Source organism: Dermacentor silvarum, chromosome 1 (genome assembly GCF_013339745.2).
Source record: "Dermacentor silvarum isolate Dsil-2018 chromosome 1, BIME_Dsil_1.4, whole genome shotgun sequence".
Lineage (NCBI taxonomy): Eukaryota > Metazoa > Arthropoda > Arachnida > Ixodida > Ixodidae > Dermacentor > Dermacentor silvarum.
The window spans coordinates 167,496,420-167,784,777 of NC_051154.1; the positions used below are offsets into that span (position 1 = coordinate 167,496,420).

General features: G+C 45.6%; 7 protein-coding genes and 1 long non-coding RNA gene across 8 annotated transcripts in view; 5 read left to right on the top strand and 3 right to left on the bottom strand.

The window, feature by feature from the left end:
- LOC119436373 (RYamide receptor) overlaps positions 1-20,829 on the top strand; it is a 54,284-nt gene extending 33,455 nt beyond the window's left edge. The window contains exon 2 of the mRNA XM_037703197.2: positions 20,369-20,829. Coding sequence (XP_037559125.1) covers positions 20,369-20,686 — 318 coding nt within the window. The 3' untranslated portion in view covers positions 20,687-20,829. The remainder of the gene's footprint in view (positions 1-20,368) is intronic.
- A 13,365-nt stretch (positions 20,830-34,194) lies between these two features.
- Positions 34,195-34,629, top strand: LOC119436372 (RYamide receptor). Its single transcript, XM_037703196.2, has one exon. The coding sequence runs from the start codon at positions 34,195-34,197 to the stop codon at positions 34,627-34,629; it is 435 nt and encodes a 144-aa protein (XP_037559124.1).
- Positions 34,630-51,668: 17,039 nt separating this feature from the next.
- On the bottom strand, positions 51,669-114,009 carry LOC119436375 (protein O-mannosyltransferase 1-like). Its single transcript, XM_037703198.2, has 19 exons — positions 113,680-114,009; positions 113,211-113,377; positions 112,916-113,019; positions 110,012-110,062; positions 108,163-108,412; positions 104,555-104,620; positions 104,366-104,459; positions 100,189-100,344; positions 99,630-99,791; positions 82,609-82,667; positions 79,939-80,031; positions 74,839-74,935; positions 74,660-74,752; positions 66,976-67,090; positions 65,439-65,539; positions 63,344-63,460; positions 61,369-61,495; positions 57,659-57,833; positions 51,669-57,465 (listed from the first exon to the last, which is right to left on the bottom strand). Exons 1-19 carry the CDS (start codon positions 113,830-113,832, stop codon positions 57,279-57,281), a joined length of 2,367 nt encoding a protein of 788 aa, XP_037559126.1. The 5' UTR covers positions 113,833-114,009; the 3' UTR covers positions 51,669-57,278.
- On the top strand, positions 76,319-76,915 carry LOC125940777 (histone-lysine N-methyltransferase SETMAR-like). The gene is given in 1 exon segment (XM_049657345.1): positions 76,319-76,915. A coding segment is annotated over 1 exon segment (525 nt). The 5' UTR covers positions 76,319-76,367; the 3' UTR covers positions 76,893-76,915.
- Positions 114,010-120,309: 6,300 nt separating the features above from the next.
- LOC119436376 (DENN domain-containing protein 1A) lies at positions 120,310-207,871 on the bottom strand. The gene is made up of 22 exons (XM_037703200.2): positions 207,710-207,871; positions 207,214-207,278; positions 205,908-205,951; positions 205,776-205,825; positions 196,755-196,862; positions 192,805-192,874; positions 192,606-192,701; positions 189,073-189,126; positions 188,523-188,584; positions 188,203-188,301; positions 187,410-187,460; positions 186,783-186,828; positions 183,686-183,787; positions 179,236-179,463; positions 177,732-177,869; positions 174,991-175,029; positions 174,459-174,491; positions 166,576-166,638; positions 161,478-161,594; positions 139,689-139,738; positions 138,924-139,140; positions 120,310-127,652 (listed from the first exon to the last, which is right to left on the bottom strand). The coding sequence occupies exons 1-22, from the start codon at positions 207,724-207,726 to the stop codon at positions 127,041-127,043; spliced, it is 2,361 nt and encodes a 786-aa protein (XP_037559128.1). The 5' UTR covers positions 207,727-207,871; the 3' UTR covers positions 120,310-127,040.
- A 587-nt stretch (positions 207,872-208,458) lies between these two features.
- LOC125940782 (uncharacterized) lies at positions 208,459-214,983 on the top strand. Its single transcript, XR_007463990.1, has 3 exons — positions 208,459-208,543; positions 211,811-214,841; positions 214,872-214,983. It is a non-coding gene; the product is annotated as an uncharacterized LOC125940782 (long non-coding RNA).
- An 11,694-nt stretch (positions 214,984-226,677) lies between these two features.
- Positions 226,678-235,213, top strand: LOC119434122 (putative deoxyribonuclease TATDN2). Its single transcript, XM_049657339.1, has 3 exons — positions 226,678-227,265; positions 228,557-228,730; positions 234,087-235,213. The coding sequence occupies exons 1-3, from the start codon at positions 227,194-227,196 to the stop codon at positions 234,696-234,698; spliced, it is 858 nt and encodes a 285-aa protein (XP_049513296.1). The 5' UTR covers positions 226,678-227,193; the 3' UTR covers positions 234,699-235,213.
- An 18,903-nt stretch (positions 235,214-254,116) lies between these two features.
- On the bottom strand, positions 254,117-284,067 carry LOC119434252 (uncharacterized). Its single transcript, XM_037701499.2, has 2 exons — positions 283,800-284,067; positions 254,117-254,587 (listed from the first exon to the last, which is right to left on the bottom strand). Exon 2 carries the CDS (start codon positions 254,585-254,587, stop codon positions 254,117-254,119), a length of 471 nt encoding a protein of 156 aa, XP_037557427.1. The 5' UTR covers positions 283,800-284,067.
- Positions 284,068-288,358: the final 4,291 nt, after the last annotated feature.

Sequence of the window (288,358 nt, forward strand, 5' to 3'; positions counted from 1 at the left end):
CAAAGCTGCCCGTGAAGCACATGACGAATATGAAAGAATCTCAATACCATTGTCAAAAAGGGATGCAGCGCGGCACCTCAGCAGTCTTGCCCATACTATAACTCTAAGAAAATGGAATACACCAGAGTTTACCAACCAGCGTCTATATGCCATGGACCCACAGATGCAATTACAACTTTTACCTGGATTTAAACGACAAGAAGAAACCTTACTGTGCCGCCTGCGAATAGGAGTTTCCTTTACAAACTCCTATTCATTCCTAATTGGAATGGTGGACAGTGCCCACTGCAGCACATGTGGTGTTGGGGAAACCACCAGACATCTCTCATGTGACTGCCCCAGATGCGAGGAAGAGAGGATTGCCCTTCGGACGGCTTTGGGGCACTTAGACGACAGGCCTTTTACGGTGGAGAAGATCTTGGGCCCGTGGCCTCGTGCGTCTGCTATGTACAGGGCTACAAAGGCGCTGCTACGTTTTTTGAAGTGCACAAGCCTGTATAGCCGCCTGTGACGAAACTCAGCGATGAACACTTGACAGTGTAAATGTGAAAGGTGTAAACTTCTCTCATCCTTCTCCTCTTTCCATCCCTTCTTCCCCTTCCCCAGTGCAGGGTAGCCAACCGGGCTCAGCCTGGTTAACCTCCCTGCCTTTCCCTTATGACTTTTTCTCTCTCTCTCTCTCTACAGTGACGTTCACTTCGTGAACGCGGGTTACGCGCAAGCGTATGGACGCCGCGAACGTGCACCGCGGCGTCGAAGCACCAACGGAAAGGGCGCGAACGAGGTCGCGGACGCTACATTGACCTCAACGTTGCGACGCCTTGTGGTGGTGGCGTTAGTGCAACGTCGGCAACAGCTTCGCTGTACATCCACTTTCACAGGGTAGAATGGAGGTGGAAATATTTTTTCTGCTTTCCTTAGTTTCTGCAAGCATACTCGCAAAAAAATTAATACTTCATTATTATTATTATCATTATTATTACCGCATGTATGATGGTAACCAAAACGTCTCGATAGGAGCAATTTTGCTCCTACGTTTGACATTGTTAAGGCTGTGTGCGAATAAATGCTATAGTAAGCATTGCAACTTGCACTGTGACATCATTTCTGCTTAAGCACAGTCACCAATAAATCCTTTCAAACGATTATATAAATAAGTCCCAAAACTAAAATATCCAGTGTACTTGCACAGCACATACGCAGTTTATCTTACAGAGGACATGCTCAATAACCGCATTTTGCCTAAATCTAGGAAAATCTGGGGAATTTTTCTATCCAAGTTAGGCGAAAATTACCTTCGGATGTTGGCAACTCTGATTAGGCGGCATTCCATACACAAGAGCAGTGCGCAGCACGCTTTATTTGCTTGCGAAGACACCCGTACACTTGAGAAGGTAGAAAGGCAAGGAGCGATGAAAAAGACTTGATAACAAAGAAAGTGGACTTTTTACTGATGTATGTGATAGGGTCGCAGCACTTAGTTATACCTTTCTTGTTGTTCTCACGCATTGGCCCCTCCGGGCCACGTGGTTGACAAGCGTGCCCAAAGAAACGTCGCTTATCGTATATTAGCGTGAATATGAATGCGCTGCCTTTTTGCGTATCATTCAGGGGGAACATGCATAGCGCTCACACAGGAATCAGTGGCGTAACGACGAGGAGTCCCATGAAGTGGCTCTTCATTAGCGTAATCAACATTTGCTGAAGCAACGGTCGCTCACCTTTCCCTTGCACGAGCAGCAAGAGCATCGCTTTCGTCAGAGGTTCACCGTTAACGCCCTTTAAATTTGAATTTCTTTTTCTCTCTTTCTTTTCTTTTTCTTTTTTTAAGGTATACCGTACGCATTGGCAGCTCATAGTGTCAGTATATAATGGCGCACTTAGATTTGATTAAACTCATGGAGCTGCCCTGAAGTAGCACGCCCTTCTTTGAAACTTACCATCCCCATCTCTTCCCCCACTCCATCCTTTGAGCGTGAAAAACATGCTTCGGTCTGAAATTCGCACATATAAAGAGAGCGGCCACATTCAAAGGCCGATGTTTCGCAAGGAGGTGTAGAAACTTTCCGGATACCACGCAGCCACCGAGTGTCGGTTAGGCTTCGGAATTTTTATTAGTGAAGATATAGCTCGCTTGACGGAGTTCACGCAATTTTTCACGCAGTTCCCAAGAAGTCACGCAATTAGTCGATGTCACGGGGTTAGACGCGGCGCCAGTGAACGTTCCAGGACTTAGGTCTTTCAGCTGTATAGCAAACCATGCACCCTTATCAACGTTTTTTATCTCCCGGCCGTGCCTCATCGGTGGCTTCGTACAGGGTCTTTTATACAGGGTTTGTTTGTTTGTTTGTTTGTTTGTTTGTTTGTTTGTTTGTTTGTTTGTTTGTTTGTTTGTTTGTTTGTTTGTTTGTTTGTTTGTTTGTTTGTTTGTTTGTTTGTTTGTTTGTTTGTTTGTTTTCTACGACATGCGGGTTAGATTATAAATATAATCTCCCAGTTTATAACTGTAATATCTCATATGCGAAACTTAACCAGAAATTGAGTTACAAACAACTACCGCAAAATAAGCATAAATTTAAAATATGTTTGCTTTTACCTATTCACATTAAACTTCTTTCCTGCATCATTCCGCTATCTTTCAAGCGATCATCTTGCCTTACCGTACACAATATTTTATTTTCAGCATAGTATATTCTCTTGCTGCCTCTGAAAGAAAGGACATATGTTGAAGACAAGGTCTTCTTAGCTGGCTTCACACGGGTTTGGCGCATCTGGGATCGCTACTTTGGAGTGTCGTACGAACCTGGAAGTTGTTACGTGTCCTCTTAGGAGTGTTCTACCGCAATAATTTTTCAAATTATTTCATAGGAGAGATATAAATATGTGAAGTGCCGCGAACACATGATTTCAGGAGGCGATCGAGCGCCACCGCCAACATAGACACTCTCTCCACTTTTCCCGTGTAGCCTCTGCAAGCGAAATTCCTCCCCAGTGTTCTCCCTTACAGGAGCCGGAGGATCGCGTGACGAATACGTCACGGACCCACATTTCTTCCTCTCTCTCTATCTCTCTCTCTCTCTCTCTCTCGCACGAGTTTTTGCTGAGTGGGGCACTACCGGTGACGGTCTCGCGCGCGAGCTATTGCGTTTGTCTCGTTTCGCGCGCAGCAAGCGATTTTGCGCGCTCTGGACGAAAACACCTGACTAGCGCTATAAGTCAGTGTCACAATCACGAGCACTGAGGCAGACGCGAGAGGATCAAGAAGCACGATCGCGGCGCTCGAACACGGTAGAAAAGAACGTAGTTTTGTTCTCTGCGCGCGCGACTGCATGACGTGGGAACACACAGACGAAATGCAAGTACATCTCTCTTGCTACAGTACGAAGTAAAACAAGAACACGTAGACATTCGGTTTGTATGTTTTATTACTTCTCCAAACTTTAATTTGTCTATTGAAGCAACAGATTATAAACAAATAACTGATGTTGCCTTGAATAATTCTCTTCTCGAAGTTAGGTGTCACTATGAGTGACGCCACAGCACGGCTAAGTACGTAGGCGCACGTGGGCTATTGACTTCAAATTTCCGGCTGGGAGCGCGGTGCCCACAAGGAAAAGGGCAAACGGCGTTTAGTTTGAAATGTAAGCTCTTTCCGCGCCGCGTAGGGATGTAATACTTAGCAAACACAATCGTTAGCTCGCATTGTATGCACTGCGCTTGTCAGCTCAAAATGGCCAGCCCTGGTGAGGGCCCCTTTAACGGTACGGGAGTAATTACGAGCGTAGATTTCACTATACCCCTGTAAAGGGTGCACCGCTGTAGATACATACATGTTGAGGCAAAGCCATTGTACGGCACACCGTTGGGAAGTGGCGAGAGTTCGCTTGGACTAAGCAGCGCTCGCGCGAGGCAATGATGTCTAGAAGTCAGCTTCGGTGGTGCCTGCAAGAAGCAATAATTAGTCGCAGAGTTGGTGAAATAAACGGTACAGGAGTAATTAGCGCCAATGCAGTCGGCAAATAGCCACATAGCACCATAAACTGCACTATCTCCTCGATCGACCTACCTGACCTCTTGGTTAAAAAAAGAAAGAAAGCGTCAATCAATTGTGCGTGAAATACAATACTAATCAGAGACGAAATGAGTGAATAATGAACACGAACAAGAGATCGACATGGACAGAATAGAGAGATATCAACATTTTGTCATCGAATCCTTTGAACCACCATGTACTTACGTCTACCTCGTCTTCTTTAGCGTCGACGCTTGGTTGACCCTTTCTTATTTTTTTTTATTTTTTTTTTATTTTTTTTCGGTCCAACCAGCACACCACCAGTACACGGCCGCGCTCAGCGTTTAGCAGTATTGTCACTGTGACGTCGAGGTTCACGCTGACAGTACTATCTTTATCGCTGTGGTGCCTGCACACACTACAGCTTCTTTTACGTGGTCGACGCGAGATGGTGTAGTCAGAAGTCTAGCTGGCCCAGCCAGGCCCTGCCACATTTACATGCATCTTACCAAGGGGGCTGGGCCAGTCAACCCATCCCATGCAGGCCCAGTTTACCGAACTTACCTCGACGGTCGCTCGGGCCGACCTGCTACCGTTTACAAGAACCCAACGACCGGTTTTCAGCCCGACAAGCCCACTCGAACCACCTTTGTCGGGTGCATGTAGCGTAGATACTCCAAGCCCTCCTCAGCTTTCCTGGCATCAAAAATAGAGCTCAGAGGCAGCTTCACTTTAGCCCTTCAAGCAGCCACGTTGCTATTCCCCCATGCGAAGATCAGTGGTGGCCTTCATGTTTGCACGGATGCTGTGGTTCCCTTCGCAAGCTAAGCAGATGTGGCGGTCAATCTCACAAAGTTCATTATCATCAACTTCAAGACAACTCATTTTATGCCGTCAATGGCCGCAGATCTCGGAGCCCCTCGTGTATACTCTGCAGTTTATTATTCAACGAACATGTGGATGAGGTCGCTCGATCTGCCTACAATAATGTGCACTGTCGACAACGGATGCAGCTAAAGATTAGCGCGCTGGCACTCATCCTTGCTCTGGTGCACTGGAGCTCGACCGAATTTACCCACACTCGTCTCCATATAGCTTGGATCCGTGCCTGCAGCTCTGCCTTCCGCCTCGAATAACGCGAGCCGAAGAAACACTTCTGTACCGCCTGTGGCTCAACGTGGCATTCACGAATGCCTTTTCATTACAAATTGGAATGGCCGGCAGTTCTGCATGTGACAGCTGTGGCTTCGAGGAGGCAATCATGCATCTCGCTTTCGACTACCCTCTTTACAGTGTGCTTAGAAAATAACTCTAGTCGGCGTTATAGTGATCTCCCAAGAGTCTAATATATAGGGTCGCTTGAGGGGTATTCACACGGCGGAGAAAACCCGGCGGTCAATGCGGGGAGCGCGCATCACGTGACAACGACGTAACAGTTTTGCGAGAAGGCGTGCCCCCGTCGCGTATCCCCGGAGACAGGGGACCTTCTACCCGGACGCAACAAACGATCCCCGCTTGGCGGAGAGACAGCGGAATTTCGTGCTGGTGTCTGAGAACCTTTACCAAGTTGCTGTTTCATAGGGCGGCAACCATATTGACACGTATACATGTTTATCTTTCACCGGTGGCCGCTTTCCACCGGCTAACAAATGTTAAACGTTATCGCTCGGCGCAGGACGCGCCTGCATAGGAAGCTTCTCGAACGTTATCGATGCTTCTATCCGTCGTCGGTGGTCACCGACGCTCATGTAATCTGATTGTGTGAGCGACACGAATTGTCTAGAACTTTCTGGAAGACACGCCGGCACCAGGGATGAATCTGGAACCTTCGATGACTCGCGTGTAAAAGCCGACGCGTTTCGCCGCTAATCAGATTTTCGACGATCGCCGACTGTGTTCGCCGCTATCGTTGTGCTTCGAGTGTAGCTTGCTTTTGTGGGCACAGGTTCGCCCAATAAAGAATCAGTTTCGTCATACACAGTTTTACGACTGTTTTCTTAAGCGTCACTACTACGTGACAATATCGCAAATGCTTCATTGTTGTGGCTGGCAGACCTATCACATTTGCGAAGGCGCGTTGCATGTGTGCCACTGCGATGACCAAATTAAGCGTTGGTGCCACCTTAATTTTTTTTTCGCTGGTCGAACAACTCTCGTGCATTTTAGACACTACATCTGAAGCGTGCATCAAGGTGAATTTGAAGAAATGAAGAGTGGTGTCGAGAGTAGAAGCCGCCAGAGTAATTTGCTAACGCTGACCTCTCTCCCCGGTTGCCTCGCCCGCGTGAGTGGGGTACGTCTACGGCGAATTTTTCGCGGCGACTGACGTCACTCTACTTCACCTATATCTCCTACGAAAATGACCCTCGGGCGCATAGCCTTTTAGTTTTAGGGGAAACACGTCATTAATATTCAAGGTAGCATACCTTCAGCGCAGTGTTGTACGGAACGGCGTTCCAAGGAACAGCGTTCCTGGAACTAGTTCCTTTTGGGAGGAACGGAGGAACGCCACCGTTCCTTTAATGGTCGGTGGAACTGTAGCGGTAACTCGTTATTTTTACAAAAGAACGGCAGAGGGAACTGCGTTCCTTCTATAAACGTTCCACGGCAATAAACGTGCCACCGTTCAAAAACATTCCACGCACGTATGCAGCACATCATGCAGGGCGGATAGGCGACCGAGTGAGGCGCAAAGCACTACCGCTTGCCTTTCACGTTACTATGGTGCATTTTCTTTCGCGAGTTCTCCATTATATTTTTTTATGACTAGGCTTCAAGATTGTCACGTGACATTCCCTCCTGTAGTTTCTTTCCGCCATGCCGGCCTGTCGGACACTAACATCGAGATGTAACTCTTGCCGAGTTCAAACAAGGGTCTTTACTAAATAGCGAATATCTATTCTGAACATTTCTTTTTCAACGCATACTACAATATTGAATCAGCATTCATTAAACGCATATGCATTGTTCCTTTCGATGCGGTTTCTTGTGTAAGAAATTTATTATATTGGTGCATCTGAGTAACTTTCTATTTGCAGATCTGAAGCGCGGTATCCTGACTGCGCATTTGAAGACCGAAGTGGAAAGTGCCGTATGTGTTGCACTTGTAATAGACGAGCACCAAAGTTGCAGTTAGACATGTCTGGAGTATGTCCGGTGCTGCCTGAAAAAAAAATTGTCTAGGAGCGTTTCTTTGGGATATTTTTATCTCCAGATAATCTGCTGCCGGCGATGTTCAAGTTCGTATAATATACGTAGTCCGATGTGAGTTTTAAATTGCTCACTTTATTTCGCCGCAGGATTATCCGACACCATATTTTAATTTTAAAAAAACAAATGTAACGTTAATGTAACGACACGTTCCAATGTTAGAAGTGTAACTGGAACGCGTTCCTTTCGCATTAAAGTAACTTGTAACGGGAACTCGTTCCAAGATTGGGAAGGCACGAGGAACGAGCTTTCGTTCTTGTTTTAAAGGAGCGTGTACAACACTGATTCAGGGTTTACTCCACTACGTGGCGTAAATGTACTTTACACTACGCGTAATTCTGATATTTATCATTGGAAGAATATTCGACCGGATTTCATGCCCTATATTTAAGCTGCAATGAGCAATTGAATACTAATGAGGTGTTTCTCCTAAAAGTGGATGTCCGTGTACAACGCTGCTCACGTCACACGTGCAATATGATTAAACGCACCTTCTCACTATTGAATTAGCGACAACGTTAACGAAGTTTCGGATAGAAAACGCGCGTCATGCGCGAGAGTGATAACCGGATAACAGCGAAATATATGTATAATGGACAATGGGTAAACTTTAAAACAGTGACACTTGGCAATATGTAGGAAAAAAATGATGTATTTCTCGCTGGCGATGCATTTGTCGATCAATCTCGAAAGAGCGTGCGCACGGCAGAACGGATAAATGGGCCCCAATCACTCGAGAGTTTTTTTTCTTCTGTGTCCACAAAGCTCTCGACACGGCATCGTGCGTGTGGCTGAGCTGGTAACAATGCACAGCCCACCGCAGTCACGTCACTACGTCATAATAGTATTGTTTCTCTCGCTCTCCGTTCTCTGTGCTACAAGACAAGAGCAAGCGTCATCGTTCGCGGTTTCTGCAGCGATCTCTCCGCTCAACTTACGACAACAGCAAACGATCGGCTCGTGTCAAGCCATGAAAATTATGTAGCAGTCAAAATGGTTCTTCGTGTCTAACGTTATCTATCAGGAACACCGCAGTGGCTACATGAAAACTTCTTCTAATCTGCCAGGCCATGTCGTGGCGAATTGAATAAACCGGTGCTCGTCAGGTCGCCAAAGACAAGAGCGTTGGGCTTAGTGCTTGGGAAGAAGACCAACCAACCAAGCACCTGAAAGCGTGCACCGTCAGATGAAAAAAAAATTAAATTATGGGGTTTTACGTGCCAAAACCAGTTCTGATTATGAGGCACGCCGTAGTGGGGGACTCCGGAAATTTAGACCACCTGGGGTTCTTTAACGTGCACCTAAATCTAAGTACACGGGTGTTTTCGCATTTCGCCCCCATCGAAATGCGGCCGCCGTGGCCGGGATCCCGTCAGATGACGAAAACGTCGATCGTGTGCGTTCTATTGTGCTGCAGTGACAACCGAATGACCGTTAGAATGATATCAGAAGCACTTGGTTAGGGAAGGTCATCCATTCACCGGATTCTGACTAAAAGTTTGAAAGTAAAAAAGGTTTGCGCCAAGATATGGCGCCTATACTGCTGGTTATTGAGCAAAAGTTGCGATGAAAAGAATGTTCCACTGATTGGAAAATTTCAGACGGCAGCGATGTATTGTTGCAAAGGGTCGTCACCGGGTGAGGAAACTTGCATTTACAAATACCACATCGAGCTGAAGTCGCAGAGCAACAAGTGGAAAATGAAAGCTGGAATTGTGCGCTTGGAATTTGTACCTGAAGGTCAAACTGTCAATGCAGCTTTATACGTGGAAGTCCTAAAGTGCCCGAGAAATTGTGTGCGCCGCGTGCAACCAAATTTGTCGAACGAGGGCGCTGGATCCTTCACCACGATAATGCTCCTGAGCACTATGCATCGATAGTGCGTGAGTTTTTGGCACGCAAATGCCATCACACTGCTGGAACTCCGTCCCTACTTTCCAAATTTAGCCCCTGCAAATTGCATTTTTTCTTCTTCTTTTCTTTCTCTTTTTTTTTTTTTTTTTTGTCGAATACAAACTGGTGCTCCGGGGCCAGAGTTTTGTGGATGGGACCACAATTCAAAAGGAAACGCCATCGCTGCTGAAGCGCTTAACAGGATAGGATTTCCAAGGGTGCTTCCAGCAATGGAAGAAGGGGTGGAACAAGTGTATTGCACCTAGTCGGGAGTATATGTATATCATCCCAGAAAGCAGGCTGGCTTTAGGAAATAATACTGAAAGGGTACTGGGAGCCCTTACAAAAGTTTCTACCAAGTTTTAAGTCAGCTTCTATTAACTTCTCTCCAAAGACTATTTTGTGTAAATTAATTTTTTTATGAAACTTTCTTACTGAGTTTCATAAACAGATCGGCCACCGTGTTCTAAATGTAAATATATTTTTATAGGTCAATTGAACGCCTATTGGGTCTGTCAAAACATAATAGTGACACTTGCTATATTTAGGAAAATAGGCCGATGTCTCGTATGTTCGACAATTATTGGAGTAATTTTCCTAATGTCGCTAAAGACCAAGAAAAAATTGCTTTCTTTTTCTTTTTTAAGATTTGCATTATGAGCTAGCCCCGGTCATAATAACTCTTTCACATCCTACACAAACAACAGAGCAAGCCCTACAAAGAACAGATACACACGACACATTCAACCCGCCGTGGTTGCTCAGTGGCTATAGTGTTGAGCTGCTGAGCACGACGTCGCGGGATCGGATACGGCGACGGCGGCCGCATTTCGATGGGAGCAGAATGCGAAAACACCCATGTACTTAGATTTAGGTGCCCGTTAAAGAACCCCAGGTGGTCCAAATTTCCGGAGTCCCCCACTACGGCGTGCCTCATAATCAAATCGTGGTTTTGGCACGTAAAGCCCCATAATTTCTTTTTCTTAATTTTTAACACGACACACTCACATGCACACACTGCTCACGCTATCTACACCGAAGACATTTCAACAGATTTACATAGCCCTGGTGAATCGCCAGTGGGGGCATCTCTGTTCTACGCAATTACACGATAAATCTCGATGGCATGCTTGTATGTTTACAGTAACCTAATATACAACACAAAAGCAGATAAGTCTACTAATATAAAACCGCATTCTAATGAATGCCTTTCGATTTTGACACTTTGAGTGTGTTCAATATCTTGTCAATTAAATGTGTATCGAGTGTGGCTCAACTGACGCTGTCTTAACTATAATCACTATAGTCAATTAAACGTGTATTCAGTGTGAGTCAATTGACGCTTTCTTGTCTCTAGTCAAATTAATCTCTACCGAGCATACTCATTAAGAATTGACGTTGAATTTATTTTTATAGACTCAAATTGATTTTGATGCGCAGTCAATTGAAACTCAATGTACATTTTTTTGTAAGTGACGACATTGATGCATCCGAAAGTTTGGGAAATTATTTTTCTTTTTGAAGTACTGCATGAACTTTTGGGACAGACCTCGTACGCCGTCAAGCACATCATTGATAGCGCATCATAAACACAATTGATTTCTTTGGGATTTTTGCCGTGTACTCGTAAGAGCGCCTGCTCTCGCGCAACCGAGTTGCTATGCGCGTTCGTCGCCGAACGCCAACTTGACAACCAGCTTTGCGACACACGTGCTGTCACGCTGGTACTACGTGGCGTCTAAAGGTTCAGATGCTGTGTGTTGATGGGGGCGCTGTGTTGCATTTCTCTGACGGCTGGGCTGATGGTTGAGGAGCGCGTTTACCGTCCAAGCCCTCGTCGCGTCTATTGTCGAGATGCGGAGAGGTAATACACATTGCAATGCAACATACTTGCAGACCTATTTTTTTCACTGTTGCACTTTTAGTTCGGGCCTATTTTTTAAAGTATAGCATGGAGCATATAGCGAAATTCCGATTATTGAGCCCTTCAACCTGAACAGGCTTAGTGTCGTTAAATGATTTTTTTTTTGAAGCGAAGCTTTCTTTGCCTCTTGCCTGAGGTTTGGCATTCGTCGTCTCCCCGCCAGATTCATGGTCTGTACTCGGTCTTGATACTTGGTCCTGTGTTTTATGCAAGTTTACAAATGATCGCTACACCAAACATCCGGCAGAATTTATGTCACGACGAATGTCGACGTAAATGCACAGAAGCAATGTAGCGACACTCTCTCTAATACCATCGCTGCAACGCACCATGCATATAAGGCGTGAACTGGAGCCGCGCTCCTCTCTCGCGCTTCCCTCTGGACGCGCGGCGCCATCTAGGTGTGCGTCCGCGAAGTCCGCCCGCGACCTCCGAGATACGTGGCGCGCCGGTGCGTGCGAACAATGCCACCAAATATCACCCTCCCCCCGGGCATTCGTGGCGCAGCGCGCTAAAAGGCGTTGGGCTGCTGTGATTGAAGAACCCGTATGACGTGGGTTCGATTCCGCCCAGCACCGGATAAATTTTAATGGTTTTTCACGTGAAGCGTCTTTCATTTCGGTCAGTAGAGGGTCGCTTGCTAAAACCGCATGCAAGAAAAACATGTAACGATAATATTGCTCATATCTTTACAACCGTGCTAACCGCGCGCCTTGCTTTGGTATCGTTGTGTAGAGCAAATAACCCATTATCAGATAACGCATGTGTCGCGTGCGTAAATGCGCCCTTGTAGCGCCACGCATGGCGCTATCGGAGGTAAGTATCCTCGCGCGTGGCGTTAGCAGATGCGTAGCTCGGCAGCACATTTGTCGATCCGAGCGGGAGTGATCGCATTTGAAAGAGCTCATGCCATAAAAGGTATAATTCATTGAACTCAAACCAGTGCTCATAATGAGTTCTAATGAGTTCATAATGAGCTCTGGGCCGTCCGGATGGCCGAAGACGCCGCCAGAAAGCAAGGGCTGGCCGCCGTCTGAGGAAGGGGAGGCCTGGGGGTTAGTCTCCCAACCCCCGCCGCCCCCAGACCCCATCATGGACACAATAAAGTTTTATCTCTCATAATGAGTTATAAGGCTTACAAGTGTGTGATTTGACGCAGAAATTTGACGGTTGTTTGGCTTTGGCACCCTCGCGTTCTACACGTAGGGTGCAGTAATGGTATGATTTAGTCTGCAGAGACTAGATCAGTAAGACAGAGATACGGTGGCTAGATGGGTATCTAGCCACCGTAACAGAGAGTTGCCAATCATCGCCCGCCGCCTTTGACTTCGGCGGAACGTGTCCGCCTCCATAGGGAGCGCAAGCGCATGAGCCCCAACCACTTACGAGTGCAGCGGGCGCGAGCGGCGGTGCCACAAGTAGGGGCGTCTGCGACGGCAATGAAGGTGAACGACGGGACCAGCCCATCAGCATCCACCAAGACCATCCAGGGAACACAGCACAGCCCAAGTGTGGGACCACAGCCAGATCAGATTACGCGTGCGCCCTAATACGCGTCTTCATCGACATCGAGTACTGTATTTGGTAATGTCATTTCTGTACCCTAGTGATCATACAGCCTACCCATTTATTTATAATATTTTTCATAGAACAGTGCCGTGAATGAGGTTGGGCGCACATTTTTAGACTGCACTAATTTTGGGATCAGCCCATATTGTTCATTAGACACCGAGAGACTGAAAAGGGCTTCAGGTATCCAAAGAATACTAATCGCATTAAAACAGCGTTCTCCATCAACAACAATGAAAGCTTCACTTAAACCTATTCCCACAGCGCGTGGTAGCCGCGAATGTTTTTATTTCTATTATTAATATTCTGGGGGTTTTACGTGCTAAAACCCCGACCGGATTATGACGCACGCCGTAGTGGGGGACTCCTGATTTATTTTGACTATAGCTGGGCTTCTTTAGCGTGCACCTAATGCACGGTACCCGAGCGTTGTTTTTCGGACGTCAGCTATCAGGACCCAATAACACCAGTGCAATGTACGCGCGCAGCGTACATAAAAAAATAATGATAATAACGTCAATGCATTTCGTAGCAGCCTTTGAGGACCTGTGGCTATCTCGATAGTGGTGCTAGTCTGGGGATTTCTGCTATGTAGACCTGATTTCGTTACTGCTCGGCTTCAATTACGCAGTGGTGACATGGGCTTATTTCTTTTAAAAGATAATTACAGAAATTTAGAGAACTGTGTTGTTTGAGGTAACCCAGAAGCCCGAGAAGAATCTAAAGACTTCGCGACCCACTACGCAACGAAAACTAATAGGCGTAAGGTTAGAGAGCAAAGGGGTGTAGCTGACATTCTAATTCGAGAGGAAGAGTAACAAGTGGAGTTGGTGAGATTACGGACATAGAGCCGATAAACGGTATAGTTTCTTAGAAGAGCAGGGCCCGAATTCAGAAAAACGTCTTACGCTAGAATTGTTCGTAAGAAAGAATTTGAGCCAATCCGGAGGCAAGTGAAATTATTATCTAAGGCGGCCGGCCAATGGCAAAGAGCACTTACGAAAGAAAAGAATTGTGAATCTGGCCCCAGATTTTTTTGCCATTTTTACTGTTGACTGAAAAGACTATGTGCCTGTAGGCTAACTGTATCTTTTGCAAAATGAGCCCGTCGGTTTTCCCACCATAATGTTTGATTTTTGTCTTCTTTGCCCTAACGAGCTGGCCACCAGCTCGCTCGCGCACCCGCGTTCGCATTCGCTGCACCTCGCGGCTGCGAGACAGTGGCTTCGAGAAAAACGAAGAAGGATCGCTGCTCGTGGAGTGCGCATCCTACCATTCTATGGAACCGAGCGTTGCCCCACCCCGCACTCGCTTGGCCTTGCAAGCGGCGGCGCAGAGATCTAGCAAGCGGGCTCGAGCCTCTGCACGCAGCGTCATGACCACACGACGCAAGAACTCCCGGTCCCGGGAGCCGAGGAAACGCGTCGTAGCAGCCGCCGACCGCGGCTCCAGTGCATCCCCGGCTCGAGTTGCGCACGTTGCCGAGCTCATCCCCAGCGAGACGCACCGTTCGAGTACCTTTTCCAAGGCCCTCTTCGGAGCCCTGATCAGCATCCTCACGGGTGTGTGCGTCCTCGTCACCGCGAACTTGGCCGAATCGCTCGCGGAGGAGCCGTACCGGTCCAACTGAGCCACCTCCCCCGGACCTTTGGCGGCGACCGACCAAGGTCCTCGCCTCTCGCCCAGCTGTGGACACTACCTGATCGACCAGGAGGACAAGTGAGGCCTGCACGCCTCCCACCTGCAGTTTCTAGAGCTTTTTGTCGACCCCATGCGCTTCCGGAACTCTTAAGTGCCAGCCAGTATCGCGAAGCTTTCTTTCTTTTCTTTCTCTACGTTTGGCCTGTTCCTTTGGGTGCTTTCGGAAAAGAAAGAAAAAACAACCTGCTTCTTCGAGCAACAAGTTGCGAACTTTGTCATCGTGGTCGCTGCTGGCAAGTTGGGCCAACATGCTGAAACAAATCCTCTGCGCTTTTCTCTTGTGCTTCACGTTCAGCATCTTCGTGCTTGTCGCCATCGGTACTTCTGCCATATTTCTAGCACGTTCACGGCAGACGGGGGAAACTTAATAAAGTGCGTGACTTTCGCATTGTGAGCCCAAGCGTTGTCTGTTTAACGCCGGTTTAGCCATCAAGCATTTTCGGCAGAATGATCTACCCAGCTGCTTTGGTACTGCAGTTACGTGTAGTGTCGTAAGAAGCTTACTGCACGTACAGAACTAGTTCCAGCTTCGAATTCCTGGATTAGCCTTCGGCGTGCGAGTTCGATTTCACTGACAATTTTAACATTGATAAATATTACGTGGCTCGTTTGTCAGCGGACCGTACTCGTGTGCCCAAGCCTGGTTGGGCAGATGTGTTGGCGTTAATATATATACAGAGTCAATGACTTCGCTAAGCAACTCCACTGCGAAGTATCCCTTCACCTATAGCGCAGCAGTCTTACACGACCGAACGAATGTTTACATACACAATGCTCATGATTGGTCTTCAGTTGAACACCACTGTGCACTGCGGTTCTAGTTATTCATGACATGGCGAAATTTGTAATTCTCCTCTCAGTCAGATGCATGAGTAAGGAACAACTCCTATGAAGATGTACGCCTTAACAACGGAATACCCAAGAGAGACTGTGACGGCCGCTGGTTTTTTTTTTTTTTTTTTTTTTTTTTTTTTTTTTTTTTTTTTTTTTTTTTGCGGGAACTTTGGCTTGAATACGGTGTGTGTACGCTTCAGCTACGCGGAAACTCGGAGGCGAGCATCGAGGCAACCAACATAGCGGCGTCGTAACTCTCGGAAGCCATAGGGCTGGCTAATAAGGAACTCGCCGCTTGATAGCGTAGCACATTTGTACATTTCTCAAGAAATGTCAGGTTGAATTTCCATAACAAAAGTGATTTCATAATTTTTTATGCTACCTTAAATGCGACCTGTTAAAACCGTTTTGTGACCTCACTGACCTGGCAGTCACGCTATCTTCAGCCATGAATGACTGGAAGAGAAGACGACGTCGGCCCTGTTCTTTATTATTGCGATAGCAATTATATGGACACTCAAAAGCAGATTTCTGCCGTCGGCGTCGCCGTCGCCGTCGCCGTGAGGTTCCGTATGACGTCAATGGAGATGAAATCGTGGCCGCGCTCCGCCGAACGCTGTATGTGAGAGTGAAAGGGCGCGAGGGACGCGCTCTTTCACGGGGAGTGAACGCACGGCGGAGAACAAACGCGCGTTCTGCGCCGTGCTTCCTTAAGGGCTGCAGAAGTAGGCGTCTCTTTCCTCCTTTACAATCACCATATATGTAGAGCAAACGCACCTTCATGCAAATGCGCGAGAGGCCGTGGGGGAGGGGGGGAAGGGGGAGGGAAGGGAGGTGACGTTTAGCTGCGGCACCAAGTGCCTATTTATATCAGAGGCTCCGGCAACAGTCACCAACGCCGCACGCATTTTGAGCGAACGCGGGCAAAACGCCGATGGCGTCGACAACAGTTCTGCGCGTTGCCGGTGCTGCTGCATGTCCAAGTTTATACAGCTGATAAAGCTAATATCACTACTCCGTATAGCTCTCTACAAATTTGCTATCGCAATTGATGCTTCACCTTTCAGGTGAAACTGCGACAACATTTTTTAATTTACCCCTGTGTACTTTAAGGGGTAAAGTAAATAGGTAAAGAAGTAATTTCATATTTTATGCTACCTTTATGTCACTCGTTAACGGCATTTTGTAGAGCGCAGTAAGATCATAAAGCAATTATTTTGTTGTTGTTGTTGTTGTTGTTGTTGTTGTTGTTGTTGTTGTTGTTGTTGTTGTTGTTGTTGTTGTTGTTGTTGTTGTTGTTGTTGTTGTTGTTGTTGTTGTTGTTGTTGTTGTTGTTGTTGTTGTTGTTGTTGTTGTGAGATAGGAGAAGACAACGAGAATAAGTGTTGCTTGCTTGAGGAAGGAAGGAAAGAAACTTTATTTTTTTTTTAATGTCACAGTTCCGCCCTAAGGGCGAAGCAATGAATGCGATAGCAACACAGCCAATGTCACACGAAGTAAGGTGAGCGGCTTTGGTAGCAATATGAATTGTAGTAAACATGAGCTGATTAAGTAAGCAGGTGTGCTGCTGCGTAAGTAGACCGACATGAAGAGAGACTCGATGACCACGAGAAGGCGCGTGTGAAACGGTGGTGTTGATGAGAAGCGCTTCCCGTGGGCAGCGCGTGCGAAGGGACACACCTGTAGCGCTGCACTGCCGACCCGGGCAGCGTTGCATGCGTAGCGTGCGTTGGAAAATGTGGCCCGACTATTACGAACTGATTGAACAAGCGTGGTGTGAGCGCGCACAAACAAACATGAATAGATCACACTGAATGACTGCAGACAACGACTGTCAAAACGCTGGCAGCAAGCGCATACGCCGCAGCAGCGGGCGAATTAAGGTACGTGCGGTCTATCGCTTCAACGGAAACTGAGCGGCGAATGCACAGCCCATAAAGGTCAGAGCCGTGTGGAGATAAGCGACGGTGCGAGCCAGCGACGAGCGCGGTTGTTGGCAGAGTAGAAGTGCGCCGCCCCCCCCCCCCCTCCCTCCGGCGCTGGCTTCCCGCTTCCTTGCTTGCGCGTGGGAGATTGAGTGCGTTCGCTCTCCGTGATAGCGCGCGTCCCCGCACGCTTCCGCTCGGGCATACGGCACGCGGCGAAGATTTTATCTATATGGAACCTCACGACGACGGCGACGGCAGAAATCCGGTTGAAGTGTCCATATAATTGCTATCGCAATAAAAGAAAAATTAAGCGAGCGTGGTTGGGCCCTTAGTCCAGGGCTCCACTGGCGCGAGCGGCTCGCTGGGCTTGGTTCAGATTTCCCTCGTCCGCAAGCCATGCCTCCCACTGCCTATTTAAAATGAGTGGTTGGGATGTTATGTATGGGCTAGTAATATATAAAAGCCTTTCCAGGCACTCCCATGTGATATGTTGTAGTGTAGGTTTGTTGGAACACCATGGACAGGCGTCCAGGAATCTAGTTGGGCTTATTTTACTTGCTTGAGGAGTGTTTGTCCTTGGGTACTGTTAAGACACCGCCCGATTCATGGCCGATCCCCCAGAGTGGGTTGCACCATTTCACAAAGGAACAACAACTTTTAAGGAATAATGTTATATATTCAGATGCTATCTCTAATTGCCCGCCGTGGTTGCTTAGTGGCTTTGGTGTTTCGCTAGCTATGCGCGAGGTCGCGGGATCCGGGCCATGGCGGCCGCATTTCGATGGGGGCGAAATGCAAAAACACCCGTGTACTTAGATTTAGGTGCACGTTAAAGAGCCCCAGGTGGTCAAAATTATTCGGAATCCCCCACTACGGCATGCGTCATAATCAGATCGTGGTTTTGGCACGTAAAACTCCATAATTTAATTTCATTTTATCTCTAATTTGACCCCGTTAAAATAGTCTTGTGAACTCGGAGAGTAAGCCCCTAACACAACTTTTCTTCGCCTGAAAAGAAATGTGGCTGTGGAAATCGGTGAACATTTTCGTAATTTATTTTCGTTTCCGAGGCTCCCACCGTGATGTTACAGGTATACCTGGATACCGAGCTCTTAACTGCCGCAGTAAAACACACAGTAATACGCAGTAAAACTGCCTGTATTATATTAGAATCAAAGTGATTTAACGCGATGAATGAAATACTGGTAAGCGTCGTTGTGTCAGCACAACATGTTTGTTTCCCTCAATTTTACATGAGTGTATTCTAGAATAGTTGATTGTTGGGCTAGTTGGTTCTGCATAACTGAACAAGTAACTCAGCGCAATAAAAAAGACAGACACAAGAAAGGGAGAAACAAGGACAAGCGCTACTCACAAGTTGTGAGTAGCGCTTGTCCTTGTTTCTCCCTTTCTTGTGTCTGTATTTTTTATTGCGCTGAGTTACTTGTTCAGTTTTACATGAGTGGGACATGATTTAAACAGTATAGTGGTGGGGAAAAGCTATCATCGTCGAGAAAATGCCTTCACGGACCATTATTCGATACCACAACAACAACAGCGCATATTAGAACAGTGTCCATGTCAGTGTGGGCAAAAATGTACTTTCGTTTAAAACCATGCTTAGAGTTTGATAATATAATATATTGGTATGAAACTCCATGGACCCATAAAACTCATGCCAGTTTCCCTTAATTACTTCTTTCTTGCTGGTGAAAGCCATCTCTCTCTCACGTTCAGAGCGAACCTATTACGTATTACGGCAGCTGCGCCAGTCGCTCATGTCATGATGGCACGGTTCGAAGCTATAGGTGCCGATTCGCGAATGCAGTTCTGTCACCCAATTTACAGCACCGAATGGCGATGGCATTCGCGTTCTTAATTGGCACGATCAAATGTGCCTGGAGCATTTCCCCTACGTAGCCTCCGCGCAACCCAGTTTATCGGCGTTCTTCAGAGCACAGAATAGTCTTCCGTCTTCAAGAAGAGGATTTCATTTTTTTTTCGTCTCTGTGATGAAACCAGGTGGTATGTGACAGCAAGGTGGTCTTCTTGATTACGTGCGCGTAGTTTCTCCCGGTTTTATGTACCGGATTCGCCCACCACGGGAGCTTAGCGGCTATGGCGTTGCACTGATGATCTTGAGGTCGCGAGTCCGACCACACACTGTAACATAATTTACACCCCTTATTCACTTTTAAACGGTGTAAATTTTTTAATTATATTGTGGCTTTGGCACGTAATACCCCAGAATTTTTTTTTTTAATGTGCCCGATTCAAACATCTATGTGTATTGAAGTATCATATGTGTGTTTAATGTCAATCTCTGCACTCTAAACCCTTCTAGCACGTACAAATCTTTCACAACGAATAATGTCAGTTACATCGTGGTAATTTTGATACTGGTAGCCACGACTTGCGCACTTTCCTCAATGTGTGGTTTCCAGTCTGCTCTTCCCCTTTATTTACTTTTGTGCTTCGATTACGCTTACTGTCAGTCCGTTTTCACGTACACCGCTACACAGAAGAACCTTGTCAGGATTATTCACTAGATGCAAAGATAAACGTTTTCTATAAGGAAAAGTTTAAGGGGGGTCGTAGTTATTTGAGTGCGCAGGATTGCTTTAACATTAGATAAAATTTTTATTGATTTAGCCGAAGCGAACCACCCCTTTATTAATCCACCCTGGTGCTCCTCGGATTGCCGGGGTGGATATTTCAGCAACACAATTTCATCTACAATATTCCAGCTAAGGAAAATACTCGTAATCGGTGAAGCTCAGTCAAGCACGTCGCGGCGCGTGCGTACGTAACCACAATAGAATTCATGTAACAAAGGGCCTGGAGGAATATAAGGACGCTTCGTATAGTGGGCAATTGCAGCTCCAAGGTGGCCGATGCTTACTGTACGTGTTTGGAGATCATGGACACGTTTATACCGCAGGAGCGTAAGAGTCCACTGAGTGCCCACATATGCATTTACTATGAGCGGAGTTATACAATGTGTGATGTCAGCATAACTGAATTTATCAGTGTCTTCAGCTGTTAGCGGGCACTTCCCGAATGGAGCGAATGGTGGCGGCAAACAGCACATGTCGAGAGGTGTGTAAGCTTATCATTAGAAAATTAAAAACGTGCCCGATAAACGTATAGTTCGGCTCTGGGCGGACATGAAGTTCTAGAGCGTGAGGTGCCGCTGTTTAAGTGCTCGCCTCTAATTTTTTTTTTTTTTTTTTTCTGCGGGGGAGGCAGTGCATGCTTGCGGCGCAAGAGTGTGACGTGCGCTACCTGGGTGCGCAGATGATCAAGATGATGATCGCTTGCGTGGCCGCGTTCCTCCTCTGCTGGCTCCCACTGAACCTGTTCATCGTCGTGTCGGAGCAGTACCCGTCCATCTACGACGTGAGCGGCATCGGCTACATGTGGTTCGTCTGCCATTGGCTGGCCATGAGCCACGCCTGCTACAACCCGCTCATCTACTTCTGGATGAACGCAAAGTTCCGGGCGGGCCTGCAGGCGCTGTTCCGCTGCCTGCCGGCCACACGCCGGCGCTCCTCGTGCTTCGTGTCTACCTGCAACGTCAAGAAGGCGGCGACTTCCAACAGCAACGCTCTCTGACTCAGCGCCCAAGGCACCGAGTGCGCCGCGATGCCCGTCTCTGTGTCCCATTGCAGGTACTACGCGTCCGCGCCTACCCTCCTCTTCGCGTGCGTCACTCTGACGCCGCACTTTTCCGGAGAGCTTCAGCTCGATCGAGCAGCTGGCAAGACGCCCCGGATAGTGCGAAGCCAGAGAGGCTCGCGGCAGCTGTGGTATATAGCTGGTAGACGCGGCGCATACCTCGCAAGCAGCCTTCAGTGCGGCAGCTGCCGGAGATCATCGTGCAAAGCACTCGAGGGTAAAGCAACGTATACGAAATGAAATCACGTGTAAACCCCTACAGGCCATCCATGCCCATGCCCAAAACACACACAAATATATACACGTCACTTGTTTTAGCACGTGCGGTGACAACTTTGCAGTACATAAGAGCATGCGTGTAAGTATACATAAATACGTATAGTTTAAATCAGCCGGAAGAGGACGGCAACACGAGGAGAAGGATACCGGACGAGCGCTGTCTAACAACTGACGTTTATTAAGAGCAATACACAAAAGCAATACACAATACATATCCTTTTGTGGGCTGTTGTTAATAAACTTCAGTTGTTATATCGCTCGTCCTGTGTCCTTCTCTTCGTGTTGCCGTCGTCTTCCACGCTGATTTAAAGTATGCATACATTCCAGCTATGGCCCAACTCTACGTTACATACATACTGTGCGTACGCAGTGGCGTTGGGAGGCAGGTGTAATATGCTTGGTGAGACGACGTATCCGGCACAAACATCGTTCGAGGCCTTCGGAGTGTCCCGTTTTCCCATCTTCTGATTTCGACCGAAGTGAAACGCACTCGCTTTTCCAGAGCGATTGTGCTATATGTATATAGCACAAGCGCATTGGCAGGACGCCTTAGGGAGCGCGTCTTTATTCAAACGTGCGTTTTACGGCGTTACCTCTCGGCTATATACAGTACCATTTATTACACCAGCTGCGGTCAGCTATTTTATTCGTGTTTCACGAGACCAGAGCGTCAACGTAAACAAGTTTCAATGGCATGATTTTACTGTTTAGATTCCATAATAGTTTATAGTTGGTGCTATTAGATAGTGGGTATGCACTGCAGAGCGGCTAGCAGTTCAGTGGACACTCTCGGCGTAGGCAGCTAGGGATTTGTTACGACGCGGAATCCAGATCGATGAAGACTGGCCTTGGGTGTCCATAGTGAAAGCACCGGGCAGGGACGAGAAGTAGTTCAGTATAACCGTTTATTTTCGTGGTGCAAGTCAGGGACAACAGGCGAAAGAAAGGAGAGACGACCGGTTTACACACTTCTAGGCCACCGAAATGTCCCTACTTTTCTAAATGTGCGAACACCAATATACCCGCACTCGTAATTACTCTTCAGTTACGTGGTGGAAGACCAAGGCAAGCGCTGTAAAGGTGACAGTCATTTGCGTGAGGCAACTCCGGCTTGACCGTGAGCAGCAAGGCTGTCTGTTATCCCCACTGCACAGAGGTCCGTCGACGTGCTGTCTCGTGAGCAGCAGTGTGCGAGCTGTAGTGAAAACCGATCCGGGCGGCAGGACAGGCGCACCGTAGGATGCGGAAGCCTGGTTGCCTTCTTGGAACACCCGGACGATGGGAAGTACTTAACGCAACGTAAATCAGAGCTATCCATCGGCTCAAACGAAGCTGGCGCAAGGTGACAAGCACCCTTAAAAAGGTTGTGAATTGTGTGTACTTTCCTCAAAATTAAGTTTAAGTGTACTAGCAAAGCTTTGTGCTGTATTTTTTTTTTTTTTTAATCAGTCCGCCCGTAGCGTACCTTCCCTTTTTGCCATGGCGAACACTACATGGGCGCGCATAGCGAAGACATCGGAGACGCCATGCTTTTAACGGCGGAGCAAAGAGCATAAATTAAGGCGTAATCTGTGCTAGACATACTTCCGCACCAATCAAATTTAGTTGCGAGAAGATTGCCGCTGTTGCTGGCGCTTCCGCTGGGTAGTATGCGGTAGTTCCGTGCTGAAAAGCCAAATTGTCTCGTCATGCGTGGGTAGCACAGCGCACGAACACGCTCTCAGTCATTATTTTTTAAATTAACGCAGACTTTGTTTCTGAACTGACGTTTCTGCCGCCGGCAGACGTCAAAAAGCCGCTCTGATACGCTAATTAGCTGATTAATTACGGAGATCACTTAAGTATTAGATCTTCGCTTGCTAAAAATTTAGGACATGTGAATACGGCCTGCGATGGAGACGCGGTTGGTCGGCTTTGACAACGTGAGGAGGAGGAGAAAGAGGAGGAGGAGTGGTGTTGCATGGTACAGGTAGACCTAGCCTAGCAAAAGTTGCCGGCAGTTACTCTGCCTGAACGCCACTATAAAACGCGATACGGTCTGAAACACGTCGCAGTCCAGCTATCAAAAAGAAGTTGACACGGAGCCTAGCACTTGGTGCGTTTTTCATAACCACGATGACCCACACGTCTCGCCATTCACTTTCCAACCCTGTATCACAGAGGATCTTTAGGGGGAGCCGAAGCACCTCTCTCCTAAATATACAATGTCCTCGCGGGAACAAAATATCACTTGCATTTGAGTGTGGCGCCGTCTCGCGCTTCAGTTCTTCTTCAAATTCAGAACACTTCAGTATATATCCTGAATTTGAAGTGTGAATTGCGGGAAAGTATCGACTTTTTTGGCATCATGAAGGAAAGAGCATATATATATAGGACACGTTTACATAAGATATCGAGCAGTTTGTTTAAAAGGCATTTTCGACTGTCCTCAGCCAACGCCGCTGCTAGCACCGAACAGTAGCGGAAAGTGAAGGTTGAACAGCGCTATATTTCGCTTATGAGAGCCCATGTTAACGCCGTTTAAAACTAATAATTGACGTGAAAAATAATGTTTTAATTTTGAAACGGAGGCCTGTCGTCCTTCTATTACTACAAAGAAATTGGTACGTTAAGGTAATATTTCATATCATCGCAACATGGCACAAGGTTATGAAGAACATGGAGCTGGGGCGCACAATGAGCGCGCGTAGGCCACAGGAACTGGTTGTCATGTTGCACGTGATGCGGCGAGCCCTGTGCTGATCCATGAAACACAGCGACGTTGTCTCCTCCAGCGAACTCTGACGTGGCGTATCGGACCTTGGCTGATCCACTGTGAAGACCGGAAACAGGGTTTCAAAAAAGGTAAGCGTGAGGAGCTGCGCCACTGTATGTGATTTCGCCGTAAGCGTGCACGGTACGCTGGCTATGTGATGACTTTGTTGCTTTCAATCTTACACGCTTTGCCTTCTTTGCGGCTTCAAAAACAAGGCATTGAAGGTTAATAAGCGTGCGCAAATCCCCATCACGAGACTTCTGAAGGACTCGCGCGGCGTCTGTCAGCGGAGCGGTCATTCGCGGCGACCCTCCGCGCTGCCAAAAGATTTACAACGTGTGCACGCTGCACGCCGTAGCCACTGACTGCACGCATGCTTGTTTTTCGTAGTTTCGGTAGGCCCCCAGCATGGTCGACTGCCTCCGGATTGTTCATCGCCGAAACGCGGCACCTTACCGCTGGTGTATTCATTTGCTTACAGACACCGCTTTCACTATCTTTCTTTCATTCTCTTTCTTTCTTTCTTTTCTTTTCAGTAGGGTTCAAAAACATACATCGGAGACGTACGCTACGGCTTCCCACATTCTTCCTTTCTTTTTTCTTAACTACGGCTGCTACTCACTGGAGATAACGTCCACATCGGTGCCCGTCCCGCGCGTGCCAACTACCGGCGGCCTTCGCCATTCTTGCAGCATTTATTTGCTTGTTCAGTGTTGTTCTTTCTTGCTCACATTTGATGCGTTGTTATTCTTACCCTGGTTATGTCGACGCTATTTCTCACTTCTGCTGCACAGCTCTTTTCGTGAAAGGTATACAGTGACAGAAATTAGATGTCCATTAAAAACCACCTGTTCTTTCTCTCTCGCGCGCGCGCGCACGCGTTTCTTTCTTAAATGTATTTTCTGCAACGTCCTTGTGCCTTTCCTTTTTTCTGTTTTTGTACTTCATAATTCTTGCATTTTTCCCACGCTTTATGCAGGCGTTTTCCGCTGAGTTTACACTGAGACATGGCCCGTTGTGCCGCATGTGCCTAAAGTTATAAGTTTCCCGTAGACAGAAATATTATCACATTCTCTCACGATTCTTGTTTCAATGCTTGGTGTTTAGTGCTTGCTTTGCTCATGAAGCTGCGTTTGCTAAGGTCAATTCTGGATCTTGTGTACATGTTTTTTTTATTACATTACCATCATTATCTTTAATAGAGGTAGAACTGCTGTAAGTGCCTTGACGTTTTCAGAATGTTTTATTTGGATTTATGCGCATGATTTACGACGTCTTTACAGAGCATGCTCATGCAAGTATCTATCCGTGTCTGCAGCATGCTGTCGCGTCGGTGTGTTCCGTATGGGACGCTTCGAAATGGACAGCTTCGCTGACAATGCTGAGAAGACCGCCATAATTGCTGAATTCACATACCTCCTCTGATCAAAGATTTTGACTGAAAAATCCGGTATAAATATTTTTATTATAAGTCCATATTTCTGCAAAAAAAGGAAATTCTCTACAACTTATTGGAGCGCATTCGCTTAAATAGCGCTTGATACATGGCCATCTGGGAGTTTGGAACTCCTCTGGACGGCTCTGCTTCTTTACTTTCTTATGTTTTATTTTTTTGCAACAGCGTAGCATACATGTGTTTTAGGCATAGCCTTCATCTTGATGGAAAAAGAAAAGTTCAAATGGCTGTCTACGAAAAAGCTGTTTTCAAAAGGCAGAGCAATATCGCAAAATCTTCGTATCCCGTCACTATTACCTCGATGGTGCTTTACTTTTTTTCTTTTTCTACTTCTTTTATCCTTCTTTTTGGAACGAATTTTTTTTATGCGCTGCAGAAAGTTACGTTGTAGGTAAATTGGCTAGAAACCTGTAAATGTTTGGTGGTAGAGGTGGCACATTACTTTTTGTGATTACTCGTACCACTCATTATATGCTGCAATTAATAAGGCCAAAGCCAAAGGCCGAAGCCATATTGTCTCGTGACAATATGTAGCAGTTATTGCGCTTTAGAAGTAATATCTCTTTCCATGTGGGCTGTGTGATTGAACGGTTTAAGTTCTGTGACAATTTTTCATGAAATGTGGGGCCTGTATTTACAAACGTCTAAGAAAAAAAATTGAAAAGAAGCTTGTCTTTCTTGAAAAAAGTATAAAAAATGTCTGACATTTATTGTCAGAAAAAGAAAATCAACAAACTTCAGCCATTTCTGTGGTTCTAAACTCTTTTACTATATCAGTTACTTCCCGCGACACTCACTAACGCTCTTACAAAAAACGCCTGCAATCCTGTGCGCACTCGCCGAAGTCTATGCAGTGACGAAGACAACGATTACAGCCCGCATGACGGTGTCATTTCATTGACTGACATACAAGACAGCGAAGAGCCGCATTTGAGATGAACGTAGGCAAAGACTGCTACGCTGGAAGACGCGCTGCGAACGAGTGCTGGATCGCTAACAAGCTATGCTGCGTAAGCGTATTTCCTGCTATTGCTTCGGAAATACATGCATAGACGCCACTACTCTCCGAATATATGTGTTTGTGGGTTTATGTGCTGTTTGCGTGTTAATCGGCACTGTGTATAACATCTTTATCACCCAGCACCTAAAGTAGCATGCCACGAAATCATCCAGGCTAACATCTCCAGCTTCTCATTAAAAGTGGGCAAAGTGGGCTCCGAGTCTACGTCCAAGTCTGCCAATCCCACATCGTGGATGAGTGTGATCGCTTGACAACAAAACAAGCTGCTGAGCGCGGAAGGTGCGCGATAGTTCAGTGGTCAGCACATCCGGCTCTCAATGTGCATCCGTCTCTCAAAGCGCATCAGGTACTCATTTCACACTGTCGCAGTGGCATGCGTGCCATTCCCGGGGGTAGGCAAAGTTTTGTTTCATTTCGACATAGAGTGAGGCGTGAGGCTGAGGGTGAAGGCGAGAGGCAGCATGACGAAGACAGCACGATTACGGCGGCGGCGTAAGGGAACAGAGCATACGATGCTTCGAAGTCTCAACGGTTTTCTCAGTTAAACAGCAACAACAATAAAAAAAAATCTGCAGATCAGCGATTCCTCCTGCTCTGAACACATTTACAGGGACACCATTTACTTTACCAACGTCCCCAAATTTGTGAGAAATTCCTGCTATACCATGCAGCCTCCCAACTGTATGCAACGACGACACGACGGCCGCGTGACAACCATGGCAGCGGTTTGACGACGCATCGTTGACCGACATCAAAAACAGTGAGCAGCCCGTCTTTGCAAGGCGAACGTTAAGAATGACTGGCGTGCTAAAAGCCGCGCTGAACGTATTTTGAACCATGTACAAGCTATGCTGCGTAAGTTCATTGCCTGCTGTCGCCTCTGATATACGCGCACAGACGCCACGGCTCTTCGCGTGTTTATCACGAATCAACCCTACAAACCCGTAAAATATGTTCCATAGCTTAGAGAACAATGGGCAGCTTCACCCGAAGGACGGAGCATTGAAAGCGATAGCAAAGATTAGCGTTGGGCTTGAACAACTCGGATGTTGTTCTAACTAAACACGGGTGCGACATGTTGGCGCGACACAGCACGCAAGACAACTCTGGTTTGGTAAATGAAAAAGCGCCCCGGCGCCTGGAGATAACCAGGCACCTCACAACGCTGGCGTGATGAGCGCCACCAGTGGCTTTGTAGGCGTTGCACCTCGATAGTGAACAATTAAGGTGAGACGTCGGCATTAGTCAGCGCCCAGTGAAACATTAGATAACATTAGCTTGACATTTACTGCTCACACCAGAGCACAGCAAGAACGTTAGTGTGTTTCTAAGTGTGGGTGCGCACAATGCTTGTCAGCAGCGGAAGGCAGAACGCTGTCCTCGCTTTGCCACCGAGGCGGTTGAGCGTAGCGTTGACGAAACCTTCACTTCGCTTCGTCGTTTTTGCAGCCAAACGCACTCCGCGCCTCTCGCGGCCCTCTAATCCTCCGCGCGCAAGCGCCGTCGGCGGGACAGCACGACAACGGCGGCAGTGCCGACGGCGTGAGTGCGCCTCGAGCATCCGTATAATTGCTATCACAATAATAAACGGAAAACGAAAGAAGCTCGGTAGCTCCGGAATTAGCGCTCCCAGCTGCCAGCTGCACGTTGTCGCATTGGCATAAGTTCTAGTTGGCAAGGTTTTGTTTAACTTCACTCATATGGTGAGGCTGGGGTAGGACGACGACGGCACAATAACGACGATACGCCGGCAGCATGACGTGTCGTAAGAGACCGTCGACGGAGAAAACCCAGTTTCGAGCTCAGTAAAGAAGATTCAGTTTCGCCCGAAAGGCGAAGCATTTATTGCGGTAGCAAGTTATTATACACAGTAAGATTAGTAGTTGTATCAGCTGTATGAACTGCTGTAAACATTAGCTTACTAAATAAATAAACAGGTTCGGTGTCACGCGCGCACACGCAAACGTGAAGACATCTCGCTCGATGAACGCGGACATTCACTGTCATAACGCTGGCGTGATGAAGAGCGGCAGCAGCGGCGAGGCAAATTCTCCTGACTGCTGCCTCTCGCTTCAACGCGAACTGCGCAGGCGGGCGAAAACACAGAGCACACGAAGCCATCAGCTATCTCAGGTCGGCTAGCCTTCGAACCCACCGCTGATTATCTCCAAGACTCGCCCGGTCGCGCTCAGCCGCGCCATGCGCAGCCGTGGCCGAAGTAGTAGCACAGACTCGCGCTACCCTGCCCCAACCCCTTCTATAGCGCGCGCACATCGCCCCGCTCACCACCTTGCGCGCGCCAGAAGGCGCCGCCGCACCAAGCCACCATCCTCCTCCGCTCACCCTCGCATGTTTTACTGCGATAGCAATTATATGAACACTCCACGCATCTCTGCCGTCGATGTGGCAGTGATGTTCCGTATAAAGTCCAAACACGGTAACATCGTCGCAGCGCGCCGTATGCTGTATGTGCGAGGAAAAGCTTGCTAGGGTAAGCCGACGATCGCGGCTCAATCTCTCGCGCGCGATAAAGGAAGACGGGGCGGGCGGAAGCGCGCAGTCTTCTGTAGCGCGCGAGGCGCCGGGGAGGGGGTGGGAGCCCATCCTCAACTTTGTGCGAAGTCCCTGAACTGTGTGCGACGACGTCGACGATGACAGCGGTACGAAGACGTCTTCAGCACGACAACAACATCGGCTGCATGACAAGGGCACGACGGCGACACAGGTGTATATAGGGGCGGCTCTACAGGGGGGCAAGTCAAGTCAAGTTTATTTACAACATGCACAAAGTACAGTGTTGAAGGCCTCCCTGGCAAGAAAGCTGTAAACATACAGCTTGACGAGGCCAGGGGGCCACTACCAGGCAACAGCAGCAGCGCACACATCCGCAATACAAACAATAAGCTTTCGTAAGTCGCTTCATTTATGCAACACGTGGTATATATGCACTTCCCTGGGCATGAATGCATCTACATACATGTATGCGCATTACAAGCGCATTGAAATTCGAACAAATAACACTAGCGCCAGGGAAATATATACTGTTACACTGTTAAAAATTAACATTAATAAGAGCAATAGTTAAAAGCAAGTTAGGCAACAGTAAAGAATGTGCACGTGCTACTTAGAAGAAACGAAATGAATATACATGTGATGAGTACATTCTGAACAGGTATGGACACAAACTAATTTATAAGTTTCAAATAGTCAGGTGAAACTTATCAAAGACAAAGATATCGCGCAATAGCGTGCGCGATAGAACCGTATCTCCATTTACGCATTTACGCACTTCTGCAGTTGATTTAATTGCGCGGTTTACGTTGTGGGTCAGGGTTTGCATAAAGTAATTTGTTCGATGGGGCCTTATCATCCATTTTTCCGATCCTCGTGTTACACGGGTGCTGGGTCGTTCTATGAGGGCTGACACACGCAAAGGAGGGTTAACCCCCGAAAATTTCCTCCAGCACCCCCATCGCCCCCCTCCTACAACCAGGAAGGAAAAAGTTGTGAATCGCCTTCCTGCATGCACCCCCAACAAAAAATGACAATCGCACTCGCACCCCCACCCCTCCTCCTCTCGCTCAACAGAAAAATCCGGGTGCTGCCTCTGTAGCGGCACTTTGTTGATTGACATTCAAGAATGTGAAGATATCTTTCAGCGTTTATCTCTGCAAGATAAACGCTGACAATGACTGCTCCGCTAAAAGCCGCATTGCGATCGACTGCTGCATCCACATTTCCTGCTGTTGTCTCCAAAAGGCATGCAAAAGACGCCACCGCTCTCCGAGTCTGCGCTGCGCACGCTATACAAACCCCGCACAAGAAGCGAAGCGCAGATGCTCGATAGCCGCCATTAGTGTGGCCCGTTTCCACCTGCATATTGGCGGTGCTCGGCAAAGTCTTGTTCTTCGCCATCTGAGAAGGACGAAGCTGAAAATGAGGAGGTGGTGAGGGAATTGGCCTGACGTTAACTTTGGCACGATGTAGGCGACACGATGGCGGCAGCGGCATGATGACGAAGACTGCCTCTACTTTTTCAACATGCACAGGTTGGTGCACGAGCAGCCGATCAACGAAGCTTGACGGCGATAAAAGCGGTGCTCAGAAAGCAGCAGTGACCTGGCGCGCTCTGTATACACTTGGGATGACTGGGCAATATTGAAGCAGCATATGTGTAGCACTCACTGCATGCGGCAGTTATGTCCCGTGCAAAATAACAGACGTCCCATAGAAAATTAAGGCCTATATCAACGCGTCACGCGAGGATTGCTGCCAAATCTACAGATCTGTGTGGACATATATCGAAATATCCAGGACCTGTATTAAAAAAAACTTATTTTACGCTATTATGTCCGCTAATGGCGTCCGCTCTTGCTGCCTATCGCCGAGGCGATCGTCTTTTTATCACGCTGATCTTCATAATGAGTGACGGGCGCCTGAAAGCCGGCCAATAAATTGATGTTATTGCGCAATGTTTTGGGATGCGATCCAGAATTTTTATTGTGCGCGAAGAGTCATGCTTCCGATCTTTTAAACACTTCTTGCTCTAAAAAAAAAAACCAATGGCGTTCTCTATATTGCTCGAGCAATTCACCCATTTATTCCTCAGGAACATGCTAAGCGCAGTAGGTTGTTACGCAAATGTTTCTCATGGATCTACTTTATTACTGCCGAGCCACGCAGTCCACCTTGAGCTGCGATGAAATGTCATAAATCGCCATGCCAAGAGGAACAAAAAGAAAACGGTTACAGTGTAGTATGGCTAGCATATAACATATCAAACCAAATTTATTCAATATATCCGTCTGCAGAGCTTTACTCAAATCGCCAGCTTTTTTCCGAAGAGTTGTCGATACATTCTCTTCTTAGCTCAAGCATTCCGTCTCGCTTTTCCTGGCCCCAGCGAACAGCTCTCATGCCTCGAAGCAACGCAAACGGCGCACGCAACCTGCCTAACAAGTTATTGATGTGTACAGCTGAGTAACTTATTGATCTTTCATCGAACGAGAATATTCTGTGTGCAATGGTAAGTTTAAGCGACACGTACGACCAGCCTTAGCTACCAGTTCAACCACCGTTGTTCCGAATTAGTCTGAAAGATAACGGGCGAAGATATGTACTTCATCGCTGACATCAGTAGTCACTATTTCCTACAATTTACGCGCCTGCTCGCTCTATCAACCACTCAGTCAGACAATCAATCAAACAATTCGTCAATCAGGCTGCGATATCAAAAGCCGAGGGAAGCATGCGGAGAAGAGAGTGGCGGCATTTGGGAGTATATATAGGTGGCTGCGGCTTCGAAACCGGTAGTTATGCTGTAACGAGTAACCAATGTGCGTCAATAGTTAATGCGAGTAATGTAGACTTTGATGCCTCGGTGTACGTACTTGGTAATTGCATTTTCTTCTCCACCCGCTCTATGGCACGCGAGCGCATGCCGCGTTCGTGCGTTTCAAGTCTTCGTGCATTTCACAAAGAAGCAACGTTGATCTGCACAAAGCTCACCTTGAAACATTGTCTTTCATGCCTAAAATTAGGCTCGCCCCGCTTTCTTTTTCTTCTTTTTTTTTTGTATTTCGTTCAAACTATATCTAAGGTGTAGAAAGGTACACTGCATGCTCGCTCCCAACGTGCAGGTAAAACACATGATCAATTTGTCCAAAAGTTTCGCTTCCGACAGACAATGTTAGCATTATTAACATTGTGTTAGGTTTTACACCTTAGATATAGTGTGCTACCATTTTGTAAGATTTCTTTGTCGCACAGGTGCACGAAGTAAATCATACAGGGTCATCAACCCGCAACGTCATCTGCCTTAAATGCCCTCTTCTGTACCTTTCTTCCTTCTTTTTTTTTTGCGATAGCAATTATATGAACACTCCAGGCGCATTTCTGCCGTCGCCGTCGCCGTGAGGTTCTGTATAAAGTCCATCGGCGATAAAATCATCGCCGCGCGCCATATGCTGTATGCCTGAGTGAAAGCATGTTAGGGTGAGCCGGCGGTCGCGGCTTAATCTCGCACACGCAAAGGAGGAAAGCGGGAATGAAGCGCGCCGTCTGTCGCGCGCAGCGCTCCGGGGGGAGGGTAGGGACAATGGTAGGGAGGAGGGGGCGAGCGCGTTCTACGCCGCGCGCGCCCGCCCGGGCGGCTGTATCTTGAAAACCATCCGCGGTAAAGCCCCTATATTTATAAAAGTAGCGCCATTCTTAGATCTTGCCGCCACCGCGCTCATCCCGGCGCTTCCTCCTCGCCCTCTCTTAGCCGCCTCCTGTCGCCCCAGCCTCCTCCGCTCCCCCATTGGCCAATCCGTGTCACGTGGAAGTTCGCGTCGCGCTTTTGTATATTTTTTTTCTTTCCAGCGTGCTCCGACTGCCATTCTCGGGCCTGTGCGACGAAAGTGCTGTACGCACAAACGGATCAAACGTGTTAGGGACAAGAACTTCGTTGTGATGGCATGCTGCTGCGCCTTAAGTTGCCGCAACCGACAAGGCGAGGGCAAAAGGCTTTCTTTGTTTACCATCCGGCGTGCGCAAACGCTTGCTGCACACTTGATATTTGCGCCGTCTCGCATCGTCGCGTTGCTACTTCCAAAACGGCATTATTAAGGCCAGTTACTGACTGACGAAGCAAAATCGCACCTCAATAACTGCTCCGCAGGGCGCGATCGAAGTTTTCCGCGGATTTCCTCTGGTAGCGCGTTATCTGTCGTCTGCCACGGCAGGCCCGACGCAGGCGGCGCCACTGCCGATATCGCGCCTCGATCGCGCTGGTCGCGCCGAGCGCGATAGTGAAACGGAGGAGGAGGGAAGTGGATGGCGCTACTTTTATAAATATAGGGGCTTTAATCCGCGGCGGTCCGCCCTGCGCTGTTTTCGCGGCTTAGTTCCCATTGATGCGAGCACAAAGGTCAAGTCACTCGCTGCTGCCGCCGCGCTTATTCACTCCAGCGTTTTGACAGCGAGTTTCCGCGGCCATCGAGTGAGATGCGTTCATGTTTGCTCGTGCGCGCGTGACACCATGCTTGTTAAAATTTAGTTAGTATGTCTATGTTTACAAGTTTACATGGCCGATAAAACTACTATCCTTACTTCGTATAGCTGTCCACTAATTTGCTATCGCAATCGATGTTTCACCTTTCGGACGAAACTGCGACATTTTTTTTATGAAACCGCGAAGTTCAGCGCACGCGAAAAAATTAAGAATAACGAAAATTATGTTCAGTCATTGAAAGGTGCTGCTCCATCGTTACGGAAGGCCAATTAGGTATTGACAAATTGCGTGGCTGAAAAGCAAGAGGTCTTCAAGCATTTCCTCTCTTCACCTCAAATTAACTTTCGAAAAGCGCTAGGAGCATCTGCTGTGCGCTGCAACTGAATCACGCACTGCCCGCGCTTAATTTTCACTTTGTTAAGTTGCCTATAGATATAATACCTTCGCTTTGCATTTATTATGACGTTTTGCTATTTCGATTTGATTTGGACTTACAAACGCTTTGCACGCAAACGCCATCCAGTGTGCGCCATCATCATGGCCGGGGCCTGTATATGCATGCATATAGTGTGCACTTATACCGTGTGAGCTAACGTTAACCAAGCTGTTCAACGGAAAATAATAATAAAGATTTAAAAAACACGGTGCAACTTACAATTATAAGACCTACGGTGTTCGGTTGCCGGGGACCTGATGACTGAACGCCGTATATAGGTTTTAAAATCGTAACTCGCACCATTTTTTTTTCTAATCCTTTTTTTTTTTTCGTTGAACAGCTTGGTTAACGTTAGCTGGGACATCCTATATGTTCCCGGGCAAAGACCCTCGTAAGAGGCGCGGCAGCCAGAGTGAGAAACAGGACATGAAATCACGCATGCGGCCCACTGCTTCGCGACTCTCACGCTTAAACTGTCCGTCGCGTGCTCTCTTTACTGCGCAGATGATCAAGATGATGATCACGGTGGTGACGGTGTTCATGTTGAGTTGGTTGCCGCTGAACACCTACATCTTGCTGTCGGACCTGGACCCGGGCGTGAACAACTACGAACACATCCGTTACGTCTACTTCGTCATCCACTGGCTTGCCATGAGCCACGCTTCGTACAACCCGCTCATCTACTGCTGGATGAACTCGAAGTTCCGCGAAGGCTTCTGCCAGCTGTTCCGGCGCTCGCAGCTCTGCTGGCCTGCGCGGCTGCGCCACCGGCACCCGCTGCGCAAGGAGTCCGCTGCCGAGGTTGCCGCGCTGCGCCGTTGCAATACGTACACCACGTACGTGAGCGTGCGCGCAGTGCCGGGATCCAGCTTCCGCTTCACCAAGGATGCCGCGCAAACCAACGGCAAGCCGAGGCGCTACGAGGACTCCAGGGTTTAATCGCCCCGCTTCCAGAGCTCCGAGGGAGCCCCTGTCATGCGGCCCGGCCACCGCAAAGCGCTAGCCAACGCTGTTGGGTCTTTATGGAGTGTATCGTGGCCGTTCCGGGTGCTGACGCGTTGTCTGAAGGGTCCACTTCACTGACTCTCTTTTTGGCAGCAGTGATGTGTGTGTGTGATCCTCCCCATAAAAATCAACCACAGCTGACAGTCGCGGTATCACAGGAGCGAGATGAATTTTTGCTAACAGTGTGCGAAGTCGTGTCCTACCGTTCTCGTGAATGTTAATACGCAAGAACCTCTGTGCTTCGAACGGCTAATAGTGTGTCTCATCTTATTGGATACGTGCTTCTGAGGATACGCGAAGCTCCCTTGGATCGGAAACATTGATCGAGGACCTTTGCCGAGATGTGCCAAATGTCCCCAGTGATATCACCTACGTCCGGGTCACGAGCGGCTAAAAGACTCGTGTCTCGTCGCCACAGCTCGTTGACTCTGTAGAGGAGCCAGTCATGTCGGCACAACATAAGCCATGTACTCTATCGAGCGCAGATCTACCATAGTTTTATGGTCTTGTTGGCTTTGCCGTTGTTGTGGCTGAAGCAAGGAAGGAGAAAATAGAGAACAAAGTAGTCGGCAGGACAAAAAGACACCCCATGGGCCCACATTGAAATCGTCTGGTGGCATTTGTGTATAATTCGCCGCTAAAAATGGTGTAACGAAAAATGTATTGCACGAATAATATTTTCAACGTGATCGTCAGAACATGTACTACATCAGCGTGAACTAGCGGTGCTAGCAGGTTTTGTGCGTGCCCACTTGTGGTCAGAATTTGCTTCATTTAAACACGCCACACTTCTAGGAAACTGCTTTTTACCTGCTGAGACAGCTAATAACTCCGTACACTGTGGTAGTCATGATAGCTCAGCAAATTGTGTGCTTCTGAACCACTGCGTTCATGCTTGAAAGAGCATCAGGTAAAGTGTAGTGCGGTTCTTGTCTCAGTGATAGCGTAATAAAGCAGGCATCCAGGCGCAGCCAGAAAGCAATAGATGAAGCGGCGATGAATTCAGGTAGAGGTAAGTTTCTCTACGTGCTCTAAGGGATTCATTTTTCAGGTGCGGTCAAAACGCAGTGTAGGAAGTAACGATGACTCCCATGCAGTAATTTCAGAGTTCTTACAGAAGTGAAGTTTCAGAACCCCTGACCTTTCGGAACCTTCTTACAGATAAAAAAAAAAGTTGCGTAACTTCTAATAGGATTAGGCAGTTCGCGATAACTCTTTCTGGTATTAACACCTTTCTTAGTATGCACAAACTGCTGCGTATGTAGATCGTGTGATAACGGCGATGGCTCGTGCAATATTGGGACCATGTTCCGGCGTGCATAAATTTACATGAATTCAGTTCCTTGGCTTGCTCTCTAAGCGCTGTGCTCGAAGCATAGTGGTAGCGAGCGAAGTAAAGAAATACAGGGTAGACCTCAAGGCTCCAAAGGTCACGCTTTATCTCAGCTGCGACAAGCAGTACACCGACGATACAAATTACGTTGCCCTCTGCCATTGCAGAGGGCGCCCTTTAGCGACGGACTAGACGCGAGGGACGAGTTCGCGACTTTGCCTGTGTACGGATACATTGTCGTGGCGGCCATATTTTTGCATACATCGAGAATGGTTGATTGGCCCGTAGGCAGCATAAGATGTTGTGGCCTTCACGGTAAAGTCGTTCACTATATAGGCCAGCCGTTTAGCGCTCGCATCAACTAAGGCCCCCGAAAAGCGATCATTTGTCAGCGTATGGAGAGATGCGTCCTGAATATGGAGGCAACACTGGGCGGCGTGTGTACACGTGCGATGTGAACATTGTGGCCACTGTGTGCACCGCAAGAACAAGGGGCCGCGAGCGTTGACTGGTACGCTGAACTCTCATGCACCTATTGCGTGCGTGTTCTGTGGCGCACGCTGCGTGGCGCGCTCTCTTTCCACGGGGTCCCCATGGGAAGTCCGTGGCTTAGAGCAAGGCCAACAGCGAGAACATGCCAAATTTAACTAAAGCATAAGTTTGCTAGTGGTTGCACTGTTTCTGAGGTATCACCTTCTCGCCTATCGCTACTTACCACCGCTCATTTTTACGATCCATTCTTGGCTGAACCCTGCAATGCCTAACGTATCATATTTGCTCCGCTGAGTTTTATGCCTCAAAAGGCTGATTTAAGCGCTGAAAACTTAATGTAAAGCCTATAGAGCATTTTTGATATAAACATATCACTATTAATTGATTAATATGGTAATTGCGTTATACCTCAAGAACCATTTCATCTCTCTTTTTTTTTCTTTTTTTTTTCTTTTTTGTACCAATGGTCATGGTCAGAAATAAAGGTGACCAAGATGTCCTAATTTTGCTTGATGTGAAACTGCGTTTGAGTATTACAGGGTTAAAACGAACCATTTTGATGTATACGAACGATTCGTAAGAAGCACTAGTCAACCTTGATAGCGAACGAGATGCTAGCAAAGGCAACAGCCCGAAACTCCAAAGAGCAATGTTGAGTCGAGTACCATCGCACGCGTAACAACGCTCGGCTACGACACTATTAATTAAAAGCTTTCGGAATCCCTCAGCTCACATAAACAAAACCGTTCGCATGCAAGAGGTGAATCTTTGCGTTATGTAACTGTTCCTAAACGCAAGCTAGTTCACGATAGCAAACTTATTATTAGCAAAGGCTACCGGCCAGAGAGTTCTTACGAAAGAACTTTGTGAATTCGGCCCGCGACTTGCAAAGCCGTTCGTAAGAACGATGGCAGTCAAGATGTCCGTTATGAACAGATGTTTCGGACGAAAAACTGTGAATTCGGCCCCGATATTGACATGAAATGTTTAATCTGGGATGCACTGCAAAATTTGTAACGGAGGCAGTCACGTGGCCCCTGTAAACACTACTTAGAGAGCGCATGCGCTGCCATGCCACGTGTGAGAGGCGTGAGCGCTGTATATTGTTTTCCCGATGTGATGTTTGTGTGCCAGTGTGTCTAGAAGCCTTTCTGTCCCGCATTTTCAAACCTTGTCGTGCAGAGGGAGCGGCCTCTATTTTGTTGCCGTGCAACGCCCTCCCATTTTTATGGCGCGAAAAGCCGCCGTGAAGCTAAAATGCCGAGGATATAGGTGTGTCGGCAACTTTGGTGTATAATACTGTCCGTCGCGACTTTCCGAGCCTGTCGGACATTTTTAAAGTGTATATAAAACAGCAGGGTCTCAATTTTTAAGTGAAGAGGAAGAAATTGCAGATAATATGGAGGTCGCTTTTGAAAACCTGTGTAAACAAAGGTATGGTAAGTTCACACACCGCTACCCTCATAATTGCCTGTAACTTTACTACACTCTGATAACAATTACTTCTTCACATAAAATAAATGAAACAAGCATTGAGTGCTGCTTAATTCTTTGTTTTTAGTGCTCTATAACCGTGCTCTTTCGGGTAATTTTCTTCGCATACGAGTTATACGTATCTCAAGCGGTTTCCTTTTGTAATTTCGGAAACACTCTGTGTAGCTGAGTGATGATTTCAGTTATCGTGAATACTTCGTATTTCGTAAACCTATCGAATGCGTGCTCGCTTGCTCAATATTTAAGCGCATAACGCACAGACACACTTTCACTCCAAAAAAAAACGTGTGAAATGCTCATGGTCATGTGTTGAGTATGTTCGCATTAATGTCCCTCCGCCGTTGCATGCATGCAAGATAATCTCGTGCGTGTGAAGAATGTTGAATGTTGTTGTTGTTGTTGTGCACAATTAAAGGCTTTCCAAAGTTTCTTTTGTTCATTACTGCGCACGCGCCAGCCTTCCATATCTATAGCCTACGTGAAAAATACGTGGCCCGCTCATTTACTGTCACGATGCACTCAGCGCTCTAAAACATACCAGAGTGAGTGGAACCCGCCGTGTTTGCTTAGTGGCTACTGTGTTGGGCTGCTAAGCACGATGTCACGGGATCAAAGCCCGACCACGGCGGCCGCATTTGCGAAAACACCCGTGTACTTAGATTTAGGTGCACGTTAAAGCACCCCCGGTGGTCCACATTATTCCGAAGTCCCCCACTACGGCGTGCCTCATAAGCAGATCGCGGTTTTGGCACATAAAACCCCATTATTTCAAGAGTAAGTGGAACTCTTGCCCTGGGAGTGAGGAGGGAGCCTTCGGTCATAAGCCAAGTGGGCCGCATATTTTTCACAGAAGCGGTGTATACGTTACAAGCAATAAAACTGGCAAAAATGTAGCTTTTTTTTTTCTCTCTCTCTCTTTATTCTGTGCGTTAACCAAGCTTTTGGAATAAAAATCCAGCAGAACCCATATGGCGATGACTGTCGACCGACGTTAATGCGATTAGCATTCAAGCAATGTAGCGGCAAACCGTGCTGAAGACACCTTTACTTACAGTCTGTAGTGGGGGAAGTAGGTTAACAATGTTAGTCGCATTAATGCACACATGTGCCTCAGAGCCACAACTGACCAAAGCCTGTACACCCCTTCGGATGCCAGAAGGAAAGCTTCACTAAACACGGCCTCCCGGCCGCAGCCAATTTTATCCCGCTGGCCCCCACAAACCGCAGCGTATACACCGTCGGACGATACAAAGACACCTTCACTAAACGCAGCCTCCTACACCGCTGCCAGTTTTGTTCCGTTCGCACTGGGTTCAGCATATCTGACTTCGAATGAACTACGGCGCGATTGCATAGGGGCGTATGTTTCAGGCGTAAAGCTTTTATTCAATGTCATCTAGAAGAGCAGGCTTTCTCACTTTTATTAGTCGAGCATGCACGTGTGGAGGGCAATCGTAGCGAGGAAACGGTTTAACACCGGCAGACCGAAAAGTGTTCGAAGTATCCAAAAAATGCTAACCGCACAAAAAGAAAAGCAAAAAAAAAAAAAAAATCATGAAGGCTGGTATAATATACGACTGATACCTACGGCGTTCGGTCATCAGTCGGCTTCCACCACTGGGTAATATACTGTACTAATTACCAGGGTAATAAGAGAATAATAAACAAGTGTTTAGTTGTTTATTTTTATTTTAGTTTATGAGAAGAATACGCAAGTCGAATTAAGGGCGTGACTTCCGATGGAAAACTTGTTATTGTGTCCTATAATATCTCATTCATCTTTTTCAGCGTGCTATGTCCTGCGTAATTACTTTTTCTGCGGCTTACTTGCAGAGCACTGAATACGAAAATGGCCGCGTGATTACGCGCCAACTATAGTGAACTAGAATTCCCAATAGCGCCAACGCAACACGACACCAGTGGCTCCAAACGTTATTTGAAGGAACTTCACAAGAGAGACCACAGCCCCCTGCGCCGATCCAGGCGGCCTTGGAGAGACCTTTTGCTGCGAGCAGTTCGCGCTGCTCAAACCAGATGACGTCAAACGAGAAGAAAAGAGGAGGAAAGAGGAGGTCCCCGGACTGATGTATGCGGATTGGCGCTAAGCCGTGCTCCCTCAAGGGCAGCAGAACCATAGCACTAATCTTTCCTTTTCTCATAATGAACCACTTAGTAGTATGCGGATTGGCACTGAGCCGTGCTCCCTCAAAGGCTGCAGAAAATAGCGCCAATATTTTCCTTTCTCATAACGAAACACTTAGTAGTATGCGGACGACATAGTGCTACTAGCGGACAATACAAGAGATTTACAGACGCTTGCGAATATCTGTGGCAACGCAGCGACAAATCTAGGCCTTAAGTTTCGCACAGAGAAATCGGGAATTATGATCTTTAATGAAGATACGAGTAATTACGTGGTGTCAATACAATAGAAAGTAATACCCGTTGTCAAGCAATATAAATACCTCGGAGTGTAGATAAACGATGGAAAGACTTACTCAAGCACTCACCAAGATATTCTGAAAATGAAGGGAAAGCGTAATGCAGCAATAATGAAACATAGAGCATATGGGGTCACAATAAATATGAGGTGGTGCGTGGAATCTGGAAAGGAGTAATGGTGCCAGCGCTAACGTTCACAAATGTCATTCTGAGCTTAAAATCGGATACCTTGTCGGGGTTGGAAGTTAACTAAATATTGGTACGTCCGTTGGCTTTGGGAGCCCACGGCAAAACCACAAATGTGGCAATGCAGCGTGACATGGGTTGGGCCTCATTTGAAGTCAGAGACGCGCAGAGAAAAATCAGTTTTGAAGACTCAGGAACATGGATCAAAATAAATGGGCGGCTAAAGTGGACAAGTATCTCTACATGAAAAGCGTGGACACATAATGCAGGAATTTTATAATGCAGGGAATTGGCAACCAAGTACAGGATAATTGAAAGTGTAAATAGACAACCAGGAGGCATCAAAAAGAAAGTGAGAGAAACAGAGACAGTGAATTGGATGCAAAGATTGGAAGCAAAAAAGACCATGGAGATTTACAAGAATGAGAAGAAAGAAATTAGAAGGAATAATCTGTACGATAGCATGGAGGGACGTGCCTTGCTATTTGAGGCTCGAGCTGGTTGCCTAAGGACAAAAACATACGGGAACAAACATTCGCAACAAGATGAGGCATGCGTCTGCTGCAGGAAAAATTAGGAGACCACTCAGTACATCCTAATGGAATGCGAATGTATTCACCTAGCGAGACCCGTAGGTAACGCACACCTTCCAGAAACGCTTGGATTTAAAGTGGACGGAAGCATCAACTGGTCAGCAGTCGAGATAAGCAAGATATGTTTAGAGTATTGGTGGGAAAAAAAGCAGGGAACAGATTTATACGGCTGGATCCCTTACAGGGTTCCAAACATAGGTAGCGGTACAGCGTAGATGCGCAAGTTTTGAGGAAGAGAAAAAAAAGATTAAAGAGTTTTATACAAAAAAAGTCGCAGTTTCGCCCGAAAGGCGAAGCATCGATTGCGATAGCAAATTAGTAACCCGCCGTGGTTGTTCAGTGGCTATGGTGGTGGGCTGCTGAGCACGAGGTCGCGGGATCGAATCCCGGCCACGGCGGCCGCATTTCGATGGGGGCGAAATGCGAAAACACCCGCGTACTTAGATTTAGGTGCACATTAAAGAACCCCAGGTGGTCCAAATTTCCGGAGTCCCCCACTACGGCGTGCCTCATAATCAGATCGTGGTTTTGGCACGTAAAACCCCATAATTTATTTTGCAAATTATAGACAGCTATAGGAAGTAAATAAAAGGATAGTAGTTTTATCGGTTGTATAAAATTGTAAATATCCGCTTACTAACTAAATAAACAAGCACGGTGTCACGCGCGCACAGGTAAACATGAACACATCTCGCTCGATGACCGCGGAAACTGTTTAAAACGATTTAGAAAGCGCGCCAGCAGCAGTGGGCAAATTGACCTTCGCGCTGTCTCGCTTCAACGAAGCTGCCGAATGAGCAATACGAAGCTACCGGCACTCAGCGCATGCACTTTTGCACTTTGTACCCATCGCAGATCGCTTTGAAGATGAGGCCTCCGCGGGTGCACACTTCGGCCGCATAGCAGATCGCTTTCAAGATACGGTGCCCGCGCGGAAGCTCCGTCAGCAGCAGCCGTTAGAGCAGATCGCACCCCCCACCCCTACCGTCTCCGTCGCCTCCTCCCCGAGCCTCGCGGGTGAACGAAGACCGTGCGCGTGCGGCCTTCTCTCGCGTGCGCGAGATTAAGCTGCGGTTGCCGGCTCACGCTCGCACGCTTTCACTCGCACACACAACGCACGGCGCGCGGCGACGATTTTATCGCCGTTGGCCTTTATGCGGAACATCACGGCGACGACGACGGCAAAAATGCGCTTGGAGTGTCCATATAACTGCTATCGCAATAAAAAATCACCGCTTCTTCCACTCCGTGAATATGGTCGAACAGCGAAGCTGTGCATTCGCGGCCGCTTGGCTGGCTCGAACGGCGCTACTTGCGGGGGATGGGACGCATCGGCGTCCACGGGCGACGGCGTTTCTACCGCGTTCCTCACGCTTTTTACAGCGAAGCTGTTAAGGGCTAGTTCCCCCAGGATTATGTCCGCATGTAGAAAAAACTATTATCATCAGCATTGGTTCGAGCGTCTTCTTCTGCAGCTGGCTCGTTGGCGCCCCTCGGTTTGCGCTCGTGCCATTGGATGCCGTGCCGAGCACGAGCGTGTGCTTGAAGATGAGGTAATTTTAAAGTGATTCACAACAATATCATCAAAAATAAGATTTCCCAAATTGGTTAATAGATATGCAGACTATACTTAAAATTAGCTTGAGCGAGGACTGAGGCTTTTCAAGGTAGCTTTCAAGCCACTGCTCCCGCATTCGGCGTCTGCTTCCACAGCTGGCTGCGTTGCCGCCAATCATTCCAGCGTAGAATTTCACTTCTCTTCTGTCTTCGTAATGGCGAGGCCGCATTTACAGGGGTATGAGTTGCTTAAGGGGGTATGAGCCATTCATGAGCAACTGACGACGTGTCCTAACGCGTTTGGGCAACGCCGCCGCGAACGCGCTCGCGAAAGGGCTCGTCTTCAACGTGCCGATTCTAGTGTGAGAGCCTCTGAAACCCAGGCGAAACGTCAGCGAAGAGCCGCGAACCCCGAGTTGAGGGAGCGCGATGTTGAGGCCAAACGTCAGCGAAGAGCCGCCGACCCCGAGTTGCGGGAACGCGATGTTAAGGCCAAACGTCAGCGTCTTGCCCTCCAGGAACCCGACAACGGTGGGGCACACCTCGGCAACGCTAGCGCCAACTTCCCCGGTGCGACGACCAGGTGTCAACGCGAGCTTCTCAACCGGAACGTTCATGATATACATGTTCGGTTGGGTGATGCCCAACGACGATACACCCATTCTCATCGTGGGGTGCAATATTCACTACAGACCCACCATAGTCACAGCTTCGCTGGCTTCCATCTTCACAGTAGTCGAAGGGCTCTGATTTTTTTCTACGATGTTTCCGGACAAGAGTCCTTGACCAAAGCTCCATATATACAGCCAACACTAACGCGAACTCCTCTCCCACCCCATTCCTTCGTTCACCTATTTTTATTGCGATAGTAATTATATGGACACTCTAGGCGAACTTATGCCGTCGGCGTCGTCGTCGCCGTGAGGTTCCGTATAAAGTCTACGGGCGACAAGATCATCGACGCGCACCGTACGCTGTATGTGCGAGTGAACGGTGAGCGAGCAATCGTGGATCGCGCGCACAAGGGCAGGAAGCGGGAAGGAAGCGTGCAGTCTTCCAGTCACGCAAAACGCTCCGGAGAGAGGGTAGGGCCTGCGGCCTCGCGGTCCCGCCAGGATGGAAGGCTGCCATGGCGACACCAACACCTTCCTCTATACCCTCCTTCTCCTCCCACTCTCCCCTCCCCGTTGGCGCTGAGCCGTGCTCCCTCAAGGGCTGCAGAAGATAGCGCCAACCTTTCCCTTTCCCAACGAACCACTTAGTAGTAGGCTCCGGAGGGAGGGGGCGTTCCGCGCCCCGAGCGCCCTCCCGCGCGGCTGTACCTTGAAAGGTATCTGCGGCGGGTGCAGAGTCCACCTTCCCTGTGTTTTCGCGGCTAAGATCGCGTTGATGCGAGCGCTGGCACGAAGCTCAATTCGCTCGCTGCTGCTGCTGCGCTGACTCACTCCAGTATTTTGATAAAGAGTTTCCGCGGTCATCGAGTGAGATGTGTTCATATTAGCTTGTGCGCGCGTGCCACCATGTTTGTTAATTTAGTTAGTGTGCCTATGTTTACAAGTTTATACGGCCGATAAAACTACTATCCTTATTTTGTATAGCTGTCCACTAATTTACTATCGCAATCGATGCTTCGCCTTTCGGGCGGAACTGCGACTTTTTTTTCCTACACCGCCATTAGTTGGCGCGCCTCACGCTCTCCCCCTCCAACGCGAGTATTGCATGGCGCGACTTACGTCAACCCCCTCCCCTTTCTCATCTGCACCCTCTCACAGTATTCTCACAGGGGGAAAGGGGTCACTCAAACCCCTTTCTCCCTGTTGAGCTATTATTTTCCTCTCCTCTCCCGCTAGGTCACGTGGCCCCTTTTTAGCGAACTGCAACGACGGCCCAGGGTCCGCATAAACAGCTTCGCTGTAAAAAGAAATTCACCGACGATTACGATACTCCCTAATGCGGAATTTGAGCGCAGCTCTATACGTGTTTTCGTTTCGCGATATATTGGCTGGCGCGGACAATCTGTCTCGTGCGGCACGTTCCAAACGGAGCGAAGTGTGGCGCGACTACCTCGCTAATCGGGAGATCGCGAGAGACAGCGCGTGGGCGCGATTCACAGCAGCCGCCACAGACATGCCTCCGCTCATGCAGCGCTTTGGTGAGCAAGACGACGCGCGCTACTCTGGCGCTACCTCGTAGCCATCGTCGCCGCAGAGCCCGTCTTGCGCGGCACTGCGCTTTTCTTCTCACGCTTTCGCCATACCCTCCTCCTCCGCTTACCGCCTCATGATCTGCTGCACCTTCCTCCTCCGCTTTCATCCTCGCGCTCTTCGCTATCGCCATATTTCATCTCCCGCTGCACTCCGCGCTCGCTTTCATCCTTCGCTGTGCTTGTTCGCTCGGTTATGAGGTACGACGCCGACGCTCGCCACAGGAACGGGCGCCGAAGAGCTGCTCTCTAAAATGCTATAATGAAAAGCATCTATGAGCTACCTTCAAAGGTAAGGCGGCGCAGCGATCGGCTCAGCTGTCAGCGCCACCATGTCAGTTCCGCGAAACACAGAGGCGGCCACTTCTACGAAGGCATGCTTTTGCGGCACTCGTTTGAAACATGTTGGTCGTTCTAAATTGTGGTTTTTAAGGCAGTCAAAAACATTGAGGCCGACACTCAAGAAAGGACGTCAACCTTATGAAAACCATGTACACCTGTATATCGTGCCAAAAAAGTAAACAGCACGGACATTGCAGTGAAGTGCTTGTCACAACAAAGCAAGCACGTTTACGACATCGAACTCAAAATACATATTTTATTCCACTTAGGTGCGCAAATACGGCAGTAGACGTTTTTCAACTATCATTTGTAGCTTCATTACTTGGAGTGTGCCTTGCACATCACATTTGCCGAGGTTTTGGCGAGTTGGCAGGTAACCTGGATGATTCTTGATGGTGCTTTTTTCTCCGTTTACGAAGTGCCTCGATCATATTCTGGTGTTGTCATTCGGGCTCCAATCTGAGAAGTCATCACCGCTGAAATATAACAGAGAGCAATCAGCTGACACTAAACAACGCGAAGACTCAACAAATGTGTTGAGTCTTCGCGTTCTGTTAAGAATGCATTCGCGTTCCAGTTACTTTCTTAACACAACGTCCTTTTATGCATTGAAGCACAAAAGTAACTGGAACAGCTACAAGTACCTAGGGCTTCGGATCTGTAAAAACCTCTCCTGGACCGAACATGTGGATAACGTCACCGCTAACGCCCTCCGCAAACTCTTTTTCCTTCGACGTGCTTTGAAGTTCACGCCCCCCAGTGTACGTTTCCTCGCATATAATACCATTATTCGTCCCATGTTAGAATATGCCATCATAATCTGGGATCCCTTCACTAAAACTAACACTGCTAAATTGGAGAGAGTTCAAAAGAAAGCAGTACGGTTTATTTATAATTCATATGGCCGTTCATCTATCACTCATCTACTTAATCAAAGTGGTTTGCTTCCAGTCTCTCATAGAAACCGTATCTGCCGTTTAAAATTCTTTTTTCAATTACTCCAAGGTAAATACAATCTTAACACATCCAACATTATATCGTACTCCTCTGGACATAACACAAGACAACGGCACGATTTTACAGTGACACCATTAAACGCTAGAATAAACTCCTATAAGTATTCTTATTTCCCCAGAACGATTACAGATTGTAATAATCTTACTAATGAGGCAGTATCACAAACGTCACTGCAAATGTTTGAAAGCTATCTGTAATTTCTTAACAACGTTTATACTACATTATATCATAGTGTTGCAATTGTGTCTTATGTTTTTGCATTTCTTTTCCTGGATCTTGACTTATGATTTATTTATGAATGGATTTATGATTACTTTTGGAATTACGTTGGCTGTTTCCAACGGACCTTTACTTGTATATTGTATGCCCACCCTGCTAAGGTCTTGTATAAGATCGCAGTATCAATAAATTTTTAAAAATCTCGAAATTGATGTCATCCTGACTGCGTGCGCGAGATAAATCTTAATTTGCGAATACTCGATGTATGCTGCGGTGCATTCCAGCCTTAGTTCTGTTGTTCTAAACGCGAGAAAACATCGGCATGAATGAGCCCTCTTTCAGCAGTCGCGTCTTGATCCAGGCGCAGAAAGGAGCTGCACTTGGCTTATAAATGCACAACAAAAATCACAGTGCGTACAAAGGTCCAGCACGGAGCGCTTACGAAACTAGATTTCACACGTAACCATCACTGCGCATTTGTTTTGGAGCGAGACGAACTGAACAAATATCTAAGCCAATTTATAACTGCGGGAATCAGATCCTGCGTTTTTATGCAGTTGTCGGTTTTTTTGTGCGTTTTCACGGATGCTGCCTGCTGTTTTTTTTTTTTCTTTTTTTTAACTTTGCGTTTACGTCTTAGTCAACATAAATTCGAAAGAGCGACACTTACTTGACGGGCCGAACCGCGACGATCCCCTTCAGCCGCCGGGTTCCTTTCCACGGTCTTGAAGGGAAGCGGTAAAGTTTGATGCCGGCATCCCCTTCGCGGTTGTGACGATACTTACATTAGCGGTATCTGCGCTTGTTATTTTTGTTCACACTTCTCATGGAGGAGCTGCCGAGAGGTCGCGGTGAATCCATAGAAAAATTGGAAAAGGAGGCTTTCAGGCGCGCCTGAGCGCAGCACGGTCAAAGGTGAAATGGCGGTGAGAGCCTACTCGCGGGTGCTCACCTCCTCTGTTAGGTGGCGCGACATGCACAGCGAAACTGCATTGCAGGGTGCCTATAGCATACCTAAGTAACTCAAGCAGGCTAGGTGACTATTTGTCACCGCCCTGTTTCAAAGGGGATGCCAACAGATCATCATCATCCCAGCGACGCCGGCCATACGGGGGAAAGAAAAAAAGAACCAGAAAGCTCGCCTTCGCGCATCCGCGGCGGCATTGCATTAGCCTCTCTACAGTATCCGAATAGAGCCTTCCGTGTAACTTTGTGTGGGCATTCAATAAACACAAACTCGTGTTTTGACTGTTTATGCACTAACACAAAGCTTCGTTGTATATAGATTCCAACGCGTTTGACCTGCTGCATAAATTCATATCGGTCCAAATGAGTCCAATCGTGTTGAAAAACCATATTGCTCTAGTTGGAAATCCCAATTGCCACGCCTGTACTCAACAATTATAAGCTTGACGGAAACGACAGAGCAATCGGTGCATTTGCATGCCGTCGACACCACATTCGACGTTCATTCGTTAGCGTCTGCAAACGCGCTGCTTTGTTTGCGGCTGTGCGGTCGTCCAGCCTTTCCGAACACTAGGCCACTCATGCCGGCGCGCCCACGAGATCCAATGTGGACGCGACCATGCCGCGGCTCTGCAAAACGTCTATAAGATTTATCACCTCCGGCCTCGGTGGCTACGGTTAATTGCTTGATTCAGCTACCGCCTCGTTATTGCGCAGGCTGTAACATTCGCATAGAACACACAGCTCGCGATCAGCGCAAGACAACACAGACGGCTTGCCACCATAGACCATACACCGGGTGTTTCAGCGAACACTTTCAAAATTTTTAAAGGTTGCCGGTGGCAGATAGCACAATTCTAGTTCATGAGCTGGTCTACTCGAACAGGCGCACACTACTTGCACAGAAATGCATAATCGACGAATTAAAAATTCACTGATTAAGTTTTTAACTAATTAACTTATGGCCCATATTGCAATTTACAAATTCTAGCCGTGGAGTTCGCAAGGCGGATCTACTTGGAACGAATTCTCAGGACATCAGTTTCGAGATATTAATTCCCGAACTTTGCGGAGAAATGCATTGGCGCTCCAGCTACTTTTGTGCTTCAATGCATATAACGACGTTCTGTTAAGAATGCATTGGCGTTCCAGTTACTTTCTCAGCACAACGTCCTTTTATGCATTGAAGCACAAAAGCAACTGGAACGCCTATACATTTCTCCACAAAGTTCGGTAATTAATATCTCGAAATTGATGTCATCCTGAGAATTCGTTCCAAGTGGATCCGCCTTGCGAACTCCACTGCTAGAATTTGTAAATTGCAATATGGGGCATAAGGGAATTAGTTTTAAAAAAAAATTGGCGTAGCTTGCACTGGAGGCGCAATGCTAAAGAGACAGCGAAGCTGATGGGCACGCACTACCAAGTCATCCCCAGCATTTTCCGGAATTCATTGATCGATTAGCTATTCACTGGCTATCGATTGGCTATCGCAAGGTATTCGCCACGTATTTGGCCTAGGCTAAGCCAAATACGTGGCTACCAAGTCACCCCCAGCATTTTCCGGAATTTATTATTGACCGATTAGCTATTGATTGACTATCGCAAGGTATTGGCCACGTATTTGGGCTAGGCTAAGCACTACCAAGTCATCCCCTGCATTTTCCGGAATTTATTCATTGTTGATCATCGATTAGCTATTGATTGGCTATCGCAAGGTATTGGCCACGTATTTGGCTAGGCTAAGCCCTACCAAGTCATCCCCAACATTTCCCGGAATTTATTATTTGTTGATTATCGATTAGCTACTGATTGGCTATCGCAAGGTATTGGCCACGTATTTTGGCTAGGCTATGCATTACCAAGTCATCCCCAGCATTTTCCGGAATTTATTGTTTGATCGATTAGCTATTGATTGGCTATCGATGACTGACAAAGCTTAAGCAGTCCATACCATGCTTATCTAGACTTGGCCAGGCTCAGCTTCGCTAGTTCACAGGGGCATGTGCCATTACGCTTAGACCCTTACTGCACTACCGCCAGGATCGACCCACATTTTTTCCAGCGCATCACGGACTTACGGCCGGCTTAAACAGCTCCGCTGTTAAAATTGGGGCAGTTTCGCACTAGTGGCGCGAAGACATGGCAAAAAGCGAAGGTGGCGGCCCCACCTAGCTTCGTTGGGAAACGCTGCTCGTACGATCCGCACCGCAGTCTCTCGCTTTTCGCAGTCGCGCACGGAGCTAAGCGTACACAAGTTCGTGTCGAACCAGTCAGCGGAGCTGATGGGTTCGACACGAAGTTGTGTACGCTTAGTTCGGCTCAGCATACTCGGCAATGTGTCCAAACTCACTCGCAGGCAAACTGTACGTCGGCACATCCCGTGGCTCTCCGCACTTGCCGCTGGAAATTATACAGGACTCGCAGGCCCGGATCGTTTTGGCGACGCTACTGGTTGCTCAAATGTGTTTGCTCCCTAACGCGGCCTCGAAACTCTGTCTTCAGCCATTCGCTGTCGTTTAATCGTCGCTTCGCCGGCGCGATGCTCTGGATCGGCCCGAAGTCGTCTCATCCGCTCGCGAGCAGCGGCGCGCTGTCTTCCGCGCCGCGCTTCCTCAGGAGTGACGATCTTCTTCGGTCGCCCCAGTCCCCTCCGCAGAGATGTCGACGCGGAGCTATATATATACCCCGAGGGACCGCGACGTCACGGCTTAGCTCCGCCTCTGCACAGCTGCGGCGACCAATCCGCACGGCGTGGTGACGTTATGGCTAGGCAGAGCTAAGGCGAAGCGATGCGGCGCGCGCTATGACGTCATGGCTCGGCTGCCACAGCTGTTGCGAGGCGTTGCTAGGCGACGCATGTGACGTCATCGCCAGGCGGAGGGTTTTCGGCGTACACCTAACAGCGCTACAACCGGCTTCAACAGCTTTGCTGTTAAAACATTAGTGATTTTTGTTAATTAGTCAATTATGCGTTTCAATTTTTGTGCATGTTTGTCCCTACGAGTAGACGAGCTCATGAACTAGAACTGTGCTATCTGCCACAGGAAAACTTTAAAATTTTTTGAAAGTGTTCGCTGAAACACCCTATATATGGGTTGCCACTTTCAGGCCCCAAAAAAATCGCTTCTGGGGCCACTGGTGTCGCTAGATTCGAGGCACACCGGCGCATGATCACGCGGCACTTCTGTTTTTTTGCAAGATGCTGTGCTATGGCACGTGAGCTTTTGGAAGCGTTTTACATAAAATAAATAGTGCTTGTGTATGTCAGCCTTGTGTTGTCTCGCACCAAGCGGAGCATACTTTATATCTTTCCCCTGCCGCGATTGCGTGGTCAAATCCCAGCTGCAGCGGCCCTATTTTAATGAGGGCAAAATGCAAAAACGGCCGTTCATTGGGTACACAGCCCCAGAAGGCCAAATTAATTCGAAGTCCCCCACTACGTCGTGCCTCATAATCAGATCTGGTAATGGTACATAAGCCCCAGAATTTGATTTAAGTTTAGATCTTTCAAATGATCTTGCTAGTTTGATAATCACCCTCAGTGGCTGGTGCACCTGTGCTTTTGGAACAGTATATAAAATCAAACAATTATAACGAAGTGCTTGGGGACTTTCAAAATCATTTGTTACACAGGTAACTTCGTTGTAAAGGTCGCACACTGCACAGCTCACAATAGAACCACCAGAGAATTATTCCTTCCTTATACAGGTAATTTCATTGTTGAGGCACTCGATTGTACACTATCTCGCTGTCTTTCGAATGAAGTTGTTAGTAGTGCCCGTGACGTGCGTCTTCTGTGTGACTGTGCTTTTGCGCTACAATATGTCTTTGTGCAACAGAAACCACACACCTTTCATTTCTAAGACTTTTATTTTCCCAGCTTGCGCTCCAGTATTTTTTTCTTGATTGTAACTAATAAACCACACACAACGAAAGCTGCACATTAAGCATTTCAAGATATCAGATCTTAAATTAGTACGAGTACACAGAAAAAAAAATGTGACGTGGCTCTCAATGGGATAAACCAACACTGTATGTTGAGCAAAGATACTGAGCTGAAAAAAAAAAAAAAGCAAGAACTAGAGTTCAGAATGCATTTTTTGTCGCTTGAAATGAGTGTTCTGACAAAAAAACAAAAAAAAAAAAAAAGGAAGCTCAGCCACACAGTGCCCTGAAGTTAGTCATATCCTCTGTTGAATTTTGAACTTGGCCAATATGTCCTGCAATAGAGTGTTCTTCATGTGAAAATTACCACATTAAATACACCATGCACCTCACATCAGTCATGGGACCATAAGCATTGAGGCCACTTACATGAAGCATTTCATGCACAGGTAAGTTTACCCATGCATAAAAGCTATGCACAAGCGACAATATGTTGCCACTCAGTAAATTGTCAAGTAACAAAGGAGTAAAATGTGCTCAAAAGCTTTTGTTTGTCACTTGAAAACTTACTATGTGGCAACACACCGTCACTTGTGCATAGCTTTTATGCATGGATAAACTTATCCATGCATGATATGCTTACCTATGAGTAAATTCACACACAAGCGAAATGCTTTGACCAAGTTCTAAAAAAGGGGGCCATGCTAACAATGCAAATTTGCAGAAAATAAAATGTTTTTTTGGGGGTTTTTGGAGATATGCAATCGTTTCTGTCATGTCAGTACACGTTAACTAGACATCTGAAGTAAAAAATTATGCAGATCCTACGCACTGTGGGAATCGATATAAGCGAAGCTTTCTGTGCTGCTTGCTTTGATTGACAATAATTAGCAGTGATGTTGACAGCAAATGTTTAATCTCTTTAGCGTCGAGTCCAATACGAGAGTGGTGAGTAGATGTTAAACGTTGCATTACGTGCACCACTGCCGTTTGTCTGCATAGTACACAGACCACACAGCAAGACGCGTTTGCTTGAGGCGTTGTTGGGTGCTATTGTTCATAACCTCCGAGAAGGTTAGCCTTGTCACTGCCTCACACAGCACATCGAATATTATGGGGCAGTACGTGCCAAAACCACAATCGGTTTATAAGGCACGTCAAGGTGGTGGACTCCGGATTAATTCCGACCCCCTAGGTTTCTTTATCGCACACCTAAATCTAAGTACACAACCATTTTTGTATTTCGACCTTGTTGAAATGAAGCTGCCACGGTCAGGATTGAACCCGCGATCTTGAGCAATGCCTAGACACAAAGCTACTGCGGCGGGCACAGAAGTGTTGATTTGATTTGCAACCGCTCCCTAGTATCGCCTAGATAATACGGCACTTTAATACGGCTTTGCGTCTGCACGTGATGCATCAGTTGTCCGCTTGAAAAATTTGCATGGTGTTTATTTTTTCAGAATTAGCTTAAACGGACAGTACTGTACCTTGAACATAAATTTATTGAGTTTCTCCGCGACCGCTGTTGTGTCTAGCAGTAGCATTTCCTCGCCTTCTCGCATTACGTTTTCCCTCTCACGCCCTCCCCCCAGGTATAGGAACTGTGAGCGAAGAGTGGCAAGGCTGTCATTCACTCGTTTCTGACTACGTCGGTTCTACCTATTCTCTGCCTCCTCGCCCTACCCCCTCACCACCATTCTATCTACCTCCCCACTGGACTGTTGCACGTTAGTAGAAATGTAAGTGCTGCAGTTTCTGCAATGCCTTGCACACAGATAATTCACAGATAATTACCACTGTCAAGAGGGTACTGTGTTAACGCCCAGGGAGCTCCAGAGGGCGTTATGCACATGTGACGCGATGGAAAGGCCCAAACGAGTTTCTAGCACCGCCTTTCCTCTCTGCCACGCTCCTGCCATGTATTTGCACACTTTGAACCACCTCCCAACACGGCGTGCAAGACAGTGACAACAGCAGCAGCAGCAGCAGTTGAAAAGTTGAAAGAAGAGGCAAAGAAAGCTTCGCTTTAATAATGTGGCCTTGATGGCGAGACCAAGTTGTTACATCGCCAATCGCTACATTCTGTGAAGTGTCATTCCAATGAATAATTAAAGCTTGCCAACGACATGTACACCGGTGGAATAAATGCAGAAAATTGAAGTGAACATTTCTCCGCTTACATCAAAATTCATTCAATATGCATACAACAGCAGGCCTATTCAATATGAAGTGACGGCCAGGATGAACACATTGTGTTAAGAAAACAAATAAATTAGGACACTCAGCAGTCGGACAACAGACTTGCACAAACAACAGTCACTTTAGAAAACTGACAAGAGACATGCATACACAGTAGCTCACATTTACTTCTCGGATTTGAAAGTAACACTTGATCCTTGAAGGATTTATCACATCATACTGAGAGAAAGAGAGAGAGAGAAAAAAAAAAAGACAAGTAGACAAGCTGTAATCTTAGAGGGTGTTTGAAACAACCCTTTCTGCCCTTCCATGCATTTCAGACCTTCGTGGCCTTTATCCTTTCTACTAGACTGGGGTGCATAATTACCTTATAACTGAACATGCAAGGCACTATCTGGATGGTTTATCTATATGGTTGAGAAGAACACATTCACTGGTTCATCAAAGACAGAAAGATGGGGTTTCAGATTTCAAAGCAAGAGATGGAGAGACAGTGTAGCGGGCAGGGCTCTAGGTTAATTTGACCCCTTGGGAGTTTCTTAATCTGCACGGTAAACAGTTCCATTGATAAGAGGTGCTGCACAGCCCATCCTTCAAAGTGTAATGCCATAAAATTTACTATTTTTCTGGCTCAGCCAAGTAAACCTAAAAATTTGAATAAATTCAAATCAAGACATGGTTCTGGTTTCTTTAGTAACATTTGCATTGGACATCGCAAAGGCACTGATGGCATTTATACACAATGTCTAACTTGAAAAAAAAAAGTTCAATAGAAGGTTCACTGGAACACGCTCTGAACAATTACACAACCTCTATGGCATACTTTTGCTTCGCAATAATAATTATTACTACACACCATCTCTCCTTTTTTTTTCACTCTTGCTTCTCTGTCAACACTATGCTGATATATTACTTGCAGAAGGGCACAGAACTGACAATACCATTCACAAAAGAGAGTGTACATTCGTTGCTCTGGTATAAAAGTACTGTCAGGAGATAGTTTGAACATGGGCACCATTAAAGCAATAATTTTTTTGCAGCCTGAATACCCAGTATGATATCGAAAGGTGCCTTATGCACACGTGCAAGCAACAAGTGCACTGTACTCAATTATCTTTCATGGCCAGGCTATGACAAAATTAAGCATTTTCAAAACTACTGTGGTATCCAATTGCCCGACGGTGCATTGTAAAAGGTGCATATATTTCTGTATTGTCACAACCTTAAAAGAACCACCATTGCTTAATGGAAGGGTTGCTTGTTTCACTAACATTAAGTACAATGCTATAAAAATATATATCAAAACCTAGACCATACAGAATCACAGCAAGGGTGGCAAAACGATGAGCATTAGAGGTATAAAGAAAACAATTATAAAACTAAGCCATCAACACTTCAGGAAAAGATTCCATGGTAAATGCAAATGTTCCAAAATAACATGAAAAGTGCCTCAATGCCTTGGTATAATAAAGAACAGTTCATGTGCCCAAAGACTTTAGAAGAAATCACAAAGCACTTTTAACTATTGTATATCATTCCAGGATTGTTACATGTTAATGATATAATCAGAAACACATATTTCAAAGAGAATACAATGTTTAAAAGAATGTACAAATGCGCATGTGTAGTATGTTTGATCTTGTTCTGGTCTTGCTACAAAAACATGCCAACAGTGGCGCTACTGCATGCAGGTTGCCCACATCAAGTGGGTGTAGAACGGTACCAATAAGCTTTTACGAACATGGACACAAACATGTCCATTCAAATAAACATTAAAAAAGAAAATTAAATCTGGCAGCAGATTCTCATCTTAACATGCTTTTTCGCAGATTGTACAGTCCATACCATAAAAAGTGAACACAACAACAGGTATACAAATTCATGACGGCACCCATAACAGTCCACAAGAAATTTGAAAGTTCGTTGTTTTTGATCTCAATGTACTACTGCTATAGGTAACATGCTATTTATGTGACATTATGAAAGTTGTACACCTCAAACGAAACATTTTCTCAACGATGAACATACAAAAACACATCATTAATAGCAATGAATAAAAGAGTGATTAAATGTACATTACATTCTAATTACTCTGAAATGGTTTGTAACATGCCTACTGTAGCTTGTAAAGTCTACAAAATATAAAACCAGGCAATAAATGTGCCACACAAGAAACGTATCAGACCACCCAGCCATAAAATATAACTAAAATAAGTTTCCCAGAATTCCCGTGTAAATAAATCATAAAACACGTCCATTGCCATGCATTGTAGAGTTATATCAAGGGTAAAAATAAAGTTTCCGGTGCAAAAACTCACCCACTATAAAACAAAAATTGTAAACAGTAAATATTCATACATGCCCCATCCGCCCACAAGCATTCTATACTAAACATAAGGTCTGGTGCCTTTCTTGCTGCAAGGATTCTGGAGAAGCATTTGCTGTTTACAAGTGGACATAGGTAAGGGAAGAATATTTTCTCTCATGACTCCCCAGTGTGCTGACCGCAATGTTCAAGCACAGTTAAGTATTAGATGGCTCAATATATGTAGTATGCAAATGCCAGTGTGACAAATGATGACTGATGTGTTGAAGCAACTTGCCTAAAAATATTGTCTAAAAACATGAGATGGTTGGTTGACATCTGATAAAGCAGGACAGGAAGAAGAAAAAAAATAATGTCAGGTATCCAAAAGAACGAAAAAGTTCTGGTGTCATTTCTTACAGTGTGCTAGCAACAGGCATATTATGCTTTGTCTTTGCACGCAATTGCAGTAAATTAAGTGTCTAGCCCCCTACCAGCTATCTGGAAGACATTCACTGTAGAAATAATGCCCTCTGTCCCTAAATGTCCCAAATTTAGTTCTTTTTTTCCCCTAAGTGAGACCATTAAAAGTCAGTCGGAGAGCGCTTCTATTCCTCTTTCAACATATCCTCAAGAAACCTTTACCCACAATATGCACCCGATAAACTATCTGTTAGACAGGTGAATTTAGACTGACTTTGAGCAAGTGTCTCTTGTTAGTCTTGATTGGAGGCTGTTCTAAGAGAAAGTCTAGTGACAATTGTTGCAGAGTGCACTCATTCGTAAGTGCGTCTGGCAATCTCACTTACCAGGCTACAAGTGTGTAGCCTCAGTGTACAAGTGTAAAAAAAAACAGGAAACGAAGTTAGGTGCTTTTTCACAGGTAATGTTCCATTTGTACCTGTTTCAACCAACAAAAGGTCTTGTGCTGCCACTGCTCAATTTCGGTGACCACTGCTATTGCATTTTACCTTGAATATACTACAGCAAATAAGAAAATTTCCCTGGTGCTTGGTGGTGCTGCTGTTCCAGCAGTTTCTGCAAACTCCATTCAAGAATTTCTATATATAATAAAAAAGCAGCATTAACTACTGCTCCTCAAATATTAGCCATTATTTCAAATGCCTTTTTTTAGCACCTAATTAATTCCGAACAATACTGTTTTGCTGTGTAGCCTTGTGACACCAAAATGGCACTTAGTGAAAGCACAGTGCACTTGCTCAAAGTAATACTAAATTTGCCAGTCTGACGCATTCTTACACTTCAAAACTTCGGCCTAAAAAAAGAAAGCTATGATAAAGAATCCTTTTCAAGAAGGCTACAGATCACATGCACAAATACAAATCAAGGACGGTGAATGATGAAGCTCCAAGAGTCCCTCCACTTCAGGTCCAGTACATCCTGTGCTGACAGAGCAGTTGTACCATATGAAAATACAGAGAATCGCCAGAACACGTAGATGACACCCAGCAGCCAGACGATAACAGAAGCATAGAATCCCAGCTGTATCCACTTCTTCTTGATGACATGGCTTTATGGGATGCAGAAAGCATAACAGTTAAATATGTCAGACAAACACTTGTTAGAATTTGCACGTTTACAGCAGTTAACAAGCTAAAAAAGTTTTCATAAGAACACTGCAGCCCTGACATAGTAGACTTCTGTGACTAACCTATTGCATTGAATAAAAAACTATTCATCAAAGGCAAGCACTGTTCCCTTACCAGAGGACATAGTCAAGGTGCTCCAGCACAACAACAACGCCAAGGATCTTGTACAGCAGTGCAGGCAGGTAGTGGTGCAAAAACAAAGTCCGGTCAGCAAAGAAATATGGCACCAAGTGCATGGCATAGCCAACAACGCACAGCTCTCCTCCAAATCTGAACTTCTCAAATATATCTGCACAAATGAACATATATGAACACATATTAAAAGGGGTTTTGCAGTTTAAACATTGCAAACAAACCTGCTCAATGATCAGACAATGTGTCATGAACACTTCAGCTCAATATAATTTCTATACATGCATGCAGCAGGCAGACTACAATTTCCCATTATATATACCCCTTACCCTTTCCTGCAACTTTAGGAGTCCCCACCACTTTTCAACCTATGGTAGTCAGCATATGATAGTAATAGGCCTAATTTGTTAAGACACCATAACTGATCAGTGCCTCCGTTAAGAGCAACCTTCACCAATCCTATCAGTTTACTTTAAAGAGGCCCTGAACCACCCCTCGGGGTCGGTGAAATAACGTAGTCCGTGGATAGCTTACGCTGCTGTGAACATCTCAGCCAAGTTTTGCTGTCATACACGGTGCGTGGAGCTCGCAAGCGGAGCGCGGTCACGTTTTTCTCAAACGCTCCATTTTCAACTGAAGCCATGATCTTCACTCTTTTCTGGACGCTTTATTTCGTAATAAAGCGGATTCCCATACGCGGCTGCTATTGGTTGCTGCGGTTGGCTACGTAGCGTAGATTCTGCGGCTGCTGCGGGGTGCTGCCACGAGTCCACTGACTAAGCACACTGCGGCTCGCTGAGGACAACCGTGTTTGGCTTATGTTTAGTGTGTCATAGGAACGAGAATATGAAGTCATGGCATCTACGTTACCATCCAAAATTAAATTTTAACTGCGCGCCACAGTGTAATTTAGAAGACTGAGCATTGTGGCCATGTCCCACTCCGCCGTCGCCTTCGCAGTGCAAGGAAGAAGGAATGGGAGCACAGCGGAGGCCGTGTTTGATTGCCAATGAGTACTCTGCTTCTGCTGAACGCATTAAGTACTTTTTGCCGCAAAGTACTTCTGAAATAGCCTATTTTCAGTTCAAATGCCTTTCTACACTTCGATAAAAAGTGGTTTCAGGGCCCCTTTAACTTTACTAAATAAAAGATTGCAAATGTCCATCATCTCAAAAAGTAAAATAATGTACTCTGGTTTTGCATTTCTGGCTTTCTGATTGTTGTCTATTAAAAATGCCTCCTGCTGAGCGGACTGCTCTGAAGCCGTCATCGCTAATGTTCCCCATTGCATCTCTCCTGGACATCGTCTGCATATTCCAGTGCTTCTTGTACTTGGCACAGTCGATCCCGGATATATCAAACTCGAAGAGGATTGTGAACTTTGAAATATAAAACATGCATATCTGAAGCTTATCTGAAACCTCTGAATAACTTGGGCAATTACCTGATATCACGAAAAGCGGGAATTTACCGATTTGCTTCTCCAAGGGCACATTGAATGCACACAAGTTTATACAAATTTTGCAAGTAGCTCGTGCTGCACGATCTTTGATATACTGATTGTAAAGCCAACATGGGTTCTTTAACGTGCATCTAAATTTAAGTACACGAGCGTTTTTTTCAGTCTGATCAAAATATGGTTGCTACGGCTGGGATTGACCCCATGACCTCGAGCACAGCAGCGCAACGACCCATGGAGCAAGAATTTTTCAGGAGGCGAAAGACGCTCGCTCTCGCATCCCAATAAAGTTGCAGCGGAGGGCATGGCGCCAATGCACTTTTTGTTGTTCGAGCCGGCTCATGGAAAATGGGAGGACGCGAGCAGCACACTTGCCGCAGTGGCTCGCTGGTTCAAGGCCATCCGGGATCATCTGGCACTAGCCGCCTGCACGTAAATGGATGCGCTCATTTCTGATACCAACGCTTACTTCCCCATGTTTCGAAGAAGTGGCACGAACACAACAGTCCACATACGCATGGCTTATGTGGGAGGTGGCAAGACACCCCCATGTCATCTTTCTCACTGTTGCAAGGAACATGCATGTTCATATCTTGAGACACCGAAGTCTCCGAGAGTCTTAGCACTCTTCCCGTACTTCACGTCGCATTCAATTGGCTGTTTTTTTTTTTTTTTGCAAACAAAAGGGAAGTACCCAGAACAGCACGGAAATATTGATGACAAGGTGTCTGGACTTCACCCCCTAGTTTGTTGTAATACTGCTTTCTCTCTAGGTCGCTCTCCAAGAAGTGCTTCGTACAAACATAGTAACAAGATGTTAGCTCTCGATCTTTCCTTGAGATTGCACGATCCCACACTTGCAACCGTAACAGGTCACTAGGAAACTTAAAAAAAAAAAATTTAATTATGGGATTTTTACGTGCGAAAACCACGATTTGATTATGAGGCACGCCGTAGTGAGGGACTCCGGAAATTTGGACCACCTGGGGTTCTTTAACACCTAAATCTAAGTACACGGGTGTTTTCACATTTCGCCCCCATCGAAATGCGGCCGCCGTGGCCAGGATTCGATCCCGCAACCTCGTGCTCCACTAGGAAACTTCAAGGTAATTACCTTTTCCCTGCAGGATGTGATGCCACTGCAGCTGTCAGCACAACAAATTTACACCCCGGATGTAAAGCACTCGCTTTTGTAACAATGTAAAAAATGCGCGTGTAATGTTTGACTAACCCGTACCGCCAACTAAACGCAGAAGCCCGCGAGAACAAGAAAGATAGAAAGCTTGCAGACTGCGAAGAAAACCACAATAGTTTGCTTGTGGGAGCACATCGCTTCCTAACAAATATGAGCTTTGATCCTTAGCCTTCCAAGGTTACCAATGCATGCATGCATGCACTCACACTGCATGCGAGCAAATGAATTTGTGAGGCCGGCAGACATTGTCTGCTCTGAGAAACTGCTGGCAGCTCACTTCAGGGGCAGCATGACATGCATTTGAGCAGTACTGAGCAATCTGCTGCTAAAATGTCTGTCACTTCTGTTAATTTACATTATTAATTGAAATCTGGGAAAATGAACAAAATATGGGATGACATCGCAATTTTTGGGCATCTTGCTCATAGAAGAGCATGTAAACGATAGGGCCGCACTATCGTGCCGTGCCTGCCGCACCATCTGTCGTGCTGCAACAAGAACTGCATTTCCTCCTCGCAAAACTGCGACGCTATCGCATCGCCCGCGCGTGCTGTCGCAGCCAGGCATATTCCATCCTAAAATACTTCTTTCTCCGTGGCAACGACTTAGGTCATGGATTCGATCCCAGCTGCAGCTGACCATGTAGGGTAGTCATGATAAATTAAGCCTTCCTATTTTTCCTCTTGCCACCACTCTCTCTCTCTCTCACCAATGCAATTGTATTGAATCAGGCCTGGTGCTTTACATCCAATGTGCAAAATGCTCAACTAATCATATACAATCATGCCGTCTGATCTTTTTTTCTTTCCACCAATTAGTCTGAGGATATGCTTTTCTCCTGCTCAAGAAACTCTGCCAGTAAAAACTGCTTGCATTTACAATATTGTAATTCTTGTCAAGTTGAAAATCACAAAAGGAGACGAAAAACTGAAATGCAGGAAAGAGAGACTCGCTTAATAATTGTTTGCAAAAAATAACAAAACAGTGATACCATTTTATTTCCGAAGCGATTCCAAGTAAACCATGCAGAGCAAGTACCTTCAGGAATGTCACAGACCAGCCGCTGTCGCCTCAGAAGATAAAAGCAGAAGATGAGCACATAAAGGAAGAGGCAGACTGTAGCTGTATACCAAGTAACCACATTCCCAACCAAGTGAATCTGGGCCTGAAAAAACAATAGTAAACACAAATGAGAACACAAAGAATAGCTTCATGTGGCAATGATGCCACAGCATATACAGTGCCCTAGAAGTGCCCAGTGTAGCTTCATGTTACTTGCAGAATACCTGCTCAACATGAATAAAGAGCTTGAACAAGCAATCTCTGACACATCTTGCTATGATTTCAACAGACTTTCCTTGTGCACAAAAGAACCAAGACAAAGTAAACCCTCCTAGTGTGCTTCTATTCTACCCATTTATGCATTTACAATACAGCTTGTAAGAAGAAGAGAAAAAAAAGAACACTGTTCTTGTAGAAGCACAGTTTTTACATGTCTGATCACTTAGGAAATGTTCTGGTCACTTCCATAAAGCACAAGTTCCACTTGAAACTTCTGAAGTCAAATAAAAGAAAAAAATTGGGAGGACGCTTAAGCTTCGCTTTTAACCCTTTGAGGGTCGAATTTTTTTGCCAAATGAGACACCCCAGGGTCGATTTTTTGATTGCTGATCTAAATTCTTTGAAAGAACCTATTTAAAAAAAATTATCCTAATTTTTTTTGAGTGACTGTAAAGTGACGAAAAAATAATTTGTGTTGTAAAATACACAATGTTTATTCATGAATAAGAAGATTAGCGCACTGAAAAATAGTTGTGTGCACGTCCGGAAACCAAAACAAGTCAGAGAAGCCTTCGTCTTATTGCCAACAAGGTGCAATAGAGCTTTTTTGGTCTCCATAAAAGGAAACGCAAAGACGGCAGCATCGTTTGTGTATACTATACGCGCCTGCCCGGGAATAGGTGTAATCGTGCTGCGGTGAGTGATAAACAATCGAGTAACAAGTGGTCACCCTTTGAGAGATTTGAAACCAGATAGCAATCAGCTTAGCGCATGCATCAAGTGGGAGCCACTGCAGGAGAAGACCAAAACATGTCGCCGCCGCGTGCGCGAGCGATAGCCAATGCACCGTTGCCGTAAAAAAACAAAACAAAACAAAAAAAACCTGAGAGGCATTGGCGCAAGTAAAAAAATCCACGTGTTCCCATCGAGTGGCAGCACATGCCAAGCGAAAGAAATGATCAAAAGAGGCGCGCTTTTTGAATGTACGATGATGTACATATACGTCATTGACCATTTTGAAGGTGTTCACGGAGGACATACATGTACGACATTGACCCTGAAAGGGTTAAGAGTGGAACGCGATAGCGTTCAAAGATCCCTGACTGCTACTCATGGTTCCCGACGACTGCAGCGTATGCAACTGTAATGGTTACTGGCAAACACTGACGGCAAACGCTATGCATGTAGGCGAGCTTTCTGGCGCAAACGCGGCTTCTTGCATGGGTCGATCTCGGAGATAGTGCACAACCGTGCCAAAGAAATTACATCATTTGTAGGTTTCCGTACTTGTTTCGCACTTTTAATATTTCAGTCCGAGAAGATTTAACATAAAAGGCATGCGCTGTGGGTGTTTTGTTTCATGACATTTTTTGGGGGATTGTCATTCTCAAAATTCCGAGGAATACCTTTGCCAAGAATGCAAGACAAGGTATGAGCAACATTAATGATAGAATGGTGTGGCATACCTAAACATGGTTGGGGATGATTTTCTCCGCCGCGGGCGCCAATGCCGACACTGACGCCGGATTTTCGGCGACACAGGGCCCTAAACGCTATCACATTAAAAAACACGCACTTTACACGTAACCTTTTTTTTTGGCAGCCTACCAAATGAATAAACTACATTAGCCATCCATTTATAAGCATCAAATATATAAAGTAGAGCAGAGCTATGTTTCTTTCATTTTACAGACAGTAATGGCAGCATTCTTCATACACCTTAGGCACTTACATTGGTGACGGGACTAATCCAGTATGCAATGCCACGAACCATTAGTGGCCATTCCATTGGTTCAGAGCTGTACACGTGGTCCTGCACATTCTCCTGGTTTACTAATAACATTTTGTACTGAAAAAGCAACAACAAAAGCTTTGATCACATCTATTGCTGAGCGTTTGATGAAAAGAATTCCAAAGCAACATAGTATTATGACCATAACGGGTCTTTCAGTTACAAGAAGGGAGCTTTAGAAATAGCAGACCAAAAGTGAGGTGTTATTGGCCCTGCATACACAAAAGAACCCAAGCAGATTTTGGGCAAATGACATGCAGTGTTGCTGACCCTCCCCTTTCACTAAGCTCAACCACTTGCACCTTCTATTTCTAAAGCTCCCTGAAAACATTGTGTTTATATTTTAGACACTTTTATAGACGAATCTGCAATGATGTAACAATTTTTCAAACAGCACATACAACTGAAGCTAATGCTTTCAGGAAGGTTAAAATAAATATGAAAGTGCATTCACGAAAGGCATTATACAGTGGAACCCCGATTATACAGCTCTGAGGGGACCACGCAAAACCATCGTATAATCGAAAAACAAAGAACATCGGCAGTGACGCTCAGTCTTGCCCAAAAAATGGGTATAGACCACCTGAATAAGCCCGCGGCACGAACCTGCACTGCTTCCAAAGAAGGTAGATTAACTTACTAAAAAATTACCGTATTTATTCGATTGTAACAAGAGTTTTTTCTTTTCATGATTTTCATTGCTTGAACTCGACCGTTGTGTTACATTCGAATAATGGCAAAATTTACCATTAAAAAAAAAAATATTCTAAATCCCGCGATTTTTAGCGTTACATTGGCAACCTGTAACTTTGCGTCTTGATCTAATCCAAAGACAAGTCGACCGAAGTCAGAACTTGTTTTTGCTCGGAATCGACGCTGTTTTCGCTGTGCTTGTGACTGGTTACGATGCTCAATACCTTACGGTCTTTCGTGGATCGACTCCATTTATTCACGACATTATGGCGACGCAGCGCATTCGGTATGATGGTTGCTTCGAGAGACGAGCAATTTTGATGGCCAAGGGGCTGGGAAAGTCAGCCGTGGCTCGGTGTCTCGACATCAAGGAGTCGATGATTTGCGGATGGCGGGACCAAGCGGCAGGCCCACTTTAAATGCGAGGACAGTTGGGAAGGCTCTGTGCAACATGAAGTGGCCTGGTACTGACCCCAAATGAAATGATTGTACGCTCGTTTAAGAAGTACTTAAATTTCAAACAAGCTTGACGGCACGGAAGATGAAAATTCACGGGTGATCACTTTTAGAGATAGTTTCCCTTTCGCGAGACTCAGCTCGTCCCGGCACCCTCGAAGTATACTGCCGACGCCGACACCTCTCTTGGCGCTGACTGTGAGCTTAGGACAATGCCAGAAACACTTGTCAAGGACGCTTTCAGTGCCAAGTCATGCGAAATTTCGCGAAAGTGATCGCCTGAGAAGACCGCCCAAGGAAAGCTCCGTCTCCTCTTCAGACGACCATGATGAGTGAAGAGAACATGTCTGAAATGCAATTCCTTGAATAAAGGTACCATTTCTTTTTCCGTTCATCTCGCATTACATTAGCGGTTTTATTTTCTTTATTTCGCGTGACCGGAAAGTCGCCCATCGCGTTACCTTCGGGTAAATACGGTATTGCATACTTGTTATCAGCCACCTGCAGTGTGCTTACATGCCAGCCTGCGTCTGTGTAGTGTTTCTTGTTTTTTTTTCTTTTTTTCCGGGTAGTACCAGAGAGGCGTCGTACGAGGCGGGTCGGCGTAAAATTGTGTCGTATAAATGAGGTTATTAATACATTATTTCTATGGGGGTTTTGCCGGGACCAAACCAATTTGTCGTAAAATGCAGGTCATCGCATAACCGGGGGACGTATAATAGAGGTTCCACTGTATCTTCATAAAAATGCAGTACCCTCACTTGCCAAGACATCTGTATTATCACAACTCAAATATAGTGGCAAGTTCATGGCCCTTTTCACTATCAGCTTAGTATATGCTGAAAGTTATAAAAACAAAATCTCTTTCTCTAACAAGCCACTTTACCTGAAGCTCCCACATCTTCTGGAAGAATGTCAAGTGTGTAGGCTGCAGTGGCACAAATTCTGCTGAGACCATGTCACGCTCTCTCTCCTTTTCATCTGAATCTACAATTACACACAGCAAGCATGTTAGAAATTGACCACTTATATGGCATAATGGCAAAAATTACAGGACACAATTAGCAGCCCTTTTGAAGTGCATGTTTTATGTAGGAAGGTGCAGTCACATTCAATATGAGCTGCAACATGGTGCCTGCGGTCGAAGGGGCTCTAAGACTGCATGGCAGTGCAGACATATAAAAAATTGGAGAACCAAACACCGATCCAATTACACGTATTTATTAAACCAATTTTTTGTATAACAGTGCTGTGCAGTCGTGGAACCCCTCTTACCATGGGCACCTTGTTGAAGCTCATATTTTAACGTAAGTGTACATGCTTGCATAGCACAAAAGATCAGCTAAGCAGAACCACTGAACTGAGCAAAGCATGGTACAAGGACTGGGAAGGAGAAAAATATATTTTTTTCATTAAATGCAGTAAGCATAAATGCAATACAATGGCACAGGTAAGCTGTTTCAGTTTCTACTCGTTTTTTCAACTGCACATGAATCCTGCTCCATGCAGAAATTCAGGAGCAACATTATTTATTCATTCTTAGTAATTCCCAGTGGGCCCATAAAACTTGAAAGCATTAGTCACAGCAGCAAAGGAGATATTCACCCCTTGTTATATATCACTTCCTTGATTTGCTTTTATTCCAGTCACCAGCAGTATTGCCATAAAACAGGCTAAGAATATAAACAAGCTATTAGAACTATATTATCATATGCATATTGTCAGATAAAGAAGGAACTCTTGATATTTGGCTGCTAAAATGTTGAAATAGTTCAGTGTATACAAGAGCAATTTACTACACATATCTTCTTACATAGAGTTTCCTTGGAGTGAGGCTGAGTATAATGTACTGATTTCATATCAATAGCTTTCACTACTCTAGCCTTCAGTATGCTATTGCAGGACAGTCACATAACAAGCTACAGCATGAAATATGGTGTCCAATCCTCAATCATGCCAGCTATAGGCAATACTGAACACGAAAATGTGAAAGCATGCCTTCTTGCTTTGCTTTTACCTGTTTGCATCTTAATTTAATCCCGAGAGTACTTGCTACCCTTTCAAGTGAGTTCACTGACACCAATGCAGTAGTGTAGAATATTTATCTAAAGGCTATGCTCTCATAAAAACAAAAAAATATGAGAGAACTGAGCCTAGTATGGCAGCTGAGCCCGCAAGACCTGTTGATGACTAGACAGTTTGCTTTGAGTGAATGGTATCAGTACTCTTTAAAAAGAGACACACAATGACAATACTATACTGACCCCTTCATGCAACAAAGCTGCACAGGTTTAATTAAAATGCGACTCTCTCAATTTTCTGAACTTTGGGCAACTAGACTGTACCCCAGCTGCGCAAGTCAAATAATCTGCAAGTCTACCGTTTGTGCTCTTTCTCAGAAAAGATGACTCTGTAGCACTTACTTTTCGTATAACGGTGCTCTTCTACATTCCACACCGTATCATCTTGAGAGAGAAAACGATCAGTGACAACTTCATGCTGGTGAAATCCCCAGTCGGGAAGCTGTTTGCCACTGAACTGAAATTACAACACAAAGTAGTATTTATGTAAATTAAAGGCCCACAGGTTGGTATGATGCAGGTTGCTCTAGCTAGGCACTCTGTAATAGGAGGGAGGGGAATAAAGAGAAGGCACAGCAGGTGACAATGAGAGAACAGGCATAAGAATATAGGAGTAAAAGCACAGATGCAAGAATTGAACTTTGTTAGTTGAATGTTGTTATAATGAAGGCACATCTGACACAAATATAATCACTATATCCAACATTTGTTAGAAGCATACATGATGATATTGGAAAAAAATTCATAGTCAGGCAGGGTTCTCTCAATGGTGGGTGGCGAGGGAAATGCCACCCACTGCGACGATTTGCTGCCCACCGTTCCAGTTGACCACTCACGCGTTTTTGCGCGGACTCGCAAATTAGAACCTAGGTGAGGAAGACATACTTTGGCCCTAATAACGCGAGTTTCAGAAGACTAATTAACAACAATTTGTTAATTAACTTTTTTATTAGAGCCTCGGAGGCAGTCACATTTCAATGCAATCCCCCCTACCTTTTTTAACCTTGAAAATCGCATCGATTTCGAGATATTCATAATCAAATGTCAACGCTTAATCCAGGTAATACCGAGCATGAGTGCACCCCGTTGCTACATCAGACTTTGGAAACACCCCATGACGAAGTTCGAATGATGGCATGTTGGGGCAAATACTGACATGGCAAGTCACAGCAGCTCCTTGCCAGGAAGGATGTGCTGTATCAGTTATCTGCCATAACTGGCCACGATGTTCACTTTCAAACTTTGTTGCACTTTTTGTCAAAGGGCGTTTCTGTCTGGTACAATAGTGGGCGGCCTTCTTTGCTCTCCTGGTGTGCTCAGGTTTGATATTTCCTAGATTGAGCGTTGAAATTTAATGATCAATATCTCAAATAAGGTGTGATTTTCAAGATTAAAAAAGGAGGGTTGCAAAAAAATGCGACTGCCTCCAAATTTGCCATATAGTAGTTAGTCCCCAAGGCTCAAATATAAAGTTAATGAGTAAACTTTTGTTAATTAGTCTTCTGAAACTCGAGTTACGTCGGCCTCCCCTAGTAAATCTGAAAAAATGCCACGCTCCCCATGCTCATAGCCTTTCTATAAAAGATCTGTGTATAGTGTGATCTCCGATTTTTATAAAATTCTAAATTTAGGCAACATCCTTAGAGCTGGCTCCCACATTTACAAGCACTTACGCTATCTTCGACATGTCGCCTCCATCCTCTGAATCTGAGTCGGGCAGATCCACCCTTCCTCAAACTCAGAGGCAGAAAACAAACCCACAAGCCGACCATGCGACTTGCTCTTGGAGGAGGAAATGGTATAAGCAAAACCACGTGACTATACAGCAAACATACAATTTTGCCTAGCCAAATCTCCTGTTGCTACTGGGAAAAAAACAGCAGATATGCTGGTGGCACGAGAGTCTGTTTATGTTATGGTGGACCGTCGCCGACAGCGGCACTGCTGTTGTGATGACATGGCGGAAACGCTCTCAATCTCTATGACTGCTCTGATGACAGGGCTTAGAGTGCCTGAGAGCACTCAACGCGGGAGGAAAGCGAACAAAAAGAACCAGCCGAACACAACATGCATGCTCTCTCTTTTGACCAATTGAAGACAACGCTGCTTGCAAGAACAGTCTAGAGCACTCCAAAACGACCAGCCAATGATGCCATCAGTGAGACACAACTACGTGAATGCTACACAGCTCTTAAAGGTGTTTTGGCACAACAATCTTGTGTCCCGCTTTTCTTGTTCTTTTTAGGTAGCTGCCAACTCCATAATTATGCTACGAAGTCTCAATTCAAGAGTGCCGCATATAACTAACAGCAACTGTTATGCAACACGTTCAAAACAGGTACCAATTGCAGAGTTGAAGTTGAATTTATTTCGTCAGTAGTACACATAAAACACAAGTGAAGTATAAATGCACAATGGGAGGTACCGAAGTGAAAACTGTCGGGCGGACCTCCTAACAGGAAACAAATGGGGGTTAGCACAACTGTGGCAACAGCAGCAGGCTACATCATACAAAGGTTGTGTTCATCAGCAAAAACAACTGAGCTTTGAATACAAAACTAGAGTTGCTTCTGAAGTGAAAAGGGAAACTATTCATGTCACCAAAGTGGAGGTTGCGGTGACGTGGTATCGCAAACAACTCAAGAGCAGGCCAGCCAGCCTTGTGTGGTGGTTCAAGGCCATACAATGACTGTCTCTGAAAGCTACCAGACTGACTCTTCCAACTGCGTGCTTCTCATGTAGAAGCAGAACACGCTTTCCCCTCTTGTTCCGTCAAGTGATGAATGAACCCAGCTTTCAGCAGCATGGTCATAGAGTGTGTATGCGTCAATGGTTTCTAATAACACAAGGCCACAATATGAGGTTTCAGTGACATTAATAGTTTTGTTTTTCATGTCTGAAGCCACGCTGCACTTGGCATGTGTTTTAAACTGGTTACATTAAGAGGCAACATATTTGTTGCTCTCTTAACCCCTTAAGGGTTCACTTAACAAAAGAATTCTGTTCCAAAATTGCCAAATTTTTTTATGATGCGAAATGCTTCAGTAATATGTTAAAAAAATATTCCCGAAAACTTTTTACGGCAGATAATAATGTTTTATTGGCCATTCATTGCTCCATCATGTAGTGCCCTATAATACATGGGGCATTTGAGGTGTATTCTGAAATAAATTTGTGTAACTATAGAAAGTAAGGGTTGGAATTGAATTGCCGCGCAGAAGATGCACTATTCCTTGATAGTTCACTTAATACCATCCGTGTGATAGTGTTCAAAGCTCGGCACTTCGCAGAGAGTCTTCTCGCACCACCTGCACCAGATCCTGGTTTCCTTGCGGATGTTTTTGCCATTTACGTCTTGCTTCATGTAGCAGACTACGCAGCGGCATGTCGGTTCTTGCTTCTTCTCTGTTGCTGGTATGTATATGCGACGGAAAGTGGCGCTCAGCAAACCGTTTGATGTTCAGGGGACATCGCGGCCGCCCTTTCTTCTTGGTACCGCCTATACGGGAGTACTTGGTGATGATCACCTCAATAAGTTTCAGCCGGTAATCCAGATGAGATGTTCTGCCTCCTCGTTTCTGATAAAGGACGAATGAATTGTAGGTCGCTTCATCCAATAACTGTTGGAAGATCTTCTTGTATGAGATCTTTTTTCGCTTGCGTGGTACTGAGTAGCTGGACAGCATCTGATCGGCCCTGTCGACTCCTCCCATTGTATGGTTATAATCCAGGAGAGCATCGGGCTTCAAGGTTTGGCTGTCCATTTTGTCAGTGAATGCCACCATTTCAGCACTGTGTACCGTGGATAAAACCGTTACCAGCTTTTTATCCATCCACTACTTGCCCCTTTAATAGGCATTCATTTCGCTTTCTTGAGCTTTGCCCTGGCGAAACCAGGAGAAAGGTCTTTGCGAGTGGCTCGTGTTGTGCCATAGATATAGCTAGATCTCTTGAGAAGGAAGTCAACCAGTTCAGGTGATGTGTAAAAGTTGTCGGTTGTGATGCAGTAGCCTTTGTCTAGGAGGGGCTCCACAAGCTTCAGTACAACTTTCGTCGTCATTCCGAAGGTTTCTGTTCCTACTAACGAGATCTCAAGGTTGGTGCCTTTCTCTGTATATACAGTATAGACCACTTATAACGTAACCGTTTATAAAGTTAAACCTGCTTATAACGAACCTCCATATAACGAATTCCTGGATATAACGAAGTTTTTCTATTCCCCACTGTTACTCCATAGAAGCACATGTATTTGAGACCTCTACGTAACGAAGTGGCAGCGGGAGACCCCCTCGATATAATGAATTTTCCCCTTCGACAACCTACAGATTTCGCCCCAAATTTTGTCATTTTTGCGGGAGCAGCAACCGGAAGCACCTTCTCCGCCACGACGGAATGTGCGTGCGTGTGTGACGGAGGCCTGCACCCGGCGATCTTGCCGCCGCGGGCGTGACCCTCCCGTCATTCAAACCTGATCCTGCCACTTGCTGCAGCTGGCCTAGCCCGCCAACCCGGCACTCTCTCCTTTTCCAGTTGATGTTGCCGACGCGCTGGTACACGCTGCGACACATCCCACTCAATGAGCCCGGACACGCGCTGTCAAACGCTGGCGGCGTGTGGAAGCGCCGCTGGAGAAGCGAGCGAAGTGACCTTCGTGCTGTTGTCTATCGTTTCAACCCAAACTGAGCGCCGAGAACACACAGCACGCACAAAGCTACAAGCTGCCGACGCACCTACACTGCTATAGACTCTGCCCCAACGCAGATCGCTTTCAAGATACGGCCCGCGCGACCGCGCGTTGCCGCGCAGTACGCAGTTGATGCCAGAGTACAGTACAGCGCCGCCCCGCTATCCCTCCCCCCTCGCTCCCTCGCCGGTGCCTCGAGTGCAACGGAAGGCACGCTTCCTCCCTGCTTTTCTTGCGCGTGTGAGATTTAAACGCGGTCGTCGGCTCCCCTCGCACGTTTTCACTCGCACACGCAGCATACGGCACGCGGCGACTGCGTTATTGTCCTTGGACCTTATACGGAATATATATGAGCCAAAACCAATTTTAGGGCCACAACGCGTCATAGACACCATCTTTATATAGCAAATACGGATCTCAAGGGCCATACTTTTGCTGGCGGAAACCAAAAATACGTCATAGTTGTCGCCCCCGGCACTTTGGGCAGCCAATGCCATCGTCAAGCTACCAAGCCAAGCGATATGAAAAGTCAAAATAGCCGCTCGGGCCGGTGCGGGGTGGCAGTTCGCAACGTATGATACGGGAACGGTCCCACAGTTGCGACGCAACAGTGGGGTTACCATTGCATTGGGTTCTATGGGAGCTGTGCCGGGACTGGCCGAAAACGACGTAACAGCCGGGAAAACCCAGCCCCTGGGAACGTAACGGCGGGGTTCTACTGCAACACTATATGACGCTACGACGCCATCGTGACGCTCGCTCTTCGTTTCCGATGCCTCGCGCTTGTGCGAAACGACGCGCGTCCACGCATCCGGTACCTGGTGTGACATTCCAAGGATGAGTGCCTCGACGAAAACGGAAAACAGGTGCACGTTACAATTAAGGGCGCGTTAGAATTGAGTAAATACGGTAAGCGTTTCTTTTTTGAATTTTCGTGCCGAACCTGCATATAACGAAATCCTCTTTATAACGAAGTTTTTCGGTAATTTGTCAATTTCGTTATATCCAGGTTTAACTGTAGTGCAGAACTGGCTACAACGTGGCCTTTGCCGACTCCCGTTCACCCTCCCATAGAACTCCATGTATACACATGCCGCTTTCAGTGCAGTCGCGCGAGACGAAATACCGGTTATAATGCGGCTTCTGCAGGAAAATCTCGCCAACAAGGGCGGCAGCGAGCACGCTTCTCAACAAGGTGTGTGCTCCCGGCCAGCGTATGCATTATTCAATGCAATCAAACTCTCGTTAATTCGGACTTATTTGGCCGCACATCGGTTAATTCGGACTACTTTCGTAGCTCGGTGAGCAAGGAGCATTGCAAATGTGCGACGCAAAAAGCAAGAACAGCGCTAGCCTCCAACCGAAACGAAGCGGCGGAATCCGCATCGTCACAGTCATCAGTTGAAATCGTACGTGAATGACAGCAACGCCAGAACACTTCGAGCCTACTTGTGTCTTTAAAGCCTGTATTCTTGCGTTTACCGCCGCGCATAACACCGCATTGGCCAAAGGCTTTCGTAACTGCGTAGTCGTCATCCACGATCGCGTCAATTGCGGCCGCGGTTTTCTCCGGGGCGAACAGTAGTTTCGTTTTTACTCAGTACGTGCGTCGGCCACGTGCCTAAAAAACTGCGTAGTAGCCATCGATGATCGCATAGATAGCGACCATGGTTTCGACTGCAAGTGTTGAAACGAATGGTAGTTAATTCGTCCAGACTCGGTGCGTGCGTCGGGTGCGTGCCTTCAGCACCGCAAAGTCGCCGTTCATAATCGCGTCGATAGCGGTCACGGTTTTTTTCCGCAGCTGTTACGGCAAACAGTTGTTTCGTTTTGACTCTGTGTAAAGCTGTCAAGCATGAAAAGCACCGGCTACATCGCGATTACGTTTTCGCCAGCTCACTGGCAAAAACATAATCACGATGTGTGCGCGATAGTACAAAGCGTGTCTACATGCTTGGTCTACATGTTTTGCATACGTGCAGAGCTTGAAAATCGTTGTTTTGGTTATAGTACGGTACCGCTTATAGTGCAGATATTCGCGACTCCGGCGACTTACGTTATAAGCGGTCTACACTGTATTACTGAGTTCCAAATATAGCTGCTTTCAGACTCGCAAGCAAGAATGACTTGATGCCAAACCTTGCTCTCTTCAGGGGCATGTACTGCTTCCAATTGAGCCGTCCTCTCAATAGCAGCAAGCTCTCGTCGACACTTACGGCACACACAACGTGCAGTATTTGGTCAGAAGCTCTTGATACACCGGCCAGATTTTTCTGAGATGAGGTTGAGGGCATCCTTCCAAATTTTAGATGGTCGCATTGTCAACAAAGTGCAACATTCCCATGATGAGTTGGAACTGGTTTCTGGGCATTATCTCGCCAAAAGCAGGAGTCTCAATCAGCCGGTTTCTCGACCAGTACATCCTTTCATTTGTTTTCAGTACAATTCCCTGCAGCAACAAGAGGCTAATAGAAACACGAAGTTCTTCTCGCGTAAGCGCAGACCATTTTTGGAAGCGAGAATGTTGGCTCAGGTTACTCGAATTCAATAGCTGAGAGGCGTACAGGTTTGTCTCGACTACGATAACATCAATCTGTTCATCATCAAAGTAAGCCTCAAAAAGCTCAAGTGGTTGAGGGGGAGAGCTCACTGTGATCGTCACTCCCGGAGAACCCTTGAATTCAAACCGTGGAGGTCTGGCTGGGATGCTGTCAGGGTCTATACGGTACCATTCGCGGGCGCTGACCATCGTATCATCGTTGCTTTCTTCCGCTTCAGAGTCGCTGTCCGTAAAAACGTCATCACTATTTTCTTCCCTTCAAGAATCAAACATGACAACCACATCCTCATCACTCGCGCTTTCATCATCTGAGGGAGAAAGATTTCCCGTGCGAGTATGCCGCGCGGATGTGGCCATATTTGTTCATAACGCGCAAGAAACACAAGGCACGCATTCCGCCAACTAGTGCGCAAACTCTCAACAAAAGCACCAATGACGGAACCCGTGCTGCCATCTATGTTGTAAATAGAACAGCACCATTTGTCGAGCTGGGCTCGTCAAAAGCCTCTTAGAACATTGAGGAAGGCCCATGACGACTGCAGCTCGTGATAAGCAAAAAAGTGGCGACTGCTCATGACGAGCTTAGGTCGCTACGACGCTATGCGGCACGGATAAGCCCGTAAGGGGTTAAGGAAATGCGGCTTTATTGCATAATTACTGAGTTGACAGCTATCCAATAAAGAAATAAAATTTTTCAGTCAGTACTCCTTTAAGTCTGCAGCAAGCTATGGTTCATGCAATGCTCAGGGTAAGTTTTTTTAGAAACACGGCTTTCAGCTCACCTTTAAAGCTTGGGATGTGTTTACATGAATTAGTCGCACATGCGAATGTATAGTATGCCATACGTCGCCTTCTGTGTCTCTGTTCACAATGTCCTGGAATGTCAAGCAGAACCAAGTGTTTAACAATGCTACTTAAAAAAGACATAAGATAAAGGCTTGGGCATTAAAATTTTTCTCACCACTTTCCACAAATTTTGCGATGGGAAAGATATGTTGTAATTAATATAGCACGATACTTCCTGGTGCTGAGGTGACATTGGAGAAGCAACATCATGGCTGAAAGACAAAAATCACCAATCGTAAGGAATTTACCAAAAAATTCGACAGCACCCATCTCACAATGACTGTCCATGGTAATGTGTTTAGCATTCAATCAATATAGCGACACAACATATTGCCACCATCGAACGAGCTATGTATGAGGCATGTACTGCAGTGGGAGTTGTCTTTCACGCTTCCCTAAGAACGCTCGGCACCACTGCAAAGCCTGCTCGTGGCCTCTAAAGCGCATGGCGCTCTGGTGCATGTGAACGCTGACAAATGTGTTGTGCAATCGCTAAACTCCTCTCTCTCGCTTTTTCCTGGACACGCTGTTTCATCTAGTAGCACTGCAAAGAAACCCGCGTGTGACCTTCGAGATGAGAAGTGTGGCGCGCCGGTGCATGTGGATGCTGAGAATTGTTTCCTCGCTTGTTGCATACCAGTGGCACATAATCAATGACCCAAGTTGGTGAGAGGTTCACTGATGAGCGTCACATACCCAGTGCATTCATCGCACAGCCTGTTTAAGCGTCGGGTTGCTGTCCTTGAGTAACCTGTCTGACGTGGGTTCAATTCCGCCCAGAATCGGAGAAATTTAAAGAGCTTTTTTTGTCATTGTAGAACCGCACATTCTGAGTGGCACATACCTAGTTACCCAAGCTGGCTTCAAAGGTGTTCATTGAAAAGTGGCACACACCTAATGGCACATACCCAGTGACCCAAGTTGGCATTTAAGAGGTTCACTGAAGAATGGCACATACTACTCAGTGCTCCAAGTCTGCATTTGATTTCAAAGAGTTTCATTGAAGAGCAGTACAATACCCAGTCCTGCATCTACAGTGATCTATGTCGGCGTGAAAGAGGTTCGTGGAAGAGTGGCACATATATACACATTGCCCCATACTCAGTGACCCAAGTTGGTCCGACGGTTGGTTTCAAACACTGTTCCCTCAGCACAGCAGCCTCATATGCTACCCATTCAACCATGGACTACCCAGTGACCAAGGTGGGCAGGAAAATGGTTAGAGATATAGATATATAGACAGTTAGCCCCCAGAAAGTGCATGAAGTACCTAAGAATGCTAACGCACCAAAAGTAGAATGTTCGAGACCCCAAAGCACCTTTTATGAGAGGTGGAAAAATGTTTTGTTTCTTTTTTTGGAGTGTGCCCATGAAGTTCTGTCTGGTATTAAAGGGCATCTTATAAATCTTTTCCAACAAAAAGTTTGTGAATGCAACTTACGAGGTCTGTTAGAAAAGTATCCAAAATTTTTTTTTTGCGAACACCTGATAGATATGAAATAAGCACGCTTGCATCAGCGGACCTTGAACCTTCGTGCGCATGCGCAAATTTTTTCGCGCCTGCCGATAGCGTCAGTCGCTGGGCCGCAGCGTTTGAGTGAGGTAGTGTGCAGTGCTCTCATTGGTTTTTTTATTGCAAGGAAAATGACCAAGCGACTGGAGCAGCACTTCTGCATCAAAGTTTGCCGGAAATTGGGCGACAGCCAAGTGGAAACCATTCGGAAGATTCAGACGGCTTTCGGTGATGATGCTATGAGCAGCACACAGATTAAGGAGTGGTACAACCGGTTTAAAGACGGCCGCACATCGGTGTAGAGTTAGCCACGCTCCGGTTGGCCATCAACATGCCGAAATGACCAGGTCACTGCCGAAGTGAACGCTGTGGTGATGTGGGACCGTCTTGTGACTATCCGAGAAATTGTAGAAAAGGTGGGCAACAGCACTTTTTCTGCACATTCCATTATGACCGAAGATTTGGCCGTGAAGAGAGTTGCGGTGAAATTCGTGCCGAAGCTGCTCATGATGGAGCAAAAGCAGCTTCGTGTTGAAGTCTCACAGGACATGCTGGATTCCACAAACAGTGACCCCGACTTCATGAACACCATAATCACTGGTGACGAGTCTTGGGTGTACGGGTACGACCCGGAAACCAAATCCCAGTCGTCATAGTGGAAGCATTCCACGTCACCAAGACCAAACCGCCAAGTGCGCAGCAACGTCAAAGTGATGCTGACTACTTTCGTTTACTCCCACGGTGTGGTACACCATGAGTACGCACCACAGGGTCAAACAATTACCAAAGAGTACTACAGGGATGTACTCCGTCGCCTACATGATGCTGTGCGGCGCAAGAGACCGGAGTTTTGGTCATCAGGAAATTGGCGCATCCATCACGACAATGCTCCTGCACATTCCTCGCACTTCATTTAGACTTTTTTGGCAAAAAACTAGACTCCTGTAGTTCAACAGGCACCTTACTCTCCTGATATGGCCCCCTGCAACTTCTGGCTGTTTCCCAAAATCAAGAGTTCATTGAAAGGAGCGCGATTTCAAACAAGAGAGGACATTATGGCTGCAACGACAGCTGAGCTAAACCCAATTCCGAAAGAGGCCTTTTCGGAATGCTTCCAACAATGGCAGCACCGATGGGAGAAGTGTGTGGAGTCCCAAGGAGACTACTTTGAGGGTGATTAGGTTTCCAACGCTCCAGTTATGCCAGTTTTTTTTCTTCGGCCAAAGGTCAGATACTTTTCTGACAGACCTCGTATATGACCGGAGTTATCAGGAAAAAAATGCTACCAGTGCCACAACTACATGCCTCACCTTCCCTTTTAGAGTTCCTACTGTACTGCACTGCCCAGCCCGTTATACCTAGTGGCACGGGCTGGGGTACTTTGGTTTCCTTTTTTTCTTTTTAACCCCACCATATTATATGTATTGCACTGCCCATCATCACACTGAGCTTTGGTATTAGTACGACACTGCGATGGGATGGTGCGACCCTCTGTCATTGCCAGATCTGATATTCAAGATATACTGCATTTGATTTGTGCTTCCTTGAAAAGCTATACTCATACTGGCACCAATAATACACTAACAGGAGAACAGCTATAGGCACTGTAGGTGAGTTTGTGTCATGCTACAGAAAATTATTTTAGAACCTCTGAATTTTGGTTTCTGGTTTTTTGAGACAACCAACATATATTGCGGTCAGTCTGCTTTCTGCTGGCAAGCAATTTGTTGTTTATATATGAGCACTTATGTGAAATTAACATTCCTGCTTGAAAACATCAATAAAATCAATTTTGCATATCAGTTTGCATAGCGTAACTACTCTGGCAGTACAGATTACACTACAGTGATTCCAATGTAATGGGATATTAAGACAATATGTGGCAACATTAATGGCGTAAACACAACTCAATGAAGCAACAATTAAATTACAGACAAAAAATTGAGTTAGCATGACAGCAGCTTGCTTTAAGTCTGAACAATACCTCCAAATGACTATTAAATGACAATAGTACCATGCAAGGTGCCAATGACCACAACACACACCAGTGAAAGCCGACACAAATAAGACATTCAGTCTGCTTGCATAGGTTTTTCTGCAATTAGCATGAACAAAAAAAAGGGGGCATCCTGCTAAGAATTCCAAAACATACACTAAATTATACAGATGGATATCTTAGTCCAAAGTTCGCTTTAAATCTGTGCACATAAATTTTTTCCTTTAGAAAATGGTATGCCATAACAAGCCCTTACACTGATCTCAGGCATGTTTCACTATTGGAACATTCTTGGATCTTGCAATTGCTTGGTGTTTACCATTACAAACAAGAAATTGAATACTAAGCCACGATGGTGAAATAAACTGCCTTAAATGACTAATGAATAACAAGTGAACAACAATGAATGACCTAGCAGTTTGGTATAAGTCAAAACAAGCATTCTAAAGGCATAGTGAAAAGTTATGACACCTTGCAATGAGGGAATTGTGTTTTTGTAAAACAAACTACAGTATAGACCACTTATAACGTAACCGTTTATAGTGCAGGACCGGATATAGTACGGTCTTTTCAGACTCCCGTTAATTTTCCCATAGCACTCCATGTATACGCATACCGCTTACAGTGCAACCGCGTGAGACGAAATACCGGTTATAATGCGGCTTCTGCGGGAAAATCTCGCCGACAAGGGCGGAAGCGAGCACGCTTCGCAACAAGGTGCGTGCTCTCAGCCGACGTGTGCATTATTCAATGCAATCAAACTCTCGTTAATTCAGACTTATTTGGCCGCACATCGGTTAATTCAGACTACTTTCGGAGCTCGAGGAGTGCTGCAAATGTGCGACGCAAAAGAGCAAGAACGGCGCTAGCATCCAACCGAAACGGTGCGGCGGAGTCCGCATCACCACGGCCATCAGTTGAAAACGTACGTGAATGACAGCATGAAGGTAAAAAATTTTTTCCTTCCTCCATGAATGACAGCAACGCCGGTACACTTCGAGCCTAGTATTTGTGTCTTTAAAGCCTGTATTCTTGCGTTGGCCGCGGGCTTTCGTAACTGCGTAGTCGTCATCCACGATTGCGTCGATAGCGGCTGCGGTTTTCTCCGCAGCGGCTGCGGCGAACAGTAGTTTCGTTTTTACTCGGTACGCGTGTCGGCTGCGTGCCAAAAAAAATAAATAAAAAAAACTGCGTAGTCGCCATCGATGATCGCGTAGATAGCGACCGCGGTTTTGACTGCAGTTGCAGCGAACGGTAGCTAATTCGTCCAGACTTGGTGCATGCATCGAGCGCGTGCCTTCAGCACCGCAAAGTCGGCATTCATAATCGCGTCGATAGCGGTCACGTTTTTTTCCGCAGCGGTTGCGGCAAACTGTTTCGTTTTGACTCGGGTGCAAAGCTGTCGAACTTAAAGAGTACCCGCTACATCGCGATTACGTTTTCGCCAGCTCACTGGCGAAAACGTAATTGCGATGTGCGCGCGATAGTATAAAGCGTGTCTACATGCTTGGTCTACGTTTTGCATAGGTGCAGGGCTTGAAAATCGTTGTTTTGGTTATAGTGCGGTACCACTTATAGTGCAGATATTCGCGACTCCGGCGACTTACGTTATAAGCGGTCTACACTGTATATACATATTTGCCATACATTACACTGATTCAATGAGCAGGTTACCTATACCCTTGATACTTATGATTTACACATACCTGTTTAATGCCCGACTTGTCATGCCATGAATGAGCTGAACAATGTCACCATGCTTGATAACATCCGGAGGGTCTGAGACAACTATGTCCTTTCTGGATAACCAAGTGGGTGAGAATCATTGCTTTTTTAACTTCGTCTCAATACACAAGTCAGACCAAGGAATATAGTTCAGAGTAACAAATGCAAATCAACAATAGCTTTCTGATGGCTTAACACGTTTTAAAATAAAACATATTGCTGCTATTGTAAAAAAAAAAAAAAATCACCGCCCAAGCACTCCATACAGATGATTAACCAGCAAAGCTGAAACGTGTGGCCCCAGTGTTAATCCCGACGGTACATTAAAGTCTTTCTAAATTATTGGTTACGTCCTTGTGTTTCTTAATGAGGTTGCGCACAAGTTTGGCTGCGACGGAGAAAATAACGCCATTGACGGTATGCCTGCAGTCCGCCATTGCCGCTTGCGATTCTTAAAAATTAAATTGGTTTAAAATTAAATTTGTCTGTCACATAAGACAATGAATAGCTCATACCCCCTTAAACAATGGCTCGTACCCCCATAAAATGCGGCCTCCCCATTACGACAACAGAAGAGAAGTGAAATTCTACAATGGAATGATGAGTGGCAACGCAGCCAGCTGTGGAAGAAGACGACAATGCTCAAGCCATTGTTGATTTTGATAGTTTCTGTGTACAGGCGACGGACGTACGAATCGGCTAGCCATATACAGCTTTGCTGTAAAAAATATCAATGAGAAAAATACATCCCAGCATTCTCTTAAACAATATAACTCTGCAAAAATGCATGTTCAAAACATTCAAGCTCAATAAAGAACAGGACAAAGTGAATTGACAAGCACTAGCTTCAACAAATTCTTTGAGTTGGCATTGAACTTTGTGTAGTGATGAAAGAGATGGTAATCATGACAGCCAAAGGATGCATAAGTGGTATAAAAAATGTAAAAAAAATAAACCCATCAAAGCAGTTTAGCATTATGGTGCAGTGAAAAAGCCATCGATGATGGCAATGACCACATGAAAAAAATGTTGCAGTTTCGCCCGGCGAAGCATCAATTGCAATAGCAAATTAGTAGAGAGCTATTCGGAGTAGGGATAGTAGTTTTATCGGCTGCATAAACTTGGACACATTCGCTTACTAACTGAATTAACAAGGGTGGTGTCAGCGCGCACAAGCAAACATGAATAGATCACACTCAATTACCGCAGACAACCACTGTCAAAATGCTGGCAGCAAGCGCAGCCACCGCAGCGAGGAAAGGTTCGTGCTTCTACTCTGCCAACAACTGTGATGTACTTTGCCCGGCGGCGGCGGTCGCCCACACTGTCTCTTAAAAGCGATCTCCACACGGCTCTGACCTTTGTATGTGCTGTGCATTCGCCACTCCGTTTCCATTGAAGCGGTCTACCGCTTCAACGGAAACGGAGCGGCGAATGCACAGCACATACAAAGGTCAGAGCCGTGTGGAGATCGCTTGTAAGAGACAGTGTGGGCGACCGCCGCCGCCGGGCAAAGTACATCACAGTTGTGGGCAGAGTAGAAGGTGCCCCCTCCCCTCCTCTCTCCCGCGCTGCCTTCCCGCTTTCCTCCTTTCGCGTGGGAGATTGAGTGGCCAGTTCCCCTTGCGCCCGGTTCCAAGATACGCATTTGGTGCCACAGCACAGCGCCGCCCCGCCTCCCTCCCATACCCCCACGGCCTTTCGCGCGATGGAAGTCGCGTTTGCTTTCTGCCGTGCGTTCGCTCTCCGTGATAGCGCGTGTCCCCCACGCGCTTGCACTCGCGCATACGGCGCGTGGCGACAATTTTATCGCTCTTGGACTTTATACGGAACCTCATGGCGACGGCAGAAATCCGCTTGAAGTGTCCATATAATTGCTATCGCAATAAAATGCTAAAGCAAAATAGGAAGCCCACAATGGTTTTGAACTATACTGAATCTTTCAGCCCAAAGCAATGCAATGTGCTTTTGCATATTAAGCAGAGAACATAGTGGTAATGGGAAAGCTGGTTAGGGTGCCAGAGAGCCAGCTGCACTGAACCTCATGACATCTGTAACACTAATGCCTGTGAAGCCGCAAGTCAGTGGGATGCATGGCACTACGGTGAGAACTGTTTACCTACAGCCCAAACTTTTGCGCCACCATCTTTTGCACACTGAAAGGCATGATAGGGTGGGAAATGATTAAAAAAAAAAAAAAACATTGCATGCTTACAATTACGAGCACAGGTTGGAATATTTGTTGAAGTTTGTTTGTGGTTTTATATGATTATATATGACCATAAACATATATTGCCTATGCATTTGCACTATATCAGCAATAGATGAAAATGCAGTGCCATGGCAACATATAAAACACACACTAAATTTTATGTAAAGCAGTTTTTGGATGCTTTTACGAAAACTGCAGAACAATCAAAATTTAACAACAGTAGGCAACAAGCATACTAATATTACTGCGCAAAATGTAACTTGATTACTCATTTAAAAATGTTTCTATGTAGAATCATTAAAAAAGGGTCTTAAAAAGCTAAAACACTTTCAGAAAGACAAAAAGGGGGGACCTCCCTTAGCTAGAAATGATAATACCTACAGTTAATAGTATTTAAACAATTACAAGCAAAGCAAAAAGAAAAACCTTAGTCACTCACAATGACGGACGCTTGACTATCCACCAGTTGTTGACATCTTTGAAGCTGTAGCATGTTACCTGAAATTTACCTAACATCAGTAATGTGCAAGAACCATACACAGTATAATTCTGTTCTACATGTAGAATTCAGCATTACTGGTTAACTGTCTTTTTTGCCTTTTCAATGCTTTTTCATTGGAACATTACTGCAGTGAACAACGCACAATAGCAATGAAACAGTGCCATGATGAAACACACTTAACTGTTATAAGTACCATATCAATCATGCAACTAAGTGAATATGCCCAAAAATTTGGTGACAATCATTGATAAATTGCAGACAAAAACGATATGAGTTACAGAATTCAAATACGAATCACAGAAATATACACACACATACAATCACATAGACTGACAACAAATACTGCCAAAAAAGACATTTCTATATGCGCGGCCTGCATCTGTATGTTAAAGTTGTATTCCTTACATTTGATAATGCCTAAAAATTGCATAATTTTTAGGTTTCAGAAAAGGCCTACAATTAATAATAAGTTGTTGTACAAACAATTTCAAGGACCAATTCTTTCAAATGCATTATCCTCAGCAGCATGGCTGTCTTACAAAATTTAATGTCTGAAAATTCAGCTTGCAAAGAAATCACAAGAAATTCAGCATATAAAAATTATAAAGAGAAATAACAATAAAATGTTTCAGAACATTTTATTGTGCTTCCAGAACAGAATAAGTGCTTCAGAATATTTTTTTTCTTTGATGTGCTTTAGGTGCCTCAAATTCACAATTCATAATTCCATGCAGATATGACACCATTGCTCATTCTGCTAGCGAGCACTAGGTAACAGGCTCATGGTCACGGCAGATGTACTGTTGGAGTTTAATGAAAATCACATGCAATATCAAAGTAAAATAAGCTTCGTATGTGAATGAAACATCTTTAAAAAGGTACTATATAACTACTACTGGAGTGTTTATAACAGTCCAGCTGTTATGCTTTAGTGTTGAAGCAAGCACACCTTTTCAAGTTCGTGATAAAAATTCCATGCCAAACCCTTTGTAATAAATATTTGCATGGCTTAAACAAACTACAGGGTTTCAAGTTAAAATTTTTCATGCGTATTAAAGAGACTCTGAAGCGTTTTTGACGAGTTTGTACAAATGCACAGAGTTGTTAGGGTAAGTCCTACTGATTATTAAGTGACGCATTTAAGTGCTCTGTGTAAGACGTGTAATTTATTATAAGGTGTTAAAAATTTGCATCACTACCGATCGTAGCGGCGGCGCTCCCGAGTTTTCAGCCGTCCCTTCCGAATTGACATAGTGAGCCCAACTGACGTCAGTTGGGCAAACTATCCGATCAGCTACCCAGGTTGCGTTATCGATAATTTTTCCAACTTTATGGCTCGTAACAGTTGGAATATGGATTAATTTGTTTCTATATAAAAAAAAAACTAACAGAAAGAGAATACACAACAAAAATTTATCACTACATTCAAGCAATTCCGGCACACAGCAAGTGTCATCTGCTTGCGTTACAACATTCTTCGTGTTGATGCGAGCTGCGCGGTCAGTGTTGGTCTCGAGCTTTCTTTTAGCAAGCACTATGTATCGTCCTTGTTACGTTGTGGGTTGCTAATCTAGCCATTGACGACATCTCAAGCTGTGTCATAGTGTCCCTCTACACGGCAACGTGCGAGCGGAGTGGCTGCGGCGTATCGGACTGACGGTATCGGATCGGCGCCAGCATCTACGCGTTTGTGGCCATCACTTAACGCTGGAGGGTTACTAGCACAATAGAGAGTTTTGCTGTGTCCGGTATTCGGGTAAAACGCAAGCGTAAGTGGACTGAGAATTTTACCGGATGACCGGAAGCGCAAACGTGAACAGCTTGTGCGGCGTAGCCACCTGGTGGCACAGAACTCAACCAGACAAACACAGAGCTAATACAGCAGCAACCAAGTGCATTCTACTTTACTGCTGGTGTTAATTGTCGGCAGTAGTGTAATCGTGAACACGTTGTCTTTTTAAATGTATAAAATGTTTTACAATTGGTTACAGCAATAGTAGCTTTGTGTTTGGCTGGTTAAGCTCTGTGGCACCAGGTGCCTGCACCATGCAGGCCACTCACGTTTACACTTAAGCCCCTCCATCACAGCGGTAGTAGTATGGAGGGACTTTACGCCTTCGCCCATCTGTCAAAATGCCCAGCTCGCCTGCTGTTACTGCAATAATGGACACACTCAGCACTGCAACAGAACACTTGCAATGCACGCTGCTTGGATAGCTCTCGCTGGGGACTGACGGCCAGGCGGCTAGAAAACCGGAAGTAGACGACATGTTGTTACATCATGGCGCAGAGCTAGTGAAGGCGGAGCTTAGCCCCGATAACTCAATGAATGAGTTTGGGAGAAAAAGCATGACTAGGAAGGAGGATAATTCGCAATCGTCTGTAGCTCTCTTAATATGAGACAGTTCACTTAAATTTTGGCGCAAATATTTCACTGTAGCTGTTCCCTACGCGTTTACACAATTTGCCCGAACTGTTTCAGAAACCTTTTAAGGCACCATAGCAGCACAGGCATCATTAATGTCAAAGAACTCCATGGTTTGATTTTTTAAATATACCTTATTCAGAACAATTAAACGCTAATAAATATCTCAATCTTGAAGACAAGGCCTTTCTTGACGACATTACATGGGTTTGGCGTACATGAGATCTGGGTTTCTATCTGGCCCCTTGGTCAAAAAACGGCCCTTTCTAGCCTCCAGAGGATTGTAGCGAGTCGCAAAAGGTATAAAAATGTAGGTCCCAACAAGACCAGAAGTGTGAATTAGTAGCAGAGTAGGTAAAATGAACGATATGGGTGTAATTAGTGCCATAATAGTCTAAAATTAACCATTTCACATCATATGCTGTACTCTCTCCGGGATCTTGGTCAAGAAAGGCACATCCATCAAGTTGACGCGAAAGAAGACAACATCAACCACATGAGCACAACAAAAAGCAAATTAAAAACTCGGCATAAATAAAAGAGATCGAGTGTCCGGAATAATATTTAAGGTCCGACAAATACAAAAATGTCATGCAATTATGCGACATGGCATCATCTTTAATGCCCCGATTTCAGGACATATAAATGCATATACCATGTATGTCAATGTTGCCTTCTTTTGCATCAACTTCAGTTGACATGCTTTTTTTTTAGAAAGCTGAAGCTTTGTTTTGAAAAATATGCATTGACTGAGGGCTGAAGAGAATAACCACAATACTATTAGCTATCTTTATGCTTGCTATCCTTTGTTTTTGCTCTTAAAGGCAACTAAGGCAAATATGTCAACGTAGATTGTTGAAATACCATTCCAGAAACCATGCAGCACATGTTTTGTGCCAAGAAAACCCTTAGTTTAAGGAGAATCACATCTAAAGGGTCCGCGCTCCTCTAGCGCAATTCAAATCGCCAGCCCACAAGCAAGGAGTTGACATTGCATATGCCATTACTGCACTTTACTGCCTTCGATTAGTAAAATGGTGCCTGACAGCCGGCATTACGTTTTCATTTCTATCTTTCTTGCGTAAAATGCAAAGGCACGGCCAGAAACCAATCGAAGACACAGCCGACAGCATCCCAAGAGATCACATGGATGCAGAATTTTCTGTTGCTTGCAGATTTTGCTTGTCGTCTGAAAGTCAGCATGGCGGCCTGCTTGTTGTCACATGATTGCGTAACAACAGAAGCCAGTGCGCCTGCCTAGATCCAAATTCGCTTTCCTACACAAACTCTCCTGCATGGCAGCAAGAAATAAATGGTAAAATCAGCCTACACTTCCGTCTCACCTGACAAAGCACCAGAGATTGCGTGCATGTCACAGTCTCGGAGGCCATGGAGTCATGAAAGTGTTTTGATTCCTAGATGTCAGATAGCGTCACATCATCTATCGTTGGCAGCATGGAGTACATTTTACTGGCAATCCTCGCACATTTAAACTAGATGTAGAAACCTCTGGTTAACCTTGGCCTTGTGGCATGCGAAATTTTTTTTTTACGGGTGTACGATTGTATTGATTCAGACAATGAAGTCGGTCGCTACTTTCTTTTTTCTCGATGCCGCGCCCATGTATACCAGGTGATCATATTTAAGTTTTACATCATTTTTAAAGATCGCCTGTGGCCGACAACATAATTCTAGTCCTTGGATTATTCAAAGAGCCGGACATTACTTGCATGAGGAATCAAAACACATATTTAACTAATTAGTAATATATCTAATTAACTTCCTAATTAATTGATTTATGGCACATATTGCAATTTATTAATTGTAGCCAGTGAGGTGGCAAAGCTACTGGGTGGGGGGGGCATGTCCCTCCCCTTTATCTTCCCGATGAAGTGCATCAAAAGGGAAAGTTTTTCCATCTTTATTGTAGGTGGTTTCTGTGGGTTATCGTCAGTTCGTTAAGGCCAATCTGCGGGACAAATAAAAGCAGGAACCGTGCGCCGCGTCACTCCACACGATACCGCTTCATGCGGTCGTTGGCGCGGCATGAGTAGGCCACAATTGACACTGATGGTAAAGCGCGGGTGCCTTTTAACTGTTGGGATTCCGCATCCTTTGCCTGTCGTACGTTCTCAAATCAGGAGGCCCATGGAAGTTTGCGTTAAGGCACTGATCGCTCCTGCTGTTTCATTGAATATACCGAATAATTCGGAAATCAAATACAGCATAGACCGCTTATAACTAGGGCTCCGTGTTTTCGGATAAATCCGAAAAAATCCAATAAGCACTCGCCGGTAAAGTTTTTGACAATTCGGATTTATCCGATAAACTCCGATTTTAACAGCCAATATGATGACCCTGTTCCATTTTATATCGAAAGGGCATGTTCTAAGCAGTCATTGATACATCGGCCGGTTTGGCCGATATAAACTTTACATCACGTCAACAGTATCTCGTAGACCACACCCATCGCACATTTAACAAAGGGCTTGTCGCGCACGGAGCGAGAGACGTATGACTGCTCAACGACTGTCGCAAACCTTCATAGATACTACACTGCTGTCGCTGAAAAGTGGAGGCAGACAGTTGAGAGGAACCTTTTCGATGCACTCCAGTACACCAGAGAGCAAACGCGACGAGCATGTAAGGGAAGGGGGGGGGGTGACGCTGTGCTACAGAACCAAATGCGTATCTTGCATGGTGTAAGTGGTATCTTGCAACCGGGCGCAAGGGTAACTGGCGATGCAATCTCCCACTCGAAAGGAGCAAAGCGGGAAGGTAGCGCGGGAGGGAGAGAGAGAGGGGGGGGGGGCGGCTTCTAATCTGCCAACAAATGCGTTCTTGTATTTTACGCCTGTGCCGGCTGTCGGTGTTATCGCGCGCGCCGTATCTTGAAAGCGATCTCCACATGGCTCTGACCTTTGTATGCGCTGTACTTACGCCGCTCAGTTCGTTCGCTGCGGCGGTCGCGCTTCCTCATGTCTGCGTGGGGAAAAGCACAAAAGAAAAAGCAACAAAAGCGCCACTGCTTCAAACTCGATCTTCGCGCCCAGTCGCGGGCTCCGCGCTGTCCGGCGCCGCGTTCGCGCCTCCGTACCAAAAGAGAAAGGGAGAAAGCACGTGACTGCGCGCTGTTATTTCGCGGCCGTCGGTGGGGCGGCGTTTATTCGTATCAACCGACACGGGTCGAAAATCGATTCGTAACAACCGTTCTCTAGCACGTTGCAAAGTAATGGGGCTCGGCCGGGACCACAGAAAAATTCGTATTATCCGGAAATTCGTATTAGCCGTTCGATTCTATTCCACTGTACAAGGTAATATCCTCTCTTTTGTTTTAAATATCATGAACTGAGTTTTAACCAGGTTTAAAATTAAGTGATTCAACTGACACCATTCTACAACTTTCGCTAGTTCATTGTTCAGTTTAAGGAGTAAGGTTGGTAAAGACTTGTCTGACAGGGAAATGGTGGTATCATCAGCATATAGAATTGTATTAGAAATATTAAGACAATCAGATAAGTCGTTAATGTAAATGCAAAACAACAAGGGTCCCAGTATTGAGCCTTGTGGTACCCCTTCATTAATTACTTTTGATTCGGAATAAGCACCCCTTACACAGACTGTTTGCTCGCGGTCAAGTAATTTTTTAGAAAAGTTAAAGCTGGACCTGTTATACCTAACGATTCTAGTTTGTTAAACAAAATGGGATGATTAACAGTGTCAAAAGCTTTAGTAAAGTCTAGAAACACTGAGCCAACGAATTCACCTCTACCAATAAAACATCTGATGTAATCGGCTAATGCTATAAAAGCTAAGCTGGTCAAACTGCCAGGACGGAAACCAAATTGGCAAGGTTTTAATAGTTTAAATTTTGTTAGGTAGCTGTTTAAATGCTTCAGAAATAATTTCTCGATAAGTTTACTAATGGAGGACAAAATAGAGATTGAGCGATAATTGGACACCTGAGATTTATCACCTTTTTTATAAACAGGAATTAATTTGGCCTTCTTAAGCGAACTGGGAAAGATGCCACATTTGAAAATTAGATTAATTATGTGGCTCAGTGTTTCAGCAATACAAGGAGAAACAAGTTTTAAGTGGTAGGCAGAGACAATATCTAGTCCTGGGCTAGTTTTTTTTTTCAGATTTAGTATGGCAGAACAGACCTCATCGGCCGAGACAGGAAAAAGAAAGAAGGTATGATTGCAACGCTTTAACGGATATGAAGAGGCTATCGGGCTATTCCCAGATTTGCTGACGTGGCCCATCCTCTCACGTGCCTTCTCCAGAAAGGCGTTCCTTTTGAGTGGACCACAGAGTGCGACTCATCGTTTCGTCAATTAAAGTTCCTGTTGACGTCGCAGCCTATTCTTCGCCACTTCGATCCCTCAGCACCAACAGAGGTTCACACTGATGCGAGTGGTGTCGGCATCGGCGCTGTGCTTATTCAGCACATCGGTGAAAGTGAGCACGTGATCTCGTATGCTAGCCGCTCCTTGAGTCGCTCCAAGCGCAATTATACAGTTACCAAGTAAGAGTGCTTGGCGGTCATCTTCGCGGTGCAACGGTTTCATTCATACCTCTACGGGTATCCCTTCACAGTGGTCACGGAGAGAGAGAGAGAAAAACATTTATTTAGACCATCGAGATCGTTGATCTTGAAGACGAATGGGTGGTGTCCTCATTCCAGGACTCCACTGGCCATGGCTGCTCCACGTACTTGCTGGATGAGAGCTTCTTGTCCCGCCAGGGTATCGCCGGTCAGCTGTACCTACCACCGCTCAAATGACGTGTTAGGCATCTTTAAATGTTCAGGTTTGCCGCCACACCCCCACGAGATGTGAAAGAGTGTAGGGCGTGTGTCGCCGCACCAGGGGCAGATGCCGCAATATGTTTGTGGGTATATTTTGCTGTATCTGTGTAGGTTTGGGAATGTGTTTGTTTGGATAAGTCTGAGGGCTATTGCCTCTTCAGTGCTGAGCTTTTTGTGAGGGGGAGGATAAATCCTGCGGTTGAGTCACTGAATCTCGAGTCGGTCGCAGTAATTTGATGGCAGGGGCACAAAGGTAAAGGGTGGGGATTGATCAGACGATTGGTTTTGCTCCGCGCGGGTAATTGGAGCTCGAGCTAAGGCGTTCGCCCTTTAGTTCCCCTCCAGTCCCGCGTGACCCTGCGCCCACGTGATTTGATGGGATTCTTGCAGCCTCGGGCCTAGAATCTGAGCTGCCAGCACCGGTGTTCGTCCGTTGGTAAAGTTGCGGCAGGCCTGTTGCGAGTCGGTAACGACATGAACTTCCCTGCCCACCCTGTCATGTTGCTTTATTACTAGTGCCGCGGCTATGGTCTCAGCCACAGCTGGGGTCTCTGCCCTGACGGAGGCCGCGAGGGTTAAGGAGTTGTCTCTCCCGTTCACGGCAGCTACCGCGAAGAGGCCCCCTGCAGGGTACGCCGCCACGTCCACGTACGTTACGTACGGGTCACCCTTGAATTGCCAGCGCTGTTTGTCGACCCGCGCCTTGCATCGTCCTTCGTGGAGTTCATGACTCATGTGCTTTGGTATGGGGTTCGCCGTGATCTTGCTTCTGACCTCGGGCGGGAGTGGTCCCGGATCATCATTCACTGTGCTGGCTTGTGAATCTGCGGGACCCTTCTGGTTCGACTTGCGCGTTGGGCTCTCCGCCTACAGGAGTACGATTTTGTTGTTTCCTACAAGAGCAGTCGACGACACGCTGATGCTGACTGTCTCTCTCAGATGCCTCTGCCGACGACTGAATGCGATGCTGACAACTTCGACCAATACATCGCTTTTGTATCTCTGGAATTTCCTGATATGGGTACCTTCATATCCGAACAGCAGAAGGACAAAAGCTTGGAGCCACTCTTCGCGGCCGCACACAAGCCTTTAGAAGATAGCCGTTTTCGCCTACGTGACGGCGTCCTGTACAAGAAGAGCAACTAGACCACTGGCGCGCGCGCTGCCTTTTAGTTGTCCCCAAGAGTCTCCGCGTTCAAGTACTATGTGCCATGCACAACCATCCCACTTCAGGTCATTTGGGCTCCACACGAACACTCTACTGTGCTCAAGAACGCTTTTACTGGCCCAAGATGCGTCACGATACCAAGCGGTACGTCGCCAGTTGCATCGAATGCCAGAGTTACAAACGACCTACAAACACACCGCATGGTCGACTTCAGCCACTTCCGTATTGAAGCGCCCCTTTTTAACAAGTTGGCATATATCTCCTGGGCCCTTTCCCGCGATCCTCCAATGGCAATCGTTGGGTTATTGTGTGTGTGTAGACCACCTCACCCGTTATTGTGAGACGACTATGCTGACATCGGCAACAGCAAAAGAAGTTTCTATTTTCTAGTTATATTTCGTTATTCTCCGACATGGGCCTCCTCACATTATAATCAGCGATCGTGGGAGACAATTTACTGCAGACATTGTTGAAGAGACCCTTCGTCTGTGCTCATCTAGCTTCCGCCACTCGACGCCATACCATCCACAAACCAATGGTCTGGCTGAACGTACCAACAGAACGCTTGCCAACATGCTGTCGATGTATGTCGATAAGAACTGCGACAGCACATAAGAACTGGGACAGTATCCTACCTTTTGTCACCTATCCCTTCAACACCGCCAGACACAAGACCACCGGTTACTCACCGTTCTTTTATGCTCGTCCGCCTCGTTACACACTCGACACCATGTTTCCCTACTTCGATCATGACAATGATCTAGTACCAAGGTCCTCTGTCGAGCAGAAGAAGCGCGACGCATTGCTCGGCTACGCACCTTGGCCTTGCAGGACCGGTCAAAGATCCGCTACAACAGTCGTCGCCTACACGTATATTTCGATCCTGGCAACCTTGTGTGGCTCTGGACGCCTTTACGGAAGCGTGGCTTGTGCCAGAAGTTTTTGGCCCACTATGTTGGGCCCTACGGTATACTTGAACGCCTCAGCGAAGTCAACTATCGCATTGCACGCCTCACGAGCACTGGACGACACTCGGCCAAAACCGAAGTCCCGCACGTTTCCCACCTGAAGCCTTGCAATCCACGAACGACTGATTGACTTGCCCGGCGGGCTTCGTCTGCCAACGGGGAAATGTCACGAGCTCTCGTAACAGAGGACAGAAAGAGTGCGAATGACCACGGGGACTGTCGGTAGAGAAGGAAGACGACGTTCGGCTGGTTGCTTTTGTACCGGGCTCGAAACACGCCAACTGTTCAGATTTATCTGCCTTGCAGATTTAAACAAACGCTTCACGGCGTAACAAGATGTGCACTCCAGGTGCATTTCTGCAGTCGTGGTCACCATGATGTTCCGTATAAAGTCCAAGGGCAATAACATCATCGCCGCACGCCATATGCATTGCTGCTCTGTCCTCGCATGGCGTTCGGCAACTTAATCACAATAAGAACCCAGTACCTCGATAGCGCGCACAGAACCCGTAGCAATTAAGTGGCAGAGGAGGCCAACTCAGCGTGCGTCGCGTGGCCATAGCCTTCAATAAAATTTTTAAGCAGTTTTCCCGAAAAAAAAAAAAAATGTACATACCGTATTTACTCGAATCTAGGCCGACTCCGATTCTAAGCCGACCCCCCAAAAGTTTGAAGTCCGAAAAAAAAAAAACTTACCTCGAATGTAGGCCGAACGAAAAAGCGAGGACAGCATTCGCAAAATGAAACAGCATTTATTAAATTTGAACATGCCGAGCTCATTCTATGTCACCATCGCTGCTAGCCTCGTCGCTATCTTCCTTACTGCTGACATCTTCAAACAGTGCGCTATATTCAGTACCATCCAGCGCATTAGAGATGCTGCATTTTTGGAAGGAGCGCACGTTGCGGCGCACGCAAAAACCATCTCCCGTGGCCCCCTCCAACGACAGACCGATGCCGAAGTTCCGCCCGGTTTGAACGTTTGACGATGCCTCTACGGCTAGCACAACTACCATATTTACTCGATTCTCATGCTTCCTCGATTGTAACGCGCGCCCGTTTTCCGTGAGGAAAAATTTGGAAAAATAGATTTCCTCCCGATGCACTGATGTTGCGATGAATAAAAAAAGTCGCAGTTTCGCCCGAAAGGCGATGCATCGAATGCGGTAGCAAATTAGTAGACCACTATTAACAAGCACGGTGTCACGCGCGCTCAAGCAAACATGAACACACCTCGCTCGTTGACCGCGGAAACGAACTGTCAAAACGCTGGAGACGAAGCGCGCCTTCGTGCTAGCATGCCTCTCGCTTCAACGCGGCGAGAACACGGTGCGCGGCGGACTTTACCAGTCGCAGATTGCTTTCAAGATAGGGCCAAGCCTGATCGTATCGCCGGAGTGGATCGTCGCAGATTACGTCCTGCTTCGGTCCACTGAAACCGTTCTGCATTGCTTTGCTGGCGAAAATCCTCTCCTGTTTGCGCCAGTCCCGCTCGCAAGTTTCGGATTCTCCGAACGCCCGTGATGCGGCCCGATTTCCGTCCGTCTCCGCACAGATGATCACTTTCCTTTTAAATGCGACATCATGATGAACTCAGTACTTCATGCCGATAGATAGAGCAGACGCTGAGAACGTGAAGACAGACGGTAGACTATTGCCTAAGCACGTGTACTGCAGCACATGGAGGAAGCATCCGCATGCTACGGTAGCTAGGCACGACGCGCGTGCGAGGCGGCCATTTTGAAATGCCGACGCAGATTTAGGGTCGTGTTGAAAGTGCGCGTTAGATTCGAGTAAATACAGTATTCGTTTAGAAAGCGGCACTATAGTGGCATCGCCCATTTGGTGCCATTACGATAACGCCACACCGCGCGCCGATGCTGCACCATACCGATACTACCGATACGACGCAGGTCAAAAAGGCGACGTCGCTCGTGTACTTCAGCTGGCTACTGGCGCGGCTAGTAGCGGCTGCGATACTGACTTTTCTAGATGGCGCTAACTATGCACCATATTTATCAGTTTCAGTTAAAAACTGGCGCGTTTTTTTAATATCCTCGAATCTAAGCCGACCCTAGAGTTTCGTATGTGATTATTTGAAAAAAACTATCGGCCTAGATTCGAATAAATACGGTAAGTCGCGTCGGTGTATAAGAGTCGCCGACAAAAAATTCAGGAAAAAAACGCTACTTATACACCGGAAAATACGGTAAAAGATATTCAATTCGCAAATCGAATTATTCGAACATTCACTATTTGTATTTGGTGATATTCAAGTATTCGTCCACCTCTAGTTGATGCCAACATTCGACCCCTTTAACCATTTTCAGGCACTATGGGCACAATTATGCACACGAAGGTAGTGTATCAAAATCAAAAGCACTGATTAAAATTATAATATTTAAAATATGTTGTAAACATCTTGAAACCCCTCTGATTCGACCTGTACTGCAAGATTGAATAATAAGTGTCAAGTGCTTTAGGGGTTAACTAAACTTAGCAACATTTTATGTTTATAATCAGCACAGTATACAGTAAAACCTCGATAATTCGAAGGTCGCCGGACCACGAAAATTCTTCGAATTAAGCGGATTTTCGAATTAACCGAAATGAATAAAAGAAAGAAAAGCAAGAACTTGCCGCAAAAAGAAACCATCTTTATTTTCCATGTCCGAGAAAGATTACTCGAAGTAATCACTGATGCGGGATTACTTGGCGCGGTAGTTCGCCGCCCCTAGTGCCATGCTCTCCAGCTGGCTTACAGCACGTAGCATACAAATATCACCCGCACTGCACTCAACAAAGTTGCGAACGATGTTCACGGAATCGATAACTGCCGCGAAAGCGGGCGTGGGGGTGTTTGACTTCAAAAATTTGGACTTGATGGATATACCGGACTTCAAAAATGCACCGTCGGGGTTCCCATTGAGTTCATGCATTTTCGCACCCAATTTTTCGGACGAATTGAGACCCCAAAGGTCGATTTCCCGGACTAAAAATCACTCTTTCCGAGCCACACTACCCAATCTTGGAGGCCGCCATGTTGGATTTTGCACTGGCTTGGATTCCAGTGGCTTGCTGTATAGCCTCCAAGATTGGAAGGCGCGCGGCTATCAATAGAAAGCTCGCGCCATCCTCCCGTCTCGGAGGCCATGGCCGCTCTTCCTTGGCTGATAAAACGCTCCAGAGTACTGCACTTTTTCTTTTTATTTTCTAGTATATGCGCTCTGCACTATCCTTTTAACCATTTATTGTGGTATGTTTTTTTATTGCCGCGCGCCCGCCGTATGTGCGAGTGACAGCGCGCGGGGGACGCGCGCTTTCATGGAGAGCGAACGCACGGCGGAGCGTAAACGCGATTTCCTCCCTCGCACGAAAGGCTGTGGGGGGGGGGGGGGGGGGGGGGCGACTTCTACTCTTCTAACAACTGCGTACTTAGCGCCGGAGCGGGTTCTCGCGCGCACCGTATCTTGAAAGCGATCTCCAGACGGCCCTGACCTATGCGCTGTGCTTTCGCCGCTCAGTTTCCGCTGAAGCGATAGACTGCACGAACCTTCGCTCGCTGCTGCGGCGGCCGCGCTCGTGCGCGCTGACTCCACGCTTGTTAATTCAGCGAGTTTTTTTTTTTTATCTCTAAAGTTTCGGTTACTATTTTGAACGCGGCGTGTACATTGAGCAGGTGTCTCGGAGACCCATGTCTCAGTGATCGGCGCCACCTCCTGTGCCTTCGTTAGAGCTAATCGGTGCGAAGCTTGTTTCTTGGATCTCCATGGCGAACTCCGTTGGCGGAGATCGCCAACGCGGTGACGTTCGTGTCGACTGTACACGGAGACAACGTCACTGCTGCGCAAATCCAAGGAAGTCGATCCCCTCCAAGCGTAGTATGAGGCAGGGCATTATTACAGTTTTTTTTTTAAGCCGCACAAATAATTTTCTTTGCCTAACGAGTTTTTCGAACTATTTTTCAGTCCCCACAAGCTCGGAAAATCGGTTGGCGACTCTACGGAGCGCCCTAACCTAACCGCCGCACATTGCTACCAGCCGGAAACTTCGAATTATCCGAATAGAGCCACGCGAGCCATTCAAATTATCCGGTTGAATTTGCATTGAGAATGACGGGACCGCTCAAATTCTTCGAATTAACCGAGGTTTTACTGTACACCCTTTTCTTGTTGTCATTGCCATTAGCACTGTCAAATGTCAAAATCTCAAGATATTCAACCAACAAGCCCAAATTGTATTAAGACAACAGGCTAGAGTACTTGAGAAGACAAATCTCAAATGTAGATTAACATTTTTTTATCACTTGGCTTTGTTAAAGGGACACTAAAGGCAAGTATTAAGTCAACGTGGAATGTTAAAATATGATCACAGAAACCTCGAAATGGTTGTTTCGTGCCAAGAAAAGACTTATTTTATGAGAAAATTGCATCTTAAGTGTCCGCATACCTCTGGCACCATTCAAATCGCCCGCCGTCCTGAGCGAGGAGTGGTGATGTCATGGCCTCGTAGTGACGTTGTGCCGCCAGTGAGTAAAACGCCGCCCGCAGACGGCGCTACGGCTTTTTTGCGGAAAACGCAGACACGCGGCCAGAAACAGCCAAGACAGAGCCTACGGCAGTGCGAAAGCGGAAGGAAAAGCGTGCGCCGAATTGTAAACATGATGATCGTCAACGCTCGTTGCAATGGACCTTGTTGATGACACTGACGACACATTAGCTCGCGATGCTGGGCTCGATTTCAGCGATTTAAGCTCCGATGAGCATGACATGCTGCGGAGGGCTGGCGCTGCCAGCGTCGATGCGTGCTATGACGGCGGCCTCGACACCGGCTTTTCCGAGCGCAAAAGCAGCAAGGACTCCAGCAATGTGACGTCGGGCGACGAAGCTATTCACCGTCTGGACGTGCTGTCGTGTGGACTGTTCGGGCATCCTGCGACATCACATGTCGCAAGATGCCCGCCCCCATTCTCTGCTGCTTGCAATTTCAAGTGCGAGTTTAGCGAGCCAGTAACACCAGCGCAGCACTACACGGTAACGGAACTACTGAAACTCGAAAGCGCGCGGCGCAGAGTCGAGCGAAAACAAAACCTTTACACCACCCATTTCGTTGTCAAGGTTAACGCCAGAGTTTTTTTTCTAAGAATCTAATAGAAGTAGACAAGTAGCATTTTCTTCAGTCTTATAATCCAACGAAATGATCTTTTTAATCCAGGTGGTTGAGTACTAGTGACATAATTTTCTTTAGGAGTGCCTTCGGCATCGGCTAAGTACCTCAATGTCCCTGGGGGGTCTCTTATTGTGTCCTGCATTTACCTCATTTCTCGATTACTAAAGCTCAGTTTGCAATTGTATTGGCGCTTTAGACATTCTAGAGCATGGGTTCTCAAAGTGGGTTCCGCGGAACCTACGGGTTCCGCAGGTCCCTGCTCGGGGTTCCGCGAGCCACTGATAAATTTTCCCTGGTCCCGCTCCCGACAAGTGTCTAAAACGGCGAACACGAGGTGCGCTTGATCCAAAGAACCTCCATTACCCATGCCCGAGTGTCAAAAAGCACATCACAGTGCGTAACAGCAAGGCGCGAACTGCGCAATAAATACGCAAGCAGCTTGTAGCCACCCAACCTCTGAGGCCGTAACTTACCACCATGCGCCTTTCTCCTATTTGTAGATAGGGTAGGTGCCGATAGCGTGCGCATTGACCTATACGTTGAAGGGGGCAAAAAAAAAAAAAAAAAAAAACGCGGAGCACCGCAAATGCGCGCCGCAGAAGAGCAAGAACGGCGTAGCGTCCAACCGAAACGAAGCGGCGCAGTCCGCATCGCCGTGGTCCTCAGCGGCAATCGTACGCGGCAAGTGACTGACAGCAACGCCGAAGCGCTTCGTGCCTAATTGTGCCTTTAAAGCTTTTATTCTTGCGTTTATCGCCGCGCGTAACACCGCGTTGGCGGCTAGCCGCGTGCCTCCGTAAGTGCGTAGTCGCTATCTCTGATCGCGTCGATAACCACCGCAGTTTCGTCTGCAGCGGTTGCGGCAAATAGTAGTTTCATTTTCACTCGATGCGCGCGTCGGCTGCGTGCCTTCACAACTGCGTAGTCGCCTCCCATGGCAGCGTCGATAGCGAGCGCAGTTTCGTCCGCACTTCTTGCAGCGAAAGGTTGTTCCGTTTTGACTTGGTGCGTGCGTCAGCCGCCTGCCTTCTGAACCGCAAGATCGCCGTCCATGATCGCGTCCATAGCGGCCGCGATTTCGTCGACAGCGGTTGCGGCAAGCAGTAGTTTCGCTTTTACTCAGTGCAAAGCTGTCAAAGATAAAAAGCACCGGCTACATCGACAATTTGGACGGACGACATCGACAATTTGGATGGACGGACAATTTGTTGGCGAGCAGCTGAGTGGCGAAAAAATAATCGGGATGTGCGCCCGTTGGTGCAAAGCGCGTCTCAGATGAAAACGCGCGCCGCGAAGGATGTCGCGAGGCCTTCGCCGCTGCTAGCGCTAATCAGTCATGAGATGAAGAGAATTTCAGCTTCCGCACTGGTCTTGTGCTAAATAGAAACAAGATTTGACGATTCATTGAGTAAATAAAAGCGTGTTGACGTAGTGCAGCATTTGTTTGTTTTCTTGATACCCTCGATAAGTCGGTTAAATCGGGGGGGGGGGGGGTTCCTTGGCACTTTGTGGAGCTTAGCAGGGTTCCCTGGGATGAACGTACCTGAGAACCCCTCTTCTAGAGCATTGCTCTATGACTTAGCTTGACTTTTTTTTGCCTTTAGTGTCCCTTCACTCTACACTTGTCATTTGTCTTCTTATGTGCTTTAGCCTCTTGTCATATGTATTGATAGCTTTCACGTGACGTCACGCACCTACCTTATCAGCGTTTTGGCGCACCAACATGGCGACCACGAGCATTTCAGTCCAATCGATCTTATTGAAAGCTTTCACGTTACGTTACGGACCCAGCTTATCATCATGTTGGTGCACCAACATGGCGGCTACAATGACGTCAGTGCAAGCCATCTATAAGCGTTTCCATTGAACCAAATTTAATTGCTGTCGAGAACAATTTGCATTTTGTTTATTGCATATTCATTGTTGTGCATGGTGCCACATTAGAGTGGGATGAAGGGTGCAGTAGTTAACCAGTAGTAGTTTCAACCTGGTTTAGTGCAACATGACAGGTGTCACAGAAACCACAGTGGAACCACACGAGTTCTCATGAAATGTTGAGCGCTATAGGACATTTGCACGCGCTGATGAAAATGCGCTTAACACACAGGTTTTGTGCAAACATAAATGAGGGTATTAGATCCATTGACTAAATGAAGATATGTTGATATACTAATCATTCATTGTCATCTTGGTCTATTAAATAATTATCCAGTTTGATAATTCAGCCATTTTATCAGCTCCCATTAAATATGAATTGAGCTTTTACTGCACATATATGGAAGTGAATAAACATGCTTATCACTTGCATAAAGGATAAGTTGTGCAGTGCTGTCAATGTTTACCATGTCCATTTTATGCTTACAGTAATTCATTACTACAGGTACTCCCCTATGAAAAATTCCACAAAAGCCCCACCTGCTGCTGGTGTGAGCTGCCCCTGCCATCTGGGTACTTGACTGGGTACACATGTGGGTGCGAGTGCAGCCAGCAGGCACGACCGTGTGTGTGCCGTAAGGTGATCTGTGAGCCATGGACCACTGACAATGGTTGGCCTCTGGTGATGGATGCCAATCCTCCCTGTAATAGCAAAAAGGATGCAAATCTAATAGGCATCTCTAGCTTCTCAATAGCACAGTAGCCACTGCAATGACTGGGCAATGTCTCTAGTACAACTTCACATAACCTCTTTCTGCTTGACACTTCGTCAAAGCAGCCTAACCATATCCTGCACCAACCCCACGCAAACTCAGTGCAAAGAATCCTATGAACTCATCCCACATGAAGCCTGAATTGTGTAAAACAAATGATAATGTGCAGATGCCACCATGATGCACTGATGAAGCAAATAACAAGTGGCAGCACCACCTGAACAGAAAGTGGAGGGGAATTAAATAGACCTATGATCACAACACACAAGGCTGAGCTCAAACAGAGAGAATCAGCAGAGTGATACCATGAGACAGCACAAAATTACCTCGAGGCTTGCTTGGAAAGCACTGGTCATAATATTGTCATGAGGACCTGCCCTAGTGAGGAGGCTCAGATGCACATAGAACACACCAAGGTAGATGCCTAGAGGCACCACTGTCATCACAGTTGACCTTGCAATGAAGTGTGCCCACAGTTTTCCCTGGAAAAAAACAAAAACAAAGTATAAGCCTTATGCAAGCCAAGCATGTGCAGTGCAGTCTGCTGTAAAAAGGAACACAGTAACGTAGAGCACGTGCAAATTTTCCCCTCTGGCAAGTGTACAATTGCCCGGCTTTGCAGCAGATGACTTGTGGTTGGTGGCACTAGCACCCTTTTACATACCTGTGCAGTCCATTGACATAGTTTCAGCGGACCTTTGCAGCTAGAACGTCTGCAACATGAGAGCCGCAAGTTAGAGCGGACCGCACTGCACTATGAATTCTCATTAAGGGGAGGATCAGAGTTTATGGTTTGCAAAGGTAAACACACTATATTTGCATAAGTACAACATGGCCACAAACTCTTTCCTTACTAAATGTTGGTGGCAGCTCTTGTGGAAAACATTTAGGGGTCTTCAAGGACTTTCAAGGTCCTGCCAAAATATTTTCAGGAATTGAAGCACCCTAGGCAGTTTGAAAACCAAACACTGTCTCAAAAAACAAGCAAACAATCTTTTATTGCATATGGAACAAAAACATGGGCTCACTAAGCCTTTTTCACATAAACCAGAGCTGCCAGTTGATAAATACTGTGCTAGAAGCCAGACACTATTAGCATTTCCTGAAAAATACTAAAAATTCTTTTATTCATGAATCATTCAAGAAACAGCGGCCGATATTTTAGTTCCCATTATATGAACAAGCCGATTGTGGGTAGGTCCGAATAATCCAGCAGGGACTCCTACATTACATTTAAAAAAAAAAAAAATCTTACCCTAAACTGGATGCAAATAAAAAAATCGTAAATTTATTATTATCAATACAATAGTCGTAAACCAGTTCTAAAAATTGGGCAGTTTACAATTAAATTGTAAATGTTGGCAGTTATGTATAAACCATAACCATCTACCACAAACAAGATGGCTCCCCACCACGAAGCATAGTTTTTCCTACAAAAATTACTAAAGGGAACACTGGTGCTACTGTCTACAGGAGATGCAAGTGTGGCAGTTCCGCCAGCACAAGAATGATGGGCCCTACATGGATTTGCGTAAACTTCGACTTTCTGTCTTCAAACGGCTTTGTGACTTTGCAAATGGATCACTTTCAACAGTCGATTTCATTATCAATGTAACCATCCGCGATGATTCTGCATATGTGCAGAGTCTAATTGCCTTGCTGTGTTTAGAAAACCATGAGAGCTCGGAAATTTAGAAAGCTTAAGTGCAATGAGTAATGTGACAAGAAGGTTTGGAGCCACAAGCACAAACATTAAACAAATTCATGTACTAACCAACACTCACTCCCATTGTCGCTGAACAATCGCAGCACCAGAGTTCCCTCTAGTAATTTTTATAGTAAACTATGTCACAAAGATGCCAACTGAATTTAATTGGCTTGACCCTTGACTCACATAAACCTTGTGGTCAGATACACAAATAAAATACACTAAGCTTAGCTGAAAGCAAGATCAAATCATTTTTAAGCACTTGGTGAAATCTAAAGGTTTTTAAGATCTTAAAAATGGCAGTTTTACATTCTAAAGTTGTCAAGGGTTTCAAAGACCACTATGAACCCTCGTTAACAATCGAAGACTGCACTTTTATTTCTGGTTATATTTGTCAATATACAGCACATTGGTGAGTAAAATAAAAACTTCAACAAAAGGTATCATTTACATTGTCTCCAGTGCATGCCACGCCTCTCAAATTGAGCAACGCAAAATGCGCACTCTGGCCAACCCAGATCAACAATATTTATGCAGCGAAGACTCGGCAAGCTCTGCTGAGTCACCCGATTTTTTACTCCGACAACTACACTAGTCTAACATTGCCTCATACTTTAGCATGTGCTCTAGATTGTACACTGTTTAGATTATTAAGTTCCAGTAGAGTGCAATGCAAAGTAGGGGACAAAGCAAGACTAATTGTCACTCAATCCAGACAGGAATAAACAGCAGTGGCGAAGCAAAATGCAAAAGAAAGAGTGTCAAATTAATCCATACCTCCTCTAGTAGCCCCCTAATTTCATTGCATTAGTTGCCTGGTACTTAGAGAAAACCAACAAATTTATAGCTGGCAAATGCTATGTTCACATTCTTAAATATGTGTCACAAGCCTGTGTCATGGCTCAAGACTGCATGGTGGCCTATAAATTGGTATGTTTTACCATTTTCTCCAATGAAGTTTACCACTGACGCTTTTTATTTAACTGGTCCTGGAAGTCAAGAAATCCCACAACGCTAATCAATGCACACTGGCAAAGTCACAGTAGTACAGGTTGACTTCGCCTGTAAAAAGCGTGGCAGCATTTGCCCCACCAAGACAATGCTCTCACACTAGACGATGCTATTGTGTCTGGTGCACATCAAGCCATGCATCTAGTAATCATGTGGCCAGCTGAAAGTCTTTAGGCAAGCCTGAGCTGCACACTGTTCTTACAAATGCATGTGAAATAAAAATTCACATGCATCTCTGTTTTGGGAAGTAACACTCATCTACATACATGCTTAAAGAAGCCAGCCAGGCCCTCTCCAAGAAATCTGGCAGCAGTAGTAACAGTGATGTGAATATAGATGATGACATTGAATAATATTTTATGTACAGAGGGGTCCACTGTTAAAGGGAACACCGGAGCGCGTGGCGTCTGCTCTGCGCCACCACCGGCCCGTGGCTGCAACAAGTTTCGCGCAGGCGCAGTGAGCGCTGTAGGGCTGTGCTCTTTTGTCATCTGCTACCATCTGCTGCCGCACACTTCAGATAGTAGAGAAGCAAGCTGATCACGCCTTTTTAATGTTGGCCGGTGAGTGCATGGCCACACACTGATAGCCAGCCATTGCAAAGCTTAAGGAAAAATAGACGAGGCAAAATATTAACAAGGAGGTATTTTTGCTGTTTCAGCTTACAAGACAAAAATGATAATTTTTTTACGGATGTCTCTGTGTCACAGCTATATTAAAAAATACTTCTCCGTGTGTAGTGCCCATCTCATTTGTACTACTGCATATTCGAGTTGCTGCAGTGCGTAGGCTGCAGAAAGAATCCACAAGCGCCTTTACAGAGCATATTAATTTACAAAGTGCTATCACACGAGTTATCGTTCAATCATGGGAATCGACGTGCACAGTAAACATTTTTTGAGCCAGGCAAATCTTTATGAAACGAGAAGGCGAACAAAAGACGGCGCAGTCATTGCTGCTGATGTTAAGGGCATTTATCTGATTATACATCAATCCAGTCCCTTTCCTTCCAGCTGGAAGGAAAGTGGCTGCATTCAAACACGAATTACGCGAGCTGCTTGCTTCGCGGCGATCCGAAGCACGGCAGCTGACCGTAGCAGACGACGAAAGAGCACCGCCCACAGTGCTCACTGCGCCTGCGCGACACTCGTTGCGGCCGCCGGCGTTCCCTTTAACAGTGGACCCCTCTGTACATTGACCATACAAAAGAATGTTATGTTTAGTTAACAGGCATGTCGGCTTGGACGAGTTGGTACATCTTGACTTCATATACATAGTGCATGAAAAAACGAGGACTACATAATGAAGTCGCTATGCTTAGACCTACCCACACATATAGGATCCAAGTTCATGTTTTAAATCTAGCAATCTAGGTAGGTACGGAAATATCAACATATGTAACTTCAAAAATAAATTCCCACCTCTTTTACCATCTCAGCATACAAAAGCTCACCGAAGCAAGCTCACAACATTTTAAATTCAAGTTCAAATTAGACCAAAGATTGGCTTTGCTTTAAAATGTCTATGCCATCAAAATACCTTTGGCATCATTGCAAAGAGAAGCTTAAAGGCTATATTTTGTACCTTATTTTCTAAAAAAAAAAGGCACTTTCCCAATGCCCCATGCTGCTTTACTATAGCAAATACAACATCACAAGCCGCAATATTCAAACAAGGTTCATTTAAAAAAATGAATAATATAGTTTAATGTACATGAGTGCTTCATTTCTAAAAATGAGGCATGCACAATAGTAACCTGTAAGGCAAGTGGCATTCACACTCACATCTGAGAGAGAGCTGTTTCCAAGCATTTTCCAAAAATCTCTAGCCATTATGTAGACTGCTAAAAGCATAGAAAAAATGCCTATGTACTTGACGCTGAAAATGAAAAGGCAAAGAAAAACATTATTAGCCTTCTAAAGTAAAAAAAATTAACTCGTGCAAAAGAGATGGAAGTGTGCAAGGGCTCATACCACATGGAACACGTGAGAAATGAGACAGACAGGATCAACCATAACCACCAGGAGAAGGTGAATGATCTGTAATAAAGAAACATGACGCAAAAAAATCTAGGTGGCTAGCACATATCATTTTATAAGCTACAGTGAGAAGCATGATCAGCACAAACTTATAACTATCATTTCACACATTTCGGTTCATAGTAGTTGGATTCTGATGCATTGCAATAATTACATTTGAATTATGATAGTCCCAATTCAGTGTGGTATATACCTGCTTCTGAAAAGCTTGTGCTAAGCTTGGCGAACAGCCTCTGGACATGAAGGTTCAGTTTGTAAGTGGCATCCCTGTCTGGGTATCCTGTTATACCCCGAACAGATTAAATACAACTAGTGCAAGGCTTTTGAATGAGGCAGTAGTAACCTGCCACCTGTAGTCAATTTAGTTGATAATGTAGCAGCACTAAACACAAAACCTAACATTCACACTAGTGATAACTATAAATACTATTACAGGTAAGTGTGTCAGATCATGAAATGTTTCTATTCGCATACTTCATGGCAAAAGAGAGCTAAGGTGATCTGATTTTGTAAAACATATAAAAAAACTGTCATTCATATGAAGCCAAGGAAAGCATAGGGGAAATCAACTGTTCTTTTTAATTGAAATATAGAAATAACATGGAAACAGGAAATGATAGTGGATGAAAAGACAACATGGCACCAGTGGGAGCTGAACCGACACCTCCTGCATCACACTTGCGATGCTCTACCAATTGAACTACAACAGTTGGCTGTCCCTATGTCCCCTTTCTTGAGTATTTATATATTTGTGCTAGGTCTAGCCCTAGGAGTGTTAGCCAGCACCAATCACAGCCATGACGACAGATGTGGAACATCTTTTAAACTGCAGGTGTCACACAACTGGCCACTAAGCCCTCGTTTGCTACCTAAAGGCATCAAGGCTTCCACAGTCAAGACCCTCATTTTGCAGCGAGTGAGAAGAACCGGGGTAACCTAGGGGCTAGCTCAGTGGCGCACCGACGGGGGGGGGGGGGGGGGGATTTGGGGGTTGTAACCCCCCCCTGAGGCCGACCTAACCCCCCCTTTTGTTTAACCCCTTTTCTTTCCTTGTGCATTTGAGTACTGCAACTAAGATGTAAGACGCGCAATCGTCTGCACACTCGCAAAAAGCAAATTTTTTTACAATTTCCCGTGATGAAATTGAAATTAGTGCTGTTTAGATGGTATTGGCAAACTGTCCACCCCCCCCCCCCCCCTGGCAGGGATCCTGGGTGTGCTACTGGGCTAGCTTTATTGTTACTAACAACTAGAACAGACAATGAAGCCAATAAATATTTCCCCTATGCTTCCCTTGGCTTCAGGTGGTTGTTACTAACAAAAATGAAGCCCCCTCAGTTCACCCTATTCTTCTGCTTCAGATGTCATACAGGCCAATACTACAAACAAATTACAGAAGCTTTTGAGCTATCTATTATAGGCCAACTGCAACAAAATTTCACTTTGGCTAAATTGGTTATACGTTAGTACTATGTTAGTATTTAAGCAATCTCGGCAAAGCAGCAGGTCTGGTAAATGTAGAATTTTTCTTATTAACAGCCTTATAAAGAGCCCCTGAGTTCTATGTTAGTATTTAAGCAATCTCGGCAAAGCAGCAGGTCTGGTAAATGTCGAATTTTTCTTATTAACAGCCTTATAAAGAGCCCCTGAGCAGACCTAGGCCTGGTGGTTATTGGATCTAATGTAAATTTCAGACCATGGCCTCCAAGATTTTCAGCAAGCCACAGGCACAGCTTGATCTCTTGAGCTCATGCCCAGGCGCTGTGCTGTACTGGTTCTTAACATTCCGGGTTCTGCGTCACTTCCGGCATTCAGCCACTGGTGGCATTTTCTTCAATTTCAGTATGAAAAATTACTTTTTTGGCTAGCTTTTTGCAACGCATGTATCTCTCGAGCTCATGCCAAGGCGCTGTGCCGTACTGGTTCTTAACATTCCGGGTTCCGTGTCACTTCCGGCATTCTACACTGGTGGTATTTTCTTCAATTTCAGTATGAAAAATTACTATTTTGGCTAGCCTTTTGCAAAGCATTCCTTCAGATTTGAAATGCAAAATTTTGCATGGATGATGCTTCTATATCGACACTAAGCCTATTCTGCACAGTCACAAATTTAGTTACAGTCTACCTTTCATAAAATATGGCATTACTCAACCATACAAGGGAAAAAAAAAACACCAGCATGTAAATACAGTAAGCAAATATGGCTTTTTTATGGCCCAACAGCTTTGGCAGCCATCAGAGGGTGTCGGGAACAGAACAGAGCAGCGGAGTGCCCAACCAAGGGTGCGATCGCGCAAACAGCTCGCTTTTCCGTTCCTTCGCTTGCCTTCTCGTGATCGGTCAGAATTGTGATTGCGTCAGCGGCCGTCAGAGACAGCGGGGCGGTACCGCAGCTTTCCCACTTTGTGACGTAGCAGTCAAACCGAACGTGCGGAAAGCGAGCTGTTTGCGCGATCACACCCCAAGAGGACCAGCTCAGCAGGCTTTCAGAACGGACTAGTGCGTGTCGTGCTTGCGCCGCCAAACTTTATTCTCGTCGTCATTCGCAGCCAGCCCCAAGGCGCCGATCGAGAGCGCCAACCTTAGCGTCCCCGCTTAGCAGTGTCGGTGGGCGCTACAAGGGTTTCCTTGGTCTGTCAAACATACATTGAAAGATGTGCAAAAAGCTGAAGGCTCTACGATGATGATATTACACTTGACTAAAGCTTGTGTAAAATGCTCATGGTTTGTTGATACAAGTACATGCATAACTGTAACAGGAAAGTGTGGGGGGAGGTTATTGAAGTGCGTGGTGAAAGGCAACACTGCATTTTTAAACTGCATTTAAGCATGCCTGCCTCTACCTTTCATACAAGAAAAAGATACATCAAAAATCCCTAACGGATTATGACATTCCGAGAAAATGGGCTGTAATTCATTAGCCATTAGCCTTGTATGTCTAATTCAAGGATGTCAGAAAAATTGTGTTTCCCTGAAGCACTCCCTGCGCCTCAAGCTTCTCCACTCCTGCAATAATAGCTTAAACCTATGAAGTTTGATACTGGTTTGTCCCATACAGATTAACTTGTACACTGTCTTCTAAGAAAGAAAAGTGAAAGTTCACACAAAGGTGACAGGGCGTGGCTCAATCTTCACAATGTATCGTGGCAATTAACACTGAATTTATTTATGTAACTTATTAATTGGAATTTCTATATGACTAGGAAGGTAATCAACAGAAAACTCTACTGTGACCCACAGTGTAGGCACGGGAAATGTTATGGTAAGGTTTTCCTAACTTGGCCTTCTTTGTCTGTTTGCCTCCCCAAAACACATTGCATTCAGAACACTCAAATAGCTAAAAATAGCTTCAATATTGCGACTTTTTGTGTACTTTGCTGTCATGAAATATGCATAGATTCCAGGATTAAATGTGTGAGCTCTATTAGCAAGTGACCAGGCTGCGTCAAGGATGTTTTAGCTGAAGTGCAGTCAACTTGAGTAACTAATATTTGAGCAGCCCCCCCCCCCCCCCCCAAAACAGTGCAACGATCATAACTAACCTCTGCCTCCGAAACTTGAGCAAAGCAAGCAGGCCCAGTGCTGAGAAGCACATCAGGATGGCTTCCATGAGGACAAACCGTGATTGGGTGAGAAGAGAGTTCTCAAAAAGTACAAGTATGGCAGCCAAGGCTGCTGACACTTGGGCCAAACCAAGAGACAGTGCAAGGTGATAAGTGACAGGCACCAACAGTGAGCCGAACAATGCTGGCACAAGTCGTAAAGCCCACAAGGGGACTGATGCACTGTAACCTGGAAAGAAATAAGCAAAAGGCATCATCTCAGCCTGGCTTTGATGCAGCAAGTGCTTGATCTATCAAAGCCTTAGCTGAACAATGTGCAAAGTGCAAGTAACAAATTGCTTTTCTGTGAAAATGAAGAAACAAAACAAGGGATAGCAAATAATCACAATTTCAAACAACAGTAGAGTACTGGGGCCGTATTCTGTAATGCTTCGGTTTTCGAAGGATTCGGTTTGGCGATGGCGTCACATTGGGGCGGTCCGTTGACGTAATGAAAACAAGTGAAAGGACAGAGACCAATCGGCGCGAAGGTTTCTTTTTGTGGCAGTGAACGTCACAAACGGAGTAAAAATATAGCAATTTACGAGCGCTTTTTGGTAAATAAAAATAATTTGTTCATGGTATTGATGAGGTTTACGTTTTTCATCATGAAACGTGTGTGAGTTGTACTGGCGGTGAGTGACTTAACGAATTTTGTTTACTTCGGTTGACCCATTTATGCCGCTAGGTGGGACGTCGTACGCTAACTTCGCGTTGCGGCTAAAATGCACACTCAAGTTCCTCGCACAGTCGGAGCGCTGTCTCTTTTGAGAATCTGAATTGTCGCCTGAATCCCTCGTCTGTCATCTCAAAGGCGTCTTGTCGACGTCGAGGTTGTTGCTGTCTATCACGGAGGCTCGCTAAAAGCACGATAACAGGCGCCACAGGCACCGCACACCCCGTCATTTTGCTCCGAGTGCCGCTATCTCGCCCGTGCACACGGCACGCACAGGCTCTGCACACAGCACACCGCGCTTCGGATCAGACCGAAGCAGCGCGCGCGGCTTCGCTTCGTAGCAGACGACAAATTCGGTTTCCGCGTGATTGACATGTGCGCGACGTCATCAAAAAATGCGTTCGCGCCCTGAGGCGATGGCGTCACCCAGGCGGCGACCAATCGCTGCACGCAAACCGAATCCTTCGAAAACCGAAGCGTTACAGAATACAGCCCCTGCTTTGCAGTGTATTTGACATTTAATCTTTTGAAATAATCACTTTTGGAGAAATATATTAGCTTAACATAAGTAAAGCATAGTGGGTGCTTACCCCCTGCATCAGGAAACTGCTATTAATCCAACTCTATCAGAAGCACTAAGCAATTATCCAAATTTAGGGCTCAATTCACAAGCCAAATCAATATTATGAATACTGCATAAATAATCATCCATGTGCTAAGCCATCATGATTAGTCAAAGTATAGTGCAAAGTATAGTGAAGGAGCCACACAACCATGAACTGTCCTTACATAAGAATGGCTCCACGAAAAAAGTTGATTTCCTTCATAGCAAAGCTACACTGTCCACAAAATTATCTTTTTTTTATTTAAACCTAAGCATTATATATATATATATATATATATATATATACAAAGGACCTTTCAACAAAGTTTTGTGGTTTCACCATGAACATTTAGGCATAAGTTATAAAGCAGAGCAAATTTTCCATGTAGAAAATACACTCCTTACATTGATAACAGAACATGTTATGCACTAATTCAAAACCTTATATGTTGCCTAGAGTCATATTGAAAGCACTCAACCGAGAAAGAAAGCAAAGGCAGGTCACTTACTCCCACCTATCCTGTCAAATTCACTGTCACCATCAAAGCCTGCAAGATATCCTGGAAGAGGAAAGCACCGCAATTGTTTCCAGAAACAATATACAAGAGGTAAAGGTGCATAAAAGACAACTGCTTGAACTTACATGAAAAGTGGCTGCTTCGTAATACTAAAATAAACAAAATATGCAAAAAGGCTCAATATTCCGTGCATGCTAATGCAGCTATGTTCCATGCTAAAGAAAGATCAAGATCAGATAAAGCAACACATGCAATGAAAACTTCACCAATTTATAGAACATTAAATATGTCAGAGGGCATGTCTTCAAAAAATTTGGAATTTTTTTATCTGCAATCGGCAAGAACTTATTTTTTTGTGCCGGTTTTGGTGCACTTTTATAGGTTCCTGTGGCGGTAAAGATTTTTACAATGCTGTGTGGAAAAACTTCATGTGTGCAATGAGTGAGATCAATCAGGAGAATAAGCGGGCTAACTTTTTTATATAACAAACATATGAAGCGAACAGACAATGAAGCCAAGGATAGCATTAGGAAAATTAACTGTGTTTTGTAATTTAAATGTAAAAATAATAATGAAAGGGGAAATAAGTGGATGAAAACACAACTTGTCACTGGTGAGAGCCGAACCAACAACCTCCACCAGATGTGTGCAACGCTCTACTAATCGAGCTACAGTGGCAGCTGTCACCTTGTCCACATTATTGATTATTTGTGCAAGTGTATTAAACCTAGCCCTGGGATTGTTAGGCAGCACCACTCAGGGCCATGGCAGTGGATGTGGAACATCCTTTCAACCGCACACATCATGTAGTATGCGAACTTAGGAGCAGGTCAATAAACCCTCGTTATCCGCCAAGGTGGCTCAGTCAGCTAAGGCGTTGCGCTGCTGAGCACGAGATCGCGGGATCGAATCCTGGCCGCGGTGGCCGCAATTCGATGGAGGCGAAATGCAAAAATGCCCGTGTGCTTGCGTTGTAGTGCACGTTAAAGAACCCCAGGTGGTCAAAATTATTTCAGGGAGCTCCACTACGGCGTGCCTCATAATTAGAACTGGTTTTGGCACGTAAAACCCCAGAAAGAAGAAGAAACCCTCGTGTGCTTAAAGGGGCCCTGAAACACTTTCCAACTAATCATAGAATGGCCTCATTATTAAAGTATGTCGCCCCATGAATCTCGAGCTGCAAAAATTTTTAGAATCCTTCAAATATAAGCGGAGCTATCACACCGATACCTGACTTTCTCTCTTTTCAACTCCACTAGCACGCTAGAAGCTACACAGTGGAGCCGCCAAGAGGACAAAGCCTCGGCCAAAAGTTTAGTGTTGCGGCGACGAAAGGGCTCGCCGCGGCACTCCGAAACGCCACTGCTATCTCGGAGGCCCTGCACAGCAGACGCAGCTACACGCAGTACAAAGATGAAATGATTTTTCTGTCTTTTTGAGATCACAAACATACATATTTTTAATTTAATTGACTCAAAATTGGCAACCATGTATTACTGAGCATGTCCTTGCGATAACGAAATTGGTGGACGAAATGCTTTCAATGATGCTGCATAGACATTGCACATGCGAAAGCAAGCAACTGTTCACTGCTTTTGACATGAGATTGTAAATTCCCCGCTTCATGCAGTGGAATAATATTTGGCTCGCATGTTCACAGGAGCCTCATTAACAGACTGGCAATGTTTATTTACTATGTTGAAAAAGTGTTTCAGGGCCCTTTTAAGGCATCAAGGCTGCTAGAGTCGAGACGCTAGCTATGCAATGAGTGAGAAGAATCAGGTGCACTGAGAACGTCTCTGTAGCTCAATTGGCAGAGTGTTGCTTGTGTCGTGCCAAGTTTGTGGGTTTGGCTCCCCACCAGCAGAAAGTTGCTTTTTCTTCAATTTTCATCATAATTTCTACATTTTAAGTTAATCATCCCTATGCTTTCCCTGGCTTTAATTTCTGTAGGCTCCATATGATTGACTGTATGCTACAAATTCTGAAATATTATTGCCAGCAAATCCTCAACTTCATTGTTGAGGATTTTCTTTGTTGAGTTTTAAAAAACGTCACTGTTCCCTTTCATATTGATGACTGTGTACTTGTGATGTACAAGTAGCAGCAATATTTTTTTTACCATGTGCCAACTCTGAATGATATATATATTTTATTGGTAAACAGCAACACTGCAGACATAAGTGCACAGGCATTTTGATCAATTCTTTTCTTCCGTTAATGTTTCAGAATGAAACCAAAAGCACACACCTTCAACAGAAATTCAGTGAGCTAGTAAAATTTACTGACGACACCTTAATTATGTGGTAGCTTCTCTTTGTCTGCTGTCGACATTTGTGCAGTAACACAAAGGGTGATTTTACAAGTTTTATGGGCTTTGTCAGTCTGAATTACTTTCTAGCAGTGACAATGAAACTGCTAATGAATTGGGGCAGCAAGTGGAAGACAAGCATTAGAAGAACTGGGTAAAACAACAGCACCTTGTGAAAAAAAGGTTACATAAACAGGAACGCAATCACTCAAGTTTAAGTTTTCAAAGGAGCTCAAAGAAATTGATGTTGGCATGAATTTTCACATATGATTAGAGTAACTTAATTCACTCTTCTTGTTGATAAATGCAAGTCAGGCAGCTCAACTAATAAAATTAAACTCCAGAATGAACCCAGCAAAGAACGAAGGGGGAGGACCCAGTTCATCTGTTTTCACGAATTTATTTGTCTCATGTATAACAGGGAATGCCATAGCACTTGAAATTTCGGAACCTATCTATATCAGAATTTAGCTACAATGAGAATTTATAGTATTTCAGCCAGTGCTGCCCTTTATTTGGTGCAGCAATGCAAAACTGATGCTGAATAAGTGATAGATGTGAAAAGCAGTATTTTATTTTTTTACCTGCCAGTGCAACCAATTGCTTTCCAAGGGGAGGATGCGAATCAAAAAAGAAAATATTTTTCATGTACAAGCTTGCGAATTTTCCGTAATGCAACTCGTCGAATCTGCAAAATAAATATACCATTAGAAAACATGCTGCACCTACACATATAACTAGCGCAAAAATGTATGAAACTACTTGAAAAAAAAAAGTTAGCATATGTATTAAGATATAACGCAAAAACAGGATACTTAATACAATTATAAATTGCGTTAACATATGCATCTGAAGAGATAAATAAGATTTAACACTTACACGATGCTTCGTGGATATTCTAGTCTCCACATTCTTGTCAGGAGCGCCAAGAAAAACAGAGCCACAGACATTGCATCAATTTCGATGCTAACCGTGAAAGCTTTGGAGGAGCCATTTAGCCACGAGCTCAAGTAACTAACTGCGCTGTTCGTTTCCGTACGAGGAACCTGCAGGGCGAGATTCCTTGGTGGTCAGCCAACAAGCAGATACACATATTCTCGGCTAAGCACATTAGCAAGTAGCACAGCAAAACGAAATGTCAAATAAACGTACATTATGATCGTATAACGCGCCGTCACAGAGAAAGTCGCCCTGTTCACATTAGAACGTGCTGTCGTGTGAATTTACGAGATAATTATTAGATATGTTAGACACGAGGCCAACAATTTTGAGACAGCTTGATAGGGCAACATAAAAATGCAATAGTACACAAATAGAATCACAAAGCGTGAAATGCTGGCTGACCCACCTCTGATACTTCCTTCGGGGCATCTTCGTGACGAAGGGTACCGTTAGCATTGTTGGGGTCGTCGCTCCCTTCAAGCGCTTCAACAGGTGACAAGCTCTCCGAGGCAGCGGCCGCTTTCGTCGTGTTTCTTTTTCTATTTTTCACCTCACTCATGTTCCAGCGTTATGTAAAGCACTGTTGGCACTTACGAGTAATAAGTGTAGCAACTACAGTAAATATATGGCGAATTCCATTAAATATCCGAACTAGCACCCGCCCCAAAGCATCAAATACTACTAAATACACCGCACCAACCACACTGCCTGCACCACGTGGCAGCCATATTGGCTAGCGGAACTGCATCACAGGTCACGTGGCGCTTTGACCCCCTTTGACGGCTACTTCCGCTATTTCACTTTTTGTTTTGTTTCTTTATTCTATGGTTTCCGCGTCTGCGCGTGCTTGCGTCTACGGAGTCTCGCGATCAGTGTGCTCGTGACTGTAAACCACAGCGATTTCTGGATCAGCCAAAGCCACATATTCATTAAGCCTCAACAGAGATCACAGACTCACAGCCCGCCACGGCAACAGCTTGCGCAAACGCTTTCTGTGCCCACTTAACAGTCGTAAAGAAGCTGCTACGAGCGTTCGAGCGGTCCTGACTGCCAACATCGGTGACCGACTAGTAGGGTATACCGGTTCCCGAGATGGCTTCGGAAGGCGACGACAGTCGTGAGCAACCGAAAGAAGCCGAAGACGAGTTGGTGACACGGCAGCAAGAGGCGAGGACATACCTCAGACAGCAGTTCCTGCGATGCATGACAGGACTGGCAGGTCACGCCGCCACTTTTCACATGCATGAAAAAACAACTGTGAAGGGGACGTTCCGTTGTTGTGACATTGAAGTGCAGAACTTCGGCGTTTCTGATCTGTTGACCGCATTGGGCTGTCATCCTGCAGTGACACTCAGGGCTGGTGATGTAATCAGTTTCACCGTGAGCGACTTGGGTTCCACCGCAGTGTCTTCTCGCAGTGACAAATAGAATGGCATGCCATCTTAGAGTGAACCTTGCCGTTTACCTGTGACTAGTGTGCAAAACACAACCTTTAGCTGTGGGGTGCGCACAGTAGGCTACTCAGTAGAGCACTGCACGGGCCTGATTTTTCGGCCCAGCCCGGGCCCGTAATACAAAGCCCGAGCCCGGCCCGGGCGTTTATGACCGAGACCAGCCCCGGCCCGGCCCGGGCCCGGGCGTTCATCATGCACACGCCCGGCCTGTAAGAAAATTTTTTTTTTTTTTTTTACTTACAGATTGTACCGTATCTGTCAGCCTCACCTTCTCGAGGTTTAATCAGCTGCAGTATATAAGCAATAAAAGGCCGAAATCTTGTTTCTCCCACGGGAACATCAGTAATCCGGCCCATTGCCTGTACTACTATTTTTCTGGTGGTGCGCATGCACTTACCTTGATTTGTATGATATGGTTCTATGATGTCATTTAGCATGCAAATATACAGGGCATTTCGTTTTAGCTGAACCAAATTTTTAAAGATTGCCTGTGGCAGATAGCACAGTTATAATCCTTGATCTAAACTACTCGATGAGGCGGCCGTTACTTCCACAAGAAATCAAAACGCCTAATTGAAGAGTTACCAAAATTACGCTAATTAACGTTTTAATTAATTATTTTATGGCACATCTTTCAATCTACGAATTATAGCCGCCGAGTTCGCAAGGCGTATCCACTTGGAACGAATTCTCAGGACTAAACCAGTTTTGAAATAATTTTCAAAGTGTCCGACGAAATCAATCAAATCAATTTATTGTCCAGTTTACGTGCTGGACGGTCATTTTGGACTAAAAGCTACATATGTAGCTTGACATGACCCATAAGACCAGGCAAGGCAATAGTACAGCAAGCAGTGTGCCAGTAGCGTACCCAGGATCTCTGCCAGGGGGGGTTGACAGTTTGCCAATACCATCTAAATAGCACTAATTTCAATTTCTTCACGGGAAATTGTCAAAAAATGCGCTTTTTGTGAGTGTGCAGACGATTGCACGTCTTATATCTTAGTTGCAGTACACAATTGCGCAAGGAAAGAAAAGGGGTTAAACAAACAAGGGGGGTTAATCGGCTTCAGGGGGGGGGGGTTACAAACCCCGAACCCCCCCGTCGGTGCGCCACTGCAATGTGCACACATGCACAATAATTCACATATATTTCCAGCTCTCGCTGGAATTCCTCAGACGAAATAGCTATGAATGGAAACACAAAATATTTGCGTCACGGCAAGTTAACAGAATTGGAAAAAGTTTTTAACAGAATGCATTTTAAACAGCACTATGATAACAATACTAGCTATACAAAACAACGCAACACCAGCTATAAACATAGCATGAGACTGAATTTTACAAGATCAACATTTGCTAAGAAAACGAAACAGGATTTACATTATATACTCAGAACCATACACAAAGGCAGAATAATAATCACACCAGATACATTACAAGCGACCAAAGTGTCAGCTGAGTTCTTTCTTACTGAAATTACTGCCATTTTTGTATCTGTTCAAAGTGAATGGTAGGTAATGTATTAACGAATGATGATTATAGAGTGTTCTGAAGTATGGAATTGACCATATCTCAGGATCTCTTGTGTTTGCATTAATGCGACGGCGCTCTAAGGAGGCTAATTGTTTTATGTAGTTCCAAGCTAATTCTGACATGGATGGCCTAATGGATGGTCAAAACGCCTAACTGAATATTTAACATAATCACGCGAATTGACTTTTTTATGAATTATTTTACGGCACATCTTTCAATCTACGAATTATAGCCGCTGAGTTTGCAATGCGTATCTACTTGGAACGAATTCTCAGGACTAAACCAGTGTCGAGATATTAATTTTCAAAGTGTCCGACGAAATGCATGGGCGTTCCTGTTAACTTTTTGAGGAAAACGCTGTTTTATGCATTGAAGCACAAAAGTAACTGGCCTTAGCGCTAAAATAATGCCATAGTATCGACACTGGTAATAGTGCGATCGCAAAGGCGGTAACATGGAAATGGTTTGAGGAGTGGTTCTTTGTATAATTTATTTTTCCTTACGCGGAAACAATGTTCGTTCTTGCGGAAAAGAAAAATAAGCGTAGCTTGCACTGGCTGCGCAATGCTAAAGAGACAGCGGAGATGATGGGCACCTAGCTAGTCCTGGCTTTTGGGCTAGACTAAGCACTACCAAGTCATCCCCAGCCTTTCCCGGAATTTATTTATTATTGATTGGCTATCGATTGTCTATTGCAAGGTATTGGCCACGTATTTGGAATAGGCTAAGCACTACCAAGTTATCCGAATTTATTGATTATTGATCCATTACCGATTAGCTATTGATTGGCTGTCAATTGGCTATCGTAAGGTATTGGCCATGTATTTGGGCTAGGCTAAGCACTAACAAGTCATCCCCAGCATTTTGGGGAATTGATTATTGATCCATTATCGACTAGCAATTGATTGGCTATCAATTGCCTATCAATAGGCAATTAGTCCCCACCATTCTTAGCTAGACTTATCCAGGCTCAGCTTCGCTAGTTCACAGGTGTATGTGCCATTGCGCTTGGACCCTTTCTGCACTGCTGCTAGGATCGGCCCACATTTTTGGATTCAGCGGACACATTAGGCCCGGCTGAAACAGCTCCGCTGTTAAAAATGAGAACTTCATCTGTTTTACTATTTTCTTTGATAAGATATATAGTCATGTGATAAGATATACAGTCAAGAGAGCGGTGTGGATCTGAGAACAAACGGGGATAACCGATATTCTAGTTGACATTAAGCAGAAAAAATGGAGCTGGGCCGGCCAAGTAATGCGTAGGATGGATAACCGATGGACCATTAGAGCTATAGAATGGATACCAAGAGAAGGGAAGCGCAGTCCAGGACGGCAGAAAACTAGGTGGGGTGATGAAGTTAGGAAATTCGCAGGTGCAAGTTGGAATCAGCTAGCGCAAGACAGGGTTAATTGGAGATCGCAGGGAGAGGCCTTCATCCTGCAGTGGACATAAATATAGGCTGATGATGATGATGACAGTCATTTTGCACGTGTCACTTCAGCTTGGCACAGAATGCACTGAACCATGCAATGCATAACGGTCGCGTGTGCTCGAAGGCCTACTTAGGCCCTTCAATGAGCAGGCCCGAGTCTGGCCCGGGCCCATGGCTTCAAGCCCGAGTCCGGCCCGGGCCTTCGGCCTCAAGCCCGGCCCGGGCCCGCAGCCACCGACAAACGCTTCAGACGGCCCGGCCCACGGGCCAGGCCGGGCCCGGGCCGGCCCGAAAGCCCGGGCCGTGCTCTAGGCTACTGTGCCTTCCTCTGCAGCGTACGCCTGCTTCTTTCGCTGTTACTAAACGTGTGGGCCTCGGTTCTTTGGGCGCGGCGTGTTCTTGACTAACGTTGTTTCCTTTCTTTTTCTTTTCATACCGCAAAATATGTTGCACGAAATTTTTTACCACGTTGGCTGTCGAGGGCTTTTTCAGCTGCCCCCTGCTGACGAAAAGTAGCGCGAAAAGACTGCGCTTGTATCATTTCTTTTTTGTCCCTCGTTCTTTCGCACTATTTTTCATCAGTATGGAATACCAACTGGCGCATTCAGTAATTCTGCTACAAAACCCCCTGGAGTCGCCGTAGGCGTTTTTGCACAAAGATAGCGGAGTACAATGTAGTCTGCCTGCATTCTACAGGAACGCCTTGTCAGAGCACCCATCCATATGAAACGGTAGCCTAGGATCACTAATTGAACTGAACGCTCACGGTAGTACCCTTTAGTAGTACAATGTAAATAAATGTAGCATTGCACCTAGTCACGCGACGCTGGGCGTGCGATGATTCAGCTTGAAAGTGTGCTTTCAGTCGGCATGGGCGCGCCAACTGCAACTCCGTTTTGGACATTTTATTGCGATAGCAATTATATGGACACTTCAACCGGATTTCTGCCGTCGTCGTCGCCGTGAGGTTCCCTATAGATAAAATCGTCGCCGCGCACCGTATGCCCGAGCGGAAGTGTGCAGGGACGCGCGCTATCAGGGAGAGCGAACGCACTCAATCACCCACGCGCAAGCAACAAGCAAGGAGCAAGCAAGGAAGCGGGAAGCCAGCGCCGGAGGGAGCGCAAGGGGGGGGGGGGGGGCTGCGCGGCGTATGCGCTCGCTGCCAGCGTTTTGACAGTCGTTGGCTACAGTCATTCAGTGTGATCTATTCATGTTTGTTTGTGCGCGCTCACACCACACTTGTTCATTCAGTTAGTAATAGTCGGGCCACATTTTCCAACGCACGCTACACATGCAATGCTGCCCAGATCGGCAGTGCAGCACTACAGGTGTGTCCCTTCGCACGCGCTGCCCACGGTAAGCGCTTCTCATCAACACCACCGTTTCACACGCGCCTTCTCGTGGTCATCAAGTCTCTCTTCATGTCGGTCTACTTACGCCGCAGCACACCTGCTTACTTAATCAGCTCATGTTTACTACAATTCATATTGCTACCAAAGCCGTTCACCTTACTTCGTATGACATTGCTGTGTTGCTATCGCATTCATTGCTTCGCCCTTAGGGCGAAACTGTGACATTTTTCTAATGCATCTACATTTGCTCTCGATAGTTTTCAGATTGTGCGATTTGTAAAGCAGCTCAAATACTCCATGGCTAAGCTTCATATCTGTGCAATGAAAGCACACCCAAAATGTGAGCTGCATGTTCAGGGCGGGAAATGTTTAATGTTTTTGCAATTTTAACAATGCAATGATTTACTGGCACTGTACAGCACATTCCATGCATGCATAAGCTGTGTAGTTCACATACAATTTAGAATGTTAAAATCTGTTTAATAATTTGTGCGAGCCATAAAGTAAATCTGCAATGACATGTTTAATTTATATAAAACATTTTACATTATCATTCCTTGTCCACTAACATAGTGGAGTTCCAGCAGCGAATGCACAGGCTTGTGCCTGCAAGACTATTTGGGCAGCAGTCCTACATTTAAGAAAATTATGGGGCAGCTTAACATCTCAAAACTGCAAAACGTGTTTTATGAGGGAAGCCATGGTGGAGGTTTGCAGATCAATTATGACCACCTGGGGTTTTTCAGCATGCACCCAAAGCATGGTAGACAAGCGTTTTTACATTCCACCCTCATAGTTGCAGTCAGGAATCAAACCTGCAACCTTGTGCTCAGCAGCACAATGCCATATTCACTGTGGCAAGTAATCCTACCCCATAAGCTCTTGTAAATGTAAATGGCACTTTTTTTTGTCCTCCAGCAGCATGACAGCTGCTATGTAACATAAAAGTTTAATGGAACAAATATTTTCAGTTTAAAGCTACCATGATGAAAAATAGACTAGTACTAACCAGTTACAAATGGCTTCATGAAATCATTTTCGTTCGCTGTCCATAGTTTAATTTTGGCACATGCTACAGTATGCACTTACAGGTGCACTGTCCTGTTTCTTTCATATATCAATCTCTTATCAACTGCATTATGCACTGGCTTTCAAATAAAAATATCACTGGACACTTTCTGGAGAGAGTAGCAACTAGACATGTAATATGGTGGTGACAATAAGTAGCAGCAGATCATAGTTAAGGCACAACACAGCAGGAATGCTAATAGTTTAATGCTCTACATAAAAAAAATTCTCACTGACGTCAGTAGGAATGTACAATCATACATTCAAGTGCCACTCTGGCTTCAAAAATCAAGTGTGCATGTAACCCATCTGCATGATAACCATTTGCTCAGTTTCTATGCAGCAAGCGCACTAGACATACACTGAACAGTCTTACAAGTAAAAGAAAGGTGTAGTGTAAATAAAGAGTAGCATAAAGTTGTTAGCAAAATGAAACTTATGCATAAGAGTCTAAATTAAACTGTCAAAGAAGGCACTGCAAGTACACACTACAAGATGAAACTTATGTCATAAATAACCTCTGCTAACTAAACATTTTCAAATAGCATGGTTTCTATTATTCACAAACAACAACTAAACAAGGTAAATGTTTTCGGGCACCATTCATGTCATGTTGAACATGCCAGCAAAATGGTAAACTTACTCTGGCAGTGCACACAAAAACAAATACAATGATCCACATGCTCAATCTTAAATAGTACAAGTCTACCTTAAGAACAAAATGCACCAAGGAACATCAATAACAATGCGAAAGAATTCTACTTTGACCTCATGGAACCTAATACACTTCAAAGTTTTATAGATTTCACTGACATTCATGCATCCATATTAGTGTTGACAACATAATCGTACACCATTTTGTCTTCTAGAAGTACTTGTAACAGGCTAGAAGCTACACCTACCTCTTAAGGGTGATGCAGTGACTACATATGTGGCAAAACAAATTTATACATCTCCAAATGGCAAATTTAGTCTCAATTTGAGCAATTGTCACTTGATGTTAATGTCATTCAAAAGCTGTTGTAGGAGTAAGTTTAGTGACGCTCACCGAACACTGACACAAGGAGCACACTCGGCAAACTCGCCGCACTTTGCTCAGCTGTGACAAAGTAGCACCAAATGATTCAGTGTCAGTATACTGCAAATGACTTGCTTTTCTCTCAAGCTTGGTTTTTTGCAATTTTGTGCTCAAACTTAGAAATAATTGAAAATATTAGAAAAAAGATTCGGTAAGGTGGCTGTAGTGCTCAAGAGGAACTCTGCTGCAAACACAAGTCCCAATAATTGTTTGAAATACCAATTTATTGTGGATTGCAGACCATTTGCAAAAATTAATAAGACGCCATGAAAATGAAGTCATTTACAGTACCACCTGCTTTACGAATGAGCAAAAGGACAGCAGCACACATTGATGGAAGAAAATCAGTTGCAAGGCATTTTTACAGATGCCATAGTTACTAAACACTGAAAGCCTAGCTCCAATTACTAGGAAAGAAAGTGTGTGTGTGGGGGGGGGGGGGGCAAAGGGGGTCACAGCATCTTTACTGTTCCAATGTTTCAGTAGCAAGAATTAAATCACTCCATGACAATCAGTTTGCATGCATGACAGAGCCCCGGCAGTACCAATACAACATTAACAGGTGCTCTGTAAAATGTCCTAAGCACAACTTCTGTTGCAATTACATATTTGATGATTTAGCCATAAAATTACAAAAATACTTATTTCACACTATTTCCTATTTTATCTAGCTGCAGCTACTGTGGACAGAACAGTGGTAAGTGTCCCATGAACTTAAAAAAATAGTTGCACTTGCACATGCTATTGCTATAGCTACGTAATACAAATGTGTGAAGTCACAGTCTGATCTAGAAGTCAAGTGACAATAAAGAAACAAATTTGGAAATGGCTAGGGTAAAAGATTTATGGATTCTCAAACCAAACTTGTGCAAAATACCTAAAAATGTACACCCCCTCCCTTTCAAGAAAAAAATGATTTGATGATGCTAGAAAGCTAAGAGTGTGGTTAGCATTTGCATTAAATAAACAAACAAGGCATGCACCTGCACACTTATGTTGCAGTATTTTTTTTTTTTTTTTTCGCCGTCACTGTAACTTGGGCACCATTAACAGTCTCTGTCTTTCATGACAATGTCCTTAACTATGATAGGCAAAATAGCAGTGCAGTTTTTTGACCAAAGTACAAATTACACAATCAGTGGCCCTTTTGTCACCTCTTGATCATGCAATACCTGATGCTCAATACTATGTCTCACTGGAGTTTTTGGATTGGAGCAAACGACAGCTTCAAGTCGCAAGAATCAGATTATGAGACACACAAAAGGCTACATGTTTTAGCAACATATTCACACTGTCGACTGTGTGTGCACACACCATCCAACGTCCTTACATACAATGTACAGTCGCGAGCAAAAGTTTGTGGACCAAAGGTGCCACGATTTTTTTTTTTCTTCTTCGCAGCCTGGGCATTCCAGCTGAAATCAAGAGCGCACGCCTACGTGCATGTGTTTCACCATTACAACGTATTAAGCCAATTCGAGGCTGCAGAGCTGCGCTTGAATATATTGAAATTTTTTGCTGATGCCGCGGTCTCCAAACTATTGCTCGCGACTGTACATAAAGCATGCAGACAAGCTGCTTAGTGTTCAAATATGCAGCACAAAAAAACAAGTATGCTGCTTAAAAAACAATGTCGCACAATGTTGATGAATGTATGAGTTAAACCCACAGCTACTGCTGCAGAGAGCTATGCTGGCAAGCTTTTTGCTTTGTACTGTTAACTACAGCTCCGATATATTTCACTAGAGCCAACTTACTAAGAAATATCCAACTGTCGCATTTTACCATATCTACAAGGAGAATATGACCTTTCCTTGGCACACATCATGTTGGGCCGTGCATAATGAACGCTCAAACCAGAATGGAAATATTTTGTGCTACAGACTTCGCAATATACACAGGCACAATTTTCTAGGAAGTTGTGCTGGTTGGCCGGAAATATGGTGATAAAAATGGAAAAGACTGCTCACTGAAATCAACATATTCTTTAAAATGTTGCAAAGTATTCTATACACAGCAGTCTCAACTACATTTCTCACTCTGTCTAGTTGCAACCAAGGGCAAATCTGCCAGACTCTATAGCAGATATAAAACTTTTCTTGCACGCACTTCCACTACAACCACATGTAGCCTTTTAAAACAAGGCCACTGTGCTCAGAGGAAGAAAATTTAAGCTTAATTTCAGGCTTTGCAAGTTTTAGAAATTTTACCATTCAGTATATTCCTATAAATGAAATATTCAAACACTTCATTGTCTTACATTTTAAATGGCATGCCAGAGTGTCTGCCCCTTTCTATGTGCACCCCAGCGCTGCCAACTTACTCGGCCACATTGACCATACCACCCACTACTGACGCTATGCTATTCGCTAGCACAGAATGTTAGGGAGGCTACTGGCATGAACTCGCTAGTACAGAGAACCCATTTTCATGACATCATTAACTAACTTAAGATCGATCAACAGCTTTTTTCCATGTCATTGTTGAGGAAACTCTGAAATGGTGATGGAATTATGGTAAATAAGCAGTGGCCACAAGATCACTCTAGCACAAATGTGGCACAGATATATGTTGTTACATTATTCCACCACCATGACTGCAGCCTTGCTGTCTGGCTTGTAAATTTCACTTGCGACTTGTAAACTTGTAGAGATGGCAGCACAACCTTTACAAGTTACATACTGCAAGTTTCTGCAGAGATGGTCCCAGATTATTCAAAACAGGTGATTTGAGACAAAATTATCATTTTTATTTACAAACCTTTATGCAGAAAGTAGATATTATAATTTACGTGATGATTGCCAATATGATAAATAATTAACAGGGTTTCTTCAATTAACCTTTACATTAACCTGCTGCTAGAAGCTCTCTGCCTTGGCACCAGTTTTGATAAATAAGTATTCAAAATCTGTACTGCTGTTCCAGTTAATATGCTTCCACACAGTGGAAAACTGCTGTACGAAAAACTTACCTGGAACAGCAAGGCATTGCACAGCATATTTTGAGTCCATGCTTCCCCCCCCCAATTCCAATTCCCTATTTTTCATAATATGAGACAGTCATCACGGAAACATATGGTATATTGTCTCACTATGAAAGGTCAAGGTGAAAAAATTTCGCATGGCTTTGAGCAAATATAGTTCCACCTGCGAACTTCCAATTGGTTGCATTTTCTCAGATATCCAACACTGCATATCTTGACATGGCTTTCAACTGAATTGTTTATATACTACTGCTGTCCAAATGCTCAAGCGTGTGGATTGCACAGCAGCCAGCATCATAGAGAATTGGCCACTGAGTCCAAGACTGCACACCAAGCCTGCATGCTGAAAGTGGATGTAATGGCTGCAGCTGCAACATGGCGTGTCAAGAAGTGAGTCATTACATTTGCTGTTGACAGCTGCACATGGTCCCTTCTGGTAATTACTTAGACCCAATGGCAACACACCACGGCACTGGCAGCTATGTATGTTCACACATTTGAGTGTAATCCCATGGCAGCAGTATGTTAATTATACACTGCTGCAATAGGAAAAAAATTAAAGGATGGGCCACAGTGTACACTGTAGAATAACTTGCAAGAGTTTCACAAGATTATGTTATAGCCCTCACTGGCTTCTCAAATGCAGCACATGGTTGCTTTATAACAGAGGTGCAAGTAAAACAGCACATTTCGTGTATGAATCGCGAAGGTGGTCATGGCTAAAGCGACAAGATGTGCAAGTTAAGGTGGCACTGGTGTCACTTTTATGGCTGCAGTACCACTATCCCAATGGCACTATGTTTTGTCCCGCTGTTGTGGCCATATTGGCATTGAGCCAGAATGCAGCTTAGCACCTGCAGGATTAGCCTGCATCAGCAGTGCTTCAGAATGTAGGCAGTGGTACCGAATGCTCCCAGGAAACATGCAATGCAACTCTGCTACATTGTAAACAATACATGTGTGACACAATGGCCGCAATTAGGCTGCAGGCACCGAGAAAGCATACATGCCTGCCCGTTTACAACAAAAGATGGAGCTGAGAGACCATTCCACCAGTCAGTCATGCAACCATGTCAAAGGTAGTGCAAAAAAAAAAAAAGTTATCTTGCACTATAATAGAAATAAATACAATGCTTACATGTAACCTCAAATGCAGCTCCTTTTAAAGAGTTCCCTAAGCTTCAACCCCAACTCTCCTGAACCCTCCATCTGTGTCAGTGACATTGTGTATAGAAAGAAAATTAAGCTAAACACTGAAGCCAAGCCAAGTAGTTTAGTTTCTGAGCGCTGCACCTTTATGTACCCTTCCTCCTACTTACTTCTTTGCCCATCCTGGAAGCTTTCTAGAAGTTTGAGAGGTTTGGTAACTTATATCATTATGTGCTGGGAATAGTAATTGAGGCCCCAGTTTTTCTCACAATTATAAGAAGGCTAGTGTTTAGGACTCGGACATGATTCAACAGGTACACATGACAAGAATATTTTGGCTCGATGCCTACTGCCTAACCAATTCTCGCATTGCCCAGCTACACAGTAAATCTGTGTGCACACCACCACAGTACAGCAAGTACACAGCTGCCACCTGCCTGGGGCCAAGTGCATTCCCAAATAATTCATGACTACATCATACTGTGACCAGCCCTTGAACTTTTTTGTTTTTTACCACAGTAATATCTGTAGAGCTTTTTTTCTTTTCTCACTCTCTCAAGAACAATACAAGCACAAAGTGACATTAGGCTTGTTGAGTGCAGCCCATGGGCACTGAGGAAATTTACAAAAATACACTTGTCATAACTAAACTGGTCGGCATTATCACGATCAAAAACTTTGAGAGGCATTAGGCAATCACGCACTTCTCACATTACAAGTACTAATATGCTTTGCAGTCTTATAGTAATTACCAACAAATACACAGGTTACAATGGGCAAAACAAAACTGTTTCTTTCATACAGCGAAAATTCTTCCCTAAAAGAAGTTACTTTTTTTGCTGAGTAACTAAAATATTGAGTTATCTAGGCCCATTTTTCTGCAGTCACACAATCCACAGAAAATGTAAGCATTGAATCTACACTAAAATCTTGTGTCCAAACTAGGTATATCTCACATCATGGCATAATAGTATGCACATTACTATGCAGTCTTACTTTTTCATCCACTTGTGTGTGTATGTGTTTTACTTTGCATTAGATTGGCTTTCAAACAAAACGAATGATATTCTACAATTATCTTTTTTTTTGTGACTTTATCTCTACATAGTTGTGAACACTTGCATTTTCTTTTCAAGCCTTTCTTTCCCGTACCAAGTAGCTTACACTGCTTTCTAAAATCAAGACTAAGTGAAGCTCCTATGCTTGTGCTAAACAAAGCGTTGGTAAATTTTACAATGAACATTGCATCAGATTATCACAGAACTTTTACTGACATTACCATTGCAAATGCAGATGTCAACTAAGTGACAACACTGAAGGCCTTAATATTCTGCCTCATTTTCTAGGGATTATACTAAGATGAAAGCTGTACATACAAAGATAGGGAGAAAAAAAACAACACATTTTCAACTCTCTACAATGTATCTGCCTAGTATCTGTGTAGAGAGCCCAGTCTGAGTAAGAAGAACTTCACAAACTCATCACGCTATATCACTGCATGACACTCCAAAATTAAAAGCTCCACATGTTAATGCCTCCCCCCTCCCCCCCCCCCCCCCGCCTTTTCTCAGTCCTCCACACATTCCAAGTTCCTCCTCTCGGTGGCTAATATATACACAAGTATTTATGCCTATGTCATTTAAACCAAAATAAATAGGAAGCGTTGAAGCATTTGTATGGCCCTGGTGCCTCCTCACAATTAGCACAGTCAAAGGTCAATGAGGTCAGCAAAAGGGTCCTGCTGTTTGGGGAACACCGGAGATGGTGCTGGCTGTGAAACGGGAACCATGGGAGGACGTGATGTGACTGGTGGTGTCACTGGCGGAGTCGCTGGTGGAGTCCAAGGCATCCGAAGAAATGGGTTTGTTGCAAAAGATGGGTGAGGAGCTCCCATGTAAGGTACAGCTTGGAATCGTCTCTGCAGATTTGAATAGGGTGATGGGGCATATGAATGAGCAGCAAATGCAGCAGAATTTGCTGCCAGTGGCAACTGATTTGAAGCTGCCTGCCCCCTTGGTGGTATCATTGGGATTGCTGGCTGTACTGTAGATACCAGTGGCTTCACCGTCTGCATTCCTGGTTGTATTGCTTGTACCGCCGGCTGTGTTGTGTGCACTAGTTGTGCCGGCAGAGGTGGCAACACAGAAACTCCTTTAGCAGTTGCTGGAGGTTGGTGGTTGGCAAGTTCGTCATCATTCTCCTGGGAATCCAGACGAATCAGTGGTGCATCTGAGGATGGCGAAGGTCGGCTGGTGTTCCTTGGTGCTTTTCTTGGAGGTGGGGCCAAAGGCACCTTATGCAGTGACGGGTCACTGAATGCCTGCAATGACAAAGAAACTAAGATAAATTCCTTGACCTTACATCAATACATTAAGGGAAATTCTGAGTTACAAGAATCACAGATAGCAGTTAAACCTGACCACATCTTGTGGGCACTAAGGTCACCAGTGCAAAACAATGTTGCTGATTTGTGAAACTTTTTCATAGTAATGAATTAAAATATTTAAGTTTTTCAGAAAACAATAGAAAGATTGGCTTCTGCACTTGTAATTTGTGCCAAAGAACAGGTGGTTGTGTCTTGAGTCTTGTGACACAAATAAACCACTTGATCCTAAGACATGCTGATGTCACACCTTGAATTGAATTGCGGGGCTATACGTCCGAAAACTGCAAAGTGGGTTATGAGGGACGTTGTAGTGCAAGGCTCCGGATTAATTTTGACAACCTGGGGTTCTTTAACGTGCCCCCAATGCACGGTACACAAGTGTTTTTGCATTCTGCCACCACGAAAATGCAGGCACCACATGTGGGATTGAACCCACGACCTCATGCTCAGCAGCACAGCACCCTAGCCACTAAGCTACCATGGCAGGTTTGTCTCACATTGAAGAGACATAGCTGTTACAGGGGATTCTATTTGCTGCGGTGTCCTTGCAGGTTGTTGCCATATGTCATTAACATGGCAACTTCCAGGCAGTGACAATCGTAGCATTGTCAAGCCTATGATAAAATACAATATGGTAGAACCTCACTAATATGTTACTCATTGACACATTTTCATGGTTATAACGTTGCTGAATCTGGTACTCACCTGCGACGCTTACAGCATGCCCACACAATATGGCTCCTGGCTGCTATGTTCTATTCCCGCAGTTGTTTGAAAAACATATTTAGAAGGGCTCTGATTTGTATGTATTAGTTTGAAGAAAAGAAAGCACCTTGGCGAGTTTGGAATCTGGGACTTTCCTTCATGAAAGATGATGCTCCAACCAACTTTGGCACTATGATACAAAAGTGCAAGTGCTAAGAGTAGCACTGCCTCACAAAGCACTTTTTGATGTGTGCTTTGGTGCTACCAAAGGCACCAAAGTGAAAGAAGCAAAACCAGTAGCACAAAATTAAATACAAACTCAACAAACTGAAGGCAAGGCAAAGCAAATAAAGATTATTAAAGGGAAAGAGGCAAAAACGGTGGCTCTTTAGAGGTGCAGAAAACAGCATTGCCACCAAGCTTCGGTGCACTGCAATGCACGAAAGGTTGTAGCAAGGGGGTAACCATCTGACTTTCTTGAGTCGGGTTCTAAATGGTCCAGACGAAAGCACTACCATATCCATAGCGTAGGCTACAAGGCCCGACTTCAGACGCACAATAATGTGCAGATTCTGTGCCACTTTGAATGTTTTCTGCAAATGATAGCTATTGTAGTGCAAGCTTGGTAAATGGTGCCTCTGTGTAGCAATGATATAACTTGCAACGCAAGTATTCAGAACTGGTGTTGCAGGAATGGCTAAGTATTTCTGGCTGAGTCGGCTCAACAGTAGATACGTATAAAGATGAGCACTACCCAGCTACCTCGTACAAAATGTTAAGCCAGTAACTGCCACAGCAATGCATTTTGCTGACCTCTTGTATATGTACCAGTCTTGTAGGGCATGCCTAAATGTCTGCTTAATGTTCGAAGGCTTCATTAGATGAAAATTGAAGTGCAAAATCGAAAAAAAAAAAACAAAGCATAGTAATCAATGAAAACATTCTGGAGGAATGAAAATACTATTTGCTAAGCTGAAAATATGGCGTAATTGAATACAGCCGAATTTCATAAATTCAATCCTGACGGGACCAACGAAACTGCTCGCAATTATCGGGCAGGTCGAATTAAACAAAATGCAGAAAAAACTCCGAAACACGCCGATCATTCACTTGGCAGTATTTATTTGCCTCTAAAGTTAACTTCGCCGCAATACAGCCGTGTTACGCGGTGAAGCACATCAAGCGAGGAACGGTGCCACAGTTACGGCACATAGCACGTGTTCTTTAATTCACACGCACAAGCGCAGTCTCCGGTCACAGTACGAGCACTGGGACACCCAATAAGTTTACATGGCAGGCCTTCAGAGTTTTAGAATGTCTCCCGCTCTTTTGTTGGCTTTAAACGTCCCCTCGACTTTCGAAGTTTTTTTTTTTTTTTTTTTTTTAATTTTACCGCTTTCCTTTTTGCTAGCTTTCCCAAAACAGATTATTTTTCTCCGCTTCTCTGTGCACGGCGCGCGCGCACTTATAATTAAGAAACGCGTACTAGGCCCCGTTAACGATCTCATTACGAGACACGCATGGCGGGCGAAACGAGGGCTCAAATCGCCACAGTAACGCTAGAAACAGCTCTGAATGGCTGCCAGTATGCTTATTAGGCATCTAGGTGCTCGTACTGTGACTGGGGAAGGCGCGTGCGTAATTTTATAATTAAGAAACGCGTAGTATGTCCCGTGACAGTGGCCCCTTTCGGTTCTTGGCATGCTTCACCGCATAACATCTGTATTGCGGCGAAGCTGACTAGTCAAGTTCGCTTTATCCGAAGGCCAATTTTAAGATCGCAATAACGAAAGCTCGGGCCCATAAAAATGTATGGGCACCCGTCGAGATCGAATTAATGGAAGTCTATTGTATCATTATTGCAACGGTGGAACAGCCATTTGATATTTTCACGCAAGTCTTAGCGCAGGCAGCGATATAAGGTGCAGCAACATGCACTTTTGGCACAGTATCCAACATACATCTATATTCCCGACATGGTCGCAATTTTAACTGAAATTGTCCATAAATATAGCAGAGCCGGCTTTGTGTGCATAAATGAGGTATTCAGACTAAAAATTAACGAACTAGTTTCATTATTTTAAAAAGAATGGCTTTCCTTGTGCGTATATCACGCTATATCGCCACTTCTACGATTTAGACTTGCAACAGGCATTCCACGTTTGGCGCACTTCAAACGAGTAAGAACAAAAAAGTTTGTGAAACCAAAGCATGTCAACATAACTATGCCCTAATATGTGCACAACTAAACTAACGTCACGGTATGTCAGCAAGTTTCTTTTTTTTTAAAGAAAACTTTTTTTCAGCTGTTTGCCCAGCTGCACAAACAATTAAATATACAAATGCAGACCAGTTTTGGCACTATACAAACAGTGGGCCTTCATCCCAGGAGACCACCAGACTATGATTCTTGGCTCCATGGGCCCAACTATCATGCCCTACGACATGATGGTACAACCATCAAGCCCTACAGTATATTGCAGGTTTCTTCTAATGTGCACAATCTGTCCAGTATAGCTGTACTGTGGAACATGTGAAAGCTGATGAAATTACCACCATAGAATCTGCTTTTCCTAATCATGTAGGGTTGCAAAGAAGGTCGCAACTCATAAGCAAGCTATACAAATAGGACCAGTATTAAGATATTGTGTATTTGTACAATTAAGTATATTGTGCAAGTATTAAGAGTTCACTTTAAGGGGGCAGCGCCAACAACAATTTATTTACCCTCAAGAGCACAAAGCTTTACAGAGGGGAGTGGAGTACACAAAATTAACAACAAAACAAAAAAATTAGCAGGCACAATGAGGATGCAACTTTCAAGGCTCACGCAACTGAAAATTCAAATAGGGTGTGAAGTATAGTGTTATATAGAAACAAAGCAAAACAAGTCATGGTCTGAAATGATATCAGAAGGAAGGTGGTTCCAGTCTTTCGATGTGCACGGGAAGTGCGGCAAGTAGTGACGTGCATCTTATGGTGATGATCTAAATGGGCTAAATGATAAACGGGGTCGTGACAAACTGACTTTACAAAACTATGATAAACAATGCGTGATCAGACATTATCAAAGGCTTCTTTTTGATCTGACATCCTGCTTGAGCGAGCTCCGTGCCACGCTGGTACGAGGAATACTGAACTGGAGAAAAAAAAGGCACAAAAAACGTCCGCACACATCAGTACATTGGAACATCCCCCGGAGAGAAATACAACAAAAGCGCGAAAACAGTGAATGGAGAACTGACGGCATCAGCTATATTCATGGCTATGGCAGCTTCGTTGATTTCCACGATTTAGATGATGACAATGGCATGATTTAGGTTTTGGTTTCAGTTTTACTATCGGGGCAGCATCAACGGAAAAACGTTTTCATTCTTATGCTTCATTTGACACAGAATTAGCACGATTTTAAGCAAAAATGCTATTTTAGAGCATGATGTTGCAAAGACCGCTCTTGGCACAATTGGCATAGCTGTCCAACCACTGTTAATGGGACACAAAGACAAACATAAAGATAAGTTGCGATATATTAGTGCTCCAAAATGTCCAAAGCGTCACTTTTGTTTAGAGCCTTCTTGAGTGAGAAAATGATGTTAACATAGGCAGGATTTATGTTGTGCAGTGAAAACATGAAACAAGTATGACATCTCCTGTTCCATTTAATATTGGTAAATTGTAATGAACCACTGATGACAAAAAGATAATTACATTGCATGTCAATGTGAAAGACGATGCCATCTACACAAGTTTAGTAGCTTTTCCTATAAAACTCAGCAGCGTGATCTCTTCTAGACACTCTGTCGGCTCTATTTGCAAGGAATGTGGCACTCTGTTGGTGTGGCTCGCCAAAAGTAGAACCTGGCGGAGCATGGCCTCTGAGGCCGCTGGCACACCACAGGCTTTTTGTGCTGCACCTACATATGAGTGACATACCTTCACCTGTTTCTTTCTTAGTCACTCAGTGACTAAGTCCTGTCTTGGCTCAGGTCAAATGCTGCGAGATTTTCAGACCACAATATATAGCTCTAGCTAGACTTCAAATTTGCCTTCAGAAGACTTCAAATCAAGGTTTAACTGCATAACTTATGCTAGCATATTAGTAGTGCTTATGAGTACAACATGTAAGTTGCACAAAAAAATGGAGGACACTTAAGCTTCGCCTTTAAGAGTGGAACGCGATAGCGTTATCGGGCCCCGTTTGCATCGCTTTTTTCTTTCAGTGGGCTTCACTGCAACACAGAATGTGGGAAAGCCAGCTTACGAAGATCAAGCTTACACCGAGCCTCTTAAAGTCGGCTTGACTTTTAAACAGGAATGCATTGCTGGGAAGACGTTTTTCCAGGGGCAATATAAGTCGTCTTATTTTAAAATGTGAAGGCCCTAGCAGATTTTTTATTATTTCATAAATTATTTGCTATTGCCCCGACGCACGCACATGTCCAAAATGCATTAGGCAAGTGCAGGCGAAGTTCCAATTTGACCTGCCGAGGATGTGAGCGCCATATGGATTGCATTTGTGCAAGTAAACTACCCGAGCGCGCCGCTGTTATAAATGCTGGAAAAGGGGTTTGTGGTTTAAGTTTCCTCATAACAGAATTATGTTTTCTCGTACATTCAAATTACAATCCGACGCCACCATGTCTGTAGGTTGTGGTTAAATCGTACTTTACGATTTTCTGACAGATTTCACTTGAGAAATTTAATTTTTGTTCACCAATACCTTGCACTACGTGGAGGGCCTGCGTGGTCGGGGTGGTTGGGGATGATTTTTTCCTTTGCTAACACCTTACGCCACGTGGAGGGCTTGTGCGGTCGGGGTGGTTGGGGATGATTTTCTCCGCCACGAACGCCGACATCTATGCCGACGCCGGATTTTCTACGACACGGGGCCCTTAATGCTGTCCCGTTAAAATATTTCAAGTTTACAGTGCAAAGTAAACTGTTTTCTTCCAGAAGCTAGCATGGACAAAGGCACTCTATTCATACACTGCATTGCCCATCTGCTAGCACTAAGACAATCTCTGTGCACTTCCTCATTCCATACACCCTCACTTAACAATAGGAGCTTCAAGCACGTGACATGCAAAATCCTTGCGCACAGTCCACATTGTCCTATTGAGCTTCCACTGCTTTATCCCTTACAATGTTGCCTCAGGCTTAACAAATGCTCCTGTTCTCTCAAATACCACAGTGCAGTCTGTGGTGAGCCCTGTGCAATGCGTGCAGTTCGGTGCCTGACTTGAGTGCGAGACTCCCATTCCATGCGGACAACGCAAAGCCAGCAGCATACCAAAAAGCAGGCCACTGGCATCGTATACAAAGTAGCCAATGATATCTGTCCACAGTAGTTGCCAAAGAATGTGGTTAACAAAAGTGAAATCGCATTTCTTAATCTGTTTTTCTGCATGCACTTTTGCATCATTCCACCTTTCAGAAACAACTGAGATGATGACAAGAAACCTCTGCATGCACCCCTTTTTCACACACGCATGCGCCATCCCGTTACTTAAAGGGACCCTGAAACGATTATGACGATTTTGTACAAATGTACCGAGTCGTTAAGGTAGGTCCTTCTGATCATTAAATGACACATTTAAGCACTCCGCGTAAAGCAGGTCATTTATTATACAGTTTTAAAAATGTGCATCGTGGACGATCGCAGCAGCGCCGCTCCCCTGAGCTTTTAGCCACCCCGTAGCTGGCCCAAATGAGGTCAGTTGGGCGAGCTATCCGATTGGCTACCCGGGTTGCGTCATCGAAACATTTTCCAACATTATGGAGAACAAATATTGTTTGTAATAGTTGGAATGTTGGTTAATTTGTTTATATAAAACAAAAAGTAATAGAAAGAGAATACACAATCACAATTTATCACTACGCGAGCACTTCCGGCACACAGCAAGCGTTGTCTGCTTGTGTTAAAACGTGCCCCGTGTTGACACGAGCTGCGCGGTCAGTGTTGGTCTTCAGGTTTCTTTCCGCGAGGACCATGAATCGCCCTTGTTGTGTTGTGGGTTGTGAACCTAGCGATTGCCTACATGTCAAGCTGTGACATCATGTCCTTCTGCAAGGCAACAGGTAAGCAGAGTGGCTGCAGCGAATCGGGCTGTCGGTATCCAATCGGCGCCAGGATCTGTGTGTTTGCGGCCGTCACTTCATGCCGGAAGGTTACTACCGTATTAGAGAGATTTAGCCTGTCCGGCATTCCGGTAAATGCAGGTAGACATGGCATTTTCCCAGATGGGCGGGGGCACAAACGTGAGCAGCTTGCACGATGCAGCTACCTGGTAGCACAGAGCTCAAGAAGACAAACACAGAGCTAATATAGCAGTAACCAAGTGCATCCTATTTTGCTGCTGGTGAAAATTTTCGGCAGCAACACAATTGTGAAAGCATTGTCTTTTTAAATGTTTAAAATGTTTTGCACTTGGTTACAGCAATATTAGCTCTGTGTTTGGCTGGTTAAGCTCTGCGCCACCAGGTGGCTGCACTGTGCAGGCCACTCAGGCCGCTCGCACTTACGCTAAAGCCCCTTCATCACAGAGGTAGTAGTATGGAGAAGCTTTAGTTTATGCCTCTGCCAATCCATAGAAATGCCCAGCTCGCCTGCGTTTACCAAAATGCCGGCCACGCTCAGCGCTGCGACAGAACGCTCGCAACACATGCTGCTTGGATAGCTCTTCTTGCTAGGGATCGACGGCCAGGCATCTAGCGGAGAGGATGGAAAGGCTTTGTGCGCTGGCTCCAAGACACCAGAAGCAGACGTCACGACTTCGCATCATGAAGCATAGCCAGTGAAGGCGAAGCTTAGCCCCAATCGCTCAGCAAACTAGTTGAGGAGAAAAAGCATGACCAGGGAGGAGGGTAACTTGTAATCATGCGTAGCTCTCTTAATATGAGCACTTCACTTAAATTATTGTGGCGCAAATGTTTTACTGTAGCTGTTCCCTACGAGTCTTCAAATTTTGTCCATGCTATTTCAGGGACCCTTGAATAACTGGGAAGCAATGGCTTAGCGGGATAAGTGCCCACTTCTTACCCAGGCTTGAGTTCAGATACAACTGATATTTTATCCTTCTTTCGGAGTCTTCCCACTGTAATGCTGTAAGTTGACCACATAAACAGCGTGTATTATATGCATGCGCAGCAATTTGTGAATCTATGCAGGGCACTGTGAGTGCGCGAGCTTCACTACCCTCAATTGTTAACAAACACCATCATTACTTTTACAGTGTCTTTTTTCTTACTTCTAACACCTTTTATAAAAAAGCTGACAAAAGTAACTCGAATCACATCTCTACAGATAATTTATGTGCCAAAGCAGACATCTTTTGCAAGAAAAACCAAATCAGTCACTTTGATAATTAAACTACAGTGTAGACCGCTTATAACGTAAGTCGCCGGAGTCGCGAATATCAGCACTATAAGCGGTACTGCACTATAACCAAAGCAACAATTTTCAAGGCCCGCACATATGCAAAACATGTGAACCGAGCCGCCTCGCGTATGCGACAGTCGAGAAATGCGGCTATAACTTTTGTATTCAATTTACAGTAGAATCTCGTTAATTCGAACCAAATCATGCAGCGGCGCCTCCGACCGGCATTTCTCCGGCACCGCCATTGAGTAAAAGCTTAGGAGAGACCCCTCAATGTCGTGCGCGAACAAAAACAAAAAACAAAAAATGCGGCGGAAATTTCACCCTCTCTCAAATGGCAAGGTCGCTGAATCTGCGTTGCGCCGGAACAAGCGTGTACGTGCCGACGCCTCAGCCACGCTACCGTAGCCACGCGTATAAAATGGCAGTGAACCCTTCTTTCTCCTTTATGCTTTCTCTACTTTCTAGTCACGTGTTGACCTTGCACGCTGCGGCTACGGCGAAGCGGGAAGCAGCGGCGCTGTCCCCAGGCCGGCCAACGAAACTGCCCACGCTGGCAAACGCCCGCTTCCCGATAACGGCAGAAAACGAAAGTTCGGGGAGCTGGCGCCGGGCTGGCCGGCGGGCGCGCACGGTGACAGTCGAAAGTGACGGAGCTACGAGGGAGGGCGAGGGGAGCCAACGAAGCGGCGGTGTTGCCGAGGCGAAATCCGCTTCTCTGTCTCCCTCCTCCCTCACATCCCACGGTCTCTGCGTGCGCCCTTCGCCGTGCTGTGCCGGCGCCGCCCGCTCCCTGAAGTTTCGTTTACTGCCGTTATCGTGAAGCGCGCGTTGGCCGGCGCTGGTAGTTTCGTGGCCCTCACTCGGTATGCGCGCCGTGATATTTCACGACTCGCACTCAAGATTCTGGTTTCAGCCTCACTGGCTGTTCGTTCGCACCACGTGCCCTTCTCCTCCACTTCGTCTCTCTTTCTTCCTTGAGCACTCCTTGGGGCGCCCGTTTGAGGGGAGCGTTCGCCGTCTCCGTTGACTTGCGTACTCCCAGGCAGTCGCAATGTAGCCGGTATTTCGTTTCCCGCAACTGCACTATAAGCAACACGTGTATACATGGAGTGCTATGGGAAAATTAACGGGAGTCTGAAAAGATCGCACTATATCCGGTCCTGCACTAGAAGCGGTTACGTTATAAGTGGTCTATACTGTAATTACATTATTTACTTCGTAGTTACAAACTTTACAGCACATGCTTATATTGAAAAGTTGAAGGAAATCATCATAAAAGCCTAGTTCCGTGATTCAACATTTGAATACGGCCATGAACAGTGGAACCTCATCGACACGATTCTGCATAATACGTTTTTCAGGATGATCCTTTTTTTTTTCTTTTCCCAATAATACGATTTGGTTGGATAATATGTTGGATGATACGATTTTCGGATGATACACTTTATTTTCTGGTTTCTGTGAAGATCGTATCAACCAGGTTCCACTGTAAACTGAAATAATTGGCCTCAAATGCTTTGTTGAATTTAAGTAATTACACAAGCAGCACTATGAAGCACAGCTAGTGGAGCAACCCTCCTGTCACGTAGCAAGGCAGCGTAAAATGAAGCTGCCGTCAAACTTCCCCCCTCCCCCGATCTTATTACCATTGGTGCCGTATGAAACTCACGATTGGATGCATAGTCACTCGAGCAGCAGGGGTGAAATGGGCTGCTCTATCGTGCCATATAGCCCAGCTTAACTTTGCGCCACCCTGCTATGTCAAAACAAGGGTTGCACCATGAACCGCGCTTAGCAGTGCTGCGTGCGTGGTCAGGTAAATTCAACAAATAATTTAAGGCCAATTATTTCAGCTAATTATTTCAATATGTGCCATCAAGTCCATAACTAAGAAGTTAATTATTGTAATTACAGTAAACCCAAGTATAGTCTGAGTTTTTTTTTTTTTCCAGATTTTACCATGTGAAATTTCTGCCCCATAGTAATCCGCGCGGTCCCAACAATTTTCAGCCCAAATTCACAGTTCCGGTTTCGGTATTGCTCGGTGCTATCATCATCAGGTTCTTGCCCCATGATCAGTCACCATTGTAACCACGCTGACTTTGCAACAGCCACACTTTGCATGATGTCAGGACTGCAAAAGCTGTATTCGGCTACATTTAAAAGAAAAGTGATCGTAGCTGCTGAAACCCTCAGCAAATGTGCTGCAGGGCGGCAGTTTGGTGTGAACGAGCGCAGCATTCGCGGTTGAAGGAAGCAAAAGGAAGCCCCCTTAGTGTGCAGTGACCTGAGAACAAGTTTCCGGGGGCTGAAGAATGGTGTGTTTCCTGAAGTTGAACTGGACCTGACACACTTCGTTCAGGAACAACGAGCTACGCACCCAGCTGTCATCACCGAGTTGCTGCAATCAAAGGAAAGAGAGATTGCTAGAAAAAAAAGCATTCCACGATGTGAGATAGTGAAGTGCAATGGACGACAAGGACTAAACAGTGAAGAGCAACTGACGAATAAATAGTGAAGAGCAACTGACGACGATGACTAAATAGTGAAGAGCAACTGATGATGATGCCTAAACAGTGAAGTGCAATGGACAACGATGACTAAATATTAAAGTGAAATGGAATACGATGACTAAATAGTGAAGTACAACAGACTACGATGACTAAATAGTAAGTGCAACGAACTACAATGACTAACTAGTGAAGTGCAACAAGCGACAATGACTAAATAGTGAAGAGCAATGTCCAACAATGACTAAACAGTGAAGTGTGCTGGAAATAAATGCTTTCAGTGACCGTTTTCCTCAAACTATATGTGGATGACGCCTCAGACTAATGCGGGTCCAATCAATACGTGGGCTTTTATGGTAGTTTAATTAGTGAATTGATTGCTTTGATTTTCTTGCAAATGATGTCTACTTGGGCACGTAAATCTGTAATGATGTCTTTCGAGTAACTTTCGTGGTTTTTTTTAAACAAAAGTGTTCGAAGTAAAAAAAAAAAAAAAACACTATTGTTGACATCAATCATATGCAAGATCAGAAAATATCTTGAATTCACAAAAATAACTTTCAGTTGGAGAGGGAGAAAAAGATCACTACTACAGTGCACAGCACAGACCTGTTTTTCTGGTGGCACCTGTGGTGAGACCAACTGGTTAACTTGGCTCGGCTGGACCTGCAGGTTCGTGGTGCTGCAACGGCTGAAAATCTCTTGCAAGTCTCCCATGAGGTCCATGTCAATGCGCTGGAACGAGCCACTAGAACCAGTGTCCTCCGACAGTTCCGCTACCACATCAAGGCTCGGTTCAGTGGGACTCTTGACAGGCGTCCTAGCACTGGTACAGGAAGAACAGAACTTGCCAGTGAACATTTTAAGAAGGCTGGTTAGGGAAACACTTCGAACAGACTGGCTACGATCTTGTCAGATTGATGTTTAAAAGGTGTCAGCACACAGCAAGACCAGTGAGCTACTTGAGCAATGACTGACATGCGACATGGCAAATATTCAAAAACACAGTAAAGACTTTAGCCAGTATTTCATAGACAGCAAGTTGCTAAACGCTTTAAAAGAATCACAAATGCACCTTTCTGACAGTATTTCTTTTTAGTCAGTTAGCATAGTCAGTTTTCAGCTTCCCCCGGGCTAACAAAAGTACGCTGTAAATTATTTATGAACCACTTTATGAACCATTATTTATTTTCCCATAACTGGACTAATGTGCTAACAGAATGTGCTTGAAGGTATACAATGAATGGAGATAAATGCACCATGAAATTTGCACATATGTGAAGCACCAGAAACTTCACATATGTGTAAACAGTGCAGGAAGAACACCTATGTTCTCCCTGCACTGGAGCAAAGCAATATTTTTATGAACAATACCTTGTCTCTAAAGATGACATTTTCAGTGGAGAAACCAAGCTTGTAGTGTTCTGAAATGAAAGAAAAGAAAGTGAGCAAGTTCACCTAACCATAGTATGATGCATGTAAACAAGAAGGCAACAAAAGTGCCTTCACAATCTTTTTTGTAGATGTCTTTGCCTAGCTTGCTTGGAGCATTGCTTTGAAATTTATTGCAATGCACAAAATAACGCTTGCAGCAAATCAACTATGCACAGCTCACAAACCTTTAGAACAGTGAATAAAAAAGTTGAAACCACTGACATTATGTTCTAATCCGGCAGCATATGGCGTGGCCACGTGCATCTTGAAAGTGATCTGCGATGGGAGCAGAGTGCGGTAAGTACTGATAGCTTCGTGTGCACTGTGTTCTCGCCGCTTAGTTTGCGTTGAAGCAAGAGGCAGCACAAAGGTAAATCTGCTCACTGCTGCGGGCCCTATCTTCAAAGCGATCGTCTTACGTGAAGGACGGATGGGTTTCGTGGTTGCAGAACATTGATTCTGTCTTCAAAAAAGCACTGAAGAAGCTCAACTATTACAATGTACATTTATGGGAACACTCATAAACTAAACTGTTATAGTACAAGCCACTGAAATACCCAATATTGGAGTATGTTTTGGTTGTCCGGCACCTCTATAATAAAGTAAAATTATTCTCATAGAAACTGTTCAAATATGTTTTGCCAGTGCCCTGCTCACTGACCACTCCAAAGGCTTCTATTCTATAGTTAATTATACACCCTTAGCTAAACTTAACTCAATTGGCATAGAAGGGAGTGTGCATGAACTAATTAGAAAATATTTATCCAGCAGACCGCAAGCCGTTTGAGTTATATTTTCTCCCCTTTTTAATCCACTGACAAAGGTGTCCCTCAAAATTCGATCCTCGGCCCCCTTTTATTCCTAATTTATATTAAAGACCTGCCTGCAAACTTAACATACAGTCAACCTTTCTTGTATGCAGATACAACTATAGTTACAGTGTAGACCACTTATAACGTAAGTAGCCAGGGTGGCGAATATCTGCACTATAACCAAAACAACAATATTCAAGGCTTGTACATATGCAAAACATGTAGACCAAGCACCCGTGCGTATCCAAGAATCGAAGCGTGCGACCGGGAGTTTTGCATCTGTTTAAATTTACGAACGTTGAAAGGCTTATGTCCCAGTACCCATGGTCTTCGCATGAAGCAGACAAAGTAATAATTTTCTAAAAATGGCAGCGACCGAAACTTCAGGCGCAGTACAGTGTCTCATCCGATTTTTCAGACTGATCGCCACATGGATGGTGTCGAAAACATCACAACCGTGAACCAACTTGCCGCCATTTGAGGGTTGCCCGTGCCCTCACTTTCGTTATCAAGGCAGTTTCTCTGCTCTCCATGTGCCGTACAGCCATTGCAATGCATCTCAGCACAAAACCACAACTTCGGTCGCCAACGATGCACGTTGGTTAGGCCTAGCCGGCGGGGGTGTCGGGCGGCGTGCTGTCGCAGGAAGCAACGCCCTTGTTATGGTCATACCCGTAGACGATTACATAGAGATTACGCATGCGATCACGCGCATGGTCTGAACTGATAGCAGCGCGTCCAAAGCGGAGTTTGGTTTCTTGGGCGAGCAGCCGTGGCAACTACTATGAATGCCTACCAAGTTTGTATGTGCGCACACAAAACCTAATAGCTCCAAACTAAATTTGCGGAACACTGCTTAAACCAACAGGGTCGCACGCGCGATATCTGCACTTCATGACGTGCATCGCGACGGGTGCACAGAAACTGATGCTGCGTTCAATGCAAAGCAACGGCTGATAAGCAGCTGAGCAAAAGGCTTCTCCATCGCCTAGGCAACCACCACATGCCCGTATCGCGCCGCCTGCCGCTTTGTTTTTTTTTCGTTCGTTTGTTCACTCGGTGTCTCACGCTCCTCCTCCGCATCGCCCTCGTTGCTCTCCTCTCCTATCAGCAGGCGCACCTAGTTTAGAAGCGTGCTTGCTGCCGGGCTTGTCGGCGGGATTTTCCCACGGAAGCCGCATTAGAACCGGTATTTCGTCTCGCGTGGCTGCACTATAAGCAGTATGCGTATACATGGAATTCTGTGGGAGGGTAAAAAGGAGTCAGAAAAAGGGAAAAACGGTTACGTTACAAGTGGTCTAAGCTGTACAAGTGATAGGTCCATCGATACATTACCTAGCAAGCTGACCACTGAACTCAGAAAAATTCATGACTGGTGCAAAGCTAATGGTTTAATGATTAACAATAATAAAGATGCGTACTGAAGTACTGAAGATGCGCGTTCACCAGCGCATCTTCAGTACTTCAACAGCATGGTGTATTATCAAAAAACGGTTACATTACGTTTTTTTTTTGTGTATTATCAGTATGCAGTTTGTTCAAATATAAATTGGGAATTCTTGTTTTCAAGTTTCTAAACGGAAGCATAGCAGCTGATGTGTTGCAAAAATGACATTTGTTCTCTAACCTGACTAGGTTCACCTCAAACAACATTTTGCTATCATATGTACGCACTAACTATAGCAAACATACTGCTACTTTTGCAGCTGTTCAGTTTTAGAATACCATACCATTAATTACTAAGCAAATGTTATCTTTAGAAGCATTTAAGAAAGAGCTTGTTTCATTTATTATTTGTATTAAATTATTTTGTATTCTTGTATTACTTACTGTGTTTATACTCTTATGGTGTATAATTGCTCATGTATATTTCTTGTGTTTCCATTGTCACAACCAACTACTTAATAAGGCTTGTTAGCATTCCATCCATTCCTTGCTTTTTTTTCTGTTAATTAAATGATAGTTCAAATGTTTCTGTTTTGTTGGCATTTCTTGTACTTATCTTCACTTAATTTCTAACAGGAGGTCCCCTTTCATCCGTGTGCTATGGACCTCCTCCTGAATAAGTGCCCTAATACTTGTATTTGATTACGAATAAATAAAGATCACTCTCTCTCTCGCTCAATAAAATAAAAATAAAGGAAGGCTTTATCTTTCCCTGGTACAACCACAACCTTTCTCCATCCGCTGCTCAAGTCTCAGTGAATCTAAACCTTCTCCCTCAGCTTAAAGATAATGGGTCATTAAAGATATACACTTCAACATCAATTCCTCCTGTTACCTACCAAACACCCTTTTAAGCTTCTCTAAGGAATCACCAACTTGGAAATACCCAAACCTTAACGTTGAATTTATATTTACACGAACTTATTTTTCCCTGGCAATTCAGCTCTGGCAGTACTCGTCTACCGCTTGATATGTTTGTCTCCTCACTTAGTGACATGTAATCATGCTTTCTAAGTGCTTTGCTTGCTATTGATAAGCACTGTTGTGTTTGTTTCATTTGATATGTTTCTTGATGCATCAAATCACATCCCCCCCCCCCTACAACAGCCCTGAAAAGCTGCAGTATGAACAAACAAGCAAACAAACAAACAAGCTACTCATTCTTCAATTAGATTTCACAGCTCTTTCAGGTCATCTCAAAGATAGATACACAGTTAAAAAGGTTTGGCAAGTCAACTCATGATGAATCAAACTTGGAAGCATTCAATATTGTGCATAATTAAAACAACTCTCAATATTTTAGTTGGAAGCCACTTAAGTTCAAAGTTTCATGTTTATTCAAACTTACTGGCTTTAGGGGGAAAGAAAATGAATAAAAAATACCTGGTGAAATGTGAAGTTAGGCATGAAGGTTAAATTTTCCAATAAAAAAAACTTGCTATTGGTCAGCAGTCTGCTCACACTATTTTGGCAAATCAGTTCTGCGCAATTCGCAAGGTGGAGGAAGGTTCATGAAAGGAAAAATTGACATTCACCCGTATGTAGCACGAAGCTATAAAGGAAACCTGCACAGGTTCCTCAGAAACAAAGCTTCATAGTTGAAGAAAAATCCTGAACCAGGACGAATTTTTCTTCAACTACGAAGCTTTGTTTCGGAGAAAGCTGTGTGGGTTCCCTTTGTAGTTTTGTGCTACATACAGGCGGATGTCAATTTTTCCTTTCATGCTCACACTATTGTGTGGGAAAATAAGTTGGAAAACTAATTTCTGAAAGCTGTTCCCAAAATGAAAGCACAAGGTTGTATGTACTTGTCACCTTCGTCACAATCATAAAAATGGTTATAAACTCTCTTCACGACTACGTCTGTCACATTTGCTATTCATTTGCTCTTCAGTGGGCATGGGAATGCAGCTAGGATGCCAGTCACAAACAAATTCTACGTCTCGGTGCAGGTTAGTGTATCGCCCTGTCTTTTTTCAAAATGCTCCAACAATTTTGCTTTGCTGCTATTCCCATGCCCATGTGTTATGGCGTCTACTGTTGTCGAGTGTGTGTATCTCGTCAAAATGCTCATGCTTGGCAGCGACATAGAGCTCAACCCTGGTCCGCCAAAAGAAGACCCTGATTTCCAGCAGAGAGAAGTACAGTATAGACCACTTATAACGTAACCGCTTATAGTGGAGGACCGGATATAGTGCGGTCTTTTCAGACTCCCGTTAATTTTAATCCCGTTAATCAGACTCCCGCACTCCATGTATACACGTATCGCTTATAGTGCAGTTGCGGGAAACGAAATACCGGTTACAGTGTGGCTGCCTGGGAGTACGGAAGTCAGCGGAGACGGCGTACGTTCCCCTCAAACGGGCGCCTCAAGGAGTGCTCGAGGAAGAAAGAGAGACGAAGTGGAGGAGAAGGGCACGTGGTGCGAACGAACAGCTAGTGAGGCTGAAACCAGAATCTTGAGTGCGAGTCGTGAAATGTCACGGCGCGCATAGCGAGCGAGGGCCACGAAACTACCAGCGCCAGCCAACGCTCGCTTCACGATAATGGCAGTAAACGAAACTTCAGGGAGCGGGCGGCGCCGGCATGGGTGAAGGGCGCACCCGGAGACCGTGGAATGTGAGGGAGGAGGGTGGCAGGGAAGCGGATTTCGCCTCGGCAACTCCGCCGCTTCGGTGGCTCCCCTTGTCCTCCCTCGTAGCTCCCTCACTTTCGGCTGTCACCGTGCGGGTCCGCCGCCGTGCGGGCGCCGCTAAAGCCCCTATATAAAAAAGTAGCGTCACACTTTGAAGAATGCCGCCGCCTCATACCCTGTCCAAGGCCGACGCCGCGTCGGTATTGGCCTAATGGCATCACGTGGACCGTCGAGCCCCCGGGCGCTGGCTGAGTTTGTTTACGATCACGCTCCATCGCCATTTTCGCCCGAGAAGCGTCTACCGACTGGCAAGAAGCACAACGATAGCGGCGAACAGTCGGCAATCGTCGAATCTGATCAGCGGCGAAAAATAAACAAGTGCACGTGTTTTGAGCGGTGTAGGCGGCGCAACGGTCGAAAAAAGAGCGCGAAAGAGAGGAGAAACGAGGAGGAGGGAAGGCGGAAGAGGAGAGTGTCGCTACTTTTTATATATAGGGACTTTAGGCGCCGCCACTTCAGACGGCCCGGCGCCAGCTCCCCGAAGTTTCGTTTTCTGCCGTTATCGGGAAGCGGGTGCTTGCCGGCGTGGGCAGTTTCGTTGGCCGTCCTGGGACAGCGCCGCTGCTTCCCTCTGCGCAGTAGCCGCAACGTGCAAGGTCAACACGTGACTAGAAAGTAGAGGAAGCATAAAGGAGAAAGAAGGGTTCACTGCCATTTCATACGCGTGGCTACGGTAGCGTGGCTGAGATGTCGGCACGTACACGCATGTTCTAGCGCAACGCAGAATTGGCGACCTTGCCATTTGAGAGAGAGTGAAATTTCTGCCGCATATTTTTTTTTTTTTTTGTTCACGCGCGACATTGAGGGGTCTCTCCTAAGCTTTTACTCTATGGCGGTGCCGGTGCAATGCCGGTCGGAGGCGCCGCCGCGAGATTTGGTTCGAATTAACGAGATTCGACGGTAAATTGAATGCAAACGTTCTAGCCGCATTCCTCGACCGTCGCATACGCGTGGCGGCTCGGTGCACATGTTTTGCATATGTGCGGGCCTTGAAAATTGTTGCTTTGGTTATAGTGCGGTACCGCTTATAGTGTGGATATTCGCGACTCCGGCAACTTACGTTATAAGCGGTCTACACTGTACTAACTGCCATTAAGAACCTTACTATGCACTTGGATGACAGACATATGACTGACTACTTGAGTTGATAGATCAAATTAAATAAAGTCAGCAGAGGCTAGAGTGCACTGCCTTTGAGCTGGCTACACGTCTAGACACACTTGAAGTAAGTGTTAACGCTATCACGAAACACACGATGAGCCAGCATTTCGTAATCTTGTCACTGAGACGATCCGAAGAGAAAGCTCTGTGCTGCAGGCATGGTTGGATGATAGTGAAGACCGCTTGCAGAGGGATAACTTCATATTTTAGAGAATCAGTCATAGCGCTTCGGAAACCTGGGCGAGCAGTGAAAAAAAAAAAAGTATGTGAATTACTTCACAAGTATTATGCTTTACAACCCGCTGACGAAACCACTGCTCGTGCACATCAGCTGGGCTCTTTTCTTCCTAACAAGGGCCAGCCAAAGACTGTGTGTTTTGCTTCGTTTAAACTAAATGAAGCTATTTTTCGCAAAGGACAAAACTTCGAGGGATGCAAGTATGAGTTTCTGAAGACTTCTGTAAAACCACACGTACAATTCCCAAAAAGTTGCTAACAGTCATCCTTCTTCCTTATGCTGCAACAAACTTGTCATTAATATGAAAATGTACTGCCCTATCACTGACGGAGTCTGAAATTGAAGTGACCAGTTCTGTCGCATCTAATCATCCTAGCAATTCCGCAAGTGGATGCATCCAACAATCACCGCAATAGCTACAAGTTATTCCTCAACTGCACATTTCTTTTCGAGATGTTTCCTTTTTTCTGTAGAATGTAACACGCGTCATCAACAAACGTGATGCTGTGTCATCTCTAATAGACACATCTGAAGCAGATGTGACTGTTCTAACAGAAATGTGGTTATCTGCAAAAACTGACAACCGCAAGATTTTTAACTATAGATGTGACCTTGGACATCACTGCGGGGCGTGGCATTTTAATAGTGGTTGCTGATGAACTAGTTTCATATAACATGCGTACTGTATCTCTGCTCAAGCTTATGTGTGTGCATTCGCCTTTTTCACAAAGATCACATCATATGTGTGTGCTATCGCCGCCTAACTTGCCTTTCAGTTTTTCAGCTGAACTGCATGATGTATGGTGCAATTTGCACATAAGGTTTCCAAGCTCACCCATCTTCCTTCTAGGGGACTTCAACTTTGCAAACATTTCTTGGACTGACTGTTCCAGTAGTGACCTGTGGATCATCTGAATTTGTTAGTTTTGTTGGTACTTGGAAAGAATTTAACTTTGCTCAACTTGTCAAATCACCAAATTGTACTGCACCGACTAGTACTATCTTAGACCTAGTACAGTTGCTGACCGATCTTCCGGACCTCGCGGGACTGAGAAATAGTCCGAAAAACTCGTTCACCTTAAAAAATAATATTTATTAGGCTTGGAGTAGCATAAAAAAAATATCTGATAATGTCCTGCCTCATACTACGCTTTGAAGCGATCAGATCTGCTTGGATTTGTGCAAGACTGACGTTGTCTTCGTATACAGTCGACAAGAGTGTCATCGCGTTGGCGATCTCTGTTGGCGGAGATCAAAGAAAGGAGCCCCGTTACTTTGCACCACTTGGCTCTCACGTAGGCAAAGGAGGTGGCACCGATCACACAAATGCGAAGCGACACAAACACACACAAAGATGCAACGTCATCTCTGATACACACCTGCCGTGTGCACATACCACGTGCAAAATAACAACCGAAACTAATCCCGCATTAAGCAATTATGACGATTATGACAACAGTGCCGTCCCCTGGAGCGTTTTGTCAGCTAAGAAGAGTGGGCATGGCCTTCGAGGCGGGAGGATGGCGCACACACTCCATTGATAGTGTGCGCCTCCCAATCTTGGAGGCTATAGAGTGGGCCACTGGAAGCCAAGCCTGGCCAAGCCAGTGGAAAATTTAACATGGCGGCCGCTGAGGTAGGGTAGCATGGCTCATAACGAGCAATTTAGTCCGGAAAATCAAACTTCAGGGCCTTGATTCGTCCGAAAAATTGGTCGCAAAAATGCATTAACCTTATGGGAACCCTGACGGTGCATTTATGAAATCCAGAATATCCAACAAGTCAAAATTTTTGGAGTCCAAAAAATCCGTCGCGGACTGTACTAACAATGCATCCATTGCTTGTGAAATCCCTTTCCTTACTACCGGGAACAAGGAACCATTCTGCTGCTAATTTCATTGTCCCGAATGATCTACCTCTCAACAACAAAAACACTAAATGCTTTAGAGAGTATAGCAGAGCTGATTACGTGGCTATTAACACCGATCTTGAACTATTCTTGAATGACTTCCTTATAAACTTACCTGAAGGATCAGCACAGAATAATTGGCATTTGTTTAAACAGAAAGTCACGGAACTAGCAAAACAATACATACCGCTACGTAAAAGTCAACTAAACAATCGGTCCCCATGGTTCACTCTGACATAAAATGGCTTCTAATTAAAAACGAAATGCATATATCGAAAAGCTAAGTTTTCTGATAACCTAGCAAGGTAGGCAGCTTATCACGATGCGGCCGCCGAATACGCCAAGTGCTTGTTCTACTACGAAGTGCAGATTCTACAAAATAACCTTGCCGTCATTGTTGGTGACTAATTTTGGCATGTGATGAATGGTGACAATGAAAAACAAATTCAGCTAACAGTTGATAACGATAGAAGTGTGCCCTGCGAAAACGTTTCTACTATTCTTACCTCAACCTTTTCAGCTTCTTTCGTCACTACTATCCCATCTTTGCTACAACATGTTACCGTGCGTGATTTCTTTATAGAACCAATTATTTCTGACTGAAATAGCATAAGCAACCTAAGTATTTGAAAATGCACTCTTCTCCTGGTGAAGATAAGCTCCAAGTTTTTGAAAAATACCAAAACTTTTTTTTTTCTGTATAATTTGGTCTAAGCACTTCTCACAGTCCCTGGAGTACTAGGCTGGGAAGGTGGTTCCCCTATACAAGTCTGGTAATGCCCATATTCCCAACAACTACCGGCCAATATCATTAACCAGCCTACCGTGCAAACTCATGGAACATGTCATCTCGTCCATTTTCTCGAAAATAATTCTTTTTTCTCAGCGAATCAGCATGGCTTTAGAAAAAAACTACTGATGTGAAACCCAGCTCTTATTGTTTACCAACAATTTGTTTTCTGCTTCAGAACGTTCATCAATCATTGATTGCATTTTTATTGATTTTGCAAAAGCATTTGATTCCATTTCCCACAAGTTACTACAGTCGAACCTCGCTACAACGAAACTCACGGGACGCACGAAAAATTTCGTTGAAGCGAAAATTTTCGTCGTGGTGAAATTTGGCCCAAAACACTGGCAAATTTGACTACACTCTCACAAACATCATTTAATTCCGAAAAAAGTCGGTTACCTTTCGTTGTGGTGAAATCTGACCCAAAAGACTGTCAGATATCAGTACACCACTCAAAAACGTCATTCATTTCCGAAAAAAGTCGGTCATCTTTGCTTGCCTCCGTCCTTTGGTCATCATCGGCGTGGTGCGACATTCGCACTCGGTCAGCAGCTGCATTGCGACGTCGTCATCGTGGGCGCCAATGAAATTGCGAATGACGTCAAAAGCGTCCATTACAACCAGTGCACGAGGCAGGGCCGATGCTTATTGTGCATCACTTTCATCGTCCGATGACGCGTTGTTATGGTGAACCTCTTCAATAATGGACTCGTCGTTCAACTCTTCATGAACAATTACGTCCGTGTCAATGGCGATGTACTCATCTATGCTGACGTCCGTTGGTACATTTCCGGTGTCTCGAAGGGCTGCACACGCCGCAGTAACTTCTGCAGAGGGTGGCTCCACTCCAAAACGGTCATCTTCCTCGTCCGTTGTCGAGTTGGCCATCACTTCAGCCTCAGGCTTAAAGCCGGCTTGCGCAAAGCAATTTCCAGTTATGCTGCGCCGGGTTGCCGTCCACGCCGCAGCAATCATTTGTAGGGCCATGAACAAGTCCACTTTCGTCTCCCGCCCAGTGTCAACATTGAGCAACAGTTGCCGAATCAAACGCTGCCTATATGCACCTTTTCACACTGTGAATGATGCCTTGGTCTAACGGCTGAATTAAAGCAGTGCAGTTTGGGGGACAGAAGCGAACTTCCACATTTTCCAACTCAGCGTCCTCAACATTATGCGCTGAGCAATTGTCAATAAGCAAGCACACCTTGCGGTTTCGGATCTTCATATCGCGGTCGAAAGCTATGATCCAATCACGAAAGATGGCCCGCGTCATTCAGGATTTCTTGTTTTCTAAATAACTTACTGGCAAGCTCCTACTGCCTTTGAAGCCGCGAGGCCTCGCGCTCTTGCCGATAACGAGCGGGAAGCGCTTGTCGGTGTCATCCACGTTAGCACAGAGAAGCAGAGTCATATGTTTCTTGCTGTGTTTTCCTCCGCTGCATGGTTGACCCTTCATATCCAGCGCCTTTGTGGGCAGCAGCTTATGAAAGAGTCCCGTCTCATCTGCGTTGTAGATGTCGGACGGGGCATACTCTTTCATTATGTCCGGCAAAGCACATGACGCCCAAGTCGCTGCACCATTGACGCCTGAAGCAGCAGATACGCCGCACAACACTTTCGCAACGATGTCGTGTCGGGCCTTGAAGCGTGTCAGCCAACCTGTGCTTGCCTTAAAATCGTCGATGCCGAGCATGCAAGCATAGTTCAGTGCCTTTTGCTGCAGCATGCTTCCGCTGATTGGCATTTTCTTGGCACGCATGTCGAATAACCATGTAAACAATGCCTTCTCAAGATCCTCGTGTGCAGCTTAAGTCAACTTCTTCCGTTTTGCGGACATTTGCAGAGTTTTGCGGACAAGAGTACTGGTACTTCGACTTCAGAATTGTCGACAGCGTGCTGTTGGAGATGCCGAACTCTGCTGCAATGTCTCCTTTCTTTCTGCGGTTTGAAGCCTCGTTGATTATTCGCGCATTCAACTCCAAAGAAAGAAACTTCCGTTTTGTCGCCATGCTGGCCAAGCGCGCAAGCCTAAATGAAAATCTGCATCGCCGTGTTGCGCAAGCAATCGCGTGACCTAGGATGGATACGGATTGGCTGTGGCTCCCGCTTGGCAAAGTGGGCCTGTGACTTGTCGCAAGGCGGCTAGCCACATCGTCATCACCGCCAAACAATGGCGCCTGTCCATGAGTTCGTTTATCAGCAACGGTGCAGTTGGCGCCCGTTTTCGGTGGACCTAAGCGGCGTGGGTGTCCGAAAAATTGCAGATGATTGGGGTTATGTTTATTTTATTGCAAAACCGCAGAACAAATTTTAAAGCCCAGCTCTACCGAGCGAAAATTTTGTTGAAGCGAAAACAAGACCGAAAAGTTGTTCGTTGTGGTGAGAACTTTTTTTGCATTGACTTCTATGGCTAGCTGACGGGGGAATTGGAAATATTTCGTTGAAGCGGCGTTCGTTGTAGCGCGGTTCGACTGTACTACTAAAACTCAGCCTGCTTAACTCTTTCCCTACTGTGGGGAAATTAGGTGTTTTTTGTAGGTTATGCCAGACTTGTTTTTCTGAAGGTACTACTGCCCTCAATATTTTACATAATATATAAACAAAAAGTAGAGTGAATGCACTTTTCATGCATAAACGATTTATTAACGAGATGTATGTCATAAAAAAGACGTTAATTGCCAGAGTCAAGATTATGGGATAAAATTGAACAAAGTTCGTAAAGACACGCTTGTATCTACTAAGAAAAAAATGTTACGAAAATTATGAGAAAATTGCCATTATTCGGCACTATCTCCGAAAAAATCTACATTTTTCATTGAACAGGTATTCCACTACGAAAAATTAAGTGCAAGCACTGCAGTTGGGTGTGCCATACAGCGAAGCAGTTCCTCGATGTAAAACAGAGGAACGTTGCATGTCTTGCAGTAAACTCTTGTTTTCTGCTCGGTTTTACTGTCGTTGTAGCATTTCTTGCAGTTTCTAAAGTTGCCATCTTGGCAGGCTGGTGCTGAATAGCTTCAGACGGTGGGGGAGGGAAAACTGCCGATGTTCTGGGCTGCTTTGCGTCGTCATCGCTCTCACAGTCAAAATCCGATGAAAAGGCAGCATCTTCAGACTCGCTGCTGCTCCATCCATCGATAAATCAGCCACAGACGCAGCGGAATCGCGAGATCTGTGATATTTCGAAGCGTGTGCCACTTCCGGTGGCAGCCATTTTTGCTTTCTATTTTGACGATTGCGCAATGATAAAGCGCATTCAAAAATCACCATCATACGAAACTTCAGGGAGCGGGCGGCGCCGGCACGGCACGGGGAAGGGCGCACGCAGAGACCGTGGAACGTGAGGGAGGAGAGCTGCAGGGAAGCGGATTTTGCCTCGGCAACTCCGCCGCTTCGGTGGCTCCCCTCGCTCTCCCTCGTACCTTCCTCACTTTCGACTGTCACCGTGCGTGCCCGCCGCCGCTACAGCCGGCCCGGCGCCAGCTCCCCGAAGTTTTGTTTTCTGCCGTTATCGGGAAGCGGGCGTTGGCCGGCCTGGGACAGCGCCGCTGCTTCCCTCTGCGCCGTAGCTGCAGCGTGCAAGGTCAACACGTGACCAGAAAGTAGAGGAAGCATAAAGGAGAAAGAAGGGTTCACTGCCATTTTCTACACGTGGCTACGGTAGCGTGGCTGAGACGTCGGCACGTACACACATGTTCCGGCGCAACGCAGAATCGGTGACCTTGCCATTTGAGAGAGGGTGAAATTTGCGCCGTATTTTTTTTTTTTTTGTTCGCGCGCGACATTGAGGGGTCTCTCCTAAGCTTTTACTCTATGGCGGTGCTGGTGCAATGCCGGTCGGAGGCGCCGCCGTGAGATTTGGTTCGAATTAACGAGATTCGACGGTAAATTGAATGCAAACGTTCTAGCCGCATTCCTCGACTGTCGCATACGCGTGGCGGCTCGGTGCACATGTTTTGCATATGTGCGGGCCTTGAAAATTGTTGCTTTGGTTATAGTGCGGTACCGCTTATAGTGTGGATATTCGCGACTCCGGCAACTTACGTTATAAGCGGTCTACACTGTAGAGTACTTCTAACAATGAGACTTGCATGTACAGTTGAACCCAGATGTATCGAATCTGAATGGGATCACAAAAAAGCTCGATCCAAAGAAATTTCGATACAGTAGAGCCCCGCTGTTACGTTCCCGGGTGCTGCGTTTTCCTGCATGTTAGGTCGTCTTCGGCCGGTCCCGGCACAGCTCCCATAGAACCCAATGCATTGGTAACCCCGCTGTTACATCGCAACTGTGGGACCATTGCCGCATCATACGTTGCAAACTGCCACCCCGCACCGACCCGAGCGGCCATTTTGACTTTTCATGTCGCTTGGCTTGGTTGCTTGACGATGGCATTGGCCGCCCAAAAGCGCCGGGGGCGACACTTATGACGTATTTTCGGTTTCCGCAAGCGAAAGTATGGCCCTTGAGATCCGTATTTGCTATCTAAAGATGGTGTCTATGATGCGTTGCAGCCCTAGAATTGGTTTTGGCTCATAGATGTTCCGTATAAAGTCCAAGGGCGATAACGCCGTTGCCACGTGCCGTATGCTGTATGTGCGAGTGAAAGCGTGCGAGGGGAGCCGACGACCGCGTCTGAATCTCGCGCACGAAAGAAAGAAAAGCAGGGAGGAAGCGCGCCTTTATCCGTTGCGCTCGAGACACCGGCGAGGGAGCGAGGGGGGAGGGATAGCGGGCAGCGTTGTGCTCTGGCATCATACTGCGCGGCGGCGCGCGGTCGTGCGGGCCATATCTTGAAAGCGATCTGCGTGGGGGCAGAGTCTACGCAGTGTAGGTGCGTCGGCGGCTCGTAGCTTTGTGCGTACTGTGTGTTCTCGGCGCTCAGTTTGCATTGAAGTGATAGACAACAGCACGAAGGTCACTTCGCTCGCTTCTGCAGCGGCGCTTAAATTCCTCACGCCAGCGTTTGACAGCGCTCATCGAGTGTGATGTGTTCATGTTTGCCAGTGGGCGCTGACACCATGCTTGTTAATTAGTTAATAAGCGAATGTTTACAAGTTTATACGGACGATAAAACTACTATTCTTACTTTGTATAGCTTATCGCAATCCATACTTCGGCTGTCGGGTGAAACTACTTTTTTTCACACGCAAGAATTAAAATAATATTGTGTGCAGTTCAACACTACTCCCATTTCAAAATTTTTCCTGTTTCCCGGCTCTTGCGTTTCCTGGCTTTTACGTTTTTTTTTTTTCTTACGGTCCCATGAAAAACGTGACAGCATGGCCACTACTGTATAACATAAAAATTTTATACAAAAATTTTCAAGGGGATTTTACTGCTGTGCGTTATGCACAATAATTTGTTATATGTGGGTTCAATATAACCACGATTAACTGTACTTTCTTAATAATGCTAGTTTAACGCAAGTCAACACTTACAAATACCTCGGCATGCAAATTTGTGACATTTTTTCCTGGGAGACTCATATTGATTATATAATCAGTAATGCTAACCGTGCTCTTGGCTACATTTGGAGGAATTTCTCCATTGTGTGCACTAATCTTAAACTGCTCTTATTCTGTACGATCCAAACTTCAGTGTGCGTCATCCATTTGGGACACACATATTAACACGCTCATTCTTAATCTCAAAGCCATTCAAAATCATGCTGCTTGCTTCATCTTATGTAACTATTTTCGCACTGCTAGCGTTAGTCAAATGAAAGTAAATCTTAACCTGTCTAATCTATCACTGGACCGCAAAATCACACGTCCCTTGCCCTTTTCATAAAATTTATCACTTTATTCCAAGCCTGTGTTGATTGTCTTTTTTTTTTTTTTGCCTCTATCGTACATGTCATTTTGCAGTGACCATCAGTTCAAGGTCAATGTGCCCAACAGTTGCACCAACATGAATTTCAGTTCATTCATTCCAAAAACTAGCATTGACTGGAACCACCTTCCAGCCTCCATCGCCTCCATAACCAATGTTAATGCCTTCAAGACTGCTGTTTCTGATTATTTTATGTAAGCTTGTTTCGTTTGTTAGTAACCTGTATTATGTACACTTGGCTGTTTTTTATATATTTATGTACTTTTGTAACCCCCACTCCTCTCTGCTCCAGCCTTGAGAGTAAATAAATGAAATGAAATGAATTATCTGCCAAACTTGACAGTTCTTCAACTTTTGTTTAGTTCCTCACAGGTTCAGTGTTCTTTTGTTATCCCTTTCAGACACAAATCAGACTGAAAACTTACTTTCACCACATTTCTTGCAAATTCAGAATCATAAAAAGCATACAGCTGCAGAGGAGATTAATAATTTTCAATTCTTTAGTGAGTTTTGTCAAGTTTACAGAACATGGACTCCATGCGAAAATTCACTTCAGGAATATTACATACGAGAACAGCAACTATTTCATGTCTAGCAGGCTTGAAAAGCACCCATCCAGGCACTTGAAAATTATGCCTGATGCAACACACTGTGAAAAACAATTAAAGAAGTACACCCATTGCATACAATCAAATACTCGCACCGAGCAAGTACAGTCAAAACCGCGCCACAACGAACGACGCTTCAATGAAATATTTCCAATTCCCCGTCAGCTGGCCATAGAAGTCAATGCAAAAAAGTTCTCGCCACAACGAACAACTTTTCGGGCTTGTTTTCGCTTCAACGAAATTTTTGCTCGGTAGAGCTGGGCTTTAAAATTTGTTTTGCGGTTTTGCGATAAAATAAACATAACCCCAATCGTCTACAATTTTTCGGACAGCCCCGCTTAGGTTCACCGAAAACAGGCGCCCACTGCACCGTCGCTGATAAACAAACTCATGGACGAGTGCCATTCTTTGGTGGTGATGACGATGTGGCTAGCCGCCTTGCGACAATGCACAGGCCCACTTTGCCAAGCGGGAGCCACAGCCAATCCATATCCATCATAGGTGACACGCTATCACGCCATCGCTGGCGCAATGCGGAAGTTTCTTTCTTTGGAGGTGAAGGCGCGAATCATCAGCGAGGCTTCAAGCGGCAGAAAGAAAGGAGACGTTGCAGCAGAGTTCGGCATCTCCAACAGCACGCTGTCGACAATTCTGAAGTCGAAGTACCAGTGCTCTTTCTGCGGGGGTGTCCGCAAAACGGAAGAAGTTGACTCAAGCTGCACACGAGGATCTTGAGAAGGCATTGTTTACATGGTTATTCGACATGCGTGCCAATAAAATGCCAATCAGCGGAAGCGTGCTGCAGCAAAAGGCACTGAACTATGCTTGCATGCTCGGCATCGACGATTTTAAAGGGACACTAAAGAGAAACAGGAAGTTCAGCTGGAATAAAAGAGGGACCTTCAGGAATGCATGCAGTTTTTGTTGGGTGCAAAAATATGAGTTATTAGCGGAGAAATTTGTAAACAAAGACCAAATATCTCTTCCTCAATTTCTCTCACCCCAGATTTGGCACTGAAGCAGTGTCGTCACAGATTTCATTGCTCTCAGCAAATCAGAATGCGCCATGATACGTCACTGCTTGCGTAAACGGCCGAGGCGCTGGCTGCATCATGGCTGCATGGCCGCTACGTTTGCCTTCGCCGCGATGGATACCGTTGCTGCTGCTGCATCTTGCAACAAAGAGCTCCTCAGGGAAGCAGGACTGCATTTCAGCAATATTCAGTGAACCGGAGCGAGAAACGATCCTCCGTGCTCGAGCGGTAGGTGTTTCCGCATGCGATGGCACTGAGCCGCCGACCGCGCCGGTGGAAAGCAGAGCTTCGTTTTCGTCGACGGAAACGTGTGTCCGGTCGGCCAGGCGACGAAGTTCCCGACAGAACAAGCGTAGAAAGTTGCGCACGTACTCGGTATGGTTATTTCGTGGCTTTATTTAATGACATTCAGCACTCACCGAGCCGCCAGTTTGCTGCTGCAGGGGCACCGGTAGGGGGTTTAATGAAGGTCGCATTGAGGGAGCAGCTGCTCGAGAAAGGACTGGCCTCTGGGGCACGCCAAGATACTTTCTGAGGGCAGGATTATACACATAATCCGAGGGTAAGAAATGCAAAGAGCACACCATCGGTTTTTCTGGCTCTTTTGCCCTTTTATCATCGGCAGAGCACTGAGCCATTGCGAACGCCGGGGAGCCGGGGCTCACCGCGCGGCACCACATGAAAGGACACAATCGAGTCAACACTGCCACTGCCCCTGAGCAAGCGCCTTGAGCCATTTATACAGCCCTCAACACTACACACACGAGGTATTTTCTGGCTGTTTCCCGCGAAGTCAACGTTTTCCGAGCCACGCAACACGCAACCAAAAACTGTAGAGCGGAACAGGCGTACGCGATGATGCATAGATCAAAAAACGAAACTAAGAAACTATCACGACCGGATGTATCGCCATGCAGTTTTCTCTTATTTATTTTACGCTAAACTTGTATTTCCTCGCTTGAAACGGCTTAAAAAGTTGACAAATGCTGTTTATGTACGTTTAAGGTGTATTTCATTTTGCGTTTTATTAACAGCGATAAATCGCTCTTGACCAATCGCGACCGGCCTGCGTTTGTAATCTCCGACGTCACGAACGTGTAGTGCGGGAAATTCGAAGGGGCGTCAGCACCTATCCTTCAGTTTTTCGCTATTTCCTCGCTCATTAAATATCTGTTCGCTGTAAGAATGGTATGACTGTGATAGGATAATCTACCATTAAAGCTCAACTTCCGGTTTCTCTTTAGTGTCCCTTTAAGGCAAGCACAGGTTGGCTGACCCGCTTCAAGGCCCGACACATCATTGCGAAAGTGTTGTGCGGCGAATCTGCTGCTTCAGACGTCAATGGTGCAGCGACTTGGGCGTCATGTGCTTTGCCAGACATAATGAAAGAGTATGCCCCGTCCGACATCTACAAAGCAGATGAGACGGGACTCTTTTATGAGCTGCTGCCCACAAAGGCGCTGGATATGAGAGGCCAACCATGCAGCGGAGGAAAGCACAGCAAGAAGCGTATGACTCTGCTTCTCTGCGCTAACATGGATGACACCGACAAGCGCTTCCTGCTCGTTATCGGCAAGAGCGCGAGGCCTTGCTGCTTCAAAGGCGGTAGGAGCTTGCCAGTAAGTTATTTAGCAAACAAGAAATCCTGGATGACGCGGGCCATCTTCCGTGATTGGATCATAGCTTTCGACCGCGATATGAAGATCCGAAACCGCAAGGTGTGCTTGCTTATTGACAATTGCTCAGCGCATAATGTTGAGGACGCTGAGTTGGAAAATGTGGAAGTTCGCTTCTGTCCCTTAAACTGTACTGCTTTAATTTTTAATTCAGCCGTTAGACCAAGGCATCATTTACAGTGTGAAAAGGTGCATATTGGCAGCGTTTGATTCGGCAACTGTTGCTCAATGTTGACACTGGGCGGGAGACGAAAGTGAACTTGTTCATGGCCCTACAAATGATTTCCGCGGCGTGGACGGCAACCCGGCGCAGCATAATTGGAAATTGCTTTGTGCAAGCCGGCTTTAAACCTGAGGCTGAAGCATCGGCCCCGCCTCGTGCACTGGTTGTAATGGACGCTTTTGACGTCATTCTCAATTTCATTGGCACCCACGATGACGACGCCACAATGCAGCTGCTGATGGAGTGCGAACGTCGCACCACGGCGATAATGACCAAAGGACGGAGGCAAGCAAAGATGACACTTTTTTCGGAAATGAATTAAGTTTTTGAGTGTGTACTGATATCTGACAGTCTTTTGGGTGAGATTTCGCCACAACGAAAGATAACCGACTTTTTTCAGAATTAAATGATGTTTGTGAGAGTGTAGTCAAACTTGCCAGTGTTTTGGGGAAATTTTCGCCACAACGAAATTTTCGCTTCAACAAAATTTTTCGCGCGTCGCGTGAGTTTCATTGTAGCGAGGTTCGACTGGACATATAACCGTCTACCTTCGCACTGGTTTTACTAAAACATTTTGAACCTATTATTCAAACTTGCAACACAGTTCCGATCAGAACAGTTTCAAGATGTATGCGACACATTTGAAGTGCCATTACTTCCATCAATGCTATTGCTGTTGACGCATTTTTTTGGCATACACAATTGTGGACACAGTGTCTTAAAGGATTAAGCTGCACCTATCAAGGTGGCTCAGTGGCTATGACACTAAGGTGTGGAAACATGAGGTTACAGATTCAATTCCAAGTAGCGGCAGCTGCTTCTACATGGAGGCGAAATACAGAAATGCTTGTGTGCTTAGTTTTAGGTGCACATCAAAGAACCCCAGATTTAACAAATTAATCCGGAGCCCTCAACTACAGCATCCCTCATAATTCACTGTGCAGTATCGGGATGTTGAGCCACACAATATTTTTTTGTACTTTTGGTAAGGTGAACACAATTCATAGACCCCCTCAAATTTTTATATTTTCAAATTATATCTTAAGGGGGGACGCGGCTTTCGGTACCAACTTTCTTGTTTCTTGGTGGATGTCAATGAAAATTTGTACATAGAATAAGAATGGCTCTATGATGCTTTCATAAAAATTTCAAAGTGGTACCATGAAAACTTTTTGCTAGACAAATTATTTCTTTCTTGAACCTCGTGGAGGGACTGGAGGATTTACGAAATCAATTGAAAAGTTTGTTAAATACTGTATGCACAGCCAAATGTATGCATAAGGAGATAGCGTTCTCGAAATAATTTTTTTCAACACTAAAATTTGTAGTTTGTTTTCTCCAGTCCCACTGCAGTGAGCACGCTTACACTGCAAACAAGGAACCCTACTACGAATTCTTAAAACACTAGGATAAAAAAAGAAGAGCGCTATCCCCTAAAGTACAGTTCAGTGAGTCTGACAAAACAAACGTAATCAAAATGTGTAGTTACCAAGATATCTGTTCCACGAGCTGAGCAACAGGCCAAAAAAACTACTGAGAAAACAAGGTTCAAAGTTGTCAAAATTTAATAGGCACCAGGGTTATAGTTCTTTGTGTCCTTTGTGATGCGGCATCGCTTGACCATCTGACCTGATGGTCTGATGAGCTTTTGCAGCTTTCTTTTTCGGCTAGGTTCCTGAACAGTTTCGCCAATACGCACGGACGATGTTCCATCCGTGCTTGAGGTGCTCAACTGCTTGTCCGCGTCGTGCTGCATGCCACCGTCATTGTCACTGCTGAAGTCATCGGAGCAAACTTTGTTTTAGAGATTGGTGGCTTCGACTTACGAGCACCAAATTGATGCGCAGTCTTGCGTTTCTTCTTGAACGATCGCCAGCCAGACGAGAACAGACGAGAGCCATTCTCCAAGTTAAGAAGGGCCGAGCTTGACAACGTTTTTCGTTTCTCTAACAAGCGAGCGCCGGTCCGTTATCATGAGTGAGATACGATCTCTAAACCACGCCGCGACGAGTTGAAAAGACGCGAAATCAGCTCCTCAGCGCCGTCAGCGCGGCGAGCAGACGACCTTTCCGCCGGTTGCTAAGGGCAACCGCCCGGGAGACCAATGCGGAGCCGCGTACAGTCACGTGGCGCGCGCTGCCGATCAGAAATCGCTGCGAGACCTTGAAACGTTTGCTTGCTGTGCGCTTGCTCTTTCCTGGTGCAGCTGGCCGAGGCGCCAGATTTGAAGACGGAGAATCGCGCTATCCATAGAGACCAAGATGGCGGCGCTAGGTTACGCGGTTGCGGAGATATCGCGGCTTGAAAAATGCCGTTTTTTCGCTATTTTCGAGAAACTCCTCGCCACCTTAGCTTCGATAAACATTTTTTACATCATTTCCGCACGATTTTCCGTGACGAAATTTTGAAATAAAATAGAAAACTGAAAATGTGACTTTCAAAAAATCGGTTTTTTGGCCAAATTTCGCGATGCGAAAGCCGCGTCCCCCCTTAAAGTATATAATTTGAAAATGCTTATTGAAATGTTTCAACCAACAACAGTGGTTGGAGAGTACAATTTCTCAGCTTTGGAGGACCCCTCCTGCCTCCTTAACAAAAAAATGTTAACAGTTCTAAACAAAGTTCCTGACTAAAAATCAGACTTGTCTATGCTAATGTATGATTGAAGATCCTGTGTCTTACCAACTTGACTAACTTTAAAAATTAAATTGTGGGGTTTTACGTGCCAGAACCGCGATCTGATTATGAGGCAAGTGGAGCAACTAATGTTTTCCCAAGTCTGTAAGTCAGCATAAGAAAGTAATCTCAGCACCGTAAAGCTAAGGATGCCTTCCACATCTTGTGTTCTATACAGTGGTGGAGCAACAACACCAGTGTTATTGCATGTGCAAAAATGTATACTGTATAACTGTATAACTTTGTTCACCAGCTGACATCACTGCTGCTTTTATTGTTCGCAATAATCTATTACTGAAACAATGCTTCAAAAAACACACATACAGAACAGTATGGTCAGCTGACACACAATCCATGTTCAAAATGTGACAGTGAAGGTAGCTGCCCACAGCCACGAGGTGTACTGCGCTAAAATATAAAGTGATATTTTGTTTACTAAAGTATTTCCAACCTGCATTAGAACTGTTCACTTCTAAATCTAATACAAGAACAAGATATGGTCCCAAATTATGGGTACCCTGCAGTGCTAAGACTACTCATAGAAGAAATTACATCTTTAGTTATATGCATTACATCTTTAGTTATATGCATGCAAGAATGCCCGAAATGGACAAGTATCTTACACGATGCATGGGTTGAAATGTTGTAGCAGGTCTCACGCGTCCCATTGTCGGACTGGCTGGAGCGCTCCAGGGCTGACTGCTATCTCTCCTAGACAATGCCATGTCATCCTGGGTGCCCTGAAAAGACAGGAAGTTCCACAGTAATTCTACTCCATTCAATCCAACACAGTAGAGCTACATACTAGTACTACAATATCGTAGCTCCAGCCACACCAATAAAGGATGCATTGCCCAAATATCAAAAAGAAAGTCCCTTGTGCCATAAATAACACAAATGTAATAAGAGCTTTGTACAATATTTAAAACATTTACTTACTTGAGTTACAGTCGAATCTCGATAATTCAAACTTGAAGGGGCCCAAAAATTTGTTCGAATTAAAGGAAGGACGTATTTTTTAAGTATTCGAGCACCATAGTACAATGCACGAACGGTGCAAGTTGTGAAATATTGCGGCGCGCAAGCGCATAGCGAGCGCAATCGCCCACGCCGGCCAACGCTCGGTTCCCGATAACGGCAGAAAACTTTTGGGAGCGGACGGTGCCGGCATGGCGACAGGCGCGCGCGCGCGGAGACCGTCGAAGGTGAGGGAGGAGGGCGGCAGGGAAGAGGATTTGGCCTCGGCAACTCCGCCGCTTCGGTGGCAGTTGCTTCGGTGGCTCCCCTCGTCCTCTCTCTCAACTCCCTCGCAGCCTCACCTTCGACTGTCTCCGTGCGCGCCCGCCGGTGTGCCGGTGCCGCCGGTACAGCCGGCCTGGCGCAGATTAGCCCGCTTCCTGAAGTTTCGTTTTCTGCCGTTATCGGGAAGCGAGCGTTTGCCAGCGTGGGCAGTTTCGTTGGCCGGACTGGGCCTCCGCCGCTGCATTAAGGGGGTCTCTCCTATGCTTTTGCTCTATGGCGGTGTCGGAGCAATGCCGGTCGGAGGCACCGCCGCATTATTTGGCGCGCTGCTGAGAGCATTGTCGGTCCGTGGTATGTTCGAATTAACCGTAGCAATTGCTTTCGCGTTCGAATTACCGAGCGTTTTCGCCCATTGGAATACACATAACTTTGACGGGACCACAGCGTCAGTTCGAATAAACCGGCAGTTCGAATTAAGCGTGTTCGAATTAACGAGATTCGACTGTACTAAGAAAAAAGGCACAATCATATGACCATAACCTGCAGCTTAACCCATAAGAGTTTTTACAAGACAAGCTCCCATTCAATAACAGAGTGAAACAAGCTTGTTGTACAAGGATATTCAATGCTGTTAGTGTATGCTTAAACTTATGCACACAATAAATCATGTAATATGTTGCATACAACTGCTGCAACATGCAATTTAAGTGTGTGTAGTGCACCTGCTCAAGTCAATAAACAAAGCAGAATGAATTGAAGAAGTAAAGTGCCGCTGTTGCCCTCCATTCAATAGATTGTCCCTGCAGCAATGGTTCTGTGCATGCCAAACCACTCCTTTTGGGCTTTCCTTTGATGCCCCCCATCTATGCTTCTAGGTGATTCTTGGTGAATTTTAAGAGTGATTTTGAACCTTTATTTGGAGCAGTATCCTCAACTGATCATTTAAAAGGACATTAAAAAGCCAAAAATGCTTAGCTGTATTAGTAAATTACACTTCTACAATACCAAAAAAGTCCCTCTTACAATGAGTGGAGACATGGTAAGCCAGAAAAGATGCAAGAACAAAAAACAGGAGGTGACGCTGCCATGAGGTTGGCGCACCAGCTTGCCGTGGCGTTATGGATTTTGACGGCCGCTGCTCGAGCATAGCTAATCTGTTTTGTACAGATGGACTACATTGTACTGTAACGGAGCCAAAGACTGAACTTGGAAAGTTTCAAGAACTTTGACTGTGCTACAACTGCCCAAATAGGAGAAAATATTTTGAAATCTCTGACATAAGACTGACATACTGGCACTGGGGCTTTGGCGCGAAATTCAAGAAATGTGAGCTTAGTGTACATTTGCTCTTAAATTACACTTTTCTTTTTTTTTTCTTTTTTTACTAGGTGCGGGCTTTGCACAAGGCAGGCCTTCGGCTACTCACTGAAGCCTAAAACTGTGCTCCAACTGCTATGCAAAATAACAAAACCATCGGCGGCCGACTGTGAACACATTTACAGTCGCCGAACGATTGTTCAAACACAAACAATGCCGTGAGAATGTCCAAATACTAATTGGGCAGTCCAAAAAAACGAATTGCAACAGTCAAACCGATTTAGTTGTTTCTTACAGTGTAAGCAGAGCAGAAAACTTATTTACAGACTTTTGATCAGTGTAGGTGCTCCATTAAAATAATATTTATTAGTGAAACATTTTCTCCCCCATATTTTCGCACTTCGAAGTGGCAATGCAGGCATTACATGATTAAATACAGTATTTCTCTGTTCCCATGAATATTTTGATAGGAGCTTCTCAAGTAAAGCTTCCTCTTAAGGAAACCCACAGGCCTTTCAGTAGGCATTTTGGGGGAGGTGGACAGATGATGGCATTGTCTGCAAAACTCCTTAATTCACTTTGGTGATTCCAGTGGCTGAAATTTTCTTTCACTACAGCCTTCAAGCATATAATAAAATGTCCTTTAAAAATCTACTCAGGGAATCTACTCGGTGAACAAACATTAGGAAGAAATCGGAATCAATATTTTTTTTCTAGCTCGTTTGGGCAGTAACCAGGGTAATGTAATATGGTCCTGTACAAGGGGTTGGGGGCCAGAGACCGCATTTTCTTAAGTTTGGACTGGATGCCCGGATGATCTCATTTTGCTCTCGCAGCGATGCCCGGATGCTTTAGAAGGTTCTCATTTCATTCTTGCGCCTATTCTCGTCTTGAGTGCCCGGATAACGGCTCTGGATTTTCGCTCAAGGTCTCTTGAAGGTTGCCGACAATGGAAGCTAAATGCATTTCATGCTTAAAAGTAAAAGAAAAAGAAAGAAAGAAAAAAAAAAGCCCCCTCGGTGTCCGCAAACCTGTGCCGCTTGCTACTGAGAGGCTGGCTTTCCCGCAAAGTTTAGGCGTTCAGTGGCTAAGTGTGCTTTACAGGCAAAATTTCGCTAGCAGCACAAAACAAAGAATCGCCCCAATATTCCTAGATAAGATAGAAACAAATGCTAAAGACCATGTTTGCTCCCGCACAGCCAGCGATATATTTGAACCCCCCCCCCCCATTTTTAAATATCTATTTTTCGAATCGAATATGAATATTAAAAATATAATATTCGATAATAATCGAACGTTTCGATTTTTTGCACACACCTACCAAAAAGTACTCATATGGTGCTATTAATTCGAGTACAGAGGTTTACTACAACTAATTTTTCTTGAATTTGTACGTTTCTTTGAATTCTGCAAAATCAAAAATAAGGTAGGAAGTGATGCACATAAAAGTTGCTAGTGCGTATATTTGCATGTAGAGTGCAAAAGTATACAAAGGAACTCAAACTGATAACACAGAAAGCACATTGCAGGATGGCACCTCACCATGTCTGTCCAATATATGCCATGTTGACTATTGCACTATGCACTCAAACATGACATAAAATTGCTATGAGTGATAAGCAAGTACCTTGCGTTAAAAAAAAATGCTGACAAATTTCTAAGTTGAGATACCTATGTGCTTCATAAGCACACATGCATGCCCTCCAGCAAGTCTAGCAGTGAACAGAAATTATAACACATATTAAATTGACTTTAAAGGAAGTGCGGCTGACTGACTTCAAGTGGTGGTGGCACCTTGCAACATACAGGGTGTTTCATTTTAGCTGCACCAAATTTTTAAAACTTGCCTGTGGCAGATAGCACAATTATAATCCTTGATCTAAACTACTCGATGAGGTGGCCATTACTTCCACGAGAAATCAAAATGCCTAATTGAGTAATTAGCATAATTACGCTAGTTAACTTTTTAATTAATGATTTTACGGCACATCTTTCAATCTACGAATTATAGCCGCTGAGCTCGCAAAGCATATCCGCTTGGAACGAATTCTCAGGACTGAACCAGTTTCGAGATATTAATTTTTAACGTGTCCGACGAAATGTATGGGCGTTTCAGTAAACTTTTTGAGAGAAACGCTGTTTTATGCTTTGAAGCACAAAGTTAACTGGAACGCCCATGCATTTCGTCGGACACTTTGAAAATTATTATCTCGAAACTGATTAGGTGCTGAGAATTGGTTACAAGTGGATACGCCTTGCGAACTCAGCGGCTATAATTCGTAGATTGAAAGATGTGCCGTAAAATCATAAATTAAAAAGTTAATTAGCATAATTATGCTAATTACTCAATTAGGCGTTTTGATTTCTCGTGGAAGTAATGGCCGCCTCATCGCGTAGTTTAGATAAAGGATTATAATTGTGCTATCTGCCACTGGCTATTTTTAAAGATTTGGTGCAGCTAAAATGAAACACCCTGTATATGTCAACGTGGTTCACGTAAAAAAAGGTCTGTGAAAAAGGTAAAAGTGAATAGCACCAATGATACAAGTGGCTGTTGTGATCTTTTTACGTGCATTTAGTAAACAGCAGGCCAGCGTAATCCTCATCTCAAACTTCTTTCATTGCTCTCTCAGAACCACTCCACCCCGTTTTTTTTAAAGAACTAACCTTGTGTCAAATATTCTCGGTCGCTTCTAATGTGGAGCCACTGATTCTCTTTTCTCCCATCAAGGGGACTACTCTTATCCATTCTTACCCGGCATGGAGTGCCAAGCAACTCTCAGCTAGGCTGAAGGAAAGTGGTTTGGCAGTGTGGTAAAGAGATTGATACACTTAAGCCTGTAAATAAACTTGTTCAGGGGCTGGCATATGCTCAGCTTTTATTGGAAAAATGTCACATGACACCAAGCTGACTGGCATGTCAAATACATATCAGGAGTTAATAATACAATGTTATCACGCCTGCTGTGTTTATCAAGCAATCTGCAATGTCACAGCACTCTAAGTCATATTAAAATCAAAACACACTGGTTGCAATAAAGGTTATTAATTGTTCATTGTATGCCAAGGAAAATGAGGTTCTATACCATAATTATTGAGTTAATAACTACTATTGCAGCAGAAAAAACACAACAAAGACAGACATAAACATACAAACATTACCTTCTGCATGTTAGCAATCTTTCCTTGAATATTTGTGTAGGCTTTTCTGCCCTTGTCTTTAACCTGGGAAAGATACATCACACAGTAAGCATAAGTATACCTTTAACAATTATAGCCTGCCAAGCAAGACAGTTGAATTTGTGAAACGGAAATCACTTAAATGGAATTGGCACTTAAACAAAACAACATCCTCTAAACTGGTTAGTTTTGTATTGGTTAATGCCAAAAAAGCACTTCTAAATCGGAACCACATTTTCGCTGCTCTCTGTAAACGGAACCACAGAAGCAAGCTCTAAAGGATTTCTTCAGAAACAGGCAGGATTTGAAATCTATTTCTTCTGATACCTGTTTACTATCCAGAGAGTGATTATTAAAAAGCGGTGGCAATGGCTCAAGCAGGCCAAAATTTGACAGATTTCTAATGGATAGCATGTACAGACCTGGACAGCTTTGTGGCACCGCCACTCACCTCACAGGCGACCAAAACAAGGACAATTGAAATTTCTGACGCCTTACAGCGTGCTGTTTGATAACTTGGACTCCCCTTACATGACCACGTGTTATATTAGGCCACCAACTGAAGCAGCAAGAGATATGTTATTGTTTGGTACATTGCCGGCGCCTCCTCGAAACTGAAGCTAGCGAAGCCTAGTCAATCTAGTAGTCGTTGACTGTGCCCAAACCACGGGACAAACTATCTGCTACATACATTTTTAACCTTAACATACAAAACAGTGATAAGAGCATGTATCAATACACATACTGCTGCAACTCTGCACATCTTTCTCAGTAAACACAAATCCTGTTGATTGGAACATATTTCTCCGGTCCCTTGAGGTTCCATTTCAGGAGATTCAACTGTACACTATCCTTTCCTTCACAAATAAGTGCCTCTTCCCGCTATTTCAAATCGAACCTTTAAAATAGTCAAAATTGTGGTGTGCACACTGGTACTATAACGCAAACAGTGCATATTTGGGCTCATATAATTTCACAGTTAGTCATGAATTGAAATGCAAATCTTAAGTGCTTTACACACATAGAAAATATGCATCTGTGTGAGAGCCACCACATGTGTTTATCCACGTCCTTGCTTGCAGAAAGCTGCTCCTTATATTCACATGCATTTCACATGGCGTCAAATAGAAAGTATATTTTTGTGAAAACCTGCATGCAAATTTATGTGCAAGACAGCAAATAACCAAGTGAAACAACCAGTTTCGCCCGATTTAGTGAAAATTTAGAGAATATGACATTTCAATACACTGATTAAGGTGGAGCTTCAGATAAAAATCAGTGAATGAGCTGACTTTTTTTACAAAGCATGAAATCAGTGGCTTACAAAATGCCATCAAGGTTTTCTCATGGCTTGCCACAGTAAACAGAGTTGTGCTTCGGCATCTCCAATGTGATTCACTTTGCAAGCATAGTAGTTATACTGGGGTGATAATTTTTCAGTTTTACAGAATTATTAAAAATCGCCTGTGGCATATAGCATATTCTTGTCTTTGAGCTGTATTATTCGAAGAGGTGGACAGTACTAGCACAAGAAATCAAAAATTTACTAATGAACTTCTTAATTGCCTTACAGCACATATTTGCAATTTACCAATTGTAGCCGGTGAGTGTGCAAGACGTATACCCTTGAAATTAATTTGCAGGTTTACACCAGTTTTGAGATATTTCCCAAAGTGTGGGACAAAATACATGGGCAATCCAGTAACTTTTGTGCTTCAATGCATAAAAGAGTGCTCTGTTAAAAAAGTAAGTGGAACAACAGTGAATTTTTACAGTGAAATTGATGGCGCATATCTCCAAACTGGTGTCATTCTGGAAATTTATTCTAAACCGGTACACGTTAAACTCCCCGGCTTCAATTCGTAAAGTGTCATATGTGCCATAAACTAATATTAAGTTAATTACTGAATTTTTGTTAATTAGTTGAATACATATTTAGATTTTTCATGCAGCAATGTCTGCCTCTTTGAATAATGCAGCTCAAGGACTAGAATTATATCTCCAATAAGCCAATTTTAAAAAATTGCATAAAACTTAAAAATTAGGGATGTGTGAATATTCAAAACTTTCAAATAACGAATCGAAGAGTCACTATTCGTAAATTCGAATAATTTTCGAATACTTCACGAATATTTCAGAACGTCATCTGCATGCAAATAAACATAAAATTGAAGCAGACGTATGGTAAATTTTCACCCCCATGGGCATAGTATAGACCAAAGACAAAACATAAGAACTTGCGTAGTGGAGCAGGCTGTGTCACTTACGAAGCCATACTTTACGGGCTCTACAGCAATCATTCGCACTTTATGAAGAGCCCTGTACATGCGAAGAAACTACTTGTTTGCTTCTAATGCTCCATTTGTGCTTTTAATTAACAATGCTTCATAACGTACTACGTAATGACAGAAATTAGCTAACTTTAAGAATACTGGGATGTGAACATCGTTTTATATTAATTGTGATATCGGCTGTTCATTATTCGAAAACTATTAGAAAAGTACTCGATTCGATTTGCTTCTGTCACTATTCGATTCATTATTCGATTCGGTCTCAAAAATCATTATTCACACACCCCTATTAAAAATGATTACCCCGTATAAACTACAAGTTTACACAACAGTTTTTCAGTAACAGTTGTTCCAGTAATGTATCATAACAGATATTTTCTATTTGTTGAGTATACACCATAAAAAAAAATCCACACTGTCATAACATACAGAAGACAGGCCTATTTAAACAAGCAATGAGCTGGCTACATGTCTGAGCAATTTGGCTTATCTAGCAGTGTTTGTGTAGTCAAAGAATTGTTAGATGCCTAAGTTCTGTTTGTGATGTAAGACTGATTTCATACTGACTACCATTTTTCTAGATTGCTGTTTTAGTATTCACACCATAAAACATATTGCCAAGCACCACATTAAGTAACACCAAAGCAGCACAAGGTTGGAAATGAATGGATTCTATGAAATACTACAGATAACATTAGTCAAGCACTTCAGCATGCTACAAGTGTAAAACAAGATAAGGATAGGCAAGCTCACAAAGGACCCTGCAATAAGTGCCAGCTAAATTAGTACAAACAATGGGTATGCTCTGCCATGCTACTGCATTTCATCTCGCTCGTCTTTTATCATACTGAGACATTACACTTTGTAATTTCTTCATCAAAGCTAAAGAGGCTTATTGAAAACAAATTAAGAGCAAACATCATCGCAATACCAACATACCAAAAGGTGCGTGCACCAGTACATTTCACAAACCACAGCAATGCTTACCAAGCAGCAAGCTTTACCTTTTGTTAGAAAAGAAAACAGGATCAAAAAGCCATGAATGCAGTGTTACTGAATGCAGTCAGTTGGTCAGGGTAGAAACGAACACTACTGCATCCCAGCCTCACCTCCCTTGGAACATCATTTGAGAGTGGAGACCATGTATACCATGTTGTATACCATGACGCACTCTTCCTAAGCTGCTTTCTTGCCTGGAAAAGCACTCCACTCTCTTAGATACCTCACCTACAGGGCTATATAGCATCAAATTATGAAAATATGTGAGAAAACAGTGTTACCTTTACAAAATCATGTTGCTAAAGGCTTTTTTTTTTTTTCAACAAAACTGTAGAAACACTCACACAGCCAGGGTTCCCCTCGTAGTGGGTAGCAGTATTGCCATCCCCAAGTCCAGCTCATGGACCACCCCTATGATGACCTACCCATTCCTTGATTTTGCTTATCGCCAGTGCACAGTGCAATGACAACACATGGCATGCCAATGCATGACCACCATGTACATAAATGATAAATTCTACAAACTGTTTTCAACATGTGGTGTGGACCATGCGTCCCATTATTATTATTGCACACAATAGAACACAGCGTACTGGCGGATGAGTGATGCTAGTGGCACTTCTACAATTATTGTAGGCATGGCTCAACAAAAGGGGCATAAAGACAGAAACAAGGTGCCATAGTGTTATATCATTTACAAAGATGTCATTTACGAAGATCTCACAGCTAGCTGTCATATTTAGGCTGCAGTGGTGAGCAAAAACTGATCACATGTCACTGGGGCAGATATTAATACCCTGGTAGCAATCAACTGTGGAGCAGTTCTGCTGCAAGTGTATGTGCTTTAAAGATTGTTACAGTTAATCAGGGCAGCTCCAACAAGACAGAGAATGCCAGCCAGGAAGCACAGAAAGAAAGTGTAGGTTACAGGGGCATGGTGCGCTGCACTGTTTGATGAAGTAGAACTTCACTGATACGCTGCCGTTACATACAATTTCCCGGCAATAATGTTCACAGTGGGGAACTCAATAATTACCCAATACAGTTACACTTCTTTTTTATCCGTTAATACATTCTCAGAAAACATGATCTTTCAGCACCAACGTTGAATATATCACCAAACTACAATTGTATGATACATTTTCTGGCCGCTAGATCCCATGTAAACAAGAAAAGGCACAAGGTGCACACGATTGAGAACAGTAACCACCTGCCGCAGCAGCTTTCCCAGAACACTCGCCTGCCAGTCTCATGTGAAAATGCTGGCGCGCACTGTTCCGTATTCCGGCACCAGCAAATCTCCTGCCAGGTCATTGCACGCTGCACTCACATCTATCACCGCCAACCCTATTGCAATAAGCACCTTCACCTATCTGTTTCACAGTGCATGGTGCACAGCACCGTTGAAAGTGTACTGCAAACTTTTAATAGGCAATAACCCAAACACGCCGCTGTTCCCTACTACAGGTGGGGAGAAGTGAGTGCCATGTTTCGCTCTGGCGGCATCGTAAGCATTGCATTCCAGCGTTGCCCACCAGCTCAATTTCACTTCAGTATCTCGTCACGATCTTAAAACACTATGCAATAGGAAAACAACAATGTGCACCTCGGGTCGCTCGGGCCCCACCCAGCTTGAAATGCAGAGTCTCATGCCTCAACAATTCGTGCCAGCACGTCACAACTTCCCACCAAAATGCCCCGCTCGAAGAGGCTGCTGACTCAGGTCAAATTCAAGGAGCGCGAACGTAAGCTTGCTGAAGCTGCAAGAACAATCCGTGTTGGCGTCTCGCGCTGCAACAATTCATGCAACACTTCGAATTACGTAGATGTTGTCGAGTCTGCATATTTTTTCACACCTTGGGATGGTACGACTTCCCGGTACGCACATTTTTTTTTTCTCTTTTTTTTTTTTTTCAGAATGTTTAAACAAGGTTCTACTGTATCAAATGACTCTGCAGATGCAGTCTAATATATAGCCGAAATTTAGCCTCACTAATATTGAGTATGGTAAATGCACATGCACAATAGATTGCACACACTTAAGTTGTGAAGGCTGCGTACCTTCACAACTGCGTAGTCGCCAACCATGGTAGCGTCGATAGCGACCGCGGTTTCGTCTGCACTTGCAGCGAACGGTAATTTCGTTTTGACTTGGTGCTTGCGTCGGCCGCCTGCCTTCTGAACCGCAAGGTCGCCGTCGATGATCACGTCGATAGCGGCCGCGGTTTCGTCCGCAGCGGTTGTGGCAAGCAGTAGCTTTGCTTTGACTCAGTGTAAAGCTATCGAAGATTAAGAGCCCCGGCTGCATCACGATGGACGGACAATTTGTTGGCGAGCAGCTGACTGGCGAAAAAATAATCTGGATGTACGCGCACGAGGCCTTTGCCGCTGCTAGCGCTAATCAGTCATGAGATGACGAGAATTCCAGCTTCCGCACTGGTCTTGTGCTAAATAAATATAAAGAGGATTGGCTGATTCATTGAGTAAATAAAAGTGTGTTGACGTAGTTAAGCATTTGTTTATTGTTTTCTTGATACCCTCGACAATTTGACATTCAGTTAATTAGGACATTTTAATTGGGTAATTCGGAGGGGGGGGGGGGGTTCCTTGGCATTTCGTGGAGCTTAGCAGGGTTCCCTGGAACGAACATGCTTGAGAACCGCTGCTCTACAGGATTGTCAAATAAGAGAACATCCACCATTTCATGTCTCGCATACTTGGAGAAAATTTGCAAGTGCAAGTTGGAATCGGCTCGCGCAAGACAGGGGTAATTGGAGATCGCAGGGAGACGCCTTCGTCCTGCAGTGGACATAAATATAGGCTGATGATGATGATACTTGGAGAGCACCCATCCAGCCACATGAAATATATGCTGGATGTAAAACATTGTGAAAATAAAAAAAAGTAAACTCACTATGTGGTGACATATATCGAGAGACATTTCGAGAGAACACTCGGACATTTAACTTCCAAATCTTTTTACTGAGGTACCTTACACTTATTCAAACTTGCAGCACAAGTCCAATCAGAAGTGTTTCAAGATGGTTGCAAAACATTTTAAATTATCATTATTTTCATCAGTGTTTTTGCTTTTCATACACTTTCTTGGCATGCACAACTGTGCACACAGTGCCCTCATTGACAATAATATATCTGGCCTTGATGCAAAGAAACTCAACTGTAGAACATGTAACATTTGCAATTATTAAAATGACCCATTCTTCTGACCTTGCTGTGGTGAATTAACCTCTTAAATGATGCAAAGAGTTCTATGATGATGAAAAAACAGTAGGTTCAGATAGGTTTAAAGGTGGCTAAGAACTGCTACCGTGCCTTTCCTTATGCAGCAGCGTGCACAAACGGCCAGTGCACTGCTCTTGTGATTAATAAAAAAATTTAAGCTTTCCTTAGCCACAAACTTAGCAGTGAAATTAGCTCGCTTCAAAGGGAGCATAAGCACAACGGTCTCTTGCCGACTATGTCACTTGGAAGCCATACAGTACGTAAATAAACTTTTGCCCCATCCAGGATGGCGTTCCTTGATACGGGCCCTGCCATGAAAGACAGCTAGGACACATGGCCCTGCATCATAACTTCCTTTCCAGGGAGATCATCTTAGTAGAGAGAGGCCTGTGGCATCGGGAACTATTGGATTATTTGTAGCGGTCTTGTATGTTGTCAAATACCCATTTTATGGCCCCAGTTGCGGGTTTTGAACCTCAAAGTGTTGCAAACACTCTTAAGATGATGAAAAATCAACAGTCAGGTCAGAGAGCTTTAACAGCGGCTAAGAACAGCTAGCACACACTTTTCCTTGTGCAGCAGCCACACCTATTGGCTGCTGCACTGCTGCTGTGATGAAAGAAGAGTATTCTAAACCTACTTTCTGGGTCTCATCAATGTCTTCATCAAAGAATTTCTGAGAAGACCCTTACCCATACCTATAACTGCAGCATTGAAAGTAGGAGGTCAAGTAGTCAAATTATATTTGAAGGGTTCTCATTGCAGCTTTGTATGGCATGTGTACCTCGTATTTTGGAGCACAATACAGTAAAGCTACAGTTTCATAGCAGCTTGGGTTAAAGTGAGAAAATGATGGAAATGAAAGGCCCAAAGGAGCATTAAAGGTAAAAAAAATGTAAGGTTACCCTTGTCAGATCCTCGTAATGTTTGCTTTAAGTATCAAGATGACTTAGCCGAGAAAATGGCAACTGAAGGGGCTGTACAATCCTGTTGCTGTTCAAATTATTCAAACTATTCAACAAATTCTTCAGCAGAAGGTCAGAAAACACACAATTTGGTTTGCTACTCAACTAAAAGTCGAACTTCATTATGTTGCATCCGACACAAAAACACTTCCGTTACAATCAGATAAGCATTATAAGCATGTATTGGTTACTTGCCAATATTGCAGAGAAAATTTTTTATTTACTTTGCAAAATTTATCTTTCATTATATCCACATTTATTATATCAAAGTTGAACTGTATACGAGAGCTGAGGTTTTCATTCACTTTGTAAAGATGTTATATTCTACATTTTCTACAGCAATAAAGCCATCCATGAAGGTACTTACATTCTTGTAGGCATTGCGGACAGCTGGGTTAGCCTAGAAGGAGATCACAAGATGCCTGCATCAGATGTCATTGTCAATATATAATAATCTATGCCAAATATTTAGAAACAAGGCTCTGTAGAGCACAAGTTTCATGAGCACCTAAATCAGTGTACGTGCTTCTCCTCCCACTTTTCCTTCACTACTACAGTACTACTCATCACTCGGCTTGCCTTTACTTTGCTCTTTGTGTTAATCTGTCAGTTGGTCTTGCATTTACTTACATGCAATAAGTTTCTTGTATTCATTTTAGTGACTGCAGATGTTTTATGAGTGACCATTCACCTCCACTAACAGACATATTTTTTCGTGAGTGATCTTTTATTCTTGATACATATTTCTCCTGTCAAATTAAGCATCATTACCATGACCATCATCATCATTTTTATCTGGAGACCAAGAACAGAGGGGTCACTCAACATTGAGTTGGTGGAATTCCCACAAAGGTATTCGAATCATGGACCTATACAAATGTGGGAACAACAGTACAAACCTTGCTCTTCATGGACTTCAGCAATGCACCACCTTCTTTCTGAAAGCAAATTTCCAAAATGTGTAAAGAAAGATGAACCTCAACAAGTACCAAATAGTGATTGATAAGTTGGGTATAGTAACATCCAAAACAAGGCTATGAGAGATGCTGCAGCAAAAACCTGCAGATTAATTTTGGCCACCTGGGATTCTCCAGCGTGCACCTCAAGCACAGTAAACTAGTGTTTTTGCATTCTACCTCTATTGAAAAGTACAAAATAAAATTTACAGATTATAATACTGCCCCACTACATTTGTATTGGTTTTTTGCCGGTGACCATTTTTCATTGTGTTGTCACTGTTGTCAAGTTATCACTCAGCACAAAACATGCTTCACCGAATTCTTGATCGATGCCACCATATTCAAAGATGCATGTCTAATTAGGCCGTGCACGCATTTCAAATAGTGTTGCACATTCTTGAATGAACTCAAACCCTAGCAATTAATCTGGAATGTATGATGAGACATATAAATTGCAGAAACTTCAGCTGTAGATTAGATTCGACTGTGCACACCGCTACCCTTGTGATTTGAGTATTGCTTGCCTTTCTCGGCACAAGTTCATGTTTGCAACTCAATATTTTGGCAGAGATTCTGGTTCTTCACCATCACTTTATGATGCAACAATACATAAATGGAAACCTGGTGCATGTGCAAGCTAGCACTTCATTTCTTCCAAACAATGTAAACACACATTTTATAGATTGTGGGGTCTGAGAAGCTGCTGCAGCTGTTGGCACTGCCGATGGCAAAGTCCCCAATACCGGAATGTAGCACAGCAAATGGTCCACTTACTTCATGGCCCCGGCCAGCTCTTACTTACACGGCCTCAAATTCTAGATGCCACACTTTACAAAGGCTAACACAGATAAAAGGGGGCTTGCTTATATGCAGCAGGATGTGATCTGCTTTTGCAATCTTTCTGAATGTGTTCTAAAATAATGGCCAATTTTACATACTCGAGGCTCGGAGTGTCAACTTTGCTAACAGCTCTGACAAATAAGAAAAACACAGCAAAAAGGGTTCAATTCTACTACAAATTTCCACCACTGTAGCATAATCAATTGTGCAAGATGTGAATCCGCTAATAGGAGAAATAAAAGAACTGGCCCAAAGTGGCAGCCTGCTTGCAGAAGCCCTCTACTTTGGCTTTGCATGAGCATATCATTGTTTTCATATACTATGCACTTCATGCTATCATGAGTAAGAGACCACTCAGGAGTAGCTATCTGTACTTGCACAGAGCTGTAGATAATCAGTCAATGTAGCAAGCTTTGCTTATGGAACAGATTTTGCGAAATTGGTACCACTGCTTTGCTGCTCGAGAACAACAGAAGCACAAAAATTTACCTTTGTCTAGATTGTCTTTTTTATACTCCTGGACAACTTTTTGTGGCAATGAAGGGAACGCCACAGGGGCATGTGTGTCACTGTGCCAAGTATTCCAGCAACGTTTGACACCGCTTTTGGTTTCTTGGAACAGAAACTGAATCAAAGTAGTTTCTATATGCAATAATTTAGAATTTTCACAAATGCAGAAGAGAAAACCAGTGAAAATAAGTTAGATTTAACATACAGTAGTGTATTTTGCCATACTTTGCTGTTTTAAATAAGATGTTCATGTTTTCTCTTCCTCAGCTTAGGCTAACGCAGATGAGAATGTGGGACTTGTTTTCAAAAGCACTCTTACTTGTGCGCCTTTTGCCTCCGTAGCTTTCCCTTCATTTCCAAAGAAATTTGTTCGCGAGTATAGTTGTTCACGAGTATAGAATTCGACTTTGCCCTGCCATCTGCTAACCGCCTGGTTAGCTCAGATGGTAGAGTGGCTGCCCCGGAAAGGCGGTGGTCCCGGGTTCGAGTCCCAGACCAGGACGAATTTTTCTTCAACTGAGAGGCTTTTCTTTAGAGGAACCCGTATGGGTTTCCTTTGTACCACTTGCTACGACTGGGTGGATGCCTCATTTTCTCTTCGAGTATAGGGTGTGGATTCCAGACCATAAGGCCCTCGGAGCTGAAGATGAGCACATGCGCGAAATTTTACCATTGATGATTTTGCCATGAACAGCACTGTTCTTAACAACCACTCGGAGTCTATAGGGCAAAGGAACAGCTATGTTTCCTGAGAAACGTTTTGTTTCACAAAATTTTTGTACATGTCACGTACAGACAAGCATTCTGTAAAGACACATACTTTCTTTTTTTTTTCTTGTTTTATTTAGAAAGATAAAATCACAGTCCTGTGCTTAGGAACAGAGCTCTGGTTATGGTATTTCAAATCATAACACAGACAATGCAAACTGCCTTTTTACAGCACAAGTGGAAGTAACAAGTATGTTAACTGATGAAAAAAGAGAACACCGACCAAGAACTAAAGAACATTTCGTTAGTTCTTGGTCGGCATTCGTTTTTTTACCATGCCTCTTCCTGACCAGACAAGATTCCATCAAGCCTGGATTTGAAATATATGTTAACTATGTGTCAAAAATGCTTGACTTGGAGCCGACACACACACACAAACACACACACACAAATATAGTACGCAAATAAAAATTGTTAAACTTTTGTTGTCAAAGATAAGATGTGCACTCTTAATTGCTTGGTGACAATCATTGGTCATTTTAAACTTTAGTTTTGAGCTCCACTAGTTAAAGTCACAGTCTGTCGAGTGCAGATGGAGTACTGTCAAAAAAAGAATTGCACACCTTCATGTTTGCCAACCAGTACTTGTAATGCTGCTTGAACTGCTTGTTGGAGCTGTCATCAAACATGTTCACCTCCAGCTCAAATATGTCATTGTGGACCTCACAGGAGTTGAGAATCTGCAATCTGCCTTCAATAAACTGCAAAAGAGGGAAGTACAAATTCCATATTTAGAATGTGAGTGTAGCAGCAAAGAACAGCTGGAGTGCCACGTACAGAGAATCTCTCATAGGTTTTAATCATTCATTTATTACTTACTTCTTCAATTACAGCTCAGATAACTTATGTTTCCGCTTATAGTGTAGGACGAGATATAATGCGGTCTTTTCCGCCTCCCGTTTATTTTCCCATAGAACTCAATGTATATGCATACCACTTATAGTAGAGCCACGGGAGAGGAAATACCGGTTATAATGTGGCTGCCAGAAAATCCCACAGACAAGCGAGGCAGCAAGCGCACTTCTCTACGAGGTGCGCCGGCCGAGAGGAGAGCAACGAGAGTGATGCAGAGGAGGAGGAGAAGATGCGGAGTGAGTCGGCGATCGACGAACAAAGAAAAAAAAAATCCGAGATAACCAAAGCACTTCTTATGAGTTGTGCATGCGAAAGCATTAATGTCAAATTGAACGCTGCTTCGCTGTCCGGGTTTTGCGCTGCAAGTAATGTACCATAGCGGTACTTGCTGCTCGAGCCAGCAAGCAGCAGCAACCTGCGGTGCCAACGCCACATGCCACTGATGTCCTGCGCGACGAATGACCGAGGAAGCAGCAGCAGCCACCAATGCCAGCAGGCACGCCCAGCAGCTAAGCCCTGTGGGGGCGAGAAAGAGAGATATGGACTGCGCGCCGGTTTTTGAGAGCAAGACGGCGGCTCCCGCACACGTGCGACATGCAACTGCCTCACTCACCAACACGTGCCTTGCCCCACGGTGTTGCGGCACCGTATCTGCTCTGTTGAGGCGCGCTGGTGACGTGGCATTGCAGAGATGCCCTCTCCCCTCACGCAACACCATTTCGCCCGCTCTGCTTCATTGAGGCGGGCTCGTGACATGGCGTCGCAGCCAATGCGAATTTAGGCGCTGTTTCACTGCTACAGACGCCAGATTTTTAGCTCAATGGGCCATTTGATGCTTTTGCATCAAAAGAACAGAAAAACCTGGCGGCAGCATGCTGGCTCAGCGGGGGTTGCCTAGGCGATGGAGAAGCCTTTTGCTCCGGCCGCTTGTCAGCGGGTCGCAGTCCACACCATATGCATGCACACTGTTAGCCTTTAGCCCTTCAGTTTGTATGCGGAAAGTAAATACAAACGGTGCATGCATTATTGTTTAACATTTAACCATGCCAGCAATTTTGAAACAGCACATGCATTTTGAATAGCTGCACATGGACACGGATTAGCGTACAGAGCCTTGTCTGTTCCTTTCTTGCATTTATTGTGCCACAATACATTATGTATTGGTGTCAGAATATTCTACAAAATACTTCACAGCCCAAAAGCATTTCTTGCCTGGTGAAAAATCTGGAGCTGCAGCATGCGTTCTAAAAAGGGTCGAAGGCTGGCAGGACGTGACTGCAGGAAGCGGTCAGGGTCAAACGTGATTCGCTGGCCCACCTCCATGCGAACGGCTTCCCGGTAGCCACCCATCAGGGCCACCAGTGCACGAAGGAATGCCTGTGACACGCCATCACCCAGTGTCTGGTGGTGTGTGCGCAGACTGCGCTTCAGTGGCATCACCTGCAGCAAAAGCAAGTGCACTTGTCATTGCCTTTTGTCTAAATGGTCTGTAACAAGCTACACTTTTTACATTTCATCCACATAGCCAAAATAAAAAAAAAATGATTGAATGGCTCAATTTCTCAAAACTCCACACATGGTTATCAATAGAGGCCGGATCTTTAGGCATTAAAAGAGCGCGTTTTATGCGCCAAAAATAGGCAGGCAAAACAACGTTTTAGGCCTCCAACGTCGTAAATATAGGCACAATAAAATTTTACATAAATACAAATAATTTCAAACGAAGACGTGCGCGGCCTATATCTACGATAGGAAAACAAGAAATGTTATTGTCTATGATGGCACAAAGGCGCCAACAGTTGAACATAGCCGTGCAATTGTCCCATAACACTGCTGAACTAATAACGATCAATTAGCTTAATTCAATAAGCACACTGCTCATATTCATGTTCAATGGCCACTGTACTCGAGCATCGCATATAGTGAAACAGGCATGAAAAAGAATACTTGAAAGCTGGGAATACTGATTAAAAAAATTATTATGTCTGCCAGGCGCAATTAAAATAAGACACAACAAAAACAGACAAATACAGTAAAAGCTCGATGATACGATCACGGCTAATATGAATTTCCGGATGATACGAATTTTTCTGTGGTCCCGGCCGAGCCCCTATACTTTGCAACGTGCTAGAGAACGGTTGTTACGAATCGATTTCCGGTCTGCGTCGGTTGATACGAATAAACGCCGCCGCACCGACGGCCGCGAAAGAGAACAGCGCACAGTCACGCGCTTTCTCCTGTTCTCTTTTGGTGCGGAGGCGCGGACGCGGCGCCGGACAGCGCGGACTCCGCGACTGGGCGCGAAGAGTTTGAAGCGGTGGCGCTTTTGTACTTTTCCTCCTTTTCGGCGGCCGCCCATCGGACGGAGTGACTGCTGTGCTTCGTTCGGGCCGCGTTCTTTGTGTTTGCGCCATTTTACCTAGTCGCAGCGAGCTATGTCTACCGAGATAGGATTGTCTACCGAGATAGAAGGACATTAGAGACTTTTTCTTCAAGAAATAAATGCTTTTTACGTACATGTGCCTGAGTGAGGTCACCTCTGACTCTTTAATTTAGCTACAGTCAAATCTCGTTAATTCGAACACGGTTATTTCGAACATACCGCGCACCGACAATGCTCTTAGCAGCGCGCCAAATCACGTGGCGGCGCCTCCGACCGGCATTGCTCCGACACCGCCATAGAGCAAAAGCTCAGAAGAGACCCCGCAATGCCGCGCGCGAAGGAACGGGGGGGAAAAAAAAAAAAGAACCCGCGGCGGAAATTTCACCCTCTCTCAAATTGCAAGGTCGCCGTTTCTGCATCGCGCCGGAACAAGCGTGTACGTGCCGACTAGTGTGTTCTAGACAACCGTATTCTAGCACACACTAGTGCGGACGTCTCAGCCACGCCGATAAAATGGCAGTGAACCCTTCTCCTCTATGCTTCCTCTATTTTCTAGTCACATGTTGACCTTACACGCTGCGGCAGCAGCGCAGAGGGAAGCAGCGGCGCGGCGGAGGCGCAGTCGGGCCAACGAAACTGCCTACGCACGCAAACGCTCGCTTCCCGATAACGGCAGAAAACGAAACTTCAGGGAGCGGCTAAAATAAGCTGGCGCCAGCACGGCGGCGGGCGCGCACGGAGATGTGCGCACGGAGTCGAAGGTGAGAAAGCTACGAGGGAGTTGAGAGGGAGGGAGGGCGAGGGGAGCCACAGAAGCGGCGGAGTTGACGCGGCCAAATCCGCTTCCCTGACGCCCTCCTCCCTCACCTTCGACGGTCTCCGCGCGCACCCGTGTGCCGGCGCCGCCCGCTCCCTGAAGCTTCGTTTTCTGCCGTTATCGGGAAGCGACCGTTAGCCGGCCTGGGCAGTTTCGTGGCCCGCACTTGCTATGCGCTTGCTCGCCGCGATATTTCACGACTCGCACCGTTCGTGCATCGTGCTATGGTGCACGAATACTTCAAAAATACGTTCAATTCGAACAAATTTTCGGGCCCCTTCGAGTTCGAATTATCGAGATTCGACTGTAGTTTTAATTGTTTCGATGATACGAATTTCGGCTAATACGAATATTTTTCATGACCCCGTGAGATTCGTATCATCGAGCTTTCACTGTAACAAATGCAAGAGAGACTACGATTTATTAAGAAATTAGCATGTTCTTACATGAGGACTGTTAGGTACAACTCTTGGCAATTTTCTCATATACAATGACATTATCCGAATTGTACAGGCAAGACGTGCCAACACTGCCAAATACACTTCCACCCATTTGAAGTGCATATGTTTCAAGAAATCTGTTTGGAGAGCACGTGGAACGTAGTCTAAGAAAGAATCACTGTGAAGATTGTGGAAACAATAGCAAACTACCACCATCTCCAGATTTTTGGATTCAAAATTGTGCCTCTTGTCAATGAGAATGATCTTGTACGCTGAGAAGGAACGCCCGACGGTGGTGAACACCTTAAAAAGTAAATTACAAACGAAACAAAAGCCGCGTGCACATCACATTTTTCTTCTTTTGCTCTTCACTCTCCTTTCCCCTGACGGCTCTCCGCGGTTTCGCATTCGCCAGCCGCTCGCGTAATGTCAGCGCGGCGGCGTATGCTAGCCGGCGCATCCCATTTCAATGCTGCTAGCAGTTGTTTTCCGGGAGTTGGTTGAACTAAAGGACTAGGTTGAACCCCATAGAGTTCCGCACAGTCAATGTTGCCCGATAACATGAATAACGGTCTCCAGCTGCACTCGAAAGCGAAACTTAAGGCTAAATAGTGTTAATATAGGCGCCGATATTGAAAATAGGCATTTATAGACATTTAGGCACAAACGCCAAAATAGGCATTTATAGGCACTATAAAAACCCTATAAAAGCCCTTCTTAACCTCTAATTCATGCTCATATATAAAAGTGGGGCGATAGGAGCACAAGGAACAAAAAAGGCATTTGCCTAAAATCCGGTCTCTAGTTATGAAGGGTGTCGTAGTGGAGGGCTCCAGATAAATTCTGAAAACCTGGGGTTCTTGAATGAGCACCCAATGCATGGCAGATGAGCAGTTTTGCATTCTGTTCCCATCATAATGACGCTGCCAAGGCCTGGAATCAAACCTGCGACCCCGTACTCAGCAGCAGAAGTAGCAAAAATAAGTAATGTGCCCAAGCTACAGTTGTGCTACAAGAGCTATGAATTAACTTTCGTCACCTGAGGTAACAAGCACCAATATTTTGGTTTACAGGCATTAAGCCTTCACCACAGTGCCGTAACCACAATTGGGAACCAAACCTGTGACCTTGTGCGGGAATGGTCCCACAGTTGCGACGTAACATTGGGGTTACCAACGCATTGGGTTCTATGGGAGCTGTGCCGGGACCGGCCGAAAACGACGTAACAGCTGGGAAAACGCAGCACCCGGGAACTAACAGCGGGGTTCTACTGTATAATATATGCACAAATGAACTTTGATAATAATGAACCTCGATTTGATGAAATCCATGATTTACCAAAATTTCAAAAGTTTACAATTTTAACTCCATTGTTTACAATCAAATTTTACAATTTTTAACTCAAATTTTCATGTGCTTTTGGGAAGTAGTGTAGTAGCAATCTTGCACTGCTATTTCAATTATTAAAGTCGTCGCACACAGCAGGCACAAGCCTAAGGAGAATATAAAAAACTAGAAAAAGGAAGGTTGAGACATATTTGATCGTGCTGCATGTGCTTTTGGCTGTGTGTACCTTTGTTTTCTTTAGGTACGTATATATTTGTGTTCCTTTTTTAATAAAGAATTCAGTCGTCAGTCAGCGCTGGTGTGTGTTCCCCTTCTTGTCCTTTGTCTTTTCGCGCAGTTTCTCCTGTCGAGCTTTCTATTAGCTTTTTATAAAAAGCCGTGAAAATTCAGAATGGCAAGCAGCTGAGTGAATTTTATTTTACACCAACATAACTGGGTTGTGCTTCCCAAAAATGTAAGGAAAATTCTGCATTTCAATATTGAAGATTGATTAGTCATCATATTAAAGGTATATACTGCCTAAGTTTGTGGCAGTGAGTCAGGCTAAGGATTCTTCAGCACCTTCGTATGCAGGGCAATGACACATATTGTATAGTCATCCAAATCACGAAGGGCGCAACATGCTTTACAGACAATACTTTTGTCAATTTGCACACATCATAATATGCGACTCACAATTTCACTTGGAAGTGTTTCCACGTCCTTGAAGGGGGTTTCAACCTTGTTGTTGTCAACATCCAGGATAACCACTTCACCAAGCTCAGTTTTGGAGACCCTCTGGAATTCAGCAGCAAACGTCAAGTTATTTGCCAGAGTAGGAAATGAAAATGCACCCAACGTCACAGCACTTCCCACATCAAGTGTGAAATGACTAGATGCAACTTAGGTGGTGGAGATGTTAGTACAGTTAAACCTGCTTATAACGAACCTCCATATAACGAATTCCTAGATATAACAAAGTTTTTTCTATTCCCCGCCATTACTCCATAGAAGCACATGTATTTGAGACCTCTATGTAACGAAGTGGCAGCGGGAGACCCCCCTCGAAATAACAAATTTTCCCCGCCGACAACTTAAAAATTTCGGCCCAAATTTTGGCATTTTTTCGCGAGCAGCAACCGAAAGCACCTTTTCCGCCACGACGGAATGCGAAGCGGCGGCAGCGCGCTTGGCGCGCTCGAATTCACGGCGACTGCGAGGCGAGAGCGAGCGCACGTGTGCGTGCGTGCGAGTGCAAAGCAGGCCTGCATCCCTCAACCCGGCGATCTTGCCGCCGCGGGCGTGACCTTTCCCCCTCCCTTCATTCAAACCTGATCCCGCCGCTTGCTGCAGCTGGCCTAGCCCGCCAAGCCGGCACTCTCCTTTTTCTGCTGATGTTGCCGAAGGAAAAAAAACAAAAAACTTTTTTTCTTCAACGCGCTGGCAGCGCCACTCTGGTTACTGCGCAAGTCTCTGCGCTTCACTTCACTAACCTGACACTAGTTGACACTATATGACGCTACGACGCCGTCGTGTCGCTCGCTCTTCGTTTCCGACGCCTCGCGCTTGTGCGAAACGACACGCGTCTATGCATCCAGTACCTGGTGTGACATTCCAAGGATGAGTGCTTCGACGAAGAAACGCAAGATATTGACCTTGTCTGCAGTTCGCTTTGAAGATAAGCCCGCGCGGGTGCACACTTTGTCCACATCGCAGATCGCTTTCAAGATACAGCGGCCGCCGCCGAAGTAAACGCCTCCCCCACCGTGCCTAGCGCGGAAGTGCGCTTCCCCCCCCCCCCTCCACACGCGCGAGATTTAGTCGGCTGAATCTCGCAAGCTTTCACTCGCACACACAGCGTACGGCGACGATGTTGCCGTGTTTGGACTTTACACGGAACCTCAAAGTGACATCCACGGTGACCGCCACAAAATGTGCTTCGCAATAAAATGTGCTTCTGCGCGGTTACTACTCCGACGGGGACAGCGAATTCGCACCCCCCTACCGGCATCTTCTCCGCGTTACCGGGAACATATCTTGAAGGCCATGCTTTTGTGCGCAGCAATCGGCAACAGCTGTACAAGCAGAAAATACGTCATGGTGGCCATGTTGTAAGTTCACTATCGCTGGCGACTGTCGTCCGGGCGTCGCAACTCGAGAATCGAACGTATGCGCACATGAGATTTTGCCGATTTTGTGCCTGTGCATGTAGAACAAGAAAAATAGTACGCACTAACCGTTTGGTGGGCAATGAGCGACTACGGCTTAAGCGGTCAGCCAATACATGGGGTTCAATGGGGGCTGGATGGGGGAATCTTCACGACTAGGTTTAAACCGCAATTACGCATTAAGTGGGTACGTGTTAACGAGGTCTGACTGTACTATCCTTACTTCGTCTGCTAATTTGCTGTCGCAATCGATGCTTCGCCTTTCGGGTGAAACTGGGACTTTTTTGTGCATTGCAACTTTAGAGTATTGGAAGAAAATCTTGAGAGATAATACATACGGTAAGCGTTTCTTTTGCGAATTTTCGTGCCGAACCTGCATATAACGAAATCCTCTTTATAACGCCGTTTTTCGGAAATTTTTCAACTTCGTTGTATCCAGGTTTAACTGTAATAGAAGTTGCTAGTGAGTGTTAGTAATGGAGGACCAAGAAATATTAAGATTTTCCTAAGCCCAGCAGAAATCGTGCAGCTCTGTCCCAGGTTGCACAACAAAGGCAGCCTTGGCATTGCGGCACTTTCTGCAGCAATTCAATGCTGATCGATTATCTTACATAGCAATAAGTTTGCAGTCATCTGCTGCTGTGATTCCCCATTATCGACTAAACTTCACTCACCGCCTCAACATGCCTTACACAAAATTTCTAAGTTCACTAGAGTTGAGTTCATACAGAGAGAGAGTGTGAGTGCACACGTGTGTGCGTGTGGAACTTGAATGGAATAAAGCTGCAGACCGGTGGTAACATGAGAGTTGGGAACAAGCAAAAGGTTAGTGCAATTATGCAGTGGCAGCAATGACAATAACAACAAAGGCACTAAACACTGATAGCTGCACGAATTATTTGCTTATAACTACAAAAAAAAAAAAACACTATATGTATATATGCACGATTCTACAACATCCCAGATAAATTACACCCTCCAGGAAAAGAATTAAGTAATCACAAATAATCAATCTGGAGGCAACCTAGCAACAAGGTTTTCTTTATAAGGCGCCTGGATGTTTCAGTACCAAAGTGCTATTAGTACTGCCACTACCTTGTTGTGTTATGGTGGAAATGTCACATTGACTCATACGACTGATTTAAGGTGTAGTTGAGTATTTCCAGTTTTGATGGCAGCTCAACATAATCGTGAACGTCTGTCATGTCAGTACAAATAGCTGTTAATCCTTGAAAAACAATGTGTACTGTTTAAAAATTCAGTTTGAGAGCCCACTGCGATTGAGCAAGCACTTCCTATCAACGATAAATTGCCCATCTCACCTAACATGCAGCATATGCATGTCATTCAGCTTGAAAGAGTTAGGAAGTCACTTGGGACAATGCTCTTACAAAGTATTTTTCCACAAATGGTGCATCATATTGCGCGCAGTATGTAGTAATCATGGTAAGTTGCAATGTTGCTGATAAAAACTGATGAAATTTAAATGCACAAATACATGCACCCTGACTAAAGAGGATGTAGCTTGTCACAGGGTCCTTTGTGGACTATACTGTGTGGTATATGGCTAACACAACTTCTAAAGTGACACAAACAGTAAAAGAAAAGAAAAACTATTTACTCACTGCTAGTGTGACTGCAGGAACACCAATAAGAAATGGCATTGGAGCACTGCAAAAAAAAAGGAAAAAAAAAAAAACATTTACGCTGGATGAACTTCTATAACACCAAAGTCAGATCAGTATAACTGTTCTAATCAAATTATGTGCTGTTTTAATTCGTTTCACCATTTGCTATTGCCCCTTACGCTACCACACTGGCATTGCCGCAAACATCTCCCGGTTAATGCATGTAAAGCACAGTGAAAGTGCAGTGCATTCATGAACAAGTAAAAAGGTGACAATGTTACACAAAGCAGGAAGAAAAGCTTTATGCATAGAAACACAAGAAATATTCACTGGTGTGCTGATGTGACCAGTATCATCACTAGTGTTGCTCAGTTTTTGCATAAAAAATACTCAAGTTGATTAAGATATAAAGCAAACAGTATTATGGCAGTTTCAGCCAAGAACTAAGTACTGTCATTAATTAAAAGGCCATCCATGTGTGCCTAAAATTTGTATTAAAGACCATTCATCTTGACTCCAGTAATTGAACAGGCTCCAATACTACACCAACATTTTCAGCTTAAACTGCATTACTGTTGCCGACAAAAATATGAACTATGGTGAGTAGAAAGTACTTAAACAAACCTGAGGTAGTCAAGAAGATGATTGGGAAGAACAGGGATATATATGTGCTGCCTGTAATAAAATATAAAAGAACAGTGATGACAAAAGTCAACAGTGAGACTCCAAGGAGAAAAGAAAAAATATTTTTAAACAGTCAGCAGGGACAAAGTACACGTTTTATACAGTCATCAACCACATCCATGGTTTGAAGTTGAGAGCCAATCAAGCAACCAAGCAATGCTTTCACTAATGCCAGTATTGCACTAATGCCAGTATATGCACGAACAAAACAGTTTGTGTTAATCAGTATGTTTTTGTTTTTTTTGCACTGCGTCTATGGGAAGCTTAACAAAGGTCCACAAATTTTCAGCTTAGAGAGTTCCACCTTATTTGTGTAATACCTGACAACAGTTAGGTACTGTATGTATGCTTCTGAGACATTAAACTTTGTAAAGTATGATAAGTTGATAAGGTTTTTCTTTAAAGGAATACTATTCAAATGGAAATAGTCACACTTTCAGGGATGGCAACACAGTTTAAAGAGAAATTATGAGCTGGAAAAAAAAAAAAAAAACTACTTCATTCACAGCATACATCTAAAGACTGGCTCAACCTCATCATGACGAATGAGTAAAAACAACAACAAATAAATTCAACAAATTAATTTATAGAAACCCTGCGTCTTTACTGAGCACTACACATATTCTCTAAATGTACAGTGTAAAGAAGCCACAAATCATGTACACAGCAAAGTTTTCTTTGCATACCAGGAAAGACTATTTCGCTACAAATTCAAACAATCCACATTACTCACCACTCCATGGGATAAATGAGAGCATTTGCTGCCTGAACACAGGCACTTAGCCTGCTGAGGCGTCTTGAGGTGATCAGAATCCTTCGCTCATGTAGCATGCTACGCAAGCAACAAGGGCAAACGTGTGAGCTGCTTCATCATCAATGCACAGTAAACTGAACACACTACATATCTTAAAAACCATTATCAGACAACTCTGTGTATAATACAAAAGGAACAGAGCCAGAACAGTTTCACCAAAACTGAGGAAAGACTGAGGTATGGTGGAATGGAGAAATGATGCAAACTTGTAGATACAGATGAAGACAAAAAAAGCATACCTTGCAAATAACACAATCATATTTGTTGCATCAACTGCGTTGAAGTATTCCGTCAGATTTCTCTGAAACGAGAGAATGTAAGGCTTGTTTCAAAGAGAAAAGTCTCGGATATGGAAACAGAGAACTTTTAGAATATACTAGCCTGAACAGCAACACCTATTAGGAAAGAAACCTTCCCTGTTTATTTCATGCCCCTTTTTGTCCATTTTTTTTTTATTTTGCGGCAAGATCCCCAAACAAAAGAAGAGAAAGAAAGCCAGCACAAATAAAACACTACCAGCATAAAAAAAGGGTGCCGGCCAAAGCTGCACAAACAGGCCTGCCATGAGTGCAGATTATTTCCTAAAATATCTGACTTCACCCCAGGCTAATTCTTCAATAAATTAAGCCTCAAGTGCGAAATAAATTGCAGTTATTCGTCTCTCATTAACTTTCAAACAAATATCTTGATAAAATACTTAAGGAACACTCCGAACATTAGTAGTTAATTTAAACTAAGAAAGACTACCTTGCAATTAGTAGGAAAAGTTTGAACAGCAAATAGACTCACATTTTCAGGAATGCTTGGCAACTTTGTATGATCTGAGCAGGCACACTGAAATGGCTGAAATTATTTTTCTCGTGTTACACACCACAGAAAGGCATACGACCACTGTCTATAGGAAAAGCACATTCTTTTATTAGCATTTTTTTGGAAATGTAAACCTTGTTTATGGGCTATAATCATGTTGCAAAGGTGCATACAGTGCACTTTTCTATTTTTCTTGGTGCATTACCACATATATATAATGAACGAGATAAAAGAGAACCGAGGACTCCTCGGTTTCCTTTCTTCTTGTTCATTACATAACAAGGGTCTCGAATCCGGCAACATTGATGCCTGCAGGTAGCATATGTGGGTTTATTGACCAGTTGCCTTCACCCCAAAAGATCATGTAGTACTCGTGACGCCCGACACTCCCAGGGTTAGTTTCTAGTTGCAAATCATAAATAGCCCAGAAAGTGGATGGCAAAACGGCGCTGCAGTAGCTCAATTAGTAAGAGCATCGCACGTGTAATGTGAAGATGCGGGATCGTTCCCCACCTGTGGCAAGTTGCTTTGTCATCCACTTTCATTTCTATTAATTTATGATTTCTTTAATTCCCTTAGTAAGTACCAGTAATTTTCCCTATGTTTTCCTTGGTGTCTGTGTTTGTTAACTTGTTATGATACGATTTATATATATATATACATATATAGATTATATATAAGAAAAAGTTGATCTGGACCGAGTTTTAGTTTAGCAGAAGGACATAATTGGCACATGAAGGAAAAGCATCTTTACTAACATTTCGGCCATGGCACGGCCTTCGTCAGAGTGAGCAGTGTGTTACAAGAGAGGCCACTTATATGCCTCTTATCGATAATGACAAACATTTCTCCTGGTGTGAAAACAAGCATCACAGTTACAATGATTAAAACAATACATACTAGTATACGCACCTTCTGCAATAGCTCTTATAAACATTTACTTTTATATATATAATTTTTTCATGCAATAGCTGCATGTAGGCTTTTTCTGATGTGTGCAGGTTGCTTAGCTGCAATTACACCTTCAGCACAAAGCCCCAGATGTTAATTTTCGTTCTTACGTCCACCCTATTAACCATTTAATGACAGAACATGTATATACAGAACATGTATATATACACCCAAAAAATGTTCATTTTCTATCTAAAAGGGCAAAACACATCAAGAATAAGCATAACGAATGACAAGAAAAAATATTTTACAGAAGCTTTTTGAGCAATTGGGGGATACTACAGGCCGAAAACTAGAAGTGGGCTTCACCCGAAGCCACCTATGGCTTCGTTTGGAATTTGTATAGACAGCTGCTCGTCATATGTGAACCATGGGTGTACATTATTTCATTTGCTTTACATCAAGTGTGTGACGCCACTCCAGCTGAAGATTATGCATTGGTCTGTCTCCTCTGACCACGCTTTCAAGAGAAAGCGAGCCGCGTGCCCAACTTCTTCCTTGTCCTGTGTTCCTGCTTTATACCAACAAATTACACTTGCTGCCTGTCATTAGGTGTTGGCCGAAGACATTTAGCCACAAACTTTGTGCAACCGAAACTAAGCAAGAAAATTTTTTTTCTGGTATTTGCCTGTAGGCAACACTCATCAATGAAGGGTTAACGCAGTAATCTAGTACTCTAGCTATCAGCGAGATATCCTGCATCAGTGTAGGTGACATTACTTGCAACAAGGAGCATCTTTAAGTGATTGAGAGGAGTGAGCAAAGAATTTTGTCTGCGTAAGTATGACCTTGTTTGCACACACAATTATTTTCAGGGACAGAGAGTGGAGCGGATTCATGTCACTGCAGTTGTTTTCAGCAATAGCATCGGCTGCTAATGTGCAAAATCAACAAGATAATGCGATAAGACATACTGTAGTCCCAACAAAGTCACTGTAACCCTAGGCAATGAGCCATCACCCTCAACTCATGGAAAGTAGGCAGAAAGGAAGAGAATAGAATAACAGGGTAGATTTAGGAAAGAGGAAAAAAAAAAGCCAGACTTAAGTCATAGGAAAATGCAAACAACCAATCTCGTATGCCACCTATGAGACGCAGAGGCCAAAGTGGAGTATTGCCTTCGCTGATGGGCCTCACATATCTAACACATTCAGCATCAGCTCAACCACAAGGTTTTCCTTTTCCTCTATGCCAGACACAACTGGGCAATGGTGTTTTGAAGCCACATGTGCTTGGCTCCATGGTGCCACAGTACACCAAAACATGCAGACTACAAACAACCCTGTGAAGGTTTCAGTAAGCGCAAAGTCTACATATCAACATGTCAACCTACGGGCATTTTTTAATGTGCCCTTCTTGTGTCTAAACACTAATTTAAAGAAATTTGTTAGTTCATACAATGTATAGTAAGAGGAGTGATGAAAATATTTAATATCTTGTTCAAGTTGCACGCATGTCACTAAGCACCACATAAAGCCTGTTACGTTCGGCGACCAGCGGGGACAGGGAACTTGGAGTATCTCCTAATTGCCCGTCACGAATCGCTTCGGGAAGCTGAAAAACGTCCCACGGGAAAGTTCAGCAGCGACACCTAGTCTATACATGTTTAAAAGAATACGTGGTTACTAGATGTCATTCGGACGCCGACCACGACGCTAGGAGCAAGAAACTCTTGGAAAAGGACCGCTTCTATGACGCTTTCTCACGGTCGCTCGACAGACCCGCTAGCCGCCAAGGCCGTTCTCCAGACAAACCCGTCGATGGCTGGCCCTTCCAAAGAACCCAGACATGCCAGTTCAAGTCAAGCGCGAAGCCGCCTGTCTACGCGAGTCCCCTACTTTCTGTGGGGGAGTGAGCAGTGCGTGCTCGAGGGCACCTCTCCGAATGTGTTCAGGGAACAAAGGCGCCGGGGGATTATGCGCACCCTCGCCCTCAATGCGGACCCTTCGGTGACTCTCGACGCTCCGATTGGGGGAAGGTGGGACAGCAGCTTAGCCAGAGGACTTTTAAGCGGACTTTTGCGGCTCATCGAGTGCACTCGCATCTGCACTGAGATGTAGCAGGTGCTCTTCCCAACTGCTCTCCATGAGAGATGTAGCTTAGGGCTCTCCCATCAGCTCCATCATGTAGCTCATGCTTCGAGAACAATGTACGGTGCTCCATACTCCAGCCAGTACGTGCATCCCCATGTCCTGTAAATAAGTTTGCCTTTCCAATGTAAATAAACCCCCTGTTCCATTTACCCTACCTCTCGACCTCGTACTCATCACGAAAGAAGCAACCCTCCCCGTCAACTCTGCTCAGACGACGGCGTGGACCCGCTTAGCCTTCATGTGGCGCCCCGGTGGCGTAGGCCAGCTACCTGTTTTGAGACGCAGCAGTGGCGTAGGCTAGAGAGCGACCCGCAGTTTGACGTCGGACTCCGAGGCCACGACTCCCAGCTCGTACAAGCCCCACATGGAATTCCTTTATTATCACAAGTTTTCATGTGACATATCAAGAATTGTGTCCTTTTGGCTTTCATGCTGGGAAAAAAAAATATGCAAGAAAAAAAAACTTACATTTTTGTCCGTGTCGTACACAACCTTTAGCTGAAATCCAGGTTCGGGAACTGATGTGTTATAGAGAGATTCCAGGAAGTGACCCATCAGACTAGACTGCAAAGGAATGTGGTATGATGACAGTCATGAGTAAAACATGTGGGAAATCTACAGAGTGGCAGTACAATGTTAGTAAAACAAGAGAAAAATCTTTGCTTACATCTTTTTTGTTGGCTAGTTCCGCGATCTGGTTGAGCACCTTGTAAAATGTTTCATGCCAGGGCAAGTAGCTAGATGGAAAATAATAATGATCAAGTGCAAAAACAGAAGTATGAGGCATAACCAAGTGCTACGAATCACATAGTAATTAAATGATCTTCCTTAAAGGGCCCCTCACCAGGCCACATAGAAAATTTTGGTTACATGCTGGAAGCTGTTACGTGCCCTTTAAGGAGCATTCTACCGCAAGAATTTTTTTAATTTGTTCACTATTAGCCGATAAAAGTATTTCAGTGCCACGAACCCACGATTTCAGGAGGTGAGCTTCGCCACCAACATAGACACTCTCCCCACTTGCCCAGTCTAGCCTCTGCAAGCAGAATTCCTTCCCTGCGTTCTCCCATACCAGAGCTTGAGGGTCGCGTGATGCATACGCCACGGGCCCAACCTTCTTTTTTTTTTTCCTCGCTCTTTTGCTGCGTGGCGCACTTCCGCTGACGGTGTCGCATGCGAGCTGTTGCGTTTGTCTCGTTTCATGCAGTGCAAGATTTTGTGCGCTGTGCACGAGAACACATGACTAGCGGTATAAGTCAGTGCTACACGAACACTGATGTAGACATAAACGGATCACAGAGCATGATCACAGGCTGGAACACAGCAGAAAATGACAGTTTCGTCCTCTGCATGCGCGACTAAACGACAAGGGAAAAAGCAGACTACACAGAAGTACATTTAGCTCTCTTGGTACGGTATGAAATAAAATGAAAACACGCAGGCATTCGGTTTGTGTGTTTTATTATTTCTCTAAACTTTAATTCGTATATTGAAGCAACAGATTAAACAAATAACTGATGTTGCCTTGAATAATTCTCGAATTCACGGGTGACTGAGAATGATGTCGCAGAACGGCAATGTACATAGCGCACTTGCGATGTACAGTGGAATCTCGATGATACGATCACGGCTAATACGAATTTCCGGATGATACAAATTTTTCTGTGGTCCCGGCCGAGCCCCGTTAGTTTGCAATGTGCTAGAGAATGGTTGTTACGAATCGATTTTCGACCCGCGTCTGTTGATACAAATAAACGCCGCCCCACCGACGGCCGCGAAAGAGAACAGCGCGCAGGCACGCGCTTTCTCCCTTTCTCTTTTGGTGTGGAGGCGCGGACGCGGCGCCGGACAGCGCGGAGGCCGCGACTGGGTGCGAAGAGTTTGAAGCGCGCTTTTGTGGCTTTTGTGCTTTTCCTCCTTTTCCGCGTGCCATCGGCCGGATGGGGTGGCTGCTGTGCTTCGGGCCGCGTTCTTTGTGTTTGCGCCATTTTGCCTAGTCGCAGCGAGCTATGTCTACCGAGATACGATCTCGGCTGATTCGCGTGGCCGTACGCCGAGGCGCGGGAGCCTCCGTTGGCGCATCTTCCGTCGACTGCGTTATCGGTGCCAATAGCACAGGGCGATTGTCTGTTTCGCTGCCTGAGTCACACGGTGCAAGATAGTGCGGCACGTAATCCACAGTGCAAGGTAGCGCGGCACGTTCAGTTGGGTGCTCCTCCGCTTCTCCCGCTAATCGCCGTATTTGTCTTGCCGTAGGAGGCTTGCGCTTCCGTATTCCGAAGAGTGCTTCGTCCAAAATTTCTTCTCCAACGAGCGACGATCCATCACTAACCTGGGAGCTCTCAGTAATCTGAATTCTGCGTGTCAGGTGAAGACACCGGCGTGGTTTACGAAGCAGACAACTGCCGTTGCCATCTTGCCTCTGTCACAGCAGCAACCAATGGAGAGACGCCTTTCAGCACGACAGCCAATCGGAGGCCCGCTTTCATCGGAGGGCCTGTGTGACTACCTATTGCAGACCCGCGCTTCTTTTGTGTTTGTGCGTTTGTTACAAGATGGCGACGCCGGACGAATTGAGAAGCGGAACGGCGAAACTTTGAGCTTTCAAACGATACCAAGATGGCGGCGCTCGGTGGCGGGAAATACGAGATATGTCTCCGTGAACTGCGGTGATTTTGCGCGATTTAAAGCTGTTTTCTCACCCTGCGCACTGACGAATTAATCTTTTTCGGGCACTTTTAGTGCGTTTTCAGCCATACCATTTTGATACAGCGTAGATTAGGCGTTGCAGATACCGAAACGCGTGGTTTTCAAAAATCGATTTTTCTCACGATTTTCGCAATCTGATCCCCGTGTCCCCCCTTAATTTGGCTAGTTTTAATTGCGTTTCGATCATACGAATTTCGGCTAATACGAATATTTTTCGTGACTCCGTGAGATTCGTATCATCGAGACTCCACTGTATACGTCACTCTCTGGCTGTGAGCGAGGTGCCCGCGAGAAGGGCAAACGGCATTTGGTTTAAAATTTCAGCTTTTTCCGCGGCACACAGCAATCTAATACTTAGCAGACACGATCGTTAGCACGCATTGTATGCACTATGCTTGTCAGCTCAAAATAGCCAGACCTGGTGAGGGGCCCTTTAAGGGGTCTGCAGCAGCTTTTATAAAAGATGCAAAATGCAAAAAGGCATACCCTTACTAATATTTTTGTGACAAATACTCTTGAATGCACCCTCTATGAATAAAGTTATCAGCAATGTAATGCTGCCACTGCCACAACCTCATGGCCTCGTCTTGCTTTGAACTGAGCTTGAAGCTATGCCACCCCATCCAAGCAGAATTGTGCTTGCCATGATCCACCCAACATCGTGCCAAGCTTTCGTATCAGCGCGACATTGACGCCATGTGTCGCCTGGTCTAGATCATAGAATTGGCACAATGGTATCATCATGTCTAACCAGATGACAGCACCGCACTGTCAGTGATATTTCTGCACTTTTGCTTCTGCCAGAGACACTGCTTGGACATCAATACATAAATCTGGCCAATAGCCATCCCGCTTATCAGTCTATTGGAATAAACAGGAAAAGTGGTGGGGATTTCAGGAAGTTGAAAAAAAAGTAGACGGTCTCTCTTGAATGTGACTGAAAGCTCCCTGCTTCTAGTACAGGAATAATATTAAGCTAGGTGTTTATGACAGTATTGTATAGCAACTAAGCAGCTTTGTTTACTATATAGTCCAAAAGTGTTGCTGGGTCCCTTTACTCTCATTTTGATTGAGAATACTTCGAAAATGATCATTCTCCCTTCAACTAGAGATAGAAAGGCTGAGAAGTTAAATAAATACTAAATGGCATTATATTAATAATGACACCTTTAAAAAGCAATCCAAAGAGTTTGTTATAGTTCACCTACGGGGTACTGCTAAAACTCCCTGATATCCCTGCAACTGATATCCCAGCAGCATTGATATTCATAATGCGAACATAAGCTGCCACATAAAGCTAGATTCACACGACGGAATAAATTCCACAGATGAGCATTACGCGGCTCAGTGCCGCCCAATCACGCCACACCACACACACGGACGAAGCAAATAAGCTGCTGGAAGTGCAATTCGTTGCTATTGAGCCATGTCATGCTCATCCACGAAATTTGGCCCACCATGTGAATCCAACTTAAAGAGCTTCTATTTGATGCATGGGGACTAAAAAAAAAAAAAAAGCTATCAATTATTACCGTGCCTTATTTGTTCTACTTTAGGCAAGGATGATTAGAAACATATGACATACAAGTCTAACATGTCTAAGAAACAATTAAGCACATTCTTGAGAAGAGAGTTAGTCTAGTTGGTGTTGTTGCTTTTGCAATATTGTTATGGAAAACATAGGCATGTTTTTGATAATTTCGAAAAATTATTAAAACATTTTATTTGCCTTTATAAACTGTTGCTGGTAAGTTTTTTTTTTTTTCTTTTTTTTATGAAATTGGGCCACCATAATCTGACACACATTGTTTATCTTCTAAGAATAATGCACCTTCTTACAGCTTGAAGTTTTACCAAAACAACCTACGCACACTACGTGCACATTATAGCCACCATGATGCAGCTCACCTTAGAAGCACAAAGCAGGTTTGAGAGTTGGGAGCATGACGACAATAGCCGAACGTCCACTTGCTGTCAATGCTCGTCAACACAAAGCTGAAGTGCTGCACTGCAGTACTAGAAATAATGAAAAGCATGTGACTACAGTTTCAAACATATCAACTGTGTGTCCTCAGATTGGTTAACAGCTTGGCAATCTACTAAAGATGCAATTCCTTCTCCATAATTTCCAAACATTTGCCCGTATACATATTCATAATAAACCACATTTTTCTAGTTGTACTAACTATAGAGCCCTAATAGCTATAACTTTTTTTTTTTCAGGGAAAGACCTTATTTTACTACTGCTAGGTTCATTGTACTGCTGCAGCTCTGAGCAGAAACTTCTGGCCACTTTTGTTTCCATTTGGGAACAAATCACAGCTTAATTTTATGACACAACACAAGCGTATATATGTATATATTTTCGAAATATACTAAAATGAAAACTTCACACGTTTAAAAAGGATAAACTTATATACCATAGCAACGAATCACCCGATAGTAGTTTCATATTTCGATCATGCGGTTACAACTTCATGGCAGTTTTCCCGCCAAACCGTCCCGTCTGCAAGGAGCGAAAACGAAGGCTTCAAGCTAAGTTGGCCGTAACTATTTTGCAAATTTTAGTGCAGCTGTTTTCTCTAATGTGCCCGAAACTATGACATTACGCGTAAGTTTAATTATGCAACATTATGGCAAAAATACCAGCGCGCTAACAAGAATGTTCCCAAACGGGAACAATAGCACAAAACGGTAGCATGTATTCCGCTGATGCTATAGCTGACATTGACTTGATGAATGACCATTTCCACCCAACAGATGCCTCGCCACAAGTTTTTGATGCTTGAGGAAGCTGTGAAAATGGTCCTCAAGGATGATTCTTCGGGAAAAGTCAATGTTGTACTTTTGCCACCGCCAAATGCGGATGATGTACTCACAGATGAAGAAGAGGGAGTCGCCAACATTGCGCAGGTGGAATAGAGGTGCACACTTCAGATACAGAGGAAAACGAACATGATGACGATGAAATAGTTCATTCAAAGGCGAAAAAGCGAGCCGAAGCGATCCCTAAGTGGAAGCGTACTACTAAGTACAGAAGTTCAATGGGCAGCGCAGAGGGAAAGCCCTTGCGGGTGACTCATGCCGAATTAGTGGACATTAGTGGACGAAAACCCGTTTCAGCTATTCATTTACTTGTTCAAAAAGGAAATTATTGATCTGATAATTGAAGAATCGAACCACTATGTGCAACAGCAGAATGATCATAGCTTCGAACTGACTGAAGAAGACGTTTGTCAATTTGTAGCTATTTTATTTTTCAGTGGCTACCACAAGCTTCCTTGTACAGACCTTTACTGGTCAAAAGCTGATGATCTCAGTGTACCACTTGTATCGGGTACAATGAGTCGCGCCAAATTTCGTGAAATCAAGAAATACATTCATGCCGCTGATAGTACAAACCTCAAAAAAGAAGACAAAATGTAGAAGATTCAGCCCCTTTTGCGGCTAGTCAATGCTTCGCTCTAACAGTTTGGAATATTCTCCACTAATCGCAGTGTTGATGAGCAAATTGTACCATATTTTGGTCGGCACAGCTGCAAAATTTTTATAAAAGAAAACCTGATACACTTTGGCTACAAGCTATGGATTTTCTCATCGTCAATAGGTTACCCCTTACACATTGACGTTTACAGCGGAAAAGCTGATCAAGAGAACGTAAAAGAGCCACTAGGAACGCGCATTGTTATGAATGCACTTAAATGTGTAGAAGTGCCCACCAAACCACATCATTTTCATGGACAATTTCTTTACATCTCACTCTCTGCTACAAGAGCTGAAAGTGCGAGGGCTTCGAGCAACCACAACTGAGAGAGAGAACCGATTGAAAAGGTGCCCCATGGGAGATTCAAAAGAACTTTCCAAACGAAACTGAGGATCCTTTGACTACATGTGTGATGGTGAAATCCTCGCTGCGAAATCAAACATTATGTATGTTGGCATTGCCACAAACTACGATGCAATTCACCCGGCAGCAACTGCCAGCCACTACAGCCAGAAGGAGCGAAAGAGGGTAAACATACCACAGCCGAAAGTAATTCAAGAATACAACAAGCATATGAGAGGCGTTGACCTTCTTGACCGATTTATTAGCGACTATCGCCCATGCATTCACGGCAAGAAGTGATATTGGCCTTTGCTGAGCAATTTGCTAGTAACACTGTGTGTAGCTGCTTGGAGACTTCACATAGAACTTGGAAATGAGCCAAAACTTGACCAGTTACAATTTACAAGACAAGTGGTATGAGGCCTATTGACCAAGCAGATGATTTCTCGCGAGTGACCAGGCCCGATTGCAGCCCTCTAGTTCCACTGCAGGGGAGGCACTGGTCATCATGTGGTGCCATTAGGCAAGCAAAGCCGCTGTCGGCAGTGCACAATAAACACCAGAATGATGTGCAAAGTGTGCAAAGTGCCCCTGCATATTCATTGTTCAAGTGTTTACCACAAGTGATGCGAACTGGTTTCTGCAACTTTCTGAAAAAGTGACACCTATACACTTTGCGCCATTGTTCCCTTTTGGGAACATGCTGTATATCATGAAACAGTTGAACAAATCAAATAAAGTTTGTTTTCCAAGTACAACTCGCCTTACGGATGAAAATGCACCAACTTATTTTGTTTTCTTATGGGCACTTCTAGTACTGACATGCAATGGGTTAAGCAACACAAAAAAAAAAGGTGGAAAACAATTTACACCAATGTGTGAATAATTAGTTAAAGACTGTCAATTACATTTCATTGATTGATTGAGTCACATTGTTTAATGCCCCAAAACAACACTGGAGCTATGGTGATGCAATAGTGGAGAGGCCCCCGATTAGTTTTGACCACCTGGGATCCTTTAACACATTTTGCATTGAGCCTCTATCGAAATGCGGCTGCTGCAAATGGTAACTGAACCTGCATTTTACATTTTGTTCTGCTAACATTAAGGTATATGTTATACCATACACAGAGTTGAGGACTTGCAAAATTCTTGTAACTAATGCGCATTTTAATATAATTTTGTCTTATTTCATACTGAATCTGCCTTACTAGAGAATAAAAGACACAAGCCCCACTGAAAAGGAATGTGCTCACAATAAATATTTCCAAGAACAGGCTAGCCATGGGTATTCATTTCAACTTCAGCATATGAATCCTGAGAGAATACGGAATTACATGTTTCCAGAGTACTTGATTATGCAGCAATAAGAAAACAATGAAGGGCTTTTATGCGTCTGATTATTTCACTGCTTATTGTGGTTATAAGGGGCAGTTAGCAGCCTGGTGGCTAGCAAATTTCATGGCATGTTTCGAGTCTCTGGCAGTGTACTACTCATTGAAGTTGTTCAAATGGTGGTAGGACGGCAAAACTAGACTCCCAGATGGGTAAGGCAATACCATATTTACACTGGATAGCATGCACATTTTTAATTGTCAATGTTGCTAAATGTGTCAAAGCAACCAGTACAAATGGCTCTGGACAGGCTTATCTAACAAAGTAACAAGTTATTTAGTGCTGAGGAGATGCACAAGTAATCAGCCAGTAGGGTCCTTTCTTTTTTCTGTTTGCTATCTGATATGGTGCAGTATGTGAAGTTTACAAAAAAGAAAGGCAAACAACGAGAGATACTGTTTTTCTGATTTTCAGTTTTCTGCTCCCCCTACAAGCACCCAGAGCTTCTCTATTCTAACAACTAGTATAGTAACAAGGAGAACAGCAGCCACTTCGTGATATCAATTTACTGTGTCATCAAATATAAAACACAGTCACCAGATAATCAGTATAGCACTATCACTAGACTATAAGCACAGTCATGATAAAATAAACAAGGAAAGAGCGCAAAAAAAAGGGGCCAACAGCTCTATCTCGTTAGCCCGTTGGCATTTCAAACAAAACTCACTGCTGCTATTCTGGAGCCCCGATAGTAATCTTCTCAGCAAGAAGAAACAAAGGAGCACATTATAATATTTCCAGGTGATGCAGTTGCTGGCATAGCAGTGATAGAAAAATAAAAGGTCCAAGGAAATTTAGCACTTATATCACTGGTTAGGGCTGCCCCCGCACAAGCTCAATGTTATATGGCTCTGGCAATCCATCAGGCAGATACAAAAAAAACTTGCTGGTTGTGCACAAATGGCACATCTGCTTTCTGATTACATGGAGGTCATTAAGTTAAAAAAGACATCCACAGAGGATGAAGTTGACTGAAGCGAAAAACCAAATGTTTTCAGTCGCCAGTCCTTTCCTTACCGCTATGCTGTTGATGCTGCTAAAAATTAAGTGAGATAAAACACAATGTCATACGAGTACAGGATGCCAATAGACAATGATGCCGAGGAAAGCAATGGAGAAAAAAAAATTGTTTTCATTGAACTGTATATGTTACAGGTGCGAGGTGAATTTACAATAAACGTCATATTTGCGGCTATAGTGGCAGATGCAGACCCATTAAGCTGCAGGCATCTTGCTGTATGTGATCTCAGATGTAGGCAACTGCCCATAAACCCTCTTATGACACATCAACACAACAAGGCTGCCTGGGCCGAGATTTTCATTATGCAATGAGCAATAAGGTTATTGATGGGCTCAAGCCCCCGGTGTGCTCGTTAATTTGGCATTACTTAAATAGACCCAACATTTCATTTGAGCATGTGTGAAAGTCCTCCGGACCATGCTTGTTAGGCATTTAAGTCAAACTAATTTTGTTGGCTCTACTTACAATTTTCTATTACTATTTCTCTACTATTTCGTGGCTCTACTTACAAATATCTTGGTGTTCATTTCTGTACTAATCTTTCCTGGTGTACTCACATCGAGAAGATATGCGCTAAAGCTAACAGAACTTGAGGGTTTTTACGTTGTCATCTGCACCTTTCCCCCTCTACCATTCGACAACAGGCCTACCAAACATTGGTACGCCCTCAACTAGAATATGCTTCATCGATCTGGTCTCCTCATCAACAGTACCTAATAGACAAATTGGAATCCATCCAAAATCGTGCTGCCCGCTTTATAACTTCTAATTACAGTTGTCAATCTAGCATTACCCAAATTAAACGTGATATTTCCCTTCCCGACTTGGATTCCCGCCGCTCTGACTTGGATTCCCATTGCCCTTCCTATGCCTCTTTCATAAATACTTCTATAACTCTTGGTCCAGCTGTTTGTCACTTGAAATTCCTTCTCGCACATCTAGTCGACTTCATAATCATCACAGCTTCAGGTGCATTTTTGGCCGCACACAGTCATTCAATAATTCTGCATTGCCACGCGCCATCGCACTATGGAATAACTTTCCAAATGATATTGTTTCAATAAAAGATTCTGCCAAATTTCATGACCAATTGCAACTTCGTATGTTCTCTTGACTTTGTATTAATATATCTTTTTTTATGATTACCAGTGTTCCTATTTCCCTTCCAATGTACAAATTTACTTGTTTTTTCCTACTATGTAGTTCTTTTTATGCCTTATTTATTGCATTTTTTCTGTAACCCCCCCCCCCCCTTCGCAATGCTCATCATAATAATATGATGTAGGTAATATGAATAAATAATTCATATTCATAGGTAATATGAATAATAAAAAAAAGTATGGCCCGGTGGAGCTTGAACGAATAGTCTAAATAATGTCGACTATACACTAATTTAAAAAAGAAATTGGAAAGGGGCAACAGGGCAGGATGTAGTGCCAAGCCAGAACTCCAACTCACAGCTGTTCATTTTAGCGGTTCATGCATAGAATGCAGTGATTTCACCCATGAATGAAAAAAAAAAAAAATAAAGGTTGAATAATTGACAAATTTATTGGGACAGAAATAGAAGCTGCTTTTTGTTAATTACTATCGGTGCACTAATGCACGCCACCACTGCAATAGGCTGGAGAAGCATTATAACTAATCTCTTATCCCTTGACACCTTTCAGTAGCAGCACTTAAAAGGTGGAGTGCAGCTGTAATCGATGACAGAAGACTGTGTAGCTTGAGGACGACCTCTTTAGCGAGTCCATGGCACATGCCACATGTGTCAGACGACCAGGTTTCTTCCCAAGGTTGCTAAAGCATGCAAACTGACTAAAGAGGTTGCCTACAAGCCACTTGCTCTGTCACTGTTAACACCTTGGCTGCACTTTGTCAAATGCCAATGCATCACAAAAAATTATTACGACCAGACGACATGAAGATTCCCAAACCTATCTAAAAAAAAATAGTGACTGTCAGTAACAATACTTGAGAAGAGATTTTGTCCCATCTGCCTTGACATTTTACCTGCTGAATTCCGAATTCTGGGATTTTACATGTCAAAACCATGATTTGATTATGAGGCACGCCTCAGTGGGGGAACGACCAGGGGATCTTTAACGTGCCCCCAATGCACAAGCCACGGGCATTTTTGCAGCTCACCCCCATGGAAATGCGGCCGCCGCAGCCGGGATTTGATCCAGTGACCTCTTGCTTATCAGCACAACACCATAGCCGCTAAGCAACCATGGCAGGTCAGAGATTTTACCTACTAGTCAGCCATTCATCATCCTTAGTTCTTGCTGTGTCGAAAGTCATCACATACGCTGCTAGATCTGCAGCGACATAGTTGCTATCCTGCTATCTGTTGCAGCAACTCGAATACACGAACTATTTTCCATATTTTGAGAAGAGTGATGTTAGTGCGGTCATACAGAGGCACTAAAATGTTTGTCGCAACAACCAGTTGATGCTCATCAGAATTTTAATTTTAGCACCGCAGGAACTCCACAATAGATACCAGAGCAGTAAAAGCAATGTTCCCTCTTATGAAATGCAAGCATTAAATCAACAGGGGAGTAGCTTCTCAGGCTAGTGTCTTTGCCTCCATTGCATGTGCGAGTGCTCCCTACTGGGCTGCTTTCTCGTATTGGCTATCACATGGAAACTACAGATGGGCAAAAAAGAGTTGTTCCTATCATGCCTTTTATTATGAAATTGTCACAATGTTGAATTATACAGATATATAATTCAACATTGTGACAATTACCAATTTTCATTATTGCTTTTACTTTGGTTTATATAAAAGATGCAGAGCACCCAAGTAGAAGCAATAATGAAAATCGATGACATGAGGATCTTTTATATCAAATTAGAAAAAAAAAATTGTATGAACAGTATATTCATTACCTATTCCATAACCTATCACAAGGAAACCATGCATAACTTGAGTTTAAAATTCCAGAAGTATAAGTGATAATGATTATTTCAGCTAACACCTTGTGCTTTTAGACCCAATTTATATATATATATATATATATATATATTTTTTTTTTTGTCATTAGAGACTCACTTGTCCTTTAACTAATTTCTTTACTTAGCTACTTGTAGCATCTCACAACATCCAAGGTAGAGAAATTACACAAGATATGCGCATGAACATGACATAATGACTCCAGAAAGAAACAAAAGTGGTCTTAAAGCAGCTGTGTTTTCTTAGAAAGGTGTTGGAAACGGGAAGGCCATGTCCGAATGCATTAATTATTAAACATCTGCAAAAACCCACTGTCCCGGCATAATATACACCAAGGATGCCAATGCAGTGTGCAAGCTATGAAGGCCGAAAAAAAAAAAAAAAAGCACTAGATGAAAGTGTGCCTTACATCCCTGGTCTTTACATAACAGAGCACTGTGCATAGTAATACACTGTACCAAGATGCAGGTAAAATAAATGCACATAAATGCCACGTGACAAGCAATATTGTCCAGTAATAATTGACATTACTGCAGAATCTCAGAGGCTGTGAAGTTACAACCAGAAAACCCTATGGAAGTGCTTCTGAGTTACAAAAACCGGTAGGTTCACCATAAGCAGAAAACAGCAGAAGGTAGCGACATATCTCATCGAACAATATGTGGCTGCCTCCATCGGGAATTAGATAATGCCAAACTGGGCTTCGAGACGGATTCCCCAAGTCAGCCACCAGGAGGCACCAAGAAATATAAGTGCAATTTAACTACTGCCAACTCCAAGTAGCCATAAGTTGTACGTGGACTACCTTTGTTTTAAACAGTAGTTCAAGGTTAAAAGGTCATCATTTTAGTGCCGCTCAATGAGAAGTCACAATCTAACTATAATAAAAATTGATGAGAGGTTTTTTTTTTTTTTTTTTTTTTTTTTTTTTTTTTTTTTTTTTTTTTTTACTGCCTATGCACTGAAACTGCTTGAATTCAAAACTACAATATTCCAAGCTGTTTTTCTTCTCATTTCTGCTTCAGAGACCAAGAGTAACAGGTTTTCTTTTATTTTTCTCAGTGGCTACTGCTCCATCTCTAATTCGTTCTTAGGTATAGAGTGAAAGAAGTAAGGCTTTGCCCAGTTCAGCATCCTGGTGGCCACAGGAGTCCCAAAAATGCACCACAAAGTGCCATGACCAATTGTCCTTTCAATGCAAGCATACAAGCCACAGTTCTTTCTCTTGCACAGCCCCTGCTGTCAACACAGAAAAAGTTTTACATACTTTTAAAATGATTAATTAATTAAATTCAGGTCTTTTACACATCAAAACTATGATCTGATTATGATACTCACCATAATGGAAGACTCCAAATTAACTTTGACCACCTGGGGTTCTTTAACATGCAAGTAATTCTAAGTACATGAGCGTTTGCATTTTTTCCACCATCGAAATGCGGCTGCCGCAGTCGAAATAGAGCCTGCGACCTCAAGCTCAGCAGCGCAACATCACAGCCACTAGGCTACCAAGGCAGGTACTTTTAAAATGTCACAATATTAATATACAAATCTAACCATAAGGAAACCTTATATTTAAGACTTAATTTGTATATCAATACATAAGGACTACCCAGCTACTTGTACAATGCTTTCAAAAAGCAGGCACACTGCTATATGTCGCAATAGTACTAGTCAGTGAGCCCAGAGTTAAAAGTTTCACGCCACATTAATCGCAGCATCACTCACCTGGTAAATTCACAAGGGTAGGCAAACTCTGGTACAGATTTTAACACCTCCTGAAAGAAGTGCAAAATAATTTCTTCAAACACAGGCAAACAGGTATGACACAAGCTACAAAAGACCTTTTGAGACACTTACATCATTGTTATAAGAATCCGGAAATTTCTGCACAATCCATGCACCTGCAACGTTTGAAATTTGTCAGCAGAAAGATTCGTAGAAGGGTGTCACCAATGATAAAATAGAAGCTGCAAATGACAGGTGTACTTTCATGACACCCTTAGGTCATCACACACTATATCAAATGCAGTTGATAAATCTCGTAAATAAGATGATGTACCAACTTATCATTCAACTACTGCAACAAATGCAAGCTAAAGACAAACTGACGTTTCCAAGCCATTCTACTTTATAACCAGAACACAGTATTGGCTAGTACCAATGACACAAACGTAGTCTAAAATAATTAAAGACAGACGAACTTTGGCTTGGAAACAACTGGCTACAGCATATTTCGCTTGACATACGTTTGTTGCCCTCATGATTTATTTACCCACCAGTGTTAGTAAAATTGTGGCTCAATTGAGAAATACCGCATCAGCAACATGTAATCAGGTGTATCTGTAGAGTGCCATAACTAAACAGGTTACTCCTGGGAATAGCAAGCACAGAGTTCACAAATACAAAGCAGCTGCTATTATGAAGCTGGTTAAGTTAATAAATTTATGCTCTATTCTCGGTACATGAAGTAGTTCACTCATGGTTATGAATGAGTTTAACACCACAAAGCAAAACAGAGCCAATAAGAGATGCCATAGTGGTGGGCTCAGGATTAATTTCGATCATCTGAGGTTCGTCTACCGTTCACCCACAGCACATAAGCCAGTATGAATTTCACAACTTTGTAATTTACAACTCACAGAAAAGTCTGCCTAAATAGAAGCCACAGGTACAATTAACACGAAACTTAACAGGCCAGTTTTAGCATCTATATAAATCAGATTTTGCCACTTATGCAGTTCGTGAAACTTAGAACACACATAAGCCTTTGCGCATACAAACACGCACACATAAGACATAATGCACCGTGAAGTGGCAGAGCTGCTCGTAAAAGTGAATTTAACGGGCCACCACTACAATCTCCGGCGTATATTTTGCACCGACAGGAATCACCATACTTAATGTCAGTTTCAATGATCGTTTCACTAAGCGAACATTAAAATCATAAGACAACAAAATACAGCTGCATACGACCCGGTAGTAAATGCGGAAATACACATTGGCACAGTGGCAGAAAGTGACATTTTCGCATGCAGTAGCGTTTTGAGCCGGCTCGAGGTCATTTCATCCAGAGATAAAATAAACCAGGCGCACGCTCAAATTCTACCAAGAAGAGAGCAATGCAACGACAAAGAAGACAGTGGCAACAAAAGGAACCACTTACTTTCGTTGCCGTTCCTCGGTATAACAACTTCGCAGAAGCATTCAATTATTTTTGACGGCGAGTCCCTGCGTGGGTTTCGAGGGTCGTGGATCAGTTAAGTGTCACCAAACTAGATCGCCATATGAAGCCTACATGCGTCAACCACGAGAAACAATGCCATTTAAACGATGTTCCTAGACAGAACAGGAAATCTGGTACACTGATTCATATGTGCCGATCAGCACAAAAAATTCAAGACGTAAATTATCAAACGGCTGTGACGTGCATAAACAGCTGGAGAACAACAACGGCAACAAGTGACATCTTGAGTTTATGCGTTCACAATTAGCACTGGCTAATTTGAATAGCAGCATGCAAATGCACGCGATTTGGTACATTAATTGAGGTGACATGACCTAGAAATAAACAAACAGAAGTTACGGTGGGGAGGCATCAGCGTTCACAGCCACTCCTCCGCAAGTCGGCAAACACTTTAAGAAAACAATTGCAGTCTTACCGTATTCTTGAACCCATTTTTTATGTAGTTTGAGACTTGTAACAGCAATGATGTTAGTGAATTGGTTATTATAAGCTTTCGATCGCGTCTCAATCGGTAGAGCGAGAATTTGGCCATCCTAGCCTGACGGCCAGCGCCATGATAGCAGCGATAACGAGCGCTGGTTCCAAGAGTGGAAAGCCATATGGTCAACTTTATAGTGTTTAAATAATAATGTTAATACTATTTTATAAAATAATACATAGTAATAAAATTAATATTGTAATAAGCGATAATTGGTCAGTGAATTACAACTTTATTTTGATTGCTCAGCGCTGGGCCAGCTGGGCTTCAGAGTTTCTGTGGCTTCGGTAATGGCTTTGGTATGGCGGAATCCGTCTGCTTCGAAATTGTTCGTTTAGGCTGCATCACAGGCTGGGTGCAGCTAGTATGAACATTTTTAGTTTGTTTGCTTGAGATTTCGTGAGTTGTGAAGACTTCAGTGGCCTATATGATTGTTGCCTGATATGATGCTATGATACAGGATAAGTGTCCTTAGTACGGGTCGAGTACGGGCATCCAGCCGGCCAAATTTGTCGCATAGCATTCCGAAGCAGCTGTGTTCAATCTATCAGGATGCTAGCACGAACGTTCGCGCGTCGGTGTCACTTAACGCGGTGTTTCTGGACTAGTGCAGAAGAAGAAGCTAATCCCGGCCCGAAGACCGAAGAGGAGCGTCTCCAGAGGACAGCGGAATACAGAAAGATCTTTCTTGACATAGACGCGTCTGCTTGTTCGGGTCGTCTGTCTGATAAAGAAAGAAAAGTTCATGAAGCACATAAACTTGCTATTCAGGTAAATGTTACTACGTTTTCATCGCAGTGTACTTGCGCCTCTTAGGCAGCTCCAGCCAAGAGCACAGCTGCTCTCCGCCTTAAAATAAAGGAGCGCTTTTGGTCGACCGAAGGCTCGCGCTTTCGTTGCTGGCAGGTATTTCAAAATTATGAGCATCTTCATAAAAGTAAGCCATAGGGCACAATGACGTGTTTTATGAGAACGCCTAATGCATCCGAGTACGTCTAAATTACTGATACCAGAAAGCACTGAAAATCTTGCCGTGCCGTCTCATATACCGTGCAAGTAGCACACGATCCACAACACAAGATGCATGTGTTGTGGTTCGTGCTCATCAGAAGTTAGAAGTTTATTCACAGTCCTATAAAGTTGACACAATTTGATCAGGATTGAATCCATAGCCGTAAAGTGTAGTGCGGGTTCACTGATATAAACAAAACAAGTTTTAAGAGATTTACTTGCAGCGCACATATATAGGTTGTGTTGCTGTATAGGCTGTTCTGTTTGTATGATAACCAGGTGAAATGCGGTGACACGAGAGAGTTTATAAATTACCGGAACAGTGGAGATACAGTTCTAACCACTGTAGTGGAGACGTGGACGGCAACAGCAGTGCTAAAGATACTAGGCTCCCTAAAGCGAGCCTATACGGTAACTCTAAGCAGTACGTCACAGTAGCCCTAAGCTGGATGGATGGATGGATGGATGGATGAGGCTGAACCCTTTAAGTCGGGCGGTGGCATACGCCACCTAGCCAAGGCTATTAACATAATTTGTACTTTGTGGTGGGTGAAATTTCACCCCTGCCTTAATTTTATCCACCAATCAGATAACCTCTGTTTGGTTATTTCTACCCGCTTAAAGTCTATTTTGCCTTCACTGTCCCTAAACCCCAATGCTTTGAAAAAATCAGCCCCGTTGCCTTGCACTGTAGGGTTAAGCCCCTTACAGAAAAGTATGAGGTGTTCAGCCGTTTCCTCTTCTCCACACGCACAGCACAACGTGTCTATACCTTGGTACTTGACTCGGTACATCTTAGTCCGCAATACTCCCGTCCTGGCTTCAAACAACAAAGAGCTTCCCCTAGAATTATCGTAGATATTTTCTTTGGCAATTTCTTGCTTGGAAGTTCGGTATGTGCCCAGTGCTGATTTCGTCTGCATCCCTGTTTTCCACAGACGCCTCTCTGTTTCCTTAACCTTTTTCTTAACCGCTGTTTCCTGGTTTGCACCCCTCCTGCAGTCCAAATATTTGATTGACAGTTTTCTGGTCAGCTTCCTCCATTTTGTATCAACATTCCTCATGTACAAATAACTGAAAACTCTCCTTGCCCACCGCTTTTCTGCCATCTCTCTCAATCGCTCCTCAAATTCTATCTTGCTGCTGGCTTCCCTGTCCTCGAATGACGTCCATCCCATGTCGCCCTGGACCCCCTGATTTGGTGTATTTCCGTGTGCTCCCAGAGCCAGTCTACCTACCCCTCGCTGCTTAACTTCCAACCTTGCTCGAACCTCTGATCTCATGCACAGGACCGCATTGCCGAAAGTCAAACTAGGGACCATCACCCCTTTCCAAATCCCTCTCACCACTTCGTACCTATTGTAATTCCACAGTGCCCTATTTTTCATCACAGCTGCATTTCTGCTACCTTTAGCCGTCACATATTTTTCATGTTCCGTTAGGTACTCAGCCCCATTGTTTATCCACACTCCAAGATATTTGTACTTATCCACCACCTCCAGCGTAACCTCCTGTATCCTATGCTCACTGCCCTGATTATCATTAAAAGTCATGACTGCCGATTTTTCTTTACTAAACTTCAAACCTAAGCTATCTCCCTCTTTACCACAGATGTCCATTAATCTCTGCAAGTCTTCCTTGCTGTCAGCCATAAGTACAATGTCATCTGCATACATCAGTCCTGGTAATGACTGTTTAATCCATTCTCCCTGCTTGAAATAGGAAAGGTTGAAGCCAAGTCCGCTCCTCTCTAATTTTTTCTCTAATCCTTGTAAATACAGCATGAACAACAGAGGTGACAGAGGGCACCCCTGCCTAAGCCCCTGCTGTATCTCTATAGGCCCAGATACCTTGTTTTCCCATTTTATAAGCACCCTGTTACTTTTATAGATATCTTTTAAAAGATTTCTTACTCCATCTTCCACCTCTAGAGTGCCCAGTATGTCCCACAAATCCTTTTGGATTACACTGTCATAGGCTCCCTTGATATCCAGAAAGGCAAGCCATAGGGGCCTGTGTTCCTTTTCTGCTATTTCAATACACTGTGTCAATGAGAACAGATTATCTTCTAAGCTTCTTTGTTTTCGGAACCCATTTTGTAGTTCCCCCAGCACCTCCTCGCTCTCCACCCATGCCTGCAGTCTGTCCTTTATAATCTGCATCACCACCCTGTAAACCACTGACGTCACTGTTATGGGACGGTAGTTGTTTATGTCGGCTTTGTCCCCCTTTCCCTTATATATACCAGCAGTACTGGTTCGCAGCGGCACCTTGTGGCAGTTTGTTCAACTACAATGTGTCAAAAACGTTTTTGTGTTTATTTATTTATTTAAACATACCTTATAGGGCCTCTAGAGACATTGCATATGAGGTGGATGTTCATGGTGTTCTTTGTTGAAGGAAAAGGAAAGAGCCACATACTATACTTTGATGATTATGTTGCTGCCAACGCCTTCATGCCAGCAGCTAAGAGCACATGACCCGTCATTGCAATAATTAATTAAACTTTTAATAGAAAGGATGGCCTGTGGCCTAAGATAGGGGTAAGGGATCAGGTGAAAGGAAGGATGCCTGCCTCCTTAGCGAAGGCAAGCAAACTGTTATTTCTTTTAGCGATATCTCCTTGCAGTGTGCCCCAGTCGTCGTATGATGCCACCCTTAGAGATCAGGTGTGCTTGTGCCTGAGGCTGTAGCTGTGGCAGGACAGGACCAGAAAAGATGTTTGAGATCGACGTTGATCGCAGGGCAGTTGGGGCAACCCAGTTGTGTTCCTCTCCACCAACTCAGAACATCCTTTGTAATGGGTGCTTTGGCTCTTGCCTTGTGGATTTGTGCACTCTTGTTGAACTCAATGTCACGAGGTGGTGTTACCACTGCGGCTGCACACGTCTGCATTACCGGTGTTACTATATAAATGGTCGATTATATGAGTTCTAGTCGTAACTGTAGGCATACAGAAGCCTTAAACACGGTTCGTGGTCAAATCGCTGAGTGATGCATAAATCTTATTTGTGCAGTAATTTTCAGCCTTCTTTTCAAAGCTGTGGACATGGTTATATTGCTGCATCATGTATTGCTACGAGATCGTCCCTGACGCCCCATATGCTTCCCAGTCCAGTGATATCGTGCACGTTACATGACTGAAGCAGTATCACCCTCCCAGTGATGACATTTCGACGCTCCGAGATGTCGCTTCTGCCGCCGGGGGATTATGCTACACGCGTGCTGTGTTTGGTTGCTTGAATGAGGCGCGCAGCCGCCATCACTCGAGAAAAGAGAAGGAAGAACGAACTGGGCTCGTGCTGTGAATCCAACCGGTCAGCACTGCAACCGTTGTTGTAAATATAATTGTGTAAATAGTTGCTCGGTCTGATTGACTCGTCCTTCGTGTAACAATATTGTATAGTTGAATCAAGGAATTATGCCGATTACAGCATTCACCATATATGTTCTTAAATGTCTTGGCTTCATTGCAGATTTATTGCATTAATTCAACTTCATCCTTGTGTACATGCTACAGTTACGTAAAGCAATAAGGCTTCCAAAGCTAGGTAGTGCTGCAGACAGTTGTGGACAAAAGAGACACAAATTCAGCTATTTTTTATGCCACATGGTAGCAGTGCCAAGGAAATAGACTATTTTCTTTTTTTTTTTTTAATTGCTGGCGAGTGTTTGGTGTTCTTTGCTTTAATTTGTAGTTATGGATCTATTACTTAGGTCATAACACACAACCTTGACCTACTGTAGTCCTAACGTGGCAAATTATTCATTTTTGTGTGCTCTCTTTGTTGTTTCTTTTCACAGCTGTAATTAAAAATATGGTTATGTCGAAAGATTTATATACTGCACATAATTGTGGATGTTCCTTTTTGTGTGATTTTAATGCTGCCATACAAGAGAGCTTGTTGCCGTCTCAAATGCACTGTTTGTCGTCACCAGGAGGGTAGGCCTCATCAGGCACACACAGCTTTTAGCCTCCCTCCTGATGTGGTGATGTGGCGATGCGGTATGTGAAAAGTGAATCTCGCAATAAACTTTCAAACTCTTTCATTAACATCAATCAATTTGATAGACAGTTTTGCTATGCGTTGTTATACATTTCTGTTGGAATTCTTCTGCTAGCAACATCATGCACCCTCTGAAATGATGACTGTACTTTAGCTATTTGTCAAATTTGGCAATTTTTGGCACATTGGGGAGTCTGGGAAAATGAAACTTTCACTGGAACTATCGTCAATATTAGGCTCCGGTGCTCTCAGCACTTCTTCAATAAAAAGACTGAAAATTTGAGCTTCGGTCAATTCAGCGGGATCATTTCTAAATGACAGCAGTAGCGAAGACACAGAAGCTTTTCTCGGGTTGTCATTTTTCTGATTAGATATATAGGACGTTTTAACGATGTCTCCAACAATGGTAGATGCTCATGAGTGCGTGCTATTTTTTAATTTTGTTCGAGTAATATCATGTGCAACTTTATTTTACCCCCTGTGTGTTGCTTTTATCCATCAGCGACAGCATATGTACAAATTATTACGAGCAATACTTCCTGTTGTGTGGGGTTTTCACCCACGCAGGAGCACTCAGTCTATTACAGACCGGCCTTCGACCAAACCTTGACTAGCTGTCTAAGCTCTTATATTTTGAACACCGCCTGTTCACGTGCCCTTATTCATTACTGTACAATATTGTGCAACATTCCACATTACTGTACAGCATTGTACAGCAACTGAACAATGCATGTGGAAGCTCCAGTGCCAGCTGAATCCCCACTAGACCACCTTGCTTGCCCAGAAAAGCTGATCGAACAGAATAATCAAGTATGAAGATTCTTCTGCATGCTCCCTGACCTAACACCCATTGCTTGGCGAGTCTAAAGAATGCTGTAAAACAGGAACCATGGGCCTGTTGCAATTAGTAAAAACAGATGCTCCTTGTACAATTGGAACTTACCCGTTTTCACATTTGCAAAGCTACTGCTTTCCTGCATAGCACAAAAATCACTACGGCTAGTACTGATGCCAATACAACTGCGTAACAATAAATCAGCAATAAAGCAATAAATCTGCGTAACAATCTTTTTGCATGGTAGGCCTCATCAGGCACACACAGCTTTTAGCCTCCCTCCTGATGTGGTGATGTGGCGATGCGGTATGTGAAAAGTGAATCTCGTAATAAACTTTCAAACTCTTTCATTAACATGCCTATAGAAATCAATCAATTTGATAGACAGTTTTGCTATGCGTTGTTATACATTTCTGTTGGAATTCTTCTGCTAGCAACATCATGCACCCTCTGAAATGATGACTGTACTTTAGCCATTTGTCAAATTTGACAATTTTTGGCACATTGGGGAGTCTGGGAAAATGAAACTTTCACTGGAACTATCGTCAATATTAGGCTCCGGTGCAGAAGTTAGGATCTAAGAGCCAGGTGCATATTTTGTAGATTTCAGATTTTTTTATTCTGAGCACTTATATAAAAATAGCACATTCCTTGAGACATTTTTTTGAAGTTTCACATAAAAATTCTCAAAAATTGAATTGTCTGACCAATTATTACTACTATACATCCATTCAAAACACCAGTGATCAGGCTATAATTTTATGTATCGCAGTATTTGTTGAGACTATGTCCTGAAATCAAATGTTAAAACATAAAAACACCGAAAATGAGACATTTCTCATGGTAACGAAAGAGTTAACCCTGTGGCTAGCTCACATGCCTCACACAGAGCAAATAAAGCCTTGACCACGGGCTTTTAGCTTCAGTCACTGTCAAAGTATGATAAATATTGCAGCAGTTACTCGCGCTTCATTTTGAAATCAAATTATTGCTTTATATGTAACAGTGATATTATCTCCCTAAAGTGAGAATTGAAACACCAGCAGCTTTCTGATACACTATACATTATTCAATTCCTTGTTGCAATGATCATTTTGCTTACCAAGTGAATTATGTGTGTCATAGTACTTCTCATTGGGGTGCAAACATAAATATATGTAATGTCCGTAAGAAGATGCAAGCACTTGTAAAATAATTTGCATTTGAAAAGTTGTTTGTTACCACGATACTTCCTTTCAAGTTTCAGTATGCTAATTATGCTGTTGGAAACAAGATAATGCAGGAACATATGTCGCCTTTCCTGTCACTCATACACATTTGTTTGGGACACACATGTGTATTCCTATTACAGAGAGGTGAGAAAACATATACTGACCCTGTGACTGGCTTCACTGTCTTTTCTGGGCTCCATCATTACCTGCGTGGTGTCTGCTGTGGCTGCGGATGTCGTCACGTAAGTTATAAAGTGCCCAAGTAAAATATCATGCAAATTGAGTAGTGGAGAGCCCTGTGCAAATGATACCAACTCTATTAGCAGTTGTGTATCTTGACCATTGGTATGTTGGTCATTGTGTGTAACCAGCTATAGAACTGATTAGCCAAGTTTCATTATAAATAAATGACCGTATCAATTATGAAGTTGTAGGGGACTTTGAGAAATGCCCAAATGAATTGGTATAGCGACAAGCCAACTGTCACACTGTTCTCTCTTTAGGACTGGACAATAATCTTCTGAAGCTTAACAAATGCTGCCAAAATATGTAACTGTGGCTGCCTTATATGGTGACCTAAAAAAAGAATCACACAAAGTTGACTTCTAAGAATTATTTATTCAGATGTTTTTCACTGCTGCACACAACCTTTTATTGATGCTGTGGTCGTTAGGCGAATACTATAAAAGCTTGCTTAATTAATGAATTACTTATGCACATTAATGCACAGTTCATACCACACACATTTGAGTTCCCATTGATACTTTAATTTGGGCTTGGAATTTGGGACAACCTGAAGTCGAGGGTTCGACGGAAGCCTGTCTGGTCGGAATGAAACATGAAGCAATAAAACGACAGACGCCGAAACATCTTTTATTCAATTTTTAATTTTTTTTTAGCCTTTCTTTTGGTCGGTGTCTGTCGTTTCATTGCTTCTTGGGACAACCTGTATAAAATATATTTACCTATGTGTGTGACATCCATCACCAACACTCCTATGATTAGCATAGTGTTTTTAAGAGAAAGTAGTAGTATCTGTAATTCATGAGTTTGGGTATCATGACTGACAAGGATAGAAGAAAGGAAACACTGTGATGTAATTTTCTTTCTTCTGTCTTTGCCTATCATGCCCCAAACTTGTGGTTTGATACTAATGTGTCGAGAACTGCAGTAGATTGTGATGTTCATGTATGGAAATGCTCCAGCGACCAATGGAATGATTCCAAGCTTTTTTTACCTGAGTAGGCAAACCACAAGTGTTTTTTTTTTTTTTTAATAATCTCTTATTTTTTCCATCACTACCTGGTTACTCACTCAAAACGTAAGATTTGAATACTGGTAAACAGTCCCCCAAGCAGCTTTCATTTTTTCAAAGTTATCATAATAAAAATTTTGTTCCAAAATAAGCAAAGTAGCCAGATGTCCCGATTTAGGTGGGACATGTTCCACTTCTATATGCAGCATCTTGTGGTCTGAGGGGCACTGTGTTTTGTCCCCATGGCTGTAAATTCCCCCCCCCCCCCCTCTTTTTCCTGCAGCTCTCACAATGGTACAACACAGCTTGGACAATACAGCCTCAATTTAATATGTGATGTCAAAAGAGGAAGTCTTGTCAGCTGCACACCTTGGGAATGGGCAACATGTGAAAGATTGTTGCATTTTGAGTGATCATGATCATGACAGTGGCAACAATGGAACAAAGAAACTGCACATGTCTATACTTGTGGTGTAAGTTTAGTTGGCTGTAATATTGAAGATAATTACTGCTGGTGTCTCTTAGAAGATGAATTATAGATAAAACTGTGCAACCCTGCATATCAAGTTAGTGTAGCAAACAGCAAAAGCACATTACAGATTGAAACACAAAATCAGAATTGTTGTAGAAAATGTTGATTACTTAGCAGGGAAAATGAAAGCAATCTATTGCATTTTGAATCTTGTATGCGAAGCATGTCAATGATGCTGTCAGTGAAATGTCTCAAAATTTCATTGCCTTTTTTTCTTATTTGAGCTACTTTTGTGCTGAAGTTTTTAAAGTAGAAAGGCAGGGGGGGGGGGCTTCATTCTTTGGTGTATTGAAATAAATGTTTGTTTTGGTGCATGTACCAAATGAATGTCTGTTTTCTGCTGTTCTTTACCCTGAACATAATATTTTTTAATTAATTGCCTGCAGCAAATAGCACAATTTTATTCCTTGAGCTGGATTGTTTAAAAAGGTGGACATTATTTGTATGCAAATCTGAAATGGATAATTGACCTAATAATAAAATTTTAATAGGTCATTTTGTAACTAATATGCCTAACTAGTCACTTTAGGGCACGTGTTACAATTTACAAATTGGAGCCAGTGAGTTACACCTGTAAGTTGTAACTCTGGGGCTGGCACCACTTTTGAGATATCCCTTTCCAAAATCTGCAATGAAGTGCATTGTTGTTTCAGTCAGTGTTGCAATTCACTGCTCAAAAAATCTTTAGTTGTTAAAAAGTTTAATGGAACAATAGTCCATTTCACCGCAATTTTTGCGCTGCTTATCTCAAAACTGGTGCTAGTCTCAGAAGTCGTTCCAAGTGAACTTGTGAGCTCCAAGTGTGTTGTGAACTGACAGGTTTTAATTCATCAGTTGCAACATGTGCGCCTAAGTGAGTAGCGGAATCTCGTTAATTAGAACTTCTGATTAATTTCGACTCGCTGTAGTCCGGCTTAATCACGTGTATCTGAATGGGCGGACACACCCGTTAATTAAATTGTTTGGTTTAATGTCCAGAAACTGCTCGTTACGTGGTACGCCATAGTGGAGGGGCTCGTATTAATTTTGACCTCCTGGGGTTCTTTAACGTGCTCGAAAAGCACGGTACACGAGCGTTCTTGCATTTCGCCCCCATCGAAATGCGATCGCCGCGGCCGGGAATCGAACCCGCAACTTCGTACTCAGCAGCACGACGCCGTAGCCACTGTGTCACCTCTGCGGGTATCCGCTAATTTGAACGCGTGAGCGCTAACACCAGTTAATTCGATACAGGGACACTAGCTAATTCGAACAGACCGCGCCCCCAACGACGCCTACCGCGCACTCAGGTGGCGGTCGGACTTGGCGGCATCCCCGCGCAGCAGAAGCCTGCTAAAGTATACAAATTTAAAAAAACAGAAAAAAAAAAAAAAAACAGTGGCTAGCGTTTGACAGTGGCTTTCAAGGAACAGTGGCTAGCGTTTATGAGGGCGTTGGCGGGGCTTCACTACAGGAACCTTATTCACTACAGACTGAAGTTGTATCCGACTATAGGAAAGAAATAATGTTGCTGACCGATTTTTTGGACGCTTTTATTTTACAGGCATGCTTGATTATTCAGATTAACCCGCGGCTCCGCCACCTACTCGATAGAACCAATGTGTAGCGGCGACAGAAATTTAGGACGCCGTAGGCGATGTTTCGCTCGATTTTTCGTACTGATCGCCGCGCGCGATGTCGAAAACATACGCGAACGAAGTTGTCGCCATTCAAGCTGTGGCCCGTGCTATAACTTTCGTTGTAGAGGTCATTTCTTGTAGGCCTTGTAGAGGCCGTTCGGTCGCCGCGAAGAAACCAAACCGCAACTTCAGTCGCCGACTCCCGACGAGACGGTGCTTGTTAGGCTTAGGTGGTGGTGTGGCGGCCCGTCGCGAAAATGCTCGCCCTTGGTGTGCTAGTGCCGGTAGACCATTGATGCCAACGTCTTGTGCCGAAATGTGCCTAGGTTAACCATTAAAAATCATTAGTTTGCCGGAAAAATCCCTAGCCTTATGCATTTATTGTTATTTTTTTTACGAGCCGATGCTCCGCTGTGTTGAGTTGCGCCTAATAATGGCGGTACTAACGCAAGTAGTATGGAAAAAGCTCCAGCTCACGCTAATCCTTTGAATATGAGCTCTAGTGCCTGCAAAAACCATTACAAATCAACTCGCTACCGCCGCCCCGGCTGCGGGGGCCGCCGGGGACCTTCTGCGTCGGCGACTAACTTTTCCAGCTTTCCATTCACGCTTTATTCCTCACGTACTTCAAAAGGTCGCCGCTTGTTACTACAGGCCTTCAACTTTCTTGAAAGGGCGCGTATTATATTGAATTTGCCCCTTCATATCAAGACCAGTAAAGAGAACTGACATATATGTTCATCTTTCCCTAAATGTTCTGTTTCAGCATCCCCAGGTCTGAAATTCCTGTACAAGATATATGTGTACTGGTGCTCAGCGATTGCAACGCGACACTCGGAGCAAGTAACTGCCGGCGGTTTTTTTTTTTTTTTTTTTTTTTTTTTTTTTTTTTTTTTTTTTGTCGTCGGTGAGCGCTGGGTGGTCGCTGGGGGACCAAATACACTTACAATGCTTCACAAAGGCTCTTGCTTTCATCGCGTACCATGATGCATCAGTTCAGTGTCCCCAACCCCTACAGTTGGCGCAAAAAGCGCCGGCAGCCATGCTCTCCGAGTATCGCGTTGCAAACGCGGAGCACTGTACATTAATTTTCATAAAGTGATACGAATGCACACTACCACGATTTCTGCGGGTTCTCTTCCTGAGCAGTGAATTAACTGCTGCGGGCCGCCTCTCAACAGCCCATATGTTTAATTGATTTTGTTGTTGCGTGACACGTTGTTTGTGGGTCGTCGGTATGTTAGTACACTGGAATATAAAGCTATGAGTTTTAGAAATACCATTAAAGCCCACTTCTGCGGTAGTGTTATCCAATTTTAGGGAAAACGCGATCGCAATAACCGTATCAAAAATGCGTTGCTCCTATGGCACATTGGCCATGAAAAAAAACGTATTATCCCGGAAAACGTATTATGCAGAGTCGTATCAACGATTTTACACTGTTTACTAATTGGTTGTTTATTAAAATAATAAATAAATAAATGAATAGGTAAGCAAGGAAATTGCTATTGGAATGTCTGAATACTGTATAGTGCAGTCCGCTGATATTCAACACGAAAAGCCCCAAAGTTTTCTGAGAGATTACGACACGCGTACTCCAGTCAGCTGAAACCACTGTTCGTTTGCAACGCTGCCGTGCTTCTGGAGAAGGGTTGTGACATGAAATGTACTTTGATTCTTCCTTCTGACAGGGCGAAATATACATATGTGTACATTACCCTGAACGGCAGTATTCGACAAGATGCAGAAGCAGAAAGGGAACCAGACACCAGCTCGTTTTCGCTTCCTTGTGTAGATGGTATTATTATCTACCCAATTACAGAGGCCGTATTTTGTTACGATCCATTGTTAAATGAAGACCAGGTCTTAGCTGACTTCACACGGAATTGGCGTATTTGGGATCTCGTTATCGTAACCACGTCTAGAGAAAAACGGTTGGTTTGGGAACTTGGACATGTCGTATAAACATTAAAATGGTATCAAATGGTATCTCTCCATGCCGAGAACACGTAGCAATAGTCAGCAACTAAGGATGGAATGAAAAAGTCTGTGTCGCTGTCGCCCTATGCCGTGCCGCCGCCATGTGCCATCTAACTTAACGGCCGTGCTTTCCGCCAGATAGCGCGAAGTGCCTGAGTGACAGAAATGCATCTACGAGATTTAGAGCAGCCGTCTGCTATTCACAATTTTGCATGGCAAGAGTTGCAACAGAATGACGGGGTCAAGGAAAGGCGGAGGTGCAGACATGTTAATTAGGTATGAAGTGGCAAAGGGTAAAAGAGTCATGTAAATATCATTTAAGGATTAGCGGCACATGGGAATAAAAAAAGACGTGGCTGGGAGTAGCTTTCCTATGGACAGATAGTGATAGCAGATATAAAAATAACTAATTTATTGACTATATTAGAAGCAATATATTGAGTTCAGGAAATCGGGCCAAGGGATATTAGTAGGAGATATGAATGCGCACATGGAGGATTTAGACAGATATACTGATTACAACGGTTCTCTAGTGCTGGAGCTGTGAGATGAACACAACCTTATAGTAGTTAACTGCGAGAATAAGTATCATGGACAGGTAACGGGGCAATGCTGGAAATAGGCAGTCAAGCATCGACTGCGCCTTAGTCTTAGAAACGGTATACGAACGACTTGACCAAATGACGATAGAGGAACATCAAAAAGGTAGCCTGGGTAGCGATCATAAACGTATGACCTTAAACTTTGGGATAGATACCGACGCAAGACGGGAACCAATAACAGCAGAATACTTGAAAATTAATGAAAGGCCAATAGTAGAGATCGCAAAAAGCACAGAGAAGAAATAAAATGGAGGCGGTTCCTATAGCAGTCTGGGAATAAAAAGAAAATGGTAGGTGTGATGCAGCATGAGATAAGACAAACACGGCTTAGAAGTTGGTGGAGTGGAAAGAGGAAACCACATAAGTGGTGGAATAATAAGATCTATCGGCCGGTTGGCTTTGTGGGCCCACCATAAAGCCACAAGTGAGGCAGTGTATGGTGAAAAGAGTTGGGCCTCTTTTGAAATAAGAGAAGTGCCGAACAAAATTCGTTCTGAAGAAAGACTCAGGAACATGGATGAAAATAAGTGGGTGGCTAAAGTGCACAAATATCTATACCTCATAAGCGTGGACACAGAATGAAGGAAGAGGTCAAGAAAGTTGGAAACCAGGTACAGGCTAATTGAAATGGTAAATAGACAACCACGAGTCATCAAAAACAAAGTAAGAGAAATAGAGACAGTAAATTGGATGTAAAGGCTGAAAACAAACAAGACCATATAGATTTACAAGAGTGGCAAGAAAGAAATTAGAAAGGGAAATCTGTGGGGTAACACTAAGGGCAGTGCCTTGCGATTTGAGACCCGAGCTGGTTGCCTAAGTACAAAAGTTTACCGGGGCAAATATTCGCAACAGCATGATGCATGTGTCTGCTGCAGCAGAAATCCGGAGACAACTCAGCACATCACAATTAAATGCGAAAGTATTCACCCTGCGAGATCCTTAGGTAATGTTCACCTTCCAGAAAAGCTGGGATTTAAAACGGATGGAAGTATTAACCGGTCAGCAGTCGAGATAGGCAAGGTACGTTTAAGTATTAGTGGAAAAAAAATCAGGGAAGGGATTGATAGGACCGGATCCGCTACAGGCATAGGTAGCTATATACAAGATAGATATACAGGTTTTATGGAAGAGAGAAAAGATTAAAGAGGTATAGGCAAAATGTTAGAGTGATAAGCATGCATAGATTACCTGATTAGCTCAAGCAGGCTAGGTGACTTTTGTGTCAATACATTCATAATGAGGACGGATCCAGGAGAGCTGGGTCGGAGAAGCAGGAAGAGTAGAGAGCCGGTGGCCGCGCGAATGCGTTGCCCGAGCCTTCGGCTCGTGCTTTGAAGAAGCAGTAAACACTCGTGGCTAACAGGCATGAAATGGCAACAAGAAAACCGAGCGAGGGGTTCCGGCATTCCGGAGTGTCAAACGCTGAAGGGTCGACCAAGTGTGGACGCTAAACAAGAAAAGGTCGACTTAATTTTGCGTGACATACGATACGAATGAGATACGAAATGAGTTAATAATGAACATGAAAAAGAGATATAATCAACATTTAATAATCGAATCATTTGAACCACCGTGTAGTACGTCGACCTTGTCTTATTTAGTGTCGACACTTGGTTGACGCTTGCTTTCTTTCTTATCACATTTGTCGCGCCAAGTGGCCGATCTCAACGATAACTACAGCGACCCAGCCAGCGACAAAGCCAAAAATAGTGGCAATTGGAATGGATCATTACAAAACACGATACCCTGCAGGTGTACGAATCCGTCGTTGGGATCGAAGCATTAGTCAACAGCTGTCAGCCGCTTTTGAAAATCCTTAGATATTTTCACAATGACGCCTAACCCCTAAGTTGGTTCTAAAAATCCTAGATCGGTCAGAATCGACCTATGATGACAAAAGTGGTATTCTGACCAATCACGCGAGGGCAAGCGAACGGTTCGTTTTCCGAACCGTTGCGAGATCGCGCACCAGGCAGATCGGGTGTGAATTTAGTTGCACCGGCTGGACTGACGGCCAAGTGCTGAGTTTGGGTTCGCGGGCGATCAGCCGGCCGCGAACGCCTACCAAGCTTGTATGTGCGCTTACTGGACGGAACAGTGGGTAAGATCGTGTGTGGGCATGAAGCTCCAAATTGATCAACACAGCCTAAACTGACAGCGTCGCGGCGCATGGGTCGCACATGCGATATCTGCATTTCGCTACGACGCGAATCGGGCAAACGCCAAACGCACCCGTGGTCTCTGTCATCACGAAATTTCAAGTACTACTATATATATTATTTCAATGAAGCGCAACATCGCGGAACGTTTTGTAAAGTTTTCGCGGTGCTGCAGTTGTATAAAAAAAGGGGGAAAAAAGTTGCAGTGGCTTAGCTCGGCTATGCCAGGATATACGTAGCGTTAGCAAAGGTTCAGCTGATTATTCTTAGCTTTCCTGGTTGTCTCCTACGCTCAACCGCTAATTGCCAGGCAACTACTTCGGGATCCGATGAGTCAAGCTTCTCCGTTCTTCTGCGCTGTTGAGCAGCATTTGCGCTCTCCTTCTCCACACTGGCAAACGCCAATCAGAAGCGAAGCGGCTCCAGCACAGTGTCAGACGGCGACTGCACAGCGAGCGCACGCCGGCGCCAGTGCGTCTACCACGGCTACGACGTCACTCCTCTGGAATGCGCAGACCGGCGGCGGTGAGTCGCGCGCGGCGGCGGCGGAGTGCGCGAGAGGTGCCGGCTCCGGTGGCTCCGGCGCGCAAGCCGTCTGACATCACTGATCCTTGCGCATGCGCAGCACGGCTCTTGATGTGCCGCGCGAAACGGGCTTGGCTAGGCCAGTGTAGCTGACGCTACAAAAATGGAATTGATTATACCGTCGAAGTGCGTTTTTTCGGACTGCCCTAAGGACATTTTTGCGGCCCCGTCCGTGTCCGAAGAATTAGTCGGTGACTGTAAATGTGCTGCAACTCGTCACGCGTGTGTTAACTCAGTGCACGTGCACTGTGTCATGCTTCGCTGCACGTAAAAGTCCCCCATTCAGTGGGCTTTGGGTGTTTTGAACTCCGTTTAATTAGAACAAATTTTGAAGCCTCTTCGAGTTTGAATTATGGATATTTTACTGTAGTTAAAATATTAATAAAATTTGCTGGTTAGCTAAGTACTCACTGCAATTTCTTGTGCAATTAATGTCTGCATTTTCGTGTATAATTTACTTCAGCCAGAAGAATTGTGCTATTTACCGCAGGCATTTCTTTTTTTTTTTTTTTTTTAAGTTCAGTTCAGATAAAGAAAAGAGAAATAAATAATGCCCGGTCCACGCTACTGTTGGTTGCATTGTAACATATAAACGTCAGCATAACTGATATTATGCTGAATTCTCGCTTATAAATTTTTTTCTATCAATTTCAGTGTCCTTATCAGCACATAAATGCCAAGGATGAGGTGAAAGAGAAGATGATGTTTAATTCTGCTTTTTATGTGCCAAAAACAGAGGCCTTAGGGCCATAATGGAAATAAAAAGTTATTGCAGAAAGAGAAACTCCGGTTGTGGATGTAAGCTTCTGTGCATGCCTAAAGGTAAGTCACATGGAACACTGCACCAAGCATTAGCACTTGAAAGGGCTTCATTATTTCTGATATCATATCTTTTTGGCGCATATTTAGTAGTGAAACCTTGCATTATCACTTAGAAAGTGATACATGCTGCTCCCTCTCGAGATCGAGCATAGTCACACCTGGTGGATTCTGGTGGAATCATGCTTAGCGTGGCATGAACGTGGATGGCTCCGTTTGCTGCCCAGTTGTGTAGGGTGTCTACCACAGGAAGAACCTGGGATTTTCAGGGAATTTGTCAGTTCTGAAAAGTTCAAGGAAGACGCAGGGAATTCTCACTGAAGTGCAGTTGTTACAAAACTAATGAACGCTGCCTACCTTGTGTGAGCAAGTTGTCAAGATATATTCCCTTAACACGGAAGCCGAAAACCGGCATTTATAATATATTCAGCGGTTGCCGGTCTTGAGTGAATGAAAGCTTGTTACCATTTTAGCAGCTGCGTTGTCATTAATGCTACAACAGGAAGTGCAGAGAGAGGAAGAAAGAGAGACAGACAAAGGGCGAGAGAAATAAATAAAACGAAATTAACTTCCTCGGCGAGGCGGGATTCCAACCCGGGTACCCACGGTCCGAAGGCGAGCGTAATGACCACCGCGATATACACCCAGGCTCACAGAACATGCATTTATGGGAAGATAAGGTTGCATTGTACCGACGATTGTAACACAACTTGCGATGGGCGAGAGAAAGAGAAAATGAGTGAGAGAGAGAAAGAAAGAAAACAACATAAACTTTCTCGGCGAGGCGGGATTCGAACCCGGGTATCCACGGTCCGAAGGGGAGCGTCATACCCACTACGCTACACACCCACGCTTGCAGAGCTACGCTGTTTCATGAAATTTCAAAAGCGTGGAACTAGCCTAATTTTTTTTTCTGCTGGTCACTTTACAACGTTTGAGCCAGACCACAGAAGGAATTCCCTCTGATAGCATTCTTTTTTTTTTTTTTTTTTATGGCTAAGAAGAGGAATGGGGTCCGATTGAGCGCAATGTAATATGGTACATTCCACAGTGAAGCGAAAACTAGGCCAACGTGTTTGCTCGTCGTATTACCAACGAGCAACTTGTGCTTCCGCCCGCGATAGCGAAAGAGTATTTTTCTGGATGAATTGCCCTATATACACACTTCTTGGTAGATCCACATAGCCGTTAGAAGGAATGATACGAGCGTGAGGTCAACAGTACCGTTGCAGATGTTATGTACGCACTGGAGCGAGAAAAGGGGGCGTTGTGACTCGTGCTGATTTAGAGCCCAGCAGCTTTTCTAGCATGCGCCACAAGGGGGTGTTTGCAGTTTGCAGTGAAGAGGACAAACATCGCGCTCGGTAGCGCAGTAAAGTGAATTATATAGACGCTGCTCTGGCGCCCTGCATGGCTGCGGCGCCGGTCTCACATTTGCGCAGGAGAATAAACACCAATCGTCTGAACTTCGTCTGGATGACCTGACTTTAGTTCCCCAATGCGCGTAATTTTTTTCATTTAGGTATGTCATCGTATCGAAGAAGGAATTATTTTGCAGGTTGTATATGATGCGACCAAGTGGTAATTAACGTTAGTAGTTGGCTTTAGGCATGAAACCAGGACGTGGGCAATTAAGGAGGCTGTGCTGGGTGAAGAAAAAGAAGTGCTAAAACAACTCAGTGTAGAGACGGGAGCAAAGAAAAATAAATCACCAGCCCTCTTCCCCTGTGGAGAAAATGGCGGTAAGATAAAAGGTTGTCGTGTGTGTACCTGACCTACTACTTTTCATTCCCTTTCCTACTACTCTTCCTTCCCTTTTCGTACTTATTTTCCTTCCCTTCCGTACTACATGTCCTTCCCTTTCCTTCTAGTTTTCCTTCCTTTTCGTGCAACTTTTCCTTCCGCTGCGTTTTACGATTCTCTGCTCGTTGCTGTAGTCACTTGCGTTCGATGTCTCGAGTTTGCCCGGTGGCGTGGTTAGCAGCATTCGCCCACCATTGCCGCTTGCAATTCTTCAAAATTAAATTGCTTCAAAATTACATCTGTCCGTCACGTAAAACAATGAATGGCTCATACCCGCCTTAAGCAGTGGATCATACCCCTGTAAACGCGGCCTCCCCATTACGACGACAGAAGAGAAGTGAACGCTAGAATGATGAGCGGCAACGGCAGAAGACGACGACGACGAACGTGGGAGCAGTGGCACGAGCGCGTGCCGAGCGCGTGCCGAGCATGAAGGCAACCCGAGGGGCGCCAACCAGCCAGCTGCGGAAGAAGACGACGACGCTTGAGCCAATGCTGATGATGATACCGCGTACACCGACCCTGACACAAGTCAGCCTATGAAGCTTCGCTTAAAAGAAGAGAACGACGACGACGAAGTGTGGCGTCGTGGTCTATCGCGATTGGGTAACGTGCACGCGCGACATGGTCGAATGAGCGGTGGCATCGTGGTGTTCGGAATATGTGGTGTGCTGCGATTGGACCACGTGTGCGGAGCGTGTGCCCAAAATGGTGCGGTGGAGGGACAGGCGGATCAGAAGAGAGACGGCGGCCATCAGCGGACGACATCGGACGGGGCTGACATTCCGGGATACCCAAGCGATCCGAAGCCGGCGGTTGGAGCGAGGTCGGAGGCCACCTGGCATTCCGAGATTACCAGGAACAGGCAGGCGGGATCCAGGGTTACTGTGCGGCCGAGGACAGCGAGGCCCGGGCATATCTGGGTGCCTGTATCAACCGCCAGCGAACCCTGACCCACGACCTTCCACTCGTCTTCGCCACCCGCCACCTCACGCTCTCGATGTCTCCACCAGCCAGAGCCAGCACTAACCACGCCACATCTGCCCGTTCGATGCCCGTGAGCGTACATATGGTAAGAGTGCCGATGGTTTCTTTTAATGCGAAGCATTCTTTCACTCAGTCTAGTCACTTTACGGGAGGTCGGTAGGTCCTTTCCTGTCACCATCGCGCGCACATTCCTGCGAAACGAGATGTAGTGCCAGTGTTCGGAACGCGTTGCTTGTTTTAATGGCCTTAACAAGTGATCTAGTCGGAACATGTTTACTTGAAGGCTTCTTTGCATGTTAGAGCTGCGATCTTCTAGGTGATTTTGCTTCGTTTTAGAGCCGCCGGAGCGCGAGCCGCCGAGCGCGAGCAGCCGAGCGCGAGCAGCGAGCCGCCGATCACGAGCAACGAGCCGCCGACCGCATGTGTGGCAGATATGCGCACTGTGATACTGCACGAAAAGCGAGAACACTGCTTCCGTAACTTACAAAATATTAATAAAGGCGAATAATTTCACTTGGACGCGTTGAGTCGCCAAATACGACTAACGTAGCGTTGCACCTCGTCGAGAGAGATTGGTAAGGGAGTCTTCGGAGATTGTTCCGCTGCAGCGGTCGACGCTAGCAGACGACAGGTAGCGGAAGAACACATTTAAGATGTGTTCGCGCTCCTGATTGGTCGAAGAAGCCCGTACCTTCCACAGTTCTGCACGGAACTACTGAAACAGAGTATAGCTTTTTGAGACGTTTGGCGACTGCGTCACGTGCCAGGTTCTCGCGCTCTTCCTCGTGACAGCTGGCGCATTAAGATTGTGTATGACGTAGTCGCTGACGACGTAACAATGGGTGTTTCTCTCGCTTACGCCCTCGTCCAGTGCTTTTGTAGAACCCAACAGTCGGCATGTCGTAAGCTCGCGCTGAACGGCCGCAGTAGAAATTCTGCCGGGGGCGTCATGCAATCATTGTCACCGCCGTCTTGCTGCTGTCGTCACTCTTAGCTAGACCAAGATGTACTTCATGTATCTCGTGACCATGGCGTCGTGTAAGAGCTAAGAGAACATGAACGGCGTTCTCACGACACTTGGAAGTCTGTGCTAGCGCTTAGATTGCGCTTAAATAAGTGAGCCAAGCCGTCCAAGCGTGCTCTTTACAAGAGTTAAGCAGTTTTGGAGAGGCAAATGGAAACATTTGGCAGTTCCGGGATTGGAAGTTCGATAAAGGAGGAGTTGGCTGTTGGAAGCTTCTAGCACATCAGCCCAATGTTCTAACCACTAGGCCATGATTGCACGCATACTATTCTCGTGCCAAAGCCGACTAGCTCTTTGGGACGTTTGGCGAGTGCGTCACGTGACAGTTACTCGCGCTCTTTCCTCGTGACAGCTCGCGCTTGGTGCCTGTGTCAACCGCCAGCGAACCCTGACCCACGACCTTGGACGAGTCGTCGCCGCCCCCGTCTTCGCCACCCGCCACCTCACGCCCTTGATGTCTCCACCAGCCAGATCCAGCACGCACCACGCCACATCTGCCTGTTCGATGCCCGTGAGCCTACATATGGTGAGAGTGCCGACGGCTTCTTTTAATCAGAAGCTTTCTTTCACTCATTCTAGGCACTTTGCGGGAGGTCGGTCGGTCCTTTCCTGTCTCGCCGCACTTCGCACTTCTTTAAAACAAATGCATGACGGACGATGGAATGGAATCGCTGCCTTCGAGCACACCAGCCCAATATTCTAACCACTAGGCCACAGTCGCACGCATACTCCTCTCGTGCAAAGCCGACTATACTGTTTCAATAGTTCCGTGCAGCAGAGCCAAGGCTACGTGACCATCGAGCGCACATTCCCGTGAAGCGAGATGTAGTGCCTGTGTTCGGTACGCGTAATTCATTTTCCAGGGCAGCTGGGCCCTCGGACTGTGGCGCCGCCGCACGGGAGAACGTGAACCACGGCGGCACCTCGGATCTGTTTGTGCCCCGGTGGCCGCGGTGCTGGGCGCCGACGCGAAGCGGCGGTCGTTGGGGTGTTGCGGAGTGCAGCGTAGCGCAGCATTGCAACACCCCAAATAAAAAATACTGCACCAGTCGGGTAGACTGCTCCCTTCCTGATAGTGAGATTATATTTGGATCATCAAAACAGTGATGCGTTTATTTAGGAATAGCCGAAGGACGGGAAAAGGCAGACCACTGTCACCTTCCAGACTTGTAGGCACAACTGTGACTGCTGTTAAGGGATCGATGCTATTCCTAAATAAACGCATCACTGTTTTGATGATCCAAATATAATCTCACTATCAGGGGGGAGCAGTCTACCTGACTCGAGCAGTATTTTATTTGGGGTGTTGCTAAGCTGCGCTCCGCAACACCCCAACGACCGCCACTTCGCGTCGGCGCCCGGCACCGCGGCTTCCGCCACGGCACCGGGGCACCAACAGATCTGAGGCGCCGCCGTGGTTCACGTTCTCCCGTGCGGCGGCGCCAGTCCGAGGGCCCACCTACCCTGGAAAATGAATTGTGCGTTCGGTACCTGCAGCTTATTGTCTTAATGGCCTTAACAAGTGGTCGAGTCAGAACATGTTTACTTGAACGCTTCTCTGTATGTTAGAGCTGCGATCTTTTAGGTGATTTTGCTTCGTTTTAGAGCGAAAGATCTACTACGCCATATCTCGCAAGGTCATTCAACGCGTCGCAATGACGTTGAGCCGCCGCGCGCGAGCAACGAGCCGCCGCGCGCATGTCTGGCAGGTATGCGCACTGTTATTTTGCACGGAAAGCGACAACACTGCGTCCGTAACTTATAAAATATTAAAGGCTAATAATTGCACTTGGACGCGATGACTCGCCAAATACGACTAACGTAGCGTTGCACCACGTTGAGAGAGATTGGTAAGGAGAACAGTCTTCGGAGATGTTTCTGCGCTGCAGCGCTTGCCGCTAGCAGATGACAGGGCGCGGAAGGACACATTTAAGATGTGTTCGCGCTCCTGATTGGGCGAAGAAGCCAGTACCTCCCACAGTGCTGCACGGAACTACTGAAACAGTATAGCTCTTTGAGACGTTAGGCGAGTGCGTCACGTGCCAGGTTCTCGCGCTCTTTCCTCGTGACAGCTCGCGCTTTAAGATTATATAAGACGTAGTCGCTGACGACGTAACAATTGGTGTTTCTCTCACTTACGCCCTCGTCCAGTGCTTTTGTAGAACCCAACAGTCGGCATGTCGTAAGCTCGCGTTGAACGCCCGCAGTAGAAATCCTGCCGTGGGCGTCACGCGATCATTGTCACCGCCTTCTTGCTGCTGTCGTCGCACACTTGCGTCACACACATAACTGCTTGTCTTACACAAACACGTTGGTCAACCTGGTAATGCTTTGCGCGTAATCCTAAACCCTGCTGCTTAGCCAGCTACTAGCAAAAAGCTTCGCGTAACATCGATTCCCAGAGTATGTGTGATCTGTTTTAATTTTTTCTCACTCGTAGGTCACATAGAATCTCTGAAAACTTTGTATCTGCAGAGACCAAGTTGTTGGATTGTGGCGCTTTGTTTATGAGCATTTCTTGATGCTTTTTCTTTTGCTTATTGTAGGTTCACTTGAGTGTGTTGTACTGTGACGCCCCTGTCTGTGTCCTGTGTCCATTCTTCGCACTGCACGTCGGCAAGCGTGTCAAGCTTCCGCTAAACAATCAATACCCACCAGCTGACGATAGGACTAAGCTCTGCTTACATCTTGGAGCCCCACCTTGTCCATGTGTCGTGGATGAGGAATGGACCAGGAGAATAGTCTATAAGCAAGGACCTCGGTGTTACAATCGAGGAATTTCTAGATTGGTTTGAAGACTTGCTCAGCCAAGACGGAGCAGAACTAGAGCTAGACCAAGATTTACTCCGTGTATCTCGTGACCATGACGTCGTGTGAGAGGTAAGAGAACGTGAACGGCGTTCTTATGACACGGAGAAGTCTGTGCTAGCGCTTAGATTGCGCCTAAATAAGTGAGCCAAGCCGTCCAAGCGTGCTCTTCACGAAAGTTAAGCAGTTTTGGAGTGCCAAATGGAAACATTTCGCAGTTCCGGGATTGGAAGTTCGATAAAGGAAGCGTTGGCTGTTGGAAGCTTCGAGCACATCAGCCCAATGTTCTAACCACTAGGCCATGATTGCACGCATACTATTCTCGTGCCAAAGCCGACTAGCTCTTTGGGACGTTTGGCGAGTGCGTCACGTGACAGTTACTCGCGCTTTTTCCTCGTGACAGCTCGCGCTTGGTGCCTGTGTCAATAACCGCCAGCGAACCCTGACCCACAACTTTGCACGCCTCGTCGCCGCCCCCGTCTTCGCCACCCACCACCTCACGCCCTTGATGTCTCCAACAGCCAGATCCAGCACACACCACGCCACATCTGCCCGTTCGATGCCCGTGATCCTACATATGGTGAGAGTGCCGACGGCTTCTTTTAATGAGAAGCTTTCTTTCACTCATTCTAGGCACTTTGCAGGAGGTCGGTAGGTCCTTTTCTGTCTCGCCACACTTCGTAAAAGAAATGCTTGCCCGACAGTGGAATGGAATCGCTGCCTTCGATCACACCAGCCCAATATTCTAACCACTAGGCCATGGTCGCACGCATACTCCTCTCGTGCCAAAGCTGATTATGCTCTGTTTCAGTAGTTCCGTACAGTAGAGCCAAGGCTTCGTGACCATCAAGCGCAGATTCCTGCGAAGCGAGATGTAGTGGCAGTGTTCGGAACGCGTTGCTTGTCTTACTGGGAAGTCTTGTGCTCGCGCTTAGATTGCGCTTAAATAAGTGAGCCAAGCCGTGCAAGCCTGCTCTTTACGAGAGTTAAGCAGTGTTGGAGTGTCAACTGGAAACATTGTGAGTTCCGGGACTCGAAGTTCGAATGGCTTTTGGAAGCTGCGTTGTAGTAGCTACGAACTTGCAAGCCAATAGGGCTTGATGAGCCGATTTGTGAAGCGAGTAAAAACTGAGGTTGCTCATGTAGAAAGGATGGCGCCCTTAGTAGGCGAAAGGTTACAGGATCAAAATTTATGAGCGGTGAGAACTGTTCCAGTAGCCGCCGAGATAGCTGAAATGGCTGCACGTGCTCACGCGGTGAGTTAGAGCCAAGAGGAAGCTTTGTAATGGAAGCAGTCGGTTTGAAACGAAAAACAAGGTTTCCGAAATGCTTGAAGGCAAATGCAAAATCTGTGAGCTTGCGTAATCATGCCAGCGCAGGAACATGCCTCCAGCTGTACGGTATGGTGCGGGACAAGCCCGCAAGAACAGTGTCTGTGAGCATTGGTCGCAGCTCTGAATGCGCTGCAAGCGATAGCTGCCCACCATTAAGTGGTGTGATAAGTTGTGCAAATGTGATGGCTGCGGCAAAGTAGAACATTACGCACTGCAGAAGGATCTTCTTGACTTGAAGCGGGGTAGTGAGGAAGTGAGGTCGGTAAAAGATAAATGTCATAGCAAAGAGAATGAGTGCATAGAGCGCATGCGCGTGTGGAAAGCAAAAGGTGGTGATGGCTTCGTGAAGCTATCTCGTGAAGTCATTAGCGTTCTAGAAACCAGGCACGTTAACCGACCTCCAACTTGTCCACCTCGTTTGCGGAAGCGCGTGAGCTACAAGACAAGCGTGGGGAGCAGAATGTTCACAAGCAGAGTGGCACCGCAGTCACTGTAAAAAGGGTAACCAACGGCGCGTGTGTGCTCCGAGTGTTTGGCCATGCAAGCGCGTATTCATGTTTTTCTGTTTAGGTAGGGGTTCTCATTTGATCGAGTTTGAGTGTACGTGTATGTTCTCATTGTAGCGTGGTGTAATGTCTATTTTCTTTCCCTTCCACTTGGTTGTTGAAGTGCTGAAATGACGGAGTGTAGAGATGTAAGTGAAGAAAGAAAATAGGATGATGACGACGATGTATGTCGACAGAGTATCTTGCATTATTTTTCAGGTTGTATAATCCCACTAATTGCTTCAGTATGAGATCCTACATGTAGTGTAATGTAGGGCGCACATGTAGATACTTCCGGAATGTTCGCCGATTGGTAAGGCCCTAGGGCCATCAGGTAATTTTTAGATGAAATGTAGGTTTTTACGGCCCTTGTTTATCGTTCAAGTGTTATTTCTTGATCTATTCAGGGTAGAATTAGCCAATTCGATTTAATAATGCGAAAGCCTTATATGTCTCGTCGTTCAGTTGACCTTAACGTCCTTGAGCGAAAGCAGTGTCGTCGAAGCGAAATCGTACACGATGACGACTCGGTGTAGTAATTCACTTACTGCACCGTCCCGGCGTCGTGTCTTACCTATATGCAAACGCTCACGCAACAATTTTGATACTGCACGGGTCACCGTCGTCATCGTGTTAAGATAGAATTAGTTCAGGCACTCGAACCCACGACCTTCGAATGGATTCGAAGCGGATGTAATTAAGGCAATGTTGATTAATAGTTAATTCAGGCACTTTAACTCACGGCTTCTGGTAGGCGCGGCACCCTCGACCTGTGGTGGTAGTCGAACCCACGACCTTTGTGGTAATCAGGGCGAGGATAATTAAGGCACAGTTAATTAGCATCAATTAAGGTACTCGAACCCGTGGCCTTTGGTCGGAAAAAACAAGTAATACGTAACAGCGCATTCGAATGAGAATGCCAGGTAATTAATTAATGTTTCTTGAGCGCGCAGGCTTTCACCTTCACCCTCTTTGGCGTATGCTAAAGTGACTCAATTTTTTTTATGCTGCTACCACCCACTTCTTGGCCAATCCTTTGTTGTGGTTATGTGCCTAGTCTGGCATCATCATCATAATCAGGTTCTATGACTTGAGTCTTGTCGCAGTCAGATTCTATGACTATGTCTTGTCGCAGTTTCTTGCAAACCATCAGCGCATTGTTCGCTAAAAACCGATGCATTCTTCATCGTCACAGGTTTCTAAGGAGATGGCTCCGCCAGATTCACAGCAGATGGTTCGAACCCTGGGGGTCAGGGAATGGCCATACACGGTCGCCTTAGAGGCGGGCCTGGTCTATACGGCTTGCCACGTGGTCTACTACATATTCTCCCAGACTGGCCACAAGTCGTTCACCCACTTCCGTCTCACTTGCCGCGATGCCTTCCCTTACTCCCACGAAGGTTGCGTGGCCAACGTTTGCGAGCCAGCAACGTTCGAGCAGCGCCACACCTGGAAGAGGCTGCCCTCGGACGAACGTGTGTGGGACGCCTTGGGGTGCCACCCTCGCAGGGCCCTCGATTACACCGACGAGGTGGAGCAGCATCTTGTTGGCGCTCTGGTCCACCACAGCATGATAGTCCAGGACGAGCTCGGGCTCGACTACTCCAACCGGTCCGGAGACGACGGGGAGCCCGACCAGGTCAAGCCGAAGTGCTTCGCAGGCAGCTCGCAGTGGCCACACGTCGGCGCCTGCCTCTGGTGCTTCACTCCCGGGACGCGACAGCAGTCGAAGATACGCATTCTCAAGGAGATGGTTCCGGCTGACCGCCCCGTGCACCAGCACTTCGTTACAGGCCACTCGAACTAGGCGAAGTGCTGGCTGGATACTTCCCCGCGGCTCTGCCTGGCCATCACGCCGTTTCTGGGTTTCTCGGGAGTCGAACCACTGGTCGAGGCCGCGTAAATCTGTTGGATCGACTGCTGCTCGAGGCGGACGCTCCGTTCTTCCTGCCCAAGAGGGAATCAAAGAGGCTCACCTGCTGGCTGGCACCCGGGAATGGTGATTCACGTCGCAACTCGCCTGATGACGTGATTACCGCGGTTCAGGAGAAAGCGGGGCGCATCTACGGCATATGACGTTTCCTTGATTTGAATGCTACTTTGCCCGTTATATCGCGATTATTTTATTATTTACAGTGTTTTGTTTTGTACGATTTTTGCATTTGTGTTCCCGCAGATAATTTTGCGGTTGTTTATTTGTATCAATCCTCTTCTTTATTTTGCTGCTTTAAAACTTTCTTTTTTATTTCTGTCTCGGGCTTTGGGACCGTTGTCTGTATATTATTTGTGTCTGACGGATTGTATTATGAACGTATAATAAACTTGAACTTATTTGCTTGAAAGAGGCGACGGGAGAAAATTAGAGTTACAAATAAAGGCGCAGTTTCGCCCGAAAGGCAAAGCATCGATTGCGATAGCAAATCGACAGCTATGCGAAGAAAGGATAATAGTTTTATCGGCCGTATAAACTTGTAAACATAGGCATACTGACTAATGATCAAGTATGGTGTCATGCACGCACAAACAAACATGAACGCATAGTACTCGATGACCGCGAAAACTCGCTGTCAAAACGCTGCAGTGAGCGAGCGAATGCCGCTTCGTGCCGCCGCTCGCATCAAGGCGAACTAAATGCAGCGCAAGGCGGACTGTCCCCGCCGCAGATGGCTTACAAGATGCAGCGGCCGCTCGCGCCGGCCGCAGTAGAACGTCTCCCCTACGCTTCCTCCGGAGCGTTGCTGGCGGCTGGAAGACGTAGCGCTTCTTTCCCGCTTCCCCCTCTCGCGTGCGCGAGATTGAGCCGTGATCGCGGGGTCACCCTTGCACGCTTTCACTCGAACATACACCATATGCGGCGTGCGGCGACGATTTTATCACCCTCGGACTATTGCACCAGGTCGTCAATATAGGCGCACTTGCTTATCAGGCGCTTTGCTTGATGGTTACGTCATGCTACAACGTATACGGCCGCACGGGCTAAAACCGCTGACCAAGATGCCTACCGCGCGGCAAACTGTGCGACCGACGCCGTATGCTGGAGGCTAAAGGTACGTTCAGACTACGTACGTAATGTGCAGATATTTCGCAAGAAACGGAAGCGCAAACGCAATAAGCGCAACTAAATTGTTCAGACTACAGTCGTATGAAGCGTTACGAGCGCAACAGTCGTCACGCGCGCGAGCGTAATTGTTGGAAGGCCCGCTACTTTTACGTTTAACACAGATACGACAGTTACGGCGTGGCCAATAATCGCCGCAGTTTCGGTTTTAAATTTCCGGTGACGCGACTACCGGCATCCCCACTTATAAATATATAGATAGAGCAACGGCCCAACGGACATGGCTGCGTGTTTGCGTAGTAGCTTGTGTGCGTAGTTGTGTGCGTAGTCTGTTTACAGGCGCCATGTGGAAATCCACTGAGACGCAACCGGCCAGCTCACGTTTTGATTGGCCAGTCTTAAGACGCGTAACGTATGCAACTGACAATGTGAACGACCAGCATTGTTAACGATCTTAACGCTTGTAACGCGCGATACGGTCTTCATGACAGATGCGCGCTTTGCTAACGTTACGACCGCAGTCTGAACATACCTTTACACGAAAGCCAGGGCACGCCTGCCTTCGTCCTGTACACTCCTTTTACCTTGTGTATGTGTCTATTTCGGCGGTTTTCGTGCTAGTTGATTATATACCAACTCGCCCTGCCATGTTAGAAGCCTGGTTGCGTGATAGCGTTTCTTCAGGGATCGCGCAGACCTAACTTTTTTTAAAGCGAAGCTTTATATGTCTAGGCGAAATCGTATATGGCTAGAAATCGCCTGTGTACAGAAAGCTATCATCACCAGCATTGGCTCGAGCATCGTCGTTTTCTTCCGCAGCTGGCTCGTTGGCGCCCCTCGGGTTGCGCCCGTGTGTGTGCTCGGCACGCGCTCATGCCACTGCTCCCGGTTCGTAGTCCTCTTCTTCCACAGCTGGCTGCGTCGCCGCTGATCATTCCAGAATAGAATTTCACTTCTCTACTGTCGTCGTAGTGTGGGGGCCACGTTTACGGGGGTATGAGCCATTCATTGGCTCATATAATGAACAGATTTAATTTTGAAGCAATTTAATTTCGTGTAATGAAGAAGAGTAACCTGTGCCTTAATTAGCAGCATCGCCACCGCCATGAGCTCGTGGTTGCTGTCCTTGGCCGAACGCTTGTGAGTGCTACCCGTTCGCCTGCATCCGTTGCTAATAAACCTCTTAGCAAGTGGTGGAGTCTGCTGGGTTTCGACAACCCTGGAACTTCGGAGTCGCACTCTACCCCCATCATGCCCGAGGACGCAAGCGGGACTCTTCCAACTCCTCCAACGGCGCCGCCCACCCTAGTTTGTGCCGGTGCCTTACGTCTGCGAGATCCCCCTATCTTCCCCGGCACAGATCACAAGCGGCAATGGCGGGCAAATGCTGCTAACCACGCCGCCGAGCAAACTCGAGACATCGAACGCAACCGACAACCGCGGACTGCTTGCTTGCTTGTTCCTCACTTGTGGCGCTTACCCACTACGGGGGATTGGCCAAGAAGCCCGCGGTTAAAGGTTAAAGGAAAGGGGGATAGAGAAAAACCTAAACGAAAAAGTAAATCAGGGTGAAGTATAACGTTTATCATAATTAGGAAATAGATTTACCTCACAGATACCAAAATAAAACTCATTCTAATTATAAATGAAGAGCTATTTTTGGGGTATTAGAATAATTTCGAACACACAATCAGCGACTTCATGAGCAATGCAATCATTTACTTCAAGAATTAACATGGTAGCCTTATTGTGTCACAGAGATAGTCGCAAATGGCCACCCAAATGTTCCTGTGGCTAATCCCCAATGAAGAAGCCCCGAAGGAGAGGATATTTTGAGTAGTTAAAGAAATACCCATTTTTCGGAGTCAAAATTCAAATTTCTTCCTCTGGTTTCTAAATCGACGGCATGCTAATAGAAAGTAGTCAATGTTTTCGGGTTCCTGACAGGTAGGACACAGAGGGAACGGTGCCAGACCGGACGTGTATAGGTAAATGGTTAATGGTGGGATGCGGCAGCGTAATTTTGTTATGGAGCTTTCTAATTTACGTGTGGGACGCCATTGTCTCACGAAAAGGCCAAATTATTAAATCCAGATGTTTGGATTTTCAGTTTTGTAGAATCTTGGAAAAGAGAAATTTTTCTAAACCTAGCCGCAGTGACATAAGCCGAACAAGGCATAACATACAAAACTATGCCGTGGAACCCATACGAATCGTACCAGACTTAAGTTTGGTGGGGTTAATGATTTAAATGTATTGGCTACTGTAGTGTCTGAAGATGAAATGAGTGATGTACAAACTGACAATGAATCAGTCACTATTACCACTGCTGAATAATTTGAAGGAAATTTTCCCTAACCATTTCGTCTGGTTTGCCCTGTCCTGCAGTGGGGGCAGGAGAGGGGAAGAGTGCCCGGATGGTGGAGAGTATAAGAAAGCCATCAAGCAGCCATGTGGAGAACACTTTTGCTTTGCCCTAGCGTGCAGGAGCATGCACGCTGAACGTTTCTTGTATGTTTTCTTTGGAGCACACCACTCACTCTTAACCATGCATTAAACTTGTGTTATTTGTTTTGACGTCGCCTCGTCTTTCTTGCCGGACCCTCACCGATGGTCAACCTGGTTCGAGCTCCAAGCAGACGCTGTTCAAGGTTTATCAAACCCCGGCCCGTAACAAGTGTATGGCAGCGGTGAGATCCACCAAATCACGACCCGCTGAGCAACTGGAAGGCAAGCGGTGATATATGGATCTACGAGCCTCGTCTACCAAGTCGCAACTGAATGCAGCGTTTGCAATGGTCTACGCCGGATCCTTGGCTGCAAGGTGTTGCGTGTGGGACTTTCTTTGCTGAGTTTTGCCAGATTTTGTTGAAGTGTTAGAACAGAACGGGTAATTCGAGCTATTGTTGTCGCCTAGTTAGGTTGCGGCAAGATAGTTGTGTACAGTAGTGAGAGCAGCACTGAAAACAGCCATGAAATTGAAGTCGTTGCGTAAACCGGAGTTGTTGGAGCTAGCGAAGGAGTTGCGCCTGGATGTCACTGACGCGCTCCGAAAACCAGAGTTGATTCAGGCTATACTTGCTCTAGAGGCTGATGATGATGAGCTTACGGAATGCCTAGAGATCATTAAAGAACAGAAATAACGTAAATAATGGGATCGTAAAGAACAGAAAGAGCGGGAAGAACGGGAACGTGAAGAACGGGAACGCAAAGAACAGAAAGAAAGAATTAAAGTGACTCGAGATTGAAATGGAACGAGCTCGAGCAGCAGGGCAGAGGAGCGATGGAAACAGTGATGGAGAGCGCGTATCTTTAAAGATGACAGAGCTAATGCGGTTTTACAAGCTCGGAGAGGACATTGGTTTGTTCTTGGTGAACATCGAGCGGACGTTCGAGAAGCAAGGGTTCTCTCGCGAGTCGTGGCCACAGCGTCTGCTCACACTGTTACCGGGCGAGGCAACGGACATAATCGCTGGCTTAACCAGAGAGGAAGCAGAGGATTATGATAAGGTAAAGTCCAGTTTTCTGAGAAAATATAGGCTGTCAGCGGAAGCGTTCCGGTGGAAGTTCCGCGAAATGGAAAAGGCTAGGAAGGAGTTCTATACAGAGTTTGTATATAAGCTTATGTCAAACATGGAAAAATGGCTCAAGGAACAAAAGCCTATGGTGATCATGCAAAAGTTGTTCAGTGCTTTGCACTTAAACAATTTTATAACTGGTTACCTGAGAACGTGAGGTACTGGTATCAAGATAGGCCAGATGTTAGCACGGTAGGCAGAGCCGCTGAACTAGCCCAGGAACTTGTGACGCGTCGGGCTCGCGACGTCAGCGATGGTCGAAAAGGCGATCGCAATTTCAGGTACGGCAGGCCAAAGCTAGGGCCCGAAAAAAGAAAGGACGAGGCTATGATTGAGGGTACCTCAAAATGCAATAATTCTGGATGGGAAGGGACCCCTGGAGTAAAAGCAGATCCGCAAAAGAAATTGGAAGCGAGGAAACCCTTTCTTTGCTACAACTGTCAAACCTGGGCACATTGCTGCGCAATGTGACGAGGTAAAGGTGTTGTTTTCATCGGTTGGTTGCAATGACGAGAATATGAAGCTGCTCGTACCGTATATACGCGACCTTGAGGTAGACGTGAAACCATGTCGAGTGCTGCGCGAATCCGCGTCTACCATGGACGTGGTTCACAGCTCTTATGAGGAACCGGATAGGTTCACTGGTAAATGCGTCTGGATAAAGCAAGCTGTAGGAACTCACAGTGCATGTCTTCCGGTCGCAATATAGCTATTAAAGGCCTTTTCGGTACAGTTGAGACAGAAGCTGCCGTATCGCCTACGCTTCCTCCGCAGTACCCTTGCCTGTTTTCAAATAGGTCGGATCAGATTCTGCGCGAGAAAGGGCTAATGTTCAAGGAGGCTAGCGTCATGGCACAAACGAGACCGAAAGCTCGTGAGTTAGCTGTAAAAGCAGTTGCGGAAACGGCACTAAGTGAAGTGGATGGTGGTTCGCAATCTCAGGAAGCGGAAATCGACAATTCCTCCGCGTTGGAACCGCAGGAGTTTGGATCCGCGCAATCAGAAGTCCCCGTTGTTACGCTTTGCGCCAGACGTGCCGAAAAGGATCAGACAAGTTCCAGGTGAACGACGTTTATTAAGCCATGCTTGTGGGTTCGTGGCTCGGGCAAGAAGGAGTCCGCTAGCGAGCGCGACTCTGCTTTTAACACTTAGTGGCGCATGCGCACTTCGCAGAGTGCTCTTATCAATTGAGCGCCAGGCGACACAACACCCGTAGTGGCAACAGCCAAGTTGTTGGAAGACCAGTTGCCAGATTTGTCTGTAGCGCCCACGTCGGAAGGCCTTCAGCGGATGTTAGAGATAGTGAGTTCAACCGCGATTAAGCAACTAGTCTCTAAACTGCAGCTGGAGCCTGAACCAACGACGGAGTTGCAGGAAGTCCTGCAAGAATTTCAGAATTTTTTTGTAGATAGGCCAGGAAGGACATCGGTTCTTACGCACGACATCAAGTGACATCAAGCTCAGTTCTTCGGAGCCGGTACGTTCAAAGGCTTATCGAGTGTCGCTGCGCCTACGTGAGATTATGGATGCGGAAGTGAAAAAAATTTTGACTCTAGGTGTGATCGAGCCTTGAGAGAGAGGAGGAGGAGGAAAAAGAAGAAAGGAAAGGCAGGTAGGTTAACCAGACGCACGTCCGGTTTGCTACCCTACACGGGGGAAGGGGTTTAAAGGGATGAAAAGAAAGGAGAGAGAGGGAAGAAAGTGCGAGAGAGATTACACCTCCCCTATAATCTTAGTTGAGGTGCCGGGCAAGGATCTGCGTCCTTGCGTAGATTACCGCAAGCTAAACGCAATCACTAAAGATGAAATTTATCCTATACCAAACATCCAAGAGCGCATCGAGAAGTTTAGTATAGCGCCCGATTCATTTCCACACTGGATCTAGTTCGAGGCTACTGGCAGGTTTCGCTCACCGAGCAGGCTAGTAGATATGCCGCCTTCATATCGCCGTTGGGAACGTTCCGCCCTAAGGTCCTAAGCTTCGGTTTGAAAAATGCCCCGTGCTGTTTTTCAAGCGTTATGGACAAAGTGTTGAGAGGGCAGGAAGAGTTCGCTTTGCCGTACTTAGATGATGTCGCGATATATTTCGCATCCTGGTCGGAGCATATGCAACATCTGAGGGCAGTGTTGGCCCGCTTGCGTGAAGCCGGCTTAACCATCAAGGCAACAAAATGTCAGATGGCGCAACCGGAAATGATCTATCTTGGCCATGTTATCGGACAGCGCTTTCGCCGTCCCTCTGAGCTAAAGGTGGCTGTGATACGAGATTTCCCGCAGCCCCGGACAAAGACCGCTATGTGATCTTTCTTAGGCGTCGCAGGATACTATCAGCGGTACATCCCGAGGTATTATATAGCTAGGGCCTTCGCCGTCCCTCTGAGCTAAAGGTGGCTCTGAGTGAGTGAGTGAAATAACTTTATTGAGGTCCAGAGAAGACGCAGGGGAGACCCCGCGCCACCCGGCTAGTCCCACGTAGGGACCGGCAAGCCGAGCTTGACGGCCCGATCGCGGACACTCTGGACGGCCAGGGTTTGGTCGTTGAGTTCGGGGCTACCCAAAAGCGCAGCCCACCTATCCTCGCTGAAGGCGGAGCCGATGGCTTCACACTCCCACAACACATGGTTAAAGGTTGCCGTTAGTCCACAGGCAGGGCAGTCCGCACTGGGATACCTTTCAGGGTATATAGCGTGAAGAACCGCAAGGTTAGGATACGCACGAGCTTGTAAAAGTCGAAGGGTCACCGCCCGCGCCCTGCATAAGGCAGGGTGCGGGAGGGGGAATAGCAGTCTTGACAGATAGTATTGTTTGGTGATCTCATTATACGTCATCAATGGTTCCCCGCGGGGTAGGGGGACTGCGGAGGCGGCGCGGTCATTGAGTCCTCGCGCGGCCTCGTGCGCGCTCTCGTTAGGGTTAGAGGGAGAGCCCTCAGTCGACCCCAAGTGAGCGGGAAACCAAACGAGAGAATGCGGAGAGATACTTTTCAAACTTTGGAGAATGCGAAGGGCCTGAGGGGAGACCATCCCGGTTTGGTAGGCCTTAATGGCCATCTTAGAATCGCTATATATTACCTCTCTGCGACCATCGAGCACAGCCAGCGCGATTGCAACCTGTTCGGCTACTAATGGCTTCGAAGTGCGTACTGTAGCGCAGCAAGTGATCCTGGAATTAGAGTCGACGATGGAGACGGCGAACGCCTCTTGTTGGACATATGCCGCGGCATTCACAAAGCCTGCCTCAATGTGGTTGTTACGGACATGTTCGAGTAGAGCTCTACCCCTGGCCCGACGTCTGCCGACGTTGTGTGCGGGGTGCATATTGCGGGGAATGGGCGCGATGGGCAGTTGAGATCTGATGTCGCTGGGAATCCGCACGGCATCGGGGCACTGGTCGACAGGGTAGAGGTCCATCTCATCGAGTATCTTGAGGCCCGCCGGGGTGCCGGATAGCCTGACAGTTGGCTATCAGTTGAAAGGTGGCTGTGATACGAGATTTCCCGCAGCCCCGGACAAAGACCGCTATGCGATCTTTCTTAGGCGTCGCAGGATGCTATATATATATATATATATATATATATATATATATATCAGCGGTACATCCCGAGGTATTCTGAACTAGCTAGCGCTCTGACTGATGCTCTTCGAAAAACTGAGCTACAGAGTGTCCTGTGGGACGGAAAAAAGGAATCTGCTTTCAACGCCGTGAAGAGCGCGCTGACGTGTCAGCCCGTGCTCAGTTAGGCGGACTACACGAGGGGATTTGTGTTTCAGTGTGAAGCGAGCGAGGGAGGCATGGACGCTGTACTATGCCAAAAGGGAGATAGTGAGGAGGAACACTCCACCGTGTACGCAAATCGGAAACTCACTAGTCGAGAATAGCGCTACTGATAAAGAGTGCGCATGTCTCGTATGGGCTGTTCAAAAATTGTCTTGTTATCATGCGGTCTTGAGGTTCGTCATCGAAGTGGGTCATTGTCCTCTCAGATGGTTGCAGACAACGATTTCCAAAAATGACCGCCTTCTGCGTTGGAGTCTCGCTTCGCAACAATATTCTTTCGAGATACGCTATAAAAATGGAACTCTCAATTGCAATGCCGATGGCTTAAGTCGAAGCCCCTAAATCAAAAATCAGCCTCGACGATAACTGCAAGCATCGACCTGCGTCATCCGTCTGGCCAGCGGATGCCGTCCCCTGCCCATCGGGATCTCCTTGGACGGCGGAGCAGTCTGTTACGATTCACTTAGAGCGGCCATGCCCGGGCCACGTGCAAACGCATGGGAAACGGCGTGCCTAACGATCTCGCTCGTCAACATGAACAGACGTGTCCATCGAGAGAGTCAGAGATACGTCAGAGACGAAACCTGCCGTGCCACCTTGTGACCATCTCACCCCCGTTGGGGACATTCACCCCGCTACGTTCACCCACCCTCACTACTTCGTCTGGGTTGCCCTGTCCTGCAGTGGGGGCAGAAGAGAGGAAGAGTGCCCGGATGGTGGAGGGTATAAGAAAGCCAGCAAGCAGCCACGTGGAGAACACTTTTGCTTTACCCTAGCGTGCAGGAGCATGTACGCTGAACGTTTCTTGTATGTTTTCTTTGGAGCACACCGCTCACTTGTAACCATGTATTAAACTTGTGTTATTTGTTTTTACGTCGCCTGGTCTTCCTTGCCGGGCCCTCTCCGATGGTCAACCTGGTTCGAGCTCCAAGCAGACGCTGTTGAAGGTTTATCAAACCCCGGCCCGTAACAACGCGTAACGGAGCTCCGCTTTCGTGACGCTATGTGACGCTGAATATTTCAGTCATCCTTACAACTTATCCATCTGGCTTCAAGCCTGCGAAACGCCCAACATCGGCATTATGGTGTCTCCGGCAAATTCACGTGTGCCTCTCAATTCCCGGGATTAGCAAAAAGGCAGACTTCTCAACACTAGCCCTGAAGCAATTGTCTCTGCTTGTCATCAACGAGTATTGTTCTGACCGCATACACATTTACACAGACGGTTCCACCATTTCCAACAGCTCTACCGGAGCAGTAGTTGTTCCATCGGACGCCGTCACTTTGCAATTTAAATAATCGCACAATACCACGTCTACAACAGCAGAAATTGCGGCTCTTCAAGGTGCACTCAATTACGTGCTCCAGCAGTCACCAAATCGTTGGGCCATTTTCAGTGATTCCAAAGCAGTCCTACAAACTCTTCAGTTTTCCCTACGACAAGCGTTACACGAGCAGCTAGTGCACGCAATTAGGCACGCTCATCATCACGCGCTCGAAGAAGGACATGGCATTGTAATTCAATGGTTGCCAAGCCACTGCGGAATTGTCCGCAACGACAGCGCAGATGAAGCAGCACGCTCGGCTTATCACAAACATCAGCTGGTTCCTATTGACCCTTTTCCCGGCGCTCCCGTGGGCGCAGCCATGTTTGATCACGTGGTGACGCGTCCATTGCTTGCCTCAGCTACCTCAGTTGCCTCCGTGTTTACAATGCAAGCGTGTGACGCCAGTGCAGTGCAGCAAACCTCCGTTTTGACGCATATCGTAGATGGTGACTGTGTGTACGACACGAAGCTTTGGCCACAGCTTTAGAGGACAAGTAAATGCTTTCAGAGCTCATTACGGCTTGTTCAAACGGCGCGAGCAGCGTATACGGTGATTGTACTAAAAGCGGGGCTAGAAATCTATTCCAAGCTGTCCAAACTTTCTGCTTATGAATTAGATCAGGATCAGTGTGCTCTTCGTTCTTTATTTGGCAAACATTTTGAAGCAGCGGCTCGTCATGTTTCTGACCCAGTAAACTTCCTCGGTTCCTCGGTGCGGCCACTATCCGATTGTTTATTTTCAGCCTAATCGCTCGCGAGTGTGCTCTGCTGTGATAGATTTGTTTTTGCTGCGCACGAAGCTTGAAATGTATAAATTTTCTGTACTTTGTAGTAGCTTGTAGCAAAAACGTATTAACGCTAGTCCCTCGCTTACGCTATGGACCGTCACGAAACGTTCAGCTTCCGACATTCGTGTCTTGTCGGTGTAGTCGCCGTCACTCATGCTTCGGCACATCGATTCAAGCGTGCGCCCATTCACTTATTATTGATACGCTGGCGATAGGGTGGGCGTAAGCTTGCGTGCGAATAGGGGTGGATGTGGATAGATAACGTGCGAGTAACTTACTATTCTAGTAAGTGGGCGCTACTTTCTTTTGTAACGAGCGGTACTCACTCTTAAGTACCGACATTCCGGAGTTGATGTCCTTCCTTTGGAGGTTATCTATAAAGCGCTGGCGGATGAATTATCTTTTTTTATCCTCGAGGAAAGCCGTGCATCGCTAAGGGCCGACAACACAGGCAGGTCCTTATGTAGCCGTGGCGACACAGATTGATTCCATTCCTTAAAGACCCTGAAACGATTTTGATGATTGTGTACAAACGTACTGAGTCGTTAGAGTAGGTCCTTCTGATCATTAATTGACGCATCTAAGCGCTCCACGTAAAGCGTGTAATTTATTATAAGGTTTTAAAAATGTACATCGCTACCGATTGCAGCACGCCAAGCGGATGATTTTTTTGCCCAGATGACGTGTTTTGCCCAGAATACGTCACTGGGCCAGCTATCAGATTGGCTGCCCAGGGCGCGTCATCGATAATTTTTCCAAAATTACCGTGAACAAATGTTGTTCGTAATAGTTTAGATGTTAGTTCATTTCGTTCTATAAAAAGAAAGTAACAGAAAGAGAATGCACAAGGACATGTATCACTACACAAAAAGCACTTCCGACCCACAGCAAGTGTCGTCTGCTTGTGTTACAACGTGCTCCGTGTTGACGAGAGCTGCGCGGTCAGTGTTGGTCTTGTTCTTTCTTTTCGCAAGCACCATGGTTCGCCCTTGCGTTGTGGGCGGCAAACGTAGCGATCGGCGACATGTCAAGCTGCGACATCGTGCCCCGCTGCAAGGCAGCAGACGAGCTCAGTGGCTGCAGCGCATCGGACTGACGGTATCCAAACGGCGCCAGCATCTACGCGTTTGCATCTGTCACATCACGTCGAAGGATTGCCACAATAGAATTTAGCTTGTCCGGTATTCAGGTGAACGCAAGCGTAAGTGTACTGGTCGTTTTACTACGTTTTACGTGATGAACGGAGGGGCAAACGTGAACTGCTTGCACGGTGCAGCCACCTGCACAAAGCTCAACCAAACACACAACTAATATAGCAGTAACCAAGTTTTTTCTACTTTGCTGCTGGCTCAAATTTTTGGCAGGAGCGTAATCTTGAACACGTTGTCTTTTGATATGTTTCAAATGTTTTACACTTCGTTACAGGAATATTAGATCTGTATTTGGCTGTTTGAGCTCTGCGCCACCAGATGGCTGGACCGTGCATGCCGATCAGGCTGCTCATGTACTTCTACGAAGCTCCTTCATCACAGCGGTATGGAGGGGCTTTAGTTTACGCATCTGGATATCCGTCAAAACACCCATCCCGTCTGTGGTTACCGGAATACCGGACACGCTCGGCGCTGCGACAGAACGCTCGCAACGCGCGCTGCTTGATCGCTCTCGCTGGGGATCGACGGCCGGGCGGCTAGCGGAGAGGTTGGCGAGCCTTCGCGCCCTGGCTCCAAGACAACCGGAAAAAGACGACAACGTACGTTACAACATGACGTAGAGCCAGCGCAGGCGCAGCTTATCCCCGATCACTCGGCGAGCGAGTTGAGGAGGAAATGCATGGCTAGGGAGGAGGGTAACTTGTAATCGTCCGTAGCTCTCTTAATATGAGACGCTTCACTTAAATTGTGACGCGAATGTTTTACTGCAGCTGCACCCTACGCGTCTACAAAATGTGTCCGAACCGTTTCAGGGACCCTTTAATATGTGAATCACTATTTTTGCAGCTAACTACCGCACACGTCTTCTCTTTATCGTTGCACATTTTGCAGCATGAATTGGGCACAGTGCATTAGCGAACACCAAGTTGCATTTCCGACAGCTGATCGCACAGTAGCAGCGCGGCAGAAGCAGTCATTGCTTCGTATTCGTACGCACTCGCTGAGGCAACGTATGGCGCGCCGCCGAAAGCGCCATCTCGTCCCTCTAGAGCAAACTGCTCCGTGAAAAAGGGTCAATACCACTCTCAAGAACGGATGCCGCGCGGCAACTTCAATCGATTGCTCGCCACATAACACTTCGGCGATGGAATTCACCGGGTTTCACCAACTCACGTTTGCACTCTCTTGACCCTAACTTGCGACTTCGCCTACCACCTAGCCTCTCCCGTCGTGAAACAACTATACTGTGTCGCATGTGGTTGGGTGTCGCATTCACCAACGCATATTCGTTCCTAATAGGGATGACCAACAGTGCGGCGTGCAATTTTTGCGGGTGCGACGAGACTCTCGAGCACCTTCTGTGTCACTGTCCATCTTTTGACACTAAACTCAACCTGTTAGATAACAGAACGCTCTCGGACGAAAAGATTCTTGGGCCTTGGCATTCTTGGCCTATTCTTGGCCTATGCATTCTTGCATGCAAAAGGCCACAAAAGCCCTTCTGCAGTTCGTGAAGAGTACTGGATTGTACGAACGCTTGTGACAGTGGAGATTCTTCTGTGACTGTCTCTGCGAATGACTGACTATTTTTTTTCTTTTCTCTCCTTATCTATTTTCCCCCTTTCCCCCTCCCCAAGTGTAGGGTAGCCAACCAGGCACGTCATTGGTTAACCTCCCTCCCTTTCCCTCTTCGTTTCTCTCTCTCTCTTACAACTTATATTTGAATATTACGGGTGCTGTCATGATGAGCAACACGTGTTGTTGGCCAGCACTGTCCGCAAACATTGCATTGTCGATGGCCCTGATACACTGATGTAACAATTGTTAGTATGCGCGTTTTTTCATGTAACACGTATTTGTCCGACAAAGCAAAGGACGAGATGTCGGTCCAGGCTGCAGCGTTGTAGAACTTGTTGCGCATTGTGACTGTGCCATAAAAATGTAATTCAGTCTGCCGGTCAACACAAAAGTTATAGGAAAGCGCAAAGCGATTGCCACTAATCAAACATAGAAGCTTCTATTGAGCGAAGTTTTTCGACTGCAAGTATACGACTACTCAAAATCAAGATTTGACCCAATCATCCCACGAAGTATAGCAACTGAACACTATCACTTTACGTCATGCAAGCATGAGGCGTCATGCCTTGAGGCATGACGCTTTTTGTTTGCTGCCATCATTTTCAAAATCGAAAGAAAAATAGTGCGTGTAGCAAGAGCTTGTTTGTTTGTTCGTGCGTGACCTTGTCGTCATCTAGCTATCCAGTCCAGTATACTCAACCTCACCGCCACCTTATCCTCAATCTATGGCAAAGTAAAAGAAAGCTTGGCGTGTCGGGGCAGCATAAGTCTGTTCCTGTGTGCACGCCGCGTATTTCACATTAAGCCTCATATCTCTATAGGCTCCGTACAGTGAACAGGCGGCGCTGCTGCGCAGCAGCGGTGGCGCGATGCTCAGCGTCGCATGTGGCGGGCGGCGCGAACCTGGGAAGGGGGGAAGACAGCGAGATTTCGGAACTACGTATACACGCCTCCGAAAGCCGCACGTATATCCTCGATCCGCTTTATTTTTTTGTGCGTGTGTGTACGTGAAAGTACAAGCGTGGCCATCTGTGATGGCACAAATAGTTTTTGCGGGGTTCAGGCCTATTAAAGGAATAGACGATTACTTTCACGGTGCAGCGTTAACCAGCGGAGACAAGCTCTACGCTGCTTCGCATGTTGCTTGTATGAAAGACGGCGTGGACGTTCACGCGAAGTGCCATTCGCAACAGGGAAAGCAAGTATACGACGTCATCCCTCAAGTGAATAAAGCTTACTGTTATACTAAAATTGAAGTCACTAAACTGGCACCCTGAAAACGTGACACCCTGAAACCGATTTTTAATCGACGCCTCACTGTTGGCAATGCATGCCTCATTTCGCTCCGGCGCGTTGTACGCCGCGGCCTATCATTTGATGCCCCTGTCACACTGTTACTTTAGATTGTCATACAGCTCGATCTGGACCGCGTGCAGCTACACGCTCACTCGTAGGCTGTCGTCAGCACAGTCATGTCGAGTGAGCTAAACGATTCGGATTGTTGGATCGTGTGGCAGTGACCGTGCTATCCTCGTTGACTCGTTTGGGACCCAGTCGGAGCCACCTGCTGCGCTGATAAACGAGATTTATTAACTAGGCGATCTTAATTTACATGACGCGAATGTTCGTTCTTCATCATGTACAATGATCGAGGCTCATTAGGCCCCTTTCACGAGATACGATATCGCATGCGAATTCCTTTCCTTGCATACGCGCTTTGCTTTTAAAATGATACATCGCAAATGTATATCACAAGAAAAATCGCACCATGTGAAACCGCGCCTCTCAAGCGCCAGCGGCCGAAACGAGGATCGTCGAGTTAGTGCTCGCCAGCTCAAAATAGGCTTCCTTGGCATAAAATATTGCTCATCGCACATGCCAGTGCTGTGCTGATCATACCGAATGCTAAGACAACGGCAAGCAGTCGTCAAATCAGCAAAGTCGTGACAAATTTCTTTTAAATGTTCAGCAGCTGGCCATGGCCGCTGGCGTCGCACAACGAGCTGTGAAACGCACATGTGTAGCACGCTTTACAGAACAAAACCTTGTCACAAATATCAAAGAAGCTGACTTACTTTACTCTCCTCACAGCTGCGACCCATTTCTTTCGCCGTTGGGTCTCATAAGATTTGCCAGGAAACCTGTACAACTTTATCCCGGGCTGGCCTTCGTGGTTGTGACAGCCCTTTACGCAGCAGTATCACCGGTTCCACTTGCCTTTTTTTTTTTTCACCTCCGACGCTTGCCGATGAAGCGCATGCCATTGCACCGTCGCAAGACGTATAAAAAAATAAGGAGGCTGGTGAACAAAGCAAAACGGCTTCAACCGGGGCCGAGACTAAATGTAGCGCGCGGGAAAGAACACTCATCGAGCCGGCCGAGCTGCGGCGCCCACTTCCCAACACTGTTGCGTCGCTGCGCCAGATGGCGCCAGAGCAGCCGCAAACTCGACTGTACGGAGCCTATAGCGTTGTTCGAGGGTTATGCGATAGTTTCTTCCGGTAGCGTTGGGGTTCTCAACGCTTTCCGTGAATAAAAAAAATAACATTCTTTGGCGTTACGAGCCAAAACCACGATATGATTATGAGGCCCGCCGTAGTGGAGGGATTCCGGATTAATTTCGACCACCTAGGGTTCTTTAACGTGCACCCAGTGCACGGTTACACGGGCGTTTTTAGATGCGAAGCAGCTTACGGTCGGGGCTATGTCACTCCGTCCCTCCATCCATCCATCAGCCGTGCGGCGTCCACACCCCTACTGCGCATGCGCATCCTCCTCCCCCTCCTCTCCTTGTCTCGTCTCCTTGTCTCATCTCCTCTTCTCTCGGCATTCTTCCTCTCCTCTCCGACGGTCCTCTCCTCTTCGGATTGCGCAACGAATGACAACACCTGCGGCTCCGCGCGCGATAATGCGAAGCAGCTTAGGTTAGAGGCGCGACGGTAGGCGCTGCATACTCCGCTGGGGGCGCCACTGTAGCTCGCGGTATATTGACGCGCGCGCGCGCTCCGCTCCTCTCATTCTGCTCCCGCAACGCACGGTAAATATAACGGTAGCTACGTACCTCAAACGAACGGAAACGACGAACTGAAAACTAATGGGAACTTGAGTCGACCCCATGGCTGCTTCGCATACTACTCAGGGTTCCGCTACGGGACGATGGTGTAATTCTTTTTCAATACTTCGTGGACTTTCCGGGGGCTTACTATCTATCTATCTATCTATCTATGTTTGTGTTTGTATGTATGTATCTTTGTACCTAATCTTTTTCCGCCTACCTGGGTCGTCCGTGGTCGAATGGGTAGCGCATCGGGCTGCTGTGCTGAGGAAACAGGGTTCGAAACCAAGCGTCGGTCCAACTTGGGTCACATAGTATGTGGCAATGCGTACATATGTGCCCCTCTTCAACGAACTTTCACGCCGATGTGGGTCACTGTATATGCGGGACTGGCTCGGGTACCGCTGTTCAATGAATTAAACTCTCCGACTCTGAGCTTAAACTTACAGCGCAAACACCTAAGACGGACCACAAAAGGAAGATTCGACACACACTGGCGTTTGCGTTGTGTTAGGTGTTTGCGCTGTATGTTTAAGTTCAGAACTATATACTGTTGCGTCCCGAATCAGCCGGGCGCATTGTTTGATTGTTTCCCATCGAGGCAGGCCCGTTCATCAGCGTCGCTACAGTGTACTAGCGTCGCCCAGACGGCGACAGTGCCCGACACCGACGTGACGGGCAAACAAGCGCCCCAACTCGGCAGCGCGCATTCTTTGGGTGCTTCCCCCGATGCCACCCCCTTCATAAGCGGCCGCCTACCTGGCAACGCGGCCCGACACCGGCAGTGACGTTCGGACAAAGAATCTCACTTAGAAGCGACCGACCACAACCGCCACCCTTCGTTGGAAGCGGGGATTAGCGCGAAGGCCATTCTCCCGACCCTGGCAAGATGACCGTCGGAGGGCAAGAAACTAAGCCACCGACTTTCGTGGAAGGAGTGGGAACCCCCTGTTTCAGGATTGCCTCGTCCTTGCTTCGAAGGTGCAACAGTAGAGGCGGAGTTCAGTGAACAATACAACCCCTCTGATTGGCCGCATCAAGGTCATCTGATTATCTAGTCGGGGCAACTAAGGAAGACGAATGTTTTATAAGGAGACACCTTCGGTGCAGTGGTGCGTCCTGACGTGTTCTGATATGTGCTCAGACGTAGTGAGCTGAGACTTTCAAAGTGCTCTCCCATGGAGTGGGCTTCCATATTTGGAGCCACTGTAAATATGTAGAATAAACCCTTTTTCTATCGCTCTTGCTCCCGGCCGTGCTCATCCCTTTGGATGAAGGATCATCGGCCTAAACGCTACCCGAGTCTCAACTGTACCAACTAGGCCTAAATGAAGTTTTACTCAAACTCTCTGACGCCGACTTGGAGCACTAGGTATGTGACACTCTCTCTGTGCTGATCTCCAATGAACCTCTTTGATGCCAACTTGGGTCACCGGGTATGTGCCAGTGAGTGTGTGCCGCTCTATGATGACAAAAAGATATCCTTTAAATTTCTCCGGTGCTGGGCGCAATTGAACCCACGTGACACGATTTCCTCAAGGACAGCTGACCGATGCTTTAGCAGGCTGCGCCACAAATACAGTGGGTATGTGCAGCTTTTCAATGAATGTCTGTCACGAGGCGAAGTTAGAACGCAGGCGATAGCTTGCGCGGACAAGAAACGCGCGGATAACACAGGCTTCCGAGAGCGAGGGTGACGTGGATTCGCGGTGATGACCTCACGTGGCGCGGCAGCAGGTGTTCCCTTTCGCCCGCTCTGCTTCGTCGACGCGCGCACGTGACGTGACGTCGCAGCCAATGGGAATTTAGGTGGCGTTTCGCTGCTACAGACACCGGATTTTTCGCTCAATGGGCCATTCGACGCTTTCGCTTCAAAAGTAGTGCGACCTCTGGGCGTGTTAGCCTCTTGAAGACTCATGCGGCAGCGTCCAATGCTTTTGAAAATGACAGTGAATAGCTTTCTTTGGAAGTTGCCAATTCTTTTTACTTTTAATTTTCTGGGACTTTAAAGCGCTACACGTGTGAATGTATCAACGTCTAGTTTCTGATGAGGACAACATGTGAAAGTAGACACTGAAACTATCAAATATTTTGCGAGGTATTTCATTTGACCTAGCGGTTGTTGACAAAGTTTGATGGCAGGCCAGTCGCATTTGCTTAGCTTGTACCCCATTGTGCATTATATAAATAGGCCGATAGTTTATCCTCTCTCCATGTCGCTCTCCATCCTCTCTCCATGTCGGACACATTGGTGTTCGACCAATGTCGAATACCAATGTGTCCGACATTGGTGTTCCAGTTACTTTTGTGCTTCAATGCATAAAAGAGTGTTTTCTTAAAAAGTAACTGGAATGTCAATGCATTTCGTCGGACACTTTGAAAATTAATACCTCGAAACTGGTGTAGTTAAGAAAATTCGTTCCAAGTGGATACGCCTTGCAAGTTCACCTGCTATAATTCGTAGGTTTAAATATGTGCCGTAAAGTAATAAATGAAAAAGTTAATTAGCGTAGTTATGTTAATTATTTAATTAATCATTTTAATTTCTCGTAAAAGTAATGGCCGCCTCATCGAGTAATTTAGATCAAGGGTTAGAACTCTGCTATCTGCCACAGACAATCTTCACCAATTTTGGGACCTTCTAAAAAAAGCCCGGTATACGCTACAGCCACTGTCATAGTGGCAAGTTGCGTAATGTTTAATTCGCCATTGTCGTCATGGGAAACAAGCTTTAACTTCAAATGACCGCAGCGATCAGAGTAATATGACAAGGCCAGGGAGGTTATGCGCTTTAATTCACGGATGCTAGCGCATGGTTACGGCAGTTAACGTGAACAATACGATTCCAGTAGCCGGCAAACAGAGCAGTAATATGGAGAACATGACCTGAACTAAATCTGTATTCTTTGATGTCACAGAATTACCGCGTCCGTTCCTTCGACCCAGCCGTAGTGTTTGAGGGCGTGGAAGTGGAGCGCCGGCGATCTGTAGTTGACGATGCCGTCCCTACGGAAGCAGGACTGCAGCAAGTGTCCCATCACGAGCACGATGAAGAAGACCGCGTTGTACATTATGTTGAGCGTCTGCAGCGCGGGCTGGCAGCGCTCGTGCTCGCTGGCATCCACCAGGGGCCGCCAGCCGACTATGGTGAGGAGTAGGAAGTAGTGGCGGAGCACGTTCTTTCGAGAGAAGCTGAGCACCACCGACGTGGAGACCTCCATGGTGCTGTGCATGTCCAGGAAGGCGCCAGAGTGAATGCCCACGTAACTAGTGTTGCTGCACATGATCTGCGGTGGCGGTGAGCAGCTGTCCGAGGAGTGCCGACTCTCCTCCTCGGTCAGGGGCGCGTCTTCGGCCGGAGTCACGACAATCTCCATTGCCATCTGCACCGGGTGAAGGGCGGGTATTTCGAGTGTTACTATACATTTGCGCGCTTTTATTCACACATCTCAATGGCATGCCGAATGCTGCTATCTAAGAAGCAAGGAGAAAGGTATTCAAATAACCAAAAATTCAGTGGCGATCTATAGCTGTAACTGCGACAAGAATAAGTTAGCATTACGTCGCACCTCCTTGAGGTTTCGGATCCATGAATGAAACCGTGTTTGCCACATTGCAAAGTGCCGTTCAGGAGCTCACTCGGCATACGTCCTGCCTCTTTGAGGAGCGAAGTGCAACTGACTTTCCATTTAGACCAGTGAGTCGTACTCACATAGAGCGGTTGATTCGTTCGCTCATTTCTACTCAAGACGCTATGTTGCTGCTCAAACATCAAGTACTAAACGACCGGTCCCGTAACAGGAAAGCCATCCTCGGATTCGACCTCACTCAAGCCTTAGACAGTATTTCCCATGCAGCTATCCTTGACCAGATCGCCCACCTCCACCTGGGAGAGCAATCTTACAATTACATTCGTGACTTCCTCTGCAATCGCACGGCCACCTTCTCGGCCGGGGATTTAAGATCAGACCACCTCCCCTTGGCAGCAAAGGCACCCCGCAATGTTCAGTTATCCTTCCTATGCTTTTTAAATTAGTCATGATTGGCCTTGCCCAGCAACTACAACGAGTCGACAATATCAACCATACCATCTACGCCGACATCACCATCTGGGCGTACCGAGGCAGTGATGGTCAAGTGGAGTCAGCCCTCCAAACGGCGATTGACACGGTTGAAGCATATCTCCAAGGAACCAGACTGAGCTGTTCGCCGACTAAATCGGAGCTTCTTCTCTACAAGCCCATTCAGCGGGGACGCCCTCCCAAACACCAATCTGATCCCCGACCCTGTGACGCTATCACCCTACGCCTTCAAGATGGCAGTCCTAGACCACACGTCCTTAGTATCCGGGTCCTCGGTCTCGTCATCTCTACCAACGGCTCCAATGCCTTGGCTCTCAACAAGATCTGCGCCCAATCTCAAGACACTCTACGCCTTCTTCAACGTATCTTCAACCGACGAGGGGGGCTCAAAGAAGAAAGCCTTCTCCGCCTCGTACAGTCCTTTGTCATATGCCACATTACCTACGTTGCTGCGTACCTCAACTGGTACCGGGCTGAGCAAAACAAGCTCGACACTCTCATACGAGGGGTCTACAAGCAAGCACTTGGCCTCCCGCATTACAACAGCACTGAACTCTTCAACCAACTAGGAGTTCACAACACCCTTGCCGATCTCATTGAAGCACAACAACGCTCTCAGCTTGAATGGCTCACCCTTACTGAAACGGGACGCTTTATTCTATCCACGCTTGGCTTCACTTAACATCAGCAACAGGGGCCCAAACAATCGATCCCAACTGACATCCGTAGCTGGATACACACAGACCCTATCCCTAAAAACATGCACCCTGAACACAACAGGGCCCGGCGCCAAGCTCGAGCCGGCGCTATCATAAAAGCCCTTGCTCATGTACCTGGCGTCACATTTGTTGATGCAGCCCAATATTGCCATGGCACACGATTTGTGGCCGTCGCGCCACATGCGATGGAGTCCTACAACGCGCCTCCAGCGTCACTACCCCAACTGCCGAGACGGCTGAAGAAGTGGCCATCGCCCTGGCCACTCTAGATCCCACCTATCACACCATCGCGTGTGACTCTCACTCAGCCGTCACTAACTTCAGCAAATGCCGTATTTCTCCTCAAGCTCTTCGTATCATCCGCCAGGCACCACGCTCTAAAGACAGCATGATCTCCCTGACATGGATCCCGGCCGATGCGGGCCCTGTCCACCCACACCTCCCCAACCTCAACGATGTTACCCACTCTGTTGCGCGAGGCCTAGTCAACCGCGCCGGAGACACTGGAGAGGAGTTGGACACCAGGGACAATCTGACCACTTATAACGATCTCGTTAAGGTATTTTACTTCAGTCGCCGAATCTTCCCCCCACCTCACCCCAAGTTCAGCCGGGCGCAGGCTACCACCCTGCGTATGCTACAAACAAATAAGTACCCTTCACCTGCCCGCCTCCACCTTATTTTCCCTGAAGTTTACAGTACCCCCAACTGCCGGTGCTGTGGCACTCACCCGGCTACGCTTCCGCATATGCTGTGGGAGTGCCCAGCACAGTACACACACATTAACACCACGACCCTCTCGTCGAGGTTGCGTGAGGCTCTGCGGAGCTCCGCCCCCGACGACCAAACCTGGGCGACCCAGCACGCCCGTGCGGCGGCGGCGAGGCAAGCCCTCGACGTCCCCTCATGGGAGGCTTAGGCCTGACCATCATAAAGTGCTGGTTCTACAATAAAAGTTTATTCCTCCTCCATTTCATATGCGAACTGTACCCTGTTATAACATATCCGTACTTCTTATTTCATATTATTTCGTTAAGCGTGGAGAGCAGTATGTGCCCTCGTGGACACATTTACTGTCCACGGGAGTCGTGAGAAGAGTATATCACTTCAGGAGGGCCTTCTGATGATGCAGTTTAGAGCCGCACGCACCTCGTGCGGCTGCTGCGGGCCGTTCTGAGGCTGTGCTGTGTTTATGGGGCACGCTGTAGTGGGGACTGCGGATTAATTTTGACCACCTGGGGTTCTATAACGTGCACCTAAACCTAAGTTTTTGCATTTCGCCCCCATTGAAATGCGCCCGCCATTGCCATTGCCTTAATTGACTAAGATATTAGCTGTCTTAGGGACTGAGCGATTCGATGCTCTGGTTTTGTTTTACTGCTATAGAACGCACGCGTGGTTTCGAAGTTATTGAGCGCGCTCTTTCCTCTAGGGCGTATATATTTGTGTACGCAAATACAACTGTTGGTAGTCGGTGCACGTCCTGTCTGGTCTTTTGCTCTTGTCCCGTTTTTCGCCATAAATCATGCGTGTCTTTCAATAATGAAACACAAATCAGTGGGGGGAAACTCTACCACCAGTGGCTTAGCCAGGAAATTTGTTCGGGAGGGGGGCTCACGTTGCATCGCGGCCTCCTCCTTATAGAATTTGTCGAGAGATCAAATGCATGAATACCAACTCCATTGCCATTGCCAATGCCATTGTACGTTGAGGATGCTGCAAACGAATTATTGAACGCTACGCACTGCCAAGTAAAATATGTATTTTTTCATAAAAGAATATATTCGTATGTCCAAAAAATTGTGGCAGCAATAACTGATATCAATGCTTTCGCGCTTTTTTTGTCTATTTAATAATTCGAAACTATTCGAAACCCACAAAACAGTGCATGCGGCTGATATGAAAAACGTAAATTCCATGAAATGGACAAGTTGAGGACAAATCTTTTGAGGAATCTGTCATTCAAGAACCTTGTTTACATTTTTGTACATATGCAACGCCAGGGAAAAACCTCAATGACGTTGTCCTTCGTTGCAATAGATTGCGCAGGAGCAGCTGTTACGGGTCGTGTATCGTAATTACACCGAGATTATAGTCGCAACAGTGAGTACATATAAAAAGCAGTAGTTTTGCAAAATATACATTAGAAATGCGAAGATACAATGGAATATACAAACGCGAAGATACAACTTGAAGGGCAAAAAAGTGTTGCTGGTAACAAAGTTCACTGCTTGTATACACAAAACCTCGGAACAAGATATTTAAATATACGCATAAGTCTCCAATAAATCTACGTATTTGAGCAAACGTCACTGTACGCGTGTATAATGCGTCAAACATTACAAATAAGCATGTTGCGCAGTCACAGATAGTAAACTTTACGGATAGAAAGACAGACGATCTAGGGAAGAACAAAACTATGATAGCAGAAATCGTGATAAGTACTTGGGCCATTCGGCGGTCGTGACAGCACCATATGGGTAGAATAATAGAGGAATAATGCAGAATTCAGTAAGAAAATGTGTAATTTAACTGCCTGCTGAGCGGCAACAAATATTCTGCACCCAAAATTAAAGAATGGTATTGCTTCGGTTCAAAAAAAAAAAAAAAAGTAGAAGCAGGTGGCTAAAAAGGAAGGAAAAGGCCAATCGAAAGCCACAGATGATGCGGCAAGTTGAACTACCCAACATCCGAGTGTGTTTGTTGGGAAACACCGCGTGGGCCGGGCTTTCAATGAGCAAGGTCGGTCACAATTGGTTATTGATGTCCTCGTAATTTTTGTATTCGCGTGATAATTTTGATCATCATGCTAACTGTTAAAATAAACGGCGAAAATTTCTGCGGTTTTAAAAGCTAATACATACGTTTTCATAATTACGAGTATATGGCCCTGAAGGAACAGAGCTTTTAATTGCATTGATTTTTGCCGCTTGGCTATCTAAAGGACAAACTTCACTCGGCGGGGAAGTTAAGCGTAGTGGTCAATGACTTCGGACACGTTGATGCCGACGTCTCTGTGGGCGTATAGAAGCGCCAGCCTAACCATGCGTTCCTCAGACATTGTAGAGCGCAAGTAGTTTTTAGTAATTTCATGTTAAAAATATTCTCTCTGCGCTGGCAGTGGTCACTGAAAGGGTGACTAGAATCTGCGGCAGTTTGTACACATTTACATAGAACCTGCAGTCGCAATGAGAGAGGGCATCTATTCCGGTGCTAAAACCTAAAAAACACTCCTTCGATGTAGTTGGCATCCTTGTTTAGGTACCTTGCAGAAACAGTAAGCTGTTCGATTCCAGCAATATCCGTCGTTTCGAAGTATGGAGAAGCAGCCTATAGCGTTTGCTAATGCATCTTTTCACCACAAATTTTCATAATGTCGTTTTGCACATCTGGGCTTAAATACGCGACATTTCTGGGGCAACTTTCCAAATGGTTCTTCAGATATGTATCTCCACAATCAGCTCGTATGCGAAGAAATGCTCTGAAAATACCAGTATTTTCAGCGGGGGCTTTGCTTAAATCCATAGGACCACTGTCCCTATGGCGACGGAGAGCCAGACCTTGTCGCCCGCAAAAGAGAACTGCCTCAATAATAGGCCACTAACTTTGTTCTGTTTTCTTTTATTTTACTTTGCCTGCCCTGGTCCAGTTGATCGATCACACTGGGCGCGCTTCCTGAAAATGCTTGGAGAAAATTATCAGCTGCCAGCTGACAGTCACGGTGATATTTAGTACTTTCATGTGTGTGGAAGATTACGAGCGCGTGCTTCCATTTCTGGAACGGCTTGGACACGAGGGCTCCACGAGTTTTTAAGAACATTAAACCCATAAAGTTCCAAAATTGAAAATCTGAAGCACGCCTTTGGAAATGTCAGTGCACCTTTCGCGTCAAAAGTTTGAGAACTTTACAGCCATAAAGTTTCGGAAATGAAATCCATGCGCTCCGTAGATTCCGCGGTCGCTGCGAGATGCCGCAACGCGCCCGCTCGCTATCGAAAAGCCCTTGAAAGTTTGTGCTCGCATGGGTCGCCTTACGTGACGTGCCTCCAGGTGCAAGGGCGTTGCCCCGAAGTCTAGCCAGAGTTCGCAATGTTCGTGCCGAATGTGCTTTCGAGCGTGAAAAATTCATTGTAGACAAAATCCAGAATGATTCCCGGCGCCAGTGGTAGTTTTGGTCGGCGGTGAATGCCAGCACGAAAAAATTTCGGGGGAGGGGGGGGGGGGCTGAAGCCTTGTTAGCCCCCCCCCCCCCCCCCCCCCCCCCGTGGCTACGCCCCTGTCTACCACCCATACCTGCGATACAGTAGTGGTGCAGGTCGAGGCATCTCCCCTTTATGCCTCTCTCACTTTCTCTCTATACCACCCATAACATATTTTATTATACACCACGAGAAACAGTTCAGCGCGCGTCAATATTGCGAAAGCTGTAGTAAACAGTGGTGGTCGACGGCTGAGCAGTGCACCATCTTGTGCGGTATAACGTTGGGCGACGTCCACGCGGTACCGCTCGAAATTGTTCCAATACAAATGCGGCGAAGTAATTGTAGCTTTAATGTTCTAGGATTACTCCGGAAAGAGGGGCCGAGCCGGGAAATTGCTACTGCCCAAGAAGCTCTGGCGCAACGGCAAAAGCAGAGCGAGAGAGAGAGATAGAGAGAGAGAGAAAATGTCACAGTTTCGCCCTAAGGGCGAAGCGATGAATGCGATAGCAACACAGCAATGTCATACGAAGTGAGGTGAGCGGCTTTGGTAGCAATTTGAATTGTAGTAAACATGAGCTGGATTAAGTAAGCAGGTGTGCTGCGGCGTAAGTAGACCGACATGAAGAGAGACTCGATGACCACGAGAAGGCGCGTGTGAAACGGTGGTGTTGATGAGAAGCGCTTACCGTGGGCAGCGCGTGCGAAGGGACACACCTGTAGTGCTGCACTGCCGATCTGGGCAGCATTGCATGTGTAGCGTGCGTTGGAAAATGTGGCCCGACTATTACTAACTGAATGAACAAGCGTGGTGTGAGCGCGCACAAACAAACATGAATAGATCACACTGAATGACTGCAGCCAACGACTGTCAAAACGCTGGCAGCGGGCGAAGGTACGTGCGGTCTATCGCTTCAACGGAAACTGAGCGGCGAATGCGCATAAAGGTCAGAGCCGTGCGGAGATAAGAGACGGTGCGGTCGAACGAACGACGAGCGCGGTTGTTGGCAGAGAAGCGCCCCCCCCCCCCCCCCTGCTCCCTCCGGCGCTGGCTTTCCGCTTCCTTGCTTGCGCGTGGGAGATTGAGTGCGTTCGCTTTCCGTGATAGCGCGCGTCCCCGCACGCTGCCTCTGGGGCATACGGCGCGCGGCGAAGATTTTATCTATACGGAACCTCACGGCGACGCCGACGGCGACGGCGACGGCGACGCCGACGGCAGAAATCCGGTTGAAGTGTCCATATAATTGCTATCGCAATAAAAGAAAAACTAGGGATTTTCGATCTCGGTGTGCTGCGGCCGGTCGTGCACAGTTTTCACCGGAGGAGCGATCGGCGTACATTGGGTGGAGGGCGTCATTGTGGGCGTGAGCGATGGCGCAAGCAGGGGACGGGGTGCGGATGAGGATATTCTCGATGCCGTTCGCCCTCCTCACTGGCTACGTCCGCAGCCTCCACAGTGCTACGGGGGAACGAGTGAGATGGAGTAGACATGGAGCTACAATGTGCAATTGTGCGATAATCGCACTCGACCCCTCAATCCTGCCTCTGTCTCTAATCCCTTAATTCCTAAACATTTTTACAAATAGCACGGTATACAGTGCTGGCATCAGGCGTGCTGGATGTGTGGACGCAGTGCGGCGCCATCGACCGCTACCGCCCGGCGTCAACCAAAAAATTAAATGGCATTCCTGAGCGTCTGCTTGGGCCGATACCTGCACGAACATACGTGCACCAAAGTACATATACTCTTCCAAAGTGCACGAACGATACCTGAACGAACAGCTGCCGCCAATAATTCTTGCTGCACGATCCCTCTCGAGTTTCGATATGTTTTATACCGGAACAAAGCATATCTCTGTTCGTTTATTGGAACTGATTTACTCCATTACATTTCTTCCGGTGTAAATTGGGGGGTAAAAATTACTGTAGGAACTCCCTAGTGGGACTTCTCAGATAGTTCGTAAGCATTCTTTGCAGTCGCTCATCTTACACACATACGTCACGTCCCTGACGTGTCCGAGTGCGTCTGGCCGTATGAGGGCGACGTTTGGCTAATGAATAAATGAATTAATTAGACATACTTAGTCGTATGATGACGTTTACTTATTTAGGATTAACTAATCTCACCGTGTTGACGTTTGCTTATTTAGGCTTGTGTTAAGCTTAATTACTCTTGATAAGCTAATTAATTTAAAATTTAATTAGCCTCATTATTAATTACCCTCAATTGTCGTTACGCTTAAGTATAGTGTTATCGTAATTAATCTTAGTATTTTGTTAACGTTAATTACTGAATCAAATTTTAGTAGTCGTACGTAGTCATAAGTCATTCTCATATATACCCCCATAGGACCTCATGTATACCTATGAAGCCATCATGTCACGCGTTACAGACAGACAGACGGACGAAAAGATTTCCGAGGGAAGTAGCCCTAGAAAGCTTACGCATTAAAAAAAAATTGCCCGCCAATCCACTCTGCAACGTTCCCGACACCCTGGCACACTTGCTCTTGGAATGCCCGTGGCATGAAGACAGCGAAATGCAGCCGGAAATGGACGCTAACTGAGCACCACAAGCAAACGAAGACCACCTGTTTGAAACGTGGGAGGCCAAGCTCGCCCTCGGGGACCTGGAAGACCAACGACAACTCGTCGCCAGGGCCAAGAGGGCAGCCGAAGCCAGAGGGTTCCTGGACTAAGGAACCTTCCCACCTCAGGGTGATGCCGGGCCTCGCTCGGGACACTGTTTCAATAATAAACGTTTCTCTCTCTCTCTCTCTCTCCCGCCAATCCACCCTGTGAATGTGGTTGGAAAGCGAAGCTTTTTACGCCACCCTCACGGTGACTGCGGCGCACTTGATATTTCACACACCAAAACGTAACTTTAACCACGGCCTTTATTATTATTTACTTCACAATAATGTTCACTACTGCTTTATGATCGGTGTGATATACACTACTAGACTATCCCATAGTGGGGTAGTCTAGAAAATGAACCGAAGCAGTTACTAGGCTGGAAGGGTTTCGAATGACGTCAACCCTCTTTCAAGCAGCTGCATAAGCTTTGCAACAGCTGCAATCTAATCTTACGGACCGCGCCGAGCCTGTTTCCGTTGTTTGCCCGCAGCCCTTATCATCCATAATGTTGGCTCATCAATTTGAAGCTTGTTTTTGTGGTTTTTCTTGCGAAAACGAGTGCTTAGTTGTACGCTGAATGCCTGAATTCAAGTAAGCTATACTGCTATACCTGCAATTGTTAGCGGTTCGTCGGGATCCTTTTTTGGTTACAACGACGGACACGACAGAACCCTTGGCTGGTAGAGGTACAAAGCTTCGCTTTAAAACCGCTGGCACGTGCATATATATATCTAAACCTGAAGGCATCACTTCCGCGTTTAGGTGCTAACAGTGCGCAAAATTGATGTTTACTGCTTTCCACTAAATTAGGAAAGCGTTTTTGACGCTTATGAAGGTCGATTTCGAGCGCTTATCTTCGGCCTTTTTCAGTGCTTTACGAAAATTGTGTGGAAGCTGTGGGTTTCATTTAGACTTATTCGAACGTTCCTTTTTTTATTTCCTTTTTTTATTAGAAGAGATGAACACTGATATGCTCGATCATTGAGGCGCCTCCGTTATTTATGCCCGTGCAGCTCTACCTGGTTTAACGTATGGGCAGCAACTGTCGTTAGCGAGGAGATAAGCGCATCCGAGCGACGCCAATGACGCCACGGTTCAAAAACTGCTCGACCGCAAGGGCCGCTTGATTCGCAGAGATGATTCACGCAATGCTGCTACGGAAACACAGTCCCGGCGATGATATACAGGAGTAGCTTGCAACAACGTACATAAAAAACAATAACGAAGAAATTCTCTCTACAAGTTGATGTATGGTTTTGTGACAACGCCGATGGAGAAAAAGACGACCCCAAGTCACTAAACGCCGTAGTTTAGGGAAGGGGTTGGGTGGGGAACTAAGCGGAAATGGCGTGCCAGAATGCACTTTTTTCCCCCCGTTGCTTAATTCTGCTACCATTTATGGCGGTACCGTCCTTTGCGGGTCCGCAACGTGCTTTAGTATCACGTAGCATCTTCTTTTGAGCCATTATGCTCAAAATGATGTCTACGTCCATCGCGAATTGATGTTCTTTTTAAAATAAGATTACGTGCCTTATTAGAAGTGCCGGCTAGCAACGTCATTTTCTCGGCATCAAATTTTATTCTCTTTTTCAAACCTCGACTTTAGCTGGATAGTTGGCGAGCACCATTTGCCTGAGCCGCATACGTTTTACAGCAGAGCTGTTAAAGCCTCGCTAGGTTGGTCTCGTTGTCGTGCGCAGCATCGCCGAGTTGGGAGAGAGTGAAATCAGAGCATAGGAGGTGCAGAGAGAGGAAGAAAGAGAGACAGACAAAGGGCGAGAGAAATAAATAAAACGAAATTAACTTCCTTGGCGAGTACTTCCCGGGTACCCACGGTCCGAAGGCGAGCGTAATGACCACTGCGATATACACCCACGCTTGCAGAACATGCATTTATGGGAACTATGTACTAATTATGTATGCACTTCTCTGTAAAACTGACATCGTTGATGAATAAACTTGAAACCATATGGTTGCATTGTACCGACGATTGTAACACAACTTGCTATGGGCGAGAGAAATAGAAAATGAGCGACACACACACAGAAGACATATAAACTTTCTGGGCGAGACGCAATTCGAACTCGGGTACCCATGGTCCGAAGGCAAGCGTAATGACCACTGCGATGTATACACCCACGCTTGCAGAACATGCATTTATGGGAAACGTATGGTTGGATTGTACCGACGATTGTAACACAACTTGCTATGGGCTAGAGAAAGAGAAAATGAGCGAGAAAGAAAGAAGACAATATAAACTTTCTGGGCGAGACGGGATTCGAACCCGGGTACCCGCGGTCCGAAGGCAAGCGTAATGACCACCGCCATGTATACACCCACGCTTGCAGAGCTACGCTGTTTCATGAAATTTCAAAAGCATGGAACTAGCCTAATTTTCTTCTGCTGGTCACTTTACAACGTTTGAGCCAGACCACAGAAGGAATTCCCTCTGATAGCATTCTTTTTTTTTTTTTTTTTTTGTGGCTAAGAAAAGGAATGGGGTCCGGATGGAGCGCAATGTAAAATGGTACATTCCACAGTGAAGCGAAAACTAGGTCGAAGGGTTTGCCCGTCGTATTACCAACGAGCAACTTGTGCTTCCGCCCGCGATAGTGACAGTATCTATCTGGATGAATTGCCCTACACACTTCTTGGTAGATCCACATAGCCGTTAGACGGAATGATACGAGCGTGAGGTCAACAGTACCGTTGCAGATGTGATGTATGCACTGGCGCGAGAAAAGGGGGCGTTGTGACTCGCGCTGATTTGGAGCCTAACAGCTTTTCTAGCATGCGCCACAAGGGGGTGTTTGCAGTTAAGAGGGCAAACATTGCGCTCGGTAGCGAAGTGAATTATAGACGCTGCTCTAGCGCCCTGCGTGGGTGCGGCGCCGGTCTCACATTTGCGCAGGAGAATAAACACCAATTGTCTGAATTTCGTTTGACGACCTGACTTTAGGTCCCAATGTGCGTAATTTTGTTATGTAGGTATGTCACCGCGTCGAAGAAGGAATTACTTTGCAGGTTGTATATGATGCGACTAGTTGGTAATTAACGTTAGTAGTTGGCTTTAGGCATGAAACCAGGACGTGGGCAATTAAAGAGGCTGTGCTGGGTGAAGAAAAAGAAGTGCTAAAACAACTCAGTGTAGAGACGCCGTGGTTGCTCAGTGGCTATGGTGTTGGACTGCTGAGCACGAGGTCGCGGGATCGAATCCCGGCCACGGTGGCCGCGTTTCGATGGGGGCGAAATGCGAAAACACCCGTGTACTTAGACTTAGGTGCACGTTAAAGAACCCCAGGTGGTCCAAATTTCCAGTCCCTCACTACGGCGTGCCTCATAATAAGAACTGGTTTTGGCAAGTAAAACCCCACAATTTTTAGACGGGAGCCAAGAAAAAAAAAATCACCAGCCCTTCCCCTGTGGAGCGTGGACGTGATCTGCGATTCGCAAACGGCAATTCCCAATTTTGCAAACGGGCGCATATCGCAAGAGGCGTATCACATACTCAAGCGACATCCCATACACCAGGGAGAGGCCGACGTCGATAACCGAAGGCACTTGCTATGGATCCCGGCACACACTGGACAGAGCACTCCCAACGAAGCGGCTCACCGCGTTGCTCGAGGCCTCACTCACCGAGCATCATCGGAGGAAGAGCCCCCGCGGGGTACTGCAAACGTCTGGGCGTGGGAGGATCGTTTGACCAGGTTCCACGACATCACGACACACTACCAGTTACAGAGACGCGTATACCCATTCCCTCACGCTAGGTTAGACAGGGCGCAAGCAGTACACTACAGGCAATTACAAACTGATTCTTACATAAACCCAAGACTGATGCACGCCATGTATCCAGACATGTACACTACAAACAGATGCACATCCTGTGGCGAGGTTGCCATCACATGTTATGGGAATGTCAGGACATAAACAATTCGGGCAGTGCCGACACCTCCGTCTCTTCCACCGCCAGCCTCCGCTCGCGTTGGAAGACCTCACTGCTCAGCTCGAACCTGACAGTACAGCTCTGGGCCGTCCAGCGAGCCGAGGAAGCCGCTTCGAGACAAGGTCTCAGAACCGCGTCCGTGGCGGGTGCCCAGACCCACTAGAAATACGCCGGACTCAAATCTTATCGATTTGATAATAAAGTTGACGTTCTTCTTCCCCTGTGGAGAAAATAGCGGTAAGATAAAATGTTGTCGTGTGTGTACCTGACCTACTACTTTTCATTCCCTTTCCTACTACTCTTCCTTCCCTTTTCGTACTTCTTTTCTTTCCCTTCCGTACTACATGTCCTTCCCTTTCCTTCTACTTTTCCTTCCTTTTCGTGCAAGTTTTCCTTGCGCTACGTTTTACGATTCTCTGCTCGTCGCTGTTGTCACTTGCGTTCGATGTCTCGAGTTTGCCCGGTGGCGTGGTTAGCAGCATTCGCCCACCATTGCCGCTTGCAATTCTTCAAAATTAAATTGCTTCAAAATTAAATCTGTCCATCACGTAAGAGAATGAATGTCTCAAACCCCCCTTAAGCAGGGGATCATACCCCCGTAAACGCGGCCTCCCCATTACGGCGACAGAAGAAAAGTGAACGCTGGAATGATGAGTGGCAACGGCAGAAGACGACGACGACAATGAACGTGGGAGCGTGGCATGAGCGCGTGCCGAGCGCGTGCCGAGCACGAACGCAACCCGAGGGGCGCCAACCAGCCAGCTGCGGAAGAAGACGACGACGCTTGAGCCAATGCTGATGATGATGCCGCGTACACCGGCCCGACCCAACTGAGCCTATATAAAGCTTCGCTTAAAAAAAGAGAACGACGACGACGAAGTGTGGCGTCGTGGTCTATCGCGATTGGGTAACGTGCACGCGCGACATGGTCGAATGAGCGGTGGCATCGTGGTGTTCGGAATATGTGGTGTGCTGCGATTGGACCACGTGTGCGGAGCGTGTGCCCAAAATGGTGCGGTGGAGGGACAAGCGGATCAGAAGAGAGACGGCGGCCATCAGCGAACGACATCGGACGTGGCTGGCATTCCTGGACACCCCAAACGATCCGAAGCCGGCGGCAGGAGCGAGGTCGGAGGCCACCTGGCATTCCGAGATTACCAGGAACGAGCAGGCGGGATCGAGGGCGACTGTGCGGCCGAGGACAACGGAGAGCGAGGCCCGGGCATATATGGGTGCCTGCGTCAACCGCCAGCGAACCCTGACCCGCGACCTTGCACGCGTCGTCGCCGCCCCCGTCTTTGCCACCTGCCACGTCACGCCCTCGACGTCTCCACCAGCCAGAGCCAGCACTAACCACGCCACATCTGCCAGTTTGATGCCCGTGAGCCTACATATGGTGAGAGTGCCGACGGCTCCTTTTATTGCGAAGCATTCTTTCACGCAGTCCTTTCCTGTCTCGCCATACTTCTAACTTCTTTAAAAGAAATGCATGGCCGACAGTGGAATGGAATCGCTGCCTTCGAGCACATCAGCCCAATATTCTAACCACTAGGCCACAGTCGCACGCATACTCCTTTCGTGCCAAAGCCGACTATACTGTTTCAGTAGTTCCGTACAGCAGAGCCAAGGCTTCGTGACCATCGAGCGCAGATTCCTGTGAAGCGAGATGTAGTCCCAGTGTTTGGAACGCGTTGCTTGTCTTAATGGCCTTAACAAGTGGTATAGTCGGAACATGTTTACTTGAAGGCTTCTTTGCATGTTAGAGCTGTGATCTTTTAGGTGATTTTGCTTCGTTTTAGAGCCACCGGAGCGCGAGCTTTTAGGTGATTTTGCTTCGTTTTAGAACCGCCGAGCGCGAGCCGCCGATCGACCGCGAGCCGCCGAGCGCGAGCCGCCGATCGACCGCGAGCAACGAGCGCGAGCCGCCGAGCGCGAGCCGCCGATCGACCGCGAGCAACGAGCCGCCGACCACATATGTGGCAGATATGCGCACTGTGATTCTGCACGAAAAGCGAGAACACTGCTTCCGTAACTTACAAAATATTAATAAAGGCGAATAATTTCACTTGGACGCGTTGAGTCGCCAAATACGACTAACGTAGCGTTGCACTACGTCGAGAGAGATTGGTAAGGGGAACAGTCTTCGGAGATGCTTCCGCGCTGCAGCGCTCGCCACTAGCAGACGACAGGTATAACGGAAGGACACATTTAAGATGTGTTCGCGCTCCATATTGGTCGAAGAAGCATGTACCTTCCACAGTTCTGCATGGAACTACTGAAACAGAGTATAGCACTTTGGTTATCGCGCTCTTTACTCGTGACAGCTCGCGCTTCAAGAATATATAGGCCGTAGTCGCTGACGACGTAACAATCTGTTTCTCTCGCTTACGCCCTCGTCCAGTGCTTTTGTATAACCCAACAGTCGGCATGCCGTAAGCTCGCGCTGAACGGCCGCAGTAGAAAACATGCCGTGGGCGTCAGGCGATCATTGTCACCGCCGTCTTGCTGCTGTCATCACACTCTTGCGTCAGACACATAGTTGTTTGTCTGACACAAACACGTTGGTCAACTTGGTAATGCTTTGCGCGTAATCCTAAACACTGCTGCTTAGCGAGCTACCAGCAAAAAGCTTCGCATAACATCGGTTCCCAGAGTACGTGTGATCTGCCTAATTTTTTCTCACTCGTAGGTCACATAGAATCTCCGAAAATTTTATTTCAGCAGAGACGAAGTTGTTGGATTGTGGCGCTTTGTTTATGAGCATTTCTTGGTTTTTTCTTTTGCTTATTGTAGGTTCACTTCAGTGTGTTGTACTGTGAAGCCCTTGGCTGTGTCCTGTGTCCATTCTTCGACGCACTGCACATCGGCAAGCGTGTCAAGCTTCCGCTAAACAATCAATACACTGGAGCTGACGATATGACTAAGCTCTGCTTACATCTTGGAGCCCCACCTTGTCCATGTGTCGTTGGTGAGGAATGCACCAGGAGGATAGTCTATAGACAATTTCGCTCGCGCGATAACACCAGCAATAGGGCGCTCCCAAGAAACTTCCGGTTACGGGCCGTAGTCTACTGTGCCGGATCACAAAGCGTACTCATGCTAATCTATATCACCCCCACTGCCTTTCTTGCTCGTTATAGTTAGCGGACTACGTCATTCAGCCAAACCGGAAGCCGTCCAGGGCGCATGTTTGTAAACAGCGAAAACGTCTATAAGCAAGAACCTCGGTGTTACAATCGAGGAATTTCTAGATTTGTTTGAAGACTAGCTCAGCCAAGACGGAGAACAACTAGAGCTAGACCAAGATTCACTTCGTGTATCTCGTGACCATGACGTCGTGTGAGATCTAAGAGAACGTGAACGGTGTTCTTGCGACACTGGGAAGTCTGTGCTAGCACTTAGATTGCTCTTAAATAAGTAAGCCAAGCCGTCCAAGCGTGCTCTTTAGGAGAGTTACAGTTTTGGAGTGGCAAATGGAAACATTTGTCAGTTCCGGGATTGGAAGTTCGATAAAGGAAGAGTTGGCTGTTGGAAGCTTCTAGCACATCAGCCCAATGTTCTAACCACTAGGCCATGATTGCATGCATACTATATTTCTCGTGCCAAAGCCGACTAGCTCTTTGGGACGTTTGGCGAGTGCGTCACGTGCCAGTTTCTCGCGCTCTTTCCTCGTGACAGCTCGCGCTTGGTGCCTGTGTCAACCGCCAGCGAACCCTGACCCACAACCTTGCACGAATCGTCGCCGCCCCCGTCTTCGCCACCCGCCACCTCACGCCCTCGACGTCTCCACCAGCCAGAGCCAGCACTAACCACGCCAGATCTGCCCGTTGGATGCCCGTGAGCCTACATATGGTGAGAGTGGCGACGGCTTCTTTTATTGCGAAGCATTCTTTCACTCAGTACTTTCCTGTCTCGCTACACTTCGCACTTCTTTAAAGGAAATGTATGACCGACAGTGGAATGGAATCGCTGCCTTCGGGCACATCAGCCCAATATTCTAACCACTAGGCCACAGTCGCACGCATATTCCTCTCGTGCCAAAGCCGACTATACTGCTTCAGTAGTTCCGTACAGCAGAGCCAAGGCTTCGTGACCATCGGGCGCAGATTCCTGTGAAGCGAGATGTAGTGCCAGTGTTCGGAACGCGTTGCTTGTCTTAATGGCCTTTTCAAGTGGTATAGTCTGAACATGTTTACTTGAAGGCTTGTCTGCAGGTTAGAGCTGCGATCTTTTAGATTTTGCTTCGTTTTAGAGCGAAAGCTCTACTACGCCATTTCTGGCAAGGTCATTCATCGCCTCGCAATGACGTTGAGCCACTGGAGCGCGAGCCGCCGAGCGAGAGCAACGCCACCAAGCGCATGTGTGGCAGGTATGCGCACATGCCGAAATGCTTGAAAGTAAATGCAAAACCCTGTAAGCTTGCGTAATGCCAGCGCAGGAACATGCCTGCAGCTGTGAAGTATGGTGCGGGACAAGCCCGCAAGCACAGTGTCTGTGAGCATTGTTCGCAGCTCCGAATGCGCTACAAGCGGTATATCTGCCCAACATTAAGTGGTCTGGTAAGTTGTGCACATGTGATGGCCGCGACAACTTCACGCACTGCAGAAGGATATTCTTTGACTTGAAACGGGGTAGTGAGGAAGTGAGGTCGGTAGAAGATAAATAGATAGAAGAGAATGAGTGCATGTAGCACATGCGCGTGTGGAAAGCAAAAGGTGGTGATGGCTTCGTGAAGCTATCTCGTGAAGGCACGTTCACCGACCTCCAACCTGTCCACCTCATTTGCGGAAACGTGCGAGCTATAATTAAGACAAGCGCGAGGAGCAGAATGTTCACAAACAGAGTGGCACCGCAGTCACTGTAAAAAGAAAGGGTATCGAACGGCGCGTGTGTGCTCTGAGTGTTTGGCCATGTAAGCGCGTTCTTATGTTTTTATGTTTAGGTAGTTCTCATTTGAGGGCGGTTGAGTGCACGTGTATGTTCTCATTGGGGCGTGGTGTAGTGTCTGTATTTTCTTTCCCTTCCACTTGGTCGTTGAAGTGCTGAAATGACGGAGTGTAGGGATGTGAGTGAAGAAAGAAAATAGGATGATGACGACGATGTATGTCGACAGAGTATTTTGCATTATTTTTCAGATTGTATAATCCCACTAATTGCTTCAGTATGAGATCCTACATGTAGGGTAATGTAGGGCGCACATGTACAGACTTTCGGCATGTTCCCTGATTGGTAAGGCCGTAAGGCAGTGATGTAATTTTTAGATCTAATGTAGGTTTTTACGGCCCTTGTTTATCGTTCATGTGTTATTTCTTGATCTATTCAGGGTAGAATCGGCAAGCTTGATTTTATTAAGGCGAAAGCCTTATATGTCTCGTCGTTCAGTTGACCTTAACGTCCTTGAGCGAAAACCGTGTCGTCGAAGTGAAATCGTACACGATGACGACTCGGTGTAGTAATTTACTACACCGACCGGCATCGTGTCTTACCTATATGCAAACGCTAACGCAACAATTTTGATACTGCACGGGTCACCGTCGTCATCGCGTTAAGATAGAATTAATTCAGGCACTCGAACCCACGACCTTCGATGGGATTCGAAGCGGAGTTAATTAAGACACAGTTGATTAATAGTTAATTCAGGCACTTGAACCCACGGCCTTTGGTGGACGCAGCACCCTCGACCTGTGGTGGTAATCGAAAGCACGACCTTTGTGGTAATTCGGGCGAGGGTAATTAAGGTACACTTAATTAAGGTAGCGTCAATTACGGTACTCGAACCCGTTACCTTTTGTCGGAAAAAAGTAATAAGTAACAGCGCATTCGAATGAGAATGTCAAGTAACTTAAGGAATGTTTCTTAAGCGCGCAGGCTTTCACCTTCACCCTCTTTGGCGTATGCTAAAGTGACTCATTTTTTTTTTATTGTGCTACCGCCCACTTCTTGGCCAATCCTTCGTTGTGGTTATGTGCCATGTCTGGCATCATCATCATAATCAGATTCTATGACGCAGAAGTCGCGTTCGTTTCTCGCTGTCTTGTCGCAGTTTCTTGCAAACCAGCAGCGCCTTTTTCGCTAAAAACCGGTGCATTCTTCATCGTCACAGGTTTCTAAGGAAATGGCTCCGCCAGATTCACAGCACATGGTTCGAACCCTGGGTGTCAGGGAATGGCCATACACGGTCGCCTTGGAGGCGGGCCTGGTCTATACGGCTTGCCACGTGGTCTACTACATATTCACCCAGACTGGCCACAAGTCGTTCACCCACTTCCGTCTCACTTGCTGCGATGCCTTCCCTTACTCCCACGAAGGGTGCGTGGCCAACGTTTGCGAGCCAGCAACGTTCGAGCAGCGCCACACCTGGAAGAGGCTGCCATCGGATGAACGTGTGTGGGACGCCTTGGGGTGCCACCCTCGCAGGGCCCTCGATTACACCGACGAGGCGGAGCAGCATCTTGTTCGCGCTCTGGTCCACCACAGCATGATAGTCCAGGACGAGCTCGGGCTCGACTACTCCAACCGGTCCGGAGACGACGGGGAGCCCGACCAGGTCAAGCCGAAGAAGCTGCAGCAGACAATGCTTCGCAGGCAGCTCGCAGTGGCCACACGTCGGCGCCTGCCTCTGGTGATTCACTCCCGGGACGCGACAGCAGTCGAAGATACGCATTCTCAAGGAGATGGTTCCGGCTGACCGCGCCGTGCACCAGCACTTCTTTACAGGCCACTCGAACTAGGCGAAGTGCTGGCTGGATACTTCCCCGCGGCTCTGCCTGGTTATCACGCCGTTTCTGGGTTTCTTGGGAGTCGAACTGCTGGTCGAGGCCGCGCAAATCCGTTGGATCGACTGCTGCTCGAGGAGGACGATCCATTCTTCCTGCCCAAGAGGGAATCGAAGAGTCCCACCTGCTGGCTGGCACCCGGGAATGGTGATTCACGTCGCAGCTCGCCTGATGACGTGATCACCGTGGTTCAGGAGAACGTGAGGCGCATCTACAGCATATGACGTTGCGTTGATTTGGATGCGACTTTGCCCGTTATATTTCGGGTATTGTATTATTTACAGTGTGGTTTTGTTTTGTACAATTTGTCCATTTATGTTCCCACAGATAATTTTGTCGTTGTTTATTTGTATTAATTCTCTTCTTTATTTAGCTGCTTTAGAACATTATTTTTAATTTCTGTCTCTGACTTTGGGACCGTTGTCTGTATATTATTTGTGTCTGACAGATTGTATTATGAACGTATAATAAACTGAACTGATTCGCTTGGAGAAGGTCACGGGAGAAAAATTATAAATAAAAAAGGCGCAGTTTCGCCCGAAAGGCGACGCATCGATTGCGATAGCAAATTAGTGGATAGCTATACGAAGGAAGGATAATAGTTTTATCGGCCGTGTAAACTTGTAAACATAAGCATAATGACTAATGACCAAGCATGGTGTCATGCACGCAGATACCAAACATGAACGCATCGCACTCGATGACCGCGGAAACTACTCCCGGCCGGCCGCAGTAGAACGCCTCCCCTACGCTTCCTCCGGAGCGTTGCTGGCGACTGGAAGACGTAGCGCTTCTTTCCCGCTTCCCCTTCTCGCGCGCGCGAGATTGAGCCGTGATCGCCGGGTCACCCTTGCACGCTTTCACTCGAACATACACCATATGCGGCGTGCGGCGACGATTTTATCACCCTCGGACTATTGCACCAGGTCGTCAATATAGGCGCACTTGCGTATCAGGCGCTTTGCTTGAGGGTTACGTCATGCTACAACGTATACACGGCCGCACGGGCTAAAACCGCTGACCAAGATGCCTACCGCGCCGCAAACTGTCCGACCGACGCTGTATGCTGGAGGCTAACACGAAAGCCAGGGAACGCCTGCATTCGTCCTGTACACTCCTTTTACCTTGTGTATGCGTCTATTTCGCCGGTTTTCGTGCTAGTTGATTATATACGAACTCTCCCTGCACTTAGCCATGTTAGAAGCCTGGCTGGGTGATAGCGTTTCTTCAGGGATCGCGCAGTCCTTAACTTGTTTTTAAACGAAGCTTTATATGTCTAGGCGAAATCGTATATGGCTAGTCAAAATCGCCTGTGTACAGAAAGCTATCATCACCAGCATTGGCTCGAGCATCGTCGTCTTCTTCCGCAGCTGGCTCGTTGGCGCCCTCGGGTTGCGTTCGTGCTTGTGCTCGGCACGCGCTGGTGCCACTGCTCCCGGTTCGTAGTCGTCTTCTTCCACGGCTGGCTCCGTCGCCGCTGATCATTCCAGAATAGAATTTCACTTCTCTACTGTCGTCGTAGTGTGGGGGCCACGTTTACGGGGGTATGAGCCATTCATTGGCTTACGTAATGAACAGATTTAATTTTGAAGCAATTTATTTTCGAAAAATCGCAAGCGGCAATGGCGGGCGAATGCTGCTAACCACGTCGCCGAGCAAACTCGAGACATCGAATGCAACCGACAACGGCGGACTACTTGCTTTCTTGCTTGTTCCTCACGTGTGGCGCGTACCCAGTACGGGGGATTGGCCAAGAAGCCGGCGGTTAAAGGTTATAGGGAAGGGGGATAGAGATAAACCTAAACGAAAAAGTAAATCAGGGTGAAGTATAACGTTTATGATAATTAGAAAATAGATTTACCTGACAGATACGGAAATAAAACTCATTCTTATTATATACGAAGAGCTATTTTTGTGGTATTGGAATAATTTCGAACACACAATCAGCGACTTAATGAGCAATGCAATCATTGACTTCAAGAATTAACATGGTAGCCTTTTTATGTCACAGAGATAGTCGCAAATGGCCACGCAGATGTTCTTGTGGCTAATCACCAATGGAGAAGCCCCGAAGGAGAGGATATTTTAAGAGATACCCAATTTTCGGAATCAAAATTCAAATTTCTTTCTCTGATTTCTAAATCGACAGCATGCTAATAGAAAGCTAGTGGTCAATGTTTTCGGGTTCCTGACAGGTAGGACACAGCCAGACCGGACCTGCATAGATAACAGTTTAATGGTTCGATGCGGCAGCGTAATTTTGTTAGGGAGCTTTCTAATTTACGTGTGGGACACCATTGTCCCACGAAAAGGACAAATAATTAAATTCCGAAGTTTGGATTTTCAGTTTTATAGTATCTTGGAAAAGAGAAAATTTTCTAAACCTAGCCGCAGTGACATAAACCGAACAAGGCATAACAGACATAACCTGTCCATCAAGAGATATCCGCGCAACTGTGTCAGCCATCTCATTTAAGAATATACCACGATGTCCTGGAACCCATACCGATCGTACCAGACTTAAGTTTGGAGGGGTTAATGATTTAAATGTATTGGCTACTGTAGTGTCTGAAGATGAAATGAGTGATGTGCATACTGACAATGAATCAGTCACTATAACCACTGCTGAATAATTTGAAGGAAGTTTTCGAAGAGTTAATATAACGGCTGATAGTTCAGCCAGAAATATGGGTGTGAAATCAGGAAGGCGTAACGCATATGACCAGGATAGTGACTCGGAGAAAATACCCACACCCGCTTTCTCTTCATTGACGCATCAGTCGCGATCACATGATCTATTCCTAATTGCGTTAAATGATCTTGTAGTATGCCATTTAAGTATGTAGTGCGCAGAAGTTTGGCGTTCGATGGAAATATATCGTCAAACTCAATCTTTATATTAAGCAAGGGCTTGTCTGGGCAAAAGATCTCGTGCATATTAAAGTTTAATAGATCGAGCTCAGCTTGTACAAACAAAACCTGAGGTCTAGTAGGCGAGACCAATGCTCATCGAAAAATGCCCTCACTTCCCTGATAAATACAAGTTGTGATCGTCTCAAAGAAGATTCATAAATGTTTAAATATGTTTTTACTGTGGGCATACCGTCAGTGACGTTGTTCTCTCCGTCGCAGCCGAACGTGTGTGTGTCCTCATAATTGAGAAATCCTTTCACGAACCCTCAGGATTAACCCAGTGATGAACACCGGGGCCGCACGTTTCAGCTGTGTTGGTTAACCATCTTCACGGAGTGGAAGGGCCGACGAACTTTTTTTCTGTAAACACTCCTCGCACGTGCGTATACATACACATGCCGCATGTTCAATCGACGCATCATCCTTCCTCTTCCGCGCGTGCTTATTTGTGCGACGGGCTACTGTGATATCCCACACTGGCTGCCGTATGCGGCAGCATGGCTTCCCCTCCGCGCTGTCAAATAGTACACGCGTGCGTGCATGTGCAGCACACGCTGCTTCTAAGCTCCGAGCAGTCTGTTTGCTCCATCGCGACGCGCGTCTAAAATCTCGCACCCCTGCAACGACTGTTGGCGTTTCGTACGCGCATCTGTTCAGCGAGCTTTATTCTTCTCCCCGCGGCCCCTGCTCTGGTTTGTGCACGTGCGATGCGCAACTACGGCCTGTTTGGAATTTGTAACCAGCTTATTCTTGTTGTCTACTTGCAGGTTTCCTTGTACTCTCTATTTTAATGCGATAGCATTGCACAGGACACTCGTAGGCCCTCGTTGTTGGCGTCGACTCAAAGCGGGTCGATTCCGGGGGGCATTGCAATCAAAGGTTTCAGTTTCAGTTAATTATTTATTGCAGATACAAAGTTGGATGTTAGTAATATACACGTGAGGGTCCCAAAGTCAAACGACTGTAGCGGGACCCTCGGTTAACTAGAATATTGGTACAAAATGATTAACTGATACAGCAGTATAAAATTATGCAATCTGCGCGTACAAGTAAATAAATAGTGAACATAATAGTGGAAAAGGATACATTCGATTCTATGCAAGGAGTCATACATGTAAATAAAAAATAAGCACATTATCAATCTAAATTGTACAAACCTATTTAATAAGTGAATTACACTTTATATACAAAGCAAATCAAACAGGACAACTAGTTATACAAAATAAAATTTTTAAGTTTACATTTGAATGCATGCAAAGATGATGATTTTAGTGCATAGGGTGGGTCATTCCATAATTTAATCGCCGAGAAGTAGGATGCCATTTTGCCACAGTTCGTGTAACAATTAGGTAATAGAAAGTTGTGATTATGGGCAAACCTTGTGCTATTGGTATTTGTGAGCAGCATAGAGTGTATTAATTGAAACGCGAGCTGTTTGTTAAGTAATTTAAATAGAGTGATAAGTAAATGAAATTTAAACAAGCCAGATACGGTAAAAATGAAGTTAGCCTGAAGGAGCGGAGAAGCATTTGAATAAAAAAAAAAACTTTTGGTAATAATGCGAATGGCCTGGTTCTGAACGTGCTGTATGGACGAAAGGTGACAGTTATATGTATTTCCCCACGAAGTAATGCCATATGTGATGTGACTATGTATGAAGGCAAAGTATAAAGACAATGAGGCGTGAACAGAAACAAAGTGGATGAGATTCAATGAGAACTCTTATACCAAAAGCTGTTTTTTGTTCAACATAAGAAATATGATTAGTAAACTTCAAGTTAAGGTCTGATTTTATGCCAAGAAAAGACACACAATCAGCCGCTCGGATTAAATGATGGTCCATGGATACTTGCGGTAGATAAGGGAAAACATTTTGAGATGCTTTAAAAATCATGAACTGAGTTTTAAGTGGGTGTAAAATTAGCTTGTTTAAACGACACCATTGAACAACTTTGGTCAATTAGTTGTTAGGCTTTGTGATTAACGTTGGTAACGATTTATGTGACATGGAAATGGTGGTATCATCAGCGTAAAGGACAACTTTACAAAGGTTAATGCAATCAGGTAAATCATTAATGTAGATCCAAAACAATAAAGGCCCAAGTATTGAGACCTGCGGTAACCCTTGATTAATGACCATAACATTTGAATAAACGCCACCAGGTGTGGGTGGAGCCGATCATGATAATGCGAACGCATTACAGTGGTCCAGGTATAGAGCGAGAACTCGCGTCCTTTAGTGTGTGTGCGTGTGTGTTACTGCATTTTACTATCCCAACGCTGTGACCAAGCGATGAGCAATATTGTCATTCTTCTTGAAAAAAATACCCTCAGAACAGCAGTAAGAATCCTCTAGAATCCTTTAATTACTTTTGCAAATTTGCTAAAAAAGTCCGTTGAGGGAATAGGATGGAATATAGTTAACAGGCATTTTTAAGTAATGCAAATATAAATTCTTGTGATAAATTGCGAGTCGCAAGTGCTAGAAAGTCGCATATAAGTCCTGCAAAACATCATGTGAAGTATGCTGAACGTCGAGGTCGGATGTCGTTATTTATTTTTCGAAGCATTTTTTTATTGGGATAGCAATTATATGGACACTCCAAAGCAGATTTCTGCCGTCGTCGTCGCCGTCGTCGTCGCCGTGAGGTTCCGTATGACGTCAGTGGAGATGAAATCGTCGCCGCGCGCCGAACGCTGCATGTGCGAGTGAAAGGGCGCGAGGGACGCGCGCTTTCACGGGGAGTGAACCTATTGCGGAGAACAAACGCGCGTTCTGCGCCGTGCTCCCTTAAGGGCTGCAGAAGTAGGCGTCTCTTTCCTCCTTTACAATCACCATAAATGTATAGCCAACGCGCCTTCTTCCGACGCGCGAAAGGCCATTGGGGGGGGGGGGGGGGGGAGGCAACGTTTAGCTGCGGCACAAAGTGCCTATTTATATCAGAGGCTCCGGCAACAGTCACCAACGCCGCACGGATTTTGTGCGAACGCGGGCAAAACGCCGACGGCGTCGACAACAGTTCTGCATGTTGCCGGTGCTGCTGCATGTCCAAGTTTATACAGCTGATAAAGCTACTATCATTACTCCGTATAGCTCACTACAAATGTGCTATCGCAATTGATGCTTCGCCTTTCAGGTCAAACTGCGACAAATGTTTTACCAAGTATACTGCACCGTAACAGAGGTATTAACAGAAAATATGTAACTGCTATATACGCGTAGCCTACGTTTTACAAGACAGGTACAGATAGAATCACACTTGTCTAGAGCAGTCGAGCGGCCGGCTGCGGGCTGCAACAGCGCCGCGTACCGGCAGTCGCTGGGTTCGAGATATGTTGGATGCAAGCGCCAAAAGCCTGCATGCGGCATGGCTTCTCGCGGCCATTTCTGTTATCGGCCTGTACATTTTTTCACGAACGTGGGTGGGTTCGCTGCCTGCTTCGTCGCGTGCAGCCGGCGCCGCAGCTGATAACAGAGCAAAACATGAAACACGATTCCCCTAATAGATTCGCATCTTTTTGAAGCTTAAGCCATTCATTTTTGCTTTATAGCTTACGAAAAAGCACAGCAACTTGAGAAGACGCTTAACGCAACATATAGAATAAATGGTAAAACGCCAGAAACAGTAAGGAGAAGCTTAACTTTATGGGACGCGCATTAAAGGCATGAAGTTGTTTATCTTGGAAGGGTGTTTATCGAACGACGCCGGGTAGCAGGCACAAGGAAGAACAGTCCAGCTCTGGCATCAATAATGCAAGCCATGTTTTGTTCTTTCTTTTTTTTTTTGAGAAATTATCGCGTATGGGGACACAAAGAAAGTGAATGATATTGTGCCTTACGGAGCTTTGAGAACATCAATTTGGGAATATAACTTTGCGATAATACTACTACGCTTTGCAACAATTTCAAATAGGTTGTTCATCGTATAAGTGAAATTCGTCCTCTTGAGATGCTCTAAAATACGCATTTTGTAAAACAAAGATATGTGTAATGGTGCAGCGAGATGCTTAACATTTCACATAATTTGATATTGTTCTAGACTTTCTATAATTAAATAATTTCAATTTTCTGGAGGCCCTGATCCTAAATTATTTTCTATACCGCAAAGTCAGCAGGATAGTACTTTCTTTTCTAAATACTGAATGTCTAACTTGAAAGCATCCTGGTGTTACAGAGGGCTGAATGGGGAAGACGAAGTTCACCCTCAGGTGAAGATTTCTACTAACGTAGCATTATTAAAGACGGTAATCAATTTGCTATCTTGAAAATGTATCGGGATGCTACTTCAACGAATGAAATGAATAGTTCAGCAGGCATATATGAGGTGTTGTTTCAAGCGGGTGTGGCACACATGATTTATTGAATTCCTTATGAGAAAAAATAACCAAAAGTAGAATAACACGTTCATTCAATCTGGTGAAGCAAAAATAAAGGTATGAGTGCACCACTTTAACGCATGCACTCAATAATCAATCGGTCCTCCTCGCCGTTCGGTCACAGAGGCGATCCTCCTTGGTAGGGAATCATAGAGCGAATCCACGTAATGAGGAAGTTGACGAATTCGCTCCCATTCCTCTTCAATAGCTGCCCAGAGTTCTTCAGCTGTAGCAGTCGTTAACCCGGTCCTTCTGCTCAAACTTTTTTTCATTAGGCCCCAAACATTCTCAATTATGTTGAGGTCCGGGTTTCGCGCCGGCCATTCAAATGTGGGGACGCGTAGGTTATCAAGCAATTCTTTGACGCGCCTGGCAGTGTGCACCGACGCCCCATCTTGCTGAAGCCAAAAAAGGCCACCGGGAAATGGCCCATCAAGCACGTAGGGCACCAATGTATATTGTAGGATGTCCATGTAGTCATCGGACGTAATTCGGCCTGTTAAACGGTGAAGTGGTCCGAGGCCTGTGTAGCTGACCGCACCCCACACATGGACGGATGTGCGGCCACTGGAACGGACATTCCAAATGTATCGATCATCGAACCTGCAGCACAAATGTTAAAATCCTTTTTAACGAAACACGGTGACGAACACACAAATTAGTCGAACCCTGTCGGCAGCGAGCAGAGTAAACGAGGCTTTTATGCTTACACTGATGAAACGAACTGAATGTGGCGCTATGGGCTGCACTGCACTGGCTGCTTGTGTAGCTTTCACATCTGTAGCCCGAAGTGAACGCCTTTAAAGATTTCACATTGTAATGTGAGGAGCTGGTCTGGCTGTATTCCAAGCAATCAAGTCACACTACTTCGTATACAGGTTGCGGCTTATGCCATGTGAATAGGCCGGACGTAATTTGATCAACAGAGAACAAAGCACCTTGTCGGCGGCTAATAAAGGTGCATAAAATGCATAACGCTTGAACGTAGGCGAAAGAATAAGAAGCCTACGGGAAACTGCAAATGGCAATGCACCACATTCGAGCACGTAAAAAATACAAGCAAATTATTATAGGTTTACTTTATATCGTACTGCTGATAGCCAAAATTTCACGGCTGGATCGTGTAGACATAACACACACACGCACACACACACAAAAAAAAAACAGCTCATCAAGGATAGAAGCGCCTACTGAAATTTTCGCCAACATACCGACACCTTTCGGGCCGCCAGACCCTTCTGTGAACGTCCCACCGGGTGCAAAAAGACGCTTCGTCGGTGAAGACAACGGCGCGCCAGTTGTCGGGATTCCACGACTCGCATGTGGAGGCAAATTCAAGACGATCCCTTCTGTGGGATTCTTCTAGGAGAGTCTTTTGGCACGCAACCCTGCTGTGAATGCCAGCTTCGTGGAGCCTCCGTCTTATTGTTGCAAGGCTGACACTTGTCAAGCCGAGCTCATCCCTGATCTCCTTCGCGTTTAGAAAGGGGTCTGCTGCTGATGCGGCCACAATCAGTAGGTCTTCCTCAGGCGACGTGGCCCTTTCAGGGCGACCACGTGGAGCGTCTTCGATGCGACCTGTTTCACGGTACGCCTTTAAGACTCTGGTCACAGTTGCCATTGGGCGTCCTGTCAGATCACAAATAGCTCTATGGGTCATTTTACGCCCCATTATTGCTATCGCTAGCCGCTCTTCCTTCGTTAGCCGTGGAGCCATCGCAATAAATGCGTTTTACTTCGCGTCAGTCGTCGTTTGCGTCTATCACTTAATGTGCCAATTGGCGTTGACGTCACCATTCACCGAGACGCCGATGAATCATTGCCATTTTTTATCTTGAATCATGTGTAGTTCTCAGAGCCAGAGCATGCATTCCGTTGCACATCCACGCTTATCACGGACAGCGGTCGTTCCACAAGCGACAGCAAGCAAAAAAAAAAAAAAAAAAAAAAAGAAAGTAAGATAACTGTTTATCTCTTATGATCAAATTTACAGGCTTACATCGCAGATAGGCCGCAAGTGCATATGCCGCGTGCAGGCTTTTGGCGCTTGCATCCAACATATCTCGAACCCAGCGACTGCCGGTACGCGGCGCTGTTGCAGCCCGCAGCCGGCCGCTCGACTGCTCTAGACAAGTGTGATTCTATCTGTACTCAGTACCAAAATTAAAATTATTTCTTTCCCCAGAAACAAAATGCATCTGGATAGCCGTTGAGAAATCCGCAATATAGTGATGACCGAGGAGGTTGTGGCTAACGTCAGGTGCAAAATGTTCTAAAATGACACGGCGCTGCACGGCTATTCTTGTTCGAAACGACAAAATAGTTGCGTTACGACTATGTCGCTTCGGCAACTGTGTTGACGTAGATCAGCAGATTATTGCACATTGCTTTTGAAGTTTTCAAACACATGGCTTGAAAGAGTTATCGTCGTTGCTTCTGATGGCAGTGATAACACCTTGGATCCTACAATGTGCGTAAATCTAATTGCACTAACGTCTTTTGTTTTTTACATTCCACCCCCATCGTGGAGACAGAAAGTAAAAGCAGGCGAATGAAACCGCTGTGAGTTGGATGCGATCTCGCGACCTCAGCAGCGGAACGCCCTAGCCACTGGCCCACCGCGGAGAATGTAAGGAAATACTCCTGCACAGAAACTGAAAGCGTGATACTGAACGGCGCTGGTATTTTTTTTTTTTTTTTTTTTTTGTAGCTTGCGTTGCGCGATGAAACAAAAATTATGTCGAAGCTCACTCGTGCGCGTGCCCGCCTGTGAGCTACCTATAATGTAGTGGCTAAGCAAACAAGCCAAGTTTTTTTTTTTTTTTTTCGACAAGCGTGATTTGTTCACTGTAAGTGTATGCGAAAGCGAAAAAAAAAAAAAAAAACGGTATGACCACTGCGTTCTGCAAGAGGTCGAGTGGAAGTAAAAGGTTAATTACTTACATGTACTCTCCTTGATGCGTACGGAACGAGAACTTATGCGCTCAAAGCAGACTTGAGGTTAGTTGCGTTGTCTTGGCCGTGTAAATGTCGTCCGCAGTGGTAATTTTTCGCCGGCTAATAACGATTCTAAACCCACGTCCATCGCCGTCCAATTTTGCCATAGCGAGGAACACAAGGGAAGAGCGGGCGTACGGGCGCGTAACAGCCAAACAAAGAGGCGTTCACCAACGTCAACGCAACCACGCAACTCGCTACTGATGAAGCACATGACACACCGAACCGCTCAGGCGCCTCACATTAGTCAGATGGCGCTGCGACGCTACCATTTATTTTGCCCAGCGTCGCCGACACCAGCAGCTATTAAAGCCCCTCAAACTTCGTAAAGTAGCGACACGCTTTGAAGAATGCCGCCTCCTCTTCGCACTCCCTGTCCGAGGCCGACGCCGCGTCGGTATTGGCCTAATGGCATCACGTGGGCCGTCGCGCCGCCGGATGCTGGCTGCGTTTGTTTACGATCGCGCTCCATCGCCATTTTCGCCATAGAAGCATCCACCGACTGGCGAGGTGCGCATGCTGGCGCCGTCGCTCTTCCGTCTCGTTTTGGTTTGCGAACGACTTGAACTAAGTTTTGCGGCGAGTTCGACGTCGTTTCACGGCATTTTCCATCACCGTGACCTGCTGCGCCTTCGGATGCCAAAATAGTTTCAGCAAAGGCAAGAAACTTAATTGTTTTGTACGCCAACAGGCTTGAATTCGCGGGCATGCGAAGCTGCATATGAAACGTAATTACGAAACTTACAATTCAGCCCAATCTTTTTGACATTTGAGGCTCGAACATGAAAACACATCTTAGGAAAGCAACTCTGCCTTTTGTGGTCACTTATTAGCTTTCTTTAGAGCGAATAGGTTTGCTTGCCTCTTTTGTTCTTGTTCGTCGTTGGCGCCCGCCCGGTGGATTTGCGATACAAAGGCACCGATGAAAAGCGTGCGTGCTCTCCCGAAACTGAGTTACCGGGTGCATTCGTCGCCGAACGACAGCATCATAGGTCTTTGAGATGTATGTGCTAATTCGCGTGAGCTTTAAAGTGTGCGAATGTTACGATGCGGGGTTGGAGCACTCGCAAAGAAAACATGTGGTCGCCCGCTCGTTCACTGGCTGGTTTAGCCATCGTTCATTTAGTCGCTTGCTCGTTCGTTTAGTCGTTCGCTTGCTTGTTCGTTCAACTATTAGTTCGTACGGCTACTATGTCTCTGAGACGCAATTGCTGTAGGACACTAAGGCTGGTGCGTCCGTGCCCTCTGCCGCCTTTGAGCGTCATAGCTAATACACGCCGCGAATTCAAGTGGCAAGGACGGAGCGGATTATTTAGGTTACTGAGGGTTTGCTGGAGGTCAGGATGTTGGCATTCGATCATAAACGTGTTATTTACAACCATTCACAACAAGATCTTGCGACACGCCCTTGACAAATGTAGTGCACGCGATAAATTCGGAGTCGTCATGGTACGGCGTTAGCGCTCGTTTAGATACTTATCAAAATAGTTGTCAAAACAGGAAAAGAAGCTGCCGTCACAGAATTTGTATATATTGTCACGTAGTAGTTACGGTGAAGAAAACAGTCGCAAAACTATGAATGATGAAACTGACTTTTTATTGGGCGAACCTGTGCCCACAAAAGCAAGTTGCACTCGAAGCACAACGATAGCGGCGAACACAGTCGGCGAGTCGAAATCTGATCAGCTTAGAAACGCGTCGGCTTTTCTACATGAGTCATCGAAGGTTCCAGAGTAATCCCTGGTGCCCGCGTGTCTTCCAGAAAGTACTAGACAGCGCGCGTCGCTCATACAATCAGATTACATGAGTGCCGGTGACAACCGACAACGGATAGAGGCATCGAAAACGTTCGAGAAACTTCCGATACATGCAGGCGCGCCCTGCGCCGAGCGATAACGTTTAACATTTGTTAGCCGGTGAAAGATAAACAAATGCACGTGTCAATATATATATATATATATATATATATATATATATGTAAGCCCTTCGTATAAAAATCCTATGCTATACGCGAAGTTACCCGGAGCTAGAACGCTTAAAGCGCACCGCTTGCTATGCGTGCATTCACTCTGCGAAAGAGAGGAGAAACGAGAAGGAATGAAGGCGGAGGAGGAGAGTGTCACCACTTTACGAAGTTTAAGGGGTTTATAGCAGTTATTGACACTTATCGCGGCGATCCCGTGGGCGCTGCCATGTTTGATCAAGTGGTGACGCGTCCATTGCCTTCCTCAACTGTCTCCGTTGCCTCCGTGTTTACAATGGATGTGTATGACGCCGGTGCGCCTTAACAAACCTCTGTTTCGGGAGATATCGTAGACGGTGACTGGGTGGACGACACGAAGCTTTGGCCGCAGAACATGCAAAAGCGCTTTCGAAGCTGATTAAGCTATGTCCGAACGGTGCGAGAAGCGTATATGGTGCTTCCTCTAAAAGCGGGGCTAAATATTGTTGCGTCCCTAATCGGCCGGGCGCATTCTTGGATTATTTCCCATCGAGGCAGGCCCTTTCATCAGCGTCGCCCAGACGGCGACAGTGCCCGACACCGACGAGACGGGCAAACAAGCGCCCCAACTCGGCAGTGCGCATCCTTTGGGTGTTTCCCCCGATGCCACCCCCTTCATCAGCGGCCGCCTACTTGGCGACGCGGCTCGACACCGGCAGTGACGTTCGGACAAAGAATCTCCCTTAGAAGCAACCGACCACAACCGCCACCCTTCGTTAGAAGCGGGGATTAGCGCGAAGGCCATTCTCCCGACCCTGGCAAGATGACTGTCGTAGGGCAAGAAGCTAATGGCGTTTTTCACTGGTCGATCTGGAGCAGGATTTCTTGCTCCACGGCTGCGAATCCGAATTTCACTGGTCGAGCTGGAGCGGGTTAGCGCTTTCCACTGGTCTTTTCGGATCAACTCGCTCCGCGCTGAATCGCTCTCACTTGCTGCGCTGCCGAGGCGCGTATAGGTGACCCGTAAAACGAGCAATCGCAGGGAATTGTGGGGCGCGCCGTCTGCTACCAGCTTCCGGTTCGACAGACGACGCGGCGGCATCGGCGGCATGCCCGGTGCACGTGTTTTTCTCCGCGGTTTCAACTCCCAGTCGTGCGAAGCTTTCCGTCTGCTTTGTCGACCAGCAATGTCGTACCATTCCTCCAGCTGATTTCTAGGTTTCAGTTCACTCTGGGCGCGACGATGACGCGCCAAGAAAGGCAAGGATACGCTTTTATATTCATAAAGGAACTGGTTTTCGTTTCGGCGGCCTTTTTTGTTTCTGCCAGGTTTAGCTCTACGACATTTGCCGTTACTTGGACGCACCGTCATTGACTGCTCTGCCTGCGGGTCAGTCAGACAGGCGAAAAAGTTATCGTTATCCGATAATTTATCAAGTGTATAGAAGCATTACTTAGAAAATCGGGTGCCGAGGCGATGGCTACAGCGCGGTGCATGTTGTTCTGTGATCGTAGCTAGAAACCGATATTGTCGGTATAGACGGTTTCATGCTCGCGATAACAGCAGCGAGCGTGCCGCCCCCAAGAAACATCCGGTCACGTGCCTTATCACTCTGCTATGTTTTATCGTATGGTTGCTTCTTTGCTAGTTACATTTAGCAGCTACGTCAGTGGGCAAAACCCGAAGCCGTGCAGGGCCTATGTTTGTAATCAGTGAAAAGGTCTATAACGGCGCAGCTAGCGCTGAAAATGACAACTTTGCGCGCTGTCAACGGCATTTCTAGGTCGAAACTCTATAGGTTCATTTGGAGTGGTCCGTAGTTTGACGTTCTCGCTTTTTTTTTTCTCTACAATGGCCGCATCACCGTCATATTACGGCGGCGCATTATCTATATCTTTGCTGAAGGAGCTAAGGAGGGCTAGTTGGTTACGAGTATTATGTATTTCGCTGTCTCCCGCTTAAATTCGCGCCGTAAAACCTCGTTTCATAATACCTCTATATGTGTATGCGAGTACTGACATAGTTCTGGTTGCCTGAGTCAATGTTAGCGAAAGAACTATCTTGGGGAATCATTCCGTGTCGGCCTTTACACAGATAATCGCCGCCTGGTAAGCGGCACTGTACGTTCATTTTCTTTTTGTTCACGGATGGTCTCTGCCTTGTTACAGTTTTGGAAGTGGCAGCCATTCCTTTGATGCTAGTGCACAGCTGACTCAGCAAGGGCTGCTGCAAGGCAATAGTTACATGCGTTCATCTTTTACGCTTGAATTTGAGCAGCCAACAGCTGAACAGCCGACGATGGTGTTGCTAGGCACCTGCAACCGGGTAATCTTCGAGTGGGACAAAGCCGGACTGCAAGCGCAAGTGGCTCAGTCAGCTAATGCGTTGCGCTGCTGAGCACGAGCTCGCGGGATCGAATCCCGGCCGCGGGGACCGCATTTTGATGGAGGCGAAATGCGAAAACGCCCGTGTGCTTGCGTTGTAGTGCATGTTAAAAAATTAATCCGGAGCCCTCCACTACGGCGTGCCTAATAATCAGAACTGGTTTTGGCACGTAAAACC

Bases quoted from the DNA above. Each gene is read 5' to 3' on its own strand.
- LOC119436372 (XM_037703196.2), top strand. From the start codon at position 34,195: ATGATCAAGATGATGATCACGGTGGTGACGGTGTTCATGTTGAGTTGG.
- LOC119436375 (XM_037703198.2), bottom strand. From the start codon at position 113,832: ATGAGTGAGGTGAAAAATAGAAAAAGAAACACGACGAAAGCGGCCGCT. The intron at 108,413-110,011 runs GTAAGTGACCTG...ATTTCTTTCCAG, and splicing joins ATTTGACAGGATAGGTGGGA to GTTACAGTGCATCAGTCCCC. The intron at 57,466-57,658 runs GTAAGGGAACAG...CATCCCATAAAG, and splicing joins CACCTTGACTATGTCCTCTG to CCATGTCATCAAGAAGAAGT.
- LOC119436376 (XM_037703200.2), bottom strand. The intron at 188,585-189,072 runs GTGAGTCTATTT...CTCTCGTTTCAG, and splicing joins TGCCAAGCATTCCTGAAAAT to AGAAATCTGACGGAATACTT. The intron at 166,639-174,458 runs GTAAGTACCTTC...TATCTTTCCCAG, and splicing joins TCCGCAATGCCTACAAGAAT to GTTAAAGACAAGGGCAGAAA.
- LOC119434122 (XM_049657339.1), top strand. From the start codon at position 227,194: ATGTCTCCACCAGCCAGAGCCAGCACTAACCACGCCACATCTGCCCGT. The intron at 227,266-228,556 runs GTAAGAGTGCCG...TCCTCGTGACAG, and splicing joins TGCCCGTGAGCGTACATATG to CTCGCGCTTGGTGCCTGTGT. The intron at 228,731-234,086 runs GTGAGAGTGCCG...TCATCGTCACAG, and splicing joins TGCCCGTGAGCCTACATATG to GTTTCTAAGGAGATGGCTCC.
- LOC119434252 (XM_037701499.2), bottom strand. From the start codon at position 254,587: ATGGCAATGGAGATTGTCGTGACTCCGGCCGAAGACGCGCCCCTGACC.